The sequence below is a fragment of the Ixodes scapularis genome, unplaced genomic scaffold (genome assembly GCF_016920785.2).
Source record: "Ixodes scapularis isolate PalLabHiFi unplaced genomic scaffold, ASM1692078v2 PGA_scaffold8__174_contigs__length_109621045, whole genome shotgun sequence".
NCBI classification, from domain to species: Eukaryota; Metazoa; Arthropoda; class Arachnida; order Ixodida; family Ixodidae; genus Ixodes; species Ixodes scapularis.
Genome location: NW_024609883.1, coordinates 93,450,533 through 93,707,823, shown reverse-complemented (window position 1 = coordinate 93,707,823; position 257,291 = coordinate 93,450,533). Strand labels below are relative to the sequence as shown.

The following is a 257,291-nucleotide window of genomic DNA, read 5'->3' as shown; positions in this document are numbered from 1 at the left end:
AAGCTATACCGGCGCGAGCGCATAGACCCACCCGGTGCACCACCTCACGCGCTCACGTGCAAGCGTGATTATGTATAGTGGTTCAAGTACTGAACCTCTTTGTCCGTCAACGCCAAGGATGGTGCGGAGACGCATTTTTCTCCATTGGCTTGTATGGTCTGTGCTTCATAGATTTCCCTGTTCCTCTTTTCTTTAAAACGTCCGATCACTTTTGTGTTTGAAAAGCGAGGCATAGTGTCTAATTGCTTAAGCATGGCGCTAAACAAGTCCTGTGAGCACAGAGCAAAATCAAGCTTCGAATTACAAGTGACTCGTTTGAAAGCTTCGGGGTACCCCTTTCCGGTACTAACTGACATCGCTGAGAAGTTATTGACAACGAACAAAAGAAGAGAAAAAATAAAAGAGAAGAGACGCCGTCCGGCTGTGGTGCCTTACATCCACAAGATTTCGCACAACATGAAGAAGATAGCCTCCACGTTTGAAGTCCAAGTGGTCCTATCGGCACCGGATAAATTAAAACGAATGTGCCCAAAAATCAACAATGTCAAGCAACAACATCATGAATGCAACATAAACCACAAGCACCAGTATGTCGACTGCAACAGCGGAGTGGTGTATGAAATCCCTTTCACATGTGGGAAAGTGTATATAGGACAGACTGGACGTTGCATAAACACACGACTGAGAGAACATGCCCTGACCCTGCAGTCAACACCTTCTGGACATTTAGCCATGCATGTGCGAGATTGCTCCTGCACACCTTTGCTTTCAAACACAAAAGTGATCGGACGTTTTAAAGAAAAGAGGAACAGGGAAATCTATGAAGCACAGACCATACAAGCCAATGGAGAAAAATGCGTCTCCGCACCATCCTTGGCGTTGACGGACAAAGAGGTTCAGTACTTGAACCACTATACATAATCACGCTTGCACGTGAGCGCGTGAGGTGGTGCACCGGGTGGGTCTATGCGCTCGCGCCGGTATAGCTTTGGCTGTGGTGCCTGTTGGATGTAAAAAGGTAAATAAGCTGTACGAGGCACTGATCGGCGGCCTTTGGACGATCACCTTTTTTTCTATTAACTTTTTTTTTTTCTATTAATTTTTATCCAATATTTGTATTCTCAATTTGTCTCCCACGGTTTTTTCTTCTTTTTTTCAACACCAGACACTTCCTTCACCTTCTTCTTTAACGTTGTATATAAAACCGTCAGTTGTGAGTTAGCGCCTGTCCTGTCCACTTCTTCGTCTGTCCTCGTCCTAGCGCTATTTGTAATTTAATTATGTGTAACCAACTAGCCCGCCAGAATGTTTTAAAACAAAACTTACTTGGCCTCACATATCGAAATAGGCCTATACTCCCGCATAACAATTTTATGTTAATATATAATTCTCTGTTTTCCTCCGTACTTCAAATTACCCTCATAAGGTAATTGGGCTTTGACCGCACAAGAAAATCTGCAGAAAATTCATATCCTACAGAAAAAAAGTTTCCGAGAATGGTAGAAAATGTGCCATCTCATTATCACACGCAAACCTTATTTATTAGTAGTAAAGTGGTTAGTTGGGCGAGTTGGTAATGATTGAACATGGTTAGAATTGCGCACAAATAGAAAGGAACAGAGAAGAGGGAAGAGAGAAGAGACAAGCGCAATTTTAACCATGTTCAACTTATTTATTAGGTGCAACGTAAGGCCAATAAGAAAAAAAATTAAACGAAGACACTTAATACTGCATACGTGTAGGAGTGCGAAGGCATTCATACGCGCAGCGCATTCCTACAGGCAGCGCGCCACGTCTTCCTTTCTCACACGGCGCTCCGGTGGTGACGTCACGCTCGCCCTCTGCACACGTGCGCCACCTCCGCCGGCTCCACGGCTTCCGTGACGATGCATCTGCGTTGCTCTGCTTTTTCTTCTGTTTTATTTCGGAGGCGCGTCCGCTTTGACCTTGAGCGCCCCGCCGGCCTCCGTGACGATGCATCTACGCTTCTGTGCTTATGGCCAATGGGAATTTAGGTGGCGTTTTTTGCTCAGCCAATGCGAACTTTGGTGCCGTTTTTCGCTGCTACAGACGGAATTTAGGTGCCGTTTTTCGCTGCTACAGACAACGCCGGCTTCCCTCCATGGGACAGTTAATGCTTTCGAATTAATATTCTGCCAGAACATATTTCTTTTAAGGAACTACGTAGCTTTTTTCAGCATGCCTTGAACTATTAGCTTTGTATAAAAAAAAAAGATAACTTGTTTTCTGGAACCTCTATTAGTTTATTTTGCTACGTTTATCTTATTCTATGCGGATCAAAAATTTTCCATCGACATCATAGCTTCTTTAGTTTTATATGTTGTTTTATTGTGCGTGTGCATGGGCTATCATCTTCTTAGCCGTAATGTGCTTATTAGTATGCATTATTTTTTTATCAGTGCCGTGACTAACTTTGATTATTTAATTTATTATGTGTCATCCATGCTGTGAATCTGCCATGATGTACAGGGGGAACAGCGCACGCGCGAAACAGTCACACAAGTTAACGCACACACAAAAGAAGGAGACACTTGGGCAGCGCTGACTAACAACTCTGGTATATTTACGTTTTTTTCTCTTCTATTTGTATTATAGGCTAGGGCCAGGGAGAATAACTGGTCTTTTTTTTCTTTCAACATGAAGCTAAATTTAAAACTAACTAAAGTGAAATGAATGTAAGGTACCTAGCCTTACATTCATTTCACTTTAGTTAGTTTTAAATTTAGCTCCACGTTAAAAGAAAAGAAAAATGACCAGTTATTCTCCCTGTCCCTAGCGGACTAGCCTATAATACATATAGAAGAGAAAAAAGCGTAAATATACCAGAGTTGTTAGCGCTGCGTAAGTGTCTCCTTCTTTTGTGTGTGAGTAACCAATTAACTCGCCCGAACATCTGTGTTAACAAGTGAATCTGCCAGTGTGGTGGCCATCGGCTGTCAATGTGAGTTTTTTTGTTGTTTTTTTTTGCTTTTTCTGTGGGCTTCGTGCATTATGTACTTTTCTTATGCAAATAATTATTTTATATTATTAAACTCCCTAATATCTCCTCCCGGGTGTCGGCGATTTCGTGTAAACGGTGTCGTCGCTGCTCCTCGGTTTTACGGGTGTCGCGCACATTGGTGCCCCAGCCACGTTCGCTGGATCTCCTCCTCTCCCGCTCCCGCGGCGCGTTTTTGGAAGCGTGCTTAGAAGGCTCTTTTCCTCTTGTAAGAAGAAATATGGATGTAACGAGCAAACGAACAGATCGAAAGAGGACGGCGGAAACCGTGCATCGGCCTGGCGAAACCAGTCCAGTCCAAACCACGACCGTCCGAACGAAAGGCGGCTACATGCACTGCAAGGTAATAAGCGCTAACGCGCTCAAAAGATACGAGTGTAGAAAACTCCAACTCTTGGAAACGAGGCAGTTGAAAACGGAAACGGCTCTAATTCATTCACTCATTGTCGGCTTGTTCGCAACCTTACAATTTTTTTTTTCTTCATATATTTATAGTGCGCAAAATTTGACTTTCAACATCGAGGTTGGTGGCAAGCGGCTGTGCCATTGAACCAGAACGAAGCGAGCTGGCGTTCTGAAACGCAAGTGAAACAGCAGAGCTCATGCAAGATAGTCGTGGTGTTCGTAGCGGCATCGGTACCCAGCTTACCGACATATAACGTCATATTCAGACTTTTTTGTGTGTGACAAGCAAACAAAACAAGGCTTTGGAGACCTGCACGCTGGGTTGTCGGTTTGTAACCATGCACAGGGTCCTTCAGCACTAATGAATTCGCAACTTTCACGACGTAGAGGGGGCGCACTGGCGCCTATCAAAATGCTGTCAGCTGGATGGTTGTCGTAGAGTAGCAGCACGATACTGGGTCTGCGACGCGTAAGTAATTTTAGTTTTGCTATATGCGAGGAGTATTAGAGCCTCGCTTTATTTTTTTCACGTTAGGAAGGTGTAGGCAAGCACCCCTATTACGAAGCTAACCATCCAAGAGCTACGCGGACTCGGTTCTCACGCCGCGATGCCACCATCGGTAAAAGTTGCGAATACTGTTGTGTTAATTGCTCTGGAGTCTGAACATAATGTTAGGGCGCAAACGAGCTGGTGATAAGGGGTTATAGTTCATCATGTTTAATTGATCTTTCTTGAGTAAACCTATTGGACCTTCTTAATCGCACCGGTTCGTGCGTTCTCACTGGAACAGAAACATAACCTCAAGCTTGGATTTTCGTTTACAAAGGGAAGAGAAAACAAAGAAGGTCAATGCAAGTTGAGTGCCTCAATGCTGCTGCTTGTTGTTGCTGTCTCGAGGACAATAAGAATTACAATATTGCTGGGTAAAAGCAAGCATACAGACGCTTTAAATACGCACCAGATTGAGCAGCCATCGCCCACCTTCTCTTGTCTTACCAAGATACCGAGCCACTGAACCGGGCATTGACGAGGCTCCACAAAGGCCTAAAGGACGCAGTAGCACTTAAACTGGCAATAACCTGTCCTGTTGTGGCAGTGATGAAGTGAAGCGAACGGAATAAGTGGAAACAAAAACTGAAGGTTGGCTATGTCGGCGCCCAGCTGCCTGAAAATGTCTATAGCGAACGCCAAGATAAGGTCGCCGTTAGTGGCATCGAGTGAGGATGCGTGTGGTTGTTCGCCCCTTGGTCATCAGCACGAGCCGTGGGTGAAGTAGCTTATTGCTCGTCAAGAAAGACAGCTTGGATGATGCGAAATGAGAGCTACTTGCCTCCATGCACGTCTTTCGCCATGCCGATGGTTCCGCCAGAGTAGATCACCATCACCTTAGATTCTTGGTTTTTCAGAAAGCTGTCCCACGCCCTAATGATTTCGTTGGGAAGACTCTGCAACAACTTGGGGCAGAAAGACGGGTCCATGCATTCGACGGTAGGTGCTCGCGCGGCAGCTCCACCTGTCCGCTTGGCTTGCCGCTCGCTCGGGACCAAACGCTGGCCCAAGCTCGTAAGACTGGGCTCTTCCTTTTTGTTGGCCATGAAGAGAGGTTTTGAATGTCGCTATTCTTATATCTTGTTTTGGACCCAGTGTCGTCTCCGTCGTTACGTATACTGTCTTACCGAATAGATCGAAAATCCACACGGATGTCCATTTCAGCCGGATCGTGAGCCTGAGGAAACAATGAAATTTATGTCTGCCTTTGCCCGCGGATTGACTCGCTTCTTTATGTGCCCCGCAGTCGTTTGAATGGAAGTGTTCGGTGCTCTTGCCCATAAAGCATGCTGGCTGCAGTTGTCTTCGGGTCTTTTGTTTTGAGCCGCAGTGAGATTGCAGCTTTAGGCAGCACATCATACAAACGACAGTGTTCCGGTGTTCAATGCAAACCTAAAAACATAATTATCTAAGGGCATGCCTCAAGCATGTTTACCCCATACATGTCTATGCTCCGAACATGTTTGCAGACAGTTTTTGTATGATCAGTGGCGGCCGAAAGTTTCCGAAAACCACATAACTTTTGGTTAAGATAACGGCTAGTTGATAAACTTTGGCACCTGGTCCTTACCGCACCAGCACTACAATTGGCCGGAAACTAGGCGTTCAGCGATGCAAACCTTATTTTCGCAAAAAAAAAAAAAAAAAGACGTCGTATATGGGTACTTGCCTCCATCTTCGTCCCGTACCATGCCAATGGTTCCGCCGCTGTAGATCACCATGACCTTTGATTCGTTTTTCAAGTAGCTGGTGGATCTCTTCTCGACCCCGTCGCCGAGCTTACGCAACACTTTGGGAAGGTACGACGGATCCATTGTCTCCCCGGAATAGACCTAGATGATGCGTCGAGGCAACAGGGACTCGCAGCACGACGTTCAGACTTGTGGAGATGGAATTCCCAACGCTCCCACCAAAAGGGACCTGTGACGGTTAAGATACGTTCGACTCGTATCTGACCACGGAAGTCAGCGAATAGAAAACGGTCACGCGTTGACGCAGTGGTCAAGGGTGCTCGGGGCGGTTCGATGCGAAAACAGGCGCAGAAGAGGCTTTTGAACGTTGTGCTTCTTATCTTAGCGAACCTTTTACCCTGAGAACCTTCTGGTTGATAAATAAAACGTGCAAGCCGAACTGTGGAAAAGCTGCGTGTGCGGTTTCGCGCATGGGGTGTACACGAGTCGGTCTCGGACGAAACGACCCAAGACAAAATGTTACCTGTATAGAGGGACACTAAATAGGCTAGCTTTACCTTACATCGGAGGAAACTGCCTTCTGTCCTCCGAAATGCTGAAACAGTTCGCGACAGAGCAAAATGATATCACCTGAGCTTCCTGCACCGTCTCTAAACGGCTTATTCAGTGCTACGAAGTGCAAAACTGGAAAAAAAAAAAATTTTTATCAGGTTAATTTTTCGATCTTAACTCATTTAAATACTTCTCTGAATTGCTGCTCTGAACAAAGATATTAAATATTATCTTGTAGCTAAGAAGTATTACGGAGCAGGTGTTTCCGCATTGAGAACGATAGAGAACGATTACCTGCCAAAAAGTAAAACTGAGAAAAAATGTGGAGTTTCAACTTAAGGTTTCTTTATCTTCTATTGAGCTCAGGCACTCTCATTTCCCTGGCAATGGACCTCCAGCCAATCCCACATAGAAGACATGACCTGAAAATGACGCCATCTTTAGCGAATACCCGACCCGCCCCAAACACGAGAGTCGCCCAGCTGCAGACATGTGGTAGCGTTGCGCACGTTGTGAAACGCAGCAAGACGCGTTGGCGGCAATACTGACGCAAGGTACGCAGAGCTGTGTGGATCCACTAGAGATGACGTCTGGGGAGGAGGAGCAGGCCTCGACTTCTAGATGTGGTTTCAGCTCGTTTGTGGCTGAGCTATCTTTGGTGACAGGCATTTCGACAGATAAACTGCCAATCCAAACAGGCAGGCGAAACTGAATAAGGGCGTGAAAAATGGCAATGCAACCTGAAGTGGAAGACGCTGTTGAAAGCGAGCGGCGCAAGTGAACGCAATGTATGACGTCCATCGCTGGTTGGGACACGCGTTTCAAAAAATAATCTTATGCGAAAAAAAAAAAAAGAAGTTTTTAGAGCAATATTGACGGCGCGAGATACGATTTAGTCGGTAGTCACCTCCTCTCCACTAGTCTTTCCTCTCGCCATTTAGGCCACATGGAGGAGAGGCATATCGGCTTGGCCATCACGTTGAGGTGGAGAGAGTGCATGACCATTCCATGACGTCATAGACTTTGCGAGCAGAATTCAAAATAAATCTCGCGCCGTCACTGTTGCTCCAATTTTATTTTTCACGTATTCTTTTTTTTTTTTATGCGTGTTTCCCAACCAGACTGTTTACAAAAAGAAAAAAAAAAATCTTTTCTTTTCAGAGTCCCCTTAAGCCCTGTTTCGGTAGTATTGCAAGATTTTTTCTTTCTCCGACCACTAATAGCGAGGTTATATTACCCTAATCAACAAGATAGGAGTCATCGGGATCCTGAGGTTTCAACTTCCGATTCTGAGAAATCAGAAAAGGCTAAAATTATCTGAATGTGTGCGCTGAATCATCAAAAACCAAGACCAGGCGTCCCACGAAAGTAGGGGCCAGATAGCCCACCCCCGAAAAAACGAGGGCCAAAGGGAAACACAGTTTGCTTTTGGTACAAAAAAAAAAAATTGAACAAACAAACAGCAGGGCTGTTTCACGTTGCAAAGCAGCCAAATGTCCTAAAAATACACCACATATTTTCTAAAAAAAAAAAACAGCCTTTCCACTCCGGTGAAGAAGGAAGACCAGCGAAGCTGTACTATGGTGGGTCGACCTCAAGGACGACTTCCTTGAGGTCTAGGATGACCTCAAGGACGACCTCAAGAACGACCTCGAGGACAGCCTCTCAAACGACGTCTAGGACGACTTCTAGGATGATGCCTAGAGAAATTCATCTTTCCCACTCTTGTGAAAACCAAAGTGGCTGGAAAGGTTGCCGCCACCTATGAGTCGCTCATAGATGGCGGTAGCTGTCCAGTGTTTTGCGTCCACGTTTATTTGGTGACGTACACGAAACTGGGGAAACTAGCCTTTACACAGCTCCACTGTAAAAATACAAATTGGGGTGTGTGTGTTTATACAGCCCAGAACTTAGTCTGCCTCAATGGGCGACTTGTCTCCCAGCAGTAGGTAAGAGAATTAGCCAGTGCAGTACTACTCACGCAGTAGTGATACACGACCGCACACCGGTAAGATGCTCATCCAGACAGAAATGGGCGGGGCTGGGGGTTGAATCCAGGATCCCTAAGTTCTGCAGCGCGAGCTTTCGCTCCACGTGCTCCGAGTTGGCGTGCGCTAGTCCACTCGGCCACCGATCCCCCATCCCCGGTATTTTCTAGACAAGGAACCTTGTGCTTTTTGCAGGCTCACCGTTTTGCCATTTTTAGATTTTGATTGGCATATACGACTACCTTGGGCCTTCACCTGATGTTACAAGATTTAAAACACCACCACACCAACGTACTGGAGCAAGCACACCATCCTTGCCCTGTCGCACAATTTACTGGGCTCAACAGAAAAAAAAATATCTCCTCATACGGGCGGTATTTGCTTTCCTGTCTATTTTTGTAGCAGCATTATAAGAAAATACTTTAATTTTAAAGATATTGTCCGACATCTAGAAGCCAGAGCTCATAGCTGGGTGATTTCATCTCATGCCGGGCATTCTAAAAAAAGTGCCTAATTTTTTTGGCACTTTTAGCCTGCCATTTCGGTTGCCATTCCGATTGACCTACATGCCAGAGGGCTGATAAGCATATATTTAGACGAAGCAACGCTCAGTCCAAAAGAAAACAAAATAGTGCAAAATGCATGAACAGGTAATATGGGCAGAGCTCCCTTTTGAGCGGAAATGAATCGAAGATACAAAACTATTATTTATGGCGCAAGGCGCGCTCGAGGCATCGGAACGGGGGTTCGCAGCTGCGGGATGCTTGCGGGCCGCGTCGCAGAGAGTCGCGGGCCGGGTGTTTGAAACCCCTGGACTGGACAATTCGGGCGATTCTACTGCCAACAGAAGAAACAAAACAGTCTCACCCTCCACAAGAACCGGCAGGGGAAGCGAGGGTGTTTGAAAGGGTACACCCTCATTTTCTAACAAAGACAGACACTGACAAGGCAAGCAACAATAGCAGATCTTTATTCTCAAGATAACACAGCACTTTCCTCCCACCCTCCCCTCCTCAAATGTTCTTCGCTTGCTGGAGGGCTGGAACGGCCGCCGGCACAAGAAGCGCCGGGTTACGACAGCGTCCAGGAGCGTGGCGTAGCCAAGCCTTCATGGTCTCTTCCACCTCGAGGTTCGCGCCCAGGGAGTGGCACTTCTTCACCACATCTGGGCAAACCCAAAGTGTCCCCTCGAGTCGGAGTAAACGTGGCCAGTTGGGCCAGTTAGTACTGATTACCCCTTACACAGTTACCCCTTACATGCGGTAAAGTTAGGTGGGACAGACTGAACGGTGTGTCATTGACTGCCTCCAAGAACAATGCTATTCCCTACGTGCCACTATAGGAAGACATCTTCCACAGCACCATCAGACATGCTGGTGTACACCAACGTTGGAAGTTTGTACAAACAACAATTTCAGGAATATTTCCAGATCCAAGCACCAGGGAAATCCTGGAAGCGTACCATATGGAAAAATTAAGGGAGTGTTCTGTTAGCGAGCCATCAATAACGCTGTATGAGAAGGAAGTGCTCTTCCTAGGCAGTGCTTGTAACGACCAAGTCTTAGCTGAACCTGTCATCTGCCCTACACGTGTGCATTGATAGTTGTCTTTTAATTTTCTTGGTTTTTTTAATAATTCTGTAAATATTTATAGTATGAATGTATTGCGCTCCGTCCTTTTCTTTTCTCATTTATGTATGGACGCCATTTTCCTCTTCTTCTTATAGACCGACACACTGTTTACAAACAAGCCCACGTTGGCCCACACCAGGTGTGGGCACTGCGCGCGTGCAGAAACCAAAATTGGAAGGAGTGAAGCGTCCGCGCATGCGCAGTGCTGTCGACAGCGCCACCGCAGCTGCGTGACGTCAGCTCCGTGTGTTGGTCTATTATTATCAGTTGCGAGTCAGCGCTTGTGTGTTCTATGTGTTTTCTCCTGTTGTCCTGTCCTGTGTGCGCAGTTTTTTTTTTATTTTCTTATTATTATTATGTTGCCTTCTTAAGGAACACAGCAAAGAAAAAATATATCTTTTTAAAAAAATCATTAAAAGATGTATATAAAAAAAAATTGTACCACAAAAAAAAATGTTTTTAAGCAATATTTGCGCTGTTAGACGCAATTTAGATGCAAAATGTGGAGGTTGCGGCCCGCTGATCCCCGCCCCGTGCTTACATACCTCATTGGCTGGAGCGATGATTGACATGTGAAAGGTTGGCTGTAAATTTGTATCTCCGTGCCATAATTTTAACCGACAGGTTTCTTTTGTCCGAGAAGCAAATATTCAAGACAGAGTCATTATTGCTTTCAAATGTATTCCGAGATTGCTTCTCCCGCTTTCGTGTGAAACTTTAAAAAACATGGCTGCTGGAATCTGCGGAGTGCAGAACGAGCTTTTTTTTTCCGTTGAGATCGTCAGTTTTTATGAGTGCAAATGGTTTTGAGTTCACAGAGTTGTTTACAGGATAGATCTTCCAAACCGACGTAGTTTGCAAAAAAACTGCCGCAAATATGCACCTTCGGAAGCGCTGTGCGGATGCTTGTTCTTGTAGTGGGACTGACCTAAGCTTAGAGTCCCAGATCAACTATTTTGATTGATCTGGCTTGATTGCCTTCTTTGCGTTTGTTGATGCTGAATAAAGATGTTGGTTCCCACAAAAGCAGCCCTAATTCTCTTCTGAATTGTGCAACCGTCGTGATTGCGACCATGGTTTCGTTAACGGGAAGGTACCTACACAGGTAAAAATTAGCGAGCCATTTGGTTGGAGGCAATTAGGCGTTCGGCTTGCATCAAGTTTGTCTAAGTATGTTCCCGTCATTTCGCCTCGAAAGGCAAGTAGCTTTCAAATTTTGCAGTGCACCTGGCCTGCTAAAGCGAATATTTTTACGTTGCGTTTTAATTGTGCATCAAAATGCTCAACCACAGTGCTCGCAAATGGAACGTAAAAAAAAACACACAAAAAAAAACAAGAACAGTAACGCTGAGCGTTTTATTTCTGCGTTAAAACGCTCAACCACCGTGCTCGCAAATGCCATGTAAAAAAAAAACAAAAAAACTAATGCTGGAAGGACTACATATTTATTTCCATGATTTTTAGCGCTTCGGTCGCTCATTACCGCAAATCCGATAGATGCTGACATGTGCTTGTATTGAGCCATGGCTTGTGCATGATGGAACGCTAGAACGCCGCTTTCATGGTTGTGTCGTCCGAGCGTTGCAGACGTTTTTTAGACAGGGGCAAAATAGCAGATGGACGCCGACCTGCAGCTTTCGTGTCTGCGTCTCATGGGCATTGCACACGGTAGACGGCAGTGAAATAACAAACGATGCCAGAGGCTGCCACGCGTCTGCTCGCACGACTAGCAGGCGGTGTTAGACCCCCAGAACAAGATGCACCAGTTGTCGCAAAAGGGAGACTCTACACTTGTTAGCATGTTCGGTCGAGCAGCCAAGCCAGTTCAGTAGTTATGGGCGGGACCACTGATTTGTGGGGGGGGGGGGGGGGGGGGGGTTAGAGAGGGCCATGACCTCCGCCTAATTTGCGTCTAACAAAATTAATATAGTGCAAAAAAAAAATGTGAAAGAATTATTGTAAAAATATATGTCCCATTTATGCCTTTTAAAAAAGAAAACTTTTTTTCCTTGCAGTGTCTCTTTAAGTCGCAGTCCTTTCGCTCATATGTACTTATACACCCTACAAAAAACACGGTGTTCACTAAAGACATGATGACATAATTAGCTGCGGCCACAGCCCAAGAGTGTTCCATGTTTGCATCGTGAATTTGTGTGCTTCAAATATGTCTTTTGTATGATGTATTGGCAGCGGGACCGTGACTTTAGGCAAAAACCAATGAGCCAGACCCATATTTTGTACTTAAAAAAGGCACAGCACTGATCACACCGAGCCAGAGGGTGTACAATGCTCGACAATCAGTGTTTATGGTAATGTGAACCACACTGAGACTACAAAGGCAAGTTCCTTTCATTTTGAAATTGCTACAGCCGCCTTGAACACTCCTGCAGTTTTCAAGTCATGTGGAAATATAATAAACTAGTCCGCAGAAAATTAAAAAAAAACATGGAAGCGTAAATAAAGCATAAGTCAACATTAATAACATCGACGTAGGCCACCTGCAATGTACCAAATGTGTATAAATGTTTGATAAAAAATAGAAAGAAAGTGGGTGACTTCCCACTCTAAATAAATTAGCAAGAGCCGCACGACAAACGAAGTAAACGCCAAATCGGCAGCGTTTCGTGCTCTACCGTCTTTGAGGAACATACTTTTTAGTCATCCACCAATTTCTGCCACCACAGACCCGTTTCAAGACCCCATCAAGCAACAATGGCGGTCACCATTTCTTGGGTGCAAAGCCTGCGAATGGATTTGAGTCCTCGCCGAACGTCGACGGAGAGCTTGTTCTCTGTGCGAGCTCCGCCAAGTTTATGTCGAACGCTGACGCAACCCTTGGCACAGCAGCTACTAAAAGGAGCGTGCTTTGGAAAGGGTCTATCACGGAGAGGTGATTACGCGTTTATACAATCTAGAGAAAAACAGTTCAGTTTGAAAGCGAGTGAAACTCCACTCACGGACAATGGCACTGGCCATGTTGAGCTCGCAGAACTTGGCCTTGCCCTTGCGGCCGAGCCAGGAGAAGAGTGAGGCCACCTCGTCCGTCATTAGGTAAGCCATGATCTTGCGCGTCGTGGAGCCGACGTTGCTCCCTTGCAGGCTTTGCAACTCCTTGGCCTGATTGAGACGGGTTGGATCAAAACAAGCTTCGAGACTGGACCTCGTTCCCAAGAATCCAAAAATACCCTAATGAAGTGAGGAATCAAATTTGTTTACTTCTGCACTCGGTTGGCAAATGCTCGAGGTGCAAGCCGGTGACAAAGTTTGGAGAAAGTTATTTCTTCACGCACATTACAGGGACGAAACTATCATGGCAAACAATGAACCAGTGTCGAATCTCCCAAGGCCGACAGTGCACACTGCACGACGCAGACAGCGCAGATGCAACATCAATACTTTTCTTCTCTTTACCTATTCAGGTTGGCACTGAATATTGGCCTCAATATTCTGTGAATTTTGCAAAGTCTGGGTTTCGAGAATGTTTCGCAGACGCAAAACTTCACGATTTAGAGTGGTATGCTATGTATTTTGTACCACAAGGTTATATACAGGTGTCGTAAATTTTTTGCAATATTTTCCAAGCTGCAAAATTAGCAAAAACAAACCCAGTGACGGTATACAGAAAAGGACAAAGCGACTCACGAAGGCAGCTTTCCTGTCGCCAACGAGAGTGGTGTCGAAGGCACGCAGCTCCCCGCACGTCTTGAATGGGCCGGCAACCAGGGTGGAGGCCACCTCGGCTGGACTGCTGTTCATCACCGATCGAAGCATTTCCACGTTCCTCTGCTGCATCGCGTGAATCTCGCTCAGCAGGCTCAGCATCATGCGTTCAAACCCTGCGTGAGCCCGTTGGTCACTTAGTACTCAACCGTAGCAGGGACTTATCGATCCTGCGTATCGTGCAGCTGAATCCAAATTTCGAGACTGCGAAATCCCGATCCACAGCAGAGTTTGCCGAGTAGTTCCTTGGACATGAACTGCACTTTTCTGACTTCTGATTACGAGAGACTTCAAACTAAAATGTCTCACTATGGTTTCGGTACCACTAAAAAATCAGCAATGAATCAGTCAAACATTGTACGCAAAATGTATACAGAACAAAGCAATCATGACCACCCTATTTCAGCATCACTGATGCAAGAAAAATAATGCTTTGTTGCATTATTTAGAAAAACAAAAATTAGGTAGCTCTTAAGATACTGTTGAGGATTGGTGGATGTGAAAGAACATCCCAACAGAATAACATTGGAAAAACAACATTCCTGCTTACTTACAACACACAACACAATCTGCAAAATTATATCCCTAAAAGTCCAGGAGAAAAAAAAGAAACATTCCCAAATATGCCGTAAATTTTGGAGGCCTTTGTAGAATATCCGACAAAAACAGCTGCAGTCGATTTTGCAACTTTCAGTAGGCATGCCGGCTTGCTTGGCTTGCAGGAGCAGTTCTCCAGTGTGCATCGGTGGACAGTACAAAAACACTAGGAACGGAGCAGCCCATACATCCGCACGTGGTTGTTCAAACTAGATACCACCAGATGCATTAATGCAACCACTACACAAATTCCATAAATTATCTAAAATGCCACTGTTTACGGATGACATCTGGAAACCGTTACACACTGCAGAGAGAACACTTCGTAATTTCGCAATCTGCATAAGGTGAATGCAGCTGGTGTAGACGCTTTTCTGAGGGCCAGTGTTGCTCATCTGTGGGAAACAGAAAAGAAGAATCGTTAAAACAGTCTGTTTGCCATAAGAAGATTTTGTCTGACTAAGACTGTCTCGGTTATGGATACATTCCCCAGGAACTGAGCCGTCAGAGCTTGTGACTCTTCTGGCAGTGAAGACATCATCCAGCACATTTCATGCGTTGCTTGACAAAACACATGGAGCAACACATTCTGACTGGAAACCTGAACGCATAGTTAAGTATTTTCCAGAACGATTTCTTTTTGGATTCATTCATGTTTGTGGAGCACGCTCGTGAAATAAATGTATCGTTTCGGTTCAAAAATTTTGCAGCTTCAATGTTACATTCGTTCGTTTCAAGCATGTGCTCCAGCTACATTCCCGAGACTTTGTTTCACAATCCGCATTCGCTAGGATATCTAAGCAACGCACAAAATCATCAGAAACTGGTAGGAGGACTGCCCGGCACTGCGAGGTTTCTCATGGCCTGCGTAGTCTTCCAGCCTGGAATGGTAAAGAGGCATAAGACAAAACTTCAGCAATAACATCCCGTCCCTTAACTATCAAATAAAATATTGGGACGACCGTTCGCTTTCTCTGGTATGGTCGTGTGTCCCGTACGAGGTCTGAATTGTCTGTAAAATTTATTTCCGCCAGAGACATCAAAACGTCGGGACGGAAACACTAGCGGCATCCGCTCCGACCGACGAGTGACGAAACGGAAACACTTCATTTATCTCAAGCAGCAGCTAGCTGCAGAAAATTAGCACGGAAAATTATATCTTCTGCAGGCTAGCCTAGTCGCCACTCCGTGCTGTCGCGGTCAGCACTTAGCGCACTTACCTGAAGGCTTCTTCGCATTTCGAACTTGCCTCTCCCCGGCGGTTTGGAGCTCGGAAACTCCGACTGACCAGCGCGAGCGCTGTGTGTTCCGACGGTCGTACCGCAGTAAAAAGTCAAGCTCAGAGAAAAGCAGTCTCTGGGAGATGAAAGCATTGACTTGCAACGACAGCACGTCCGTGAGCTATGATAAGTTAGCAACGCGGGCACAAGCAGGAAATCGAAAAGAAGCGGAGGGACTAGAGAGTCGGGCGCCGCCATTGAAGATGTCGATAGCGATGCAGTCATCCGGTTGTTAGATGCTCGACCAGTGAAGACCTGAGTGTTCGGAAACTACAAATATATTATAAGCAGTGCGTATACTCAGGTCAATTAATAGTGCTCCGTTAAACAATATTACCTAACGAACCACACCGAAAGCTATCGCGAAAATCTCTAACAATACAGACTTAGGATGTCACTTTGAAGGTCAAACTTCGTCTGGGGGTGTAGCTCAGTGGTAGAGCGTTCGCTTCGCATGTGAAAGGCCCCGGGTTCGAACCCCGGCACCTCCATATGTTTTTTTTGTTGTGTGTGTGTTTTTATTTGGGCAACTTTTTTGGATAGCACAAGCATCGTAAATTACTTTCTGCACCCGAGAAACGTGTCAGAGTTTTGTTTGTAATGGTGATATTGATTGCCCCTCGCTTGTGTCAATCCCCCCTTTCCCTTTTTTAAGGTGATTTTGGCTAGTTTTGTTGTGTATGCTACTTTGCAGGACTGTAACAAATATTCTGACTGAGAATACCTAGTCCAAACCGGCTGAACGTCACAGAAAATTTAGGATATGGTGGTCTTAATGGATATGGTATTTTATTGCTATAATTATTTTTCTGTATCCTTCTGCCAGTGGACGGACCGTTCGAGCAAAACACGTTCGAGTGTTTTTCGTGAGGAGAAACTCAATATGTGTTATAAAGGAAGCGCGAATAATCCATCACCACTACCACGGTGTGCCCTACTAGAACCCATAACCACGCACATGAAAATAAAATAATAATGCACTCTAGCAGCCTGCCAGATGTAACTTGTAGAGTCAGCTGTTACATGTGGGGGTGTAGCTCAGTGGTAGAGCGTTCGCTTTGCATGTGAAAGGCCCCGGGTTCGATCCCCGGCACCTCCAGATTGTTTTGTTTTGCCCAAAAGAGGCTTTCAGCTTGGTACAAATCAAGTTTGTACAAATAGGGACAAATGAGAAGTGATGATCGTTCTATACTGGGATTTCCCTTTTTTCTTTTTTTCTTTTGCAGTTATGTAATTTTGCACATATCCATACACTTCATAATTTATTAGGCAGACACCTGTAAATCGCTGCACATTCTCAAAATTAAAGCAAAGTGCCCCTAAGCCCAAATCAAAGCAACATGCTGCAGGAATTAATGACACTACTGCTATCGTGATGCTATTTATTTTTTATTTGGCACTAAATTAGTTGGGGGAATGTTGCTAAGAAAGACTAAAAGAAACTAAAATTCTTCACCAATATCTCATAATATTTTGGCTGGCTTGACATTTCCAGACTTACTAGAGCGCCAGACAGTCAGTGATCTTTTTTAACTGCTGCCACCTGTCGACATAGCAGTTTGAGAGCATTTGGTCTTCTCTCTGCTTACCTCCTTTGTGCCAGTGAAGAAGGAGAACAAGGCTCCTTGGTTTGTACTTGGGAACTGAAGATAGTCCAAAATGGGCACAAAAACAATGAATGCTCAATACAGGTCACTGCCGCACAATGGAGTCAACGAGATCTAAACTTCGTTACACTTTGTCAGGGCGCAGCCGATGTTTTGGGTCAACAGGGCCAATCAAGCAGCATCAAAAGCGGACTGTCACATGGCGTTTGTTATCTCAGTGTTTGCGCAATCATGGAACAAACAAATCCGAGCGCAGTGAGTCTGCCCCGTAACCTTGCATTTTTCGTGTTTCTCCGTCTTTCACACCTTTGGCTGTGCCTCGCCTGACGGTGAAACAGAGTATACTGTGAAATACCGAATAGGCACCCATCCAAAATTGGGAGATCATCTTGAAAGACTGGTGGAAGGGCCAGGTCCAAGAACAAAAATGCTGAAGGGGCACCAAAAGAACGGGCTTCACCACGTTGCACCGGGGTGCTTGGGAGAAGTGGCTGATGAGGAGAAGCACCTTGGTTAGATAGGTGGGTTTAGAAGTATGCTGGGGCGAGCACTTGATACGTCTATTGTTATTCAAACATTTAGGAAGTAGCGGGTAGGCACTCATCGTGAACTGGGTGTATGCTCGTTATTTTATGGTAGCTGCGGTACCCAGGGTCCGTAAATGCATGTATTTTACCAGATATTTTTAATATTTTTGCTAGCAGACAATCATGCGTACAGGCCCATGTTTATCTGTCTAGCCTTGCGAGGCACCTAGAGTACCACTACTGTCGCTAATAAAAATTATTTTATTATACTTATTATCCAGAATTTTCAATCTGGGGGGAGGAGGAGTCATAACATATGTCTGGGAAACTGTATACTTGGTGTACTACTTTGAGTAAAAAATTCTCGCGGGGTGTTGGTTTTAGCCTGGGAATGCGTTGGGAGGGGGAGGGGGGGGGGTTATAAATTAAAGCTCTCGTATTTAAGATTTAAAAAAATGGCGGGTCTTCCAGATTTTTTCTTTACCCCTGCAACGAGGTGGTAAGTTGGGCTAGTTGAGAATCACTGAATCTTATGAAACACAGCGCTCAAAGGGTCAGGACAAAAAGAAGGAACACAGGATAAACCTGCGCTGACTCACAACAGCTAAACATTCCTCCACAGCGCCAATTAGTGGTTAGACCAACAACTAGCTGGCTTTCTCTCTACCACAGTGGCTTCACTAATGGTTCGAATGCAAATGCCGATCGCCGGCGTTCGGCATTAGAGCATTCAGCATTTGCATTCTAACAGTTTATGGGAAGACACAAGAAATCCAAGACGTGCCCACCATCACATAAAAAAGTAGAGAGGTCAGAATAAAATAACCTACCAAAGAAAAAAAAAACTGCAGCGTCCACCAGAAACTTTAAAGAATGCCGAAGGGTTTGGATTTGGGCTAGTTGGTTGAACATGTTTAGGGGTTAAAAGCGCTAAAAACGACGGACGAGTAGGAGAGACATACACCACAGAGCGCTGTGCTCTGTGGTGTGTGTCTCTCCTACTCGTCCGTCGTTTTTAGCGCTTTTATCCCCTAAATATCTTAATGAGTGCCACGGAAACAGATTCTGTGCACACCGACTACATCTATTAAAGATCAATATAAATCTAGCATTTTTCATAATGTTCGATCCCCACACAAGAAAGCACCATCTCCCCTGTTCACTTGAAAGGCGAGCCGCGCGTGTGGATGTGCATGTGCTTGGCCAGGTTCACTTCTCGCGTGAACGACGTGGGACAGAAGGCGCACTGGAACGTGGCCACGGGCGTGTGGGAGTGCAGGTGTAAAGCGAGGGCGCACTTGGAGTCCAGTGCCAGGCCGCACTCCCCGCACGGATAGCGGCCGGCCGCAACCGGCGACTGGGTGTGCTGGAACAGTTCAGCCTGGTGCCTGAAGGTGAGGGCGCATCGGGTGCACTGGAACGGTCGGCGCTCCTTGGCGTGGATGCGCAGGTGCTGCTTGAAGTTGCAGCGGTCGCTGAAGGACTTGGGGCAGTGCTCGCAACGGTAGGGGCGCTCTCCCGTGTGGATGCGCTTGTGCTTGGACAGGTTGGAGCCCTTGTTGGACGTGTAGCTGCAGTAGGTGCAGCTGTACGGACGCCGGGGCTGGGGCGGGACACCTGCGCGTGCGGGTCGGGCAGTGAGCGCGATGTGCCTTTGGAGTCGTAGCAACTTGCGGTGAAAGCGGTTTTGCATAAGTTGCTTTCAAAAAGTAATTAAATGCAGTTACTTTTTGATACAAGTAGCATAGTTACTATTACAGTTACAGCAATGGAAAAGGAATTTGTTACAGTTACTTTTAGAAGGGTGCTTTTTCATAAAACTACAAAAATAAAGTCGAAATCGCCCCCTCAGTTTGTTACAGAAAGTGGAAGTAAAAAGTAAATTTCATGCAAGTTGACACAAGACAAACATGACAGTCAAAATGTGGAAATACATCATTTGAAAAGCACGAGGAATGTCTAGATTGTACTCATTCAATGCTGAAAAAACTGTCAAAAGTAATGACAGAAGTAACGCCATTACTTCCGAAAAAGTATTACAACTACACATGTAATCTTGAAGTAAAACGCCTAAAGACAGAAAGAGAAGAAAATAGATGCTAACAGGATACAATGCTATGTCCTGTAAGCATCTCTTTTCCGTCCCTGCCTTTAGGTGTTTTACCTCAAGAATGTACAGCCAATTAGCCTTACTTGCTGTCTCAGTGCAGCTACAGGTAACACTTCGAAAAGGTAGCACGTCACAGTTCAAAGTTACCAAAAAAGGGAATGAAGTTTCAGTAATGCGTCACTGCCCAAGACTGGCTGGAAGTCGAAAACAGACCTCCTGGAAGCTTTGGAGGGGTAGCTAATGCTTCGCCGAGCCACATATACTCCGTTTCAGCTTACGACAAACAGCAGCGGGTACTACGAGCCATCCCAGCGCCGTGAACGTACAACTATGCACTTTGCGCATCGTTGCACCCCTCTCGAAGGTCATGTGACATTAGAATGGCTTCGATGGCTCGTAGAATTGCCCGCACCCCATCGTGAGGTGAAACAAAGAGTAGTGCCCCGAAAAAACAAATCCCCTCTTTGAAATACTGGCTGCAACCATACGCTATGAAGAAGGTATGTTTCACAGACCTCACTACTGGCGATTATAACTAACCACGCAGCACCGAGCAGTTGAGATACACAACTGCAGAAGTATGTAAAACCACATGTATTCGTGACAACAACACAGAGCTGGCAGTACCCAACAGAAACAAGATGCAGCAGCGGGTGCAAGTCATTCAAGTATGAACGCATGTCACTGTAATCGATGCTACTATTTCTGCTGAAACGAAAGTCTGTTTTTCAGGCTTTCGCTTATCCCCTCCCAGTGCTGATAGAAATCGCATATAAAAGCTACACTCCATGCGCATAACAGCAGGACAATCTAGAAGGTGCCCCCCCCCCCCCCACACCCCGCAAAATGTCCTTTGTCTCTCAGATAGGCAACTTAATGTCATTTCCATCAAACAACATTTGAGCGACCGGCCAAACGGCACGTGCCGCTCCTGGCACAGCACGTTCCGTGCATGACACTCTGGACTGCGAGACAATTCACAAATTACACAGACGTCACACGATGGAAATGACTAACATAAACCCTTAGTGAAAACAGCAACAACGGACGATTTATATATATATATATATATATATATATATATATATATATATATATATATGCAAAAAATCAGATGAGGGGCAACTTTATCAAGCTTTTTCTGCAGTCGTGGTGTTTGCCGCATCCACTGGCAAGTGTGCATGGCATATTCTACTTGGTCTTTGGATTTGCTGTTGTGACCCTAAGGTAGAAACGGAACATCAAGGATTAGACACACTTTACAAGAAGGCACTGAAACAATGAGAAAGTTTTACATTGAATCAATCTTTACAAAATTTAGGGCGTTGCAAAGACAACACGCTACCAAACTACGAAATAGGAGATTACAAAAATCGCACTGATCGAAAAATTGCAACGCACAGCATCCCCTCAAAATAAAGATACGGGGTATTCTCTTGCCGCAAAAATAAACTATGAATGTAGGGCTAATGGTCCAAAGCAGACGCCGAAGTTTCAGAACAAACCGTTATTTCATTTCAAAGTTATCAGTGACTTTCTGAAAATTTCAATGGGAAAATGTGGCCCGTTTTCGGTAACTTGCGTCATTCAGCTCGACGTACGCGGAGTGCAAGTTTGTCTTCTTTTTTTTTTTTGCAGGGGTTGTGGCGACGTCCGAACGCCGAGATTTGATTGGATCTGATTGAAGGATAGTGGGATGACCTCAAACCAAGCTGCCTGCAAAAAAAAGCAGACAGACCAACAGCAATATTCGAGGTTTTTACCGCCTCGGAATTTTGACCGTAAGATCAGTAGAAAGTCAGGCTGCTCTGAAATTCTACGGACTAAATACTCTATGGTTAGATGTTAGCAGCGGTTTTCGCAAGAGGCGACAAAAGACACCATTCGAAGACAGAGAGTCCGACTTCAAAACTGTCTCTTGTCTCGAAGGCAAATCATGTCATGCAGCGGTGTTGCACTCACGACCATTTTGCCAACTGCAGCCTGCAAGTTCATCGAGGATTTTGACGAGGTTGGACCCCGCGCTACAAACTGAATCAATTGCGACAGCTTTCGAGCATGTTTACAAGACATAAGCTACATTAGCAGATCCGAGCACCAGCATCAAATGTTTACAAACATTCGTGATTGCGATGACGGTGCGGCGGTCAGATGATGCGGAGGAAACCATCGTAACTTAATTTTTTCTTGTCTTTTTAGCTTACACTATTTAGATAATTTTTTGCTTTAAAATAAATGCCTGCCTAGAAAACAAAACGAAATAAAATTGCAAACAAGGGCTACAATGGATCACTTTCAGAAATCACCGGTTTATAAGGTTTCGGTTTGCAAACACGTGAGCGCGGGCGCGTACCACATTCCCTTCGAGAGTTGATTGCGTCGAGTTATTATAATAACTCTATGGTTGACTGCAGTGGTTTCAGATAAAAATAAATGCTCGTCCTCATCAAAAAAAATTTTTTTTTTTTTTTTTTTTTTTTTTTTTTTTGAAGGGGGACGGCGAGGGGTCCGAGGTGGCTGTGATATCCATGATCTGGCGTGCGGGGGTGGAGGGGGGAATGCATTTGTATAATTATGGAATCGGCTGCATTTCGGGAGGCGCTTCTCCCCTTAATTACGCCACTGGTTGATTGGGTTTATCTTTCTCTCCTACTAGCACTCATTGTTTCATTTAATACCCTAGGAATCCCCAAATTCCAAAATATGGCAGCAGTTATTTTAAAACTAGTAAAAATAGTGGGCTGGAAAATTGCCTGCAAAAAGTATTATTTAAAAAGACTCTGCGTCACTCTTGCTCCGACGTTCGATACAGCCAATAACGTTACTACAACTTCTCAAAATAATAAAAGAAAAATGCTGCATTTTTCTTTTTTGCATTGAATTTCAAAAGTTGTTTTTCAAGAACACCAGAGTGTTCTTGAATCTCTCTTCATTCTCTATTGTACCATAAGGTACCAGTGCTAGCTGGGTGTGAACCACCTATTTGCTGAGGCGTTTATTTTTGTAACTTCATTATGTATCACCCTCCACCCCTTCATGCTAAACCCCAAATGGAGTTTTTTTAAGAGTGCAATCAAATAATGAAAAATGTATATACTCACATAAAATGAAGTTCCAATGACATACATTAACTCCGCTTCCCGCACGGACAAACATTCCATATCTATCAGACCAACACAAAACAACACGCCAAAGTAGTGTTTGTAGTTTTATTGGAATGGAAGAAAAGCACTACAACAAGGCTGTGTTGCACCTTCAACACTGACACAAGGGACACATATAAAAACTTTATGTTACAGCTCCTGGAACATCAACTTTCGCAACACTCCGGTTACTCGTATTCACTTCGCATTTCTTAAATAACAGCACAAAAAACGACCGTAATCGAGAAACATATGGCAAGATGGTGCTAAAAAAATATGACAAAAGCATCTTCTGCGAGGAGGAATAGTGGAATGCACTTCTTTACAAGGTAGTATAGAACTATATAGCAAACTGCTCATAAATAGCGAGACTCTTCAATCGCTCCAGTGCAGCAAAACGCACAAGTTAAAGTACGGCAACAACCACGCTTGACTCGAACGCGAGCAAAAATATGACCGAAACGATTAGTGCAGCTCGTGCTGATCAAAGGCAACTGTGGCTTCGTAAACCGGATCATCTCCTAAAAAACTGTTGTCCCCAAAATTCTGGGAGAAAAGCTCCGCGCAACTCACGAAAATATAGACAACTTGTCGACTCTCCTCAAAGATAGAACTCTTGTCGAGAATAAAACTCTAAAAAAATATCCACCGTACGTAGCTGTCGGCGCTACAAATTTTTCGCACTCACTTTGCTCCACTTCGAAACACTGAATCTGTAAGCGTGCTCACAGTTTGAAAGCTTGCAGCGAGAGGCACCTCCGAGGTTAAATCATCATGTGCATCTGGAACGTCCCCAGAGGTACGCCGCAAGCTGGACACTGTTGAACAACGATGCCGACATCTTTGTACATAACTCTTCTCTTACCCCAGGGGGAACTAACTAGTAATGGTCCCACCGAAACCTCTTCCGAAGTATGGCCGGTCAACACACCCTAGAGTGGCACGGTCCATCCAAAGTAGCACTTGTGGCCAAACACAACGAGACTTGACTCGGCACAGCGAAGTGTATATGCTGCTCCGCTTAAAGCCGTGAACTCCTTTATATCGTTATAAAACAACAGTTTGTGGGAATGATGAAGGCGTAAGTGAGCTGGAAGCCTAGGTTAGCCGCGGCGTCGCGTCTAAACGCCGGTATTTTGAGTCCCTTGGATAGCCTGCAACTCTTGGCGAGAGCAGGAGCTGGTGCCGCAAAAAGGCCGATCTGCCTGTACGTAATCGGTAACTACAATCTAAGCAGCATCGTCGGTCGCATGCTCTTGAGGAAGCGCTGTTGAACAAGGCTGTGGGCAGATTTCTTGCTGAGTTTCACGAGCTCAAACTCCAGATGATCCTGCCAAGTCTCGACAGACTTGGATTTGGAAGACGTTGCGTCGCGACATCACAGGTGCCATTTGGCAAGGCACGCCGGTCCCTGCTGCTGCCATTCCCTCAGAGTGACGCACACGCCGTCGAACGCAGACGTCGATGCCATGGTGCTGGCACCCAGGAAAGCCATGTGTTCCCGGTATGGAGAGGCGTGAACCTGCACGCGCAAAGTTAGACTCGGAATTAATTATTATTTTGCGCGTAAAATGACAAAAGTTTGAGCAGCCACTTGGGGTACCAGTGTACCCCAAGTGGCTGCTCAGATGCATTGCTGAGCCATTTGACTCTAACATTGGAAATGCAAACCTCGTATTGGAATCTCGTACTGAGCAATTTGACCGCCTTACCGGGCAGTACGAGTCTCATATGTGGGAGCTCATTGGAATTCTATATTTAGCTGCTCAAGTTATAGATAATTGCACAACTGAGAAGAGTCGTGAACTCGCGGTAGAAATGTTGACTCGTTTCAGCATGGCCTATAGTAAGTAGTACAGGATGTAACTTTAATAGCCTGTAACAAAGCACAGCATGTATATCCATAGGCACAGGGAGGACCTAATGACACATTGGCCATTTGAAGAAACTGTATAAGTTGGTTTCTCACCCCATTGCAACGCAATTTACCAAAAATGCAATAAGATATATCTGTGTATCCTTTTTGTAAATATATAAAGGGATAGCTCACCCAAGTAAAATATGACAAAAGAAAAATGTTTTCGTAGGAACAAAACCTAATTTGCATGAAACTATCAAATGATGTAGTGGTGGGTCTGTGGCATTTATTTTCGCACAATTAAAAATATATAATGTACACCACTTTTATTTGATTATACTTCCTCTCACCTTTTCATCATATAAACACCGCACTGGCGCACATTACTATTTTAAAATTTTGCAAAAAAAAAAGGATTAGTTGTGTATTTATAAGAGAAATGTGTTTCCTTTTTAAATCAACTGAGGTGAGCTCATATTTCTATACTTTGAAATAATAAATGCATCTTGCACCTATGGGTACCTGTCACAAATTGTAGCATGATACGTTACAGAACAGGTTTATACCCCTCCTTCAATAAAACCAACCTGCCAATGAATTCACCCTCTAACATGAAAAAACTAAAATTTCACTCTACCGAAAATACTATATATTGGGCTATCATACTACCTTACTAGGCTACCGTTTTACACTACCGTTTAGGGGGTGCTGTCAACATACTGGACCTTGCTGATACCATGCTTTCCGCAACCATAATAGATTTTCTGCCGCCATAGGGAACTTTCTGCCACCATAGTCGACTTTCTGCCACCGTACTGGACTTTCTGCCACCGTACTGGACTTTCTGCCACCGTACTGGACTTTCTGCCACCATACTGGACTTTCTGCCACCGTACTGGACTTTCTGCCACCGTACTGGACTTTCTGCCACCGTACTGGACTTTCTGCCACCGTACTGGACTTTCTGCCACCGTACTGGACTTTCTGCCACCGTACTGGACTTTCTGCCACCGTACTGGACTTTCTGCCACCGTACTGGACTTTCTGCCACCGTACTGGACTTTCTGCCACCGTACTGGACTTTCTGCCACCGTACTGGACTTTCTGCCACCGTACTGGACTTTCTGCCACCGTACTGGACTTTCTGGAACCATATTGGACTTTCTGGAACCATATTGGGCTTTCTGACACCACAGTAAACTTTCTGCCACCATGCTAGACTTTCTGCCAGCATGCTAGACTTTCTGCCACAATGCTGGACTTTCTGCCACAATGCTGGACTTTCTGCCGCAATGCTGGACTTTCTGCCGCAATGCTGGACTTTCTTCCACAATACTGGACTTTCTGCCACCATAGTGGACTTTCTGCCACCATAGTGGACTTTCTGCCACCATAGTGGACTTTCTGCCACCATAGTGGACTTTCTGCCACCATAGTGGACTTTCTGCCACCATAGACTTTCTGCTTCCTCCCACCATAGTGGATTTTCTGCCACCAAAGTCAACTTTCTGCCCCTATACTGGACTTTCCACATCCCTACTGGGCTCCCCCTCCAATTGTTCCACACTGGATCTGGACACCCAGCCAGAGGGCCGCAGGCAGCGGAGCGCCCACCTTCGGTGTGACGGTGTCCGGGGTGAGGGTGTCGAGCTCGGCCTGGAGGCGCTCTGCGAAGCCCGGCAGCAGGGTGAGCCCCCCGCTGAGGTAGATGCTGCGCGCCATCTCCCGGCGTATGTCCATGCTGCACTCCTGCAGGGCCCTCTGCACCAGTTTGTGCACCCCTCCACTGTCCAAGCCCCACAGCTCGGGCTGGAAGAGCCCCTCAGGGGCCTGGAACCGCCCCACATCCACAGAGACGCTCCTGCGTGGGACAAAATGGCACTTAGATGGGGGTCAGCTTATGGGGGAATCTGGTCACTGTTGGGGGACGCAGGCAGGAGAAAAGACTACTGTACTTGTGGCCTGGCCCCAGTATGCGAATGGACACAACACTGCCTACTGGAAAATTAGAGCCAGCTTTCTGTAACTGGCACCATTCCGCTCCATGTACTCGAGCCTACCATCGGCTGCCCTTTTCACATTCAAAAACTCAAGAAATTGCCTATAACTCTCTAATACGACAATAGTTATTCTAAAAAAACGGCATCTGGTTTCGACGGCTAGCGTTACATTTGGGCGAAAGTTGAGCGTTCGGCAATGCATCATGTATTTTTGCTAAAAAAACAAACAAAAGAAAAAAAACTCCATTTCTTTTTTGTTACGGCACCCCGAGCACGGCGTGCCTCTAAAAGGTGCGAGCACAGGGTTGCTCACTCCGCAGGGCAGTCCTGCTGGAAGAACCTCCCGATGGGCACACTCTTCTCCACCGAGTCCGGATCAAAGTGGAACCTCCTCAGCTCCTGCGCGTAGTTGCCAGCCACGTAGCAGGCCTGCTGCTGAACATACCGCACCAGGTACAGGTCGACGTCGCTGAACAGGCTGCAAAGAAACGCTTATTTAGGAAACGACAGCTTGAAAGCCAACAAAAGGCTTGAGAGGCATCCAAATGAGCTGGGATCGCTGCTACAGGGAAACCTCAGTGCAACGAAGTCTGTTATTTCGGATGTAAATCTTTACTAAATTAGCATTTTTGCCACACGACAGTGCCCTAAATGCAAATGTAGGCAGTCCTGGCAATCCAAAGACTGGACAATCGGGTTCAATAAAAAAAGGTGTGAAATCTTTCAAAGCTCCAAAGAATTCCGCATCAGATGGCAATACCCGTCCAAGCAAACCACTATAGGGCCTAGACTTCAGTGTTGACAACTGCTCGATCAAGATAAGATGGTTAATGGACAGCGTTAGCAATACAAGCTGCAAGGTGTTTGTGAAAGCATCCCATTGTCTGCAAATGTTTCCAACTTTCCCTTAGCCTCTCCATCCGCCATCCTCCCCAACACACGACCCTGACTGCTTCGCAAATCAGGGCCAAGATACCTAGACTCTGGCCAAAAGAGGTCAAGTTAACTCTACCTCGGCTTCTTCATGCTTTCGAAGGTCCCAAATTCCCAGACAAAAACTAAATTTTGACACGAAAAACTGTGCCACCTGGGGAACCAGCTGTCCGCAAGCTTCGGACGCTATTTCCTCTGGGGCCCTGGGGATTCCGCGTTGCCGAGCAGGGTGGCTCCGGTATCGAGAGTGACGACAATCAAAAGGTGACTCACCTGACCCTCTTTTGCACCAATGCCTGGCGCAAGTGATGAGCCAGCTTGTGAGCGCCATAGGGTAGCCTAGTCACCCCGCCTTCCACGATGTACCCTGGGGATGGAGGTGAGAGAGACCCTTCAACACGCAATTGCTAGAGCTGCACGCTGTTCGGAGGCTGGAAATACAATCTAAATTGCATCAAAGAAGATGAATCGCATTTCAAAATCTGTCACTTATTGTACACCCAAGGCTCCCTCCCTCATTCGAGTGAGCCTCGGAGCATAGTTTATTCCCAAACTTTACTGTTAAACCCATCATGCAGCAATAAAAAAAATGGTTCTGTCCAGTGTGCCAAGAGTCAGTGACTACCGTCCATGAATGAAGACCATTGAATCACGATATGAACTCAGGACATCAAGTTTGACCCAAAACGCGAGATCTCTCCTCCGAAACCAGACATGCGGTACATCACCGTTTCGGCACAGATACCATTTCTTGATGGACACCTTCTGGATTTGGTCATTCACCGGGCTCCACCCATATTAAACCGCTGCAACTATAGTCTCAGATATTTTGTGCTACTTTGTCAAGGACAGAGCAGCGTTCACAGTGCTGTAGCTTCAAGCTGCTTCACCCTCTCACGTCTTGTTCGCATGCACCCTTGAGTGAAGGAAACGCCAAACGAAGCCACGTGTTGATGCAAGTATCTTTTACAGCGTTGGAGCACTGCGGAAGCCACGCAGTACTCCAATAGCCTTGACGACACAAAACAAAACAGTTGGCAGCGTGTAAGGAGTGCCCAAACATTCTTCTGCTTAGGGTGCGCAATGCCATCATTTGCAGTACCTGATGCAGACGGAATTTGCTTATAGGGAAAATACTAAGAAAGAGCTGAATAACAGCAAAATATAAAATGCCGCCACAGGGATCAACGTTGGGAGTTTGTGATGAGAGGCACTTTTTCAGGCACTCCAGATGGAAAAAGAAAAAAAAACGCCGCAATGCTAACTCCCTAAAGGCCTCTTCACATGCGCTTGTTTCCTTATACAACCGAGGTCTCGCAATCTCTTATCACGGGAGAACATACTGGCACCTTGGTGCCATGTATAAGGCGACTCTGAAACTGCATTTCACTAAAGTAAAGCTTTCGAAGTATTTGAGAGACCAAATGTACACGTCATCTACGAGAAATGGTGTTTATAACCGGGGATCCGTGTTTTCGATACACACCTGTTAACTATGAAATGGCCAGAAATAAAATTCCGCCAGAACACAGTCAGCATTAAAAGTCCATGCTGGTGCAGGGGGACACTCTTTCTTGCCCCCCGGGGCAAAAGAAAAAAAACAAAAAACATTGCAACGCAAAATGGTCCAATGTCACCACTCCAAGACAAGACAGGCTTTCGGCACACCACGAGATAAATCAAACTCTCGAACACTTTCTAAAGGGGCGGTCTCGGCTGGACCGAGCGAACGTAGACCGACGCCGACCCCGAAAGACGCGTCCAAGTGGAGGACCGCGTGAGTGCAACCGACCGTCGGTGATGGGCACGATGTCCAGCCGGTCCCCCAGGTCTACCACGATCCCAGAGGTGGTGTTGTAGGCGTAGAGGGCGCAGATGGCCTGGTGAGTCACGCTCAGGCCGCCCACCCCCAGACCCTCCAGCAGGGCCCTCGCCAGCGCCACCTGGGTCTGCAGGCTGAAGCTCCGAGGCACACACACCTGCACCTGCGGGGGAAGAGGGGCACGCCGGGGAGGGGCGTCGATCAACACCAGAGCAAAATGCGGCCGGTGACTTCGCGGTCCTTAGACTACCCGGTCTGGGAATCTTTTCCTCACGCAACAAGAAAGTTTTTCACTGATGCAAGTTGAAGCGGGTGCGCCGCCGACGTTAGCGGTCAACCAATACAGTCGCTCGGAGAACTCGCGACGGAAGGACGTGGATTCTGAGAAGCCACCGAAGAGGAAGTAGCTAAATGCGTACGCTCTTCCATAACCCCGCGGACCCGTCGAAAAGATGGGTATTTGAAAATGCCGTCCGTACTTATAATATACGGGTCACATTCTTTTTGTATAATCGAAACGTCACGTGAAGCTCGTTACGTCCGCTTTAAAAAAAATTCAAGATTTATTTTCTATTTTATTATCTTCTAACTTTTTACATTTTTGTTTACTAATACTTGGGTCAGTACCGAATGTGGTGACAAAATGTACCAGGGAAGAAACCGCCGAAGTTTCCAGACCAGTAAGCATTTTACCTAATGACCATGGCGACATGTGCGACCGAAAGCCTTGCATTGGTCGAACTTCCAGGATCGGTCAAGAGCCCTGGCTACGGCTTCTTTATATTTTGCAAATGTGTGCCCGGGGGGGGGGGGGGAGAGGTAAAGACCTTACTTTGTACTGCGAGGGGTTGGTGATGCCGAGGTCACGGAATATCTTCCTCATCAGGCCTGGCAGCGCTTCGACGTCCATGGTGAACTGGAACGACAGAATCAATGTCCAGTATTTCACACTGGCTCATCGTTGTTGCCACCTGCCTACTCTGTTACATGTTGAGAGACTGAGTAGGCAGAACAGCTTAGTGGAGAACAGGAAGAAACACAGGTTCAAAGGCTAAACTGTCCCATTTATGCGTGTAACAACAGACATACAATAAAATACCCTGGACCTTATGCAGTGGAACCCCGTATACGAGGAGCTCCGTCGGTTGAGCATTTTAGTTTCACATATCAGTGTTTAGAAAATCCTAAATTTCTGGATTGATGTCAAAATAAGCCACCAAAATATAGCAATAAAATGCAGTCATGTTTCATTAATATGGATACCTTGCTACATGGAGACCATTTTTAGGGACAAACTGGGAAAATACATGCATTTTTGTCTCACTATTGTCAACTCATAGTATGGATGATTTTTGGAGGGAACGTAGGCGTCCATATTAACGAGACATCGCTGTAAATATAGCGGATACAACTACCTTAACCAAGCTGCAAAGGAAGTATTTTTTATAAAAAAAAATAAAATCACTAAAGACTACAGAATTATAGGGAATCGAAGTAAATTGACTTCCGTAAACTACCGGGTGACCGATTCTGGTAACCTGAGAATAATCCAAATAACGCGGACATCCACATGTTACAATGCATGCAAACATGTTTAATTCTGAAAACAGCATGCTTAGAAATGGTAGCTTGGAGAATAAGTGAGCAGAAACAGCGATCCACCTTGGAGATTTTGGCGGAAGGTACCAGTGGGAATGTGAGATGGGATGTCTTGCGGACTTCGGGGGTCAGGGCTTCAATCCCGAAAGTCTGCTGGCCCCTGGAGACAAAAAAGAAAAAAAACGGGCAATGTGCCTCGTAAATCACTAGTGTGACTGATCACCATATCTTTACGACGCAAAACTCGCCTTAAAATTTCGAAGTGCCTTGGTAGGACACACTTGTTGCAAAACAAACTGCAGCGGACTTATTAATTCAAACTCGAGGAAGTCGCACATTTCTTTCGAATTGTCGGAATTTTGAATTATCACTAGAAGATACTCATCTAAATATGATGCAAGATAAAATTATGACTTGCTATATGAATGACTAGGCATATACAAAGCAGATATTTGACGGTTCCTCTACATAGAACTACTAATTATAAATAAGCAGGTATGCCACACATGAAACATTGGTGAAATGAATGACACAAGTTTATTCATCCTCCAAAAATGTTGTTTACCTCAAAAACAAAATTAAGTTTGTTTATCCAGCAAAAAAGTTGTCTATTGTTGACTACTAAGCAGCGAACACATCAGCGACGAAAGCGGGCGCTGCGCGGCAGTTTGCATAGCAACTTGAGCAGATGCTACGATGTGGACCTATGCTGCGCCGCCACATCTTAGCGTCCAGGCACGATGCTATGGAAACTGCCGCGGGGCGCCCGTTTTCATCGCTCGTGTCCCGTTTTAGCTCCTTTGAGTGCGCTTCTCACCGAGCATTGGTGCACTGCGGAGAAGCAACACCCGCAGAAGCGAGCTCCGCAGGTATTGCTTCTCCGCGGTGTACCGGTGCTCGGAAAGAAGCGCGATGCACCGGGCCACAAGAACAAGAAGTATGAATTACACAAAAACGCCGTTCGATATAAGCAGCTCGTAAATACATTGAAAAACCCAAATTTTTAAATTTATTGATTTAACCAGAAATATGAAAAAAAACAAAAAACATGGGTCACAATTTCTCAAATGAATCCTCGCAAAATACATATTGCACAGAAAAAAACAAATTTGAGAAAAGTTGTCATCTTTTCCGATTGAGGCACTGACGGGGCCACAAGAACAAGAAGTATGAATTACACAAAAACGCCGTTCGATATAAGCAGCTCGTAAATACATTGAAAAACCCAAATTTTTAAATTTATTGAATTAACCAGAAATATGAAAAAAAACAAAAAACATGGGTCACAATTTCTCAAATGAATCCTCGCAAAATACATATTGCACAGAAAAAAACAAATTTGAGAAAAGTTGTCATCTTTTCCGATTGAGGCACTGACGGGGCCACAAGAACAAGAAGTATGAATTACACAAAAACGCCGTTCGATATAAGCAGCTCGTAAATACATTGAAAAACCCAAATTTTTAAATTTATTGAATTAACCAGAAATATGAAAAAAAACAAAAAACATGGGTCACAATTTCTCAAATGAATCCTCGCAAAATACATATTGCACAGAAAAAAACAAATTTGAGAAAAGTTGTCATCTTTTCCGATTGAGGCACTGACGGGGCCACAAGAACAAGAAGTATGAATTACACAAAAACGCCGTTCGATATAAGCAGCTCGTAAATACATTGAAAAACCCAAATTTTTTAATTTATTGAATTAACCAGAAATATGAAAAAAAACAAAAAACATGGGTCACAATTTCTCAAATGAATCCTCGCAAAATACATATTGCACAGAAAAAAACAAATTTGAGAAAAGTTTATTTTGTGACAAAAGTGTCGTGATGAGCATATTAAAAAAACTTTTTTTTTTTTTAGTTTGGTCTCCCTTTAACTTTTGGGACCCTTTAAAAACCTTAAAAGTGCACATTCAGTCACTTTTCGGAAAAAGGGGTCCGCCGAATCAAGCAGCCCAATCGTTGCTTTGCTATGTGAAAGTATAATTTCAGCAGCAAGGGCCTATCAACCTCTCTAACTTTCCTGCGATGACACCTATCTTTTGAGAATGAAAAAAGTCTCAGCAGTTTTAGCTTCGGTTGTGGTGGGCGCATTATTTTAATTAAGAGACAACAACTTAGAAATGTCCTACTCACGTGTTTTTGTCGGTGCTGCACACCGACGGGAAATAAACCGTCGGCATTGTAGCTGCAAGGAAGGAGGAAAGGCCTAAAGTAAAACAAACCGTGCCAGACCAACGTTCCGAAAACCTCCTACTTCTGCGTTTCACAGCAGAGGGTGGTAGCTGCTGTTAACTCATCGAAAGCTCATTATTCAGTGAACAAACAGGGTTGCGTACAAAACACGGACGCATTTCAGCAAAAAATAGGAGAAGACGCTTCGGGTGCTTTCTGTCGCCACCACAAACTCGGAAAGGTTTCAGCGCAGACTTACGTTGATCCATCAGAATCCCAGCTCGAATGGAACAGCCGCCCATGTCCACAACAATGACTCGCTGCACCCAGAGAAGAGAAATGAGCACACACAATCAGTACCTCAATCGGAAAAGATGACATCAGCTTATATTACCTCATGATCTAATAATCAATCTAATCATTGATAAAGGATAAATGCATAAACAGTCTTTTGTGACCTTATCATTTGTAGTCATTTATTGCAATTATTTTCACTGCATAAGGCTGTAAACTAACTATATACTAACTAGAGTGCAATCCACTTATAACGATGTGTTGCTTATAACAATTATTTTCTAGAGTTTCTAGACTAGATAGAAATGCTCAGCGACTAGTCCCGATACAACGATAATCAGTTATAACGATTGCATTTTCGGGTTTTCTCATTATTGTTTTAAGTGGACTGCAATGTATCTGCATCAGACGTAATTCAAACTTTTTTTGAAAAAATTGCAACTCAGTTCTGAAATTACTTTAAAATAAGTTAGTGCAGCTCAGAGGTAAACTACTCCAAAAGCAATTTAGCAGGGGCACAGACCCAGTCAAGTTGCACTTTTAATGGCTCTGTCCACGCTTTCAATGTCAAATAAAAATTGGTAGGATTACATTCCTGCACACTTTAGTGATCCAGCGACCATTTTCATTCAATTTTAACTTTACTCGAGAGCTCGGGAGCTGAACTTAACCCAGATATTATTGGCCTCTTTGATTGCTGTTTGATCGTCATTTGCCTGTAGTTCATTTGATTTCTGCGAGACTTTTTGTTTGTTGTTTCTCAGATGTGTGTTTGTCGCCCATCTGTCGTTTGCTTTCGATTACGTGCTTTCCTTTTCTCGCCGTGCGACTGTCGTCTTGTCCTTTATTTGATGTTTCTTTCCTTTGTTTCCCATTCTTGTATGTATGGTTTTTGTTATTTCTTCTATTTCTCTGTAACACATTGCAGCTTGAAGCACAGGTGTGGGATGAAAGCTTGAGGCTATAGTCCTAATTAGGGTGCCTACATGTTTCCGCTCCGCTTTAGGGTGGCGCCAACTTCTTGTTACCCTTTCCCAGATCCTTTCCCACCGCCATTTTTACCCACTTCTTATTTGGCTAAACGTACACAACGTTGAGTTTTCGTAGTTTCGACACACCGGCAACACTGTGAGGCCACTTCCGTTTCCGTTCATAAGAGGAGTCGGACGAGTCGGAGGCTCAGCGGGATGGCGGTCGTCGTGGCTGTCGCTCTCCTTATTCGGGTGTTTCCTACCTTGAAGTTGCGAGCAGGAAGTATGCGTTACGTTCATCGAAACGCGAGTCCCCTCGACAAAATGGAACGCAACAGACCGGCATCGCACGCCGAAACCTCGCCGTCGGAACGAGAGCGGTTGGCGCTCCCTAGCACTAACGAGGATTAGCGGAGTAGCGCGAGCGCACGACTGGCGAGTGTGACAAAATGGTCGACGAAACAGCGGAGGCTGCCATGGTAACGAGGTAGGCAACACTGGTTTGTCGGCAACAGGTATCACAAACGTTGTCGCCACCCTAAACAGCGGAGCGGCGGAAACATGTAGGCACCCTAGTCCTAATCTTTCCAGTTGGAGTCTGCAAGAGCTCAAGAAACGCAAGACGTAGCATACTGCGTCCACGCTTCTTGCTTCGCGATTCGTTCTTCGTATCACCGAATTCCGCAATGCAATAACAAGACGATTTGGACTCGCCGTGCCCTGTGTTCCTTAAGGTGTGACTACGCTCGCTATGGATTCCAGTCACCTTGTGGCTGGCAAGCGGCCTCAGAACCGGCTGGACAAAGCTCTTGGCGAAGTTGTCCTGGCACTGGGAGTGGAGGGCGTCCAGCCAGGCCTCTGCGTCCCGCTCGCTGCTGCACTTGACCGCAATGTAGTGCCCCTTCTGCGAGGATCATTCGCGGGTCAGCAAGCTCAACTGGCGGTCACATGTCTGCGATGGCAAGCTAGTCAAAAACAGCAACTGTAGTAAAAAAAAACTTTTTACGCAATCATACGACAAAATATGCAGTTGAATAGGAAGACACTGAACAGAAATCCAGGACTTGTCACCAATTACTGCTTTAGACGACTCGGATCTGCATTTTCCCCCGAATTCTGAATTTCCACTGTATTCAGTTAATTAGGACCGACATTGAATAGTAAGATGCCTAGCATTTGCTGCAAATTTAAAAACTTTCTATGAAAACGTTTGTTGAGTTTACTAATGAAAAACAAAATGTGGTAAAACTTTTTTGTAAGGTAGTAAAAAAAAAAAAGCAGAGAACAGCATTGACAGCATTCTTTGGTTGTCTTTTTTTACAAAGAATCATAACCATTCCTGAAAAATGCAATCTAACGTCGAAATCAGAGGTAAGCAAAAACGACAAGTGTCATGTACCTCTCAATTACCCGTTCATTTTGTTTGCTAAATATGCCACAGCTGGAAGTCAGCACTTTGTGCATCCTAGCCGTTTTTAGGGTTTCATACTTTACGCATCGTTGATTAAAGAACAAAGCTTTACCGACCGTCGCTTTTGCAAGATGTCCTGGCAGGAAGACAGCTAAAGAGAAGTAAAAACATCTAGGGCACCTTTGGGTGTCACAAAGCTTGCAAGTAAGGAATTAAAAGAAAGCACCTCTAAATTGGACAGATATCTTACCCTGTCATCGATGCCAATCATGTTGTTCTCTAGGGTGTCAATGTTGCCTCCCATCAGCTGCGCTTTTACAAATGGCCTCTGCGAGTTCTCACTCTGCAAAGAGATTTTATATCATGTCCAGTTAGCATGCATGTCAACAGAAAAAACCACGCACCTCCAAAAACATTTTTTTTTTCTTTTTTTTTATTCACAAAGATACATTAAGCATCGTAGAATGATCAGTCGCCACCAAAAGTAGCGCTAGCAGTCCAGACCGCATGCCAAAGTTTCAGAGCTTGCCGTTATCCAATTAAAAATTTAAAAGCGATTTCTTAAAGTCTCTATTAAAAGAATGTATGCCGACGAAGCCCACAAACACATAGTGATGAACGGTAAATTGAAAATTAAAATTTGGGGGGGGGGGGGGGGGGGGGGGGGGGCTTTATGTGCCAAGTCAACGAAGGACACCTTGCCCCTCCCACCATCGGAGGACTGAGGATTTATTTCGACCACACGGGGATCTTGGACGTGCAACCAAAAGCCGAGTTACACGCCATCTTCTTCGCAATCGGCCTTCGTGTAATTAATGGCGTTGGCAACTAAGCAAAGGACATTCATTCACTGCGACCAGCGTGTGGCTGGTCCCCGTACCTCGAAGCAGGAGAGGTTGCCGTCGCAGAGTCTGAAGTATCTCCGCTTCCAGGGATTCCAGTAGGTGGCCTTCTTGCGGTTCGAGGGCATCATGTCTAGGTAGCCCTCCTTGTTCACATACTCCACGCCGCCCAGGTCTCGGCCGTGCTGACAGAAGCGACGGCAGCAGGAAAGTAGGTGAGCAAAAGAAAGAAATGGCCACAAGCAAGCTAGATAGAGGAATCCACAGGTTGTGTAGGATCACCACGCGCGTAACAACCATCTTGTGAAGCGGTAATCCGTCCATGCTTTTTTTTTTCCATGCAATTTCTGAATATTTAGTTTAAGTGTAAACGAATTTGTTGATGTGGCATTTTTTCAGTGTTGGGTAAAGTATATCTAAAAAGTACTTTAAGTAAAGTACAAAGTAAGTGTAAGGTTATGTATTTCAACTAAAGTAGCGAGTACACTAGGCCCAATGTACTTTAAGTACTATAAATACAATGTACTTTCAAAGGAAAGTAAAAGTACCTTTAGAGGGTAACTGCAAAGAAAAAAAGTTTTTTTTTGAACAGCCTAATTGGGACAAGCATGTTACAAAACAAATCTTCTGCGAAAAAAACAAATTTTTTTAGCAATATTTACACCACAGGACGTAGTTTAGTCGGAGTCACAACCTCCCCACATTTGAAACTCCCGTTCTTTCGACGCGCGGAGTAACTGTTACATGTCACCTTGTGACGTATAGCAGCCACTCCGTGACGTATAATACCAACTTTGTGGAGCGCGATTTAAAACGGACAAAATAGCCACAAACTAAAATCAGCCCCGCGCAATAAATATTGCTGTAAAAATTTTTGTTTTTGTTGGAAAAATTGTTTTGTGACATGCTTGTCCCAATTAGGCTGTTTAAGAACACACTTTTTTTTTTTGCAGTTACCCTTTAATGCATTAGCATTAGAACGCTCATTTTGACGAAAACCTGGAAGTTTTTCGTTTGTCAGTGTTGGGGAGAGAGGGAGGGGAAGGGGAAGAGGATGACTCATGCGACACTCCCACTGGTCAAAGCGCTGACATCAGAACGCGACTCTCCCTTTCTCCCCGGCGCTGATAAACTGACAGACGCCGCTGGGTTCACAACACTGTGTTTTTATGACCAGGCCATGTCTTTACATTGCTTTTCACTGCGTCTTTAATCCTTTAATAAGAAGAAGCTTAATTGTGACATATTAAAACAAATGCAATTTATTTAGTAGGACAATTAAAGCTGGCTGTCAAGCACGATTGTTTTCAAAAAGTTAGTTCAGTATCAGCAAAAATTGAAAGAACTGCACAAGATGTGCGGTCATGTGACGACAGGAATAACAAATAAAAAGAAAGAATTGTCTAAATTGCTCACCAACTGAGGAGGCTCAACACTGTACAACTCCTTGAGAAGCTCCGTCTGAAAAAAAAAACCGAGGCAGAAAGTCGCGTCGTGAGCATTCGGCGGGTGAAACGAAAAGAGTTGACCTGAATGAAAGCAGTGGTAAGGATAACACCTATTACCTTAACAGTAACAAATGCTCAAGGGTCATCGGACAAGGCAGCCTATCGTCGTAGGCACCATTCAAAATTTTCCCAACAACTGCAAATTTCCTTCATTAACGAAGACTTATGCACCCCGACATACAATATGATAATCTCTTTAATGTAAGGAGGGACATGAAAAGACGTGGATATAAAGTAGCATTGAGGTGCACTTTCAGTACTGCTATAAGCACTTTAGGTAGTATACATAAACTTTTTCCTGAAAAACAAATCCTTGGTATGAAGAGGCTCTTCCGTGGTACTATAAACAGCAGCCATCACTAGCATCACTTGTAGCTACACAATCGAAACAAATTAAATTAACCTGCCTCAATCACCGCGACACTACGGCCAAGGCTGCGCTGCCACTCAACCAATGCGCCGTCATTCCGCAACCGCCCAATCCCACACAACGCACCAAACACGCCGAGCAACTCACAGGGTCCCAGAAGAGTGTGGAGCTCCGTGGCATCCGCTCCTCCTCGACCGCCTCCGCAGAGCAGAGGGCATCCCTGCCGGCGAGCACCACGTTGGAACCGCCGTTCGACACCCCGTTTACGTCGGGCACACTGTTCGTCTTCGGGGTCACCAAGTTCGTACCCGCGTCGTTCGTCGCAAAGCTCACTCTCGTCACAGATGTCGTCGCACCCGTCACAAACGTCACTGGCAGGCTCGTGCTCAACATGGTTGCGTTGGTACGTTGCAGCGGAACGTTCACGGGCAGAGTCACGTTCCTCGAAGAAGCAACACCACCGCCGCTCGGAGGTGACGAGGTCGTTCGTATGGTCGTAGCCTTGGGGAGGGAAGAAAGGGGGGAGAGCGAAGGGGTGATGCGGCTCTGCTTGGGGGAGGTGGGCCGACCGTTTTCGGTGGGGGTGGGATCGAAATTCCGAGGGCTGGCGTTGTACCTCCGTCGGACGGGGACCTCGGGAGCCACGGAGACGCTCTCGAAGCTCTGGATCAGGTGCGCTAGCTTGGAGCTCGAGGTTTTGGCCGGGGGTGGGTTGACCCTGCGCTCTTCGGGCAGGCTCATTGAGCTCTGGGCTTGAAGAACCTGGTGGGATGGAATATAGAGAAATTATAAATTCTGTTATTCAACTGAATGAGCTTCGATGAACTGAAGTCCCGTCTACAAAACGAAATCGATTAAATCACTCAATTATTCAAAGATTTTAAATTTCACGCTATGTTACGCTGGTGCCGAGGCCGATTTGGTAGATTTTTGCATGAGGGCTCGCTTAGAGCGTTGAACGTCTTTTCCTATGCTTATTGCTTCCTTCTACACAACTTTCAGTTATCACTAAAAATGTAGGTACAGCGCACAATAAAGACAACATGTAAGGAAGTTTTGTCTTCCGTATTTTCTTTTGTGTGCACTTGACTCACCCTTCTAGACAGGGATGGGCAGTATTTCAAATACAAGTATTTGAAATACGTATTTCAAATACTTTGTGTATATTGAATTTGTATTTAATTACAAATTGGGTAATGTATTTTACGTGTGTATTTAAATACTAAAACGTGGGTATTTCAAATACAATTGTAATTAAATACAATTTTGTGGGCGAAAATACATCCCTAAAATTTATTGTCACTGTCCAGAGCAGGAAGAAAACTACGTTCTGCACCGAATGCAGTGTCTTTCTATCAAGCACACGCGTTTAGTGACTGATTACTGTGCTAGTCCAGGGCAAGACTAGTGACAAAATCGACGTTCACCGGCAGACTGGCTAAATAAGTGCCTGTGACAACTTGTGATGCTTTCCAGTCCGATTTCCTCCACATTTTTGCCTGGAACATTTTAAATGCGCGGGTCGTCCAGATTTCTGTAACTGGTGCGAGTTGCAACAATAAAAAAATCTCTAGCTAGTGCTGCGCGTCTTGGTCGTCTCAGTTCTTTGTTGGTCCATACCAAAATGTAATCGACAAAAAAAGCTGCCTGAAGCTCTGTACTTTTATCACCTAATACGTCCAAGCTGATTACATTTTTTGTGATTATATTTCTATTACGTTGCTAGAGCCTTGCACACTAACTCCCGAGTGTGCGATGCAAAATTAAAATGAGATACACAGAAACCCGTTGCAGGTGCCCTGAAGTCGCTCACGCAAATTTTGAGGAATGTATTTGGAAAAGTATTTGGAGGGAGACCAAATACATTTGGTTGTATTTGTATCTTGTATTTAAATACGTTTTTGGAAATGTAATTAGATTTGTAATTAAATACATTTTTGACAAAGTATTTTGTATTTGTATTTCGATACATATTTGCATGTATTTTGCCCATCCCTGCTTCTAGACATGATCAATTGAGATGCCAAAGTTTCAGTCTTTAGAAGTTTATTTAACAAAACTTTCTCAGTTCTGCTTTTCCCCATTCAAATAAATTTTACTATTTTTATCTTTATTTCTGTTTCAACACAAGACCCAGGATGAGCCTTTGGGATTAACACGCTGTGACAATGGGAAGCCTCCTTAGCTTTCCCTTCCCTTGCCTCTCCGTGTCTTGCCAAGAGGATGGGTAGCCTTTCTTCCTTTCCCTTGCCTTAACTCTCCACGTGCACCTCGATAAAGGAATGTCGTGTCACTAGGCAGACTTCGCAGAAAAGATGTAGGATTGTGCGAATGCTTGAATTTTCGAATATTAGTTTAGAATAATACGCTATTTACTTGGAGGTCAACTGCGATATTCTTACTTTTCGACATATTGATTGCGGCGGAATAGCCCCGTTGAGCGCGCTTCTTACCAAGCACCGGCGCACTGCAGAGAAGCAACACCCGCGAAAGCGAGCTCTGTGGGCATTGCTCCTCAGCAGTGCACCGGTGCTCGCAAAGAAGCACGCTCAAAGGGGCAAACCTACCGCGAGCAGTCGCGTACTTTGGAGAAAAGCACATTTTCAAAGCGGTATGCTGCACGCGTGTGCCTTGTGTACTTAGGAAGAAATGGAAACCTTGTTAGTGTTGATATATAGATCGTAGTAATATTTTCATAAGTGAACTACTACAGCATGTTAGGCAGAGATGTCTTAACAACCTGCATTCATAATTCGTGATTATCTTTTTCTTCTCAAATTCGAGATTGAAGAAAGGGTTTTCGCATATAGCAACATTTATAAATCCCCTCGTTTAGGTATAGCAGGGCATCTATATAGGTCTAATTTTTTGTCGTAATTGTTGCTTAGTCTTCAATCTTTCTGAGATCTCAGTTCATAACTACAGTTCGATTAAAAGTAATTTTGGACAACTAAATGCTTGAGAACGAACTTCACGAGTTCAGCTGCCTTTTCATTTGGGCATGAGGCAACAGTAGTGCAATCTTGAAAAAACTATTCAATATTCGATTAAAAAATCAGCCAAAACCACAATTAGCTTCCCATTTGCATCGAACTCAAAATTCACACTGGTGTCAGAACAGGAAGGGCAGGGGTGTGTGTGCTGCAGGCAAGTATTAAGAACATTCACATGACACCCACAAACCGGTAGTGCACCAAAGCTTACAACTTTCATCACACCCCTTCTTTTTTTCCATTTGTTTAATTTCTTCTGGTAAAACATTTTCTTACTCACTCCACGCACTCAACAACAAACAAGTTTAACAAAATGGCAGACTGACGTCCTGCGAGACACCGAAATCCCACCTTCTGCAGGGAGTCCGGCCCGTTGCACTGCACAGACACGCTGGACCGCGACGTCGGCGTCGCGTCCTTCTCTTCCGGCCGCGCTAAGGTCGAGGCCGGGCAGGGCGCTTCGTCCTGCTGGGGCTCCTCAGCGAGCGGCACGCAGTCGAGCGCACTGGGGGAGTCCGAGCTCTCAAGCAGGAGGGAACCCTGGGCGCTGTCTGCGTCCTCCGAGCTCCCGGGGGCCTTGGGGTGCGACCGGGAGGAGCCGAGGCCATAGGGGTCGTCCCCTACCCCCTCCTCCTCTCCGCAGCTGCTCCGCTGGTCGTCGGTCACCCCAGAGTCGCACTCGTTGGTGACTGCGAGCTTGGACCGGTCGTGGCTGTACGGCGGATCTGAAACAACAACAAAGCACGTGCTTTGGGTTAGTTAATACTGCTAAAACTCGGTGTTCTCTGGTTCAGGAGAGACGAGGCAAAAAAAATCTGAAAATCAGCATTTTGACGAGGCCCTGTTTCTTTATGGCAGAAAGCGGCAGAAAAACTAAATAATGAAAAGCTCAAATTCGATACCAATTACTACTAGATTTAACATTTTAAAAGCTGAATTGAGGCAATATCTAAAAAATCACGTTACCAAACAAAACACTAAAAGTCACGTAGCACGCGCACACACTTCTATTCCCTAGTAATATCTATATTTCTACTTTCGAGCAGTGATGGCAATGTGTATTGGCACGGCATACTTCTACATAGTCGGCAAAAGGTTTAAAGGTAATGCATTTTCTTTCTCTTGTCCGCACCATTGTTTTCTTTGGATCAAAAATCTTTTGACCTTGTTATAAACTACCATTTCTCATAGACAGTATGCATAATCTAATCCTGCAAATACCGCAAAACCTTTGCTCTAGTGATATACAATTCCAGGGTTACCTCATAGATGGAGCCAGCATGCAATGTATGCTCCCGTAACAAGAGGTCGCAAGAGTTGGTCGTAAGCAAAAGCGAGTGTTTGAACGGGCCTTTCCTAAGAGTGCCAGATCTGTAAAGCCCTCCACTCTTTCCAGTTCAGGAGACCAAATGCCAGAGAGGAGGCGAGGAGGGACTTGCCTCCTCTCCAGCTTGCATTAATTTTAAGTCGTATTAAAATATGCCTTCCTAAGAAAAAAAAAAGGACCAGATGAGTTTGTTAGCATTATTGCAAAGATTCCATGTATTCATGCACTGCTTAAAGCTCATTTAGTAATTTTAAGCTTTAACTGTGCATTCAAACTAAAGGAGAAATATATGTAGAAAGTTAAACCTACAAGTCAACCGACTACATGCAATCGGGGTTATTTGAATGTCTTGCTACACAAAAATATTGTTCTTAAAATATTGAATTAAAACAAAATCGGGAGGAATGATGCAGGCAACTTGTCCATGTATCCCAGTCAGTAATATATACAAGCATCAACTGAATGATGAAAATTTTAACACAAGGCAGAATTATCGCATTAGCGAGTTCTTTTCCTCTTCTTTTTTTTGTTTCAATACCCAACCGGAGCGTAACTTCGCTTTGAACGAGTCTTGTTCCTTGCAGCAAGCGGCTGCACTGCGGCGAAGCGAAATACGCAGGATCGCGATGTCCGCACCGCGGGTGCCACTTTGCCGCAATGCACCGGTGCGATAGGAGAAGCGCACTCAACAGAGCTCATTTTCCTCGCAGGAATGAATCGCGAACGAGAAATATTAGGGAGTTTTCGTAGACCGCGTTTCCCCCTCCGCTAAGCCCTCCGCAACGAAACAGCCGCTACTGCGCCGGCGCGCCGACGGCCTTCACTGCAGAGTTCCGGCTAGCGCAGCTGGTTGCGGAGAGCGTTGCGGAACAGCGGAAACGATCTACGAAAACTCCCTATTGTGGAAGTTTGCAGGTGCCGTCAGCGTTCGATACGAAAATTAAACAAGACAATAACATTATTCGAAGCAATAAACGGAAGTTTTGAACATACACACAAGTTTAACCGTGGGAATCCTACAGTGCAGCAGGCGCGAGAATTGAAATAAAGTTGCGCAAATGAGGGTGAACTTTTGTCGCAATGTTGGCGCCAATTCCTATCACCTTGATACGATGTGGCAGGGTAAACAGTGTGGCGCAAATGGCGTAGCAGGCAGATCACTAAGAGCATGGTTAAGTAAAGATATAAATTCGTGCGCAAATGCTCGTCCATGTAAAAAAAAAAAGTTTGTGAGAAGTATTATACGCTCTCCGGAGAACTGTGACCATCGGTGTCCTGGCTGGTAAACACACGCCTCACATAATGCCCCGGAGTTTGTGTTGGACGAGGTAAGAGCGCTAAAGTGCTGCTCTTTATAGCCATTTGTGTCCAGAAGAAAAAAGGGGGGATAATTCAGTTAATTAATTTTGTTATTTCAACTCCTGGTATCATTCAGTTACACAAGAGAGCTTGACAGGAAGTTGTCAACAAGCGTTAAAAACCGCGATATCGAATTGAGAAACATGGGGACAATATGCGCACACTCATGCATACGCAAAATCGCATATGTGCACAGAGAAAAATAAAAGCCTACGCGCTGCAAACGCGCCATCTGTCTCCATCCTCCGCACAGCAGCTCCTTATAACAAAGCAGTAGTGATTGAATCCCGGACAAAAGCTCACCAGGAGAAAATTTCGTGTCGGTCTAAAAACGAGCGCGGACAACTTAGGCGCATGCGTGCGACACTACAATACAACGATAACTTAAGCCTAACTAACAGGCACATGCTTTGTTGACTGGAGCGGGAACAAGTTCATTTACCGGTTGGTTTGAAGCGATTGCAGTCCCCTACTGTCTCCAGCAGTCCTGGTAGATTTCGGTGTATCTGGAGCCCCTCGCGAGTATTTTTCAGACATATCCGGGATACCTGGAGTCAACTAAGCTTGATCTAATCAGCTCCACTCAGTTTCGGTGACACGCGTAAAGTTTTGGCATGTTGCACGTAAATGGAGCAATGTCCATCGCGTCCGCACTTCAGCATAGCCCGTGTTTCGCCCGGGTTAGCAGAAAAAAAAAAAAAGAAAGGTGGGCTTTTGTCAAAGTCCGTGAAAGAACGGGTGAGCTTTTGTCCGGTTACTGTAGTGATGAACTCCAAAGAAGGCCTGAGCAGGGCACAGATTAGTCACAAGTACAGAGTGAGCGTTGGGCTGGGACTGGTTTCATCACTCGTTAAACACGACTCCCGGTCGAACACCCACGTAACTTCCAAAGCATTCATTTTGACACCATGAAACTGTTCGTAATCAGTTATGAACAGAGTCTGTGGTTCAAAAAGGGAACCCCTGACGTAACCTTTTCATTGTTGCCAACATAAAAACTTATACTTTAAAAAAAAATTCTTTCTTCCTTGGCTCAAAAAACGTTAGGCAATTTTATAAATGACAATTTCTAATAGATAGCACGCCCATTTAAACACGCAAATACCACAAAACCTTCGCTTTAGTGAAATGCAGTTCCAGGGCCACCTCGTGGATGACACCAGCGTGCCATTGTGTTCTTTCGTCGCAACAGCTCAAGACCCCGACGCAATCGAAAACGTGTGAGCCAGCCAGACTACGAGGACAAGCGCTACAAAGCGTATAAACAGCTCAAAATCAGCCTTTCCTACCTGGTCCGCCGACGAGAAAAGAACGGGAAGAGACGCTCTCACGCTGCTTTAGATTCGCCGGCGGCACGTGGGCGGTGTTCGTGGCCGCGAAGCGAAACGGCACGCGACGCCCGCGCGTTGAGCGGAAAGACCGCGAATTCCAGAGCGACAGAGCTCGTCAGCGCGCCACACGGCACGCATCCTATCGGAAACTCGAGAAGCGACGAAGTTTTGCATTTTTGAGCTAACCCACTTTCGCGACCGTGGCTCGGTTTGTAACCGACGATGCAGACGACACGGACGCACCTGGTATATGCCTACTTCAGTTACGCATACACGGGGTAATGCGTCCAGTGATTGCGTTATGATACCTGAGCTTCTGAACGGCAGATACAGTTACGAACTTGTTTTTGAGTGGGAGGGGGGGGGGGGCCGCAAACCAGGCCCTCCCCCCCTCTCCCCCAGGGACGGGGGCGGTGCCCTTGGTAGTGTTTGCCCTGCCCAGTGGCGGCTGTATCGGGGGGGAGGGGGCAAGACACATGCCTTGCCCCCCCACCACCACCCTCTGAGGACTAAGGGAAGGGGGGGGGGGGCAAGCGCCTCCCTTGCCAGCCCGGCTGGTACGCCCATGGTTACCAAGGGTAACCATATGTTCATATCCTTATGTCCATATCCATATCCTCCATATCCTATGTCCATATCCTATGTCCATATCCTTATGTTTATGCCCACATTTGAATTTTCGGTAACGCTACAACAAAGGTAGGTAGCTGGTCGCGGTATAGGCCCACGTCGGCGAAAAGAAGACAGAAACCAGAAATTATGTGAATTTCCTAGAAGACTTCGTGGACGTCGACAAAAAGTACTCCTAGAATTTCCGCAGCAATTCTAAAGCAGTCTAATCAAGAAACCGCCTGCGCAGTACACACCGGTGCAAAATGCTCTCGCATTTCCACGACAACCTCCGCAACGATTTCGGCAGTAATTGTTTTCTTTTCTTCTTTGTTTTCCCCTTTGAATTAGCCTCCTAATGCTGAGCCCTCCATCGTAGCAAGTAATGTGAAAAAGGAGCCATTTTCGAATCGAAGCGAGTCCGCACCACGACCTGCCCGAGATCCACGGGTAGATTTTGAACACCTACCACCCCGACTGCTCGCTTTTAATGGCGTTAATGATAACCTTCGCTCGCGGCCGAATTCCCGATAAATGCGGGATACGCTGCGCGGGGGAAAGCAGCCATCGCAGCCACGGCTATACAGCCGTGGCGGCGAAAGCGTTGCGTCGCTGCCGCACGAACGCGGGTGCAATGGGAAGTACGTGACCAAAGGCGGCAGATATTCAGATGGCAATCGAGTTTTTCTTTCCTTTTTGGAGGAGAGAAAAACATTAAAGTAATCATAGCGTAATGCGTATACCCCTGCCGCATGAGAATTTCCAAGGCCTTTCGATAGAGGGCAGTCGAAGAATCGGCAACCCAACACACGCCAAGCAGAACGGGCAAGAGTCGAAATGGAGACCTCAGTCTCTCCCCTCCCGACTCCCATTTAGTTGGATCGACGCCAGTTGAACCTTTTCGGAAGCTACACATCGGCTTTTGAGCTACACAAACTAACTATAGTTTCGGAATCACAGAACCTTTATCCTTTCCGGTATGCTACTTTGTATGGCGAAATTCAGAATAGTTATTGTGAAATAAATCGGCAAGTGCAAATGATGCCAAAACCAACATTCAAATATACCCGCGCTTTCAGTGCCGTGCCGTGACGTCAGCGGGCAATCTAAAAAGTGGACTATGCCGAGCATTTGTTTCGTACTGCTGCGGGGGTGCTGGAGCTATTTTCTAAAGCATTAATTGGACACCATAAAACTGCTTGTAATCAGTAGGGAACAAAGTATGCAGTTCCCTTCCTTCCCCTGGTGTCACTGTTTCATTGTTGCCAGTAGATACTTTCACATTGAAAAACACGGTGAGGACCAAAATTGATAATTTAATGCCTCCGCGAAAAAAAAAAAATATTTTGGCTCAATATAACGGGGACTATTTCAGCGATGTTGGTGTGTTTAGCAAATTTTCAGGCAAATCGGGAACTGTGAAGAAAACGCTTGCTTACAATCGAGTTCTTGTCATCTTTTAGGACGAGAGAACTTATTTAATCAGTTGCGCAGCCAGGATTTTATTTCGGGGCGGGGAGGATTATGGCATTAATTCTGTCAAATGCCACAGGGAAGACCGCAACATTTCAAGATGCTCAGGATTTTGTTTTTAAGAATCCTCCAGGAAACCGCTTTCTGTTAACGTGTGAACCCTATTGAAGAGACAATGTATCTCTGGAGAAATTAGGCATTAAACCTAAAGGTGAGTTAGAGTGGGCATTCTGGGTGCCTGGTGGGGAGTTCATAAGAAAACATTTGGAGGCAACAGCTGGAATTAACGAGTTCATGAAGTGGACGACAAAATACTTCACTCTTACATCAGACGCACTCAACGAAGTACTAATGCCTCGAGAAAGCGAATGCAAAGCCCCGTGCCGTGATCTTACACTAGGATTTTGCCGAAAAGTGGAGTGTTGTTATCCAATGTGCCGTGCAAGGTTACCTCTGGAAGAACAAGATGGTGACGAACGATCTTCACTTCCGTAGCCGCGACCACAAAGGGAACGCTAAGCTTTGCAGTGGTGAGTGATGACATTTGTCACGACTCTGCACACTCGCTCTTTGTACTCGCATTGATCGAAGAATGACTTGAGGAGCTGCCCCCCGTCTTTTCTGATGTAATTTATGTTTCTGACGAGACTCCGAGCCACTTCAAGCATCGTTTCCAGTTATGGTCGCAAATACACGAACGAATGACCGACCAAACGGGGGTCTCAAGACAAGCCGTCACAGACCACATAGATCTCTCTCTCCCTGACCATGCGGAAAAGGCGCACCGTCACCCAATCAGCCCTCGCAAATGAGGGCCGTAAACCAGAGCGAAACCGCGGCCGGCAGACAATGGAGGGGACACCGTCCTCCGCGGGAACAACAATGGGGCCCTAAACAAAAAGCTCACCCGCGAGGTCCCCGAGGAGAGGCCGCTTCGCCGTTGGGCCGCCCGGCTAAATCCGTCGCCCAGTCTCCGCCGTCGCCCTTCTGCTCCACGGCCGACTCAAACGGACGACTGACCAGAGCGGCACGCCACACTTTAGCGGGCCCGCTCATTCTAGGCGGCGAGGCGGCCACCACGTGACCCGGTTCTTCGAGGGACCCCGCGCTTTGCCGCGTCAACGTGTGGACGCGGACAAAGGGACAGAATTGAGCTGTGCCCGCCACCGCCAACTTTCTCACGCGCGCTTTCGTGGTGCCAAGATGACGATATATACTCAGCTTCACTTTAAGTACGGCCGCAGTTCACGTTACCCTCCGACGGAGACAACCAAGCAGCATCAAAAATGCATCGTCACGGCGTTCACTTCCCTTGTGCGCTCGTTATCAGCGACTAAAACTGTCGCACTGCCGAACGCCTTTGAGAAGTCTATGGAGATCACAGTTTCCTTAGAGCTGTCTAGGGCGTTGCTCAGGCCGTGGTGCAAGAGAGGCGGCAGTCTCGCAACTCTGTCCCCTCATAAAGCCGTGTCAGGAGTTGCAGACAAGGTTGTTCACTTCATGGTGGTCTGAGATTTTACTATAAATTAGGGTTTCAGATATTTTGCAGAGAATGCAAGTGGGCTTATTGGTCGGGTAACTTTCCAGAAGGTTCAATTGTTTCCCTGACCCTTTGTAAACTGGGACCACATGGGCTAGCTTCCAAACATCTGGGATATCAGTGCCTTCGAAAAGGAGAAGTTGTACAGATCATCCAGAGGGGACGAAAGGGCAGAAACACAGGCTTTCAGCAAGGGGGGAATGCCATCTTTACCGGGGGAAACAAAACACTTCAGCTTGGAGATGGCAGCCACGACATCGTCGGTGCTAAAAGGAGAAGAGACGAATACAGGAAAGAACTCGGCGCAGTTTTGCTGGTGAGCAGTGGGGGCTTGTAACGTGGTGAGAGGGGCTGGAGATGTTAAAGGCAGGCACCACATCACTAAAGAGTTGGTCAAAGGAGTTTTCAAGGACCTGCGCATTGCCAGTGTATGCACCTCCTATTTGAAATTGGGTAACAACACTGTTCTTCCATAAGGATCCGCAGAACTGCCAGAATCGTCTGGGGCACGTTCCCATGGCTTGCCATGTTGTAGAGGTAATTCCGATAGGATACCCTTATCTCCTTTTTCAGCTGTCTAAGGAGATCCGTGTATGCAGCCCAGTGAGTTGCATCACGGTCTTTGAGGCACATTTTTAAGAATCACCCTGTCTTGCTCGATAGCTGCCGGATATGTCCAGTTATCCATGGTTTGCTCTTCTTGAGTCTGGAAGAGGTCATGGTGTGTGCAGTCTCTGCATGCGGCCAAGAAAATGTCGTAGAATAGGTCCAATGGATTGTTGTACGTCAGGAAGTCCATGCAGAGAAACCAAGGAGCCAGCGCAACTGAACGCTCAAATATCTCCCCGTCCATCTTTATTGAATAAGATGGCCTGCTTTGCGATTTCTTATTTTCTTGAGCAGCTGAAGGCCCGTTCACACTCTTGCGACCGAGTAAGACCGAGAGAGACCAGACCGGTTTTTAATCCTCTTGCAACGTCTTAGGCCCGGATGCGCTGCTGCGGAGCTGGTCCTAAAACGTCGTAAGAGGCTTAAAAACCGGTCTGGTCTCTCTCGGTCTTACTCGGTCGCAAGAGTGCGAACGGGCCTTGGAATTACAGGATCTGGAGATCCCAATGTGGTCAAAATTTGATAGCGGGGGCGAGTCTGATACGGGTAACATTTCGGCTGGATTCCGGCAGAGAACGAGGTCAAGGGTCAAGGGACCCAGAACATTACCAGCGATATCTGTAGGAAAACGGACGACCTGCGTGAGGTTCGCGTACTGCATCCAGTCAAGACACTTGGCCTCCGTCTCGTTTGTCGGCACCGGGTCAGCAGAATTCCAATTGATGTGGAGGTTGAAGTCTCTAGTAAATAGAATGTTCGTGTAACGGTCTCCGTGGGAGCTGAACCGGTCGAAGACTGCACTCAGCTCGGAGAAGACACCGTGCCCTCTATTGGGAGCCGTACATACAGAGCGAACGGAGTAACAGCTAGCTTTCCACATGGACAGTTGAGTTCAGCCCAAATTAGCTCCGAGTTGGGAGCCTCTAATTCCACATAGCGCACAGGGGGGAATTTGCGATTGGCGGCGACCAGGACGCCGCCTCCGCTTCAATCTTTTCTGAACACTGCCAACTCGGGACCAAATATTTCATGGTCCAGAACGGAGACGCCGAGCCACGTTTCGCAGAAGCACAGAGCGTCAGGTGGATTACAGGCCAGGCCGGATTTAAGGTCGGGTACCTCGTTTAGGAGACTTCTAGCATCGTACACGGAATGGCCCAGGGTTGCAGAGGACATCACCAGAACAGGCCCAGCATCGGAACTTTCACGGCACTAAACGAGTAGGTTGTAAGCCTAGTGGGTCGAGGTATAGCGGGTCTTTGCCGTTATCGTCCCGGACGGTTGATCCGGGCAAACCTCAAAGTTTCGCCATAATCACCTCCAATACACTCATCCTCTGGCTGTGCCAGAGGAGAACGAAAGGCGCACCATAACCAAAATGGTAGGGCACCAGCGCAGCTGGCTATAGGTGACGAAAAGGCAAACAGCGCGCAGAAAACGGGGACTAGAGGAAGTGCAGACAGGACAAGCGCTGGCTATAGGTCCACGTCGATCCGCAGCCATGTCCAAACGACTTCACCTTGGTCGTTGGAGTATATAGTAGAGAGCCTGTATTAGAGTTTTCAACTGCTCGAACACGGTAACGTAATTTAGAGCCGCGTTTGCGATACGAGCTGCGAGGAGGTAACGACGAACGCATTGCTCGTCTGCGAACGCCTCCGCATTTCCGCCTGCCTTCCTCCGTGCACGCCACGCGACAACGCAGCGCATGCGCACTTGCGATCAATCTCCGCAGGAACTTTACATTGCAAACGTTCCCACGCGGTTTGACTTGGACCTCCTCTACAATCTAGGCTCTCTCTAGAGTATACAGCTGGAGTGCAGTTGGTGGCGGTGCCGTAAACTCCGCGATCGTGGCACGCGCAGCTCGCGCACCGGTGCCCCCTCCCCTCGTTTCTACGGCGTCCTTGGCCACCCCCGCATGGGACAAAAGATCGCCGTGTTTACACGAGACAAGAGCCGAGTCACGCGAGCGGCGTGGGCTGGAAGAACGCGACCAATTACGCGTAATACGCCGTCGTCGTCGTCGTTCGAGACCCGACCGCGTTGCGACGCAGCGCTCCAGCCTTGGAACGCGGAATGGGACGACGCCATCATATACAGAGGGCATTCTGCAGACGCTGTCGGAGGCCTTCCTCGTATGACGCTCACCTTGCCCATGCGAGAACTGTCTACAGAAGCATGTACGAAGCCTTCCAACGTGCTTGAGCAGCACGTTGGAAGGCTTCGTGTCTTTTGTATTATATATTATGAACAGTGTGGCAGCGACGGCTTTCCGGTATACCCGTCTTCCGGAGTTCGATATTTTCAAAGCTGAACATGAAATAGCGCCTGTAACGAAGCCATTTGTGCAATCTAGGTGCAGTAAATATCACGTAGGTTCCTCCCCCCCCCCCCCCCCCCAAAAAAAAAAAACAAAAAAAAAAAAAAAGCGTGTAGTGGTTATAGCATTTGCGAAATTTCGCGCTTTTTCAGATGATCTTTTTTTTTTTTTTCGCTCAGTGCTTAAGCTTTGGAAAAGAGGGAGTCAAAACAACAATAACATCCCGTCCCACAATGGCTATAGGTGTGAACACGTGCCCGGAGATGAAGTTCAAAAACATCCAGGCGGTATATATCTTATCATCCGAGGAAGTCCGGACGCGAGAAAGAGCAACGGCTATCTCTCTTGTTTCGTATCTCTTCTCCGATACAAAGCCCGGAAAAGGCGACGGGGGGGGGCGTGGCATGACTTGCCCACAAAGCCCGAGATTCGACCGCTGAACGCGTGAAACACTCTAGAAACTAATGAACGTGCGCGTAATTACTGTTCGTGACGTCACGCGCACATGGCAGAGAAAAGTTTCCGAAATGAAGCAATGGGCGCCATGTCATAATTAGAATGTTGCCTCCCCCCTATTTTTCAATGTAATTACTGTAACGGATAATTAAATGAATGTACAAATGAAGAAACAATTTAAATGAAAAGAGAAGAAGAAAAATTGCGAGGTCGTATCTTCACTTGAAAAGCAGCCCAGAAATTTCTTTTTTTTAAAACATTATAGAACACGCGTTTGCTTGTTTTACCCAGCAAATATGTGAAGCTATGGATATCGTTGGCATAATTGAATGGCGTTGTGAGAAACTGAAGTCCCGCCAGCTACTCAGCGACGACATCCTTTGCACTCATTATGTCTACAAACCTTTTGGATAACGCTTCAGGCGCTCCGACCAGCTGCTAGCCGCGAAGCATATACATTTTATTATATCCAAGTTTTATTTATGATGCTTTTCTCTTGCTGTATCTTGGGGGAATGTTTTCACCCTTTTTCCCCCATTGTCCCCCCAACATTTGTATTGTTTTGTTGGAAAATAAAGGACAGATTATTATTATTATTATTATTATTATTACCACCAAAGCGCGTATTGCGGCTATTGTAATGCCTAACCTATATCCTGCCCGTTTCAATCTGGATGAGCATCGTACCGGCGTGCGGACATGTCTCACAACTGTGCGATGCACGCTAAAGACCCCAGGCTAGCAACTGAGCTGCACTGGCCAAATCTCTCATCTACAGCGCCAACCAGTGTCGCCTCAACTCAAAGGCAGATCGACCTTACCCTGTATAAACACGAACGACAATTTCGGTTTCGTTTCGTTATTGCTTAACCTACCAAAGAGAAAGTTACACACTGCAGAATACTGCCAGTCTTTTCGGACCCCTATACCGCCAGTCGACAAGACGGGCATCGATCGCGCTCACTCACCACCTGAGAGTCGCCGAGTGTCCGGTCAACGGTCACTTGTCCTTCGCTGTGTCGACGAAACCATCTATCGACGAAACGGTCGCCGCACGACGCATCCGCCACGAGCGCGGGACCCAAACTGCGTGCGGACCGAAAACAATTGGGCGTCGGCGTAGAAGAGCGACGGCGGACCAAGCAACAGCCTGGGCGACGACGCCTACCACACCCTCCGTTCATTATAACGACCGAAGAATCCTCGCCGGAGTCGTCTACGCTCCGTTCATGAAATGTGATGCTACGCTCTCGCCTGAGCAATCAGCCGCGTAGGCATGGGCCGGAGAGTGATCACGTGACGAGAGACGGGCACATGACTGGCGCACCGTGAGCTTAGGGGTCCCTCAACGAGAGGGGCATCAAGGACGACGGTCTCTGCCGAACACGACCGCGCCCCCCGGCACGACGGAAGGAAGCCAGGTGCAAGCAAATCAGACCGGAAAGTTTGAGACCGCCGCCAATTTCAGTCGACGGCTTCTTTGAAAACCGTCGGACATCGGTCGAAATAAGTGTAGGTCGTTCAGGAAGCATAGAACAGGCATCCGACACTAAAGCGGTTTTCGAGCGTCCACAAAACCCAAAATTACAACCGTGCCTTTATGGGCCCCTATTAAAAAAAAAAATGAATTAAACATAGCTTTTGCATCTCTGCCGAGTTATATCTCAGAAAATTTGTTTCCGCGGCGCACAACATACGGACTGCGGCTTCCACTTGGCGCGAAGAGCCAGTAGCTCCCAGCGTTCGCAAACTTGGGTGTGCACTATGTCCCAGTGCAAGACCGCTCACGACCTTCGAAGGTCCAACTTTGGAGGAAACTGCACGCGCGAAGAGCAGGAAGCAGTCCGAAGGAAGAACACACTGACCCCAAAAGACGAACGGCGACTGTCCTCCTTGGTCGATGAGATCCGATCGGCCGATTCCAACTAAAGCTCCGCCGTGTCTTCTTCGCTCGAGGTATTGGAACTTCAAACGAACTGATGCATTATCCCAGCGGTTACTCCGAACTCGAACCCTGCCTTAATAGCGTTACCACCCCTGTGTATATGTGCCCTAGTAGCACCATATGTTGCCATAACGTGACTGGAATGTCACAAATGTAATGTAACGTTGGGACACATTTGGGTATGTTATAGCAATGTTTGAAAACTAACGTAACAGAAACGTTCTCCTGTAACATTGTTTGACTGTCACTGAACGTCATGTAATGTTACATCACATAGGCAAACGTTCCAGGAATGTTAGAGAAGCAACATTGGAGCAACGTTTAGAAATAACCTCTTGGTAACATTTCCATCCTGACATACGGGCAATGTTATGCAGCGATGTTGGCCTAATGTGACGAAATGTGACGCATCACCACATCACACAGAAGCTGGTCAAGGATACACGAAGATACCAAACTTATAATAGTTCAATGTTGATTCTCTTGTTCAAACATTTTTATTTTTTTACAAACAGAAAGACCGCTCCAATGCTTGCGACGGGCGTGTTTGAAACAAATGTTCAAAATGTACCCTGGAAAGATTGCAGAAAATTAAAAAAATATCTGTCCAAAAGGTTTATGATAAAATTGAATTCATTTGTGTGTATGGCATTTCCTTGCTTCCTTCCTGCCCCTTAACGGGTTGGCGAGTCTGCTCAATATTCACGAGCTAGCATGCACCCTCATCATAGCTTTTAGGTTAAGGTCATTCGAATGTCCAGCTTTTGGAATGCATGCTAAAGATAACAAGAGGGTGAAGTCATGGGGTGTTATTGTGTTATCAAAGGTGGAAAACTCACGCTGGTGACACGACGACCCAAAGACCTCCCGAACATGTATAGGATGGCATGAGAGTCGTAGCCTGTAAATTAATTTGGAACACGTAGCTAGCTAAAATTATCACCAAAAGTGTATTTTAGTTGTGTGCTCTATTGCGTTATTTTCGAAGCGTAGCTCCGTTTCTGTGAAAAATACGAACATGATTACCCTACGGCCAGGTCGCAGAGAGCTCTTGGGGTCGACCGACTGCTCTATCCGACCCGAGCTTGCTGCAAAATGATTTCTACTATTTCAAATAGAAGCGAGGACTAATTTCACGACGGTCTCAGGTCAAATCGAGCGACTGGGTGGTTCTTACCCTCGCCCTGTCTCGGTTGTCTGCGCCAGTGCTTGCCATTAGAGAAATCTTGGAGCGTGCAGTATAAGATACACCCTGGTTGAAAATTTGAAATAGTTACATGCAGAAGCTCATATTTCAGTCTAATTTACAGCTCAGCACTCTATTCGGAAAACTCAAAAAGTGGCGGCTCATTGCAGCACACTGCAAGTGAGACGACTGGCAGTAGCCATTGTCTCATAGACAGAGGAGGGGAAAAGGGAGACGGTTGAGGGGGAAGGTGAGCGATGAGATGGGAAGGAGAATAGAGGCAGGAAGAAAGAGGTCAAGTATGAAGGTCGAAGGCCAAAAACACACGCTCACACAAGGAAGAGAGGAGACAAAAGGAAAAGGGGAATGAGGATGAGAGGCTGAGGGAGCATGAAGAGAAAGATGAAGAGAAGTGGGGCAGGGAGGAGCAAGATCAAACGGATGAGAGAGGAAAGAGGGGAGGAAGAGCACACAGAGGGAATATGAGACCAATGGGGGAGAAGGAGTGGAGGGGAATGAGGAGATGGGACGGGGTGGGGCCAGGTAAGACGTAAAACATCGCAGGTCATAGGCCTCGGTTGCATGGACACAAGATCACACCTCCCCGACCACTCAAAATGAAGAGCCATATGCAGCTGCCACCAAAAAGAAAAGGTCAAAGGCCATGAACATAGAATCACTCAAATGAGACAGAAGGGGGAAGAGGGGAGGAAAGATGAGTAGGAAGGGTAGCGGGAAGAGGAAGGCGGACAAGAGAGTAGAGGAAGAGGGGAGGGAGGAATAAGGAGACCGAGGAGATAGAAGGGGAGATGGCGAGGAGGAGCAGTCAAGGGTCCGAAGTCGAGATCAAAGGTCAAAGGCAAGGAACATATAATCCTATGAAGGTGGGGGAAGGGGGGGGGGGGGCACAAACATTAAATCATGCGAGGAAATGAGGAGTGAAAGGTTAGAAAAGGCAACATAGGAGAGATGCGACGGGAATGGGGTGAGATTAAAGAAAAGTGAGTGAGAGGGGGGGGGGGGGGGGGGGGGGAGGGGCAGGTAGGAAGGAGATCTAGCATCAAGGGCCACGGATACAAGGACGCACTCCGCCGACCACTCAAAATGAAGGGCCCCAAGGGGGGAGGCACTCACTTTATCGAGTGACGTGTTAGCGAATGTCCACGTTTCACCGAATGACACTTTAGCGAAAATTCGGACGCTGCGAAGCGGCGTTTTCGGGTGGGCCAAGTGGGTTCACATTTTTGTAATGAGCCGCCGCAGACTCGCCGCGCGGCTGATGGGTTAACGCGCGCCCCCGTTATTCGCTAAAACGTCGATTCGCTCAAATGCCGCTGTTTGCTAAAACGTCATTCGCTCATCTAATATGGACCCTAATTATAATGAAACGAGTATAATCGCACGCACATTGTTAGCCCCCGTTCACTTCTCGCCAAAGAGCCGTCGACACGAGAACATATTTGAGCTTGAGGCTTCGAAGCTCGCTCTGCGTGGACCACTCTTTGCCTACATTTGTTATCTGGACACATCACAATGGCACAGCACAGTCGCATAGCTACGGTACTACCGTTTCGATGTTAACAGTTCACTATCGTTACCGATATTACGGTCGAGGTCATCCACTGATCACTGCAAGACGTTGCAAGATCGCCATCATCCGCCATGATTGCACACTAGTACGGCATTACGGTTATGGCTGTACGGCTTATACCAATTTCCAATTTCTCCAATCGATGTAATGTTTTATAACTCTTAAAAAAACTTATTTTAGTACTGTCATATAAATTTCCACAGTTTATTCCTACTTGAAACTTCATGTTTAGTCGTTTACTCGTTTACGCACACTGTTGACAAGCCAAGACGCCAAGAGTGCAAGTAGCTCAAGCCAAGCAAGGTCGAAGCCAGGTTGACCACGTGACCACGTGACCGTATGTCAACGGACCGTCAAGGCCTGTTTCATCGGTTTCATCGGACCGCTCTGCCGATCTCTCGGCGTGGAGGAAACGTAAAGAAAGGTATGTTTCATTTTCGTTGTTGTTACTACTTGTGCTGAACAATGGAGCGGGCGAAGCGTTCGCTATCAGAGCTATCCGATCGCCAAAAAAGACGTAGAGTAGCCGAAAGTGTTCGCAAGGAACTTGAAAGTTGCGGTACGAGCAGTGAGGAGTCGGTGGACACTAAGGAAGCATACCCTCTTTCACCTGGACAACAGGCCGTGGCAGCACATGCAAGTTTTTCCGGAGAGTTTGAATACCAACGAGCTTCCGAGTGTGAATCTGAGTCGAGCAATACGAGTGGTGCACGAAATAACCTAATCTCGGAACACCTGTGTCAAAATCCCCGCTGCGAATTCCCCGCGTTACCTCCCCCTCTTCAAAATCCCCGGCCTTCAAAACCCCCTTTCCTTTATCCCCTTATCAGTTCCCCCGGGCCAGTGGTCCTTAGAAACCATTTGGAAAAGCACTTTTATGGATACTTCATAAAGCTGAGCTGTGTTATGACCATCCTAGCCAGCCCCAAATTTTCTTTGACACTCCGTGGCTGTGCTAAATAACATTGCCCGAAACTTTGTTAGTCTTTGATTTCTTGAGCAACATAAAGACCGATTTCAATAAATTGTTTTAAATTGTGAGTGGTGTTCACTTATGAGGTGTTTAGTAGCAGTTCGTACCACATCTCCAAACTTTTGTAATGGACAGGGAATTTAAAACCTGGAAAAGCTGGGGAACTTAAAAGGAGGAATTTGCTAGACACCCTGGCTGATTTCATAGTTACCGATGTCTGCCAAGTTATGCTGAAGTAGGGCATGAAATTGTCGATATTTCACTGTGGTAGCTGACGTTGTGTTGTAATTATATACTTTTGAAACAGGAGCTGTGCGCACCTGCTTTAAACAGAAGGCAGAAAACAATGAGCCAGCCATCATCGTGCAGGAAGCCGACGCCAAATGGGCTGCTGCTGAATCGGTCAGGCATGCACCAGCTAGGACCAAGAAAATGGTAATATGATATTTCTAATTTTGCTTAAACTCCCGAAAAATACTTTTGCATCCTAAAACAAGCCCAGATTTCAAACAAAGGCATTAGTCTACTTTACATAAAGACATTTTTAAGTATTAAGAAATTTATTTAGCCAATGAAAGAACACCATGTTATGACATTGTCTGCAATGAGCTTGACATTGTAGAAAATATGAGGCTCATTGACATTGCCCCTGGGTCCGGACAGTTCATCAAACGCTGTTTCATTGAACATTGTTTCATCGAAGCTGTTTCATTGAACGCAGTTTTATCGATTGCTGTTTCATTGAACGCCATTTCATCGAAGTTGTTTCATTGAACGTAGCCTATTTGAGCAGTAGAAATATTTTTCTTTTTAGTGCCGGGAGGATAGCAGTGTTTTAATATTCATTGTAACTTATAAACTTATATATATATAAAAGGAAGGAACCTTTTTTTGTCACCTTCTATTCGTTTTTTTTAGTAAATGATGACTTCTGTTAATGAGGCCAATAAGACACGGTAACACTAACGACACTTTTAAAAGCTGTGATCATCAGGTGCAGTGATGAATGCACGTCCATTCAAAAGCGTATATATATCTTCGTCCTTGAAGAGACCTATTCTGCTTCAAGACGAAGCCGTCCTTGAGGCAGTGATCTGTCTCCGTGGCCCATGATACAGGGAAAAGAAAAGACGTGTCTCCTCTCTTTGTTAATATATTATAACCGACAGAACCGTGGACCTGCCGGATATTCGACATACAGTAATATACTGCATGTCAAAGATCCGACAGGTCCACGGTTCTGTCGGTTACAAAAAATTGACGAAGAGGGCAGGCACGTCTTTTTTAGGAACATCTATGTTCTTAAAAAGAAAGCTATTCTCTTAGGATAAAATGAAAACGAAGTTAAATCTACAAATACAAAATGAAAAAGGCGCTGCGGAAAATAGCTGTTTCCCTCTTAAGAAAGTGCCTTTCACGCATGAATAAATAGAAGGTTGAAGTGGGAAAAAGTGAGTGGCCGAGAACAGTCGCCTACCTTGCCAGAAAAGAATAAGTCGCGTATCCACTGTCTTCTGTGGGTAGGTCACACTTTGCGGTAAAAGTCTAAACTGGATGAAAAGAATGGCTTGTGCATGCGAAGAAACTGTGGTGAAACTGCTAGGACAGATGTAGGCATTTCTTTTTCTATCTTGATGACACTCTCTGCCCTGAAATAGGCACCCATTTTCTGAATGCAACCAACTTTTTTGTGTTATTTTTTTGCAGGAGCAGTGTGCCTCTTCTCAGGAGTGGCTGAGGGGCTGCCACGAGGGGAGAAGGCAAGCATGTTTCTGATTACAAGGATGGACAGTTGGGCTGGGCTAGTTGGTAAGAGTTCATGTTGAAAAACTGTGCGAAAACCAGACAAAGGAAAAAGAACACACAGTGCCTTGTCCTGTGTGTTTTCTTATCCATGCATTTTGCGCTGTTTTTCAGCATGTTTCTGCCTTGATTTTTCTGTTAGTTTTAAATGTTAGTAGTTGGTTACTTTGATCCCAGTTGGAAGCATGGAATTGGTTAACCGTGCTAAATGCATAGAATTGAAAAAAAAAAAAAATCATGCTACCTAAATTATTTAAAATGCTTTTTTTTCTAATGATTTCTTTCTCTTTTTTTTACAGCCATCCCATGAGTAGAGTCCCTGTTGTTTGAACTTTTTATGTCAATTTGTAATATGCATGTTACCTTTAATTTCTATTCATGCATACATTTTAGCCCCAGCTAGTGGTTTGTTTTATTTAATTTATGTACACATTAGTGTGGTATTTTTAGAAGATTTAAAATTTATGTTCTTTTTCTAGTCATTTTTGGTTTATTGCCTCCGTTATTTATTTATATGTCCTAGCCCAAGATCGGGTGTAATTTGAGATATATTTAGAATTTCATTTTAGGCTACTTGCTTTATGTTGCTGGGAGTTTTAATATTTTACATTTTTATTTTTATGCAGATGAGCCTTGTAATTTAGTGTGTTCTTTACAATTTTGTAGATCTAATAGCTTGTAAGAAACAGAAGAATTCTCTGGTATTTGTAATGTTGGTTTCGTTTTTGAAATAAATTTATTCCAATAACTTCTTGTTTTCTTCCCGAGTCCTGCTTCTAGGATTTCAAAATGCTGATTCATTAATGGCCTGTAATGCACATCCATTTACTCATATCAGGCACCAGCTCAAAAATGACTTCATGACAACCATAAATGCAGTTTCCTGGCAGCGCTTGTCAATGTGTTTTCGGATAACATTGTTCAGTAATGTCCAAGTAACACATGCAGTAATATCTGGCCAGTGCCAGCATATTGTAAAAATGTTTACTGAAAGTTAACAGAATAAAAGTACTGAGGAAAAACAGATGACCGCTCTTTCATTTAGTTACGACGCTCGTTTTTTGGAAGCAAAGACTCGCGCACAGGTCAAGATTAACAGCAAAAGGAAGGCTTGATCAAAGGAACTTTAGGGAGATAAGGGATGAGTCAGTAACACTCCACCTTCGGTATCTAGTTGATCTCAACCTGTATGCGACTCTTTGCTCCTCAAAAAATAAACGTTGTTGCGAAATGAAAGAGTGGTCGTTTGTGTATGTTCTTCACATTTTTATTCCTTCACTTTTAAGTAAGCCGTAATGTCAGTGCAACATTTTGGTGTAACATTACTGGATGGTAGAATTCGTGGCCATTAACAACAATTAGCAACGTTAGCGACGACGTCCGAGTAACATCACTGATCTAGCATCCAGGTAACATAGAGAGCTATGTTACTGCAACATTTTGATGTGACGTTACTGGAAGGTAGAACTGGTGGCCATTAGCAACGTTTGGCAACGTTATCTAACAACGTTCCAGTAACATTATTTGGGTAATGTCCAGGTAACGTATGCAGTTACGTTACTGTAACATTGTGGTGTAACGTTACTGGAGTGTAGAATCCGCGGTCGTTAGCCGCGTTCGGCAACGTTACCTGACAACATTCCAGTAACGTTGTAGCCACATTTTGTGCTACTTGGGTGTATATATATAAATTATATATCGTAAGAGGTGCAGGGGCTGGCTGCCGAGAGTTTGTACGGAATAAAGAGCCACCTCACAAACTTAACTCCTTTACTTGGACGTTTCGACCCGAGACGGGTCTTCATCAGTATGACAGCAATTCAGGATGGCAGTCTGGTACTTCACAAACTTAACTGCTTTACGTAGACGTTTCGACCCAAAACGGGTCGTCATCAGTATCACAGGGATTCAGGAAGGCAGTCTGGTTACCAGACTGCCATCCTGAATTGCTTTCATACTGATGAAGACCCGTCTCGGGTCGAAACGTCCAAGTAAAGGAGTTAGGTTTGTGAACTGGCTCTTTATTCCATATATATCAAAACACCGAAAAAACATTAAGAACTTACAAGATCATATAAGAACTTATATATAAACACTGTAGTTCTTCGTTTTATTTTATGTTTTCTTTTTATGCCAACGTCATGTCTCCCGGCTAATACAATTATGAACCGAATTCCATTTGCGAAGTTTCTTTAATTATACAATAGCTTCCGCCCCTGCAACATCTTCCGAGCAAATGTCTATGTCTAGACAGCAGACTTAAGCCTGGTTCAGACAGTTGCGTTTGACTGCGTTGCGGCAGCGAGAAACCAGGACATCCCTGCCACTTATATCGCGTGCTAAGATGATTTCTTGAATTGGATTCCACGCTTCATACGAAGAACAGATGTGCCGGTGACTCGCTTTCGGTTCTCGACGCAAAACAGTCAAACGCACTCAAACGCAAGAGTCTGAACCGGCCTTAAGTCTGCCTCAAGGGGCGCCTTATATTTTCGCTGTAGATGGGAAAGTTGGTGAAAGCTGTTTCTAGGCACGGATAGAGCACTATCACGGAAGTGACCGCGGTTGAATAAAAGCGACAACATTGCACGGAAACCGCGGTGCAACCGGACCTTTTCTGCCCATACCGCTGCAGCGCCACGTTGTATGCGTGCGTGCGTTTCGAAACAAAGATTATTTTCAGAGCGGATAAAAAAAAAATATGCCTTTGATCCGATGAAGCTAGAAATGGTAGGAAGCTCATCCCCGGCATCTGGCGCGACAGACAGTATACGACACAAGAATTAGGTTAGGATCCTGAACGAAAATCCCATAAACTCGCGCTGGAGAACCAAAACACCAGTCACAGCGTCTACAATTCGCTTTCAGAACTGGACCTCGAAGGTTTGTAAACTCCTCGGCACCGTCTAAAAAAACAAGTCATCCTCAAGTTTTTAATTTTTTTTTTTTACCCTCTCTTTTAGTCCCGAAGGAGTTATGATCGAGACTTAGTAGTAAAGTGCGAAAAAGCTCCGAAGTCGTGTTAACGCTAACAGCGTCGCGTAGTGTACGCATTTTTTCCCCTTCCTATCTGTCCGCAATAACATAATAAAGAAAAAAAAAATCACCTGATTCCTTCTCAGAAGAAACAACAATCTCCGTCGTCGGTTGCGCAGACATCGCCGTCCAGCAGTTCTTTCTATTTCCCTCGCAGTCCAAAAGACGCACCCCACGCTCGCACTCTTCAAGAACCAGCACGTGACACCGCGGCACAACGACACCGTCGCAACGAGAACAGTCCGTCCGAGAAGCACGTCAAAACCATCGTCGTCCGCGGTCCACCCGCCACAAGTATATTCCGAGTCACGGGCGATCAAAACCACATTGGCGGCAGCAGACAAGGCCTCCAGCGACGACGACGACGAAATAAAACAGGCACCACCACACGACCCCGACAAACCGATCACACACACACACAGGACGAAAACCGCACCACCACAAAAACCGGCAGGGCGACCGACCGCACAGCAGATAGATAGAGACAGGCGGGCGCAGAAGAGGCGACTCGGATTTTTCCTCACGACGTGGCCACGATACACGACACACGCCAAACACACGCAGCGCCGCCCGCCGTAGATGAGGGAATCCCGGGAAAATAAACAACGTAATAAACGTAACCTAAAAGAAAAAGAAAGAACAAAGATACGCGGCGGCCGCAAGGCACCTCGTCGAACGAAACACAGCTGCTCGTGCCAGTGTGCTCGCTGCCTTCACAAGTGCAATCGCGGCGGAGACGACGACCACGCAGCATACACAGTGGAGAGGAGGTGCAGTAGAGAGGGGGAGAGGGCGGCTTTAAAGGGGGAGAGTGTGCCCGCAATATATAGGCTATCGGTGTTCAGATAACGGGACTCGTGGCCGATTGACACGATCCAGACGCCCGCAGGCACAAGATGTCTTCTGTGGTGCTGACAGAAACGTATATCCTTTTTGCGCGTACGCCGCCGTGGGTCCTGCGATGTATCCGTTTGCGTGGAGGCCGGATGTCTCTCCACGCATTCGTCAGTGTCCCTTCGCGTACTGTCGGATAATGTATACACTATATACGGTGGAATGGAAACTACGCAGGCCAGATAGAAGTTGCGATATTAAACGGTGATAATAAGAGATGCAAAGGGAAAGAGCGTACGGAACAAGAGACGAGATATGGAAGTAAACTTTTCCGATAACTTTATTACGTTGGCGAGTATTCAAAAATATGTTTAAGCTATATCACATGCATGTAACAGCAACAAGCTTGTATGTAACACCACATATTCTTTATGTAGTTTCTCTTTGTTCTATCTTGCATCCATGGTTCTTATTCCTTTAATGTTTGTATTTTTGTAACATTTTTTTTTTTTTACATATTTTCTATTTCTTTCGTGCGAACTGGGTAGGAGTCTACGAAGCAGTCAAGGATTTTCCGAACGCTTTCTTTTTTTATCGCTCTCCGCTCTTACTTGAGGAAAAGAAAACGAAAAGAGCGTCACTGTTATTAGCGCAAGACCAGTCAATTACGATAGATAAAAACGGGGCTCCGGATAGAAAGGCTGCAATCAAGACACTATAAAAAGTAGGCTAAAAAAAAGAAGCAGTGCGGTCTGTTGCGGCAAAACCCCCGGCAAAATGATCCCGTTCGACCTTCCCAGTCTTCCGAGTGTCCAAGCATAATAATTACGAGCACGCGTACACAGACAAGCGTCCGTAGACACGCTAATCGAAAAGCCGCGGTGCAGAACTTAAAACACGATCGACACACTGCTGGAACACAACGGACGCCGTGAGTTAAAACGAAACGCGATTGGTTCAACGTCACTAAGCCGGTTGCAAGTATACACACGGTGTTTGTTTGTACGTCAGGCATACCGATTAAAAAAAGAAGCCGTTAAAGCTACACAGACGCGGTCTGTACAGGCGAATTAAACGGGCAGGGGGACATATTATTGCGTCCTAATGTCACGATAGGTCGGTCAATTAACTCAAATGGGATAATTAAGTCTTTCTTCTAATTAGCGAAGATAAATACAAGCTTGCTGAGCGTCATCAAAAACTACTAAACCAGTCGGAGCGCATGTAAATTATCACTTGCGCAACAGGCGCAAGGCTGTGGGTGCGAAAACTGCACAAGCGGTAACTTTAGCGCACTTACCAATTTCGTGAGTATTTTTTTATAAATGACGTTTTTAGGTTGTATTGGTTCCGGCCCGTTGAAAATAAAAACGGAAACAGAATTCGTATTACGTCGCATCTGGTACCAAACCGTGTCGAAAATATTACGCTACATATATCTGACTCTGACAAATGAACGAAGCGGTCGGCTCCTTCCCTGCTTCCGGTTTTACGCAGTACACTAGTTTACTTTATTACCTAATTCTTCGTTTGCTTGTTATTTGTTTGGTTTCAGGAAATAAAACCAGCTACGTAGTGGCAATAATAAAAAAAATAAAAAAAGGTAAACCGGTTGTTCGCGTGGGGGAAGGAAGGAATGCAATTCTTTAAAAACCGGTCACAATCACGCCGGCAGTTTGAGCTCGATCCACTCAATTTCTGACGAAATTCTACCCGCGCGCGAGTTCGCGCGCTCACCTTGTTTTCGTCGCTGTTCGTTCGTTGCCGCGGCGGCCTTCGCGGTCATCCATTTTAATCGAGTTAGAGTGCCCAGATTACAGAGTGTTTCCAACTGCTCGATCGGTGCATCGACCGCGTTTTGCAATACGACCCGCCAGGAGGAGTCAGATGCGTTCATCGTTCTGAAAGCGTCTACGCCCGCCTTTCTCCTAGTCACGAGACGACGCATGCGCACTCAATTGCGACCCATCTGCGCAGAGGCCTCCGCCATTAAATTGCAAACGCTCTCCATGGTGCGAGTTGCTCCCTCTCTCAAATCTAAGCTCTCTTCTTTTTTAGTTCATTTTTTTTATCCTTATTTAGGTTGCTGCGGCGCGGCAACCTCAATAAAGTCTCGAAATAAACCCGCTACTACACTGCGGCGTCGACGACGCTACACGCAACTTCGTGACGCAACTTCCCAAGGCTCTATCCGTGCATTCGATCTGTACGACGAGACTTCGCCGGAATTGCAATAAGGCTTCCTATGCGCTCAGGAATGCGCCGCCGTGTCTGGTGGACGTGAAAAATAAAAACACAACCTCGTGTTAAAGAAAACACAATACACGAGAGAATTAAAAAAGAAAAGGAAAAACACACCCTGGCCACGCCTTTACAACAAAAATCCGGGTCGATTACGAAGCTCTTGTTTGTATTATTAATTACTACTAGATCACTATTAACATTTCATTATTATTTATTATGAATAATTTTAATATTATTATTATTATTGAGGTTTCAAACACATGTGATTGGGTTTTTTTTTTAACTTTTAAATAGCATTTGATACATCGAAACTGCATACGAAAATCACAGTAAGAATGAAATGGGTTCGTACCTCATTCCCTTCCTCGCGAAAAAAAAACAAAGAAATACGCCTAAATTGCGATATGAAATTCTACCGTGCACTTGAAGAATTCCGTTATGAACGTCGCCCGACACTCGAACAGTAAAACTGCCCTCGATGCCAGCACCAATGTTGTCAACGGCAATGACTGATACTCGTCTGCATCCTCTTATCCCCCGCCCCCCCCCCCCCCCCTTTTTTTTTTCTCCTTTTTTTTTTTTTTTAAGGAAGGGGGCGGGGGGCACTTCGCACACAGTTATGCACCTTAACCTATCCACCCAAATTAAAACACACTTCATGTTCCACACGCACATGGGCCTGCATACCAACTGGCCCCGAGTATAGTATTCAGGATTGCGGGTCGCCAGGAAGGAGAAGAAAAAAAAGACGTCTTCTTGGCGCCCACAGAAGCGAGCCGTCCTGAAACCGAAAACCTGTTATCTGCGGAGCAATCGACCGATAATACGCGGATATCCGGTATACTACACCGCGCGGCTTCTCACGGCACGAAAGCGACGGCTGCAGGTTACCGACTCAAGCCTCACATACGACGATAGACCGAGGCGAAGCAGACAGGTGCCTGATCAACATTACGACACGAAATAGCAACAAAGACAAATTCCCCATCGGAGACAAACTCAAAGATAAAAGGAGTTGACTAGGTGCGTGCGGGTGACGTCGGATCGCAACCAGAGTGCCAGCAGCACTCTGGTTCATGTTGGTCGGACGTCCGGGTCACCAATTTGTCGGCGGTGTTCTATAAACGCCGGAGAAAAAATGCAGGCGTCCGAACCAGAGCTTTGGCTAGAGTCAACTTCTTTCTCTTTATTTTCCTGGCTGCCACACGAGTGCTGGCAGAGGCTGGCGCTCGTGAGAACCAGCATTGCGAGCCTAGCGCATCTGTCTGTCACTATACTCTCATAGGAAGAATTAGTGTGTATGACGCAAAGGCTGTAGCTGCCTGTCGCCCAATCCCGCTCGGGCGCCAGGCCGCTTGCTCGGGAAGCAGACGGCGCTCTTGTTCGACCTGATTGGGGGAGACTATGGGTAGAAACAAAGGCAGCTCGCCTTTGCCCCCGCCCATTAGTCCTTGGAATAAACACTCGGCGTTCTGGCGTCCCCACACGATCCCGCCTCGTCTTCCCCTGCAGTTGCTCTCCGTATAGTCACTTCATCGGAAGGACCGCGGCCAGCCGCGCGTTGGTGTTTGGAGATCGCTAATCTAGATGATCGCAATCTTTAATCTGTGTCGCCTCTGACGCGCCAAACAAGAAAAGGGGACCTGTCTGGCAGCACTGCTCTGGGACAGTCCCACAAACCTTCGACGGAAGTTGGACTCTTCGAAACATGCATCGGATGTCTCTTGACAATGTCCCAAATTGGAGCCAGGCTCATAGACATCGGGAAGAAGGAACGAGAATCCGTTAACTCTTCACTGCACATCGTGCGTGCTTCGGGGGCAAGAAGTTTCACGGAGGCCCGGCGAGCATGGCCGGGTTACACCGTTGCCGGGTCCCGAGTTACTCTTTAAACAAAAAAGTTAGTATTTACTAGGTAAAAGTTAGTAACTGCTTGTCAGATATGTTACTAGGTACGTAGTAACCATAGGTAGTAACTGCTACTAGGTCAAAAAGCTAGTAACTGTTAGTAGCCTCAAAGGAGACCCCGTGCATTTCACTATACTCCGTTTCACCTTCAGTCCGAGCGCAGCGGGCACTAGGAGCCATCCCAGCCAATCCAGCGTGGAGAGAGTGTCATTTGACCTCGAGCTCCCTGTGTCGCTCCGCCCAACCGGCAGGCCACGTGATTTTCTCCCGGTGCTGGATCGGCTGGGATACCTCGTGGCGTCCAATGCGCTCGGACTGAAGGTGGAACGGAGTATAGCTCTAACCAGAGACGTATATTGGGAGAGTCTGGCCAGTGGGTGTGGCGACGAAGACACCGGAGAGGAGAAAAGTGAAGGTAAGGGAGGAGAGTGCCGAAAGAGCGAGAGAGAAAGAAGGGAGCAGAGAAGAGACGACCGCCATTCTTTCGCAACGCTGACGGCGTCGAAGCACTATTATGCTACGCGTCGTCTGCTACGGGCTTATTTCTTTTTCGCCTGAATCAAAGTTTGCGTTCAAACGTGGACAAACTTCATTCGTTAGCATTTTAAGCCACCGAAGAATAACACTATATCATTTTCTTGCCAGAGCCTGCCACATAAAAAAAGAACCGAAATTCGGATGCCGATCCCATGCATTCTGCTATGATTTCTATGAATTCCGCCGGGCGAAGGAATAAAAATGGCGGCCCTCTCCGCTCAGCTGGGACCATTGTTACTGGAACCACTCAGTTGGGAAACTGCCATAGAGACTGCTCTGAAAAAGTGGCATCGATCCGTACCGAGCTAATGTAAAGTCCCTCGATGTGTTTGCGCTCGTCTTGCAAGTAGCGTCAAATGCGCGAGTGCACGAGGCCCATGTCTCGAGCGGCCCTTGGAAGCAAATGGCGGCTCAGCACTGAAATGAGCGGGCCTTGGAAGCGAATGGCGGCGGAGCACCCGCTCATGGCACGTGTCTCGAGCGCTTCCACAACAATGGTTCGCGGTACTTGTAAAAAACGCTTTTATCAAAGGGCTTTAAGCTAATGTAGAGTGCCTTCATACACACGCGCTTTTGCTTGAGTGGTGACATCTCAGCCATTTTTCCGCTCAATTGTTTTTCATGCCTTTTGAAGTGCGCGCAATCCGGTGTCACTCAGCTCGAGCGCGTAGCTTTGGCTAATGCATAGACGCCATTTTACCGCCCAAGTCATGCACCGAGTGCGCGAGAGCGTCACGCGCTGGCACATTCAGTGCAACAATGGATGTCTTCACCCTGACACAGACAGACATGCAGGCACCCTAAGCTAATGGCGATCGCAACGCCGCCATTTCTCCCGCAGCGGCCACTCGAGGAACTGCACGTGACTTCTATTTTGGCTTTAATCGGCCATTTTGGCGCCGAAACAGATATGGTGATATGGTTTCCCGTGAATGTCGAGCAGAAACGCTTGAATGGCCCCCATGCACTTACCAGCACCATTTCTCACAGTGAAAGATAACACAAAAAGGGTACGCGGCGTGCATAAGAAAAATTAAGTAGAAACTCAAGAGGGGCCAGAAAACGTTGAATGCAAAACCGCAAAAACATGGGTAGAGAATCGAGCTGAGCGGGTTTTCACAGCCCAAGAGCGCGGCAGAAAATTTCTAGCTGATAGAGGGCGCGCGATTCGCACCAGCAGCATCTGCATCAGCAACATGGCGTCGGCCCAGGAGCGTTTTTTTTTTTTGGAAAGGTGTATACTTCCAAGTTCAAGTTTCATTATTCCTTTTCAAACAAGAAGAGAGGGAGGAGGGGAAAAAAAGCAGTACAAAACTGCTTGACAGAGCCCTCTCCTCCCCCAACAGCAGAAGAGGCACTCAAAACAAAACCGCTCTCAAGAGTACACAATGAGATTCCTCACGAAACTAGTAAAGATAGTATACGTTTGTTGAAACAGCTTTCAATTGTAATATTCCGCGATAAAAAATTTGTTTAACATTTTGGGTAGCATGGTATCTCACCATCTGATTTCCGTGGTTTGTTCTCGAGCGCGGGACCACCCAGGCGTCGGCATGGCGGGCTTGCATACGAGGTGTTTTGTGAGTGAAGGGAAGAAAGAGAAAGAAGACCATTTCCCGGGTGGTTTATCGGTGCTTTACATCTAGGGCAAGTTTAAACTCATAATAGTTCGTGATTAGAACAATTCCTAATTTATTGAATAACGGTAACGTGTGGCTGCCATGTGCGCTTCATTACACAAAATACGAATTATTTTTTTCTAGGGTATATGAATGCGATGAATATTTGCAGAAGTATTTCCTCATACCAGAAAACAGTAATTAAAACGAGAGTAGAATAAAGAGCTATAAAGAAGTCGTAGTACAGACTGGGGTAAGGTTTTTCTATGCTTATAAATTATTTACCTACCACCTTCCATTTTTTTTATCGCTATCATGTGAACTGTTTCATCCCATAGCATGTATTCATTAAACATAACACCAAGAACTTTGACATTCTGCACAATTTCTATTCCACGTGAGTCTAAGGAGAGAAGCTGATTTCCGCTCATATTTACCCCCTTTGACCTGAAAACAACAGCTTTTGTTTTATAACTGTTTATCACTAAAGAGTTCTGCACTGCCCATGTATAAAGCTTCTTTAGAAATGTATTACCTGTCCTCATAATGTCCGAAATATCGGACCTTGCAAAAAATATACTAGCATCTTCTGCATAAATTATAATGTTTGCTTCATCGTCAATGTTAGCTATGTCGTGAATATATCCAAAATATCCATGCACCGACCACTGACGAAGTAGAATCATATGAAACCTGACTTAAAAAGGTATAATCTTACGTTTGTTTTCCAGGCGAAGGTTATAGTAGATCTGCTGGGCTCAAAGTCACAAGCTAATCGCGCATGGTCGCAACAGCCACTTTGCACTGGGTGCACCACTTTCATATTCCATAGAGCATATGCCGGTCAGACAATCAGGCCGTCCGTCACACTCGGTGCAATAATGCTGTTTCAGGAGCCATTTTGACGACGCTCGCATAAGAATCGCCCCCCATTCTATTCCGGACAAAGGACATCTCTGCTGCAATTCAATTCCCATCCCATTCGCAGTGTTGCCTTGGCTGGACATAGCCATACATCCATCCGACACAAAGCATTTTTACTCTGATTGCAGTACGGAGGTAAGGCACTCCTTCAAAGTTTACCCTCTAAAGACGACATAGATGACGTCATTCTTGACAGCCAATAGACATTTGTCCGGAAGTGCTCTTTTTAGCCTCGACCGCAAGGAGCAAAAGCGAACAATAATCTCGAACCCAGACGCTCACGGGGAGGGGGGGCTGCGTCGGCCTCCGCCGCCGGTTCACGTTGAGGGCTTCTTCGCTGGTGTGCCGACAGCCGTTTCGCCGGCATCGGTCCTGTTTACCGCGGTATGTGAGTATAGTGCCCGTAATGTGAGAGCCGTGTGTCCATACGCCACTTTGCCGCTGTTGGTTTTCATCTAGCCGAGCCAGAAAACATCTCGCGACGAGTTGACCGCGCCACGAGTGACGAAGAAGAAGCAAACATGGCGACGGTTTGTGCGATTGCTTTGGTGGCTCCGGTGTTGAGTGTCTTCAACGTCCTCGTGAGAAGGTTCCCCTGCCCTTCGAAGTTATTGCAAGCACCACGAAAGATGTGGAATCATCGTCTCAACTACAAATAAGCAGGCCTTCACGAGCAACAACGGTGCCGTGCAGGCGCTCGGCACAGTTGTGTCAGGCTCACGCAGCCAGCGGTACAGTTGTGTTGGTTGTGTCGTCAGATGTTCAACAACGCCGAGGTATTTTCATTTATCATTTGGAATGGCTTCAAGAGTGGGAAATTAATCTATTTCGCGGATTGTTAACGCCGAGGCGAGTGCCCTCCGTTGCAGTGCCGTCGTCGCGCAAAGTGCAGAGAAAACCGGGTGGCGATGGCGGCGGTGCTCTTTGATCTTGCACCGTCGGGTTCATGAAGTCCGGAGTAAACGTACGTACAGAGCGCGACACTGTTAGCGCGAACAAGCGGTCGCCGGTTTTTCCAATTTTTCTTTTTGAAACCAAGGGATGCCATCCAAGCTATTATTGCTACGGAAAGAGCTCATTTAGTTCTATAATGTAAGCGATAAAATTTCGTACTTGCTACTACTATTTAGAAGTAAAATGCGAAAATCCGCCGATGTCGTGTTCGCGCTAACAGTGTCGCGATGTGTACGTGCGTCCGCTGGATCGGTGTTTTGAACTTCCTCAAAACTCTTTCTCACGCGCATTTTCCTTGTGAAGCTTAGTAGCTCATTACACCTCATCGTCGACTGCGCTCATTTGACTGCGACGGACGAGCCTGCGTGATGTGAATTTCACTGCCTAAGATCCTTGGTGTGCTGTAACGAGGGCTAATAAAATATCACCGCGAACTTCTGAACAAACGAGTCGAAGTTTCGTCTGCTATCATAACTGATCGCCTGTCACAATATTAATCAGTAGCGTTCCTAGACTCCGCCCCCACAGGCACCGTGCTTCGTTGCCCGATAGTAAGTGTCTCCTGGTACCTCGTAGAATTCCAGCTCCCACTTCAAGTAAGTACCATCCTTTAAAACTGGCAATTAATAGTTTCGAACCCAGACGCTCGCAGTGTGTGTTTGTGTGTGTGTGTGTGTGTGGGGGGGGGGGGGGGGGGGGGGGGACGCGTGCTAACATACTCGGAGCCCTCGTTTACGCCGCTTCGCAGCGGCAGACAAGGCGCCACATTACAAAAGAAAGCTAATCCGAGCTGTCTATGTAACTAGACCCATTCGCTAGTCATTCGATGAAACGTCGTCGTCTCGTTTTCATTCGCTAAAACGGCGTTCGATCAAGTGAACGCCTCCCACTTATTTCGGCTCGGCAGACCCGCGCTGCCGCAGAAAGGCAAGCAGATCGCGAAAATCGGTCTCAAACGTGCCACGAATGTAATGTCGTATACAAGAAGCCAACAATCAAGCATTTGAAAGCTACAAGAAAGCGGTAGCGAAATATTTACTACGCAATGAACCCGGACTGAAACGCGGATGTCAAGGGTCAGCAGACACCGAGAACATCTAAGGCAAGAAAGGTTTTCCCTTATTTTCCTTGATCAAGATGGGTTCTCGAATGTTCACGACATCTTGCCTGTTGAAGAACGGGCCGCAGAGGCTTCTGGTGAAGACATCTTTCACGATGTGTCGGTGCATTCGGACAGCCTGCCGCATCCAGCTACCCAAAGCAACGCCGCCAACGCAGCCCCCCCTCCCTGCCTGCCAGTTCTTTCCGCGTGGTGGCGCGAGCGTAGATAAACATGGCGGCGCCCTGGAATTGGCGCGGACACTGGTCTATAGGAGGCTCCGACGTTCCTCCAGATCGCTCTTCTCTAAACGGGCTTCGCGCACCGACGTCACTTCCGATCAGTGACGTCACGCTTCGTCGCCGTCTCGACAGCTGACGGCCACTCCAGTTTGACGAGGCGTGTCCCAAAGGAGCCGCCAACAGGTGGGCGTGGCCCCGGAAACCCGACACTTCCGCCCCGGCGGCAGACGAGATCACGCGAGACCACGTCACGCGTGACGGACGTCGGCGAGACTGCCGCGCGTGCAGTTTCACGGTCCGGCAACGTGGAGACTCGCCAGACGCACCGGCTGATCGGACGGACAAGAAAGAGCCTGCTGCCAGAGACCGGAAGTGCGCCTAGCGGTAACGCTACATGAGCGTACTTCCGGTAACACTGGACCGTGCGCACCAGGGGGGTAAAGGTGGGTGAGGAGGAGTGGCAAATCCCGCGCGCCGACATCCTGGGTCCCGAGTGAAAGATCGCGAAAGAGAGCGACAGAACACGAGAGAAAGTAACCAATGTTGCCAGCTGAAGGACGGCAGTCGCAATGGTAATCGCGAAGACTGAAAACTCTCAGCAATATAGACAGTGATAATTTAACGTTGCAAACTAAATTCTGAGCTATTCTAAGGTTTATAAAAAGCAGCATACTCATTACGCTGCATTAACTTCCCTTCTGTCGAAATCTCAAAAATCTGGTAGTTGCGCGGTTCCGTATTTCCGGGCGCGGCTACTCGCGCCCGGAAATACGAAACTAAACCAGATACTCCGGAGCCGGTTATCTGGTTTAGTTTAGTGTTGACGGGAGGCCGTACATCTGCGTGCTATGCAAAAAGAAAGCATCGAAAGGAACGCGAATGTCTTTCCACCGTTAAGTTCGTGGATTGTTGAAGTTCATGAAACTGCTCTGATGATATATTTGTTAAATGGAAGGCAGTTGGTAACCATGTGGGACCCCGGGGGTCTGCCTGCATACTCCGCCGCTTGCGACAGCCAGAATGCATGGGAAAATGGCGGACCTTTTCCTCTAGAGTTAGTATGTATGATCTCTATGGTGCGCACATGCTATCCCCTGCGCACACACAGACAAACAAAATGGGTTTCCCGAGCATGTGCACTGCCCGCAACAGCTCTGGTCAGTGTGGTACAGGTAGTTTCAATACCTCCGATAACGATACGCGATAAGGATACGGATTAGTTGAGAAACATGCGCAAAGCCATACCGAAGTCACGGGTCCCCTCCGCTAAGCTTTCCGCAACGAAGAAGTTGCTACTGCGCCTGCGCGCCGATAGCCTTGACTGTGGAGTTCCCGCTATCGTAGCGGGTTGGGAGGGCCTTGCGGGACGGCGAAAACGATCTACGAAAACTCCCTACTGTCACATCATAGCGCACGAAAAAATCGAGAGGGATTCATGCGGCCCACATTCTACGATGTTTGCTTGGGTCGTGTCGGTGGCTCCATCTCGCGTCGCGAAACGACAACGAGCTCCGCAGGAAACCCTACCGGCACGACCTGGCGAGCGAGGCTTCGCTCCGACGGAGCGCGGAGAACGCTACGAGTCATCCCAGCCAATGCAGTGACACGAACGTGTCACGTGACTGAATACCCCACGCGTTCGCGGCGCCCCTCCCGAAGATCGCGTCATTCTCGCAGCATCGCGTTGGCGGCTCGGAGCATCATCCGCGGTCCATCACAAGGTGAACAGAGTAAAGATCAGTTTTGTACACGTTACTCAAAGAGAGTAATCGATTACAATTACTCTTCGTTACGAGGGCTTAATTAATTACTCGATTACTACAGAAGAAATTGTACACTTGTTTTTGTACCCCAACTCGCCGTTTTGTCGTCTGAACAGGCTTATCAACGGGTCTCGTCTGAGTCGGTCCTAGTCTGTCGCCAGTGTCTGAAAGGGCCTTCAGAATCACCGAACTATAAACTACTTATAAACCATCCTCGTGCCGGAGACTTTCCGAAAATACTAATTCAGTTACTTCCAAAGCTAATCAGATTACTCTCGCGGTTATTTCCTAATAAATGCATCCAAATTATTACCAAAAAAAAAATACGCATAAAAGTAATCGAGTACGAGTCATTTGGCTATACTTGTAATAGTAAAGATACGTAACTAGGCCGCCGTTCTAGATGTTCGACGTCATAGACCGGAGGCCAGAGCGGGGCACTCAATGGGCACTAGCGGTGCGGCGAATGTGTGCGCACCGCGCTGGTCTCCGATAGGTGACGCAACAAATACAGCCCTACGCGGCCTTGTTCTCTACGAGGTGTTCATTCACTACCGCCTATTTCAGCACGTTTCCGCACATCCACTAACGATGACGTCATGAGTAGGCCTTATCTCGTATGTGGTGTTGGTTGTGCTCGCTCAATATTAAACGCAACGAACCTATTGGCAAGGCCACAGCGAGCCGAGCGCACGAACGATGAATGCATTATTTACCAAAGCAATTCGACACGGCTTCATTAAAAACACACACATAAACACACAATAGAAATCTTTCTTTTTTTCTTGCTGAACGAAGAGTTTGTAGGTCAGTCTAATAAGGAACTACGACAACAAAGTGCCCGTTAAGAAATAAACACGGCTCCAACAGAAAACAGGTCCCGACTTGTACACCTAGCCGCGAAGCCCGGCGCACGCTTTGTGCAGGAAAAGCCCAAATATGCACTCCGGCTGTTGTTACGAAGCACGTAATCGCTAGCACGCCCTAACAAAAGGAGGGCCCAGGCTGTTTGCGTATATTTATTTTTGTTGTCTATTAGTGTTTTTACGGTGCCTGAAATAAGAGCCGCTACGTTTGCTGCATGGGTGGGCGTTTTGCGTTTTCTTTTTTTCTTTTCTTTGAAAGCAACGATTTTACACTTTGCAATGATAACTCGTCTTTGCAGAAGCGTTTCTTCTTTAACTTCTAAGAGTACAACTTGACGTGCTGAAGCGACTGTAAACTGTTCTCTCTCTTTCGCTATTTTATCTGTACTAACTAGCTCAACAAGATACTTAAAAAGAAACCCTTTCCTTAAAACGGATTTTAGTAATAAAAAGGGTATAAAACACAATGCATTCTCCATTTGAGCCAAAGTGCTTCTTCGCCGGTTGTTCTAACTTGCTGGGAAAAATAAGCACGTTTCTCCAGCAAGTTCGACTAACCGAGGAAAAAAACCCATCTCGGACAGTACTGTGGACAAGAATCCACCTTCCTGCAAGGCATGGAGAGAACAATACTACTCCAAACTTACACACAAAAAAAGATTTATAAAAAACTGTTTGTCTTTTAGGTATATCATAAAGGCGCTCTAAATGGATATCATTTACACGTTCTGGTCACGTCACGTGGCATCACGCGCACGTGACCCTGAAACGTCACACGACATCATGACGTCACAAGACACACTGACCTCATCAGCGTGACGTCACCACTGAGGCCACATCTTACGCTCGGACACGAACTTAGCACAAAGAGCCGGCCCTATAAATGCTGGGCGTTTAACGATAATTATTCTATTACCTAGTTCATTCGCAGTACAGAATGTAGGGCCCCACAAAGCCTGCTTATTAAGCCTTGTGTATTTGTGGAAAGAAACGCTTGGACTGCGCAACCAGAAAACCCGCAAGTCCCAAAAAGAAAGAAAGAAAAAAAAAAAAAAACGCAAGAAGAAACTTTTAGTTAGTTCCGGATCCTGTCTAAAAAAAAAAAAGTTAAAAATACCGCTTCCTCCTAAACGGCCTCCGTGGGACCCGGCAAGCATTTAACCAGGCGCGTTGCGGTCGTGAACTTTTTACGGTCACTTTTCTTACGGCGAAGTAAGCGGCCTTGGTTCGCGTACGACGCATGCGCAGAGGCGACCTGGCTTCGACGCGTGGAAACAGCGACTCGTCTCGGACGGCCCGGCTCCAAGAATTGTTTCCCTCTACGGTGGTCAAAACGCCGCGACCACACCGTTATAATAAGTCGCCGACGGTTTTGACGACAAAGACGAAGCGGTGTGCCGTCACTGCGCCGCCGTTAGCCAATAGTGTCGAGACCGGTTATTACGAAGTCGTTTATAACGAAATAGCGGATATAGCGAAGCGATTTCCGATTCTCGTTGGTCTCAACAGAACCACCAGAAGACAAGTCGTGTACATGACCTCATCGTTCGCGGGCCGGATATAATTAATAATAATAAAGCTGTATGGAGGAAATGAGGGGAAAAAGATGCATAAACAGCTTGAAGGAGCCTCATGCTTCTTCGCAGTCTCATACAGAAATCGAAACAAAGCAACAGCGTCAAGGAAAATAGCGAGAAAACCAACGTAGCAAAATTAAATCCGAAATCAAACGGGTCTCATAAATTGATTTGTTCGTTTTCGTCCCAATTTAGTCCGTAAGTGCTGCAATGTAATAGGAATAATATCGATGTCGTGTTTTTCTTTTTTTTTTTGTTTTCTTTTAAGGCACTGAATTCAGTGGGTAGTGTGAATTTGAGTGAATGTATACTACAAATGTTTTCAATAAAAACTATTATTATTTTTACTATTTTTGTAACCTCGGCAGTTTCGCGACATCCCTAGATACAAGCTACATTTTTTTTAAGGCCAATGTTTTAAGAGTTTTGGGAGCCAAGGTTTTAAAGGGCGCGCATGTACAAAATTGGAATTACTATCCCCATTGTGTTAGAAGAGGCAGTACTGAAAGTACATAATGGGGACTGGAAATCGTGCCTCGTATACTATTGTCTACGAGGCCTGAAAACAAAACAATACAAACCACATGGAAAGAAAACAAAAGAAGGCTAAGGAAAGATGCAGCCATTTTTAGGCCGACGTTGTCCGCGGTCGAAATAGCCGCGCGTAGTGACCAACACTATATAGGCGCAGGTGATGAGTTGTTTTAGATCAGCGTAATTTATAACGCAAAGTTGTTAAAACTGCAGGGACACTCAGCTGCAATGATATATGACCACTTCGAGTCGCTGGAAATTAGCGTTTACAATAAAAAAAAACAAAAAAAACACGCATTTTTTTTTTTTTTTTTTAGCAAATAATGTGTATAGATTTGTGCAACGAGAAAAATGAACCTCAATTTATCGAAACTAGCGCTCCAACGAAATCTTCCCACATCCCATTTTACTTACATCGAAGACCACGTACACATGAACACTGCATCGAAAAATACTGAAGGTTTGGAGGCCCTATAGCGAACATAAGGTTAGCATAACAAGACTCCTCTCGGAAAACTGACAACCGATTTACAGACTACTTTATATACTATTTTACAGTCTACTTTATATTGACAAATATCCACGAGTCACGGGAGAGTCGACGCACACCTTAAAGCCGCAGGCTAACACAAGAGACAGTCTGGAAACACCGTCTGAGGCCCCGCCTTTCTGCCCGGTCCCGACTCACCGGTCATACAAACGCACTGTCTGCAGAGCACAGACGTGCATGAAGAAAACATGCTTAGAACATGCATCTGGATTGTCGTGTCTCACGAACACCGCGTGTATTGTATATATGACATCTGCGCAGTGTTCCTGCAACTTCAAGATCGACATTTTTTTTTTTTTTTTCTCCGGTTTGTTTTCCGCACAGGTAGACTGTAGAGTTGGCTAACAGAGTCTTCGTGACAAACGTGGACGAGTTATCTACAGTCGTAGCTGACGACGACACGCCTGGCGAAGCGTACATACACGAAGTGCTCCTTTCCCACACAGCGAGGACACTCGAAGGTCGAGTCCGATTACGGGAAGTCATGCTCCGCATTCATTGTTCCGAGGCACGACATCTCTCTCTCTCTCTCTCTCTGCTGCGACGTGGAGGGGCAGGGCACGACTTGTGCGCGCGGACGACACAACCCCGTTCTCCCGTGTGTGTCTTTGAACCCGACAGCTGCCGCGACAACGAGGGGAAAGTCCCAAGGAGTCAGTAAAGACCGGCTTGTTCGCAGTGCGAACAATGACGGGAGTTTCTGCGGACCGGAGTCATGCGGTTTAGAGAAGCTCGTTTTAGCGAACGCCGTTTTACTGACCCCAGTTTATCGAATTCCTTTATAGAGAAACCCAGTTTAGAGAAAATGGCGATGAGCCTCCTTTTAGCGAATTCGGCCGCCGCGAAGCGGCGCGTGTGGCTAAGTCAGGTGAGTTAAAATTTTTGTAATGAGCCGCCGCAGACTGCCATCGCGAAGCGGCGAGAGTCTGCGGACAGGCCTCATCGCGCATGTTCGAACGTGTGAACATGCATGTTCACACGCGTCAAACAGTGCCTTTACAGGCTATCCCTCTTGTATATGACGTGTTAAAAGTGCGATCGTGGTTTCGAGAGATGACTCCGTTTACAGCAGGCAGAGTATAACTTGCCACATCGACGTCCAGTAATATGAATAGTTATATTTGAAAAAGATACGAGCGAAAGCTCTAACCATCCTCGGAGGTACTCCCTCAAGCGGGGTTCGAAGGCCGAGACGGGACTACGACGTTATAGTCAACGGAGAGGGGCGACTCGAGTGGTCGGACCGCAACAGGGTTGTGTCGAGTGGCGAGGCAGATAAGAGCATTGCGGGAGACTCGCGGCACGTCCCGTAAATTACAGGAAAGCCATTACCCAAAGGAGGTGAAAGTCCGAGCCGCTCCTTGACAGGAAGCGGAGCTTCTACTGCCTTATCTTTACCTCTAAGACGCGTTTGAGGCGCACGGTGCTTGCATGCGCCGTCCCTATTCATATCTGCAATAAACGACCTCCGGCAATCGCCATCCTCAGTGTATGCGTTAGTGACGCGCACGCCGGTTGACTCGCACAACGACCAACTTCGCGCGTGCTGGGCTGTTGAGATTGCATGCATATACCCTGGATTGTAGAATGGTAAACGTTGGGAACCGTCTTACGAATTTCCCCAAACGCAGCGAACGTAGCGGAATGTTTCATCGGCTTTCCCGGAAAAATCTTAAGTCAATTTTTGTTCGAAGGAAGTTCTGAGGACGAGACAGAAATGTTCGAGAGTATATAATTGCACGGGAGAGCCAAAACGATGGTGGATATAGCACCGGCGAATTTGAAGATAATTCGAGAGTAGAAAGCGCGTATTAGAACAGAGAAATTACTCGCCCGAAACAAATTTAAAAAAAAAAAAAAGATCACTCCGCATGTACCAGCAAATTTAATTTTACCAGACAGTATCCTGTATGTTCCCTTTTTCTATTATCGTTTCGTTTCTTTTTATGATCCAATATTTGTATGCAAGAAAGAAAAAAAAAACTAACTTCACGAGAAGCTAAATTGAAAAGTTAACCATCTCATTAACACATTTGCGAAGGTTCTCTATTGCTGTATTTTTTCTCGTTACCTGACATTGGGATTCCGTGTTTCCACAAACACTAGTACTTTGAGGTTTAGGGCAGCTGCGGCAAGGCGTGTCGCCGTATGACGTGTTCACGAAACGGGAAACGTTGGTTGCGCTTCTCGGTGTATACATCGGGCAACTCGAGCGACCGTCCGGTAATGGGGGCCAAGACGATATCAAAACAAAAACTTCCAGTCAAAAAAAAAAAAGAACACTAAGAATCAACGTGTAAGCTTCCAGCGGATGTTTATACACGAAATTCCATACGTTGGATGTCGTATTCACGTTCTCCAATAACCTTCTAGGTTTTATCGCCGTGCGCTTTCGCCAGGTGTGTGCATGACTCTTCGAGTGTGCAATCACGAGGAATATGAATTACGCTGCCCCGTTCACAGAGACCCCTATGGATTCGAACCCATGGTACCTGGCGCGTTGCAGACCGAAGCCCGTTCCTTCCACGACTCGGAGCGCAAGGTGCGGACGGAAGTTCGATGTGACGAGCTCGAACTCCGTACCTTGAACGGTAACAGCGTATAGCGACAGGACGTGCGCGAACTGATTTGAGAAAGACGCGCAACAAAAACACAACAAGAACAAGAATATAAAAGTCGTAATCCTTTCTGGGACACTGAGTTAGGCCGAAAGGCCGAAGTGCTTAAATTAAAAACGTCACAAAAGTATTCTCGACGCAGAAGCGCGACGACTTTGACAGGATAGGGCACAACGCTGCTGGACCGAGAGGCGAAATCCACTTGCCAGCTGGCCAACTCTGCGGCAGCTTTCGAAACGCTTCACGGGCTGTGAATTTTCGAACGCTTTTTTTTGACGCGGAAGGTTAAAGCATAACCTCCTCTATACTCACAAAGCATGGCAGTTCGACGACGGACCCACAGAGTGCTCGGTCGCAGATTTGGAGCGGGAAGATCTGGTAGCACAGAGCATCGAAGAACCATTTCTCGGGGAACCTGGACGTCAGCGCACAGTTTTTGCAGCGGCGAGGACCCGAAACACACTTGTTCGCTCGGGAGAAAGTGTGTTTCGGCGTCTCGCCGCAGCGGGGCGCCAGTCACGTGGCTCTCCTCTCATCCGTTGTCGGTTGCCCTAACTTTTCCATTTCAGCGGCCGCTTCTCGTGGCGATCTGCCAGGCTTTGTCAGTATATAGGAGGCTATAATTAAAACCACCACGCAATTAAAAAAAAAAAGTTCATGCTTTAAAAGGCGAGCAGCGTAAAGATGCGGTCTCACTGCAAATACATCATACAAAAGGCTGACACAGACTCGTCTTTGTTCCCTTATGCCGGTCCTGCAACATGGATCATACAACAACTGTCTGTAGAAATGTTCGAAGCACACAAATGCGTAAAGCGAACACATTGTCTTTCGCACGATATACCATCCAGTCAATGGCCAGCTAAAACGCAAAGCTCGCGATTTTATAAACTTCTTTCACCTTTACACTGAGACTATGGAAGCTCCGCCTTCAGCGCGAGCTCGCCGGCATCTGAGATGGTTTGGTTGCGCGTGCCTTCACACTCGTGTTAACGAAGGCAGAAAAAGCTCGCGCTGAAGGCGGAGGTTGGGTGCCCGAAACCGCTTGGGGCGTCCCAGTGCGCTTGCGCAGAACTTCTCCACCTGGGCACTGGGACGCCCTAGTGCCACTAAATAAGCTACGCTTCAGAGTAACGACACTTGGCCATATTGTGGCTTAAAATCATGGTTGTCAGTTATCTGAAGCTTTATCTGAAATCACAGGAAATGCTTTTCCGCCCTCCACAAATGTTTAAACCGTTTGCGACAGAGCAAAGCAGTATTACATTACCTTCCTAACACCGAATTTAATGCTGAGGAAGTCGCACTTTTGAATCATGACGATCGGCCGTTGCGTCTGTTCTGCATACGAGCCAAAATGGCGGCGCCCACAGCAATGTCGGGGAACGGAGTGCCGATACTCTAAGCGCAGCTTATTTAGTGGCTCTAGGAAGCCCCAAGCTGTTTGGGGCACCCAAAGCTCTGGGGCCCCCTATTCTAAAACTCGCTATTAACGGCTAGCTGTACCCTTTATAGCTGGCGGTATAGCTCGCAAGATCTAGCCTAAGAACTTAATGTGAAAAAAAAAAAATGATAGATGATAAACGCACGTTTGTAGTTTAGGTTCGAATGTCTACATTATGCGTATGTCTGTGTTTCAGGACGTCCACGCCGTATATAGACCTTTGGAAAAATCGGCTTCTGCGCGATGCCATCTTTGTTTGCTGGGCTGTGGAACGCCTTCTGAGCATGCGCTGTTGATCTGCTGTGCGGTACATCGAACGCAGCGCATGCGCCCACAGCTCAGTGACTCGGCATTTTTCGCCCTGGTGATAAGCGATGGAAGGGTCTATAGCCATCGACGAACTCCCTTCCCTTTGTTCTCCGTTAATAAAGGTGTCTCAGTACTACTCGATGATAAACCTTGACCGGTGTCGTGGCGGCCGGGAAACCGCATCGTGGCGTTAATGCACGGGGCGGCGTAGAGGCCACTTCCTTCACGGAGTCCGTGCAGAAAGCATGCGGCGGAAATTAGGGGCCCAATTTTCGGCTCCTTCTAGTGGGCCGGTCCCGGCACGAAACACATCAGCCCTCCTGGTGCCTTTCGCCCGCCGCAATCTGCAGCCGGCCGGCAATGTGCAGACCTCCCGCAGAAGTGGGTCGTCATCCGAGGACCCGCTCCTGCGTGATCGGCCTCGGGGCAGCAACAGAACGGGGAACCTGGATAAGCTGGGGATATGCGAAGCATTGCTGGCCAATATTTGCTTACATTTCTAGAGTTACTCTTCGGTTTCTGTCTGTCGTATACCCACAGCGGTGGTGGTGCACGTGGAGGCACGTATAATAGCGAGTTTTAGTAGACCGTGTTTCCCGCTCCGCTAAGCCCCTCCGCTACCCGGAACTTTACAGCCAAGGCCATCGGCGCGCAGGCGCAGTGGCGGTTTCTTCGTAGCGGAGGGCTAGCGGAGGGAGAAATACGGTCTACTAAAACTCCCTATTGTAATTATAATAAGAGGATCGGCGGCCCAGTGGATTAAAGCACAGCACAAATGCTAGGAGCACGTGGAGCGAAAGCTCGCGCTGCATACAGAAGCCGGGGATCGTGGGCTGGATTCCCCGACCCGCTTGCCCGTTTCGATTTGGATGAGCGCCGTATATACCGGCGTGTAATCCTTACTGCGTGGTAGACCTTGCAGGCGGTGGTCTGCACTAGATATATTTTTCAGTGGGGACACCAGACACCCTTAGGAGCTGACTAACCTCCCCGTTGTCTAAACGTATACACACGACACGATTAATTCACACACTTATTAACTGTACTTACGAACGAGGCGACGAGCACGAATTGTGCGAGTGGCCACCGTCGGCCAGACATGTTGATCCTGTGGCATACATGTAAACATGCCTCCCAATGATCTTCGCGTTGCGAGCGAATAAAGAGCTATGGGTAATGGAAACTCGCACTCTCATTTCGAAGCGTGGCTTCGAGCGCGCGTCCCGAGGGGTATAATAGGGGTTGAAAACGATTTGGTCAGACTCCCAACGTTTCCCGTCCGATAGAACTCGTACAAGATGACGAGGACACTTTCTGTCGAGTTCACCAGAGATAAAAGAAGAAAGATATCCCAGTCACTGATAGAATCAGAACGCCAAGGCCGCGGTTTCAGAGTGCTAAATTAAAAACCAACCCATTGGAGGTAGAAATTACGTACCGTTTAGATATCAAAGTAAACCTCGCAGTAACGAACAGTCAAAAGCTACCGGACAGTTGAGGAAAACAAAGAACACTTGCGAAGGACCTTAGATGTTCGTCAAAGACCATTCTTATTACCCTTCTCCCTCCCCTATCAGCTCAGGCGAAACATGTTTTTGGGTCGGGGTTGGGAGAGGCACATCTGTCGTTCTCCGACCTGACAGGTGACAACGAGCCGTCAAGGCAGTGCCATGAAAGTTGGCACGGCGCAGCCTAAGCTCCGGCAGTGCGATAGACGGTATACTGGTATGGCTCGAGGCGCCGCAGAACAAGGGCAGTGCCATTCTTCTTATCACCGACGACGGCACAACGGCGACAGCCTTTCACTCGTCTCGCATCCACAATGAACTACAGCTGCCTTCCGCAGGGCTCTCGACTGCACGCGCACTCGATGCCCGCTCAACGCCGGAACATCGCCTGGGTGAAGGTAGACAACCACACACGTTTCTCTGCTGGGCTGTGAGACGCCTTCAGAGCATGCGCTGTTGCTCTGTTGTGCGGTGTATGCACAGCTCAGTGACTCGGCATTTTTCGCCAGGGTGATAAAAGTATCGTCGTGGCGCTCGTTGTCTTTCTGTGCATACCATCACCGGCTTAAACCAAAGCGGAAAAAAAGTATTAAAAAAAGAAAGAATAGTTTAGTCTAAATCAGATTGATTTGATTTAAATCAGATTAATCTAATTTAGATCATTGCAGTTAAAGAAAAATAGTGATTATCACTATATTGGGGGGGGGGGGGGGGGGTATTTTTAGGGATTGATCGACCAATCAGTTTGATCGCTGAAAACAATACGGAAGAAAGGGTTACTGCGCATTTTAACTTTTAAGTAGAGATTTTATAAACGCTTTATTGCTGCAGGCTTTTTTTTAATTATTTATTGAGAAATTTGGATTTGATTTTCCTTTTACGCCGTAATTTGTTTGCGATAGCAACTTTTCTTGTTTTGGTTTCTTTATTTCCCTTTTATTTCCTTGCAGTAGACCTTACGTGGCTGACAAACAAAGCGGAACGCAGAAAAAAAAAAAAAAAAAAAAGCCAGACGTGTTGATTTTGTTTAGAAGAGTTGTTCGTGTTCAACCCGGTTTAAATCGTTTTTGCTCGACGATTCTTCGATATAAATACGAAACAGGTGCAAATAGAGAGCATCGAGACTAAGAGCAAATAAAAAAGTATTTCAGGAATTATTTATGCGGGAAAGGTTCGCTTTAAATCGTGACTTAAATCATCTCGTCTCTTGTTCTCCATCCAGGGCTAAATCAATACTGCATACCAAATGCGCCGTGATCCTGCTACTTTTTATGACCGAGGTGAGTTTAGTCGCGGCAAACGCGCAAATGCAACGAGCGCCGTGACAATACACTTTTGGTGCTTAGAAACTAAAAACAACCAAAGGTGTGATTCCTCCCTTCGCCTTCCTAAGCCCATTTGCTTCCCCCTCTGCCCAGGGTCATTGTTGCCAGTTATCGTAAAAGTTATCTGAAGTCGCTGGAGACGGTTATACGCGTCCCCCAGAAATGTCAAGAGAGAATTCCGGCAGAGACAGAGCGAAGACTCTATATATCACCCGAACTTTCTCCCAGCACATATGTGCAAAAAAATCTCGGAAAGTCGCATTTTCAAAGTGTGGCTTTCGTCAATTTGCTCCAGCTCATGCACTAAAGGCACCAAAAATGGCGGAGCCCACGAGAAAATCAGGGAATATAGTGGAAGCACCGTGATACCTTTATTGCTAAAGCGACTTCAAAGGCTGCCTCGGCCCATATGCGACTGCGTTGACAGATCGTTTTGTATGTGTGTGTGTGTGATTTTGTCGGAATTTGGACGATAGTAGAGTGCCTGCACATGCAAGCAGAGTCTACACAGTTACTCTAGACGAGAGATCACATTGGTGCCCCCTATTGTGTAGCCGTGGAACCCTTGCCATTTTCATATATTCCCTTAAATATTTATTTTTCTCGCGCATAATTTTTTTGTTTGTTTGGCTCTAAAAGCTTTCGACAATTCTATAAGCGACCAGTTTTATAGACAGTATGACGTACATTTGACCTCGCAAATACCTCAAAACCTCCCCTCTAGTGAAATGCAATTCCAGGGTCAGCTCATAGATGGCGCGAGCGTGCCAGTGTGTTCTCTCGTCCTAAGAGGTCGCGAGAACTCGGTCGTAAGCAAACGCGAGTGTGCGCCTCGAGTGTCGGCCGCGAACACTGACCGTCGCGCGCGCTGCGGCGAACGACGGAAGCACACAGACACACCTCGCGTTACAAACCACACTCCCATCCTCCACGCCGACGATCCTCCACGAGACAAATCTGACCAGAGTGTCCGGCACGAGATCCTACAAGAGGCACGGTGTGTTCTCCACAGACACGATGAAAAAAATTACCTCCGGAAACGCCTCACGCACCTTTGCTTTATACATTTGTGCGATTCCAACGCGTGTGTGAGAGTTTTTTGTACGACTCATGTGACCCTCAACAGCAGCATGCATCAGACTGTCTGCAAAGTGTCCCTTGTATTAGAGGTGTGACGTGGGGTCTTGGCATGAGAAGGTACTACCGAACCGATCTCGAGTGGCAGCTATGGTGCTGCGAAGGTGGTCGTCAAAGCTAAAGTGCTCGAGAGCGTTCTTGGAGTCGAGGTCCAATCACTCAAAAGCAACGAGTTCACGCGTACAACCTTCGCAGCAGTCTAAAGACTGCGTAGACTCTTCGTAAACCGTCCGAAATGTCACACACACACAACTTAACTCCGCTTCCAATAAAAAAAAATTAAATGACGCATTTTTTGAAAATTATTGGTCGCACAACAGTGTTCAAATACAGCCTGAGGAAAGGATAACAGTACTCGCTACCACCTGTTAGACATTTCGAGCTAGTGACCACACCTTATTCTGCGTTCCGATGAGAGTTCATTCTCTTTTTTTCTTTTGGTCATGAGTGAATTGATGGATTAAAGAAACATCACTAAGTTTAAAGAATAGAAAAAGAAAGAAAACAGAAGATAGTATTCTAGATTGGTATTCCGCAATATAACACGTGCGTTCGAGGCAACGCTGCTCGTCGATGCCGTCGATAAAGTGTAGAACTCTCACGTACTACCCCGTTGTTGACAACGCTGTTTTTAATCTTTAAATCACAGGCGGGAAGGGGGAGGGGGGGTTAGGGCATTTAAAAGATATCTTTCCATCAGCCACTTTTTTTTTTTTTCATTGCTTCTTTTATGTAAGAAAGTTCTTGATCGGAAATTCCACTCTGAGTATAATGTATGCGGACACGGAAGATAATAAAATTAAATAAATTCCAGAAATCAACGTAATACGATCAAGCGAATTCCATCGGATAGGAAATGTACAAAAAAAAAAGGGAAAATCAGGCAATCCAGAAATCAGACGACATCTGCGTTAATCCCTTACCATACCGTAAAAAACAACTTCAATACACAAAGACAAAAGTAAAAAAACAAAACAAAAAAACTACCATGTGCAAAATTGAACCACGCCCCAAAACAGAAAAACAAAACAAGAACAAACAAAAGAAGGCTCACCGCGTTTGGGAAAGAAACGCTGAACCCAGACAAACGCCTCCTCTTCGACCACCGCCAACGTAGCCACCAACGTCGAATCCATGCCTCGGCCGTTATACACCTCCCCGAAATATATGCCGGGCAGACCACGAGCACTCACTCAAAAAAAACAAAAGCAAAACACAAAACACACGCACGCCGCCGTAGCACCGCACAACAATACACTCGACGATGGTCCGGGTCACGAAGATGTATCCCTGGGTCAACCGCACGACTCGTACCACGAACGCACAACTGCTGGTTATACAAATATAGTACTTCGCCCGCAGTCTCTATAACCTAATTAAACGGTACGGTAGCGGCGCTGGAGGTCAAGTGGGGTACACTTGAGCCGTGCTTCAGCCACTCCTAGCGGTGCCCCGCCGAGCAGACGACGCTTCAAACGGTTCCATTCTTCAGTGTAGCAGACGCCGACTGCGCTGTTGCACGGGCGCGCAAATTAAAAAGGGGAGCGAGCGTGCTTGGGGTTCCCGGATGTGATCCACCTGTTGCGCGCGGCGCGTCGTCTGCTACGGAACGCCGCCGCCGCCGCCGCCGACGGCGACGATGATGATGATGAGCGTCGTTTGAGGAGAGTGCGGAGGGTGGCGCCAGCTAACGGCGGTCCGACGAACTAGGAAGAGGGGGGGCTCGTCTAACAGGCAGGGTGTATTTCTTACGTCGACCCCAAAAAGTTGCCACGAGGGAAAATGGGTAAAAAATAATGCTTCGTGAGAAAATCAAACGAAGAAATAGACGGTTTATTGGCGTAGACTGCGCAGCATCCAGTGCAAATCAAGGGGGGAAGAACAGTCATATAAAAGCAGCAAATAAGGTTTCTTTTCGACTTTTTTAGTTTCCCATTTTTTAAACTTCTACGATTCTCGGACGTCCATAAAGAATGCTAAAAAAACACAAGTGGCGCAGCACGTTTTTTTATTCTTCGTACGATCGGAAAAGCCAGAATAATCGAACGCTCCAAATTAGCGCAATGACCCATTTATCGACTGGGAAGTGCCCCATCTAAATATTAAAGATCGGATCAAACGGGGAAGCCATTCGAACGTCGGCATCCAAACATCTCCGAGCTTAATTTAGGGGGACAAAATTAACTCCCAGGAGCAGTCGCAACGCGACACACGCTCCGACACTGGCGCTAATCTCCCGTTCACCTTAAAGCCGACACTACCGTGGAAGCTACATGCCCGTCGAACCAATCGTACGCACGTCTATCTCCACGTGATCACGCTCCCTGCCATAGCCACGCGCCAGACAGACCTGTACGGTACTGATGAAGTTTCTCGCCACACTAAGTTTATATTTCGGCGATTCTAATCCAACAATGAGCACTACAAAAGACCCGTTTTCAAAACGGCAGAAAAATTTGTCGTCTCGGAAATATTAGTAACCGCAAAAGTAACGGCTATCGTTTCAAGTAACGGCCTATTGTTTCGAGTAACTCTTTCTTATCGAGTTATCTATTTACCCAAAAGTTATTGTCATTGTAATAGTTTCTTTCTTTCGAGTTAGGCTGTACGAGACTGCACCGCGCAGAGAACGGGGTCACGTGACGGAGGGGAAGCTGCTGATTGGTTCGGCGAGTGCGTAGCTCCCACCGAGCTGTCAGTTGAGGGGCGAACGGAGCACGGCGGGCCGTTAGAAAATGCACACCAGTGACAGGCGAAGAAATGCGCGTAATTAAAGGGGGCCGAGAGAGTATGGAGGAGGAGGAACTCCCCCAGCCTGCAGCGTCAGAATTGGGTCAAAAAGAGACCCGCGCAAACTTAATCTCTCCGAGAGGGCGAACAACCGTGAAGCGGCCTTATCACCATCTGCTTTTCTAAACCGCATTCCTAAACACGCCAGCGCAAAACGCCAACCTCGACACGTAAAAACGGGACGCGCGTAGGACACTCTTTTTTTTTCGTAGACGCGTGTTTATAATCTGCGCCCTACTCCAAGTTCTGACCGCAACGCGCCTAGTCATTCTGCATTTTTTTTTTTTTCAATATTGGTGATTGGCCTCACAAAGACAATGAGCGCCGCAACAAAGCATTTTTTGCGCTCCATACCTTTCATTAAAACTTGGGTTTGGACAAGTTGGTCCATAGCAATAAAAAAGTTCAAAACCTTTTTAAACGTTTTTTAATTTTTCATGGCGTAACTTAAATTGCCTCTTCTGTTGTCTTCGTTTCTCCCGTGTAATCGTTCTGCTCGTAAGTCTCCATACCCAGCGGGTAACGAAGTTCGGTTTGACAAGCGGCGCCATCTTATGGGGAGTTTCCGCAACTCTGAGACGGCCCGCGACCGCGACCATTGGACCCGATCTCGAATCTCCGAGCGCCGTTCCGACCCGTGACGCAGCAGCGCTCGTGCCCAATCGCTCGGCGACATTGCCCTCCCAAAGTTGCCCTTTTTGGCCACCAGCCGACCGAGGCGTCTCCGTCGGCTGGTAGGAGCACTGATCTCTACTGTAGTAGACTGGATCGCGGATCGTCTTGCTGGGGTCGAGCGGTCCCACCAGCAGCCATCGCTTGACACCATGCAGCTAATGCATGGGACTCCATGGGAGAAACGGGAAACACTGTAATTTCTTACCTTAGCAGGTTGTTCTCGACGATGAAACCTTTAGCGTGTTTTCTGGGAATGACAGCTAACATTCTGGGCGCAAACATCAAAAGCGTTAGAATGCTAATTTTTTTTTTTTTTTTAAATAAATGTTTGGTGGTTGAGGATCCAGGGTTGCGACCTTCTTCGGCGTAAACTGTGATGCGTTCGTGATCTCGAAGTCATCGGAGCTTAGCAGACGCACGTTAGAAGACATATTCGCATCGTTTCAAGCGCAGAATGCTTCTGGTGCAAGCTTTTGCTTTCGGAACTGCAGTGAGGGCTTCTGAGACGAACTAACACTCGGAGCGTGTCGTTCATCGGTTGCACGTGTCATTTATTTAGTGATTGAATCACGCGATGCCGACACAGTCAATAGTGCTCCGGTACATTTGATTTTTTTTTTTAAGTCGGCATTCGAGCACAAATACCGATTCGATCTCTAAACGCCCAATGTCATGATCACAGCCACATTAAAAAATACTCGCCTTCGAGCACCGCATAGAAGCCTCAATATTCCTACTTTTGTGTGTTTCTCCCATTTATTCCATAGTTCGTCTGCTTCTTTTCAAGGGGTTGTGGTGACGTCAGAACGAACAGCTCTGATTGGTTCTAAATGAAAGATAGTGGGTAGACCTCGAGGCAGCTTCTTTTGAGCTCCTCCCACTATCCTTCAATCAGAGCCAATCAGAGCTCAGTGTCGTTCTGACGTCACCGGAACTCCTGCGCAGAAAGCAGACGACTTGCTCTTCGCATTGTCTGGTGTCAAGCAATGGCCGCCGGTGGTGCCAACGACGGGCTCCCGATCCGCGATCCAGCCTACTACAATAGATAGAGAGAAAAAATTAGCATTTATTGAAAGGAAGACAGCGAGGTCAGCCAGCGCTTTGTGCCGGCTTGCTACGCTGTGAAAGAAGATGAAATTAAAAAAAAAGGAAATAAAAAGAAATAGTATAGACAGAGATAGCAAAGATACGAAGAAAGAAGATAAAAAGATGAAAAGAAAAAAAAATGCGCACGCACACAATACGCACACACATACAAACTCACAAAACTGTTACGTTGGCAAGTGTTGGCTCACTTTGCAGCACACTGGACTGCAGTTCCTTAAAGTGTTTGTTGAAGATGTGTCTTCTTAATGAAATGTAAAAGAGCTTCAGTGGCCTTGTAACTGTCTGTAGTGGAAGGCCAGGGTCCAAACAGAAGCTTCAAGTCCAACTGGTCCTCTTCCTTTAATTTCAGGCGAGTCTTCAGTGCGGTTCTTTCAATACTGTAATCCCCGCAGGCACACAGGACGTGTTCGATGTTATGAATTGTTTTACACGATGAACAATCGGAAGATTCAGCTTTGCCAATTTTATGAAGATAGTATTTGGTATATGCAACATTGAGCCGCAAACGATGTAACACCGTCTCAAGTTTCCTTGGTAGTCCTCGTGGTATCCGGAATTCGAGTTTAGGATCAATACGGTGAAGGCTGTAATAGTGATATTGCGGATTTTCCCATAAAGATAGTGAGATTTCATTTCCGATAGATTTGATTAAATGATTGGCATCAGATCTTGAAAACGGAATAGATACAGAAATTGTGCTCTCGTGGGCGTCTTTAGCGGCTCTATCGGCGCACACGTTTCCAATTATCCCGGAGTGGCCGGGATCCACTGGAAGATGAAGTGATGTCCTTGATTCGATGCATACTGAATAGCCTGTAAAATATCATGGACTAGTTGCGAGTTAATGTTGTTTTTTCTTATCGAAGATAGAGCGTACAACGCAGACCTGGAGTCGACAAGTATTGCCCAACATCGTGGGCTTTCAGTGCCCGCGTGTACAACAGCTGCACGAATAGCTGCTAGTTCTGTCGCTGTTGATGAGGTGGCGTGGCTTAGTTTAGCCTTTATGTATGTGGCTGTGGATGGAATGTATACCGCCAGGGCTGAAGATGTGGGAATTGTAGAACCATCGGTGTAGATATGAGTAAATGACTCGTAAGTTCTTTGAATATATTCGAGAGATATTTGTGTAATTACCAGGGAAGGAGCTGAATTTTTTTTAGTGATTCCTGGTATGCTTGTTCTTATTTCCAAGTGAGGGTACTTCCAAGGTGGATATTGTGGAATCGCAGCTGCCTCAATTGAACTTGGCATATAGTCTTCTAGTACCATAATGACTTGCGCAAAGCCAGATGATGGTCTATATTTGACAATGTCTACCAGGTGGTGTTTATACACTCTGGTTTTGTGTCGTAGATGAGCTCGCAGTGTTTCTTGCGTCCTTAATATTGCGGGAGATTTCGCACGAGATTCCGCCAGAGTTCCAGAGGTGGAGGTACATTTTGGCAATCCAAAGCAGGCACGAAGTGCTTGAGCTTGCGCGCGTTCAAGTTCTTTAAAACAAGACCGCGAGACACGTTGCATGACTGGCAAACTGTATCGCATAAGACCGACAAATAAAGCGTTATACAGAGCCATCAGCGCCGATACAGAGCATCCCCATCTGGTTCCACTGATCATCTTGATTATATGTGTAAACGAGGTGAGCTTTTTCTTTAACCGTTTAATATGGGGTCCCCACGTCATTTGCCTATCGAGAGTCACGCCCAAAAATGCATGTTCGGAGACATATGGGATTGGGGTACCTTCTAAGTTAATGGGGTATCTGTATGTTTGTTTCATTGTAAACGCCAACGCCGCAGACTTCTCTGGTGATATGTACAAGCCTCGGCTGCTAAGGTACCGTGCGGCAATGTTGAGGGCTTTTTGTAGCCTGGCTCTGTTTATATATAAAGACTTGCTCGATGACCAGAAACATATATCGTCAGCGTATAAAGATACATGCACAGAATCAGGGAGTACCTTCAGAAGGCCTATAAGGCATATGCTGAACAGCATTGGACTGAGTACCCCACCTTGGGGAACCCCCTGTTTGACCTCATGGAAGTCAGTGTTGCCATCTTGTGTTGATATATAGACTTTTCGTTCTTTAAGGTAGCTGGAAATCCATGTAAATAAGCGCCCTCCGAAACCAATCGCCTTCATGTCGGAAAGTATGGCCTCGTGTTCTACCGAATCGAAGGCTGCTTTTATGTCAACGAATACTGCGGTGGTGACCTGCTTGACTGATTTCATTTGCTCTATGCTAGACACTAGATCTATAACGTTGTCAATACTGCATCTGCCACGTCGGAAACCACTCATGGATGAAGGATAAATGCATCTATTTTCAAGATCCCACTCCATGCGTGCAAGCAGCATGCGTTCCATTATTTTGCTTATGCAGCTAGTTAATGCGATCGGGCGATATGAATTGATATTGAGCAGTGGTTTCCCTGGTTTGAGAATTGGTATTACGCGAGCGATTTTCCAATCTTGGGGTATAATGCCAGTCTCCCATGAGGTATTGAATAAAGTGAGTAGGGCCATTCTAGCAGTTTCCCCCAAGTGACGTAAGGCTGAGTAGCGTATGCCATCTGGACCTGGACAGGACTTAGTGTTGGATGTAGCAAGTGCTATGTCTAGTTCCTTTAAGTTGAAAGGGTCGTCCATAGAATTACATGCACTTACAGGGACGTGACCATCTGGGGCACCCTTGCTGTGATTGTTACCGGAGGGGCAGCTTGTAATCTTTATGCAGAACTCTTCTGCCACGACTGTTTCGGGTATTTGCCGTCTCAAAGAAATGGCTCTGAAGGGGTGAATTTGCTTTGGCCTTACGCTGAGGCTTCGCGTGATGTGCCATATTCGGGTAGTTGGCTTCCTGTGATCAAGGCCGGAACTCAGTGACCTCCAGCGTCTTCTTGAAAGTTTATCTAAGTGCCGCTGTACACGTTTCTGTGCTCGTCTGGAAGCCTGAATATCTTCAACGTCTTGTGTTTTTCTTGCTTTTCGTTCAGCCCTTCGACGGATGGCACGAAGACGCTCATATTCTCCATCAACCGTTGTCTGCGGGTTTGTCACGTTGAAATATTTTGTTGCTTCTGAAGTGGAAGATGTTATGGCATTCACAAAGGATTCTGTTCCAGTGAGCATAAAACTGACAGCTTCCATTTTTCTTGAAATATTTTCCAGTCGGTAGAAGGTACCGAGAAGCGTTGTTTGGAACAACGCAGACCTCTCACTGTGGTGTATGTCGGTGCATGGTCACTTCCGTGAGTTTCAATGTCAGCGAACCATGTAGTTTCTTCAGCAAGACCTGAAGATGCAAACGAAATATCTAAAGGGCTGTTCACTGATGCACCTTTAAAGAATGTAGGACTTCCATCATTTAGTATTACGAGATCATGGTTTAGCGTAATTCCAAGTAATGCCCTTCCTCGAGCATTATTCTTCGCACTTCCCCACAGTGTGTGGTGAGCATTAAAATCTCCTGTCAGAAGACGTGGTGGCGGGGTTTGTTGGAGAATAGCTTCAAGTCTCTTAGTGTCAAATTCTGCTCGAGGAGGTATATAACCAGTTATAACACTGAAGGAGATATCGCCTTTTTTTATAGTCACAGCAATATATTCATTTGTCCTATGGGACGAAATATTGTGCTCAATAAATGTGAGACTTTTCGAATGCCGAGTAATACTCTGCTAAGACCGGTTTCTCTGTGGGAGTGAAGAAGCTCATAACCAGATAATCTGATGTTAGGTCCTACTCTTGATTCCGAAATTGCTACTACAGGAAATTTGTGTTTGAAGAGGAATTGCCGAAAATTTGACAGCCTATTTCGAAAACCTCTTGCGTTCCATTGAAAGACAGTGGCCTCACTTCGTAATTTATCTAGTGACACCAGAGCATCACGAATGGAAGGACAGCATCAATCAACGTAATAAGCGCTTTGGCTATAGGCGAATCCCAAGAGCAAAGAAGATTGCGGATGACATTGACAACTGTCTGAATCTTGGCCTCAGACATTGGTGGTTGCTGTCGTGTAGACTTCTTTTCGGGTCGTTTGGTTTCTCCTTCTGATTTATCAGTGGATTTTGAAACTTGTGTGGGAAGAGCTGGAAATTCATCTTCACTGTTCCACTTGATTGGGGGATTACTCGTGTTTTTCTTCGCGTATTTCTGCAGGTGTCTCAGGTTGGACTGCTTGGATGATGAGGAGTCTTCGCTCGTTGGGAGCTCTTGAGCTGCAGTTGGTTTGTTTTCCTTTGACGCAGCCGTTTTAGGGGTCTCTTCTGCCAGTTGTTCTTTCGATGCGAGCAGCGCCGCTTTCGCGGACGCATAGCCAACTTTAGCTTGGCTCTTGTACTTGTATATCTTTTGTTCTCTTTGGTATGCCGGACAAAGATGAGATGTCGAGTCATGAGCTTTGCCGCAGTTCGTGCAGAGGGGGTTGTCTGCATTGCAGCCGGTGCGTTCATGTGGTCCTCCACAGCGTGTGCAACGTGACTCTTTCGTGCACGCGGTTCGAATGTGTCCAAACCCATTGCATTTCGAGCATTGGCGAGGTTTCTCTACAAAAGGTTCCATCCTGTATCTTGTATATCCAATCGTGATGTATTCCGGCAAAATGTCTGTGTTGAGGACAACCTTTACAACTTGGGACGTGCCTAGCCGACGAACGGAGATAACAGGCGCCGTAGCTCGTATAGCCACCTGAAGTTCCGTGTCGTTTATGTCTGACGGTACTCCGTATACTACTCCGATGGCCGATTCACGGGGAAAAGGCTCGTAGGCCTGGACAGGGATGCCTCCGATGGTGGTCAGTGCAAGCAAAGCTTTTGTCGCATCTCTGTTTCTCGTGTCTATAGCAAGTAGATTCAGCCTTCGGTTTGGCCTGACAAGGATGATTCCATCTGGGGCAGTCATCTCTAGCTTCTCGGTGATTTTCAGCGGATTGATTGTGGCGATTATTTTGGATGGATCTTTTGGCTTCAGTACCACTACAAGGTGGGGATGTTCTTGTTTCGTGTTTTTGACGGTCTTATTACTTGTCTCGGAGCTGCTGGAAGCTTTGCGTTTTTTGCGACTCTGGACCAGGTTATATGGGTCGGAATCGTCACCGGGATCGTCAGAGATGCTCTCGTAGTAGGAGATTGTGCTCGAAGCACTTGACGTACCCAAAGGCAGATCTTCCATTTCGACTGAAGGTATGTCCTGGCCGGAGGAAGGGCCGGCCTCGGCCATGGCAGATGAGCGATCGACTCAATTCGAAGAAACTGTTACGTTTGGCTGGCCAGGGAGGTGAGAACTTTGATTAAAAAGGAAAAATATAGAGACGAGCTCAGGATCAGCAACGATAAGTTCGACTTCTACAATAGATAGATATCAGTGGCCAGAAGGAACATTTCGTCCATCTTTTAAAATCATTGTTGCCAGGTATCGCAACAGCTCTATGTGAAATCACAAGGAGCGAGGCGATATCGCCCAAGTTTACCATGGCGGCGCATCTAAACTTCAGAAAAGTCGCGTTCTCAGATCGTAACGGTGGCCCAATGGCGCCCGCTCGGCATTAAGCCCCAAAATGGCGGCGCCCACAAGATACTCGAGGAAAAAAAGTGCCGGTACTCTCCAGCGTACGTTATTTAGTGTCCCAAGGTCGGAAGAAAGATCGTACGAAGGAAGGGTGAGTATTCCGAATATGGCGCTTCTGTCCTGCCTTCGCGACGTTTCTGGGCGAATATGCAAACATGCGAAAACGTCGCAGCATGCAAACAGCGATGTTTCTTTGGGTATGCCGTCAAGAACATGGAAGCAAAGACGAAACTGGAGAGCAGCAACTCTCGAGCGTTGGCGTCAATGCTATCACAAAAAAAAAAAAAAAAAAAAAAAAAAAAAACGCGAAAGAGTAGGAAAGACGGGGAAAAGAGAGCAGGCGCTAAGTTCGTTTTGCCAGTGTTTGTTGGTTGTTTTATTCTTCTAACAAAAACAAACAAACAAAAAAAAGTAGGAGACCCTAGATGTAAGCAATAACAGGCAATAACCTTGCAAGTGATAGTGATAGGCAACTACGAGTCCCTAGATGCAGGCAATAGCCTTGCAAGTGACACTTGGCCAGTTCCCAGTTCTTAGAATTCATTAAAGTTTTGGCAACAATATCGGCCCAGCGAGAACACCGATGGACGCCGTTCCGAGATGGCCGAGGAAATACATCAAAATGATCTCAGAGCAACTCTTTTTTACACAACGTCTCACCCGACTGCAACTTCGCGGATAGACCTTGAAGAAAAATATCAAACTTCGGTCGAATGGACCCAGGTCACCCCTTCATTAAATAAAAGTCGCCCTCCGTGCTTTTTTGGACGGATACCGAGGCTCTTTTGCGGCTCTATTGGCGACGTGCGCGATCGAAAGCGTCGCGGTGGTCGGCCTTCCACGATTGGCCGAATGCTCACTATGACGTCAGCAAAGGAGTTCTCATAGACGGAAATAAGGAGGACGTGAGAACTTCAATTATGACGGTGTTGACAGCGTTGGTTCAAGAGCGCTATGATTTCAAGCTTCCGCCATGCTCCTTGCAAACACCATCAAACTCGCTGTTCGCAAGGTAATGACGTCACGAAAGGTAACCATACGAGGGCGCCACCAAAATATCTCGCAGCTAATAACATCGGAATTTAAACGAAAGACTCGCGCGCCTTTATTCGTCGAGTTTTCAAGACGCTAATGACAAGTTCCTTCCACGAAATGTATCGTCACATCGGGCACGTCGAAATACCGAGGTCGGCATTCGCCGATGCAGTTTATCCGGCGGTGCTAACTACACTTTAACCCGAGGCACTTCCAGCCTAGAAAAAAAAAATATATTCCCTCATTATAGAGTTTGAAGAGACCGTGTCCGCTAAAGCTTCGCGTTGCCATGGGAGCTCGTGCCGTCAATTCAAAGCGTGGGTTGAGCATGCGCCCGCTAGGCCATACTAAAACTCTCTTATTTCTCACCCTACGTGATATTGGCATATGAACACAGTGAATTCGGCACAGCGGCTCAAAATTGCCGTGTTTTTTTTTTTTTTTTTTTTTTTTTTTTTTTTTTTTTTAATGGGTTTTAAATTTTGATTCAACGTTTATTCGATGGAGCGAAGAATTTGCGCCCATCATTCGGAGAACCGGCTACTTCGAACTCAAGAAAAATGGATAAGATGTTTCATGTATGAGCAACAATTATAAAATATGTACCCGATTATTAAATCGGCGAACTACTCACCCACGAATCGTCGGAATTAACAAATTTAAAGATCACGCGATAAAGGTATAAGTTACAGCGATATAAGTGATGCAACCAAATGTTTCGGACCTTGGCTCGACTTACAAAAACAGAAGCGTGCATCAACCTCACTAATTGAATTTTTTTTCAATGAAACTATAATAGTGATGAAATAATGTAGCATGAAAACGAAGATCTCGCTTCATTTTTAAATTGGTTTTTGATATCGCCGGAGACCGAACTTGAGAGCCAGGGTAACGATCACGAGCACGAGTGGTTCCGCCTCGCTCGATTCCCGACACTAAAATGATGCCTCTATGATGAGACGCAGGGACGTCCTTCCTGCACGAGATGGCGCTGTCCTCTGTGCACCAAACGTAAAGCAGAAGACGAGCAACACGCGGCGAAGCAGGCGCGCTGCAGAGCCAAGTCTCCGGTCAACCGAAACGGGTTTCCCGGGGCATGTCTTGTACAACTCGCGGCTGCTGCCCTTTGGTGACCCTCTTTTTTTTTTTTTTCACGTGCCGCTCGTGCGCTCCGGAGAGCGTGGGAACCAAAACACGACGACGCCGCTGTACTTGGAGGCTGGAGCGTGGTCGGGGGCGAAACCGGGGTAACACCCCCGAATATGTTTTCGTTAACCGCTGATACGTCGCCGTCTGAGGCTTCTTTTTGTATGACAGTTGTCATGTTGGTCGTACAAAACACTGTCTTCGGACATGTTCGAGCATATACATGAAGCAAATGGTGTCACGAGACCTATACTATATACAGATACAGGGTGTTTTGTTTCTTTAAGCTTTACAGATTTGTTTAAAAAAAGCCGTGAAAGCTTCCCTTATGCGGCTTGTGCAGGTGAGTTATACGGCCAGTGGGACATTATGTGAGTGGCTAATCTTTGTGATAAGTCGAGTAATTCATTAAAATTCGTTAACTTTTTTTAATTAGTGAAAATAAACTTATGGTTCCGATTAAAAAACTTACTGAGCGTCATCGAAAACCACTGAATCAACTCTTTTTAGAACGACTTGAAGCTCATGGGAAACTCGGGGACGTGCCAAAGTTACCACTGGTGAAGCAGGCGCAAAGCTAGCAGTGGCGGAACGCGATCATGATCTAATCAGCGGCTGCGATATGGCGCCCGTGCTATTTTTCCGTCTCTTATGAGAGCCTCAGCCTTGTACGTGCTCCACGAGTGGTAACTTTAGGGCACTACTGCGCTTCTCACGCGCTCAAAGTCTTTCTAAAAATGACTGACTTAGGGGTCTTGGACGACGCTCAGCGTGTTTCTAATTGGAACCATATGACTATTTTCACAAATTCAAAAGTTAATTAACAAATTTTACTTAATTATCCGACTGATCGTTACGATTAGCCCCCTATTCTATGTCCCCCTGGCCGTATAACTCACCTCCACAAACCGCATAAGTGAAGTTTTATCACTTTTTTTTCGAACAAATTTTAATTCGACCAGATTTATTATAAAAAAAAATCCATTAAAAGATGTACTAACACAGCTTGGGCAGGTGAGTTATACGGCCAGAAGAACATCATATAGGCGGCTAATCTTTGCGATAAGTCGGATAATTACCTGAACTTGCTTAATTAACTTTTTATTGGTAAAAATAATCATATGGTTTCAATTTGGAACATGCTGATCATAATCGAAAACCACTATATCAGTTAATTTTAGAACGACTTGAAGCTCATGGGGAAACTCGGGGGTGCACCAAAGTTACCACTCGCGAAGGACAAGGCGCTGCCTCCAGGGGCCCTAAACTCGTGAAGCACAAAGTTTGAGCCGAAAGTTCGCGGAGCGCGCCGATTGGACGACGGCGAAAAAAGCGCCAAGTCATCATCGTGATAAGCCAATCGGTGCGCTCCGTCAACTTCGGCCCCAGCTTTGCGCTTGACGAGTTTAGCGACCCAGTAGATCCTTCGTACTTCGCTTTGTGTGATGTCCTTCGGGGCTGCGACGAGGCGGGGCCTGATGGGTGGTGGCTAAAATGGACACCCACAAACTTTGGAATGTCAGATAACGGCAAGCTTTAAAACTTTGGTCTCTGGTCCGTACCGCGCTAGCGCTACATCTGGGCGGAAATTGAGCGTTCGACAATGCAACGTTACTGAGCGCTTGGCAATGCTATACAACCGGTTATTTCGTGCTCTGCTACAGCAAGAAGCCGTAATACCGACGTCCAAAAGCGAGCGTAGAGTGCAGCTGCTGAATAGGACCATAAATCGAGGCACGGTGCACTTCCACTCCGGTTCCAACAGCTCCTGCGCGCATGTTACCAGCAGTGCGCTCAAAGACAGGCCGACGACCGACGGGGTACTCCCCGAAGAAGGCGCGGCCGCTTCTATAAAAACAAAAATACACTGCAGGGTCGAAAGGAATAATGACGGGTTCCAAACTCGACCCAGATACCCGATGGAGCGGCGGTCGCAGTGTCGTTTAGCTCTTTCTCCTCAAAGTCAAAAGGGAATAAAATAAAGAAAAAGAGCAAACGATAACGGTCGGGAACTGTTTGTACAAACTACTCAACGAATAAAAGTGTAGTAAAAACAAAAAAAAAGCACGAAAAGGAACAAAACGGCCGAGCAAACAAGGTGCCGCCGACGGTAGTGGGTAAACCGAATAAACGCTCCCTCTGGCGTAGACACTGCCACCTACATCCAGCCTCCCGTCAACGGGCGTACGCACTACATGTGGTCGGAGTGCTGTTCGGTTCGATCCGATCCGTCTGGCTCCCGGAGAGTGTGCCGTCAACAGAACCAGGACATGTTACCGAGAAAGAAAAAAGTATTGACAAAAATATAATCTCGTACAGACCCTTTGCACGCGCGCCAGATAACAGCCGACATTGCTGAGCTTCTCTGGTCTTACTGAGATACTGAGTTACTGGAACGGGTGTTGACTCAGCAGCTCCTAGATGAGAAAGTCTAAGTGCTGAATCTTCCCGCGTCCCTAGAGGGGGCCACCGTAGGCCAGAGATTGGACACGACTACGACGTCAGCGTTCGGCTAGGAGTCGCGTCCAATCAGCGAGAACAGGAGTCCTAGTCGAGCGCCGACGCAATAGCCGTGTCCAATCCGTGGCCTACGGTGGCCTCTTTTAGTGACGCGGGAAGATTCAGCACTTGGGCTTTCTTACCTAGGAGGTGTTGGTTGATGAGCCTCCATAAAGGCCAATGCTGTGAAGGAGGACACGATTGACTCTAAGGTGGCTAGAACCTGGCCTGCTACGTAATAATGAAGGGAAGTAGACGGAATGAGAGGAAACACAAACTGAATGTCAGTTATGGCGGCACCCATGCACAGCTGCTGCAATGCGTTTAGAGAGTTAGGGATTGATAGCCTAGTTCGTCCACAAGCCCGACAAACACGTGACCAGATTAACCTTCCGCAATACCGCCTTCTCGAATAAGAACACAACAAAACAGGAGATGTTATGTTGCGGTTTGTTGGCGCGGCGCGCAATCCAAGCTTGAAACCAAAAGGTGTACATCAAGTCAGAGGCGTACAAGCAGTGCTCACGGCACTGACGCCTTCTTCCCCCGTTCTCTCTACTTTCCAAGTCATGGACATCTCAGCCGACCCAGCCCTCCCTGCCTGCACCCCTACCCTACACCTCGACGTAACCGCTGGTTGTAACACACTGTACAATGATGACTGCACGGCGTTCATTTGAAACCCATGGCACCGTCGCGTTCTCGAGCGTGCGCAGACATTTGCCCAATTTTCGCCGAACTTTCCTTCAAAAGTTCGGCATGCGCCAACCTCTGCCGAATCTGGAGTTCGGCAGATTCGATGCATCACTAGTTTCTTATGCTTCTTTTCTTTATACAATGCTTTATAATGTGTAAACTATGACGGAGGCTTACTCCCCAAAGTGCGCCCATCCGCCTGTGTCTGCATATCCCGTGGCAGGGAATGTTAGCACGACCGGCTTCGTTGTCGTTGGACGTCGAGTCGTCTAGTCACGTGACGTGAAGTCAGGTGACCACGTCGCGTGACGTCACATCACGTGACTTGACGCCGTGAGTCACGTGACTACGTCCCGTGTCGTTTCATGCCTTCCAAAATTATTGAAGCGATCGCTCCTTAAAGTGACACATATAGGGTATTTATGCTCGCCAAGGTTTTTATCTGTGCATGACACATGAGAGTCCAACTACCCAGAACACACTTTGCGGCTCGAAACTCGTTTTCTTTCCGCCCGAAAACCGCCGATCGAGAACTGGCCGCTTGGAGTCGCGCTCACTCTCTTTTCCATGGTCACGTGCCGTTTTCTATGGGTTAGACACAACCACCAAATATAATCAAAGACGCGAGTCCTCGAAGGCACACACTCAATATTAAAAATAGAAAATAAATATGATACCCATTTTTTTAAGGCTTCTAAAATTGATTGGAAAACAAAAAGTTGCACAACTACGTGACTTCCGCGGACTCTCTCCTCCTCTATATTTCTTCTTCCTCTCCAGTTCAGTTTCAACTTCGGTTTCGAGCAGCTCAGAATTTTTTTAACTTTATTAAAAACTTTGTCTAACTATTTAACTTTGTCTCCCCTTTATTTTGGTCTCTAATCGCCTAACAAAAAAAAAAAAAATATATATATATATATATATATATATATATATAATTTTTTTTTTTTTTTTGGGGGGGGGGGTGTCAGTGTTTCCTTAAATATTGCATAGAAATTCAAATACTATGAAAATTTAAAAACAAAATATCGCTGCCAACTTTTTTTTTTTTTTTTTTCTTAGTAAAACGTTTTGTTAGCTCGCCTCTCCGCCAACTTTTCTTTCCGGCCAGAACGCTCGGGCAAGCAAAAGTCGCGGAAGTAATTATAATGAGCCTCCAAAAAAAACGACGCGCCATTAGGATATTTATCGAATGTACCCCCCGTAGCGTCTCACCAGCGGGAGATTAACGGATCCGCGAAAGAAGAAAGGGGAAGAGAGCGGGGGTCTCCGACCGGTATTGCCGATCAGTTCCGGGCACGGGCCGACGCAGAAACGAGGCCAATCACGACGAGCAGCGAGCGGTTCCCGAATACACAGCATTCGCTTTTGCGCACGAAACCGGGAGACTCGCGCGAGCTTTTCACTGGAACCGCTACGGCTGTCGGAGAGAGAGAGAAGGAAAGGGTTGGCGGGGGTCAGGCCAAGACCCCGCGCACACTTGGCGAGTAGCGTTCGTCCCGTTTGGCCGATCGGCACGTGTCGTTTGCATACCGGTCCGCCCACATTGCGGACGCCTGGGCGAGCCTTGAGAATGCGTCCAAAGGGAGAGGCGGATTTAAGGAGGGAGCGGAGAGGAAACGTGGAGGGGGGGAGCAACTCTCCACCCCCCCCCCCTTTCCCCCCACAAGCTACTAAGGGCGACCATTTTATATGACGAAAAGACACGGATTGGTGGTTTTGTTTTCTTTTTTTCTCAATTTTGTTTGTGAAATCCGTTTAGCAACGTGGCCTCCACAATGGCCGACGCTCGTGTGGCGTCAGGTCCCCGCTAAATTTATCGGGGACCTAAATAAGTTCAATTGAGAAAGGATTGGCGCGAAAAGGGTGCCGCGGTGAGACAAACTCAGAGCGACGAGCTCAACGGACGCCTGAAGGAGTGCTCTCCTTTGCCAGCAGACAAAAAAAGTGTATTATTATTATTATTATTATTATTATTATTATTATTATTATTTATATTGGTAGTAGTAGTAGTCTCTGTAGTTGTCGTTGTTTTTGAGGGATGCTGTGTGATGCAGAATCGCGATGCGTATTTCGCGGCTGTGGCTTCCCTGCAGGGGACCATGTGTGGGGGGAAGCGCACTCAACGGAGCTAACGCACCCGCCCGAAAAGAGCCCGAACAACGAGAAATAGCGCCGAGCTTCCGAGTGGTGTGTCGTGTTGGATGCAAAGATCGATTGAAATGATGCCTTAGTCAAAAGGATAATCGGAAGTTTTCAAAATATGCCCGAATGAACTTTTGGTGCGAGGTGGGTTTTCGCTGGTGTGGTTGGTCCGAGTCACTTCGAAACACCTTTCGGACCAGCCAAAGGTCCTCTACGGGGAGCCGAAAAAAAAAAACAAAAAAAAAAAAAACAAAAAAAAAACATTCCGAGTTAAAAAAAAAAAAAAAAGAAACATGCTACACTTTTAGTTATTCTGCTGCGAATAATCTGCTAATATCATGCACTGACTAAAAAGGCAATGTCTCCCTTTGCCTTCGTCCTCCTAAACAACTCATTTTCATTAATAGCCCACCTAGTTTGATTTTTCTCAAACAGAATATTCAGTTCTGCAGATTTCAACCGATTAAAAAAAAATTAATTACGGCACAATTTAAAAAAAATGTTTCTTTATGAGCTCACTGATCATGGAAGCTAACCTGTCGTAGTGTCCGCGGACCGCGATTCACATACAACGAGAAAGGTAGTAATGTACCAAACGCCTCCTTAAAAAAAAGAAATGAGACGTTTACAAATTCCTGTAATGCGAAACTAGAGCGCAGCTGTTGAGGAGGAGGAGGATGAGGGGAGGGTACGGAGGGGATTTTATGCCCCTACCCTCCTCCTCCTTTCCTCCTCTCCTCTTGACGCTGAATTTGTTCATGGGTAACGTGACACGAGGTCCTGACGTCATTTTCCCCACTAAATTTAGTGGGCAAACTGAGTTGGTGTTGAGGTCACGTGAAGTCGATTTCCCCGCTAAATGTAGCGGAGAAATGTTTCTGCTAAATTTAGCGGAAAAATTTCTCCGCTATATTTAGCGGGAAATTATTTCCGCTAAATAGAGCGGGGAAATTTTCCCATTAACGTTAGCGGGAAAATTTCCCCGCTATCTTTAGCGGAGAAACATCCCATTATGCAACGCGCGCGGTTACGCCGACGCCACTCAAAATGGAAACGATCGCCTAAGAGCTGCGCTCTAAAAAATCTGTTCGAAGACCTATTTCACAAGGGCGCCGCCACCTTGAAACATTGTCACTTCCAGTATGGGCGAAAACGTTGCTTTTGCCGTCGCCACACGAATAGACTACATTTAAGATAACCTAAGCGTGAGGCCGTCACCCCTTCTCGTTTTGTCTCCCCTTTATTTCTTTACTATTTGCAGGTTAAACTGTTTTATTATTATATTTTTCGTCGCCCACACCGGATATGCCTACCAGGTGGCTGGGGATGAGAGGAAGCGAAAGAGGTCGATAGAACGTGTGACGGCTGCGCTATATCCTTAATATATTCTATTGGCGTGGCGACGTCAAAACAATGTTTTCACCCATACGGGAAGTGACGATATTGCAAGATGGTGGCGTCCTTGTGAAATAAATCTATAGAAGGGAGATTTGAGAAGGGGGAGGAGGTAAAAAGAGGTATCAAGTAAAATAATAAACTTAGTGACACAGTTACCCCCAATCAAGTCTCGAATTTTGAAACCAAAATGTGGTTGTTGAAGCCGAGATACGAGAGATCGCGGCGCCAACTCCGCGGGGTGCTGCTTTTCCGCAGTGCACCAGTGCGCGAAGAGAAGCGCACTCAACGGAGCTAGTTGGCCCGCCCAAAAAGACAGCGGACAATGAAAAATATCGCAGTACTTAGAAATTGTGTCAGTGACCGATACGAAAATCAGATACCGTAGCGCGTTATTCGAAGCAATTGTCGAAAGTTCTGAAAGTACGCACAAGTCTACCGTAGCGACCTGGCAGTGTAGCGGTGAGTCGCCGACTCACACCGCTACACTGGTGAGTCGGCGACGCAAATTCCTCACGTTCGGATCGATCGTAGCAAGATACGACGGGGTAAACAATTTGGCACGGCTTGACGCAGCTGCCGGAGCAACCGCATCACAGTATTTTGGTCTAATGTGCCAGGGCAGCAGGGTAAGCACTTTGGCACAGTAATCGCATCTCTGCAATTGGGGAAGGACTTGTAAAGCTGCATGGCATGGATGTTCAATATTGTGGTCTCCTTTAATCAATATGATAGAAAATACGCCTTGTTATTGTAATCCGCACACCGTAGTCACATCCTGCAGGAGGTTGAACACAAAATGGGGTGGAGCAAGACAGGAAAAAAGAAAAGTTACAGCCAATGGCCGCCCCAAGACCTTGAAACGGCAGCGAGGGACGCCCGGTGCCGTTTTGATGGAACGCGAGAGAGCAGTCATCTTGTTTCATGGACCCTGAACCCACGAAATCATTTTTTACCTGGCAGAAATCTTTTTATTTTCCCCCTAACCTTCCTACTCACTCACTGCTTCACTTTCAATGGTAGACGAAGTTGTAGAAGAAGAAAAAAACTGAAAACCAACAACAAAATTAAACAATAAAGGTTAACATACTAATGCGAAAAGAAAACATCAATGCGCTCTTGAAATGTACCCTCCTTGCAGAAGTGCTAACCCTAAACTGAACTAATCCTTTATAATCCCTGGAAGTTCTACAACAGACACAAAGCCTCAGGGATCAGGCAGTCAGGCAGGAAATGGGGTTGGAAACTGGTTCATTTACTACATCCAGACCAGTCTTGAGAAAAATACCACTCTAGAAACTAGAAAAAAAAGTCACTTTTCAATACTAACTGCATGGTGCATCAGAACCTGGGGTTGCCGAACAACGGTTCTGCCAGTGTTTGCGCCCAGTATGACCCGATAACAATACGAGGATAAAAGATACCCATGATGGAAGAACTAAGCGGAGATTGATTTGGGTATTGTCCATGAACTCGAAATTTTCAATAAGATGATACAACTTTACACAGTTTTTATCATCATTTGATGCACTGATCAGCTAAAGCATTTTTAAGTGTCAACATTTGCAACCGCAGTACTATGCTATTTCTTTGGGCTTCGAGCCAGCCATTTCCAGTAGTCAACATGAATGTGTAGATCAAATTCTCACCCTGTCAGTGGCTCCAGTACTCAAGCCAAATTGAGTTCAATGCTCGAAGAGCTTTTTCGATATTTTATGTCCGAGCACTCCCAACTTCTACCCCCCCCCACCTCAGTCTCTCGTTAGTGAATCAGTGCATCGGGAATAGAGCAGAAGACCGAATATACACTGCATAGATGTTCTTTACCCCTATTTTACGATTCCAAATGGTGCCGCACAGTTTTAGCATGCGAGAGTGGAGCTCACTAGGTCAACGCCACTGGTTCACACAAAGTGAAACGGTGATGTGGCTAGTGTAGTCTGACTGCCGGTGTAGGGGCCTTGGTTAGCATTGTGTTGTCTCTACATAGGAGGGTCACCGGCACGGCAGACATTCGTATCCAAAACTGGCAAGGGAGAGAATCCATCGACGTCTTGTTCATTACGAATTTTGAACGTTACTGCATTTGGTCATTCAAGGTGCAATTCGGGCGTCGTCGATGGTTCCTTTCTATTACCGCAGGGTCATTCTCCGACGAGAGAATGGTGCCTTTGACGCTTTCTCGACTTCAAAAATAGTCTTGCAAACCGCAGCCAAAGACGGCAATCGAGGAGGAGCTCGCTCGGAAATGCAAGCGCCACACCACAGAAAGAGTCTGCACACTCGTTTCCGGCGCTCCTCAAGCTCCAAGAGTCACGAATCGAGGTCAAAGGTACAACATATTCAGAAAGGTGGCACAAAAGACCTTCATTCGAGCCCCACGGGAATGTTAAAAGGAAAAGCTCCGCTTCAATCTTGGTTGTTAGCAAATAATGCAACTCTCTTCCATATCATCTAGAGAGACCGAAGGTCAAATATTAGAACGTGATACCTCCTAAACGATCATTAAACCGCCCGACAAAGACTAAGAGGCACGAAGTCACCAAAATCCGCTAATTCAGCGGGCGACGTGTGGCACAGCCAATGCTGTATTTTCATTGTGGCTGACATCTGTATCACACGCAGCTTTTTTTCTTGGTATTTCCTTTTCCAGGGAGAGCTTACCAACCAGGCAGCGCTACAGGTGCGCTCCACGTCTGAGCAAGCAAAGAGGCGAGACAGACGAAAAAGAACGAACGAGAGCAAGAGAAAAAAGAAGGGGGAAAAGGTTGTACGGGATGAGTTTCAGCGACATACGTGCCAACCGGTGCCAACAGACTACCTGCCTGGGTTGCCGCCTACATAGCCTGCTTCATCACCGCTTGCGTTGCCTGTTCGCCGCCGCCGCTTCGCCCGTCCTCCCTCCTTGCTCCTCGCCCTTCCCCGCGCATCCGCATCTTTTCTGGGTTACCGCACGTACATCACGTGGCCCCTTGTATCCCACATGGGTATGTATGCAAGTGACATCGAGGGTGCAATGTCGCCCTGCTGAGCCGAAGTTTCAGTTTCGGTTTGGAATTATGGTAAACAACAAGATTGCACGAAAAATATTTTGGCTTCCATGAGACAAACGGTCTAAAGTTGTCTTGGACTACTTTTCATGTTTATATCCCCCACTATCTCAAACTTTCCGAAATCGAGCGGAGTTGCCCTTTAATTGACAATTCACCAAACGAGTGTGTGTGATGCAGGCTGCTCAAATGCAGTTCAACTAAACGTTATTTGAAGTGTCGTCCAGCAGTAGCGTCAGAGTGGCAAGTCGTTAAAATGTCGAAAAAGAATGAGCGGCAAGAAGTAATGAAGATGAGGTTTCGCCCTTTCTTGTTGCACGAGGAACGACAGTGGGAAAAGTGGCAATGGACTACGTCGCTGGCTCCTAGCAGTCTTTGGTAACACATACGGCCTCTTAACGGAGGAACGTCACACGAATGCCATGTCACAGGGTTTGGTTGGAACTCCTGTCCTCCCCGATCAAACACGAATCCCGACCGAAAGCCGATAACACAGCAGTCAAGTCAAATCTGTTTCCTGCGCTGGCCTCCACGGGGTCACGTCCAAAATCGCACTACGGGCTTGTCGTCTAGGCGGCACTGAGCGAGCGCACTTGCACACGTGGTGGAAGAGTGCAGGAGGCGAGGGGAAAGGGGACAAACGTGGGCTTCGGAGGGGACGGGGAGACACGAGGGGTGGGATCAAAGCTGGGGTGTGTGACCACCAGACGTGAACTTTGGGTTTCACTCCAGCTGCAGCGCTAGCTTTTCTGGGGCTTTCTTTCAGAGGTACTAAGCGCAACAACATTCACGCCGTAGAGTCACGAAGTGCGTACCCAGATTTTCCGCGCAACGTCACCACAAAGAACACACGACGCATTCTGCGTCACCGCCGCCTTCGCCGCGGTATGGCAAAAAAAGAGAAGGTTTCTACTTGCAGGCCGACTCTTCGGGGGAAAGTGCCGGCCAAGTCTGCAAAAACGGTCCTTGACGAATCCGGCGCAGATAAGTCGAGCAGACGAACGAGGGAGGTTGACGAACTATGTAGGCAAAAAGTCGTTCAACGAGAGACAGACGGCGTGTTTTGCATTACGACGCTAGATTCACTGACAGAATGATAACGGCAGGGCTTGTCTTTCGAACGCACCGCCTCCGGCACGCACTTTGTGCCTTCCGCTGCACTTTGGCAGCACGCACACCTGCTCGAGATGCACGAGGCACCTAAGCGTCGCCGAAGGTAAGAAGTTTGCAATGGAGCTTGTGGTCGAAGGTAGGAAATCTTTCCCTCCCTTCGGTGAAAAGTGTAAGCGTCCACGAGCACTCACCTCCGTAGGAGCAGTCCGACGCAGCGTCCTCCCGGCTGCCCGCCTGCTCCCGGAGCTCCTCCTCGTCCTCCTCCGGAATCACCTCCAGCTCCTTCTCCTCCGGGTAGTAGACGTAGCGACGGGGGTCCGTCGCGTACGCGTCGCTGTTGTCCACGAAGTCCGGCGAGTCCTCGCCCTCGTAGGCGTAGTCCACGTGGTAGTCCGCCTCGTCCTCCGAACTGGCGTAGTCCGGGGAGCGTCGGTCGTCGTCGTGGCGGTCGTTCGGGTCGTGGTGCGGGTGGCGGCGCTCCGGCGGCCGCCAGCGCAGCGAGTCCGACTGCGGACTGCCGTGCGTCGTGGAGTCCTCCGAGTTGTAGTCGTCCACCGAGTTGAATGTGTTCCTGCGACGGAAGAGGGACGCACCGCTTGTGAATCGAGCAGGTTGAAAGCGTTCTGGCAGCGCGTGTCGATTCTTGCGTGATGCACCTAAATTCCCTTTTATTGTATAGCCTGTTTTCGCTGACGTAATATTGTCCTCCATTTTGTTGTCATGAGCTGTCTGGCACATGCTAAAAATGAGTATTCCGAATATTCACTCGACACCCTCAGATCGGTAGTGCACAAAAGCTTATAAACCTCATCACAGATCTTTTTTTTTTTTTTTTTTTTTTTTTTTTTTTATGGATAATACATTTTTTCACTCACTCATTCTAACAACAAAATGGTGGATTGAGGTAATTTCAAAAATTCCCTTACAGCATCGGCCAAATTTACCAGTTTCATTAGCAATTGGATTTCTCGATAGAATTTCAAGATTGAAGGAAATAAAAATAAAAAAAGAAATGGATATTATGTCACAAAAAAGTAAAAGGAACAGCCAGCACAAAACTGGAACAGTTCTCATCTTGATATGTTTAAGAGAGAGAGAGAGAAATTTTATTTACAATGACGCTTATGCTCAAGGGAGATGGTGCCACCTATGAGAAGCAGTGTCCACTAGTCGGCGAAATGTGCTAGCTCTCCGCCTCCCTTTAAGAAAGCAAACACTTTGAGCTTGCGTGCTAATCTCAACAAAAAAACTGGTTGAAAACACAGATATTTCCTTACCTAAATGCAAAAACATTCATATTGAAAATCTTTACATCTGTACATGCCTAATCTCTTAGTCACCTTTAGTTAGTAGGGCCCATCTAAGCCCATCTCCTACGTTTAAAACATTTCAAATATAAATGAAGAACACATCGAGCGCTCAACCCAACAAACTTCCGAGCCCACCGAGCTCGGAAGTTCCTCCGTATCAGCTGCTTCGCCCAGCACGCTGGTGTAAAGCAGTGAAGTCTTATGTCTGTGTGTGTGTGTGAGCGCCAAATGGTGAAGCTTCGCTGCTTCATCAGAGCCATATTCTATTGCTATATCATTCCATCAGACCAAACAGAGGCCAAACAGGGTCCTACCCTACAATGTGCCCCCCTTCTGCTTCTCTGCAGTTGAGCTTAACAAGTGCCCATCCCATTTTTTAGTGATAACCTGCAACTTTTAGGTAGGTGCTTGCTCGGTATTTTATAATATGCTCACAAATTTACCAGACTTTGGTTACGTTTTGGCCAAGCTCCCTCAGAATTCCCCCAAATACCTCTAGAGAACTGTCAGAGACCCAGCTAAAAATCCCCACCAATTCCCCAATAGTTGTAGGGATTGTCAAGGATCTTATTAAAATTCCCCAACAGTTCCCCGATATACTTGTAGGACACTGTCAGCGAGCATGGGCGTTGCAAAGCGATCGACTAAGACTGCTTAACAGTTCCAGATTCCATAGGACCTCCCCGATGGTAGGCACCCCGAAATTACGGTACCTCCAATGCGCCTTTGAGTGCTGTGTTCTCGCGTCTCCGACTTTCGTTGCCTCGACTTTTGGCTGGTAATCTCACAACTCGTTTATGCGGCTGTCTACGGCGATACTGAAAGTGCCACAACAGCAGAGGTGAACGCGACAGAAGCCTGTTCTGCGGTAGATTATTCTGCAGTCGGCTGATCACCAGACACCTCAGCAGCCATACACTGGGACGCCACAGCGACACTCACACCTGCTCGGCTTTGTCGCCAGCGTTTCAACAACCAACCTCCAGGATTGCGACAACCGGCAGCACGCCACACCTACTCCCACGACATGTTCTGGTGCAAGTTCGGGGATGCTCCAGCACACGAAGAGTAAGGACACTAAACGTCCCCAGTTTGGGGCGTGTTCAAGCACGGCATCGAAACCGCTCACTCACCGATGGACGACAAAATCCCTCGAGTCGTAGTCGCCGTCCATGACGTCGTCTTCGTCGTGGAAGCGGCCATCGTAGGGCGCCACCGCCGGAAGTTCGTCTCCGGCGCCGTCTTCCATCATGGACGAGAAGGCCGCCTCGACCTAGAGTGGAACGGCAATTGCAGAATACGGTTATGATCGATGCCCTTTGCGCCGTAGAAATATTATCTCTATTTCTAAAACTCGAAACAGAACCGTGGTAATTTAGTTGGCATTGACTCGAGGCTGCTTCATACACTTGCGACTGCTCATGACCATGTGCCTTAAAACCGCTTAAAATCTCTTAAGATTATTAAAACAAACTGTCGCCATCTATCGGCAAGCCGTAGAACACCTGCAGTTCCTATATTTTTCCTACAATGTTTTGTGCATGATTGTTTTTTTCTTGGGAAAAGCTTTTGACAATGCTATAAACGACTATTTCTGATAGACAATAGTACATTTAACCTTGCAAATACTCAATACCTTTGCCCCAGTAAAATGCAATACCAGGGACATCTCATAGATGGCACCAGCGTGCCAATGTTTCCTCTCGTTGTAAGAGATCGCAAGAACTCAGTCCAAGTAAACGCAAGGGTGTGAATGGGACTTTAGATGTCTACACCTACCTTAGGGAGATCAGCTGAGCATGTTTCCTAAGATTTACTGATCCCAGAGCTCTTGTAAGAGCCAACCGATTCTTTCCGCGCTTGTTCCATATAGATGAGCATAAGAAAAACAAAATTTACAGTTCTTAGTTTTGAGTGAGCAGTCAGCATATACTTTTTTAAAAAGCTTTTGTAAATTCCATAATTTTTCTCACAGCAACCTTAGCAGTGAAAGAGAGTTAAAGAAAAGTGTGTTAACTGCGTGAAAGTCACATAACTTGTAAATTTCAGAGAACGCACTGGAAGCTGGGAGGCGCCGTTACCCTCCTAGACTGATCCACAATTAACTTCTCTGCGTGGCAGTCTTATAAGCAATGAATCAAATGTGGACAATTAGCTGTCCCTCTCCACATGGTACTTGGGACTGAGCACAGTAGGCCAAGCAGGCAGAAGACACAAATAAGCAAAAGGTTGCGCACCACGTCCGAGCGCGGCCAACGCCATATTGCGATGGAACCAATCAAGCAGCTTCAAAAGTGCATCGTGACGGCACTCTACGTCTTGCGCACTTGCTTTACCATCGGCTTAACCAATCACAAACGGAAAAGGTGCAGGATCTCAGCATACTTTTAGCGCCGCTCGGTGGTTCCATCAGATGGCAGTGTTGGCTGCTCTCAAACTTACAGTGGAATGGAGTATGCGAAGCACAAGTTCGTCTGCATTTTCTGCGGGGGTTGTGGTGACATTAGAACACCAAGCTCCGATCCGCTCTGATTGAAGTATAGTGGGTAGCCCTGAAAGCAAGCTACCTTGACGTCTACCCACTATCTTTCAATTAGAGCCAATCAGAGCTCGGCATTCTGACGTCATCACAGCCCCTGCAAAGGAAGCAGACGAACATGTGCTCAGCATAGCATTGGGACTAACTGCATTGCGATGCCAACTGGTTCTGTACTTAGCCACGAAACATTTCCCGAAAAAACATTACGCTCAGAAAGATCGTCGTATGGAAGGTTAAAACCACCATCCATCAACACGGCTGCAAGCAACCCCGCTTCACGCCGTTGCCACAGTCTTTCGCAACGAGCGAGCTAAAAGCACTATCTGGAAGACAGAGAGGCCCTTTTCACCCGGCGACAATGCAAACCTGCCACGAAAAGCAATGATGCAAGGGGCTCCCCGACAGAACACACAAGTACTCCATTCACCCAAGAACGACGCGCGAGGCCTCGCAAAATCATTACGAGCGAAGCACCCAAGGCAAGGTTGCGAAAGGCCAGTGCGAGAAGCGGGCCGGCGTTTCTAAACAATGGCACGGAGAAGCTCTCCTTGTAAACAATGCCGTGAACATCCGAGAAGCAATCACGCTGGAGGAGTAAGTGGATCCCATCCTTGCATTAATGCGAGCGTGTACTACAATGCAGTCTACAATCAACTTTTCATAAAATGTGCCGCAGCTATAGGTTTAGGAGGTAGCTGCGGAGCTACACATATTTATAAGTAGGAATTTTATGCGGCGTGAACTATTTACAAGCGTAATATTTAAAATTTTTTTTATGAGATGTTAGGTATTTATGTTTTAGTGACCAAGTAAGTTAATGCTTTCCTTGTAAACAATGCCAATGTGAACCTGCCATGAAAAGCAATGATGCAAGGGTTTTCTGACGAAACGCACAAGTACTTCATTCCCATCGGAACAGTGCACCGGGTGTGAATTATCCACTAGGTCTGGACAATCTAAAGAAAAACTTATTTTATACCAAAGTTTGCTCTGGTGGGCTATAGATTGGGTGCAAAGTGTGGTCCGGTAGATACGGTCATATGATTCGGTTTCCACGTCAACTTAGAAGTGCACTTGGGCTACGGGTTCAGTAACCCTCAGGCTAGAAAGGCGACTATAGGTTCCTCAGAGGCAAGTTTAAACTGTTATTGAGTGGAACCAGTAATTTAATAGAATTAGACAACACAATCTCAACGTTTAATAAACGGTAGAGGTTATTGTAAAAAAGCCTCGTTTAAATCGCAAGTGACACCAGTTTAACAATGCATAACCCTTGATGATACCTAAGATCCTAGGATCCATGAGTTCATGAGAGAACAACTTGAGCCAGAAACAGTGTTGGTCAAAAACTACATTATCTTATGTTTTATCCAGTCTTCCAATCTACTGCTATGCTCCCAACAAAGAGTCTAATAAAACTAAGACAGTGACTTGCATTCTTCTAATGCCATAGTTACTTGAAAGCAACAGGAGTGCATCAGGCTGGAACGACCAAAAACGACGAACCAAACGAGATGGACTGGGCGGATATGGGAGGTCCGGACCAAAACGCTGCCACACTCACTTAAACGCAGTTAGTGACCTTTTATTCTTTGTTCACTCGGCTTCTGCAGTGCCTATATGGCATTACTGTAAAGGGCAAACAACAAAAGAATTTGTCAAAAAAGAAAAAAAATTTGCGAAGCTTTGTTTTGGTTTTGTATTCACGGGTTTTGTGCATATGATCTTTGCGATGAGAAAAATAATTTGGTGTTAAAAGATTAGCTGTTAATGCCAGTGGCGTTATGATAAATACTATATAAAAACTCTAGTCATGAGTAAATAGGGGATTTGAGATTGAAGAAAATTTGAAGCGAATAGTGGTTTTAGCCAAATATTTTTTTAATTGAATATTGAATAGTTTTTCCAAGCCTTTCACTATTGTTGCACCATGCTTAAATGAAAACCAAGCTAAAGTTGCGAAGGTTGTTCTCAAGCTTCTGCTTGTCCATTGATAAACTTACTTTAATCTAACTATATTTATCCACTGTGACCTCAGAATGCCTTGAGGTGGCAGGTAAATGGCGGATTTGACATAAAATTAAGCCGATAGAAATGCACGGCTATAGCTTACCGAGCGGATATACAAACCTTGCTATATGCAAATATTCTTTCTTCAATCCCAAATTTAAAAAGAAAAGGATCACGCATGATGAAAATGGGTTTATCAGGGCAGCTTTGACTAACAGCCACAGTCTAATTCTAAAAATTTTACTTCAATGTGGATATTAACATTAACAAAGTGTCCGCTTCTTTTGAAATACACCAGGCGCACGCACGCATCACCCCGCTTCGAGATTGCGCTTTTCTACCAACCACGGAATTTGCAATATTCAAACTTTGTGCAAGTGTTGATCGCGGCGGATTATCCCGTTGAGTGCGCTTCTTGCCGAGCATCGGTGCACTGCGGAGAAGCAACACACGCGAAGCTCGCTTCCGCGGGTGTTGCTTCTCCGCAGTGCACCGGTGCTCAGAAAGAAGCCTGCTCAACGGGGCTAACCCGCAACGCTCAACACTTCGAAATGTATGAGTATTGCAGTTTGTCTCGAAGCAAATATTGAAGAGTGTATTATTCGAAACTACTATTCGAAATTTCGAATATTCGCACAACACTAAAAGTTTGAAACTTAAGTTCTTGCGCCAAAACTCCAATGAAAACCAACCTAGTAATTTATTCATATATAGTGACGCTTGAAAATCAGTCCTACTGACTTGCCCAAGGGAAAGCAAGCGGAAGGATTGTGTACTTTTTCTAGTCAACGTGTGCATGTCAAGTGCCGTCAGAAGATGAAATATTACGACTACATTTTATTGAATCCTCGTTTGATACTATCTTATTGTTCAAATAACACCGAGTCTGACGTTTCTTTTTAGCAAGGCCCTCACCTCATCGAAATCGGAGATGTCCAGCAGGTTCTGTCGGATGAGCCTCGAGTTCTTGAGCTCCTCGTCGGTGCTGCAAAACTCCTCGTCCGCAAAGTCATGGTCGACCACTTGGCACATGGAGGAATTCTTCAGGGGGGATGGCGCCAGCGGCTTGGCTCGGCTACTGCCCGACTTGGGCTCCGGTGCCTGGTCCTCCTTGGCTCGGATCGCTTGCTGCGAGGAAGAGAAGACTTTGAGAACGTCTGCCAACACCCCACATTTCTTACCTGGGAAAAAATATGCATAATGTCGTCAGAGCTGCACCGGAGTTATGGAGAGGCTAAATCTCTTAGCGAAATGTTGATGGCATGCTGTGGCTTCCCGGAAGGTTTATTATTATTTATTTTAATCACGTAATGAAGATTATGTTTGCACCCCAGTATTCCTTTCGCAGGAAGTCAGGAATGGTGGCTTCACTGTGCCTTCAGCACACGACCAATGGTGTAAATTATTTCTGTATGCATTACACGTGAAAAAGCAAGCAAGCCCCCCCCCCCCCCCCCCCCTTTTCCCGTAATCTGACTAGCACATGTAGTAACGGTAACACGTAAAACTTTAACTTACCAAATTTCCTTAATAAAAAAAAAAGTTTTTCTTTTTTTTTTTTAATTGCAGCACTAGTCAATCTCCTGTCCCTCGTATCAACTTGGATTCCTACGTTTCGAAACCAACAAGGATGACGTACTATGCATTTTATCCTGCTTTTCTCTGAAGTATTAACTCGGTAACATAGACGCAAACAAGATCGCCTGTTTTGCGTTTATACCTCGTTCAGCACACAGTCTCGTTCCGAAAAACGTCACGCCAATACCGGTTCGCCCGCGGTTACTCACCATTACGTCCGCTCAGTTTGCTCTATTTTCTGCTCAACCTTCTAAAGATCTCTCCGCACCACATGACCCGTCCACAACCGCCATACACAATACCTTCCCCCCATCCCTCCCCCTCATCCCCGGACTTTACAGGACCCAAAAGCAAAAATCCAAACGAGTTCGTTCCACTGTCAACGCACTTGACCTCCGCAGAAAAAAAAAAAAAAAATAAAGGAACTAATAAAATCGCCGCAGCGGCGGCGAAATCTGCATTCAAATGGCGACACTTTTCCGAGTGCCGGCAGGAATTCGACAGTCGACCGCGCAATCCCTGGCTCTCGGCCTCGAGCCAGTATGGCCATCGAGCGAGTCAAACCGGCTGACCATCGCCGGTCTGCCCTCCCGTGCCGTTACCTTGATCCTTCCGACACCGACCGCGAAGAGATAGCCGCTCGCTGCGAGCGCCGCTGCCGACGCCAGGGACGAGACGAGCACGTCCGGGTCGGCCATCGATGCACTCGTCGGCGCAGGCGGACCAGCGCGACGCACAGTTCCGGTTTCGGTTCACGGGCCCAGGGTTGTCGCCACGCCTCGCTTATCTCGCTAAGCACGGTGATCCCAGTTTCTTCCCGAAGCACAGGTAACGCGGGTCTTTACACACCAGGCACATCTGGGAGATTGGTTGATCCCAAGTTTAAAATGAGAACTACAAATTCTTACTACTTTGAAACACAGTGGTAGATAGTTTTGACGCAGAGAAGGCAGTACCGGACGGCTACAGCTGATGACCGTAAAAAACAATGCCAACAGATGAGTGTTCAAAAATCACCACAACAAGTCGCACAAAGTAGACCACGAGAAAAAAACAATCGTTGCAGGTTTCTCTAGCTGAGGAAGTTAGTTGACCACTGTAGTTGCAAGCCGCAAAAGACGACCATAGAAGACTGCAGCGAACAGCAACAACAGTTCACCCCAACAGAAGACAGTAACGGGCAGCACTAGCGGACGGTAGCAGACGACAGTTGCAGACGACGACGGTAGCAGAGGACGGTAGCAGACGACGGTTGCAGACGACGGTATACCAGACGACGGTCGACGGTAGTAGTTGAACAGTACAAGAAAGTAGCTTCATGTAAACACGGTAAGAACACTGCTTCTAGGGGATCGACCGAACGAGCCAGGCTGTTAAACGGGGTCCAGGGTATGCTTCAAATCGTCTTCAGCGCCGAGTAAAACCCGCGATCACGGTCCGGGCGGTCGTAGAGGAGCGGACACCGGCGTCTCGAAGACCGGACACCCACAAACACGAAGGCACCCTCCACCCAAGTCGGCACAGTCCCCGTTCCGGCGGTGTCGTCCATCGGCGGGCGTGCATCTAGTCCAACCGAACACGGAACCGTCCACCACAGTCAAGTCGAGTCGCGTACACCGGAGCCGTTGTGCGACCGACGCGAGCTGGCTAACGAGGAAAGGCAAGGCGCCGATACTTCCTCCTTCGGAAAGAGAAACACAAGCCGCCGGGAACCGAAACAAGTCCCCCCAGGTAGGAGAGGCCCCCGTACACCTTAGGGGCGAGGGGAGAGCAGCGGAGAAGGAGGGATGCCTCGACCCGTTCAGCAGCAACCGTACGGGCCATTTGCGCGCTCCGACCGGCATTTTTTTGTTGGCTCCGTATTTATAGACGAACTGTTTATCTCGGCCGTTTCTTTTCGCCGCCTCCGGTACGCGTTTGTGCGTCCAATTGTCCGTGCGGCCTAAGACAAGGGCTTCCGCTCCATACCACCTAGAGGGCAAGGCCTACGGATGACGTCTTCGTTCGTGGCTCTCCGACAGACGCTGAAACCGTAGGCGGTGCTCTAAAAATCCCCTAAAAATGACTTTTTATTTTTATTTTTTTTTTTGGGGGGGGAGGGGGGGGGGCGCAGGCCTTGACTCTTAGGTTGTATTGCTCCGCTGCCTCTGTCCCCAATGACGAAAAGAAGGGTGGAAACGAAACTAGCGTGGCAGCGATTAGGGGGGCAAGGATGCGCGTCGACATCGACATCGGTCCCCTCTTTTTTTCCGTCTTTCCCGCCCAAAATGAAGCACCTAAAAGGAAACAGGCGTGGCGGCTAAGCCAACATCACCCGAAGGTCTCTGCCGGCCTCCTCCCTTTAACGTCATCATTAGATAAATGGATAGATAGATGAATGGGGCTGCAGCAATTCCCTTTGGAATAGAAAGAGAGGAAACTTGCGCCACCCGAATGGAGCGGAGATTCTGGCTGTAGGTGCAAAGCGGCTCCAGGAAATCAGGGGAAAAAAAAGAGACGTTTAAACGACGTATAAACACACACACACACACACAAAAGGAAGACACTGGAACACCTTGAGACTTGGCTTCGCGTGCCAACCAGTCGCGAATACCTATAGTGGTGATCCCACAGCTTTCAAAGAAAAGCAGAGATCCCGCCAACGACTAAACGGCCCCTGATACAGACCATCGCAGGCAGTGAAGGATAGGATTATGGAACGACATCATCGCTGGCTAGACTCCATCGCTCATTCATCTTCCTTTGCCTCGCCGTACAGTACTCCGCTCAGCTTTGCTCCAAACTCGAGAGAAAGCTGTGTACGTAAGTAGATGCTGGCCGTACCCGCCATCTGACTGTGAGCTGGGTAACAACAAGAGGATACTTCAGGAAAGCAGGAGCCTGTGTATGTATGCAGCGAAGCCCACGCGACGAGGGAGTTCAACCGGCAACTTAGGCTCGAGTTTGTCACACTGGCGCGCCACTGATAGATGCAAAGCTCGCTAAAGACAGCGCGCGTGGCATCTTCTGTGGGAACTGGCGTCCATAAGCAACCAAAGCATCGCAACGACGGCCTGTTCGGGTGCGAGAGGCTGAAGGAACCCAAAAGCCTCTTTGTTGAGGCCGTGTGGTTGCAGAGCTTTGTTGATTCTCGAGGGTGTCCTCCTCCTCTTGAGAGACTGATGAACGATGAAGGGATGCCGCGTGTTGTCAGGCGACTCAAGCAAATAACAATGTGTCCACAGAAAAAAAAAAAAAAAAAAAAGAAAAAAAAAATTAACAGCCTATATGCATCGAGAGCTCCTCAACTCGGACCCAGGAAGGTGTCAGAGTTAGAGCTGTCAATTAAACGGAGTTTGTCCGAGATAGAGACGAGTCCGCTTTGAACTCTTATCGAGCAGTCAAACGTTGAGTATTGTCGTAATATGTGGTGAGGAGCCCACTTGACCACATTGCACGTTTTCGTTTCCTGATGACAAGCCATCCGTGGATGCGACGAAAAGAATAAAGCAGACTCGAAATAACTACTGAGGGCCTTAATAAGTTGCAGGCTTCCGTACCCGACAACAACAACAAAAAAAGCAGAGAAGTGTGCTGCATGCACCGAGGTCCCTCCACCGGACTCGAAGACGACAGGCGCGAAGACGACAGGCGAAAGAAGTCTTCAGGCCAGGTCCGTAGAGCAGATGACCAACGCGACTGTAGCCGACTGTATTTGTTCTTGTTTACTTGACGCTCCTTCAAACAACTTCCGTCCTTCTCCGTCTGTTTTCCGACTCGCCCGGCTAAGCCCGCCAAAAGCTCCGCCCCCGCCCACTCCCAAGGCACACACACACAGCGCGGGACGCGGCTTCGGTACGGTAGCTCCAGCGAGCCGCATCGCGACGAGGAATTGCCGGCAACGCTTACCGAACACTCGCCCAGGAATTGCCGCCGAACAATAAAAATAAAAGCGCCAAAAAAAGAGGAATGAAAAATGGCGCGTACCTGGAGAAAAAGGGAGCCGCCGAAAGAAACACAAGGGGAGGGGGGACGGACACGCCCAGAAAACGGCACGCGGGTAGAGAGCCTAGATTTAAGAGAGGGAACAACTAAACCCCCCTGCACCAATCGGTCGCAAGTGCGCACGCGCTACGTTGTCGGACGGCGAGAACAAAAGCGGACGGGAAGGCGCAGACGCTTGCAAACGATCAACGACGCTTTCGTCACTTCCCCGCAGCTCGTATTGCAGAAAACGTGGCCCACAAACCACGTGACCCCGAGCCGAGCAGTTTGTCCTGTACCCTCTATCATACGGGCTCTCTGCACGCCGGTGGTTCCGGAATGCCGCTGAACCACTGCTGCTTCGGCGGCTGGGTGGGGGGAGGCCGCCAGAAGGGCCCCACGCGCCAGACGAGCCGCCACGCCGGTCATCCGGGACTGCGTGACGTCGGACGGACTGGCCACGCCCACACGCTCGTTCGGCCTTATACGGGACGCAACGGGGTGCCCTCGTGCACTTCGGCGGGTAGGAGGGCGGTTCCGAACGAGACGCGGAGATCGCTGCAATACACACTATAAGGAATTTTACACCCTGTCACTGTTCATGCGTCTTACAAAAGACACGGCGTTGCGCAGGAAGAAAGAGTTACCTGCACAGCAGGCAAAGTTCGGAGCACGTTTGCATAATGCATATGTATGGATCGAACATCTCTAAAGACAGTTCTTGTATGGCCAATGTGACAGGGCCATCAAACAAGGAAGAACTCCAACGGAGACTGCAGACTGTCCCTCGCATTATGCATCAACAGCGTGACCGTAGCTTGAGGGTGTAAAAACACCATACCATGGATTTGCACCCATGACTGCAACCAATCAGCACTTTTTTTTTTCTTTTTTTTTTGAGGGGGGGGGGGGATTTAGTACACCAGTTTCAGTCGTAAGATATATGGGTGCCGTTGCATATAACACCCTTCATTTCTTGAGGCTGAGAAAAGGGTGTGAAAAAAGTAAGCTGAGGGGGGCGAACACCCTTTTTGAAGGGCGGAAACAGAGCAATCTGACAAGGGACAAGAAGCGCACGGACACAGTGCTCCGTCTGTGCACGTCTTGTTTCTTGGCCCGTCAAATTGCGCTGTTCACACCCTGTAAGACATGACCAACCGATTCGCCCAACTTTCTGCCTTTTTGAGGATAATCAACCAACTCGCAGCGACAGCCGCTTTAGCCGAGGTTGTTTTAGCGACGGTCTCGAATAACTCTTGCTTTTACCAGAAATGCTTCTGACTCGGTGATACATGCCTTGAAATCACATATATTACGGACTACACGAAATACTGACGAGCACGAAGCAACATACCTGTAATCTTCGCGCTTGCGGAGGCGGTGCTTTGCGATTCAGTATATATCCAATTGCCGAGTATATATATTATATATCACCTTCTAGAGCAGTCACCGGGGTCATGACTCCTCTTTCGAGCGAGATCAATTACGTCTATATATGCTGTCTTTCTGTATGACAGAACTGCATGTAGTGCTTGTTTTGAGACTTGCTGCTCGTCAAACATATCCCATGGATCACTAAGAATCACAGCATCCTTTTTTTTAATTTTTTTTCGGGCGTTCACTAGCATTTGGAAGGTGTTGGTGTAACACCCCGACACTCTAAAATAAAAGGGTGTCACCTTACACCCTTTTGTCCCATATAATGCGACCCAAAGCTTCAGTTCGACGTACAGCGAACTATAGTCAAACAGACGGCCCCAAACTTTACGAGGGGCTTGATAGCCGTGTGGTTCAACTTATTAAAATAGCTAAGGTACATATCAAAGATCACAGAAAGAGAACACTGATGTTTTGCAGTAGGGCCAAGAAAACCCCGATTATTATTATTTTTTTTTTGTAGTCAGTAACACGTACATTAACTATTTTAATCAGTTGTACCACACGGCTATCAAGCATGTCGTGAAAGTTAGTATAACGTCAGATGGACGTCAGTGCGTTGTCCGTCGAACTGAAATTGAAGTTTTGGGGTGTATTATATGGGGCAAAGGGTGTAAAAATACACCTTGTTTTTTTAGTGTAGAGCATTGGCCTTGGGGACAACCTAAAAGGGCTAATCAGTTTTCCACCCATTAAGATGGAGGGTGTAAAGCATTTTAGAGAGTAGCCGGGCTTCGCTGCCGATCTCAAAGACCCACTTCGGCTCTGCCCCGTTAGTGGAGCGGCTCCGAACACAGGCATATATATATATGCTACGGTCGCCCCTCCCCCCCCCCCCTCCCCCGCTTCCCCCCCCGCCCCCCCCCCCCCCCTTTTTTTTATTATTGCTATTGCCACGCGCGATCGAGGGGGATGGTCTCGTAGTCACTTCTCGACTTCGTTAGGGGGCAGGCAACCTTCAAGGTGTCATAGAACCTACCTACATCCCATCAGGATGACGTCATGTTTTGGATCGCAAACCCCTCCGCGGGTGCGCACGGGTTTCTATGTAACTACCGCTGCAGTGTTTGGAGCACGCGTGAAAACTCAAAGCCCACGTGATTGCCAAAACACAATCGAAGCTCTAAAGCTCGCGATGAGGCGACCTATGGGCATATTTAAGCGCGATTCACGCATTTCGTATTTTTTGTATAGATATATGACGATCGTACGACGAATTTATGTATACGATGTGAGTAAATCAACGCGTAGCCTACGTACAACCCAAATAATTACTTTCAATTTTTTTCCGTTTTTTCAAGTATCGTCATAATAATTACCAACACTATTGATATATGCATACCGTATTTTCCGGACTATTGTCCGCACGCCGTGCATATATTCCGCACCTGGTGCTTAGTCGACACCAAAATCTCCTCATGAGTGGCACACCTTGACAAATGTCGGCTTTCTTAGCTCCCAAACAAGCCTATAATATACATAAATCATCATTAACATGCTCTTTTATTCACAAAATCCGTCTCGTCTCGTCGTTATCTATCAACGACATTGATAAACAACATTCCTGTATAAATCCGCACGCGTAGATAATCCGTACAGCCTAAAATTTAAACTTTCAACATGTATTAGTCCGCGGCCTATACTTCGGAAAATACGGTATACCCCCGTGTCTGAAAGCGAGCGTCGTGTCACACAACTAGCCTGCCCACTGGTTTCCACCGCACAGGTCCCACGACTGGCGTGGCCGCACTCGCTCGTACACCAGCCTTTCCGGAAGCCTAGTGTGTCACTGTTTCTCTCCTTCAACCTCGTTATCCGCAGGGGTCAGGCAGCCTCACTCGAGCTGTTTCCCGAGAGGAAACGGAGCAATGTTTTTTTCCCAGCTTCGACAAGCCCCGAGCGAATACGGCACCTGTTCTCCCCTGACGAAGAATTCCCACGACTCGAGTTCATTTCGTTAGTGACGTCATCAAAAAATAACTAAATGCAACAGCCTTTTTCTTTTTTTTTTCTTTTTTTTGACGCAGTATTGTTCGGACAGGTACCCCTAGTTGACAGAATCGAAGCGATACGTTCGCCGAATAATAATAATAATCTGCACTGCGACCCAGGAGGGTCGACGTGTATAATATATATGCTACAAAGGTCGGAGGCCCGTATCAGTTGGATCGTACACCGAAACAGAGCTAGGAATCAATCAATCAATCAATAAGGCCATTTACAAGCTTGCTGTAATTCTTGGTGACTATGAGCGAAGATGCAGCGCGGTACGGTGACTATTGGCGACGTGCGCGACCGAAAGCGTCGCTGTGGTCGGCCTTCCACGATTGGCCCAAAAGCTGACTATGACGTCCGAAAGGGTAAACCATCGATGGAAATAAGAGGAATGAAAGAACTTTAATTTCGACGGTGTTGGCAGTGTTGCTTTGAGAGCGCAATGATTTCAGGCTTCCACCATGCTATTTACAAACACCATCGAACTAGTTGTTTGCAAGGTAATGACGTCACAAGGGGGAACCATAGGAGGGCGCCACCAATACATCTTACCGCTAATATAGAAAAATGATGTGCGGCTTAGCGACCATGTCGGCTTAGCGACCTTGGGCTGAGCAGCTTGGCGACAGATCGACAGAGTGAAATCAATCACACTGCCTACCTCGTCCAACGTGCCCATCTACTTCGAACCATGGCACGGAAGCCACGGACTGGTTCAGACATTTGAACTTGACGGTTGGGCCCATTTACGACGAGAGTGCCGCCATCTACCGGGTAGCTCTGGCCCACTTTGCTGTTATTCCCTTAAATATACTGAAGGTTTTGCACTCTTTGCGAGATCACATCTGAGCACCACCTATGTTAAACGGTCTCTTATAAGACTGTCAAAATTATTTCACAATAAAAGAATGCATGGTACGTCAAAAATTAGAAACAATACGCAGCGCAAAGTGTTCGAGGGTCTCCCGATAGATGGCGCCACTCTGTCCTCTAGTAGTAAGCACTCGCAAGCGGTTGGAAGGCAGTCGCAAGCACTCAAACGCAAAGAAGTTTGTAAACGTGCACGCAGGCAGGCAAAGGGTTATTGTGTGTGTGCCCAAAGGGGGAGGGGGGGGGGGGGGGGGGCACTGCGCAACTGACAGTTCTGATGCACATTGAAAATCAGGCGGCGTAAACTAATCTCCAGCGGAATGCTCTATTAGTTCGGAACGTATAAGCCTCACATTTTTCGTTTCTGTGTACATGGCGTTCGGGCCACTTCTGGTCGCCATGACAGGGAGCCGAGAAGACTTCCGGTTGGCGTTTTGTTTTTATCGTTTTAAAGGGCAACATCACCGTTATGTTTCGGGTGTTCCGCAATTAAATCGGTGTTTCGTTATATTTGCCACTTCCACTGGCTTAATGAAGTGTTTTAATGCTTTGCAATTGACTGGGCAACTTTGCTGTGGCAGATTTTCGAGAAATAAAAGATGCAGCGAATGGCGACCGTCGAGTGCGAACAGTATCTGTCGCGCGAGCGTCGATTTTACGCTCTCAACACTACAATCGCTGAATTTTGATATCAAAGATGCACACATCCGACTCGTCCGGACAGCGAAGACACTTGATCGAAAGAATCACCACTTGACTTCTTATGTAAATAAAGATTGACTGAAATATTAATTAAAGTTCGCCCAAATATAAATTATTTTTATTTTAGGCTGAACGCAGGTTTTTATAACGCAGACAAACTTGGTACTGCATAAGAAATTTCATACACAAAAAAAGAATAGATTTTTTTTTTTTTTTAAATTTTAGAGCAGGATTTTGTACGAGACTGTCAGATCGAAACTGGAATGGATAATGCGAGATCCGATGCGGATCTCGCTTTCATTCCTGGCTGGCCTGCTTCCAGGCATCCGGGTCGAATCCAGCACTTGACTCCGCTGATGGATTAGAGCTACGGTCTACCGACCGTGGTCCACCCGCTAGCAGCAGTATTGCCGCACGCCACCGGCTCCCACTCGAGATCCCGGGATGCAGCCGGTGTCGTTCGGCGGACGGCGCCGTTCGACAGCGAACGATCGGAACCGGGGGGAACTGATGTCGCTAGAGCATCTAAGCGGACACCCGCCGTCAATAGGGAGTTTTCGTAGATCGTTTTCGCCGTCCCGCAACGCCCTCCGCAACCCGCTACGATATTGGAACTCCACAGTCAAGGCTATCGGCGCGCAGGCGCAGTAGCAACTTTTTCGTTGCGGAACGCCTAGCGGAGGGGGCAGCGCGGTCTACGAAAACTCCCTAATAGAGAGTTTTAGTAGATCGTTCCGATACCTCCGATAGCCCCGCTAACGATACTATGCATGCTCAAGAGAGGCGGTGGCGGAGTATCGGGTATCGTTATCGGAGTCATGGGAACGATCTACTAAAACTCTCTAATTACCAACGAAGTTAGGACGCTCCCAGATCGGGACGTGCTACCTGAAATCACAGGTGAGACATGGTCGTATAAAAACAATATTAATTGTGCCGCTAAACCTTGTAAACTAAAAGTTTTATAAAATCGACACGTTCCTGTCCTTCTGTACTAGTCTCTAGTAAAAGTGCATAAAAAAAAAAAGCTTTTTTCCGTTAGCTTTTACGCAAGAAGCATGTTTTCTAAGCGCTGAAAATTGACGAGTCGTACTGGAATTACCGGAGTGAACATTGATAATGCCGGAATACCTAGATTGAGTCTGGACTGAATCCAGTTCTTGACCGGGTCTGAACTGGATCCAGGAAGCCATGGATGGAGCAGGGATTCAAGTGGGACACCACCTGATATAGGCCGATTCACGCGGAATCTGACATTTTCGTACGAGATTAATTTGCCGACGTCGATTTTCGTGTGCATGCGAGCTTGTGGACAGACGGTTTGTGTAAGAGTCCTGAACAAACTAAAAAAAAATAAACACAAACAAACTGAGAAAAAAAAAAAAAAAATCCCGTACATTTTGAGAGTTTGTGTCAGCGGAGGACTTCAGAATGGGAGATCTTTTCGCATGGAACCGAACCTAGGGTTCGGTTCCACGTTAATTACAGGGCACGTCACTTTCAAACTTCGGGAACCCGATTTTTTTCCACCTTTTTCGGCATGTAGTTAACCTAAAGTTAAGTTTAACTGCACGCCGAAAAGCATGCAGCACACTATCCGTGATACTTCTTCGTCTGGTCCTTCGTCTTTTGCATTGTTTTTTAATCCCGAATGCAGTTAAGCGTCTGTTCGTGGCACGAGCGAAGCAAGACGAGAAGCAGAAACCACTGATACCAACCTTCCTTTCGATTTTATTACTCGCGCACGAAACGCAGCAGCGCCTCTGTGTCTGCCCAAACAGAGCAGTTCGAACAAATGCGATATATATCTCCGGGAGCGTCGCGTGATCGCGACAAGTCCGGACGCGAAACTAGTTTTCTTACCTTATCGCCTTGGTTCTCTATAGCATCTAAAAGAGCCTTTTGATGTCCGCGTTTTCACTTGTATCCACGTGAATATCATTCACGGGATTACCGCGTTAGGTCGACGTTGTCTCAACAATCACGATATCTCGTCGAAAACACGCCGCTTGATTTCTTCGGGGAAAGGGGCGGCGCAATCACACACCGCGACGGCTTTGTCCCAATCACGACATCTCTATTCGTCGCCGAAAACGATCCGCTCCCTTTTTCTCGGGCACGATCGAGCACGAGTGGCACATAAATCCTTCAAACACGTCCGACAGGCGTAGCGTCGCTTTGGCCAGCTCGAACACTCGCGCCGCGCAGTTAATGAAGCGATGCTTTTGTCACGCAACCTCTCCCGTGCACAAAAAAACAAAAACAAAAAAACTACGAGACAATTAGATGCCTCTGCATGCCTCGGTTGATTCGTGGGCGTCTAACTTCGTTGAATGTCTCACGTGTACACAAGTTTTCACTGGGCCGTGAAGTGGTCGCCACGGAGGCCAAATAAACCGAGGTGCGATGCTTTTTCTCGGCGCCGTATATGGTTCAGAAACACACACCGATCTATCTTACCTCCGGTTTCCGAAATATGTTCCGATTGACCAGAAGCTGGTCAATCGGAAGCATTCTAAGCGACAAGAAGTTCCGCTATTGCTCGTTTGTGTTTACCTTGGAATACCATGCATAGATGTACGGATTGGCACTGCATGGAAAGGATAATAACCCGTAGAAACAACAGGCGAGCAGAAGCAACTAGAGCCACCAAACAAGCCGTGGAATAGCGACACCGCAGCCGCCTTGGAGCTTAGAACCATGGTTGCCAGTTATCGGGAAGTTTATCAGGAATGGCGGGAAACGCTAAAACTCCGCGACAGACCGACGCAACATCGCAAGCTTCCTGACACCTCTCAAGCTGAGAGTCGCATTTCCGAATTGTAACTGTTGCCCTTTGCGCCCGTTCTGCAAGCGCAAATGCCTTTAATTTTTTTTCTTTTTTTTTATTTGCATTGAATTTGAGCGCGCTGAACGTACCAACTTCGAGAACATTTTCCTTTTCTCGAAATTCGCTTTATTGTAAGTTATAGGCATATTAAAATTACGAACACCAGCAAAAAAATAATCTCCTTTATGACGTTCTTGGTCCTCTTTCCCCCCTTTTCCCGCGCCGGAGGATTCCCCTTGCCCCAGTGACTGAGAAATGCGGGCAGGGAGGGGAAGATGGGAAAAGTAGGTGAGGCCGAGGAGCGAGAGCTTCCTGGGAACGGGGCAGTTCTCTCTCGTCAGCTGACCAGGACCAAAAACGTCACGATTTCGTCACACGCCGCGCGCGTTCGACACCACGGGGCGCTCCCCGTAGGAGGACGTTTCCGCGTCCTCCAGTTAAAATATGACGTATTGGTATTTACTTAGTTACTCTCTCCGTGCCCGCTGGGCTGCCCGAACCACAAGAGACGTAGGAACCGCAGAAAAGGTAGACGCTTAAATAGAATTGCAGGCCCCCCTTTAAGCGCCGTTCACACACCTGCAATCGAGTAGGACCGAGAGAGACAAGACCGGCATTAAGCCTCTTGCGACGACGTAGGACCGGATGCGCTGCTGCTGAGTGGGCCCTACGCCGTCGCAAGAGACTCAAAAGACGGTCTTGTCTCTCTTGGTCCTACTCGGTTGCAAGTGTGCGAACGGCGCTCTGTTCAGCGGCACCAGAAGCAAGGAAGGAAACCGAGACTTGTCTACCCCTTTACTTGTTTGTCCTCCCTCGGCGTTGTTATCCTTTCCAGTTACGACATCCTCAAGGTGTCTCCCTGCCTTTACCCGACGGTGGCAATAACCGAGCGGCTTTGAGCGAACCTTCCTCGCTGCCTACGACGGGGGTTGCGAAAGCCCGCGTCGATTTCGGGGAGCGGCACCGGCGCACCTCGGCGGAAGGCTGAGAAACAAAACGCCGATGGGGCCGATAACGGCGGCCCATTGTTTCCCGCTGCCCGGTCTCCTGGCTCGTTCCGCCGCGTGGGATCAATGCGCCTCGCTGCCGCGAACCTTTTGTCTAACTTGGGGTTCGAAGGTTCGACTGATGCGGCGAACCTCCGAATTTTTTGGCGAAATGCGAAGAAGGTCGACATCTTCAATGGTGTTGCCTAACTTGTCTCTTTTTCTTTCCTTCTTCTTCTTGTTCTAACAATTCATATAAAGAAATCCCCCCCCCCCCCCCCCTTTTTTTTCCACGCCAAAGTTGCTTACGACAGTGTAACACTAAAACCTCCTAGAATATCTTATTGTTTTTTTTTTATTTATTGACTCGAAAAACGATTGAAAATGTTATAAACGACAATTTCTCATAAATAGTACGTGCATTTCATCCCGAAAATACAGCAAACCATTCACTCTGGTAAAATGCAGTTCAAGGGTGCTCACTCGTCGTAAGAGGTGACAAGAACTCTGTAGACTAAGCAAACGCAAGTGTGTCAACGAGCCTTTTATCTCTTTCAAAAGTTACCGAGTGATTTTCGCAAATGTTCAAAGGTAAAATGTTGGCCGACAAAGCCCACCAACACAAGGGGGCTGAGTGGCGCATCGAGAACGGGCACCATTTTCCCCTTGAACGGTTTCGAAGATCGCCTATAACTTTCGAATGGGATAACGGTTCGTTCCGAAACTTTGGCAGCTGGCTCGAAACGCTAAGGCAACATATTGGGCGGAGACTGAGCGCGTGGCGTTGCGTATATACTTTATTTTTGCGGTGACACGTTGAAATAGTTTGCTTCGCCATTATTTTTTTCTTTAAGTGCAAATTTATATTTTTATTGATGTAGTCATTCGTTTAATACACTAGTAAGCTCGATAAATATGGCACTTCCTCCTCCACCACCACGGGGCGTCAGCTCGTTTTCAATTTCCACGCATCCGCAAGATACGTTGTCGAACTTCAGTCGAACTTTTTGCCGAACTTGGCGGTAAAAGTTACAAAAAGTCGAACTCGAATTTCGGCGGGTTCGCGACATCCTTAGGCGCAGCGGATCGAGCGAATTCTGCGCCGCAGAGAGTCGAGACATGGGTCCTCGCTTCATCTATCATCCGCCTAAGGTTAAGTGGTCTCTGTGCCCACTTTGTGGTCACTGGTCACGAGCGCACAGCGATGACCCCTCGCCATGGCTTCGCCGAATCCTCGAGTTCGTGAGAGGGCCAGCGTTGTATGGGGGTCAGACTCGATTGGCCCAACCATTACCGCGGACAAGGTGGAGACTCCAGCAGGCAGCGGCGGTACACGATAGAGTAACCTCAACGTTTCATTTGCGAGAGCAGGGTAGCACAATAGGGAGTTTTCGTAGGGGGTTTTCACCGTCCCGCAACGCTCTTTGCAACCCACTGCGATAGCCGGAACTCTACCGTCAAGGCCATCGGCGCGCAGGCGCAGTAGCGGCTTCCTCGTTGCCGAGGGAACAGCGGAGGTGGAAACGCGGTCTACGAAAACTCCCTATTCCAAGTATATAGCGGGAAGCGATCGTCCCTCTCGCGGGAGACGCGGCGGCGTGTGGCGGTGAACATCATGGTTTCTACAAATGTATAATTCATTAAAATTGATCGATTATTGCGTGGGCAATTTAGATCCAGTTGCAAACGCGAAATCAGAACCTGTCGCGCGCTTCGCGTCTGAAACTAACTTTTACGCTTGCAGGCACCAGACGACCCGACACACTGGCGCCATCTCTCGGTAGTCCCAGAAACACCTCCGACCCGCGTATCTATTTTTGTAACGTTTTACGCATGATTCTCTCACCGTGGGCTTCAAATAATTCTGCCAATGTTACAAGTGGTTACCGTTCGATAGAAGTCACGTGGTTTGTCGGCAGCGTTTGCATAATGCGAGCTGCGAGGAGATGGTGAAAGCGTTCACCGTCTGCAAGTGTATCTGCTTTTCCGCCCGGTTCGCTCCTCGCCACAGCGCAGCGCGTGCGCACTTGGGATAAATCTCCGCGGAAGACGACCGCCATTAAATTACAAACGGCACCCATGGTTTGAGATAGATCACCTCTTCCATCTCAATGTCACATTAAAAAGAAAAAAAAAAGTTTTGCGCATTGTTTATACGTCGCGCGAAGTATAGTTCAGATCTGGTTGTCGGAGAGAGAACCCATGCTTTTAGCGCTTGAAACGTACTACGTCTTGATAAGATAGCATATATCTAATCTAAAATGTACGTACATTCTCCGCATAATGGAGAGGACCCGCGAGGAGCTGGACCTTTTTTTAAGATAGTTTTTGAGGTGACAAGGAGTATACGAGCAGTGTTGAGCGGTTAAAAAGATACGGAACGCACTCGATCACAGTCAAACGGAAATGTATGTTTGTAAGTTCCCCTATAAGGCTAGTGCACACACTTGCTTGCGAGTAAAGGGATGTAGCGAAGTTACGTCGAACTCGAGGCTCGACATCGAACCTCGAGTTCGACTAATTCGAGCAAGTTCGAACTTATGGACAGTGTTGTGGGAGTTCTTTCCGAAAATTTCAAATTTTGGAAAACAAATCATTTATATTAATATTTATTTTGTAGTTCATAAAATGAATACCACCATTTACACACTGTAAAAGCAAACATATCGGTTTTTAATGATTGAGCAAGTTTAATAATGTGAAACAAAGTACCCAATAAAATATTGCTTTTTTCCCCCCGCGGGTGGCGTCAACTTTTTGTTTTTCGCGCACGCGAAAAAAAAAAAGTGTTTTTTTAAATCCAATTTTACGTTTCAAGCTCGCAAGAGTCGAACCTTGTCGAAACCTCGGCAGTATCGCGACACTTGCCACCGCTTACGACCGACTGCATTAAAACCTCTCGTGATCTACGACGTGAGAGCACACTGGCACCATGTGTCGGGTAGCCCTGGAGCACTTGTGCTTCGCGTACATTTCCTACATTTTTTTCGCGCATCATTCTTTCTTTATTGGCTCGAAAACCCTTCGGCAATCTTATAAACGACCGGCTCTGATAGAGAAATATTTGATCTCGCGAATACCGCAAACCCTTCGCTCTAGTGGAAATTCAGTTCCACGGTCGCCTCATAGATGGCGCCAGCGTGCCAGTGTGCCTCATCCTCGTAAGAGATCGCTAGAGCTCGATCCTAAGCAAAGGCAAGTGTGAGAACGGGCCGCGTGCTCCTCCCACCAAAGCCCTCCACTCTCTCCACTTTAACAGAGAAAAAGGTGGAGAGGAGGCGAGGGGTGACTCCAGCAGAGTGGAAGGCTTTGTGGGAGGAGCCTTGTCACCGGCTACAGGCGGTGTTCACTGACGGCCATGCTGAGCTCGCTGCTGCTGAACACGGGCTGACGGCAAGCTTCCGCAGCGCTTCCAACACGAACATTGAGCACCATTAAGATTGTATCCTGGGGGAAACCGTAAATAAGAACTCCCCCCGAGCATGCGCTGCGAGCAGTCACATGGAGTCCAGTGAATACCATGTATAGGAAGTATTCACTGGCGGCCATAGCTGTGTGCGCGACTGCTGAGCGCGTGCTGATGGCTAGCTTCCAGGGTTCTTTTGCAACGTGCATTCCACACCGTAAAAATGGCAGGTTTTAGCAGTTTATTAATGGGGGCTCGTTCTGAGCATGCGCTCTAGACAGCAACCACAAATATGGCGCCCAGTGAATATTCCTTATAGTAAAGTATGTGGCGACAGCACGACGTGACGTCAGCAAAATGCGTTGACTCACGGACGTCCGGAACAATGTGACCATATAGATGCGGATGTCCGGGGAACTTGGAGACAGACCCGTGTGTTCCGTGCGACGGGTGCGGGCGGTCAGCGGTGCGCGTCGGCACAGTTACGTCTTGTTGTTCGGCGCGTGCCAGAACGCGAGGGGGGGAGGAGGGGGCATGGGCCAAGCGGGCGGTCGACTGGAACGAGCGCCGAGTAAATGGGTCATCTGCCGCTGCCCTGGCCACATGCGGCTATGCATCCCTCCGCGCGGAATCGCAATGCTCGCCCGGCCCTTTCATGGATGCGATTCGCTTTGTTCGCCGATGTGTAGCGCGTTGGGCCCGATAACTTCCCACCGACATCCTCCCCCTCCCAAAGGCACGTCGTCGGGCGCCGCTGAATTTCGTTGTATAATCTGGCGGAACCATTCGGCCGCTACTCTCCGCGTCGGACAATGCACGTGTCCGAAGGATCGAAAATTGCCGTTAAAAGCAAATAGAACGCGGAATACGACCTTGAAAATACCTACCCTCTGAATGCTCGCATCCTACTTATAAGTTACCAAGAAAAAGTATGCTATGTTGCCGCGCGCGCAGCTGGCTAAGTAGGCAACGTGTCCGTGGCCTTAGAGTTATCGTGCTTGCCTCCCACGCGAAAAGCCGAGGTTCGATGCCTGGCCGCCGATACACCTTTTTCTTGTTTCTGTAATGTCGTCCTCTGGTAGATTCGACAACTCGAGGTTAGAATGTTCTACGCGCCGAACTTTCAACGCCGATTGTTCCTGGAGCCCACGCGTCTACACATAGCCTCCTCTATACTCCCAAAGCCTGGCGCTTCGACGACAGAGCCATAGAGTGCCCGGTGGCAGATTTGGAGCGCGAGGGTCTGGTAGCACAGAGCATCAAAGAGCCATTCCTCGGGGAACCTGGACGTCAGCGCACAGATTTTGCAGCGGCGAGGACCCGAAACACCTTTGTTCGCCCGGGAGAAGTGTGTTCCGGCGTCTCGCCGCAGCGGGGCGCCAGTCACGTGGCTCTCCTCTCATCCGTTCTCTGCCGCTCCACCTTCATTATTTCGGCGGCCGCTTCTCGTGGCGATCTGCCAGGTTTTGTCAGTGTATAGGAGGCTATGGTCTACATAAGGGACTCCGCGTGGCGAGCCGCAGTCAGTATTGCCCCAGCGCTAGATCCCGCTGTTTCGCCGACATCGACGCCTGCGACGCTAACCTTCTATTTTGTTTTGGGCACAAGTTCGCCCCATTAAAACATTTAGTTTCCCCAATTATTCGCCGCCTCATCCATTGTCATTCGTGACAATATTAACTGACAGCTTAAACTGCCTGCTGAGTCTCGAGCATCCCATTATCACTCGGCAGCCAATCCGATGGCAGCATTTGCCGATAAGAATGAAGAAGAATCAATTACGAAGCACGTAGATAATAGATCCCGCCCATATACCCACGCGCAGAGAGCGGGATCGGGTAATCAGGGAGGCGGTTCGTTGGTCCGGGGAGCGCATACACTCTCACAAAACAGTGAGTGCAGTACTTACACCCCTTGTTCCGAGACCCCCAAACCCCAAAACTACATTTCGACGTTCAGTCCACTGACGTCGCACTGGCGGTATTATCTTTGACGAGCGGCTTGGCAGCCGCGTGATATGACTTCTATGACTTACGTATCAAAGACTACCAAAAAGAAAAACACTGAGGTTTTGGAGCAGGGTCAACAAAACCTACAATGTTTTCCTGTAGTTTTTAATTCGTGCATTAGCTATCTCAATGAGCTGTATCACTCGACTATCAAACCGCGCGGGACAGTTGATACTGTCGGTTCGACGGCAGTGGACTGAACGTCGTATATAGTTTTTGGGGTGTTATCTATAAGACAAGGGGTGTAAATAGTGCACCCCCTATTTCTGCGAGTGTAGCTCCCACCGCACTCTCAACTTAGAAAGGGGGGGAGACGGATCATGAATACTAACCAGGCTTACTTACCCTCCCCCCTGACGTCACAATGAGTTTCCGACAAGGGACGACGCTTCTATTGATTTCCCCCGTCTCACACTTGTTATGCTCTTCGCGTAACCTCCTTAGCGGGGTGTATTTATGTAAGTATGACCTTTCCGCTTCTGTATTTTGCTCTAGTTCTTTGTTTTGTATGAATCCTGTTTGGGCACCAAAATGAAGACCTGCTGCTTGTTTTGGGGAACAGAAAAATAAACATTATTATTATTATTATTATTATTATTATTATTAAACTGTAATAACGTGATCACTAACAACATTAATAATATTATTATTACCGATGGTTACTCTTTCGCAGATGTGGGTATTGATACAATTACGGTAATTTAACTATTTTTCTGAGTAATTTGTAATTGTAATGAGTTTCTCCTGTCCTAGTAATTGTAATTGTAATAAACTACTTATGGAGCAAAGTAGTTGTAATTATATTTAAATTACACTTCTGGAGTAATTTACCGAAGTGTGCTTTTTATTCATATTTATCTGTCACCTTGCGTACGTGCACCCCTTCTAAATAAAGCCAGGTGATTGGGGCACAGGAAAACATAGATTGATAGAATGAATGAAAGTATTTCATTAATTCGAAAATATTGAAATCATACGAAAATATTGCGTACGGAGTGCGCAGCGCCGGATTCTAAGGAATGCTACGTCCTAGAAAAAAAAATAAAAAATACGGGCAGCAGATGCTTCAGTGCACGTCACCCGCACTATAGAACTTTTTAGACGAGCAAGGCGCTCTCGTTGAGCTTAGAAACAAAAAATACTTTCAGCCAATTCGTTTTCTTTTTCTTTCTATTATTTCTTTGTATACTATATAACTTGGCAGTTGCTGCTGAAATATTTTGTCATTTTTTCTGCCCGTTCTGCCCGTCGAACTCATTAAACTAAGGGTGAGGGGCGCTGACAAGCTGCATTATTGCAGCCTTTTACCCTTGCCCTCTTAGCAACCATTTTGTACTCTAAGTATTAAAAAAATTTTTAATTGCATTGAATTCTGGTATGGGTATGGGTAGAGGGGGCATGATTCCTACCTGGGTGAAGCATCGCATGTTGCGGGCGCACAGCCTGGCCAGCTTGAGCTGCGAGGCGCACAGGGCGGCCGACAGCGCCCTCTGCTCGTCGGAATCCGCCTGGGAGAGGGGCCAGCGCTGCAGCTGCAGGCCCAGGGCGTCGAAGCGACGCTGCTCCTCGGCCATGGCGGACTGCAGGCCGGACACCAGGTCCAGGAGCTCCTGCAAGTAGCCAACGGGCGGGGGTCAACCAACATCCTGTACCTGACGTCACGCCCCGGATGGACGAATGGATGCGTACATAGTACCGAACCTACTCAATAGGGCGGTGGCTTGCGCCACCTAGCCAGTAGTTACAGCAACAATAGTTGACAGGTAAGCCCGGGAGGTGGCGCTGGATGGCGTCGAATTCCGGATTTCGGCTAGGTGGCGTAAGCTACCGCCCGATCCAAAGGGCTCAGCCGTATTCATCCATCCATCCATCCGGATTTGTAAATACATTGTTAAAAAAAACTTAACCGTACTGTTTTTTTTTTTTTTTTTAGAATATATAATTGTTGAAATTGAAAGATTTAGCTAGGTGGTGCAAGTATCGGCCCGATTAGAAGGGTTCGACCGTATGAGAGGGTGCAATTCGCACATTTGCGTCGAAATATGGTGCTCGTGTCCACACCCTCGCGCCCAGATGTCGCCTTCACGCTAACTGCTACGCAGTGTACAATATCCCGAATCAATTTCGATGTAGAAACAAAACACGAACTGCCTTCCTAAGAACGCTTTTGCACGTGTAGTAAGTATCCTGTAAAAGTGAGGGGGAAAAAAGAGGGAGAGTTAGGGTGAAAAAGGTGCGCGCAAATGTATCCAATAAACATATATCAGAACACACAAAATCGTTTAGCGAGTTATATGCGTCTTATATAATTTATATCAAACAAACCATATATGAATTGCAAAAATCGAAAGTATGCCGTTTTTATTTCCAGTACTATTGCGGCTTTTGCGATATTTCGTTCGTTTTATATAATTTTTTTTTATTTACTTGCCCCAACTTATTTCTTTTCGACAGACCTCGGTGGTGTACAAGAAAGTCAAGGTGTTACACGTAAATTCTTCAGTGTGTTTCGGAGGAAATAACCGCTTCAAAGGCCCAGTTTGCTGCTTCCTTTTTTTCTATTCCACTTGTTCTTTCCTATCTTCGAAAAATCTATTGTACGTCCTCCTACGTAAAGTGTTACGATCAAGGCCAACTATACAAAAAGCACCAAAAAAGAAGGAAAAGTAAAAATAAATAAAACGCGAAGATCTAACGGCGCTATTGCGTCGGCCGCATGGTCAACCGATGGCTGCGGTCCACGGAGCACGGACTTGCACGAGCGAGTAATTTCTGGGTGATGGATGAGCGAACCGCCTGACCTTTTGTCTCTCAGTGGCGGCCGCAAAATTGGCCGAGCAGAAAAAAACAAAAGAAAAAGAAAGAAAGCAGCGTGGCTCGAATACACGGCCTCAAACAGCACGATGCCGCCGTTCTACTGCCGCTGCTAGTGATGATGATGATGATGCCGTTATACTTCGTTTCGCTCCAAATCCAAGGGTAGCCGCGGCGCTAGGAACGAACCGATGGAGAGCCGATCAAGCGCGGCGCCGAAAGTGCTTCGTCATGGCGCTTTCCCTGACAGCGTTTCGAAAACTCGAGACGTCACACTTTCAGATGGTATAAGTATCGCCAATATGTATATTCGGAGCGTAAGTTCGTCTGCTTCTTGCACAGGGGTGGCAATCATATCAGAACACCGAGCTCTTATTGGCTAATTGAAAAACAAAATAGTGCACTCTCAGAAAAACAGGGTGTATTATTACACCCTTTGTCCCATTTAATACACCCCAAAACTTCAATTCGACATACAGCGCCCTATAATCTAACAGGCGGCCCCAAACTTTACGAGGGGCTTGATAGCCGCGTGGTACAACTTATTAAGATAGCTAGTGTACGTTATGTTGGCTACAAAAAAAGATTATCGGAGGTTTCTTAGCCCTACTGCAAAAACTCCGTGTTTTCTTTCTTTGGTCTTTGATAAATACTTTAGCAATTTAATAGGTTATATCCCACCGTTATCAAGACCCTCGTAAAATTTGAGGCCATATGTTGGACTATATGGCGCTGTACGTCGAAATGAAGTTTTGGGGTGTAATATATGGGACAAAAGGGTGTAAGGTGATACCCTTTTTTTTTTTTTTTTAGAGTGTGGGTAGACCTCGAGGCATCTAGCATTGAGGTCTACCCACTATCCTTCCAATCGGAGCCAACCAGAGCTCGAAGTTCTTCCGTGACCGAAACCCCGCGCAAGAAGCGGATGGACTTGCGCTCCGCGTAGCGAAGATTCCGACTCTCTAATATCGTTCCCTTTCGAGGAATGGCTGAGCACACATTTGCACGATACACAACGCAACTAATGAAATTCCTCGCATTGGATTAGTTTTTGAACTTTTCCTGTAATCACCAGATGTTTATTAGAAAGTAATCCGAAGAGTAATCAGGTTAATTTAGGAAGTACTCAAATTACTCGTTACCTCTTTCTATAACTGCGCCCTTCGTACAAGTCTCCTAGAAATCCTCGAAATACTTGAGTCAGCGACAGCAGGACGGTTTGCCAGAATTAATGGATTAACAAGAAGATTAGCTTATAATTCGGTGATTAGATCGAATCCAATCAAAGGGCCGTTTTCAAACCGGCACAAAAAAATCTGTCGTTACGGAAAATCCGAACTACTCGGAAAAGGAATGGTTCCAAATAAGGCTCGATTACTTTTCCATCTCGAGCAATACCGAGTAATCTAACTTAGTAATCGATTTCCTCTTTCAAATAACGCGTACGAGACTGCCTGAGCGTAATCGCAGCGAGGACTCCGCGGCGCGTTACCCCACCACTTACCCCAAACTGGAACACGAAAGTGGGATGTTACAAATAATAATAATAACCATAATTCCTTCCCGAGGAAAGCCCGTTGAAAGGCAAAGCCACCCAACACTGTCGCTGGCAGCGGGCACGCCGCCACGTTTCCACAAAGGGCGGCGATCTAGAACTCACGCAAAATATTTTTTTTTTTTTTTATATATGTAAAGAGAGAAAAAAAAAAAAAAAAGCGGAACAAAGTGGGGCTATCTAACAAACCGGCCATTGTTGCCTCGGTTGCGCACCAGGGGGGCGAAAGAGTTCTAAGCGGGGAGAGAAAATAGAAAGAAGGCGTGACAAACAATAAATGGACTTTCTCCGCGGTCGTTGGCGCACCGCTCCACTTGAAGCCAGAAACCGAGCGCGTTCGGCTCCAAAAAGACTGACCCAGAAAACGACGCGACAAAAGCGTTTCTCCGCCAGGGCCGCGAATAAACGATTAAAGAACAAATTAAGCGCACGTAAGAGGTTGAATAAGGCACATTCTGCAGCAACGATGATGTCGACGGCTGGCTCACCTCGAAGGTTACGCCGTATTATGCGATAGAGGCCCTAGATATAGGCGACGCTTAAAGTCACAGTATAACCCAGCTTATACATCCTACAGAAGACACGTTGTCGGCTGCGGACACGGACACATCCTTCGGGCCTATCTTAGAAGCATTTTAGAAACAGTCTGCAGACTGTTTTTGTATGCCCCGTGTGGCAGGACAGTCGTACAAGGAACGCCTCCCACAGTGTCTGCACTGTCCTTCGTGTGATGTGTTAGTGGTGCGATGCGGCTTAAAACAAAACGCCAAAGTTGTTTTGTGTGTACTTTTATACGGACTAGAACTTGCTTTGCCTGAACGGGCGACAAGTCTCCCAGCTGTAGTCTGTAGATGAGCAATTTAGCCAGTGCCGTACAACCGCTAGCCTGGGGTCTTTAACGTGCACCACGCAGTAGTGATATACGGGAACACACGCCGGTACGATGCTCATCCAGATCGAAACGGGCAGGGGTGGGGATGGAACCCAGGATCCCTTGGATCTGCAGCGCGAGCTTTCGCTCCAAGGTGCTCCGCCGAGCAGGGTGTGCTATGCGCCGAGAGCCACTATCTGAGCGTCGCCTGCTCCTTTGTAACGTCGTCTGCTATTCAACAGCTGTCTTACCTTCACGAACGAGCCCGATCGACTTCGCCTTTCAGAGAGGACAGACGAAATAACTCGAGCGGTACGATGTGTTTTTGTCTAACTAGCAGACGCGCATCAAGGTGCGAAGCCAAAGGACCCACGGGCGAGGTGGCCGACGCGCCGAGGTTTCTTTGCTAACAACCGAGAACGAGGGTGGTTAGCATCCGCAAGTTCCCTCCTTTCGTGTGTGGCGTCGAGCGTATCGCGGAAGTTGTGTCGTATAGACTGGTTAACACCAAGAAGTAATTATTGTTTTTATTTTTGGCGAAATTTTATGGAAACTTATTTTACTATGCCCTGTTATTTAAACAGACGAACACTTGCTCGGGGGTAATCGGATGGAATTCAATTCGGCCTCTGTATTTGCTCAAGCCACTTTTTTCTAAGCTTACTGTCTTAACAGACAGGGATAAAAACACGCTGCTTCCTTCAGTGTAGCGCGCGTGCGGCCCCGGACATCAAAGGGCATCACAGACCTGTTATTGCTCTGTTTCGTGCGGCTAGGAGCCACTTGTGCCTCTAGGAAGGGTGCAAGGTACAGAGAACCACGCGCCTATTTAATGGACTAGAGTCTCGTTCGTTATCGGAATTAACCAGACAAATTACTCCACCAACTAAGAACGAACGTGCACCACCATCCACAGAATCAAGAAAGAGCTCTGAATTCGTCAATCCTCCCAGAAATTTAAAATGCGACACACCGTCATGAATGCGCCCACCACATCCGAAGACGCAGCACGTTTTCATTATTTCCCGGTAACACTGCCCCTTGGACAGCGTCTGATCGGAGCCGACTTCTAAATCACACAGGACAGCAGCGGAGCGTTCCTTTTCTCTTTTTTTTTACCAGCAACCACGCGAAGGATTCACGACTACAGCCACAGCTCCTGCAGCATGTCCGCCATCGCCAACCCCGAGCTATTTACATCCGCCCCCCCCCCCCCCCCCCCGCGAGGAGGCGAGCTTAGCATAACCTCCTCTCCCACCTTCACACATCCTTTCCCATGCGCAGAAGACCGAAATGATTGGCAAGGCTCACTCGGCCCGTCGGAACAGCGATGCAACGATGTTTGTACTTTCAATAAATACCTTTTAGAATGACTCCCTGACATTCAAACCATATAAAACATACGTTAATGTTATTGTTGTTGTTTTTGCGCGCAATGGCAGTATGCCATTGCGCAGAAATTGCGCGAAAAAAAAAAAAAAAACACAATGGCACAAGCCTCTACCAGAATGCACGCCGGGGTATCGGTGCACCACCCCAAATGGATTGCAGTATAGGGTGAAGGCTCGGGCGAGTTGTCCTCCTCTTGTCCTTCGTCTCGTTCGCGCTGTTTTTGATCAGCAATACCCAAATGGAGGTCGCATTTCAATATAGACACCGCGGGGGTCGCGATGCTCGATGACGAAATCCTGGGAATCGCATATCGAATAGGTGTCGTCAACGATGCGATCCTCAACACTTCCTTCATCAAGTTTTGCGCAGGAGAGACGAAGTCAAAACCGTTCGCGTTAGTCCTCGAAATTACGCGTCGAGCTCAGCCGCGTCGCGTTATTCCCACTATAGTGCCAGTAAGCCCGTGTAATGTACGAAACATTCCTAGCCGATGATCGTTGCACGGCCCCTTTAACCAACGGTCCGTTCGTTACCCAAGAGGCGGCATTTGGGAAAGACGAGCGCCCGCGTAACAACACGCTTCCGCGCTCCGGAGAGCGTGCGTGCGAAACAGATACACTTCCGGCCACGAGAAAACACGCTCATTAAAAATTAAAAAAAAAAATAAAGAAAAAAACATATGAAAATCGGAACGGACCCAGTTTTGTTCCACCGCTCCGAGTTCGTGCCGGAATATATACCTGTTGCGCAAAACTCGGAGCCAATAAAATTAATCGCTCGCGCTCGTGTTGTTAAAGCTTGCTCACGAAGCGTACCAGTTCTCACTAACTAAAGTGCCCGTGTGCAAAAACAAAACAAAAAACAAAAAGCGAAAAAGGCAAAAGTAAGGAGGCAAACATTCCATCTTGGGTGTATATTTTAAAGCGTCTGTGCACAAACTGGGAGGGGAACCACGTATAGCACGCGGCTTCCGTCAACAGCGGCCTGAAGGCCCCCCCTCCCCTCCCTCATACGTCACCAGTAGTGAATCCAAGCAGCGCAATACTAGTTTGCGCCAACATTGCCGTCAGAGCGTCTTGGTGCGGCACACAACGAGCGTGACGCAAGCAGGCGGCGACGCCGCATGGGGCGGAGAGCCACCAAAGGTGACGTCACGCGCAGGCCTTGAGTCAAAGGGATTGTCGGCCATTTTAAGGGACCACATAAATCGAGTTCTTAACGTATACGAAGCTAAAATGTCATAGGTGGCCGAAGACGGTGCATCTCGTGTATCGTGTTTGCAAAAGGCTTACGTGGGTAAACAGTTAGATTCGCTAGCTACGGCGGTCGCGTCTGCTAATAAGAAGTTATCCGACTGGCGCATATTCGACAGCGCAGACAAAATGTCCACGTCGTCTGCTTTCAAAGAGTTCTTCTTCAACATTTCACGCGTTATGCGAAATCCCGCTTTGGCAGTATCCAGTCGCTACGCGTAATGTTGGATGCTTTTTAAAGACTTCCACCGCGCATGCCGACTGATCACTTGTGGCAGTCGTCAGTGGCTGGCACGACGCCAATCACGACGAGTACGAGAATGAACCACGTCGCACCTCCACCTAGCAGGTACACCCGCCGGCAATATGAAGGTGAACATCTTACCTGTCTTCTTGCCTATTTTACGGCTCTCTAAAGCTATATTAAATCTCAACGTCTCAAATGTATACGTGGCTTGGGGGTCTAAACTTTGCGTTCTAGCCCTCTCCTGGAACCAGAGCTTGTTCCAAAACTTGCAGGAGCGTCAAAAACAAGAAGAGGGCTGTTCACCTTCATATCGCTCACGGGTGTACGTGAAGGCACCATTCCACCCGCATTGCGCGACCGTGCTACTACTATCGGTTTCGTTTCTTCCCACATTGGGGGCGAAATATACGACTTCTTTTTCCGGTTAGTGTTCAGTATTCAGACTCGCGTGCACTAAAGGTGTTCCGAAACTAAACCCAGCTTCTTGTTGTTGTTGTTGTTTTTGTAGATGAGGGTGATTAAAAATTACCCGCACTCTGGCCGTAGGCGTTATTTTAATCAAAACCCTTACAAACCCAAGCGTGACATGGATGATTGCATAGGCAAAGCCTGATTTTCCGACGATTCGTCAAATCGTTTGTTGTCACTCGTCTATTTGACAGTTCGCGTGAACGCTCATCGGTCGTAGTAGGCCTGACACTTGCGCCTCCTTCCTTGAACTTCTGCATCCGTTCAAACGCACAACTTTGAGACAAACCACTTCCTTCATACCGCGCACCAAATCTTCGACAGATATCGGCACCGTACACACCCTCAGACAAGAGACACAACGACTTGCCCCCCCACCCACACACACACACACACACACACTTGTGCAAGTTACACGCGGGGAAGCCATCGTTTTTTACCCCTTAGTCCCCAACTGAGCTAACTTTAACACGTTGAAACCTACACATCGCTGACTGCAGTAAAAACCTCTTACAAAAAAAAAAAAAAAAGATCGCTGATAAGATTGTACGGCTAACACAAGTTTGAAGATAACCGGAGTGTGTATCATTTTCTTTTAATCACCCTCGTATATGCGTTTCTAAATACAGACAATGTTCTACGTTTTAGATAGCGCAAAGCGCACGAAAGAGCTCAATTAGTCGCTCGCGTTTTGAAGCGCGCAGTTTGCTCGCGAACGTAAACACCAGCTGCGCCGCCTCTTCGCCCATCGCACCTTGTCTGTTTCCTTTCACATTGTCGTTGTTGGTGTTGTTTTCCTTCAAACGTTGCTGCCTGAAATGGCTTCGCAACGGCAGATCACCTGCCAGCTGTTGTGGCAAGCTTTCTGAGCTGTCGCGCCAGGCGGGCATAACCTCAGAGCGCGAAGAATCCATTTTCTTAGCGAAACTGACAGCGCCATCGCAACAATAATGTAGGGTGGCTATACAGCAGATCTTACGCTGCAAAACGCGCCGGTAAAGTCGACACTTTCAGCGAATAAAGGTGGTGTATTTTAGCTGACGGAAATTGAAGGCATCGCTCTTTTTCTGCGCAGAATGAAACCTATAGGGAGTATCCACTGGACGTCATATTTGTGGGTGCTGTTTAGAGCGCATGCTCAGAACGAGTCCACATTAATAGGCTGCTAAAACCGGCACTTTTGATGGTGCGGAATGCGCGTTGCAAAAGATCTGTGGAAGCTGTTGTTGTTCTTGAAGACGTTTATTGATAGGTGAAAATTTCACCAGTCAATTTGTTGGAGCAAGTTTAAAAATGGATGGATAGGCAGGACATTGGCAATTTACAAGTAATAGTATAGCTGTGGTCCCGCCACTTGGAGTATAGACCCCCTAGATATGAATGTCCAAGCCGGTCTCACTCAGAAATCCGAGCAGACTGGACAGGACCGCGACACGCATGTCTTTTTCTCCCACTGGTTTACACCAGGCTTCGAAGCACGTAGGGCGGTGTTGTTGTTCTAGCGTGTTCAGGGCTTTCGTCCTTTCTTCATTAAAAATCGGACAGTGCCAGATCAGATGACATTCGTCACACTTGACGTCTCGATTTCTGCAGTAGATGCAGCCTTCGGAGCAGGCTTCTTCTTCTTTCCTTTGCTTCTTTGACAATATCTGTGGAAGCTCGCCATCAGCACGCGCTCAGCATTCGCGCACACAGCTATGGCCGCCAGTGAATACACCCTATACAAGCTTGCCAGGGTCAACGGCGGGAGGGTTCGCAGGCGACCGAATTAGCGAAGCTGTAGAGAGCCTCGATTGTGGAGAGGGTTCATCTCTAAACACGGTGTGCGTTTGCATTTTAATGGAGCATCCCTCCCAGACTTATACGTAACTTAAATACTCTACTCAAGTTACTGTATCTTAAATGCTTTTGTGAGTAACTTCGTATCTTGCAAATACTTTCGAACTTCAGTATTTAGTACTTAAATATTTTTTTCTAGTAACTTGTGCTCATTTTAAAGTTACTTTTAAGTTACTTTCTATTTTTTTTTTTGTTGTTTTCTTTAGAGGCGGGAAGCTTGGAAAATACTGAACTCCAGTTATTTCGGCTAGGCGCCCTGCCATTGCAGATACATTTCGTGCCAGGTAATACAGTGCACTTCCGTGCTTCCGCTGAAAGAGGTGACACGGAGAAGCAGGTGTCGCAGCCTCAAGCCGTGCGGACGTGTGTCGTTGTCTTCTAACTGGGCAAAACGTCAGAGCACATTTTCTTACAATTTGTTTGTGGCCAAGCCCAAGAGCAACAGAGATTCCAAAACAGAAAAAAATGCGGGAGAAAGCATAAAGGCCCGTTCACACTCTTGCGACTGCTTGCGACCTCTTAAACCTGGGTTCCTTAAAACTTCTTAAACCAGAGAACACACTGGCGCCATCTATTGGGAAGCAGTGTAAACTCGGCGGTCCGGCATATTTTTTTTTATTTCTCGTGCAATATCCTTTTTTTTTTTTTTTTTTTTTGGCTCGAAAAACTGTTTTCAATGTTATAAACGAGCCTTTCTATGGGTATTACGCCCATTTGACCTCGGAAATCCCGCAAAACCTTCGCTTTTGTGAAATGCAGTTCTAGGGTCACCGCATAGATGGCGCCACAATGTCAGTGTGTTCCCTCATTCTAGAAACATTTAAGAAGTTGTAAGAGATCTCGTCTCTGTCAGTCGTACTCGGTCGCAAGAGTGTGAACGGGCCTTAAGATGTGTACAAGGCTACAAGTCAGAGGGAGGGCACTTGTGTCGGAGATTCTACAAGTTTCTCGTAAGAGTCGACAGTAAACCGGAGTTTTTTTTTTTTTTATGTTATGGAGTGAAAGTATATAAAAGAAAGCCTTCCAGCTTCAGAAATGCCTTTGCATCCACATGCAGTCGCACATACCGCTCGTTCGTTTCACTAGACTCTCATCGCACACAAGACTCTTAAGACGCAACTACACGGCTCCAATCTGGCGGCTCATTGCTCGCGGCGTACGCAGCATTAGCGAGTTTTAGTAGACCGTGTTTCCCGCTCCGCTAACCCTCCGCTACGTAGAAACCGCCACTGCGCCTGCGTGCCGATGGCCTTGGCTGTAGAGTTCCGGGTAGCCGAGGGGCTTAGCAGAGGGGGAAACACGGTCTACCAAAACTCCCTAATGGAGAAAATCAGGTGACCTGACCTAATCACGATGGCCTTGGCTGTAGAGTTCCGTGTAGCGGAGGGGCTTAGCGGAGGGGGAAACGCAGTCTACTAAAACTCGCTATTGTCTTCGGTAGCACGAATGACCGCCGGCGCCCACCACGATGGCGCCCTCTCTCCCCTGGCCTGGACTCCCCGACTGCACGGCACCGCCAGTGCACTGACGGGGGAAGCGGAAATGAACATCGGACACAAGGGAAGCGTCGGAGGCGAGCCTCTGTGTAGAAACTCCCTCCGCAGGCGAACGGGCCCCGCGCTGCCCTCGCCTATGTCCTCGCCATAGCGGGGGTATAAAAGAAAAGCTTTTTTTTTTGTTTTCTTGTTTCATTTGTAGTTATTTGGGACCTCCTAGAAGCGTCAGTGGCAGCCAAAGTCTCGCTAAGAGATTTCCAGGAGATTCCATGGTAGCTGGGAGGAAGAATTTTTTCTGACTTCGGTTGTGCTTGACAATGAATTGCAGAGAAAATTGTAACTTCAAAGTATCTTTAAAGTAATTAGTTACTTTTTTAAGTATTTTGTACTTTACTCAATTACTTTACAAATTTGAGTATTTAGTACTCTACTCAGTTACTATTTTTCGCGGTACTCAGTAACTTAGCTTAAATACTTTTAGTGAGTATCTTGTGCAAGCCTCTTCCCGCGGAGATTGGTCGCAAGTGCGCATGCGCTGCTGCGTCTTCGCGTGGCAAGGAGGATTGCAGGCGGAAAGGCAGACACGTTTGCAGACGAACAACGCTTTCGGCACTTCCTCGCGGGCCCCACTGCAAACGCGGCCCATAACTCACGTGACCCGATCGAGAGGTTGGAAACTCTCCGTAATACGAGCTCTCTAAGCGATGCATGCAACGTGTGGCGCCATCTCCCGTTAGACGCAGCGAGCAGACAACAGGAAGCCTCATCTGCTTCTTTTTTTTAATTATTCTTATTTAAACCGGAGACGAAATAAAGACAAGGAGGCAAACGCTGGCGTCTGAATCGTCTCAACGAACCCACATTATGAGACGTGTGTGGTCGTCCCTTTCTCATCGTTCGCTCGTATCCGGTTTAAATTAGGTGTAACCTTAATCAGCTCGTCCGTTTATTAACTTTGTCTTCAATCATCATTCCCGACGAAGGCCTCAAATCCGCCCTTGTCAGTATTTATTCTGCCTCGCGACACGTGTTTTTGTCTCTTACTTGTCGTCCCTTCATCTCCCGTTTAAATTACGCGCATCTTTAACCGGCTATCCTGTTTGTTAGCTTTGTTTTTAATCACCCTTTGTATCGTGTTGTCACTGGGACGTGTCCGAATCAGGCAAGTGTCCGGGTTACAGAAGTGTCTCGTCGGTTTCAAACGTGAGCGAGTTCCGAATGTCCCCTCCGTTGCAGAAGTGTCCGAGTTAAGCAAGTGTCCGAGCATCCTGGAACGCTCGCTATATATTTCAGCTTTCAGCGGATCTGTCCGACATCAGGTGTCCCAGTTTCAGAGGTGTCCGAGTTAATATGTTTTATTTCATTTTATTTAATTATATATTTGCTCCACAGAACAATTGTGTGTGTATGTGTGTGTGCGTGTCTGTGTATGTGTGTGTGCGTGCGTGCGTGCGTGTGTATGTGTGCGTGCGTGTGCGTGTGTATGTGTGCGTCCGTGCGTGCGTGTGCGTGCATGCGTGTGAATGTGTGCGTGTGTGTGTGTGCGCGCGTGTGCGTGTGCGTGTGCGTGTGTGTACTACTTGCGTTCCAAAAAAAAGCTGGTATGAAACCCACCCTCTGCAAAAAATGCCGCACGGCGATGCTGGTTTATTTTTTTTTTCTGTAAATAAAAAAAAAAACAAAAAAAAAACATTTGCGACCGCTTACGACCGCGCGCCTCAAAACATCTTGTGATCCCTTACGATGAAAGAACGCACTGGCGCCATCTATCGAATAGCCGTGGAACACTTGGCATTTCCGCATACGTATTCTTTGTAGAGCGCAGCTCTTAGGCGCCCGTTTCCGGGTTTCTCGGCGTCGGCGTAACCGTGCTAAATTTAGCGGGAAAATTTACGTCACGTAACCTCAACACCAATTCAATTCCCCGCTATTTTTTTAGCGGGGAACTGAAATGGTTTTGAGGTTACGTGACATGAATTTTCCCGCTAAATCTAGCGGAGAAACTGAATTTGTTCACAGGTGACATGACAGCAAGCCATGTGACGTCATTTCGCCCGTTAAATATAGCGGGGAAACTGAACTGGTGTGGAGGTCACGTGGCGTCAATTTTTCAGCCATATTTAGCGGGGAAACCGTGGGAGGAGGGAAGGGTACGGAGGAGGGGGAGGGCGAAAGGAGGAGGATATGAGGGAGATGAAAGAAAGAGGGAGAGGAGGAGAGGATATACGGAGGAGGAGGAGGGGCATACCGTCCCCTCCGTACCCTTCCCTCATTCTCAAGAACTGCGCTCTAATTTCGCATTACAGGGATTTGTAAACGTCTTTCTTTTTTCTTTCCAGCCATCATTTTTTTTGGTTGGCTCCAAAAGCTTTTGACAATGTTATAAACGACCAGTTCTCATATACAGTAAGTACATTTGATCTCGCGCATGCCGCAAACCCTTGTGAAATGCAGTTGCAGGGTCACCTCATAGATGGCGCCAGCGTGCCAGTGTATGTTATCTCGTCGTAAGAGATCACAAGGTCGTCAGCAAACGCAAGCGTGTGAAAGGGCCTTGAGGAGTCCCAATGTCGGAGGCGTCCGAATTCCGGAAGGGCCCGAGTTCCATCTAGAGCGAGTGGCAAGACTGTCCGAGCCCCCACATGGAGCGGGACCCACGAGCTCACCCTGACGCCCATGGAGCTGACGGCCTCCTCGAAGCGGTCTTCGTCCGCGTGCATCAGCTTCTCCACGGCCGACCACTCCAGGCCCGGACCGGACATCTGCGACGAACAAGAGACACGCTATGGTACAGGCCCGACGTATACAGTGTTGTCTCGCTCACACGGACCGCTATATAGACGCTTTACACACGCGCCAAATTACAGCCGTCATTGCTGACGTTCTCTTGTCTTACCGAGATGCCGACCAAGTGAAACGGTAGTTGACGATCCTCTACAAAGGCGGATGCTTTAGAAAAGGACACAGTCGAATCTAACATGGCAATAACCTGGCCTGCTATGGTAATGATGAGGTGAAATAAACGGAATAAGAGGAGACAAAAACTGAAGGTCAGTTATGGCGGCGTCCATGCACAGCTGCTGCAAAGCGTCTATATAGGCAACATTTTCGGGGGTCGAACTGCGTAAAAACACGCCTTTTGGTCTCGCTGTTATAGACAACTCACGTTAGGAACGACATTTCGGGGACGGAGGTGCTCATATTAACGGGACCTCCCCGTATGCCCTTCCAGCAAACATACAAGTACACACACCTTACAACAAGAAACGGGGCACAGCAAAGCCTGTCAACACCCTTTATGGGCTAGCTCGCCTATACATGCACGCAGACAAACCTCACAGCAAAGGGCAGAGCACACGTTACAGACTCGTCCATTGACAGACGACACAAGCGCACACTTACTCACAGACAGACACAAACACTAAGAAACACACAAACACCTCACCTGTCATAACAAAAAATGGGGGGAGGAAAGGGCAGGTAGAAAGCTCCTGCTCTACACTCATTCAACCACTCCCACTCGCTCATTCTATCACTGTCTTCACTTCATTTATTGTGACTCACACATCTTAACACAACAAAAGGGGGGAGGGGGGGGGGGCACGCTATAGGGAGTATTCAGTGGTTGACATAGCTGTGTTGGCTGTGTACGCGACTGTTGAGTGCGTTCTGACGACGAGCTTGCACAGTTAGTTTGCGATGGGAATTCTGCACCATCAAGATTACCGTTCTTAGCAGCCTAAAGGGCGATTCACACACTTCCGCGAGCTCGACCGACTGCGACTGCTCAGTGCGGCGGTAATCTTTTCACGGGTTGCTATGGCAACGGGGTTTTAAGCCGCTTACAACCGCCCCGTTGCCATATCAACCCGCAAAATGGTTAACGTCGCAAGCCGTTGCAATCGCACTCGAAAGGAATCATGCAAGTATATGAGCCAGACATACTATTGTCAGCTCGTTTTAAACATGCGCTCTAAACTGTGCACTCAAATATGGCGTTCAGTGAATACCCCCTACACAACGCGTACAGAGGCAATGTTGTACAGAAGGGCGACGCAGTTCAATCTCTCATTAAAACTACTGTCGAGACCGGTTATAAGGAAATCAACGGGAATCGGAAATCACTTCGCTATAACCGCCATTTCGTTATAACTGATTTCGGTTATAACGAAGCGCAAAAGGGAATGGAAAATCGCGATCGCTTCGCTATATCCGCTATTTCGTTATAACCGACTTCGGTTATAGCGAAGTGCAAAAGGGAATGGGTAATCGCGATTGCTTCGCTATATCCGCTATTTCATTATAACCGACTTCGGTTATAGCGGAGTGCAAAAGGGAATGGCTAATCGCGATCGCTTCGCTATATCCGCTATTTCGTTATAACCGACTTCGGTTATTGCGAAGTGCAAAAGGGATGGGTAATCGTGATCGCTTCGCAATATCCGCTATTTCGTTATAACCGACTTCGTTATAACCGGTCTCGACTATAGTTTGTGACAGGTTCCAGTAGATGCTTCACCGCGCTCTGGTTGCGCGTGCGACAAAATGTTCTCAAAGGCAGGAAGTTCGCGCTCGAGGCGGAGCATCTACTTGGTTCTTAACCTGCCATTAACTATAGTTGAACCTCGGATTCAGTGCATCAACATAAGCGGTAAACGTTTAGATTTTTCTCTCACTTCCTCGCGCGACTAAAATGCAAAACAAAAACCGCAAAACCGCCAATGTCGTCCTTTTTTTTTTTTTGCTGAATGTGACGCGCAGTGCTCATATCCTCTCTACGCGCGCAGATTACAAAACACACGCACACCTCGCGGAAAAAAAACGAACAGACATAGGATGGATAATTATACGATGATTTGCGATCAAACGTCTGCTCCACAAGAAAACCAACGCAACTGCGAGAGCAGACCGTTATGCTCCCTGTGCATATACGCCGCGTTAGATGATGCAGGATTTCCGCGGGAAGTTACGCAAACTCGCACACTGTGGGTACAAGTTTTTCCAGCCATTAGCGCAGACTCCTACCTCGGGGCCAGTATGGGGCGCGTGAAAATAAATAAACATAGTGGCAGGACATAGTGGTAGGAACCGTTAACTCCTTTGTTCGTTTATTTTTTTTTTTTTTTTTGACGGTACACCTCGCTCGTTGTCCCTTCATATAGTATACTCGAGCAAAATTTCCATCGTACACAAAGTGACACTGATCGCGCGAACAAAACATCGTGACGTCATGATCTAACGTGATGGATCTCCGTGACGGTTCTTCACGCCGGTTCCTCGTGGCGGTTCTTCGTGAAACTTTTCTGAAATGATTCGGCCGATAAAAGCACGGTCTGTGTTAAAATTTAGCCGAACTCGTTGGGGTTATACTCAAGCTTCTTTTTGTACGCTGCGCATTTAATTTTTGTTTAATCTTCATTGGCAGTACCCCCGAACAGTCTGAAGCCCGTGCAAATGCAGATCGAGAGATTTGACATAATCATTAAACCTACAGCACAGCCCGGCTCCGTCCAATCGAGATGTTTTTTCAGAAATATCCCCCTTTACCGTAGAGTACGTGTGTCTGTGTGTGTGTGCGTGTGTATGTGCGCGTGCGAGCGTGTGCATGCGTGCGTGCGTGCGTGTGCGTGTGTGTTTTCGTACGTTTCTCAAGCTCGCGGCTGCGCTGCGGCAAAGCGAGACACACAGGGTCGCAATGTCTGTACTCCGCGGGTGTCGCTTCTCCTCTGCACACGGGTGCGCAGTGAAAAGCGCACTCAACGGAGCCATCTAAACCGCCTCAACTAACAATACGAACTATTGTGAAATTTCCCAGCGTCGTCAACACTGGATACGAAGATCAAATAGTGTGTAATTCGAAGTGACAGTCGAAATTTTAGAAAATTTGCGCGAGTCAACCCTATGGTTAATCGTGAAACTTTGGGTATGCGGGAAAACATCATTTTGCTCTCTGCCCAGCATTGGGAGACGCTCACGCTTTGATCACGACTGTCTATAGTTCTTGTCCCCCCTTTTCTATATTATTTTACTCGTTCCAAACAGTCTTGTGTAAGTCACTTTCAAAAAGCAACTCGTTACATGTTACAGCTGATTTCAGAAAAAAAAGTAGCGAAGTTACCGTCACAGTTACTGCAAGGAAAGGGTAACTCGTTAATTACAGTTACCTTTAAGAAGTAACCGCGCTACATTTCAGTTATTTATCCATAACAAAATAAAAATTAAAGAAAAGCATTTTAAAAAAACCGCTCGCTGACGGTTGCGTTGGGTACATAGAGCCCCTGGACATATTTCACATCGTCCCCGGCAAACCAGGAACAAACGTTGCGAAAATAGCACAAAGTTTTGCTTCGACTGTTGACACCAAGCCGGGGTTGTGGCGCTAATCAAAATACGAAACATGCCCAGTGCCCTCCGCATTTCACGGTTGATTCACGCAACAAAAAAAATAAGAGCGGAAAAAAAAAAAAAGAAAAAGAAGGCAACATCATAGTGTGTTTAGATAGGTGTTGAGTCACAAAGTACAAGCGCGTGCCTAAAGATAACTACATCCTCTTTTTCATCAAATCTACACGCGGCTACATTCGGGTCGTGACTCGCGAGAAAAAAACGTATTCACAAATTTGTGCAAGGCCAACTCGACACTCGAAATGTCGGAACACATAATTTGGAAAGGGAAAGGAATAGCTAGACTGCACTCGTTCAACGATAATTTTTTTATCGAGAAACTGAAAAGTAACGACCGAAGTAACGTCGTTACTTTAAGAAAATGTAATATAACTACAGTCACGAGCTACCTGATTTTTTTTTTTTTTTTTAAAGTAGCTAAGTTACATTAACTCATTACTATACCCATGACTGGTTCCAAGTTTTAATGCGTTCCTGTTGTTCTTTTCCATCCCGCATACCAGGTTTGCTAACTACGTGGCCGTGGACGAAGGTAAGCCAATCACGTCTCTAAGGCGGTATTGGTCAACTTCACTACACGGCGGGCCCCTTATCGCAATCTCCCGAATTCCGACGAGGCAAAAAGTTGTGGCAACCCGCGCAGCCAATCAGCGTCGCGATGTTGGCGGTGTCGAGGTCAACAGACACGCGGCGAACGGCGGCGCAAGGGCCCATAACGAACGCGCGCCGTCCACTCAGCCGGACCTCGGCAAACTACGAGCGGAGTGCCTAGAGAGTGCAGAGTGGTCCCAACTGCTCCATCGAGGTCACGTGGTTTAAGCCGCAGTCAACCTGCTCACACACATCCTTGATACGACGTATTCGCAGTGTGACTTTATGGGTCGCGTTAAAAGTACGAGCTGCGAGATGGGGACGAAGGCGTTGATCGTCCGCAAGCGTCTCTGCCCGCTCTTCTCATCGCGAATACTCCACGCATGCGCACTCGCGATCAACTTGCGCGGGAGGCGTCCTCCGACAATTCACAAGGGGCAAACGCTCTCCGTGGTTTCAGTCGCTCCCTCTCTTACATCTAGGCTCCCTGCGGAGGAACGGTGGCAAGCGGCAGCAAGCAAGCGACCCGGTTGTTATTGCGCGAGCGCCGGCTGCCATACCTCGGAGGCCGAATAAACGGGGGCCCGGCACCGACGGTGACTTATTGGGTCAGCGTATTTCGCGCGCGAATAACCCTCCTTCGCGCAAGCCCTGTCAATCGATCAAGCCGGTCGTTTACGGAGACGGAACACGATCGTACGCCAACAAAAACAAGGATTAACCAGTAAGATTGTATTCGGTCCGAGTAATTAGAAAGAGAGGGGCGATACCGACGATTGCAAGGCGGGCGACTGGCCGCCGCCAACTCTCTGCTCGCGAGGACACTGCCCGTGCAAATGCAAGCTTGCTAAAGTTACGCTCACGCGGACGCTGCACGTGCTCGCACACTTGGGGCACGCGTTTGCAAGCATGGCGTCGAGACTGGTGCCCCAAGCGTGCAAGCGCGTGCAGCACGCGCGTGAAGATAGCTTCGGCGTGCCTGCAATTTCGCGTGCTTACTCGCACGAGGAACGTGGCGGCCGTCAGAGCCGCCCTGTTGGCAATCGTCTATAACCAACGTTACTTTTTCTATCACTTATAATTTGTCTCGTACTTGGTCATGGCCTCCTATATACTGACAAAGCCTGGCAGATCGCCATGAGAAGCGGCCGCCAAAATGAAAAAGGTAGAACGGCAGACAACGGATGAGAGGAGAGCCACGTGACTGGCGCCCCGCTGCGGCGAGACGCCGAAACACACTTCTCCCGAGCGAACAAGTGTGTTTCGGGTTCCTCGCCGCAGCAAGAGCTGTGCGCTGACGTCCAGGTTCCCCGAGAAATGGCTCTTTGATGCTCTGTGATACCAGATCCTCGCGCTCCAAATCTGCGACCGCGGGCACTCTATGGCTGTGTTCCAAATGTTACCCAAATGGATACGAGTTACTCCGGCGGCCGTGTCACGTGGTAACACAGATCCAACTTTAAGCGCTGAACGCGGGTAGGTTTTGGAACGTCAAGTTGCCAAACCCTTACGCTGGACTAAGATCGAGTAATCTTGGAACACGGCCTATGGCTCCGTCGCGTCGAACTTGCAGGCTGATGACATCCTGTACGACGCCGACAACGCTGCCGGTACGCGACTGTGGATTCACATCGCAGCTCATTTGCGAGTGATCTCGCGAGACGCATAATGAATCCACGCGCTGTTACCAGTAAAGCCCCGTTCACACTCTTGCGACCGAGTAAGACCGAGAGAGACGAGACCGGTTTTCAAGCCCTATGCGACTTCTTCGGACCGGATGCGATGCAGCACAACTGGTCCTATAGAGATCGCAAGAGGCTTAAAAACCGGTTTGGTCTCTCTCGGTCTTACTCGGTCGCAAGAGTGTGAACGGGCATTAACTTTGACAGCTATGTTCTCCACTGGGAGTGGGAGCGCGTGGACGAGAAGGCAGCGGGCGGGGGGCGCTGAGGGCGTTCCGGACGATTCCATTCTGCCTTGAGGGGATGACAGCCCAGAATTGGGAAGTAATCCGTTACAAGTAACGGAGTAGTTGAAATCAGTTACTTTTTTTAGTAATTTTATAACTGCCACGTTACTTTTTTTTACGGCAGTAATTTGTAACGTAATTTCGTTAGACATAATGGTAACGGATCACTTAAATCACTCGTTATCTTTTTTTATTATTATTATTACAAATAGGATCATAGTACAGCAACTAGAGCAATATGAACGGGCAAATCAGCAACATAAAGATAGCGAGTCAACAAAATAGAAAACACGGTGAAGAGGAGAAGAACTGAAAAGAAAACGCCACTTTTTGTGTGACCGGTCACTAGAACCACCAGAAAAAACGGGCAAAATTTGCATCTACAAATAGACCAAAAAAACAAAGACCAACAAGACACAAGGCCGAGTTGGTGTTGTCCTTCTGATCCCGTAGCGGAGGCAGACGCTGCTTCTGAGCATGCGCACCGCTAGCTATGTCTCCAGAATTCCGAAGATCATTTCCGGTTGCCGTAAGCAAGCGGGATGGTGGGTGGGGTTGCAGCTTTCGCTTCCTCGTCAGCTTACATGGGAGCGGAGTGCACCTACATTCTTTTTCTTACATAAAAATATTTTATTTTTACGAGGACTACCATAGTGCGAGCGTATGAGAAATGCAAAGTAGTGTGTTGGCTGAATATTTTTTGAAAAACATTAAAACTGTTTTTATTGCTTTCTCGAGAAGTGTGCGGGAAAAGTGACGTGAAAGTAATGCTAACGTAAGGACGTAAAGCAATCCGTTACTTTTCAGCGACAGTAATTTGTAACGATAACCAGCGACATTTGAGGCTCGGTAATTTGTAATAGTGATCCGTTACATTTTCCAAGTAAAACGGGCAGAAATCTAAAGGACACCCACTCGGGTTTCAAGTTCCAACAGAACATGAACGCGTTTGGCTTCGGTTTGATGAGCGCGCTTCATCGACATCCGGCCAAGGGATGGTCACGAAGGCTGGAAATAAGCATATATCATTGCCGTAAAACGTCAGAACAGGCGCTGCTAAGTAAACAAATATTACAGTTACCATACCTCAGGCCTACATTTAAAAGATAAAATGCGCCGAAGACCGCACTCGTTTGTGAGAAGGATGGCAGGAATCTCGCGCTTTGATCAGCGACAGAATAATCGACAGTCCGGTCTCTCTCAGGCAGACTTGCACGGTTACTCATTACAAGTAATCGAATCACTCGAAATCGATTACTTTTTGGAGTAATTTTGTAATCGTTCGAACGCATTGATTAGGAAGTAATCGTAAGAGTAATCTGAATATTTTTGAAAGTACTAAAAAAACTGGTAACAGTTACTATTTTCCCCTCCGCCCTTTTTTTTCACAGCGCCCAGTGTTTCTACAAGTTCCCTACCGAGGAATCTTCGAACCAAGCCACCGAGGGAGAGTAGTTTATTAATATCGGTGGCTTAAGAAGTAGTTTGTACTTCGGTGATCCTAATTGAATCACGAACAATACGAAACACCCTGTCTTCAAACCGGCAGAAAAATATGTCGTTTTGAAAATCTGAAGTAATCGTGAAAAGTATCGGTAACTTCTTCAAGTAGGTGCCAATTACTTTTCTTTACACGAAATTGCGGGTAATCTTAATAAATATTTTTAAGCGAGAGTAATTGTAACTGTAATCAATGTTGTTGCTTTTTTTAAAGGAACGTGTTTTAGACCGCCTTTAGGCAGCAATTGGGGCGTCAGTAGGACATAACCGTGCATGACGCTGATGAACCGCTCTTCGATGCGAAACCAAAACAGGAAACGGATACGCGTGTCAGTGGTACACCGCCCCTGAAGTGTTCCTTCATTCCCTTTTCCCCGCGATGCTTTCCAAAGGTCAATCGCAGCGATCTGCGGAGGGAGGGGGGTGAGCGAATTGCGTGACCGAGATTAAAACGTCGCGACCTTACACCGTACATGCACAAAAAGGTATATGGAACGTCTCTACTTTCCCACAAAGCTCCCGGGAAAGCCAGTGGCTGCCATCTAGGGAACTGACTCGGCCGAACACACGTTTCGACTGCGGTGTCCGACTCGCGGCTCACACTGGAGTGCTTAGCGCTATTCTATTCCGACCCCGCATCAAAAATAATCCCAAAAGAGAAAAAAAAAAAAAAAAACAACGTTGCAAAAGCCGGAGTGTTATATGCAACCGGATGTCGCGATCCTATAGTGGTTGGTCGTATATACAAGTTGCGGCAAAAAAGAACGAGCAAACGCGAGTGTCTATGTCTATGTCTCATATGTATGTCTCTGTGCGTCTATGCCTATATATGTCTAAGTATTAATATCTATGTATATATATATTTAACTTCGTAATTCGCCGAGTTTCCTCCGTAGACCGCAGCCATTGGTCCTCCCAATTGCTTTGCGCGAAAGGGAAGACGCTCCCTATCTCTTAAGCCGCGCTACACTGCCTGTAATGATATAGACTGCCGACATTTTGTCTCGGGCCTGCTTCTTCCTTGTTTGACGGCCCTGTCCCACTAGACGTACGAACACTGTCTGCAGACACTATGCACGAACTGTTTCTAAGATGCCCGAGGCGCATCTGCAGACAGCAATTCCATGTCTGCGGGGAACACGCGTGTCTTTGGTAGGATGTACGAGACGGTTCGACTACGGCGGCTCGAAGAACTGTTTCAGCTCATATTGTCCAAGGTAGTGCCTCACTTTCACCGCGACCCGCGCATGCACGCGATAAGGAAAAGAGAACAGCAGCACGCCCAGAGGACGACGCGTACTCTCTCCGTGCAATAATCTTGTTCGAAGAAACAGCACGAGGTCAAAATTGTTGCCAAAGTAAGGGGGCATTCTGCCAACTTTGGCGGAATACTCAAGCAGACTGGCGACACTACCCCTCCCCCCCACCCTCGGGCCTTCCTTTTCTATTTCGGAACGAACGCCGTAATCTTTCAATTAAAAAACCTGGCTCTAAGCACAGCATGAAGTCTATAAATGTCAACTTCAACCAAGAAGGTTCAATCGTTGTTCTCGATTTTGTCTAAATCCAATCATTCTTGAATTATTGTCAGACTAAAAGAGCATTACACCAAGTTTGGCGGAATCCTCCAACAGTCTGACAACAATTACCCCCTCCCCCTTTCTTTTAAGAAGGGACTTAACTCTCCCGCATAATGAACGATGTTTTCCCCTTCCTTCAAAGGCCACCTCTCTCCCTCTCTCTCTCAACAGGAATTGATAAGAGGAGGAGGAGGAGCGGAAGGAGGAGGAGGAGGAATTATTTAAAGAAATGCAAAAATGCTACCACGTGTAACAAAAGCAAGCAAACCGGGACGCCCGCGACGGCCTTCTTTGGCACCGCTGCGGCACCAGGTCGGGCGACATATTCCACGGGGCCGCTTGTCCCGCTTCCGGGGTCGCCGCCAGGTCACGGGCACGCGGTCTGGCCACCCTCTCCCACCCTCGCCCGACTTGGCTTCGATCCTGCGCACCCCCGTCGCCCGTTTGCCTGCACGATCCCGCCTCGTTCAACTGTATACCAGTGGCCTAGTTAAACTACGTGCCTTTACGCGCAAAGTACGAATGCCGCGTTCCTGGTTACGTTATGCTGTCATAGGTGTAACAGCGTCAATAACTCGCTTTAAACTTAGGTTTTTTTTTTTTTTTTTTTTTTTTTGTTTAATACTTACAGAACGCGCTCTCCAGAAAGAAAATAGCCTAGAACAAAATGCCGTCGTAGCACTTCAAATGCCACAAGCTAGTGCCGAAAAAACGCTTTCATGCCCTCCCGAAAAAGAAAAAAAAAAGCGTTTGGAACAAGAGGAAACAAAGAAAAAAAGCGTTCGGAACAAAACAGATGTCTATTTTGTTTCGAACGCTTTTGTTCACTCACCCCACTGCCCCACGGCGCGTGCACGCAACATCGATGCCCAACGAATTCGCCGTGAGGTGTCGCAGCTGTTCCTGCGACTGTGGATTAACACAGGGCTACTCAATTTCTTACTTTTTTTTTTTTTTCATCAAGCACACGAAAGAGTGGATTGTTGCAAGACCACAGCCCTACGACCCAGTGGGGGTCATGGAGACATGCAGGCAAGGAGGCGGCTAAGAAGGCCGCGAGACGCTAACTAGACGAGGCCCGCGAACCACTCGAATGGCGCGTTCACACTGGAAGCGGATCCGAAACCGCGAAGCGGATCCGAAACCGCGAAGCGGACCCGAAACCGCGAGGCGGATCCGCTCGTTCTTAACCGCGAAGCGGCTGAGATCGAGCGGTTGGGGCGCGTTTTCGCCAACCGCTTCGGGACCGATTTCTCCCAACCGCTGTACGCGAACCGCGGAGTAGCAACCAATCGCGAAGCGACGCTGACGTGAAGTCGGTGGCTTTCGACACAAGATGGCATCTGTCGCTGGTGGGGCGTTCAAGGCGCTGTAGTGACTTTAGTCCTATAGCGTTGCAGCGGACAAATCAGCGAAGAAACGTAATGTTCACGTCCGTCACTCGAATCTGCCGTGAATATAATTGAGTGATAATCGTAACGGGCTTCGCTCTCCGGTGGTTTGGTTCCGGTAATCTAGTTCGATTATTATTCAGGATGCCAAAAAAGCTTGTCGCTGCGCTGTCTCGTTCGTCTGCCCGTAGGGCATTGGAAATCACGACCGATCGACCGAAATGACAGCTTTTGTACCCAAATGAGGCAGCCGCGAGAACTACCGAAAGCTTTCGACACCGCGCATGAACACTAGGAAAGCTGATAGAGATGTCGTGACTCGTGAATCTAACTGCGTAGCCAACACACTACCGCAGGGCTGGCAGGGTACAATGCGCAGGCTCGAACTGTAACGTTTCTACTACCAAAAGGAATAAAGGGAACCTATTCGAGAAATAAAATATGCGTACCGGACGATTCGCAGGTAATCCAAACGGCGTTTATTTGAGCCCAATGTCATACAAACAGTAGACTCGATCGACGTGCGAGTGTCGAGAGGAGAGTCCGCCACCGACGAAGCTACGACCAGTTATAGCACCGAACACATTTCCCCGCACCCCAGCCCACCAGTGCCACTCAGTCACTATACACCAACTCATCTCTGTGACGTCACGGCGCGGTGGTGGCGCGTCCGTCGCACTTCCGGTCTGGGGCTGTGGGCAGAAGTCCCCATGGCAGACGTGTATTCCTGCGTTGTTTTGAAAGGAACCAGACAAAAACCTGCCTTCTCGTCAAAACGCCGCGACTGGGGCCGTACCAAAAGTGTCGAGAAAGGTTTGAAAGTCAGTTTTCGCGTGCTCGGTTCGTCCGAGAATCTGGATATGTGCCGTGAAAAGGGAAAAGCAGACGCCGTCGGACAACGATTGCTTGGGCGGGAAGCACTTTGGGTTGAATTCACGGACACTTGTGGTCGTCAGATTTTTTTGTTTTGTTCCAACATGAACGCCAGAAAACTGTCAAGTTGTGCGGACAACCTGTGGACTACGTTCAGTGCGTCTTCAAGCTCAAACGGCCGCCTGATCGTTCGAACTGTCGTCTGCTCTTTCAAACGTTTCTGCTTGTCGTCTGCTCTCTTAGGCGACGCCGGCCGTAGATTAAATGTTGGCCCGGTACTTGCTATACGAAGTAAGTGCAGGCCTCAAAAGACTTAAGTTTGAAGGTTGGTCAGTAGGCTCGATGTAAACAGTAAATACAAGGAGATGATCATTGTAACGAGTGACCATCACTGACTTGCTATGCCTAATTGACTTAGTCCGATTCTACTTGCAATTTTCAGTATCGACGTCGACTATCTCGGCTACGGTACAAGCTTTTGCAGTCCGAGCGGCGTCGCGACTGAAAATTGTGAGCGAAATCTCATCATGCGAATCAGGTTTTATCGTACATACTGCGGCGTCCACGCGGAATGAATCGCCACATGTCACATTATTCACGCGAAGTTTCGCGGTGTAACGAGCCTCGGTAATTTCGCTAACACCGCTCAAGTAGTCAGAGATCGCCAGGAAGACGTAGAATCAACAATTCGAACGCGAAAAAGGGCAGGGGGACTCACACCGACGCCGACAAAATCGCATTTCAATGGTTTGTTTACGGGCGACGGCGAGCTTTTTGCCCACACCCCCATCGCGCATGCGCGGCGCCGGTGGCGTCCGCTAGGGGCGCTCCGGTTTGTTTGTAAACATGAGTTGGTGTATACTCCGAAAATGATAAGAGCGAACAACAAGGGGAGAAAGCTGACCCTTTGTCCCAAAAACAATGTCAGCTATTCATGTGGAAAGGGTACACAAGTTCGCACCTTAGTCCATGCTAAGGCGAGACGAAAGGCGTTCCGGTTTGTTTATAAAAATGAATGGTGTTAGCCGGTTGCTTCGATTTGCGTGTCTATTAGTTCTATCTTGTTCTATCAGCCAATGCTAAAAGTCTTAATAAAGCCTTACTACTACTATTAATGTTACCATTATTCTAACTCGCCACCTACGGGGAGGCTGAAAAAGAAAGCAAAACCTATATTCAGAGGTGGTGACTTGACTGTTTTGATTTCGGCGCCGCTAAAGAGTTTGTCTTTCTGCGGCTTCGTAACATGCCTATTCCTTCCGATCAGTCTACGGTTCATTCACCAGCATATTGTGACAGAAGAAAACTGAAGCACACCTAGCTACAGCGAAGCAAATGGGGGACAAAGACGAGGAGAAAGAGGACGAACTGTGATTAAGGACAATGATGTACTGAGGAACGAAAATTGACCTGTGGCAATATTTTGACTATTTCCTCTTAAGTGACCATGTAGGATGCTGGAAATGACCCAGTGACTCGTACACGTGTAAACTCATCGACAGAATGACCTAGAGCACGAGATCGCATGTCTTCACTCACAGTTACGTAGTACAAAACGGGTCGAGGTTACATAAACTCCGTATGACTGACAGTCGAGGAAGCCAATACGAGTTTCGTCTGACAGGCAAAGACTCCTCTCTCATTGCCGCCGTGCGATATCCAGCAAAGCGGATGGATCGGAGCGTTCTCGTTTTTTCTGTCCTTGACTGTATAAGTCAGTCGAACCGAGAGCGGTTGTTTGTCCTAAGATGGCGAACGCTCTTCGTCCGACCGAAATATTTTTGCACCACATAAAGCAACGTCGCGGCAGTACGAAACAGGCGAAAGGCAAAACACAAGAGGACAGAAACAAACACGCAAAAAGCGTCGAAAACGACGTAACTGCAAAACTGCAGGAACGTAGGTGGAATGAGCGAAGTATACGTTTTGTACGTCCCGGTACGTGTATCGCAAAGTGAAGCGAGCGGTACGTACAACAAACGGAAAGAAAAGAAAAAAAATAATTAAGCAGATGCGATTTACACACAGAGGCAAACTGTACAGCGACGAACAATCAGCCACACGACACCAACAGCGAAATAGAGACCAGGAAGTCGGGGCGATAGCGAGCTGGTGGATATTGCTAGACAGCACGACACCGAGACTGCACGAAGCTAAATACGACACACATCTATCTCTTTTTGAGTGTGTGTGGATCGTATTTTGCTTTCTGCGGTCTCGGGGTCGTGTTATGTCTTCAAAAACCAAATAAGAGAAAAGAAAAACGAAGGCAGTGGCGCAACACCTCCAAGAGGAGAAGGCCGTAGCGTTCCGAGTGGTTACGTCACAATGTCGGAGAAGGAAAGCCATAGCGCAACTACGTGAAAACATTTTCTGGCATCGACGTGAAAAAAAACGTTTCTTGCAGAGTGGCGCGGGGTGTTCGTGAGTGTTTATCCGACATTAATACATGTTTTCAAAGCGCAGTATTGTACAATTTATTATATATATATATAAACATATTATACAACGCGCTACCAAGGATGAAAGTACCAATTTTATATTCGTGATTATCCCCGTAACCGCAGGACTACGTGCAATCCCGTAGGTCCCCATACTTTTCGAATGAACCAGTCCGCTGCGACGTTTTCTTCCCTCGCACGGGCTCCGATTCTGGTAAATTTACGTTGTGTTTGAGCAGCTGACTGTCTAAAAAAGAACGCTGAGACTTTCAGAAGGAAAGGGAACTGAAAAAAAAAATCCAGTCATCGCCGCAGGAAGCGCACGCGAAAAAAAGATGGGTCGACGACGTTAAGCCTCCCACACTGCTGCCCGCTCTCGTGTGTACATGTGTGTGTGGTTCTTTTGATCCTTCCCGTCGTTTCGTGGTCGTCACCGCAGTCTCGGGTAGTTCTTTTGTGTTCGCTTGATACTACGGCATTTACGTGAATTCGCGGAACAAGCCCTGCTACGGTTTGAGTGACATGTGTGGCAACTAGCCATCGATGACACTGGTCGATTATCGATAGACCTCTCTTTCGACAGAGAGAGACTTAATTAAAGTTCGTGTTGAAAGGTTTTCGTCACGGATATTGTGGGACGTATGGATACGATCGACAGGTGAGAAACAACTTATTTACGGGCTTTCTTGGTCATGTGGGACGCAAATAAAATGCTGCAATCGTTTTTTTTTTTTTTTTTCTGATAGAACGGCATTTTGTTTGTTGTTATCCGTGTGCAGTTGCGTTGACATTTGTAATATGCGTGGTAATATTCCAGTTTTCACTGGAAGGTAAATAACAAGTTTGTGTGATTATACAAAGTGCGTTGTTTGTGCCTATGTGTTTATTTATACTAATGTTATTTTATTGCCTTTACCGCTTTTAAGCGGTGACTGTGTTAAGGTAATAGTATGATTGTACACAAAATAAGATATTTTGTTCTAAGGCAGCTCGAGCCCATAGGGAGAAGTAAATTAGTTGACAGTAAATAGTAAGTTTAGTAGTACCCCTGCCACACGGAAAAGTAAATATATTTTCATTAAACGACGTGGGACTTCATCAGCTCGCGGTCTTGAGTGATTATACGAGCGTCGCAAGCTGATTTGTCTTCCCCATAATGCCATTCGATCGAAATTACATCACTCTTGCCATGTGGCCGGGGTATGATGCAAGAATTCAGTGACTGCACGCGATAACATCGCTTACATGATCGTAGGAGACGCTTATCTAGCCGTGTCCGCGTTGGGCTGATTTTTACCTGTGACCTGTTTTGCTGTGTCCAATCACCGCGTGTCTCGCCATTTTGTCGAAGCATTTCTGTGTAAAATATGCATTCCTACAACAATAATTGCGTGACTCAATGTTTTCTCTTATACGCCTACCTCGTACCATTTCATACCGATTATTTAGCGGCGTAATATTTTGCCCGTGTAATAAAGTGTTTCTTAGACCCGTTGCTATATGCAGCTTTCATTTTAGCTAATAAGAGGCGCGTATGAGACTAAAAAAGCGTTACGACGGTCGATCCACGCGCGTTGCCTTCGCTTCGACGCGCGCCCCCGATGGCCTTCCTTCGCGACGTCACGAGAAGAGCGCTACGGCCTTGAGTGGCGTCGGGTTAGAGGGGCAGGAGAGGGGAGGGGAGGGGACGGGGGGGGGGGGGGGGGGATTAATCTCTCCCTTTTTCCTTTCCCGGGTATTTTAAAGAAAAAGTAAACAATACTGAGGAGGAACCATAACTCCCGAATAATTCCGACCAGCCACGAACGAACGGCCAGACAAACAACGCCAGTAGAGGAACAGTAAGCAGACGACCGACAACCAATTCGAGGAAACGCAGCGTGGACCAACACAAACAGCCAAAAACAAAACAAGTCAGTGAGTGTGCAGTGTGCTAGTGATATTGAAATCATAATGTAACGTCTAAGACTGCGGTGAGGACACAACCGCACAGATATATTATAGTGAAGCAGAAAAGAACAAAACGAGGAATGTGCAGAGAGGCAACCCAATTCCAACGACAAACGGAACCAGACAAACAACGCCAGAGGCACAACATCAGCCGAACGAGAGGCGAACAGCAGCGACGAAACATACGGCAGAGTCAACCCGGTCTGCACGAATGCATGCGGCAGAGTCAACCCGGTCTGCACGAAGGCACGACACCGTCACCCACACAAGGCCAACGCGGGTCACGGACCCGAACACTGCGTCACAGTTCGGCTGGGACCAGAGGTAATTGTGTCGCGTATTTGTTTGGATAGCGGAGACGTTGTCAGCCTCAATGGCCGTCCACTGTCGCCGCTGTAGATGGGAAGCTTTGCGAGAGCAGTTAATTCAAACCGTTTTCAAACCCGTTTTCAAACCCGTTTTCAAAACCGTTTTCAAAACCGTTTTCAAACCCGTCTTCAAACCCGTTTTCAAACCAGTCTTCAAACCCATTTTCAAACCCATTTTCAAACCGGCGTTTCGACTATCTCAAGTGGTCGGAAAAGTAACGGTAACCTTTTCAAGTAAAGGCCAATTACTTTTCTGCTCCACCTAATCAGGCATTCTCATTGAGTACTATTTTACAGAGAGTAATTGTAATTGTAGTCCGTTACATTTCTTCGAGTGACGATCGATCACCACCGATGCCACGGTTGGTGATCGACTACTTCCATAAATCACGTCACAGCGCGCGTTGCATTCTGGGAACCTGCATGCCAGGAGCGGAGCCCGTATGTCAGGATTTTGCTTCTCGCCGATTCCCACAATGCATAACGTGGCATTACACCGCGATGAGGCGCTTAGAGTTTCGAAATAAGTCTATCGCGGCCTCGCTGCTTGAGTATAGCAGTCCCAGCCGAAAGCTGGTGCTGCATTCGTGTCCACTTTTCGACCCGCGTTGGCCTCCAAATGACGTATACAAAATGCAGTATCACGGCCTTGCTGTCCGGTAGGTGTTGGACGAGCGGAGAAAAGGAGAGGAAACAAAAAAGAGTGCTAGAACGAAAGGAAGAAAGAAGGAAAGGATTGGGCCGAAGAGCGGCGGTCCGTTTCTGGGCAAGCGGCAATTAGTGCCCGAGGTAGCTGGGGGCCGCTAGCGGTCCCGATTGTACACGTCTGGCCGAGGGCGCTTAAGACAAAACGGCCGGCCATCTAACCGGCTGGGCCCAACCTCGACTGGGCTCGCCGCCGGGGCCTTTCTCTTCTTCGCCGCCCTTTCCCCGCGGCCTCTTCTCCGGTCGTCGCCCGCCGTCACGGAAAGAAGAGCACCGCTCCAAAGGCCGCTGCGACCGACGCAGTGTCGGGAAACAAGCCCGAGGGTTGCGGGAAAGCTTTGCCTCAATATTTAGACACTTTTCCAAATTAAGTCTGGCAACTTCGATCATTATCATCCTCCTGATGTATGGGAAATATATATATATATATTTGTGCGTGTGCTAGTCTAGTTTTTTTATACAGCAAGAGTTCAGTCTGCAGAGTACGACGACATTGTTACCCCTGCACAATATATACCGGAGCATAGCCTCCATAGGCTATGGCGGGAGAGGGAACGAACTCTTCTGCGGGCATAGAAATCGGGTTTCGTTTTCTTGAGAAGACCCGACCTTCACCTGTAAGCGAGCCGGAAACATCGGCGCCTATGCATAGAAAGCTCGAACATAGAGCGAATGAGCACTGAGCAGGTCAAAGATCAGAGCAAAAAAACTCGTGGCGCCGCGAGCAGATGGCGCACACCGCTCGCTGCACTTATCGGGAGATGGCGCCACAAGTTAATGGCGTCGGTAACTCGGTCGTCTGCGAATGCGAGGACCCTGGCAAGTTTTTTGCTCTCATTTTTTTTTTCCGCAAGAAAAGAATTGTGTTTTGAAATTTCACAAGGTAAGAGTGACCTGCTCAATACATATTCGGTGAAAGTTTGAGCTTCCTAGAAGCAGGCGCCGATCTTACCGGCTCGTTTTACAGCGAAAGGTACGACTATACGATCGAGAAAATGAAATCCGGCTTTTCGGACCGAATAAATAATCTACACATCGCAGAAAGCTTGAACTCCGTGACAATATGGCGCTGGCGGTGGTGACAGAAGGCGAAAGTTCGAGAAAATGACGTTACCTAAATCAAAATGTAAAAAAAAAAAAAAAAAAAAAATTATGATCCGACGTTTACTATAAACTAAATTGTTAACGCTTAGCAGTAATTTCTTCAAAGAAGACAAAAAAAAAAAAAAAAAAAAAAAAAGCTTGTCAGCAAAGACGACGTTGTTTCCTTTCTCGCTGACATGATCGTTTTCCACTGGAATTAATAGGGAGCTTTAGTAGACCGTGTTTCCCCCTCCGTTAGCCTTCCGATACGAAGAAACCACCACTGCGCCTGCGCGCCGATGGCCTTGGCTGTAGAGTTCCGGGTAGCGGAGGGGCTTACGGGAAACACGGTCTACTAAAACTCGCTAATATAAACGCCCACGGTGTCTTTATTATTATTGTTATTACGTTTTATGAATATTAGGTTTTGGTGGACGTCGGCTCAGAAAAGATTTTCGCTTTCTCATTTAAATTTTTATATCTAGGTAACGTATGATCTCCAACTTTCGCATTCTATCAGCACCAATAGCGTCGAATCCTCGCGGAGTTTCAGCTCTTCTCCGTTGGTACATGAACATGTACCGCGAAAGAGTTTCAAACGAGAACCATGTGTCATATATTCGTGGTCACTGCGAATATTTGCACGGGATATTTTCGTCCTACACCTACCATGCAAAGTGTACACAGAGAACCAACTCGAGGCGGCAAAAATAAGCGAAACAGGGAAACGGACTGCGAGGAAGATATGGCACGTCGAAAAAATGACGTCGCGCCATTGAAAACAAAGAAAACCAAACAACAAACCCAGAGTTTTCACTTTTTTTCCTCCTATATATGTTGTCTCCAGAGACGTATTCCGTAATGGCCCTCTCACGAAGAGGGAGACCCGATTTGTTTGTTTGTACGTTTCTTATTCTCTCGGCTCACTCCCTTGGTCGGTTCCCCCCACCGGGAGAAGAAAAACAAGATGGCGCTTCCGCCACGATTCCGGGTTCCTTTTGTCCGAACTGCTGGGACACAAAGGCGGCAGAGAGAGAGAGAGCCCCGCCGAATTTCCGGCTCGGCTGAAAAAGTGAGCGAAGCGAAAAAGCCGACACGGTGCAAGCCCATTCGTCGCAGGGATGAAACCCACCCGTTATGGACGCTATACGGCGAGTTCAGGTTCCAAGCTCGGTGTTGGCCAAACTTTCCAATGCGAGGAGATTAAAAATATTAATCGTCATCAAGAGAGATCAGTCTTGCATATGATAACGCGGTGTTTACAAACAAGCTCGCGACTGCCCGCAGCAGGTGTATGGGGGGACAGCGCGCGCGGGTTCGCATGAGGTGTGCTGTCTGCGCATGCGCAACGCCGACAGCAGCGCCACCGCAATGGCGTGACGTCGTTGAGATGGGGCGGCGCATATACGAGTATATGGGTGACGTCATGAGCCTTGATGATCGTTCGGAAAATTCAGATAAGCAGATATGTGAAGGAAACTTTGAATTATGAAAAGGATGGAGGGAGCGTGCCTAAGGTTTTAATCCTGAAATGCTTAAAGAAAAGGTAAGAGCAGGCTTGTATGGTACTCAATACAATAAATCAAAGTACTTGTACTTGATTACTTTTTTGCGGTAATTTAGTAACTATTTGGTAGTAATTACAATAGAAATCGTATTACTTTAAAGTAATAAAACTATACTTGTAACCGTTACCCTATCCCCCCCTCCCTTTCCTAACGGCTGCCTTTGTTTCCAGCCTTTCTGCCAAGGAATCCTTAAAACAAGTCTCCGACAGAGAGAGGGTTTATCAAAGGTGGTGGATTGAGATGAGCCATTCGTAATCCGGCGACTTTTATTCAATAACAGACGTAATAAAGGACCGTTTTCAAAAGGGCAGAAGGGGCTTCGCAAATCCGAAGTAATCAGCAAAGTAGGGTAAGTTAGTTTGTAAAGAAACGGCCCATTACTTTTACCACTCAAGTAACCGAATAATCTAACCAAAAACCTTTAAAGCGAGAGTAACGGTAATTGTAATCAATTAGTTTTCTTTATCGATGCATAAGGGTCAGCGTTTTATACCTTGGGACTTTTGCTAGTACCTTCGATTCCCTCCTTCGATCCGGGAGATCGGCATTCCTGAAATCCCACACACTGCAGCCTTGTCAATAGATATGTCCTAACCTCGGTATAAAGTCGTAAAACGTCTCCGCGTTGCGAGTGGTGGTGGTATCGTCTAATCCCCCACGCGATGTTTGGGTTTAGCGAGCCTCCAAGGCCGCGGCACTGAAAACAACACCTCACTGCTTCTCTTCAATACAATACAAAACAGAACAAACAAACAAAAAAACGCGAGTGTGACAGGCTGTTTTAAGCTGGCGGATGCGTCTCATCAGCTGCTCGCGGCGGATGCAACGTTTTCTCGCAAATTGCGCTTATACTTTTTTTTTTTTTCTTTTTCCCCACTCTTTTCCGCTTTCAGTTTTGTTCGTTCTAACTGCGTCGTGTGTAAGCTTCAACGAGGTAGACAGGGCCTTAGAGCGATAAACTGGCAGCTGAAAGTGACCTCCAATTGGCCGCCGCCATGTTGCACACTTTTGACCACTATAGACACGTGACCTTAAAGTTTTACGTCTAGATTTTAATGAAGTGTTCATTTTAAGTCCAAAATGGGCTTTTACGACAAAATCTCGGGCAGCTTCGCAATGCCTCCGCTAGATGCCACCAACTGGAATGCTGTATTTTTTTTTTTTTTTCATCGGAGTTAGACACTGATCTTTGGGGCTAACAGTATCAAAAAAAAAAAATAGTTAATCATGTTTTCTTTTTTTACAGCGATTGAAATACAAATCTCTGCTCACTTTTGCGTAAAAGTCTCAGGATTTGGTACGGTCACGTGTCCAGTGGTCAAAATTGCACAACAAGGCGGCAGCCAAGTGGGGGTCCCTTTTGCCCGGTGAACGGGATACCGGCTTATCGCTCTAAGCCCCTCTATTTCGTTGGTAAGTGTAGGGAGCAGGAAGTTATAAGCCGCGGTTACTCTGATCGAGTCAGACAGAAGACCGACACAGTTTGAGGCCTTCCCTTTATGACCAGTCACAATGCTCATACAAGACTGTCTGCAAACATGCTTGAGGCACAGAGGATTCTGTCTTGTGGGTGCAGACAGTGGCTTTTTTACGATGTGTATACGAGCAGTGTTGACTGCGCTCTAACAGTGAGTTCCAGTGGACGCTTGGTGTCTCGACCGTCGATTGAAAAAATGTATACCCAGTGGCCAGTGCAGTATACGACCGCCAGCCTGGGAGTCTTTAACGTGCATCACGCAGTAGTAGTGATACACTACCGCAGGCCGGTACGATATGCTCAGCCAGGTCGAAATGGGCAGGGGAGAGTTTCGAACACAAGGATCCCAGGGCTCGGCAGCAACGCGGGCTTTTGCTCCACGTGCTCCTACATGCGGTACGCACACTCAATACAGAAAACCCTAAGAGTTTTCTGTAGACTTCATCTGCAAGTCAACCCCCTTTCCCTCCCCCCCCCCCCCCCCCCCCCCAACAACAACAAGAACAAAAAAACTACATGTGGCAACAGAGGTTTAGACAACTGTTATCGTTTCTTCAATGTTCCTAACTAAGAAAAAGAAACTTTAATAGAGAAAATATTTAAATAGATTTAGCCCTTACTAACATCGTATTTAAGGGCTCACATCCTACAAAAAGTTTGGATAAAAGGGTCAAAACCAAATACAGTTTAGTGCTTGTTTTATTATATTTTTATCCAAACATTTAAGGTATCAGCTGGAAAATACCCTAAAGTAGTAAAGCGATCTGATCAACATCTGTAGTTGCTGCACTCACCACATATAGTTGTCACGGGAACAGAATTCATAAATAGAGACACAGTAACCACGAATAGAGAGGGACCCTGCTGACTGACCCACCACCTAGTATGCTCAACCACGTAAAGATATCTCAAGTGACAGCTTCCACAATTAAAAAGCGCACAAGTACACTGCTTCGTTCTCGTCAGTAGTTCACATAAAGCATACTACCTCGAATGGAAGTACGAAAGTAATCCCTAGAGAAGGGCAACAAGAGGGGCAAAGGACAAAAAGAAATCACCTTTGTCCCTCTTGTTCCCTTTCTCCAGAGATCATTTTCGTCATTCTTGTCTAGTTCGCTTGCACCTTTGCATTTAATTGCGTTTAAATACGAGGAATGCATCTCCATTCTCGAAGTAAAAAGCGTCGGCACAGGCAACAATGATATGATACAGTCGCTGACACAACGTTGGTAAAGTAGTTCGAGGCCGGTACGTTGTCGCTCGTTTCTACTCCCATTGTACACCCCTTAAAAATGAAATTTGTCCCATGCAACAGCACCCTTTTCTGCGATTACCGAGGGTGTATTACTCGAAATAAGGATACTAAAGGGGTGTAATATATGACGCCTTTTTGACTCCTTTAAGAGTGTAAAGTTTTTTTTCTTCTTTTGTTTAGACATGAAGGTATTTCATTTAGGTGCACTTACGCGATACAACATGGCCTCCAAGCAGTGGTGTACCAACTTGTTTTTGATTTGGGGGGAGGGGGGGGGGGGGGCAAACCAGACACCCCCCCTCTTCGGTTGGGTCGTCTCCGGTTCGAACCAAGGGAAACTATGGTAGAAATGCCCCCACGATTTCGGTCAAGGGGACACGGAGATTACGAGGCAGAGGAACGACGAGCAGTCAGAGAACTGTCAAGATGATTGACAAACTATCCGTGCAGCTGACACAGCATGCTTGGAATTAGAAGATATTCGCTTATACTTCTTAATGTTGCTTATCTCCCTTTTTATCCGCTTCTTTGGTGACAAATATATATATATATATTTTTTTTTGTATAGTGTAATTTATACGCCACGTTTTGCTCCGCAATGAGAAATGCATTTTTTTTATATCTGCTTCACTAGTCGCAACTTGTTTTAATGTTTACAGTACGTATACGCGATTCGTTGCTTTCTAACGCTGCATGCATTTTGTACGTCATTCATTGTGTGTTTCGTTTTGCTATCGTACTTCCAACTGTGACAATTTACAGTTTTTTTTGTTTGTTTTTTTTTTCTTTTTCGTGACGGTCCCGTGTTAATTTTTGACGTAGCTGAGATGGGAAAGAAAAAATAGCAAATCACTTTATTTGCCGATTAGCAGGCGCTAGAATACAATGTGTTCGTGCCAATACTTCTACGTTTTTATTGGCGATACTCATTTTATCGTAGTTAGGCATAAACTATTTACTTTTTTTTTTTTGACGGCTACGGCATATTTCAAGATAGTAAGCGTAACACGAAAACGGTCTATATTGTCACTTCATTTTTAATTATTATGTTTTGCAACTTTATGCGGAATAATTATGTATTTATTATTTCGAACTTCGCCTGTTGCTCGCTGTAAACAAAGAGGGGCCAAAGAACTTGCCAGGCACTACGCCTTTTATCTTAGCTCCCCTCTACAGTAAAGCGCCGCAGACACAAAAACAATCAGGGGCTTGAAAGGCAACCGACTTTACAATCTTCGTGTGTGTAACCGTAGAAGGCCGCAAAAATGTCCATATCGCAAAGAAGAGATCTGCTCAGTAACGATCACTGATCCCTAAAATAAATTTACAAAGCACGAACACAAAGCTACTTCAGAAAATGTGCATACCTACTGTCCATCTGGCTTTTTTTTTTTTTCACATTTGTTTAATAAACAGTTGCCAGTAAAACCATTCGCGATTGCAGTGTACGTCTCACCTAAAACAGCCCCGGGCAATTGAGTACTTACAGAAAGAGGCATGTCAGGAAACGTTCCCAAGAATACTTCGACGCATCAAAAGATTCAGTTGGCGAACGCACGTGGCCTGAGGCTGACTATCAGATTTATGACCCCGCTGAACGCAAGTGTACGGGTCTCGTTTCTCGATCAAAACACCGACACAGACACACCTCGCACTGCGACGATTAGAACCGCACGTTTTCAGAATCACACGCCACGTCAAAGAGAGACATAACGTGGTCACGACGGTAGCAGACGATCGGGTCGTCTTTTGTTCCTGGTTTCAGGCTACACGGTCGTCCCAAACTCGATCGTAAGAAGACGCGAGGTATCACGAGACTCACCATGGTGGCGTATCCGTGCCTGGAGTTACTCCTTCGAAAGGCGAGCACGGTAGACATCCGAAACGGGCGACCAGGCACAATACGAGGAACCGTTCGAGGCAGGCGGCCACATTCCGCGGCGTTTCCCCCGTCGCTCCGCGAGCACGCACCAAATCACCGGGAAGCACGCAGGGCCGTCATTCGACACCGAAGATCCACGAGGAGGGCAGAACCGGAGCCGAAACGTCGTCTCCTCCAACAGCACCGAAAAGAAAGCAACGAATAAAAAAAAGAAAAAAAAACACGAAGCTCCCTTTGCTCTCACGCACTCAGAAAACCGCCGCCGCCATGACAGCCGCGCGTCACAAGCAAAAACAAGCAGACGACACACGGCCGCTTCCGGTTCGGCTTCGGCTTCGGCCTTGCGACCTTCCTTTCGGCCGCTCGCAGCAGACGACACAAACGCAACCGCACGTAGCAAACAAAAACGGTGGTCAGTCGGCTCTTGTTAAAGTCCTTTGTTGGCGTCTCGCTGGTCGCATACCGTGGTATCCGAAGAAAGAAGCACCGTTAAGTCACCTTCTCCGTTGTCGCCTCCGGCGATCGTTGGCAGACGACGAGGTTGGAACGAGCGGACACCGTCGACGTAATAATTCGATTCGACGCACCACCTGCGTAAGGTTTAGCAGGCGTTCTTTCGTCGTAGCGCACGTGAACAGGCCTGGTTGATTCGCTCCATCGCCGAGCCACCGCCGAGCGCACGCTGTCGTCGTGGCAGAGACACGGCGCGTTAACGAAGCAGGCAACGAGGACGCAGCACTTTGTCGTCCATCGGCTTGGCGGGTATACGCCGCAGCACACGCAACACGGAGTCGACGAAGCCCAACAACGGATCTCGCTTTTCAAAAGCACGCATGCACACGGCGGCCGTGCAACGACCCGCTCGCACCTGGCCCCGAGCGCGCAGCGGCGGCCAGCAGGCCAGCAGACGCTCTCCAGCACCTGAGAGGAGGTCGCGGGCGAGGGAGCGCCCTCCAATCGGCATGCGCTCCAGCCGCTCGTAATCGTGACGTAATGTTCGGGTTTTTTGAGCGAGGAGCTTCATTGGTTCACGAGCTACCGAACACACGGCGGCCGCGCGCCGGTCTGGGCCGAACTGGAATGGACGGCGGACAACTGTCAAAGCAGACGCGCCGCCGCTCTGAGGTTGCGTTGACTCCGAAGCAGGGGCTGAATATTAAAAGCGTTGGTCGGTCGACGCAGGAAACGTGTTCCTCTTTATATTCGTTCTTTTTTTCCTCTTTCCGCGATTACGGTCGCCGACGCGGACCGTGCGCATCGTAGGAGGCTGACGTCTCTTTTTTTCGAGCACGGCAGGCAGCGTACGACGGGTCTGTTGTCGCCGAGAGCAGTGTCCAACAACGACACGGAAATGCCGCGTCGCCAGGTGGCCCGCAATTTAAACAACCACGCAAAAGAAAAAAAAAAAAAAAAGTGTTCGACGCACTGTGGGCGATGTCAAATAACGCACCCAAAATAAGCGAGAGGGAGGCCGCCGACAGCTGGCAGATACGTAGGCCCTCCGTACCTCCGGTCTGGGAGGGTGCGGCCCACGGGGCGGACAGCGTCCGTGAGCAACCGATGGTCACACCGGTGTAGGCGAGAGTAGGGAGCCACAAATGGCGCGCCGCCATTAACCCGCTTTCTAGCGGAGGCGTACCTGTGGCGGCGCCAGCTCCTTGGGCGACACACCGGTCGGAGCGCCTCGACAAAGAGAAGGGTCGTGGCGCATTGTACCTCGCCAGGGACCATTGTCACGAGCCGATTTTTCGGGAGGGGGGTTCAGACCGACCTAGATTCCTTCCACCTTTTAATGTTACCTTTCCTTTTTCTTTCTTTTCTTTTCATTTCATCCACCTGCGTTTTCGCCGAGGACGCAGTCTGAGAAGCCGTACATGTTGCCAGCCGCACGAGGGGTCCCCGTAAGGTCCCGCTGACGTCTGCAAAATGGCTTCACCGCGGTCAGGACTTCTTCTTTTTCTTAGTTGCATGAGCTTTATTTTTCCTCCTAAAGACAAACGGTCACAGTACGACAAAGAAAGACGGACAAGCCACCGCCTGCATTGTTTACTTCCTCGAGAAGGGCGAGGACGACTAGTGACCACTCCATCGGTCATGTCTTTTTTCCCCTTTTAGAGACGCTTCATGAGAAGGCTGGTCACGTATACGGCGCCTGGCGTGAGCAGCTTGTTTTAGCCGAGGAATCGCTTCGTACTTCCTGAAGAAGAGAACTCCAGCGCGCCATCAGCGTCCTCCCTCCTTCGATGACAGACCCGTTTCCTCCGCACAAGGACCGCGACAGTGACCATACTGTGACAATGAACCGCACTGTCATAGCACGGCCATATATCCAACGTAGGAGCACCACGGCGATCGTCCCCATGACGCTCCTAATTCTCTTCAAATTTTAATAGAGCAACATTGGCGGGCGCCATTTCTTGGGCACGAGACTTTTGACAGGAGCCGAGTTCACGCCGAACCTTGACGCAGCCGTCGTGCCCAATACATGCGCGGTCCGGAGGACGTTCCCAAACAACGGCGCACTCCGACATTTGGCGGAGTCCGCCATAAAAGTACACCTCTTAAATTTAATCTTCTGAACGAAGTTAAACTGAAGTACGTGCTTGCGTCGTACGCGTTGTTGTACACGCGTTTCTTCTTTCCTTTTACCTAACTTCCACAGACACAGGGGGTGTTGTTTTCAGCCTGCAACTGGATGGTTACTTTGGCATAACTTCAGCGCGTAGCTCTGGAAAACGAGAGGCTAACAATGGAGATAAGATAGAGTTGGTAAACTATACACACAAAATTCGTGACCCCGTCGTGTTCTTTCGTTTTCTTTCTTTCCTCTCTTTCTTTCATTCTTTCTTTCATATTTCTTAGTGCACGTTGCGAGAGAATACTAGTTTCACTCCCAGCCTCCTGACGCTACCTCACCTCCACGAGTTCTGCGCCTGGGGGGTGGATGTCTTTGTCACATATCCGACTTCGATTAGGATCCACCCATGACGTCCAACCAGTCAGTCAAGTGACCTCATTTCTACGTCGAGCCGAAGCCACAAGATAGGGATTTTCCGAACGAGAACATATCAATTCGTTGTCGAGGAGGAACAGACACACCATCCTCATCAAAGACAAAGTGTTGTTGTCGTTGTTGTTGTTTTTTCTGTCGTAATGTTGGGAACCAATCACCGGCGTTTCCGGTGGTGGCGCTTGTTGCGCCGACCAATGAGAGAGCGTCTCCTACGTCGTGCCAATTTCCTCTTCGACGTATTCCTCTTCCCGCTGGGGGGTCCAACCGGGGAGTTCCCGAACGTTTCTCCGGTCGGAATGTCGCAAAGACGAGTAGACAAAACATACAAACAAAAACGTTACCGATCGCTTTCTCAGACTGCCAACGACCCTGCGACCTTCTAAAAAGAAAGCGAAAAAAATGCGACAGCGCGCAGCGAAGCGCGACGTTTTTGTCGCTGCGGACCGCAGCGCCACCACGCATCTCAGCGGGCGTCTTCGTAAGTAGAGCTGTGTGGAACTGGAGTCCCAAGACGGTGATACAATATAAAAGGCAAGGCCTGCACATGACGTCATTCTTAGTAAACGCCTCACCCGTCCCCAAGCGGTAAACACGCTGAAGCTCTAAGAGACACGACGCAAAGCGGTAGACGCGTCCGCCTTGACGTCGCCGCGGTCTAGCGTCGCGTTCGTTGTGAGACGCGGCAAGACGCGCTGGCGGCAACGCGCGGCGGCGGCAACGCGCGTCGGCCGCGCCGCCGCTTCGTTAGCGAAGAGGCGTCAACCGCGAAATGATGCATCGAGTCAATCGGCCCCACCGACGACCGGACGGACGACGGCACAGGAGCACGGTCGACGACCGACGCCCGCTCGACTGCTCTCCGATCGAGTCACCGCGGCTAACGGGGGAGCGCGCTTTCAGGCCGCTCCGCTTGCGCTGCTACATCATGTTTCTTTCGTGTTTTTGTTTTGCTTTATGATGCAAGCTTCCGTGCTCCGTAAAAAAGCTCTACGGTTTGTGTGGAGACTTTTGCATCGCTTATCACCTGTGGGGAAAATGCTGAGTCACTGAGCTCTGGACGCATGCGCAGCGTCTGATATATACCGCGCAGCAGAGCTACGGTACATGCTCAGAAGGCGTTCCGCATCCCAGCAGTCAAAGATGGCAGCGCGCAGAAGGCTATTTTTTGCGCGTACCGCTTTCTCGATAACAAGGCCGCTGTGCGGGATTTGTGACGTCACCTACCGAAGGTCAGCACGGGGTGCAGATTACGAGCACGAGTGCAGCGGCAGCGTACGGGCTGGGACGCGGGTTCGATCAGTGAGTACGCGAACTCCCAGCCGAATGCTGACTCATTCGTCGTGCGCGGGGAAATGATCGTCACGTGACGTCTTTTCCCGCTAAATTAATCGTAGGCTTAAGGTCCACATTCTTCACACCTCTTAAAGTCACACCTCTTAAAGAATAGCACCCCTAAACCCGGACGATGCTTTGAGCCGCGACTTGTGTTCAAAGAGGCTTCGGAACGTCTACTTGAAGCATCGTCCGGGTTATGCCTTCGCGGCTTTATTGTTTTAGTTTTACTTTGTTTTGGGGCCCCTCCGCAGATATCCCAGTGTAGTCGGCGGCCGGTAGCCACCGCGAGACGGATGAAGTCTCTGATTATAATGCAATTAAATGCAAAGGTGCAAGCGAGCTGGACAAGAATTACGAAAATAATCCCTGGAGAAAGGGAACAAGGGGGACAAAGGACAAACACAAAACTCCAAACACAGCTAGGTGCCTCGAAGTGGTTCACGAAGACCTCCGCTTGGGGTGTCAAGAGACACGGTCCGTGTCTCTCTTTTGACATGTTTACGGCCCCCTGGTCCACGGATCGTTCTTCTTCAAGCTCTGGTCGTTGGCAGCGGTTAAGCGAAAGGAGGCAGGTTCAGGGAATTTCGGAATGGTTTCCAAGTGTTGTGTGGGGTTTGCTTTTGGTGCCGTATAGACTCGTTTTGTCGCTTATGTACTTGCGTACTTCCTTTTGGTTACTGACTTTTCGTGTACGTGCCATGGTCCTGCGATTGTGCCTTCGCACGTGCTTTGTCTTGCTTTAACTGACCTTGTGAACTTCGTTCGAAATGTGTTCTGTCTTGTGTATGCGCTTGTTTTTGTCATGCTCATGTTTGCTTTAAGCTGCAAGCCTTTGATTGGTGCCAAAAAAAATTCTGTGATTGGTTGCCTGGATGGCTCCAGAATGCTGCTGAACCCAATATAAGCAGCCCCAAAGGCCCGCAGAGGTCGACATATAATAACACTGGCCCCGCAACACTTCCTTTGTTTTCCTTACTGCAATGCTCTTACCGACTGGTTGCAGAGGCCTTGTCTCCTGGATACCAAGCCCTGAACATCACCCTACCTCTGGAGCCCAACCTGCACGTCCGATCTCCTTCGGCTGTGGGGTCTTCTGCCCGCTAACTCGCGAACTTGGGACCCCTTACGAACGTGGAGGAGCTCGGCTCGCCCACCCTTGTATGGATCCTTGTTTGCCGAGTTTGGCTGTGGTCGGGGCACCCGCTGTAGGTATGATCGACGAGGACGAGAGGAAAAGTTTCCTGAGGTTACAAGGATACCCATCAAAGTGCAATTTCTTTAGTGTGTATTCTAAGACTTCACTTTATGTCATTTGTTTACTAACCCTTTATTTGGCCTAATCGAACGAAGCGTAAAGGCCCCCATTTTTACGCGACAATACATTACTCGCCAGTCTCGTTTCTTTAAGACTCGGGCGCACTGCCAGTGCATCTTACAAACGGTGGTCTGTAGAGACTGTCCGAGGCCTGTTTCTTTCTTCTATGATGGTGACGATGGTCATACAAAAATCTTTCTGCCGGCTTGTTCGAAGCACGTGTGAAGCAATCGTGTTTCGCGCATGCTCGAGGCCTTTCCGCAGACACTTCTGTCCATGTTGAATTAACCTGAGACTGGGGTAAAGAAGAAACATCAAAACGTAGAAGGGAAAGAAAATAGATAGGACCACGTCTCTGTCATCATGTCTGCGGGGAGCACCTTGTCTCTTGTACAGTGCATGTGTGACTAGATACAAAGAGGGAAACGATCCTCCGGGGGTTCGTCGCCTCGCAGCGGAGCGGAAAAGCGAAGCGGTCGTCGGAAGACGCCCGCGACACGGAAGGAAGCCTTCCTCGTTGTTCGTGACAATGAAGCGTGTAATGATGACGGCCATTAATGCCTTCCCGGTTAGCGCAGCAGGATTTGCATCGAGCCTCCCTCCGCTTCACACCGCCAAGACAGGTCTCCGGGTGGTTCCGTGGGCCGTAATACCGTACAAGTACCATATAGAGAATACAAGGCCCGCGTATGGCGTCATCGTTAGGGGACTCCCGACCCGCCCCCAAGCGGCAAACCGCTCGACGAGAGACGGCGCAAAGCGCCAGACGCTTCCGTCTTGGCGTCGCCTTGCGGTAGCGTCCCGCTTGTTGTGAGACGCTTCAAGACGCGCAGGCGGCCATGCTGCCGCAAGCTGGGCGGCACAGCGTAGAGCCGCTATAGGGAAGACATTTGGGAGGGAAACGGGGGCAGAGGCCTTGTCTTTTATAGACGTTTGCAAGTGTGGCCTCTGGGCGCCGCCACCTTGCTGATGGTGTGGGTAGGTCGGCTGGTAGTCAAGCATTGCTGAGGCCGTTGGTACGCTTGAGCAATGCATGACTATCAGACGATCTGCCCACACCAGCGACAAGATGGCGGTGCCCAGAGGCCGTACTTGCAAACGTGTTTACTTGGTGACAGGTTAATACCCGTGCCACACGGGCAACTCGAATGCCATTTACAACGAATGACATTTGCCCCAAATGTCATTCGACTGGTGCTACACGGCCTGCACGAATGGCATTCGCTGCAAATGTCATTGGCCACCAAAGGGGTTCGGCGGAACTCATTCGCATTCGGTCACGGGCCAAATGTGTAGCCTCTAACCCAGGCCCCAAGTAAAGAAACACCAATGTGGTTACGTTAATCAAAGTACACCCGAACTAAAAGTTATTTATCTGTGTTTGTTTCTATGTATGCATTCCTTTATACTATAGATTTGAAGCGCGGCTTGTCACATAATTGCAAGCGGCTACTCTTTAGCCCAGTAGACACAGCCATTTCGCCTGCGTCGCCATCTTTTTCGCGTTTTTTTCTCGGTTTTGTTACGTTTTGTTCGAACTTCGAAGTTTCTTCCGATGTAGCCGCAAGCGCCGCAAGCTCCGCAAGAAACCACCTCTAGTTTCTTGGGTACCGCCAACGTGATCGGTGCACTGGGCGGTGCGCAGAGAAAGCATCAACCAGAGCCACGGAGTTCAAGAGCAGCTGCTCTTCGATTTCACGAACGCCATAGTGAGCGTCCTCAGCTTCGGCTTCGAGCCTTTGCTGCTCGGCACGGTGCTTGGCGCGTGAATAAATGAGGGCGCTCATTAACCGTCGCACCCGTTTACCGTCCTCCGGTGCAAGGACCGACACTAGCGACTGTACAGGCGCCATTTTCTTTCGCTTTGGTCAGCTTCTGTCTTTGGCTTTGGCTTATTGCGGCTAGAGCAACTAGAGCGTCACCAACAAATGAATTACAGCGGAAACGCAAAAAAACAACAAAAAAACATAAAGTAATTGAATGCAAAATTTGTTTAAAACTACCAATAGACACTTTTTTTTAGAGATCATAACCTTGAACAAACGTATTTATCTTACAAGAGACTTTACAATTAGCTTTCTTCAGAGCTTTCATCATGGCGCAAAATGACATTCGAAATGTACGTGTAGCATGGGCTTGAAATGTAATGTCATTCGGCGCCCGAATGAGATTCGCCCTGAATGGCATTCGCCATGTCCGTGTGACACGGGTATAAGAGTCCCCCAGGGAAAGCTTCTCCCAACTCCTTCCACTTTAACGGAGCGAACACGGGAGACGAGGTTGCCGCGTCTCCAGCGTTCGCTCTGCTAAAGTGGTAAGAGGTGGGAGGAGCTTCCCCTGGACTCTTAACCTGTCACCAACTATACGTGGTATTGACCGTACCGTTGCAACCTTGCAATAGCTGAGGCGTCACAGAAGTAGCAGAGACGAAGGCCCTTGACGCTAGGCGTTCGGAAACTCGAGAGCTCTATCTTCCAACCCCATTTGCACCGACCCTGTTACCTGCTTTGTTGCGGTCATTGTATACACCTTTGCAAGTGGGATCCCGACTTAACCTCCACCCGCGCGCAGAGGTGAACGGACTTACCCTCCATAGAGTTATTATAATGTACGCTAGAGGTTCAACTGGCGCTAGTGTCTATGCGACTTCCGTGACGCAAATTGAAGCAGACAGATCTACTTTTGCGGTGCTCCTGTGTATTCCTATGGGAAAGCGCGCGTGCATTTTGTCTCTTCGTCGGAAAATAACACGGAACACTTTGGTTATTTGGGTCGTACCGAATAGTATGTAACTTGATTTACACTGTAAAAGTGTAATTGCTTTAGTTAGCGCATATTTCTTCATCAGTGACCGATGTTTAACTTCGCTACATTTCAGTCCCAAACGGGTGTTCCGCAGCAGGTGTGTAAAAACAAGCGACGATTCGAAGCAAAATTACAATAGAAAGGAATGTAGAGTGTGTTCAAGGCTCGCCAGCAATCCGGTGACGCTTATATATTGATAATATGCCAGTCCTGTCACTATATAAAAATGACCCCGTCGTGCATGAGCGGATAAAAACATTCAGAACGTAGAGAATAAAGTCCGTGGGCTCTAAAAGTTGTCTCTTCGTATTGTTTTCACTGCCGGGCAGCTTTTATCGGGCACTTGTTCTCAAAGATTTCGAGCGTGCGAGTGATATTTTGAACGTAGAACAAGCAGCTCCGCTCAGAGCAGAAATAATAAAACGGTACTTATTTAAAATAGGAATAGATTACGTGGCCTTCGATTAATTTTGATCGTATACGCACGTGTAGTTACTGATCCGGTGTTACTGCGTAGTTCTTGCCGTCTTTCTTAATTTCCAGATGTTCTTCGTTCGTTTGGCACGTATATCCCCCACGCTGAAAAGCGCCGACGTCGTGTTCGCGCTAACAGTGTCCGACAGTGCACATAAATACACGCACGAAGCTGTTTTAGCACCGTTTTTAATGCGATGAATTTGAAAGAAAAACACCGTAACTGACCAATTATTTCGTCGGCCTGACTGAGAAATGTTCCAAGCTACCTAGTACGTACGAATTATTCGGGATATTTGCTCTTATGATCGAGCGCAGAGAGAAAATGCACTCACTTTTTCCCATAGAAATGCATTACCGGAAGTCAATTTCCGACTGGTTGCTGTCTGCTTCAATTTGCGTCAGCACACTAGCGCCACTTGAACCCCTAGCGTACATTATAATAACTCTATGTTACCCTCCAGCCAGGACGTTTGCTGCTTGTCGTACAATGTTGGCAAGCGTCTCTTGCTGATCCATACACCACTGAGCGCAGAAAGAGACTAGAAATGCCTGGCTCATGCTAGAGCCACTAAATGAGCTGCGCTTAGAGTATCGGCAGTCTGTTCCCGATATTGTTGAGGGCGCCGTAATTTTGGTTCCTATGCAGAGCAGACGAGACTGCCGATCGCCATGATTCAAAAGTGCGACTTCCTCGCCTTTAGATTCAGTGTTAGGAAGCTCATGTAATATTGCTTTGCTCTGTCGCGAACTGTTTAAACATTTGTGGAGGGCGGAAAAGCGTTTCCTGTGGTTTCAGATAAAGCTTCAAATAACTGGCAACCATGATTTTTAGCCACAACATGGGCAAATGTCGTTACTCTGGAGCCTATCTTATTTAGTGGCACTAGCTCATGCTATACACCTTTTCCATAAGGGCGCAGCCATCTTGAATGTCGTCACTTCTGGTATACGGTGAAACATCGTTTTGATCTCTCCACACCGCTGGAAGGTGCTCACGAAAAATGCGTGGTTCTCGCACATTCTTGTTCTGCCTCCCCTATATTTCCTCGCATATTCCAGGTTGAAATGTTTTATTATTTTTTCGTCCAGCATACCATACACGGAACCCACGTGAATGAGAGCAGCAGCACACAGAAAACTTCCATAGCGGAGCAGAAGTGCTCCAGGGCTCGGCCAGTAAAGCCGGTGCTCTTTATCACTCTACTTCGTCTTTCTTACACATATATCCCTCCCGTTGAGGAAGATGAATGCCTCCTGGCCGTCGTTCATGGTGGTGACGGAGTTGCGCCATGCTCGGAGCGCTGGACGAAGGGTTTCATGCGGCATACATGAACGTTTTGTAGCGCCCGGCAGCGCCGATCGGTTGACGGCTTTAGTGGGGTCACGGAATAATTGATTTGGAATGTTTGGTAAAGTGCAGTGTATGGTTCAAGATACTTGTGGAGGAATTTCTCGGGGAGTCCTGGCGTACGCACGGGCGCCCAAGCCAAGACGAGGTCGCCTGGATGATATTCGCGACTCCAGCAAAACGGACGCCACCAAGCGGGAAAACCGGTAACCAGCCGGTCCAGGTCGCTCCGCGCCCCTCCGTGCGTCTCCGGTGGCTTTCGCGGACACGTGTTGTCGGCGCCATGGCGAACAATGTAATTTCACGAAGGTCCGAAAATTTCTTAAGTTTGCCTGAGTGTTCATTAGTGCGGTGAAGCGTCAGTAGATTGTTTCCTTCCACCACGTGTTTTCGATTTCTTGGATGAAGAGGAATCGCGGAAAAACGTTTTGATTTCTTGTCTGTCTCGAATCACATTCAAAGTGACGACTGCTTGGTAACTGATAAGGGGTTTCGTTATAAGGATGTAGAACAGTGGGAGGACGACAGACGAGGCATTTCACTGGAGGGAACACCAATGCCACCTCCTTCAAGTGAATGGGAAGGTTCGATAGCTGCTTTTCTTGAGTTTGGTTGTGTTCGATTAGCTGCAAGTTTGAGCCACCGACGCCGGTCGGTGCGTTGGCTAGTCATCTTGGCTGCTTTTCGCCGAAAAATCCGCTGGACCACACTGAAGGAGTTGGGCTGATTTCGCAATTATTTGATTCAGGAAAACCTGCTCGCTGCAAATGATGAATGAGGGAAATTATCTTTTTTTTTCAAAAGGTGGGGGACGCGTCTCGCAACGTTAGAAGCTGTCACGGCATTATGATCTATCGCGCCTCCAATATTTATATTATACCCCCGTCGAATTAAGCCAGCAGCAATATACGTCTACATTGCTCAGGTTGACTGGCCACAAAAATACTCATTTGTTCCGTTCAGGATTCGAAGTCAAGTTCAATGCAGAAAGGTTCTGCGTGAATCTCTAATGAAGACTCTCTTCAGTTCGTCCGCATTCGTCTCCGTGCTACTGGCTAGAACCATTTGGCTGAGTTTAAGTAGTATCTCTCTGTCTGTCAAATATTATTCAGCAGTTCATCTAACAGCTAGTCAACTAAGCTCATATTTCAACCCGAAGAATATACTAATATCGCTTTAGTGGGACATAGTAATATAATGCATAACCCGCTCATCAAAATGACTTTTCGATTGCTACTAAAACCTGATTTGAAATACGAGTATCAGCTGCTTAGTGGGGCGCCGGCGGGTTAACATGCTCCTTGGCTCAAGAAGCGCTTGCTTAATTTTCGTAATTTTCCTGCAGCCTGTGTTGTTGACCGAGCACACGACGGAAGCTGTTTCTTAAACGCAAATACGCACAAAAGCCCGATTTCGCGGACAGATAAGTCGCATGGTCGAGGCATGCGAGTTGGCTGAAAATTACTGTTGGTGGGAGAATTCTGCAGTCATTGCCGTTTTCCTTAGATGATCAAAACTGATTAGTATATTACCATCTCTCCAGAGCCCATAGTTTCGGTTTCGAACGAAATCTCCTGAACGAAAGTTTGACATGAAAAGAACAAAAAACACAGTTGGAAAACAAAACTATGCTCTGCAAGTTTATGTGCACCGGCTACACTTAACCGTCTCAGTTCAAATACCTATAAAATTGGGCATTAAACAAAAAAAAATCTGTTAAATTGAACGCGCCACCTGTTCAGGTGGCCCGGCCGAGCCGACGCGACCTGGACTCAGCCGCCATGTTTGTTTGGTGGTGGCGCCCCCTATAGGTCGCTGGAGTCGCGAATATATGACGGAAGGGCGATCTTCGTCGTAACGCGCGTTCGTTCTTGTCGGTTGTCATTGGTGCAAAGGCGAGCAAGTTGACGGCATTCTTCGGCTCGGCAAACTGTTTGTGCTACGAAGGAGTTTTGAAAGTTGCTGTTCGGGAGCCTTCATGTGCGCTTTGCTAGGGTGATGCCACCCTTTGTAATACCACTCGCCGACAATCCAGCAGCCGTTTTGTTCCTCGGCGATAATCCGTGGGGCTTATAACCCTCCCGGAAACAAGCACCTTATCTCAGAAGTTCGGAGCAGCGTTGTGAAACCCACGGAGCGAGGATTAGCCTTTTCCCCCTCGGATGGGATTACCGATGGACACAAAGGCCACTTTCCGGCGCACGGGGAAACAATGAGAGAAACAAAATGGCGGTGGAAGAGGGTGTGGGAAAGGGAAACAGGCAGTTGGCATCACTCTATGCGAAGCGCACATGAAGGCACTCTAGTTGTTGTTAGTCTACGGAAAAAGGCTGTCTATAGTGCAGGACATTTCCCGACCGTAAACGAGAAACAACGGAGAAAATCCCGTGGTCCATTGGATGGAAGTGTTGTAGGGAAAGCTGAGGAAGGGAAGAATGGAGTGCCAATTCATAGGTACAAAACTTGAAAGTATAAAACAGCGAGGACGAGGACGGGAACAGGACATCTTTCAACCGGGTTGAAGACCGAAAAAACGCCGTTGGGGTTTGGACGAAACATGGCTCGAAACACTTTGGCAGTTACTATTGAAATTGTAACGCCGTTGGGGTTTGGACGAAACATGGCTCGAAACACTTTGGCAGTTACAATTGAAATTGTAATTTCAATTGTTACTGCCAACGTTTTTCGAGCCATGTTTCGTCCAAACCCCAACGGCGTTTTTTCGGTCTTCAACCCGGTTGAAAGATGTCCTGTTCCCGTCCTCGTCCTCGCTGTTTTGTAGTTTCAAGTTTTGTATTTATTAACCAACACGCTCGGTTTTCAATTGCAATTCATACGGTCGTTGGTGATACACATTGTCGGGCGTTCTTGGACACCGGCAGGGCGAAAGTTCAAACGGACCGTCTCGCGACGCCGCCGTGGGGTGGGGAAGGCGATTGTTCTCCCCATGGCCTGGGTACCCCCGAACACTCTGCCGGGGAGGACCCCGCGGAACGTGATTTGTGGCTTTTTCAAGTGCCGTGCCTGTCATCGGCAAAGAAAACAGACGCGGCCGTGTCCTCTCCAGGCAGGACACCAGGGACCGGAAGGCGTGGGCAATTACACCGAAGCGAGAACCCTCCTTTTGCCGATGTGGGTTTGTGTTCTGTGTGCGTGTTTGACTCCGGCAAGCCGAGTGTTCGAGAACGAGGAATGCGACCTCTGCGGCAACATGACGCCTGGGGATGCTGCGGCACCTCGGGGCTGGTGCGCCCTCGGTGCTGTATGCAACGTGCAGCTGCGAACGGGACGACCAGGGGAGAGTGTGGTGGTTGGACCTGCAGCGCGAGGGACGAATGGGAAGGCGACAGCACCGAGGGAAAGGAGGACAGCGAGAATTCCCGAGGGGTTGTTTTTGGAACCGGGGGAGACGAGGACGGACGGACTGGAGAACCGGACTCGTTTTTGCACCGATGTTACCCAAGACTTCTGATTAAATCAACCCACTATACAACTCGTCGTCATGTCGCTAACAGAGATTAAGGTCGGGTGCTACCATCAGGCCATCTGTGATCGGAGCACCCGGCAGGAGGAACCTATCTGGCGCAGTCGACAGCAATCTACTGTTGGGCGCTGAGGACGTGGCCAACCTGGTGGAAGGGTGGACAAGGACCTGGAACTGTGAAGTTTCAAGCAACAGGACCAAGCGGAACCACAACTCCAAGCTGTGAGCACAAGGACGTGCAGGTTGGTGTCTCTTGATTGCGGACTCGCGGCGCACCATGACGGAACGGTATGAGTTGCGTAGCGGCGGGGGCAGTCGGGGAGAACCAACTGACAACACAGTGGAAGTGGGCTTGGTTGCGGTCAATGAGACGAGCGACAGTAGGAGGTCATCAATGTCGGGTCCTGACCAGTTGGCAATGTTGCAGACGCAACTAAAAATAGCAGAAGTCGAATTGGAAAGAGAGAGATTGAGAAGTCAAAGTGGTGCGAGATCTACCATGCGGGTCGACGGTGATCTGGCAGGCGGGGACGAGGATCGGAGGCTAAGATACACCGCCATGTTGAAAGGCGTGTTAATTCCTATGCCGTCTCAGGAGCCGCTTGTGCCTGGGTGGTTTGAAGATGTGGAGGCCACTCTGGATTCGTATGAAGTTCCCCATGAGTGGAGGGCGGGGCTGGTTTTACCAAGCTTGAGTGAAAAGGCACGGGGTCTGCTAACTCGGCTATCTGCAGAACAACGTAAGAGCTATGGGGAACTAAAGGGTGCCGTCCTGAAAGGGCTTAGACTCTCGGCGGCAGAGTACCGCCGTCTCTTCGCACAATCAAAAAGAAGGAGCGATGAGACATGGGCGCAATTTACCACGCGATTGGAAAACTACCTGATTTATTACATGCAAAGTTGTAAAGTAACAACAATCGAAAGGTTCAGAGAATTGGTGGTCGCGGACAGACTACGGGAAAGCTTGGGTCACGACGCCCGTACGTTTATCATCCAGAACGAAAAGGCTGGGGAGGCGCTAACCCCTCATGAGATGGCGGATCTCGCAGAGAGTTTTGAGGAGAGCATTCGAGAAAAATCAAGTAGAGGGACAGGAACACCAGCAAGGGCGTACGGAAGTTCAGGGGAGACACTGAGACAGCGGGGTGCAGAGGCAAATCAAAGGGTTCCTGATAGCGTAAAAAGGTGCTTTCTCTGTCGGTCTCCGGCCCACATGGCTCGAAACTGTCCCGAGTGCGGGTGCTGGGCAGGCAAATCAAGTGCAGGTGGAAGGGGTAGACGATATCCTGGTTGCTCGCGTTGAAGGCGCGGGACTGGATATTGAAAGCTCCATGCGGCCGGCCATCGCGATTAAGACACACGAGCTTCAGAAACCACAGATCGTGGGCCTGGCGAGTGGCCACCGAATGTTTACAGGGAACGTTGATTCAGGAGCGGAAATCAGTGTAGTCAGAAGATCTCTCTTGCCCGATTACCAGCCGTCAGGCTCTAGGATCAGGATGACAGGCGCCTTTGGACAACAGGTCACTGCTGACCTGGCCTATGTACCACTGAGACTGCGAGATGAGCCGCCCTACACACTAAACATTATAACACCCATAATCGTGTAAAAAGGGTGTAAGTTAGGAAAAACACCCTTCTTACACTTCATTTACACGATATTTGAATATCGGTGGGTGTAAAAAGGGTGTGCTGATGTTTTCCATCCCTTCCACACCCTTTTTACGACCTCGCTTATTGCGATGGCGTCTGAAATCGTGTAAAAAGGGTGTATGGGCGAATTATACGCCCTGTATTAACACGGTGTGAAAGGGGCGTTATGGTGATGCCAGTCTAATACACCCATGATTTCATATCCGTTAATGCTTATTGCTTTGCTGAAACTGTTGCTGATGTACGGCGGTATAAACATCCAGTATAATTAATCGCTACACGAAGTCGCGTATGGTTAGGAAGTGATAGAGTATAGTTTTTGCAACTCCGATCGAACTCTTCGTCCGAGAGGAGCCGAAAATTACGTGTCGCGTGTGCGTCAGTTTCATCAGTTCAACTTCGACTTAAAAACAAAACATCTCCACTCGCAAAAGATGAACGAAGACGTGTCAATATACAACCCAAACAGCACACAGCATTGCGCCGCTAAGGATCAAATATGAAAAATTGCGCCGTTACCATTTTGGTCCAGCCAATATCTGTGAAAAAAAGGATGGGTCGCGGCGACGCCATCCTGACATACCGTAGGCGATGCCGTTTTTGGTTGAGCGTCAAGATTCCCGCATGAATGGCCTTTGCCGGCGAGGTATGTCTATTTCTTAACCGCCTAAAATCCGACGTTAGAAAAGAAAAGAAAAACAAGATGAAGCAAAACGGAATCTGCTTACTTTTAACCAGAGAAAGACCTCCTGCGCTGAACCACTGAACAAACTATGGGCCGTGGCGCCCTCATTTCGTGTATTACAAACTCACCTGACTGGCCCTCGCACTACTTATCGCACCTTCACTGAGATTTTATTTTTGTGTGTAGTTCTAACGAAACAATTCCGCAAGACAATCGAAAGTGCCGAATTTATGACACCCCGGCTATAGTACGCGATCCTTAGTTGACACCAAAATATCTAGCCTCCCGACGCTTTTTTTTCCTTTTTTTTTTCTTTTTTCGTACGGATGAAATTGCATCTCTTCTTTCATGCGTTCGAATTTGTTTTGTGTTATTTATTTCGTGATTTCGCGGTCGGCATCAGAGCACGCACGCCACTGCGTGAAGCAAGTCCTGACGTGTCCCATTTTGCGACCCTCCTTGGGCAGCCCAGGTGGCTTAAGGCGCGTTCACACTCTTGCAACCGAGTACGACCGAGAAAGACTTCTTGGGACCGGATGCACTGAGCGGAGCTGGTCCTAAGAGATCGCAAGAGGCTTAAAAACCGGTTTGGTCTCTCTCGGTCGTACTCGGTCGCAAGAGTGTGAACGGGCCTTTATACAAAGCCGCAGAGGGAGATTAGCTGCTTTGTCCACCCCTCTTTGACCTCGTCTTCTGATAAGCCTCCACACCTTCTTTTGTGTCTTCGTGTGGCTGTGAGCGAGTGCGAAGGCCGCTTCTAGCAAATCAGAGGGGTGGTGTGTAACACGTGACCGTTCTCCGTGGGACAGGGACGCTTGGACTATAATATGTCACGTGACTCGCTCCGACGCGCTGATGGGCTCACTGGGGCCGAAGTCTTTGCCGTATTCCAAATTACGGTGAGTGTAGGGGCCACGTAGGTCCGGTTTCTAAAAAGCTTCCGTCAGGCGTCAGTGTTCTTCTGTTTTTCGTGCGTTGCAGTCGCAGCCGTGGTTTTTCGTCTTGAACGGCCGGAATACGTTCAAACTAATTTTTTGGTAATATTTGTGAATTTCGTCGGAGTCCATGGAATTATTGTGCTGTGTTTGTTGGACGCGTTTCGACAAAGAACTAACTGCTCGTCGGCGCTCGTGAGACTTCCGCTGATTGTGATCGACCGCCTTCATCCTCGACATTGTGTTTGCGTAGTTTTGTGCTGCCCTAGTCGGATTGTGCATCTATCACGACAGAGAGCTGCTCATCGGCGACGGCGAGAGTTCCGTTGAATGTCAGCAACCGCCTTCATCCTGGACGTTGTGTTTGCGAATTTTTCTGTGGTGCCCGAACCGGATTATGCAACTATCACGAATTACATGAGATCGGTGTTTTATTTGTAAGTACTCTGCAAGCATGCTTCTGGTAGTAGTCCTGCTTCCGTCTCAATAGACCATTTTACTGTTTACAAACATGAACTGCTGCTTACGCCTCAATCAACTCCCGGTCGTTCCGTCTCTGCCAGCCTGTCGAGTTTTGCCTACGTCAGCAGAGCTAGAAAGCTTTAAAGTAGGTTTAGGCGAAGGAAAGCGTTATTTAAAGTTTGAGTGCATTTATTTTAAGCCTCTAAGAATTTTGTAGCTTTGTCACAAAAACTTGACACTAGGTCACAAATGCCAGCATTTGAGGTTTGACATGGGTTTCTCGCGAATTCGCGAAAGAAGAAGATGAGGTCCATGCACGTTTTTTCTGGATTCAAAAAATAAAGTGTTCCACATGTTTCAATTTGTTAGCAATCATTTCTCCGTAAATACTTTTTGATGAAGTGCTGTGTTACACATTTAGTATAACTTCTTTTACCTGAATGAAGTGAGAGTTACTGCGCAGGCGAGCTGGTGAAGGATCATGGTGAAAAAAACCCAAGACTAGGACAAAAAATCGGGACAACACAACACGTCTCAAGACATTTTGAGGCAGTATTGTGTTTTCCCAATTTTTTTGTCACTAGTCTCGGGGTTTACCCACCATGCTCTTCTAGCTGCAGTACACGGTTTTGGTAGGGTGTACTGCTGCCATCACACCCTAATAAATAGGTGTAGAGCAGAATCACTCCTTTCTGTGTAGGGTGTAAGGGATTACACCGGTTTTTGAGGGTGTGAGATATAACACCATTTTTCTAGGGCGTTTTTGTACACCAATAAGGGGGTGAGTTGTGACCCATGCCATTTACACCAATAAGGGCGTGAAAATGTTTAGTGTGTACGTTACGTATGGTCCAGACGAGGTTGGAATCCTTTGCGCAGTAACAGATAAGCTGGCTAGTGGGATTGACGTTCTGCTGACACCTGACGCGTATGAGCAGTTATTGGAGCGGACTGCCCAGGTGCCTGAACTTGATACCAGTGTAGAAGTGCTTAAACCTCAGGAAGGCGAGGATGGGCAAGCTCGTTTTAAGATGGATGAGGTGATAGCAGAGGCGACTGCAAGCGCAGTACAGTGTGAGTGGACGGGAGATGCTCCTGATGTTGGCGAACGTGCGCGCTTCCGAGACAGCCAGGTGAAGGACCCAACATTGAAGGAAGGATGGGAACAGGCGCGGGCAAACACCCATGGAATGATTGTGGTGGATTGTCTCCTGTATCACCGAGAACCTGTTAGGGGAAGGTCCTGCACCCAACTTATGCTACCAGAATCACGTCGCGCCGACGTAATGCGCCTAGCACACGATGCGGCCTGGGCTGGGCACCTAGGCGAAAAAAAAACATTGCAGCGAATCAAGAGTGCATTCTTTTGGCCGGGGGTATCGGCTGAGGTGAAGCGGTACTGTCAGGGTTGTCATGGATGCCAAGTGAGGTCTCCAGCTAAGATGCTCGATCGAGTCCCAATCACCCCGATCACAAGGCCAAGGGTGCCGTTTCAGGTAGTGAACATGGACTGTATAGGTCCAATTGATCCCCCTTCAGCTAGAGGGCATCGATATGCCCTTTGTGTGGTCGATCTGTGCACGAGATGGCCGGAGGTTGTATGCCTACGGACACTAACCGCAAAGGCCGCTTGTGATGCCCTTTTGGAGATCTTTGCTCGGGTAGGGGTGCCCGAAATGATTTGTTCGGACAACGGGTCAAATTTCACAGCGCAGCTTACACAGGAGTTCCTGGCAAAAATGGGAGCCACCCCTCGATTTTCCACGCCGGATCATCCCCAAAGTAATGGTCTAGTGGAACGCTGGAACGGAACGTTCAAGAGTATGCTTTATCATGTCATACAAACAGAAGGACGAAACTGGGATCGGCATGTACCCTTCTTGCTCTGGGCATATCGAGAAGTTCCAAACGCGACCACAGGGGAGAGTCCCTTTGAGCTTATGTATGGAAGGGTGCCGATAGGCCCACTCAGTATTCTTCAGAAAACATGGTCAGGAGATTGGGCGGTGCCGGATGGACTGGCCACGTCTGCAGAGAAATACTTGCATGACTTGAGAGAGAAGCTGGCGGTAGCGAACCAGAGAGCAGAAAGGGCCGCCGACACCAACCAAGAGCAATATGCGAATCGTTATAACCTCAGGGCAAGGGAAAAGCAGTTCGATCAAGGTGAGAAGGTGCTCCTGCAGGAGCCCAGTGGGGTAGGAAAGTTGGCTCCGAAATGGACAGGTCCGGTAACGATAGTTAGACGTGAGCGTCCTTACAGCTACCTAGTGGAAACTAGCAACGGAGGCCAGCGGAGTGTGCATGCCGATAAGCTGCGACCATATCGCGTACAGGTGAATGCAGTCGGTGTGATCTTTGAACAGGATGAGGAGTTCGGGGATATTCAAACGATCCCCGTGTTGCGGCGGGAACACGAGAAGATGCCGGCAGTAAACCTGGATCACTTGACGCCCACTCAGAAACAGGAGATTTCGTCGCTACTAGATCAAAGACGCGAGGTGTTCTCGGACACACCGGGATTGTGCAATGTGGGCGCACACAAAATAAAGTTAAAGGAAGGGTGCGAGGTGAAGCGCACGTACGCTTATCGGATTCCGATAACGTTTCGTGCCGAGGTGGAACGGCAGGTTCTAGAGTTAGAACGCTGGGGCTTGATCTATCCCACAGAAAGTGAGCATGCGCACCCGGTTGTATGCGTGGCAAAAAAAGGATGGGGGGGATGCGTCTGTGTGTGGATTATCGGCGGTTGAACGCCATCACTGAGCCCGACGCCTTCCCGATGGGAAGGGCCAGCGAGTTACTTTATCAGGTAGCAGCCGCCAACTACATTACGGTGATCGACATGTTGCATGGATATTGGCAGATACCTCTTGACGAAGGAGCCCAGAACTGCACGGCCTTTGTCACACATCAGGGGCAGTATTCATGGAGGGTCATGCCGTATGGGCTTCGTAACTCGGCGGCGACGTTTCAGCGAGTCATGAATCAAATTCTCGCGCCGCATCAGGCGTACTCATGCGCATACATCGACGATGTGGCGGTGTTTTCCTGTAGTTGGGGGGAACACGTTGCTCACGTGGCGCAAGTTTTGCGGGCAATCGCGGAGGCAGGGTTGACCGTAAATGTGTCTAAATGCAAGTTCGCACAGCGGGAGGTCCACTATCTGGGACATGTTATTGGGTCCGGGAGGCACGCGCCGGACCCGGAGCGGGTCGCGGCACTGAGAGAGATTCCGAGACCGGAGGGCAAGAGGGATCTTCGTAGCTTTCTAGGCCTAGTTAACTATTACCGAGACTATGTCCCTGGGTACTCATCCGTGATCCTTCCGCTGACCGAGTTGACTAGCCGACGCACACCGCAACGGTTGCCTTGGAGTCAAGAGGCAGAGGACGCCTTTCGGGAAATCAAGCGGTGCCTATTGCAGGCACCCTCGCTGTACGCGCCGGACCCGAGTAGGGAGTACTTGCTTGCCACGGATGCGTCGGAGGTGGCGGTCGGAGCATGCCTCTCACAGTTGGGCGCGGATGGCCGAGAGCACCCGATCGCTTTCCTGAGCAAAAAGTTAAGCCCCGCGCAGACCCGATGGGCGACAATTGAGAGAGAGGCCTACGCGATCATTTGGGCACTGCAGCGCTTGGAGACGTGGTTGTTTGGGGCAGACATTAGGGTCGTGACTGATCATAACCCACTGAAATTCCTGACCTCGACCTCGCCACAGAGCGCCCGTCTGACTCGGTGGGCACTGGCGCTGCAGAAATTTAGTGTAACAGTGGTACACAGGAAAGGAAGTTTGCACTCTAACGCCGACGCGTTGTCTCGATTGGTTGCACCAACCTCCCCTTCGGTTAATGGGGAAGGGTAGCTTGTTGCCGGTTGAGGCATGGGTATACGTCATGGTGCGTCTGGGTTCGCGGTGGGATGACGCCGACTGCAGAGGTGCGGTGTGTGGTGCGCGAATACGTCGTTTGAACTGATATACTGTTATATGTGGTGCATCACGAAACGTATATGCAACACAGTGGGAATGGAGGTGTCGGGCGTTCTTGGACACCGGCAGGGCGAAAGTTCAAACGGACCGTCTCGCGACGCCGCCGTGGGGTGGGGAAGGCGATTGTTCTCCCCATGGCCTGGGTACCCCCGAACACTCTGCCGGGGAGGACCCCGCGGAACGTGATTTGTGGCTTTTTCAAGTGCCGTGCCTGTCATCGGCAAAGAAAACAGACGCGGCCGTGTCCTCTCCAGGCAGGACACCAGGGACCGGAAGGCGTGGGCAATTACACCGAAGCGAGAACCCTCCTTTTGCCGATGTGGGTTTGTGTTCTGTGTGCGTGTTTGACTCCGGCAAGCCGAGTGTTCGAGAACGAGGAATGCGACCTCTGCGGCAACATGACGCCTGGGGATGCTGCGGTGCCTCGGGGCTGGTGCGCCCTCGGTGCTGTATGCAACGTGCAGCTGCGAACGGGACGACCAGGGGAGAGTGTGGTGGTTGGACCTGCAGCGCGAGGGACGAATGGGAAGGCGACAGCACCGAGGGAAAGGAGGACAGCGAGAATTCCCGAGGGGTTGTTTTTGGAACCGGGGGAGACGAGGACGGACGGACTGGAGAACCGGACTCGTTTTTGCACCGATGTTACCCAAGACTTCTGATTAAATCAACCCACTATACAACTCGTCGTCATGTCGCTAACAGAGATTAAGGTCGGGTGCTACCATCAGGCCATCTGTGATCGGAGCACCCGGCAGGAGGAACCTATCTCACATGCTAAGCATTTGCGATAATGTTCGATTGAACCGTTCGGTAAGACCACTTGTTTGCGGGTGGCAAGTGAATGGGAGTTGGTGAATAACTCTATAGAAGCAGCAAGAGAGAGACAGTGAGGTGGCGTGAGAGAAGCAGGGGAAGCAAGAACTTCTTATACGAGTGCGGAAAGAAACGTGGTTCCACCGTCGCTGAGGAGAAACCTTGGTGCACCATGGCGTAAAACTATGCTGCATGCTAAGAAAAAACTGCTATTTGTTGTGCATTAGCTGAGACCCTTAATCGCGACATCCTTAATAAGATGGTCTATGGCTACCACGATCCACCGGTGGCCAGCCGAATTCTTGGGTAGAGGTCTGTAGAGGTCGATAACGCCGTGGTCCATTGGATGGAAGTCTCTTACCTTGTTCTGGGGTGCTGGTACTCGTCAAGCTGCAGACCTGCAGCTTTTCTCCCAGCGCCCCTGTCACAAATGTACCGTTTGTGGCAAAAATAAACGAATTTGAATTTGAATTTGAATTTGACTCAGTCGAAGGACCTCTCGGGACAAGGCAGGGGCATCAAGTGTCCGTCTGATGCGTGTAGCGAAGTTCTGCCGTGTTGGCAAGGAACGCACGATTGCACATACTCTATAGGTCGTCCGATACATGCGGGGCCAGAAGTAACAAGACCGGAGGCGAGCGTGTGTCTCGTAAGTGCCCAGGCGGTCCGCGATGGGATGGTCATGGAGAGTCGTGAGAACGGTACCCCGCAACTGTTTCGGGATTGCGAGCAGGTGTCGCGCGCCGTCAGGGAGGTAACTGCGTTTGTAAAGGAGACCACTGAGAATGACGGAGTTGCGAATTTTTCGGCAAAACTTGGTGTCATGAATTGAGCTAGTGAGGTTACAAATTATCTTAGCACGCCAAGGATTTTCTGTTTAGGCAGAGATGAGAGTCGTTCGGGTTAGGAAACTGACGCTAGGCAAATTGTCGTCGATGTCGTCGGTGCGGAAACTCGGTCGAAGAGGGTCTATGAAAATCGCGAACGAACGACTTTACAAATAAAGTCTGAACCGTCCGAGGGCACTACTGCCAAGCACTCTTGCTCGGTTACAGTGTTTTTTTTTTTTTGTTTTTTTTCAGGTCTGTTTAGGGTATGAATTGCGTAAGCGATGACGTGAGGGTCACGGCTGGAGGGATGATTTCGCAGGAGTACAACATTCAACCCGGTTCCACTGGCATCCGTGTGAAGTTCAGTTGCTCCGTTATCGTCGAAGTGTCTCAGTACACTTCGATGATAACACAATTTCAAGAGTCAACGCGTTTCGAAGGACGTTGAAGGACAATTTGCAAACGGTAGTCCATTTATAGGAGACATTGCTGGAGAGACGATGATGTAATGGAGAAGCAGTATGTGCAGAGCCACGGATAAGACGCCGGAAATAAGAACATAAATCCAAAGAGCTTTTAAACTGTACTCGAAGTTTGATTTAGGTCGCTGCAAAATTGAATTTATTTGCACTGATCGAGTTGTAAGTTCGCATTAGTGATATAAGATAAAACTTCTGACAACCGGACGAGGTGTTCTTCAAATTTGGACGAAAAAAGAGTAACATCATCTAGTTAACAAGGGCAAGCCCGTCATATGAAGCCACGGAGGATGGAGTCGATCGTCCTTTCAAAGGTCGCCGGCGCGTTACAGAGGCCAAAGGGCATGACGTTAAAATCAAATAGACCGTCAGGTGCCACGAAGACTGTTTTTGGTTTGTCTGATTTAGACATTGGGATCTGCCAGTATCCGGATCTTAGGTCCAACGAAGAATAATATTTTGCTATACCTGCAGAGTGTCTACACCCTGGTGTCATCAATACGGGGCATTGGATAGCTGTCCTTTCGAGAGACGTTGTTGAGTTTGCGGTAATCTACGCAGAAACGAATCGACTCATCTTCCTTTCTAACCAACACAACAGGGGAAGACCAGGAACTGTTCGAGGGTGGTATGACATTTCGTTTCAACATTTCTATTACCTCCGTGCCTATCTTGCGCCTTTCGACAGGAGCTATGCGGTAAGGTTGATGCCGTACAGGAAGAGCGTCGCCGGTATCTCTCGTGCGGTAAATAGAGCCCTACTAAGAACGTCCGTTTGCGAGACGAATGCGTGTCGGAATGACTCGGTAAGAGAAAGGACACGTGCTTTTTCATCGTCAGAAAGAGCAGGATTGATAGTAGAACCTATAATGCAGTAGTGCTGCTGCTCGCTCGCTGTTCAGCAGGATGGTCGAGGGCAGAGACATCTAATAGGCTGAACTCTGTCCAAGGAATGGACTGTGGAACTACGATGTCCTAATTTGCAACATACGATGTCCGAGTTTTTAACGATGACCGCTAACACATCAGTACAAAAATGGCCAAAACTTGCCATACAAGAAGGCACGACAATGCCCTTTCTTTAGATAATGTCAAGCGCAGATTCTGCGAGAGCATCTCAAGTGTAGGCGTATTCCGGTGTAATGGACATGATCACAGACATTCGTGCTGACACTAGGGTTGACTCTGGTTACAGTGCAACTTTGACTTGAGTGTGTGTTAGATGCTTCGACAAAACTCTCAGTTGCTACTTGGGTGTATAAAAACATTGCTTGCAACGAGAATATCCCACCCAATAATAATATCATGACTGCATGAATATATTATAATAAATTTAAGATGATGATACTTGCCCTAAATATTGATGCGAGCTGTGCACATTGCTGAAGGAGAAATTACCCGTCCCGATTCACTCCTTGAGTGCATGCCAGTATAGGGTGTGGACGCTCTTGATTTTGCAGAAAATATTTTGCCCCATGACTGAAACAGCGGCTCTCGTGTCAATTGACGTCCTTAGAGGAAGACCCTCTACTTAATTATCTATTATATTTTGCGACGGCGTAGGAGGATTTGAAACGATTGAAGCGGTCGTAGTTGTGCCTCCGGGAACTGCGCTTATCAGTTTCCCCCAGTGCGTCGGGGGTCTCCGGTATGAGCAGGAATCACAGAAGACAGATACCTCCCTCGGGGAGACGGTTATCTACGATTAGTAAATCGTGACGGGTTCGGCTGTGGACGTTCTTTCACTCCGCGGGGATGGTGAGCGGAGCTCTGGACGTGAATGAAAAGTGTGGCGAGGAGCCCATTGCGACGATGTGAAGTGATCGCTGGGTGCCTGCTCTTGGAGACGGCTGCGGCTGTTCCGCTGGACGTGCCCGGGGATGCCGCAGTAGTAGCAGACTGGACGGTTGTTGGCAAAAGCGGTCGGGCGATAATGGCCTCATTCAGGTACGAATTCAGGGGGGGCCGACTACCACCTCCTGCGCAAATTGGCTGCTGACGTGCATGCCAGCGTTGCCGAGTGGTGAGAAGGATAGAAGGCCTGGAAAGCGTCTACGACAAATGTGTTTACCGCATCCTAAAAAAAAAAAGAAAGCGGTCTTTCGGTTTTCGCTTTATGACGTCACAGATGTGTCACGCTGTCGCCAGCCATGATCCTGGCGGCGTCACAGCAGACGGTGGCAGGTGTGGCAGACGCCTGTTCTGCTGCAGGTCGCCCTTTAGCTTGACAGCGCGAGGAAACTTCGGCAGCCAGGAGTTGGGACGGCGCGACGACAGCGACACCCACGTTCGCTTGTACATTCTACGGGAACTTCTACGCCCAACCGCCAGGATCGCGACATCCAAACACGTGACACTTCGGCTTTTGTGACGTCATTTGTCGCCCCTTCCGGACCGCTTTCGATGTTTGGGCCGGATAGGAAGTACTCTAAACAGACCAGTGGAACACGCGCGTTCCAGGCGCCGAGTGTCCCCACAAAGCTTAGAGACGCTTGCAGGCGATCGACGCTTTTGGCTCCTCCTCGCAGCCATGGTATTAGAACGAGGCCCATGAACCACGTGACCTCGAACGAGCAGTTGGGTACACTCTCCTCCAAGCTGGGCACACTATCGAGTGGCAATGCCCCCAGCGCCATCTGCCGGCACGCGTATCCACGCACGTGAATACATATTCATCATATTCATCCGCGGCAGAGAGAGAGAGAGACTCCGTGGAGTTAACCGGGTCCGCAACTAGGTCACGTGTGCACTCTCCTCTCGATTAACGCTATATCTGATCGAATGAAACGGGTTCTCCTCCACGTCGTACGAAATTCCGTGCATTTCCATTTGGGGGCGTTTATATTTATTCCGCTCCTTCGCCTTTAATACCCGGCACCGTTCCTTCCTTCTCTTTTTTTTTTTTTTTTTTTTTGCTTGGTTTACGAGGTTAAAGGGGGAAATTTCGGTTTGTGTGTGCCACAACAGGAGTCGCTTCATCAAGGTGACCACCGCAACAAATGGCGTCGTCGATGAGGGATATGTCTCCCATTCATCTCGGTAACGAATACGACTGATATATGTACCACTCGACGTAAACCAGTGGCTAGTGATATGAGCTAGAATATGCGAGCGGCGACAAGGCAGGTATAAAAACCACTTTGTCAAACACCTACCGCGTGTGCGTCGGGGGTGGGGAGGTATCGCCGCGCGGCGGTTGAGTATATAAGAAACATTTATACACCTCCACTGCCGTTCTAACCCTCCACTCGCTGCCTGCTATAGACTGCGTGGTCTGTATACTGCCTGGTCGCCGCGCTTGCGCATACTAGCTCCGCTAGCCACTGTATTTGCTGCTTCTTGTGTGCGTGCGTGCGCGTGTGTTTGTTTGTATATATGTATATATGCGTGTGTGTTTGTATGTGTGCGCATGAGTGCGTGCGCGCCTGTGCGCGTATTTGTATATGTGTGCGTGTGTGTGTTGTCTGTGTGTGCGCGCGTGTGCGAAGTGTACCATCTATATGGAAAGTATGCGTGTCGGCATGATGTGAATAGCGTGCGCCGAGACTGAACGGGGATTCTCCGAACATATTCACCTCATTTCAATAGTTTTGTATATTCGCCTTGCATACGGCTGAACGCGGGTGTTCATCGGACGTCCTGTTTTCACTACTGCGCTACCTGTGCACTGCACCGGCCACATGTCTTCTCCACAGCGGAAACCTCGCGCACCCTCGTGCGTTTGTTTACCCTCAATTTCAGCCAATGGCGGCGCGCGCGTGGCTGCCTCGTCATCGAGCGTTCTCTATACGCCGCCCCTTTAATTGGCGTGCCCCTCTTGTCGTGCCGATGCGCCTAACAAACACGCTTTGTGGAACACTTGCTCGCCGCATAAACATCTACAACATCCCGTTTCCCTCCTCATCCTCAAATAAAGGCACTGATCGCTTCTGAACTCATTAGCTAATGGCGTCAACCTGCAAAAATTGTCAGCGGGCCATCGCGATTTTTTTTTCCTTTCTGCCCCTGGCTTGCTACGATAAAAGAGTTAACGACTCGAGCGCGAGTAAACGAGTATCGGTATTTATAGTTACCTTTCTACACGGTCACACATTGCTTCTTGCGAAGCAGCTGCAAATAAAAAACGGTTCTTCAAGGCTAGGAATCAGGCCACTGTCAGATTTCCTCCACACTGTATCAGATTAGAACGCCCCGAATTAAAGCGGCACGAAGGCGCTTCGTTTCGAGTGTCATCACCCCTTTAACTGTAGCGATATCTGATCCGCCGAGTTGCCGATGCATCTCCTTTTTCCACATACCCTTTTGACAAGAGAAACGGAGCCAGCAGCAATAAATTCGTGCAACAAACAGCGTCAGACTATACTGAGAGACTCGAGGGCCTCCCACAAAGATAACTCGGTCCGCGACGCCGCTTACGGCTAAGTTGACAGTGCGCTGAAAGCTACTCGCGCGCCGGACCAATGAACCGCCTTCCTTTCATCACTTGATTGACCCCGCTCTCTGTTCTCAAGTTTTGAAAAGCGCCCCAGGCAAGCTATATTGATTATTTTTAAGTCGCGTTTCCGTTGCGAGTTGCTTTGCGCCCTTTCAAACGATTTGTGGACAGACGCTGAGAGAGTTTTACGCCCGTGAATCGATCGTACATGATGGGACGCTAGGACACCGCTTTATGCAGCGTTAAAGGGGCACTGCGAGGGGAAAAAACATTTTTTTAAAGGACATAAATGGAACACGTATTTAAAAAAATAAAAGTTCAACAGAAAAAAAAAATTAGCGCAATTTTACTCCATTAGACGCAATTTAGGTGGAGGTCACAGCCCGCTCTAAAGCCGCCCACAAGTCTATGGCCCCGCCCATTACTACTGGATTGGCTTGGCTGCTCGACCGAACAGGCTAAAAAGCTCAGTGACTCCCTTTCGCGTCATCCGGTGTGTTTAGTCTGGAAGTCTAGCACTGCTTGTTAGTCGTGCGCAGAGTAACTGTATACAGCTACTCTATATAGCCGTGCGAGCAGAAGAGCGGCAGCCTCCAACATCATCTGCTATTTCACCGCCATCTATCGTCGTCTGCAATGCCGTAAGACGCGAACCCAAAAGCTGCGCGTCGGCGTCCGTTTTCGCCTCCGTCCGTCTGCTATCCATCCCCCGTCTAAACACTTCTGCAACGCTCAGAAGACGCGACCATGAAAGCGGCGTCTTAGCGTTTTATTGTGCACAAACCACAGTCCAATACAAGCGTCTGCCATCGTCCATTGATGTGCGTAATAAACGACCGAGAGAACTAAACAAAATTCAACAAAATTAATATGTAGTCTTCCTAGCTTTACTGTTGTTATTGTTATTTTTTTTTTTTTTTACACGGCATCCGCGAGCAATGTGAGTGAGCGTCATGACGCACAATCAAATCGCGACGCAAAAATATTCGCTTTGGTAGGCCCAGGTGCACTGCAAAACTTGAAAGCTTGACTTTCGATGCGCCATGACGGGAACATATTCAGACAAACTTGATGCTGGCCGAATGCCCGATTGCCTCCAACCAAATGGGTCGCAAATTCTCACCTGCGTAGGCATCTTCTCGGTATCGAAACCGTGGTCGCAATCCCGACGGTTGCACAATTCCCAGAGCAGCGGGGCCACTTTTACGGTAACCAACATCTTTATTCAGCATCAACACGCGCAAAAGAAAGAAATCAAGCCAGATCGATCCAAATAGTTGATCTGGGACGCTAGGCTCAGGGCACTCCGGCTACAAGAACAAGCACCCGCACAGCGGCTTCTAAAGGCGCCTACTTGCGACAGTTGTTTGCTGCAAACTACGTCGGTTCATGGGATGGGCGTCATATAAATGTCGTTGTTCCTTGAAAGACCTGTTGGTGGCTGTCCCTCGTCTATTTTCGGTGTTTTTATTCTTTCTGGGTGAACTGTAGTCTGGGCCCGCAAAGCCGGGGCGGGGCTTAGCCGGGCTGCGACACCCGTATTCTGCACCTAAATTGCGTCTAACGGCGTAAATATTGCGCGATTTCCTTTTTTTTCGTGGAAAGAATATTAAAAAAAAAAAAAATACCTGTCCCATTTTCGTTCTTAAAAACAAAAACAAAATATATTTTTTCCTTGCAGTGTTTTCTTAAGTCGTTTCACAGACGCTAGCGGAGGTGCCTCTTTCGTGTTGGCGCCTTGTAGACACTAAAGCACCCCTGGCCGAGAGAAACATAGACCATTGGGAAAGAGCGTGATCACGTGGCGATAGGTAGGCGTATGACTGGTCCCCCGAGCACGTAGCTTCCACCACACTACCAGCCTACAGGACTGAAGCTTGAGCATGCGGAGCGCCAGTTCGTTTGCTGCTTTTGCAGGGGGTTGTGGTTACGTCAGAGAGACGCAAAGCTCTGATTGGTTCTGATTGAAGGATACGGGGTAGACCTCTAAACAATCTGCCTTTGTCTCCATTTCACTCGTCGAACGCGTTAAAACTCGGAACGCCGGCGTTTGGCTTTCGCATTCGAACACTTTCGATAAGTGCAGTGCAGACAAAGGCAGCTAGCTTTGGATCTACCCACTAATCCCTCCAATCAGAGCTCAGCGTTCCGACGCCCCGCGCCCTCCCGTCTCCCCCTCTCCCCCGGTTTCTCGGCTCATAGGTTTTTGTCAAAGGTACATGAAATGAGTTTTTTCAACCTCTTCCTCCTTAGTTTTCCTCATCAACTCATAAAAAAGAGAAATCACGCCATTTCTGCCAAGGAGTTCGTGGTCAAGGAGTGCTGTGACGCCATAGTGCCGTCACAGCACTCCTTGACCACGAACGCGAATTCAAATATTCGTCGACGGATGGATTGTTGACGAGCGCAAACATTCGTGTGACGCAGTGCTCGTGTCCAACGCGGCTCCCTCGCTCGGCTGGGAGAATTTCGTTTCCGGCAAAAAGACATACTTTGCGTCACGGCCACGCGATTTACCATGTTGGTGGCCGAGTCCGGTTGAGTCGAGGAGGAAAGCAGACGCGGGTTTTCATCTTGTGCGTGCGCGCGTCTGTGTGTGTGTGCCTGTGTGTATGTGCGTGTGCAAGCAAGCAAGCAAGCAGACCTGGAAGCAATAAAGGGACAACGGATTTCTGCTCAGGGTTTAATGGACATCGAAGATGAGTCGTGTTCTTCATTTGGAAACAAGTTGAAAAATCCTTTCATTATACACGCCCGTCTATCTTGCATCACCTGACTCAGGGGCGGATTGGAGGGGGGGGGGGGGGGGGGGGGGGGGGTCTGTATTTTGTAGGGAGATTCTGCGTCACGGTCGGATGTGTCGTCACGGAATAAGCGCTTCCCAGATCTATATTGCTGGCTTAATATTGGACATTTCACCGAACACTAAACCTTTCCCCTAAAAAAGCTGGTGTACGCCGCTTCTTCCATAAAAAAAGAATTCCCCTTTCAAAAATTGTGGGGGAGGGAAGGTGGGGGGGGGGGGGGGGGGGGGCGGAGGGGGGGGGGCAGGCCCCCCTCGCCTCCCCCCCCCCCCCCCCCCCTTTATTGCATTCCTGGCGTGATCAAGCTGCTCTTGTTCTTTCGTTGTCGGTGGAAATTAGGAAAAGAGACAAGAATTGCGTGTACTCCATGGCGCCCGTGTCACTGTCTCCATGACGCACGCTCCCGCCCCTACCCACGCGCGGAGAGACCTGAGTCACGTGACGAACGTAAGGCTGTTGATTGGTCCGCGCGAGCGTGTGGCTTCCACTGCACTGTCAGCTTAGGGGTGAAAGGAGATACGGCAGTAACCACGCCCTTGAAGGAACGGCACTCTGCAATCTGGCGGCTTGCATATTCCTCTACTGCCGCCTGACTATGCATTCGCTTCCTTCTCGCGGTCTGCCCACAAACCTCATTACGCTCGCTCCTTCATGAAGGGCGCCCAAAACGTTTGATGTCCTCGGCCCACTCTCCTTTCTTTAATCTTGTTTCGGTCCGTTTTTTTTTTTTTAATGCGCTCTCCCGCCGAAATGGGAGTCTGTGCTCAAACGAGATAATAACGTTGATTAGATGACTGCAGGTGGGCGGTTATACGCGGGAGACGCCGTATACAGGACTGGAAGGCTAACTGACGCGCAGTTCAGACCGCAAGACAAAGGAAGAGATGGGGAAGGAATTGCACCTTCTTTGTTTCTAACTTCCAATCCTTCACTGCGCATGTTGCGCTCTTCACGTGTAAGGTAACTTTCGAGAGAAAACGGAATCACGCAGAGGTATATATATATATATATATATATATATATATATATATATATATATATATATATATATATATATATATATATATATATATATATATATATATATATATATATATTGTGAGGCAATGATGTGCAGGTTTAATCTGATGATCGGAGGATTGTAGATGACAGTCAGTGCCGCAGCGCAGCCAGGCGAAGTCAGTCTGAATCGAATCGCGCGGGCACTCTGCGGCCGACACTTGAGCGCGCCACTCGCGTCACATCGTCGTCTTTCCTAACAGTTACCCTCCCGGTGAGGAAAGTGCCGGACCGCCGGCACGTGTGTTTATGGTGCTTGGCGGTAGTAGGGCTTGATGCGTGCGACGTGCACTATGTCGGTTGATCTTGAACGCTGATCACGAGGGGCCGAAACTGGAGCAACTTCGTAGTTGGTGGACGAGAGGCGTCGTAAGATCCTGAAGGGGCCAGTGAAGCGTTTTTGAAGTTTCTCGCTCTTCCCATGAGATCGTAGAGGCGTCCAGAGAAGAACTTCGTCACCTACTTGGTACGCGACATCAGTGTGGGTTTCGGCATGACGAAGGGTTTGATGTTGCTGCGTCTGTAGTGTATGAATCCTGGACAGTTGTCTTGCTTCCTCTGCGCGGTAGAGAACTTCGTCGGTGTGTTCGTCATGTGCAGTGTCATCAACATAGGGTAAAACGGTATCCAAGGTTGAGAGTGGCTCTCTTGCGTATAAGAGGTAGAAAGGGGAGTATTCTGTGGTGGCTTGGCGGCTGGTGTTATAGGCGTACGTGACGTATGGAAGAATGACGTCCCAATTTTTGTGATCCTCTGCGACATACATAGAGATCATGTGAGCTAGAGTCTGATTGAAACGTTCGGTGAGGCCATTTGTTTGTGGATGATACGCACTCGTGATGTTGTGCACGGACTTAGTGAGACGGAGGAGTTCTTGAAGCAAGTGAGCTAAGAATGGAGTACCGCGGTCTGTGACTATGTACTGAGGGGCACCGTGACGAAGCACGATGGAGTGCAGAAAGAAGGTAGCTACTTCGCAGGCTGTGGCGGCTTGCACGGCTTTTGTTTCGGCATAGCGTGTGAAGTAGTCGACGACGACGATTACCCAACGGTTATTTGAGGTCGAGAGTGGAAATGGGCCAAGAAAGTCCATACCAATGCGTTCGAACGGGCGGTTAGGGGGAGGGATGGGCCGTAGTGCTCCTGCCGGTTTTGTTGTAGGCTTTTTCTTGGTCTGGCATAGGTGACACGCGCGAACATATCGCGTGATGGTGCGTTGCATTCCGTTCCAGAAGTATTTTCCCCGAATTTTGAAATATGTTTTGGAGAACCCGAGGTGTCCGGCTGTAGGGTCGTCGTGGTGGATTCGAATGAGTTCTTTTTGAAGATGACGTGGCACGACGAGCAGCCACGGTCGTCCTTGGGGATCATAGTTGCGTCTGTAAAGAACACCCTCACGAAGAGTGAATAGGCGGGCGCGGCGCTCTGTACGACGGGTTGGGAATCGCAGAGTGCCGTGGAGGGTGTCAATAATAGGTTTTACGTATTATAGTGCGGATGAGCGAAGCAAAGTTTGTGTCGGGAGTTGTTACCTGGGACACTTCAGGGAGTCGCTCGAATGGTTTTTTGGAGATCCGTGCGCTATCGAGCTCTTCGTACTGTCGGCATTCCGCTATCAAGCGCTCTGTTGTAGCAGGTGCTTTCGGAGCCACGACGGAGAAGAGCTCTTGCGAAATGCCCTTGAAGAGGTGGCGAATTTTCTCGTCTTCGGCCATTTCAGCATCAACTCGGCGGCACAAACGGAGGACGTCCTCAATGTACGCTGTTGATGTTTCTGTGGGTCTTTGATAGCGGCGCAATAGTTGGTCGCGCGCTTGCTGCTTCCGGTGCTGGGGTTTGCCAAACACATCGGCGAATGCTGTTTTGAAGCCTTCCCAGGAATTGATGGTTTCTTCGTGATTGTCGAACCAGCGAAGTGCCGTGTCTTTTAGAAAAAAAACAACATTCGCGAGCTTAAAGCTGTCGTCCCAGTGGTTGTAGTGGCTGACCCGTTCATAGTTCTTTAACCAATCGTCGACGTCGGCGTCCGGAGATCCGTCGAAGATCTGGGGGTCGCGCTGCCGATGTTTGACCACGGGCGCTGTAGTGTTCGTGGGACGGTTAGCGTTGCCCGCTTCTTCTGGCATATTGACTTGCGCAGGTCGTCTGCTGCGTAGCTCCAGAATTGATAATTAACGGTTAGACGAGAGGCGGAAGAACGATAGCACCTCCACCAACCTGTGAGGCAATGATGTGCAGGTTTAATCTGATGATCGGAGGATTGTAGATGACGGTCAGTGCCGCAGCGCAGCCAGGCGAAGTCAGTCTGAATCGAATCGCGCGGGCACTCTGCGGCCGACACTTGAGCGCGCCACTCGCGTCACATCGTCGTCTTTCCTAACAATATATATATATATATATATATATATATATATATATATATTCACACGGCGAGGCAGTGAGAGAGAGAGAGAAAGAGATGAAGGATGGGTAACCGCTGCGCAAGTTGTGCTCTTCACATGCAGTAACTCACAAGAGAAAAGAAAATCGTGCAAGAACCCAAACAAACGCGTGTCAATGAACAAAAACAAAATCAGAGAAAGAATAGAAAGTATTAAGAACACTGCCCTTCTTCGAACGACACAAAGAGCTGCACAAGAAAGCCATTGTCACTTTCGTTCGTGTTTTTTCTCTCGAAGATGAAATATTCTCATCAAAACTACGAAGAGTGTGCGTGTCTCTGTGCGTGTGGCGGGATTTGAATTGATTTGAAATCGTGTTTATTGGAACAACCGACTTCCGGTCCGAAGTTCTTGGGTGATGAACCCTACCAGGACATCCTACGAGCTTACGGTGTGCCGGAGTCTTCACCTAGTTTAGCACATCTGGGACAACCATTTAGGCGATGGGGATTGGGGCTTATCGCTTCGCGTGACTACAATGAAAAAAGAAAAGAAGGGAACGATGCATTTAGACTAACTGTGCCACGTAGTGAATACGCGTCCGTTGTCCTTGCTGGTACCTCGGCCAATCGTTGGATAAAATCGGTGCGACGTTTTGTTTTGCCCACCTTCGTAGCGAGGGCAACAAAACAACCCGACCTATACAAGATCTTTTCGCCGAAGAGCGACTTATTAAGGACCTTCTCTGCAATAAATGGCTGGCATCGATGTCTCATCAACGGTCATTTTGGTGGCCGGCTGTTGAGAGCGCACCTTGTGCAGAATACATTTTGCACTATCGTATTTGTTTTTCACGGCGAGAACAACTGCATGGCCATTAGCGTGGTACAGTGACGTCACGTGAGTATGCATAGACGAACCAATCAGCCACTGCATGATTGCCGATTCGCTGGGGAGCTGTAGAATCCGTAGCGTGCTCTGCAAGCATCCAGGCTTCAAAAGCTAGTCTGGCCACCGTGAGTATAAAATGCTTTCATTTGTCGCCAGTCGGCCAACCGTGGGCACGCCTTAGCGGGTCGCGTGCCCAAGGTGGGCCGACTGGCGTCCAAACACGCGAGTTTTTGAGACGTGCATATGCACGAGCGCAATGGCGATTTCAGCATGGACCGCAATCTAGAGCGAAGGCGAACATCAATTCTGCGTCGAACTCGACAAAATCTGGAACAGAGGCCTTTGAAATGATTCAGCAGGCCTATGGCTAAAAAGCGATGAGTTGCGCGAGGTTTTCTGAGTGGTACTTGTGCTTCAACAGTGGCAAAGCATCCTTGGAAGACGGAGAGAGGCCGGGGAAGGTCGTCCTATAAAGCGACCTTCCCCGACAGGCTCTTTCCTTACACAGTGATGTCCCACCATTCCAGAAGCGCAAGTGCCACTTAAAACACCTCGCACGACTCGCCGTTTTTTTTCGTCATAAGCCTGGTGAACCATTTCAAAGGCCTCTGTTCCAGATTTGCCGAATTCAACGCAGAATTGATGTTCGCCCTCTCTCTGGTTTGCGGCCCATGCTAAAATCGCCATTGCGACCGTGCAAGTGGTTACAAAAACGCGTGTAGCGCAGCTCCATGTGTTAACAGAACGACGTCCTTTCGCATACTGGCACACGAAGGTCCCTGCCTTCGATTGCTTCGCGCGCATCGCCGTGCTGCCTTTTAGTTTTACCATAGGGAGTATTCACTGGCGGCCATATCTGTGTGCGCGATTGCTGAGCGCGTGCTGACGGCGAGCTTCCACAGTTCTCTTGCAACGTGCATTCCACACCACCAAGATTGCCGGTCTTAGCAGGCTATTAATGTAAGCTCGTTCTGAGTATGCGCCCTAAACATCGCCCTCAAATATGGCGTCCAGTGAATGCCCCCTATACATAGTCAGTCTCGAGACTATTTGATCGCACCTCGTATATCCGCAAGTCGGATGGCAAAGAAAGTGAGCGTGCAGAGCCGCAATGCTGGGCCAAATGATAACCACCCTCGCGAGACAGCAGCACGTCTGAGGCTGACCAGCCCACGGAGCAGGACGAACCAGTGCAACTAGTTTAGCAACCCGCACGCGAGCCGCAACAGCGAAGCAGTGGCGAGATAAAACAAAGGGACCGAAACACGGCCAACGAGATTCAACGCACGGGAAGGCCGCCGTTGAGAGGAATCTTCTTGGCGTCGTGTGGCCAAGCCCTCCCTCCTTTCACGTACACAATATAACTTACGACTGCCCCGGGTTGCTCATGAGTAAGAGGGTGCTGTTTTTCGGCGATTATACGCTAACTCGTGTTTCTGACTGGATCCGGACATTTCACCGGACACCGTCAGATCGAACGCCGTTTCATAGAACGCAGTTTCATCGAACACAGTTTGTGTTGTCGGTATACCCATTCTTAAACTTTTACACATTAACCAACGTGCTCACCTCAGAAAGTATACAGCTTCATCGATCACCGTTTCATCGAATGTCATTTCATCGAACACCGTTTCATCGAACGCAGATTTATCGAGTAACAAACACTGATCGCGCAGTCACATGGGCCCAACGGTCTCTAATGTCACCTGTTTACGTCTTGCTTTTGTACCGGAATCGTGCTAGTTTTTGCAATAACCTACACAACCTTGTGTTTTGCTTTTGCCTAAAGGCCCGTTCACACTCTTGCGACCGAGTACGACTGAGAGAGACGAGATCTCTTACAACTTCTTAAATGTTTCTAGAATGAGGGAACACACTGACATTGTGGCGCCATCTATGCGGTGACCCTAGAACTGCATTTCACAAAAGCGAAGGTTTTGCGGGATTTCCGAGGTCAAATGTGCGTAATACCCATAGAAAGGCTCGTTTATAACATTGACAAAAGTTTTTCGAGCCAAAAAAGAAAGGATATTGCGCGAGAAATAAAACAAAAATATGCCGGACCGCCGAGTTTACACTGCTTCCCAATAGATGGCGCCAGTGTGTTCTCTGGTTTAAGAAGTTTTAAGGAACCCAGGTTTAAGAGGTCGCAAGCAATCGCAAGAGTGTGAACGGGCCTTAACCGGGGAAGTAGTGCTCGCGCTTGTTTTTACACATGTGCCTTGACGTCTAGGAAGATGAAGCAAAAAGGAATAACTCCCACTTATTGGATTAAACGGCGTTCGATAAAGTGCCCAGTACCCGTTTCTGACGTCACGCCAAGATGGCGGCACTGGCCGAGGAATAGACATCATATACATGCCCAGCTGAGATCGGGTTTCTGCGCATGTGCAGGCTCCTGCGGGCCAACCCGCTTGTTTGTAAGCAGTGGGTTGGCACATGTAGTCAACAACAAGACAAGAACACCCAGAATGAATCTTTAGCGGTAGTCCTGCATCTAGCACGAGTCGTTCTGAAGCTTTCAGTGGCCGATCGTTTGCTCCTAAGCTCTCTCTGTGGGCTGAGAAGTGATAACTATCCATCGATCAAGAGTATAGTATATGTCTATACCACGGTGTAAGATAATACTGTTCAGGTGAGGACAGCGCGCTCCTCGCGACGTGCCCGATAAAGTTCGCTCTTCAGCCGGCAGGTGACTCGTCGACCCGTGGGCACGTACAAGACGGCTCTTGCCGCCTCATCTACCACACGCGCAGAGCTCCAGCGAGGTTGTCGCACGTGCAGAAAGACTACAGTGTACCGGGGCGTCATGGCAACGAGATCATTTTTTTCGCTCTCATACAGTTTCGCCGTTTGGCCGCCGGCGACACTGTCAGCCGCGGGCACGGTGGCAGCGGAATGATGCAGCCTTTCGGATGCCCGTCGAACGAACACTATCTGATTCCTAGCACCGCGCGTTCAGCCCCGCCGTGTCCTCACCTAAACAGTTTATCTTACACCGTGGTCTATAGACGCTTTACACACGTGCCAAATTACAGCCGCCATTGCTGACCTTCTCTTGTCTTACTGAGATGCCGAGCAACTGAAACGGTAGTTGACGATTCTCTACAAAGGCCGATGCTTTAGAAAAGGACACGGTTGAATCTAATATGGCAAAAACCTGGCCTGCTATGGTAATGATGAAGTGAAATAGACGAAATATAGGAAACAAAAACTGGAAATCAGTTATGGCGGCGTCCATGCACAGCTGCTGCAAAGCGTCTATACATGCAAGCAACCGCACACTTTCAAAACTGGTGTGGACACCGGGCATGGCAATAACACGCTTCAGGGTCGTCGTGATCTTGGCAACCGTGAGAACTCCTTAGCACGACTTGTAGGTCGGGCGATGGACACGTGGACACGCGCGAAAAAAGCAAAATGGTGGCCGCCATAGATGCATGCGGCGGTGACGTCACGCCGCTGCTGTTGCGCTGTTGTTGGCACGGGACATGTGCAGACGCTTTAAGCGAATCTGGTTTTGGCGCACGCGCAGTGCCCACGCCTGGTTACTGGTGTGCTCAAATGCCAAGATGCATAGATTCTGCGCGGCCGCCATTAGTTGGTTATGAGCACGCACTAGACACGAGCGCTTCGTCAGCATTCGGAGTGCACATGGATCGAAACGCATTCCACACAAGTGCTGCGTGCATCAGTGCTCGGCGCGAACTCGGGGCCAATCACGGGCGTCACGTCGGAAGCGATGACCAACTAATGGAGGCCGCGCATAATCTATGCACCATTTCACAATTTCGGAAAGGGTCTAAGGTCGCCCTAAGCAGACGATGTTCCCTGTAATAGTGACACGAATGGCGATCTTTCATGCAATCGGAGTGGCTGCGCGATTCACTTGATGCCTTTCTTCCGAGTTGATAGACGATCGAGTTTGTTTTTGAGCGGCTTCCTCATATCTTTACGAAGTGTTTCGTTTTCGCAGTTTTCCACGCCATGCGGAGAGACGCGGTCATCCTGCACCGCGGGGAGTCGTGACTCGCGACTTCGCGTCGTCTTGGACGCGCGTCCTTGCCATCTGTCCTCTACTACGTTGCGACAGGCGAGCCACCTTCGCAACAAGCGGATATTACCGCGAAACGCCGTCATTCTTTACTCGAGGAGGCGAAGCGAGCGAGCGCTAGGATGTGCGTTCCTTTTACGGGAATTGCGAAATTCTGTGCACACTGGACGTCACGCGTGTACACGACATTTGTGACGACCGCGGTGCAGAGATGTACACATGTGCCCGTTTCGGCACGATGGCAAATTGCAAATTGCAAACTGCGAGATTAGCGATGCCCTATATTTGAGAACCGGCCACGTCAAGCTCTGACTAAAGAAGTTGTTTGAAGTTGTGAAAAACAGTCTATCTACGAATAACATGTGAAAACTCAAGCAAACTATTTTTCTTTCGCTCCTAAAGCGGGGAAACGAACTCAAAATCACAAAGACCGTACGCCTTGGAATTGTCAAAACACAGGGATAAAAAATAACTTTTTTGCGTGTTTCTGTCCATGGCGGAGAGGTTTTGCCAATCGTTTCTTCTTCTTTATAGAAGAACCCTCTTCCCATCCCATCCATCAAACTACAGGGTCAATCGTCGGGGGTTCTGATTTTCCGCATCAATAGAACGTATTCTTACTCACTCGAGGTTTTGCTAAAAGCCTAGTCCCTACCCAAATGTATTGAGAGCGGTTGAGGGTGTGAACTAGATTCCAGAGTTTCAAAGCTTGTCATGATCTGCATGCATCAAACATAATAGACCCCTCGCAGAAAATCCGGCAACCGTGTCTCTCGGCATGGTAACCATGGCAACCCCGAGGCGGTCGGTAGCATGCGTGCCATAGCGAAGGAAAGCAGGTCGCCATCTCGCTGTGCGTCAATCGAGCTTCGGAGCTTCATCTGTGACTTTAATGACAGTTTATGCGCTCTAGAGCATCAATGCAGATGCCAACACACTGCTGTGTCCCGGTCTGCACGCAGTATGGGTATACACTGACAAATCCGGACGGAAGCACGTGTAGATAAATATAGGACCGTCCGGCGCCGCGGCCGTTTGGCTAACCTCACGAATTTGCACGCATTCGCTTAATGAGGTTAGTATATTGGTTCTGCATTATACTGCTTGGCGTTTCCTTTACTATTGCTGTTAGAAAGATACGTTTGACGCGGATCAAAGAGCGTCGGTTTCACCCGGCGCATCCGTTGCCGTTCGGCCAGCCTCACGATAATGCATGCAGTTGCTACACTACATTGTTGTTTCATTGTACCCCTACTTTGTGTAAGTCGATAGACAGATACCGTGGGCGTGGCAAACCGAGCAGTCGAATTCGCGTATCAGCCCTGCGAACGTTTTCTGCTCTTACGCAAGCAAGCAAACACACACACACACACACACACACACACACACACACACACACACACAAAAAAAAAAAAAAAATCTTTGTTTTGCAGACGCGTTTTTCGAAAATCAGTTTATGTTACTGAAGCATCCCCTACACCATGTGACTTTTTTTTCTACCGTGTAGTATGGGGACAGCATCGCATTAAATTGCCATTGAGGACATTTTTGTTTTCGAGTTTAATGTGCTAGATGTTTTGTGAACTCCAAAAATGACTTGCAGACACATCATCATGAGAGAGCTCTTTGATTTCAGATTTCATACCTAGCAAGCTAGCTATAGCAGGGTTATTTTCCCAGCCGGCAATAGGAAAGGAGTCACGTAACTTGCATTCGCCATGCCGCTTTTTGACGCAGGGCCAACGGGCCGAAGAAAAAACATCCCTTCATCATGGAGAGCGTGCACACTGTTGCCAGGGGTGCACAAAGTTGTCACGTTAAAAAAGAAAAAAGTATATTTTAAGAAATTTAGAAAGTGGGATTTGTTCTCAATATGCGCTATTCGTTTCCATAAATTCGCCTGCTCCACTGGCCGCCGTTTTGAAATTGAATTTTTTTTTCGAAAATAGCAAATATCTTTTAAATTGAATAACAGTTTTAAAACTTTTGCAGCGGGTCCCAGTCTGTAGGTCTACATCTGGGCACGAACCCAGCGGTGCCTCGTGACTCCAACTGTGCACCTTAACGATGCAGTTCGACGCCGATACGGCATGATCAAGTTCAGGAAATGGCCCGTGCCAGACGATGTAGACGTACCACCGCCTTTTATATATTTTCTTTTTATTCTACTCCACGATGGGCGGAACTAGCCTAACATCATTGTATTGTGCATCGAGCCGAAATCCGAGACCGTGTTGTTTCGAGCAAGGCTCGTCTGAGCGCCGCCTCGCGGTAAACGTACAAGCCATCCTTTACACGAGTTACATGCCCCGGCCGCTTTGCACGATAAACTTTCCATTTGGGCTCTCGCTTGAGCGCAGACACGTGATTCCCGAAGCCGGAACGGTTCAAAGAAGGTCGAGTCATCTGAACGTCGTTAGCTGCTTTCTTCGTAAAATACGTGTATACGTACAGTTCTAGGGGAAATATCGTGCTCGGCTGTCCGCACTTTCCTCCTCGCCCCCAAATCTTTCCAAAAAAACCTCACAAAAAAAAAATAAAAAGCCTCTCTTTCTTTCTCTCTTTTTCTCGTTCAACGTCGACCGACGTAAAGGGAGGAAACACATTTGCCAGTGAGTGACCTTGGTAAAAGACAAAAATGTTCCTAGGTTCGAGTTCAACAAGGTTCGACATTTTCAAACTTCTAACTCAAAGTTCGACAAATGTTCGACAAAAGTTCGACAAATGTTCGGCAAATGTTCCACTGAAGTTTAGCTGAAGTTCGACTCTTGTGCGCTACAAAAATTTAAACCCAGCGGACGCCACCTGGTGGAAGGAAACTGCACTAGTTAGTGGGTATACTGTTTCATTGTTTCACAATATGAAACTAACTAAAGACATGCGTTTGCTTTTGTGTTGTGGAAACGGCGGTAATCATTTAACAAAATATATATAAAGTACTTTATATATTTTTCCTTCGAAGTAGAAGTTTTAGTGTAGAAGTCGGGCAACCCTGTTCCTAAGTCGAACATGAGTCGAACGTGTGTACATGTGGAACCCGACTCCTATCTAGACATGTACATATAACGCGACAATAGTAACGAGTCCGGCTGCTCACGTAACGTTACTAATTTTCCTTTTTTATGTAGAAAATTAAGGTATATGTAGGCGCATTTTAGATTAGATAAGTGTAATCTGATCAAGACGTACACGTTCCAAACGCAGAAAGTATCACATATTGATTCGAAAATCAAATCTTGTAAGAACTTGTAAGAATACGCAAAACGCGCTTTTTTTTCTTGAGGAGAAAACGAGTATAGTTACTCTTTACGGTAACGAGTAACGTATTTAATTACTTTTAAGGCCAAGTAACGATTAACCGCGTTTCGTTACCTCTGAGGAGTAACCTGCACAACACCGTTTAAACAGCCTCGTTTTGATTCTAACCTGAGTGTGCGTCTACTGCGACGCACATGGGTAACCACAAAAACAACTAAAGAGTTTGACAGCACAGCAACGTTTTTTCACGAAACACGTCAGTCGAACTCTACAGCTGGGAATGTCCTTCCCCAAGAGAACACAATAAGGTTCGCTGGTTGAAGCTTCTAGAATCGTGTACAGACCGAATGTAAACTCGGAGGGTGCCAACGTGGGAAGGCACAGAGTTCAATAGAGAGTTTTAGTAGATCGTTCCGATACCTCTGATAGTTCCGATAACGATACTATGCATGCGCAAGGGATGCGGTTGCGGAGTATCGGGTATCGTTATCGGAGTCATGGGAACGATCTACTAAAACTCTCTATTGTCAACTTGTGACTTTGGAAGCAGACAGAACAAAAGAGAGAGCGGGATCCCATATCCCCCATTCTCTTTCTGAAGCAGAACACTGCCGTTCCTTAGGACGCGTCAGGAACGACCCTTCAGCGTTGCCGGAGATGTATCCTCAAGAAAGCGGAGAAACATAACCGATGAAAACTTGGAGAGGCATGTAACGCTTAAACGCGACGACTATTGGAAAGTAAACAATCAGCCATGAAACTAAATCAGTCGTGTATTTGGTCGTCAAAGTAACGAGAAAGGTAACTCATTATATTTGAGGTAAAGCAACGCGTTCCTTTTGAAAATCGATAACGAGTAACGTACTTCATTACTTTTTGAGCGAGTAACCAGTACCGGTATTTAGTTACTTTTTGGGGGGTAACGTGCAGATGTCTGCTCCAGTCTCATACGGACGAGACAGCGGATGGAAGTGGCCGGGGAGCCAACTGGCTAGATCCAGAATCCAAAGTTCCGTGACCACCCGTTACAAAAGGGGAAGCCGAAGAAACCCGAATCCAATCTAGTCGCCAAAGTTTGCGAAAAGTTCGAAGCCTCGAGAACCGACCAAGTTCGACGTCAAACCTCCAGTTAAATCAAATGTTCGCAATACCCCCTTACCTCTTTGGTCTCTCTCTGAGGTTCACCTATACGCCACTAAAGCCGCGTGGTCACACAGCTCATACTCTACACCATACAAAGGACACGGAGTTTCTCCGCAGATAAATCTGCGGACATGCTCAACATACGTGCGCTTCGAACATATTCGCGGACTGTCTTTTGTATGAAGTATTATCAGCGAGACCGCGGTTTAAATCCCTATTCACATAATTAATTTTCTCGCAAAAAAAAAAAAAAAAAAACGGCCATAATTTGAGTTGCAAACATATTTATTTTGAAAGCAATCTTAGTTTTCATCCGGGTACCCTCTAGGGAGACCCGGAGGAATGCTCCTATAGGAAGACCCAAGAGGGACCGGGATCCACTTACGATGACGTCATGAGCAGGCCTCGTCTTACTAGGCGGTATTGACAGCTTCCATCTGCGAAGAAATGCACCCTGCAGCCGGCCGGGCAAAGGGTTCCTTCGTTCCTCCGAACTCCCGATGGTGGTCGAACCTGACCCGTCCTGGTTCACTGGCTTCTCGGCCGAACTCGTCCGAGCGTGCATTCCCCCACACTATCCGCGGAATTCGAGTACCTCTTTTTTTTTTTTCTTTTTTTAATATTGTTGGTTTTACGGATTTTATTTGAAAAGACTGGCGATCGACGCAGAAGCGGTGCAGCACACGTCCTATTGAGCTACTATCAACACTCCCATAGCCTCCTCTATACTTACAAATCCTGGCAGCTCGACGACGGAGCCATAGAGTGCCCGGTCGCAGATTCGGAGCGGGAGGATCTGGTAGCACAAAGCATCGAAGAGCCATTTCTCGGGGAACCTGGACGTCAGCGCACAGCTTTTGTAGCGGCGAGGGCCCAAACAACACCTGTTCGCTCGGGAGAAAGTGTGTTTCGGCGTCTCGCCGCAGCGGGGCGCTTATCACGGGGCTCTCGTCTCATCCATTGTCTGCCGCTGCCCCTTTTTCATTTTGGTGGCCGCTTCTCATGGCGATCTGCCAGGCTTTGACAGTATATATATATATATAAGAGGCTATGTTGCAGCATACATTCTAACCATTTATAAATGGTTCGGTGCCAGGTTAAAAGAGTTCGGGGGAAGCTCCACCCACCTCTTTTTACGTTAGCATAGCAGTCGCTGGATGGGAGGCGACCTCTTCTCCACCGTCCACTCTGCTGCAGTGAAAAGAGGTGGGAGAAGCTTGCCCTGAAGTCACAATTGAAATACTTCGCGAAAAGTCGGATTTTAGATGATTATAGTGAGATAGAGTATATTACTGTATACGCCAACACGCGACTATGACATCATACCGCTGCGGTGACGTTGCTGTCGGCACCGCGCATGCGCGGACGTTTCACCTTACGGGAATCTGGTTTCCGCGCACGCGCCCACACCCGGTAAACGCTAACTCGTGTGCATGTTTCTATAGTCACGTGTCTTTCTCCGACGCGCTGATTGGCCCAGTGAGACCGTAGGCTTCGTCGTTTACCAAGTTACAGTGAGACGTAGTATAACAGCAAAAACCCCATCCCATGACAAAAAAAAAAAAAAAAGTGCCTTTTAGCTCGTTGTCTTAACAATGGACGAACTACGCAAAAATGAGCATTTAACGGAGTATATTACTAATATGTGTCTTTATTCAGGTGCCGCGTGCTCGCGATGGCCGAGCGTCACTCACCGATGGCGGCGTGAAGTAGCTGTAGCCGGTGCCCGGCTCGCCCACCATGCTCTGGTAGACGCCGAAGAACTCGGTCGACATGGCCGGGGCAGAGGGACACGACGCCACCGCCGAGGAAGACATGGCTACCGACGCTCCTCCCGCGTCCTGGCTGCTTCGTCCACGAGTCCGTCGATCCGCCTGCGGCAAGTGGAGAGCGCCGAGTTGAGACACAGTCACGCTCCTCAGACGTCATACAAAAGACACTATGACAGATTAAGTATCTGCGCACATGTAAGCATGCTCCAAGCATGTTTTTTCCATCCATATGCATGATTAGAACATGTTTGCAGACAGTTTTTGTATGGCCAATGTTACAGCATCGAAGAGGGAACACTCTTCAGAGAGTGTAGCAGACTGTCTTCAGTATGATTGATAAGCACAGGAGAAATGCATAGAGGTCTATCCGTTTGCGCTGTGTACTTTAAGTAAAAACAGACTTGGGTGTTTTCCCCTCGCTCAACCCCCCCCCCCCCCCCCCCCCCCCACACACACACACACAACACACACATCCTCCCGCTCCCTGCCATCCCGTTCCATATATACCCTTCTCAACAAGGCCCGCATCCGGCTGATTCATGCCCCATATACTCTAATAAAGACGTTTCAAAGAACAGCAGAGCAACCACCGTCTTTAACCTGCACCAGCTCACTGCCACCCTTAAATGTTGTTGGATCAAATGTCTGCTTCTGTGCTCAAGTATACTGTCCCTTTGGCCGACGAGTGCAGACGCGCCCGACGCAGCGACACCTCCAGAATGGCGGCTGCCGAAAGCCCTCAGCGTTGTAGGATCTCTTCAGCGGCAGTCACAACTACGTCTGTTGCAGTCTAGCGCGTAATGGCACCGAGCTGGCAGATGGCGCGGCACGACGCGTTTTAGACCGCCATATTGGCTCGATAGTGGCGTCCTTATAGCTCGACGGAGCCTCGAATGCGGCGAACAAGTGCTTCAAAAGACGTCTTAGAACGCAAGGATCAGGGATGTCATGCTATGTCTGTTCCAGTCTATGCTGGTGCTGGGACTGAGCTGCAGCACATGGCACGGCACGACCCGTTTTAGACCGCCATATTGGCTCGATAGTGGCGTCCCCTATAGCTCGATGGAGCCGCGAATACGACGAACAAGTGCTTCAAAAGACGTCTTTGGCACACCGGAACGCAAGGATCAGGGATGTCATGGCCGTTCCCGGACACCAAGAAGAGGAAGGAAGACGGGAAAATAATGGCGCGAGAGAGATTCGGGTACGGACAGCCAGCAACCGACAGCCAGGCCAGGGCGCTCCGGTAAGCGGCCTGAACCAGGAGACGTATGTAGCGCTTTTTGGGCACGGCGACTATGGAGAAGGAAGTGACGTCAACAACGCAGCAAACGCAGATTGGATGTTCATTAGTGAGAGTCGCTGATGACGAATTTCCGCAGAAGAAACATCCAATCTGCGTTTTTTGCGTTGTTGACGTCCCTTCCTTCTCCGTCGCCGTGTGAGTCCAAAAAGCGCAACATAGGTCTCCAGAGTCGCTAGCAACCAGGAACCCACCGGGCAATGCCAAGTCTCCAAGGCAGCGAACCAGGGAGACCTTCGTTTAGGGAAAGCCCCGAGAGTCGCCGACACAACCGCCCGTCAATTCGAACTCTGTTTAGGACTAAAGTCGAACAAGAAACCCAGTACACGGGACGCTCCGCCGCGAGCCTCCAGCCATCGTTGTCTCTCCGGCACACAAGAAACCCGAACGCTGATGTGGAAGCAGCAACGCCTTCGCCGGAAGATACCGAACTGGACCTGCCGCTTCTGCCGTAAATATAAGTATTCACATAAAGAAAAGCTGACGGCGTCCGTCTGCGTACAAAACAGTGGAAAGGGAAGCGCGCCGCGTGGAGAGGAGGAGAGTAGGACAAAGGCGAGAGGGAGGTGACGTCACGGGGCGGAAGCCAATGAGCGCGCGGATGCAGGGGCGATTCTGAACTTTCAGGTGTGCGGAGCCCGTATGCCTTGGCTTGTGCTACAAAAGGGAGAAATGAACAAAGTACAAGCGCTAGTCCAAGTAGGCGGCAAAAAAAGACGGATTGTGAACGCGGAGGGGACTGGCTGCCGAATTCGGTTAACAACGAAGCGAAAGTAGCGTCAGGCAGCAAATGACGCTGCTAAGCGTGCAAGGCAGGCAAACAAGAACCCCTAAGGCCGGGAAGAAAAAAATATTAAGACGGGACGTGACGTGACGTCGATTTTAGTAGACAGCGTTTCCCCCTCCGCTAAGGTTGCGGAGGGCCGTTGCGGGACGGCGAAAACGACCTACGAACACTCCCTATTTTCTCGCCGAAGTCAGCGGAGAGACTGAATTGGTGCATAGGTCACGTGATATCAATTTTCCGCTAAATTTAGCGAAAAATTTTCCCGCAAAATTTAGCGGGAAATTATTCGACGCCAGATTCCAGATAGACACAAATCTGTGCTGATTACAGCTTAATAATGCTATCTCATTAAAAAGTATAGTCAAGAAAAGAGTAGAATGGCAAGATAACCCTTTCAATTCTAGTGCCTTCCAGTCGGAAAACAAAGTGATTTGCTATATTTTTCCCAACTCAGCTACGTAAAAATTTAACATTTGTTTATTTATTTACACGTACTGCTAACCTCCTTTTGGAGGTTGTGACAGAAGGAGTTAAAAAAGTTATTTCCGCAAAAAGTTATAAAAAAAACAACAGAAAGACGCAAAATTCTCATTAGAAATATACGCAAAAATGCAACAATAACAAAAATAAACGACCAAAAAACCTTTTCACAAACAATTTTTCAAAGTGTTGAGAAATAAATCAGCTGATGTCAAATTTTCACATGCTTCAGAAAGCCTATTCCATTCCTCGATTGTACGTGGGGAAAAAAAATTAAAAGACTTACTTCTACACAGAAAGGGAACAAGAAAGTTAAATACTTTGTAGTGTCTATGTTCAAGTCACCGTTTAACATACAGTATAGAAATTCTAGCCTCGTTCTACAACGCCTAGACGATAAAAAAATCATTTTGAGCGACTCCGTATAGAGAATCGCTCAAATTGATTTTGGCAACGGATTCGTTTCTTTGTATTGGTTGTACATGCAGCGCAGTGAAAACTTGCGCAACTTCTATAATTTCTTAATGTTAGTATAGTGACTATAGTCGGTTACAAGTCAAGAAGGTAAGAGAAGCTCCTCCCACAAGCGTGATGCGCCCGTTTCAAATCCCTCCGCAGTCGAAAGAAGAGTTCCCTAAAAGCGCCCTTTGATCCGCTTCAATGAATAGATAATGGCTACAGAGTGATACCAACTTGTCTCCGACCCCCCATTTTAAGAAAGCGACCTGCGCATCTATTGGAGGGCGAACCTAACCCCCCAAAGTCGTATTTGTTTCCATCGGAGGGGGAAAATTCTAGTCTCCCTGTCGTGGCTTCCACAACGCTAAGTCAAAGTCGAAAGATAAGGCAAATATGTACAGAAAGGCAAGACCCTCCTCTCGCGTTGGCCGCGACGTTACGGAAACGATGGGACGCTATTGGATGCGGAGGTGGCGGAGGGATATATGAATACCTATAAGGGGCATTTGCCGCTATACCTTCTTGACCTGTAACTTACTATAGCTGTGTGCGGATCCCAAACTTGGGAAGCACATTCTAGAACAGGTTTTACCAGACATTTATGAAGGGATCTTTATACCAGAAGAACAGTGCTTCATAGTACGCTTCAAGTACCAAAGTTTGCCGTGAGCTTTGCGAACAACATAGCCAACGTGTGCATTCCACTTTAAATTAGAAACAAAAAAAAATGCTCCCAGATATTTGAACGTGGCGATACTTTGCAGAGTGTTATAATTAACATGGTAAAAGAAACTAAGTGCCGAAACTTCACAAAAAAAGGTAATATTTACAGAGTTTGTAATATTGACTGCCAGGTCGAGCACACTCGGACAGCCGTCATAGAGAGCGGTTAACGGCTTGTTGATTTTTTGTTTCTCTGGGTAGGACCTGTTCTGGGCCGCGGCTGACGTTTAGTTGGAAGTCCCCCAGGGCTCTGTCTTGGGATAACTTTGATTTCTTATCTTTATTAACGACGTTGAAAGTTGTGTTGGTGTCGACATGAGATTTTATGCTGATGACTGTATTTTGTTTTAAGTAGGGAAACCCGTAAGCGATCAGAGCTTACTTCAAGCCAGGAAGTAGTCTTTGAATTATTTTAGGATCCGTACGAGGTTTAACGGTAGTTTAGGGTGAGAAACCCGGTCAAACGGTTTCGAGTAATCAATAAATATAATATCAACATGTCGTTGTCGGTCATGTGTCGTTCCAACCAGCCACGTAGCTGTGTATATATATACACTCTAAAAAAAAAAGGTGTCGATTTAACTCTTTTTGGAGTGTAACTGGCTTGTCACAGAATCCACTCTTTTAAAGAGTAACTATAACTCTTCGGAGGCAAGTGTATGTTTAACTCTTCCATACAAGTGTTCATTTAACTCTTCTATAGAGAGTCACGCCAATACCCTTGAGAGAGTCAGGGTTACTCTTTTGATGTGTAAGTGTAAGTGTTACCTTCACTCCTTTGTGTAGAGTAACTATAACTCCATGAGAAGTGTTGCCTAAATTCTTTGATGAGAGTAAATTTCACTTTTTTGTGTAGAGTGACTATAACTCTATCAGAAGTGTTGCTGAAACTCCTTGTTGACGAGTGAAGGATACTCTCCAGGAAGTGTTACCTTCATTACTTCGTGTAGGGTAACTACAACTCTATTACAATGTTGCCTGAACACTGTATTCAAGAGTTACGCGTACTCGCCAAGAAGAGTTACCCTCACTCCATCGTGTAGAGTAGCCGCAACTCTATTAGAAGTGTTGCCTAAACTCTGTATGCAAGAGTTAAACATGTTCTCCGGGGAGAGTTGAATCCACTCGTTTGTGGAGAGTAATGACAACTCCATTAGAAGTGTTGCCTGAACTCTATATTTAGAGTTAAGCACGCTCTCCAGGAAGAGTAGTTTTAACCTTATTGTATAGTAAATACAACTCCATTTGAATTGTACCTTGAGTCGGTATTAAAGAGTTAACTATGCTCTCTACCAAGAGTTAATGTCACATAGCAGCACACTTGAGCAGTTTGTATGACCCCTCCTTAGATAGTACTTAACTCTTTAATACAGAGTTTAGGGAACACTTGAATGGGACTGTAATTACTCTACAGAAATAATTGTGTACAGTAAGTACAGACCCATCTGATGTGTTGCCTAAACTCTGTATAAAAGAATGAGCACCCTCTTCAGGAAGCCCTAAAATCTAAAAGCAGCTATGTACAGTCGGGAGCAAAAGTTTGCGGGGCACGGGAGCGCGTGCCGAAATGCATCGCCGCGCCGTCCGACGGCGCGCCGCCGCATTAAGGAGACACGGTTTGCACAAGCACGCCCTTCGTGCTCGCAACCATGTCTCTTTCGCTCGTATCTTTTCGACGCGCTCCTGATAACAGGAGCCAGCGCCAGGGGCGTGAGTTAGCTCTTCGCTGGCTGTCTATTGCGCGTCTGCTTCAGCCACCTCAGTCACCGCGCTTTGTCACGGAGCTCGCGTGTGTGTGTGTGTGTTTGTGGGGGGGGGGGGGGGGGAAGGGGGGGGAGGGGGGGTAGCCAGGCGCCTCGTCACCCAGCGCGGCCGCCGAGGCAGCTGAAGAGGACGCGGGGCATGACAGCCAGCGAAACGGCAACTTGCGCCCCTGGCGCCGACTCCGGTTATCAGGAGTGAGTCGGACAGAAACGAGCGAAAGAGACATGACTGCCAGCACGAACGGCGCGCATGCGCAAAGCGCGGCTTTTTAATGCGGTGGTGCGCCGTTGCACGGCGCGGCGATGCATTTCGGCACGCGCTCCCGTGCCCCGCAAACTTTTGCTCCCGACTGTACATGTTCACAAGGAGATGGGTGCAAAGGAAATGTGGAACTGCAGCTGAAAAATGACAAAATATAAAGCATGAGCCTGCACAGAGGCTATAGGTTCTCATAAAAAGTCAGCACTGAAATAAAACAGTAGAATAGAGTTTAATAAACCAAAATTTTAATTTCAGCACATGGCAAAAAAATGCAAAACTGTCACACAAATTTCCTCTGGCTAACAAGTTTTTTTTTTCTTTTTAACTTCGTGATCAAGTCTAAAGCCAAGACGAACTTTATTTGTACTTCAAACTAATGAAGTGCCCAATCACTGCGAGTGACTGGCTTGCTTTTTGACGGTAAGAAATGTCGTCGACTCCGTGCGATGCAAGAACGAGCGCTGCACCAGCCCGTCACCTCAAACGAGTGGTCCTCCAACACCACAGTTATGGCACTTGAGTCCTCTTCGTCAATTCTCGTCACCGGATAGGTCGATCAGCCGTGTCCCTCCTCCTGTGAAGAATGAATGCTTAAATGCAGAGTCAGCAATATTAAAAGAGAGGAAACAGCTCGCGAAGTGCTTTTAGTTAATACCAGTGCACTCATTTGCGAGACAATAGACCATTTTCGAAAATCCCAGGAGCCATTCATAGGATGCTCTCCAATAATTGGCTGGGGCTCGCTTTCTTGCCGATTGAATAAGAGTCCCAACCGAACACTAAGGCAGCACTGATTGCTAGCTCGCTCAGCCGCAAAAATCCAAAACCGTTCGTATCCCCTGCTATGAACACCTAAGAGAAAGATAAACCACATCCCTCGCTCTCTCTCTATTTGTTTCCTTTGTATGCAATAGCAGCCATAAGCGGTTGCATTCATTTATGGCATCCTCAAGTTTGCACCCCATCAGAAAAAGGGGGCAAGGAGAGGGGGCAGTTCCCCTCCACCTTCTCCCTGACTTTTGGAACAATTATAGCAGGCAATATGGGAGAGGGGGACAGAGTTTAGCTTCCTTGCACATCACCCCTCCACCTTCCAAACAGTAGCAAATCAGCTGGCCTCTGCCCATAGCGGTGCAAGACATAGCTTTATTATATAGACACTAGACTGAGGGGTAGGACGAATGCAATTTCTTAACATCTGCATTTGTCCAAGTGGCATACAATATGTTAGGAACATTTTTATAGATAAATTAGTGTAAACAACGTATTGAGTTTCAGTGCTGGCTGCCATATATTATAGTTTATTTCACAACTTTAGAAAGGAAGCTAACGAATGCAAGTAACATCTAAGTTTGGGGAGACCAATAATTAAATATTGTAACTACAGCTCTACAAGGGGATAATTCGCCATAAAGTACCATTGAACCTTAATAAAAAAAAGTTGTACCTACTAAAATTCACGAAATCTAAACAAAACAAAACAAGAAGAAAAAGAAATTTAAAAGTAGGCCATACCAAGAACAAACAAATTAAGATTGGCGAGTATTAAAATAACTGATAAATATGCTACATGTCAAAACAGAACATGCATCGCGGCGAGCTTAAGTTCTGCCACAACCGACACTACTAGAAAGTCAGAGAGCTGCTCATCTGTGCCAATTCGTCGTGCTGCTGTGCAATAGATGCGGGCTCTATGTTTTTTATTGCATGCGGATGAACTGGTTGCACCACTCTGAATGCAGGGGCAGGCACATGCATTGAAAGGTCGAATTTAGAGCTCTTTTTTTTCTACATAGTAGAAAGGTTAATCTATAAATTGCTTAGCCCTACTCTGGCAGCATCACAGCGTCTCTCAATCGTTCATCTAAACTTAAAACATGTTTATTGCAATCTCGACATTTAGGTTCACACCTATATTTCTACGTTGATTTGAAAGAAAAAAAAGAAACAGTTTTAAGGAATTGCGGTGTTTGCGGCGCAGAAATATGTAGTTATAAATGTACGCATATTGGGGGAGAGAGGGGGGGGGGGGGGGGGGCTCTATATTATTTACAAGTTATAAATCAAATCGCTGGCCTCCCCTTCAGCTCATCAGTGTCAAATGTACTTTTAAATCATCAGTCCAATAAAAACCCTGTTATACAAACAAAATATGACAGTTCAACGGAACATGATGCTTAAATCAATAAATCACTCACGTTAAAAAAAAAGAAAAAAACTTGTCGAGTAAAGACGATTACTGGCAAATACGCTCGCATAGCGCAGTGACATAGCTGACACTCCACAACCACCCGACTAGCTGAATCTTGGCAAAGAAGGACTACTCAACGCCCCGTGCAATTCGGCTTTGGACATACTGGGAGGACTTTACTACAGCACACATCTACCTTCAGGAAGACAGCCGTATTTTAACAAAAAAAAATGAACTAAATGATTTCAAACACGAAAATACCCAATCAGAACGTCTCTCACAGGCTATTGGAATAAAAAGCATTTACAAATAACGCTGTACAGGACCTTTCAGGCCGATCGCTGTGGACTACACGCGGGACTCATCGGAGACTCCCGGCCCAGAGTTAGACACGGTTCAAACGGATCGGATCATGACAAAACGTACATTACGTAGCAAGAACACATGTCCCCGATGGTCAAGAAGAAGGAGAGGATCCTCTCATTGTCACTCACGTGCAAAAGAAAGTGGTCCGTCGTGTCTTCGGTCCGTCGAAGCTGGTGGTGACATGAATGGCCACAACAAAGGAAGATCACCGGTGTGTAGGCGCTGCCGAGAGAATATCCAAGGTCTTGACATTCCGCATGTTGAAGATCGCACTTGGCAATAAACCATCGTTCTTACCGGTTCCAGTTGGGGAAGCGTGGATAAAGGAGATGCCAAGCCGGTTCACCCGATAAAAAAAAAAAAATGTCCGCTAAGCAATCAAATGAACCTAAACAACTTAAGAAACTGACACCACGGTGTCCTGATATGAGCATGTTGATCTTGCCATTCTTGAAAAGAGCTATCTCTGCCGGGAAAAAAAACTCCATAAATTGCGAAGCGCCTCTGCCCCTTTCCAGTTCGCGGATGCGCGTGTTGGACATTGAGGGGACCGTCCCCACCGTCGTCCAGTCCCTACCTTATCGTTAGGCCTTGGTTCACGCGACTCCACTTTCTGTGAGTGTATGTGTGTGCGCGCGCTTCGCGGGCGGGACTCCGTCACTTCTAAGCTGAAAGTGAAGAGGAAGCTAAGGTGTTCGGCGAACCAATCGCACGTTTGGCTTTAATCACGTGATCACGCTCCCTCCCCTAACTACGCGCAGAGAGCGGAGCAGGCGATAACTGGTCTGGCGGGCGCGCAGCTGCTTCAACACTGTCGGCTTAGGAATGAAGGGATCCCTCCTCCTTCAAGGACGAGGACGCCGAGTCCCCTAATCTCAAAAGAGACTTGGAGAGATTAGTGACGGTGGGTGGGGAAAACGGGAGGGAGCTCATGCGCCAGGCCGAGTGACCTTCGTAATCAACCCGTTTCGAGGCCATCGGCGCGCCCCTCCATTGAGCTCTTCCCTCTCTCGAATTCTTCCGTTTGTCTCAGCTGGTATTTGCTATCCGGGTATTCAAAAACCAATATGGCAGAGATTGCTTAGGCATTATAACTCTAGAACGAGAGGACAAAAAGGGACTGACAGACACGAAAAACTAAATTCAGCTTGAAGCCTTATGTTAAAATTATAAAGATAATGATAAATCAAATGTCTCCCAACAAAAAGAAAAGGGGCGATATAAATTTCAAGAAGATTGTCGGCCACTTTGGCGTTCCCTCAGAGCACCAGTGAAGCTAACTAGCTTATGCCTCAAAATACATAAAACAGGAGAGCATGCGCACAAAGAGACATGCACATAAACATGTGGAATGCGCCACATCGGTAGTCTAAAATATCAACGACATGTGGGCGATCGTACGGGTGTAGCGTTATAGACCCAAGTGCAGAATCCGTGTGCACGCTTCAACCAGCATTGTTCCATGTTTTAACCTAATATCTTGAGGGTCTACAAATGACGGCATGATTACGTTGCACACGCTCGTCAGCACACTAACTGTCACTTAATTGAAAGCAGAATGCTCCGCCGTCATGGTGAGGACCAGGCCACATGATCTGAGAATTCGCGCTATGGGCTTTTGATAAAACTAGCCTTTTGAAGGCAGGGCAAAAGGGAAAAGGACGGGTGTCAGTCGTGGGGCATTTGACATCGGGTGCTTTCGTGCACCACCCGATCGTACATAGGGCATGAACTTTCTATAAAGCGGTCTCCTTTAGGGAACTTGGCAGTCCACTGTGATAAGTGTTCGTATGACCCTTTGCTGGATAAAACACAGATTCCGGGCAAGTAGGAACATAAAACAGAGGGGAACTTTGGAGGTTTTCAAATTTAGCGTAAAGAAAGATGATAGTTGCATCAGTGCGTCGTCACTCGTTTCATCAAATAAGAAATTTAGATTCATTTGGCTTGAGGTATAATAAAGTGTGTATCAGTGGCGTAGCCAGAAAATGTTTTCAGGGGGTGTTTTTTTTTTGTTTTTTTTGCTTAAGCTGTTTGAAAGACACACACACAAAAAAGAGAGGAAACGAAACTGCCCAAACCCAATATTGTTTACTGTTTTCCTGTTTCTTAGACGACAAAAGTCCAACATTCTTTTCCACATCTCGTTCGTCCAATATTTAAAACAGGGAAATTTAATGTTAAATGTCGAAAGAACGCAGTCATTAAATATTATAATTGACTTTGAGTAAAAAAAGTCCAGACAGGCTCACAAAAAAATTACGGTGCGTGCACTTCAATGCGGAACACTCGAGTATCCAATGACTGAAAACTGCGGAAAAGTGCCAGAGAATAGCGAAGTTTAGAATACGATTAAACACAAAAACTGCAATGCGCACTGGAGCAATGAGCTAGTGAATCGTCACGCTCATTGTTCCTGCGCGGATCACATATTTCACAAATTATCGTTTTATAGTCATGTTTTAAATTATTTCCGCTCTTCGTTGTCGTTTTACGAGAAAGTGGAAGAGAAAAATACCAGTTTCTATCATTGTGTGGGGTCTAAACATTTAGTGGAAGCCGCCGTCGGTCGATAGAAAGAAGCGAGAGTACCCTTTCGGTGCTGATTTGCATATTCCGGTGAATGTTCAAAAGCGCAGCCCCTATTAGCGGCGAGATGTTTTAGTGTCACCCTCGTATGGTTTCCTCTCGTGACGTCATTACCTTACGAACAACGAGTTCGACGGTGTTTAGAATTAGCTGGTGGAAGCTTGAGATCATTGCGCTCTGAAACCAACACTGCCAACCCCGTCAAAATTGAAGTTCTTACATTGCTCTTATTTCTTTCAATGAGAAAAGCTTTGCTGATGTCATAGTGACCATTCGGCCAATCGTGGAAGGCCGATCACAGTGACGCTTTTGATCGCGCACGTCGCCAATGCTGCGTTCACCATTAAGCTCAGACTGGAAGCTCCGCTTTAAGCGCGAGCTTTCTGCCCTTCCAAAAACAAGCGTGATCGTGCAGGCACGCTCAACCAATGCACTGCCGAAGCCAGCGAGCTCGCGTTGAAAGCGAAGCGTCTGGTCTCAGCTTAGAACGGAGTAGCAAGCGCCTCTGGGACGTTGAAGCCCTCAGGTGCTTCAACGTCCCAGTCTTCGGAGTCTCGAAAGCAAATGTTCCGCTTCAGCGCTGCTAACGAGCATGGTGGCCAGGATTTGTAGCAGGCGGGTTACATTAGGATACAAGGCCTCTGGGCAAATGCAAGTTGCCTGTACCGCTGAGACGCGCTAAGCGGTGCGGTCCCTCCACATCTGTGTCAAAACCAGTACTTCCCCAGGAAGTTCATCTAACAAAACGAATGCTCCGCACGGGCTGGAGATTGGCGACCGGCGTCGTTGGCCACAACATTGCTGTCGCCTATGGCGGACAATGCTGCCTGACGTGAATCTGCTGGTTCTGTTGGAGACGTTGATGACACGCTTGAAGTTGTAGGTCAATAATCATTCTTAAAAAAAAAGTCAAGAACTGCTTGGCTCTTGAACTCATTTTTGAAAGTCTATATACGTAGAGGAAGTTCCACGACTCACGTGCTGAACGCAAGCATGTAAACATTACCCACTTCAGCGATTAAAGAAGTCAACTAGGTACGCTTTGAAACCAAATGATGATGAGCATTCCAAAGTTGCTTCAACAGTGCATATGCTGTCGCTTTTCTCTCTTGATTCTTTTCTTCTTTTTTTTTTGAATGATTGGGATGTTTTGAGTGTGTTTTTTGCATTTTTGTTTGTGTATTATTGAAGCTAAATAAGTAGAGGCGAGTAAACCCTAAAAAAAAGACAAGAGAAAAAAAAAAGCGCTAAGCTGTTAGTTATTTTGTCGTCCGGTTTTCTCCTCATTGTAGGGTTCCTAAAGTCAGAGTATTGCTATTTTGGAGTTTTGTTGCGCTGCCCTGCTTGTTGCGCTGCTCGTCGAGTCCTCGACACTCAAAGGGTAGGGGAACTTTAGTTAAGCCGCCTGCATTCCCCGAGGCGAGGCCAGCGTCCTTCGAGGTCAGGATTTCGCGGCTTATGTGACGTCGGGAACAAAGCCATTCGCACCTGCGAGCCTGAAGAAAGGCTTTGGTTACTAACATGGCCAAGTTTGAGAGAGCTATTCGAAGAGCCGGAGCCGGAGATGTATTTTTCCCACAGTCCACGGACAGCGTCGTCTTCGTTTTGCTTCGGTATGTTGTGGACACAGCCCCTCGCCGTAGTGGATTGTCGAAACGAAACACACACAAAAAAATTATACTGACATTGGAAAGGGGGAAGGGGTAAAGAGGACAACCATGAAAATTCGTTAATGTTCCGACCCTTGAACCCCCCCCCCCTCCCCCCACACACACACACCCCGGTCCCCTGGCTACGCCACTGGTATGCAAATATGTTCGTGTTTTCCAAATAAAATTCAGTTGGCAGTAGCGCTTTTAGTTTGCACTACTACTTCTTTCAGCTCGGTTGTTTTTTTTTTTTTTTTTGCCCTTCTAAGTATAGGCTTGTTGCAGCTGACTTCACTTCCGGCTAAAGTGTAGGTCAAAACCAACACTGTCGTCTACTATCAGTGCCTTGGCGACATGTTGGAGGCAAAAAATGTTCTTCGCCTGACATGAAGTGCAGTCAATAAACCCGTAGTTAGTGTACCAAGCTTTTCTGTCAAGATCATCGAGTCAACTATAATAATCTAAAGCGAAAAGTCCCATGCGTTTGGCCGCGGCGGGAGGGCGATGCATAGAAGCGGACATCGGCGGCCCCATTTGGCGGTTCCTATGAGCTTATATCGCTGGCGACGTATATGCACCAAGGAGCAGCAAAAAATCACCTGTAAATTCTGCACCTTTTTTTTTTTTTTTTTGCAGAAAAACATTTGAATTGCGTGTTGACAAAATTAAATAAAGGTAGGCTGTACCAACTCACTTATTAAAACATCCCTGCTCATCTTCTCCCCCCCCCCCCCCCCCCCCCCGAAAAAAAAAAAGAAAAAAAAAAAGAAGCGGGTAGAAGAAAAAAAAATCCTTCCCCGGAAAAAGAAAAAACAAAAAAAGAAATCTGCGCCGAACAGCGTCGAACATGCGTCGACCCCATAGCGGCGCCATCTGTTGACAGCCCGTGATACCGCGAGGAGAAACTAACTCTCCGTACAGTTACTCTCGAGTTCGAGTGAGGGTTAAGGGAGTGTATCATCGAAAGAAGCGGTGGCGAAAGAGTAACTTTGAAGAAGAGAGAGTTAAAGTAGAGTAAGTTAGGGCACTTACTCTTCTTTGACACCTTTTTTTTTTAGAGTGATATATATAAGTTTGAACACGATATATTTGAGAGTTTTAGCGCATGACAATAGCAACGATATAGGCCTAGTTGTTCAATCATAACGCATTCCCCGATATGTAAACAGAGATGACCTTTGCAGCTTTTCCACTGACCGGGAACAGCTGCATCTGACAAGGATCGCGTGAATAAAACAAACCTTGCACGCCTTTCGGTATATCGCTTTAAAAATGCGTTAGGAATGTTATCAGCGCCCTGAGAGTTTTATTATTATTATTATCGAGGTTAAGCAAAAGATAAAATGCCTTCGTTGAATGCTTCAATGTCAGGAATGCAGTAATCAGTGAATAACGGACCGGCAAGACAAGCGCAACTATCTTCGGTGAAAACGGAGGCAAAACAGCGACCAAAAACACGATGCCATTTCGAGAGGATAGCAGATAATTCCGTCATCTATATAAAGGTTAGCAATATATGGGAACCTTTAGGTGACAAGTGTCTCCAAATTATCAACAAACCAAACTTTAATAATAAAAAAAAAAATGCCGAAGACACTTGAGATTGCTTACGTGTAAGAATACGAAAGCATTATAGTCTCGCGGGTGAAATGTTTTCGAGTAATGTTTCTACACGTATCGAAGTAGTTTCTGTCAGTATTGTGTTCGGTGTATCGCCGTAGATCTAGACGCTGTGCTGCCGATGTCGAGGTCGTAGATGTGCGCGGTCGCCTCACAGTCTATCGCACGAAGCATACAACGAGCACAGATGAAGTCAGTAGCGCAAATGACGCGCCGGAGGCAGCGCGTCAAGCGCGAAACACATGCGCTGTCAAAACTGTCCGATCCAACGTGCGAACTGTCGGAAAGATGGCTGCTCCGACTCGACAGTTCGAGACACATATATGCTTCCGACGCGTCGTGGCGTCGTTCCGTTCAGCCCCGCCCAGTTTCGGGTATCCCTCTACCGGATGGATGGATGCTAATGGCTCGATTTATAACGGGCGGTAGCTTGCGCCACCTAGCTCAGAAACCTGAAATACTCCTCTCGCACCTCGTGGTTTTCCTAACTTCAAAACAAACGCAATATTTTCATTCTATTAAAATGTGTGTGTCTAAACATTTTATATGAGGTTGCTTTTCTGCTCAACGCCACGTGATCACGATGGACCGCCCAGCGAAGCGAGCACTGCGAACAAATCACGTGACTGTACCGCCCGCATTGCTGCGTCTCTCCCGAAGTTCACGTGACACTCACACGACATTGGAACGGTTCGTAACGTCCGCTGCTGTTCACCGCATAAGGTGAAACGCAGTATGTGCGGGTTTCGAAGGTCCCGATCGGTCCCATAGAAGGCCGGCTCGCTATGGCGCACGAAATGAGCAGTTCGTTTTGTGCGCGCGGGAGTACTCGATGGCGTCCGTTCCCTTCGCAACGACGACCCGCCGCGCGGCGCACCGCGCACTGCCACACCGGCTTCCCCGGGCCACGTAGCACCTCCTCTGCCGATCGGTCCGAAAGTCACGTGATAACATGACGTTCGTGCCATCCATACTGCCATTGGCTGTGCGACTTTCCGAAAATTGGACAGCAGTGCGGCGAATATCTGTCAAGTTGGTCGCATGCCGGTGCCGGACGGAATCCGGCCAGTCCGATGCTCCGATGCGACGAAAACCCTCGCCTCCGAAAGTCGTTTCGACAGTTCGCACGTCGGATCGGACAGTTTTGACGCTCATGTGTCTCGCGCTTCACGTCTTCCTTTTGCACACGGCACTCCTGCGGTGACGTCACGCTCCCCCACTGCGCAGGCGCGGCGCCCCCGCCGGCTTCACGGCTTCCATGACGAAGTATATGCGTTGCTGTGCTTTCCTTTGTGTTTTATTTCTGAGGCGCGTCCGCTTTGACCTTCAGCGGCCCGTGCTTGTTGACGTATTTTTATGGCCATCTTTCGGGCACAACGCCGACGCCTTTTCCCGTAATGGTACATATAAGGCTTTCACCTTAAAAGTTGCGAAGGGTGAATTTGTACTAGACGAACTTAGCCTCGCGTATCTGAGCTTCTCCGAATGAGCGGAGTGTTTTTAGCGCTTGATTTCCGAGTTCGTGAAAGTTTCCTTTTAGATTAATAATATCGCGATCGATCCATGGATTATGCTTTCGAGAACACTTCTTTAGCATACAAAGGTACGAGGTCGTGTAAACATTCCTGTACTTTTACCTGAAACGTATTCCATAGCATATCAACGTCAGTGAAAGAAAGATAATTCATTTGTGTGAATTCATCTAACCGATTCCCTAGCAACTCTAGGACACAATCATCATACGCTGTCGGAGAACCGTGACACTACGTAGTACGACTTTCGTGTACAGTTAATGGGACAGTGCTTAAGCTGAGCAAGAATTACGTTGTGATCAGATATTCCTTCTTCAACCCTACAAAAATATTCATTATTTGCGAGACACTGAGAATTCTAGTCTATTTTAGGTAGTATATTGGATGCGAGTTGGGCTACTGACTGACTGCTGAAGACTGTGCTCAAAGGCGATTTGAACTAAGGATTCCGAGTGTTAACATTTGAAAGACAACGGGCTCATCTTGGCCAGTCGATGAGCGGAAGGTTAAAATCCTCAGTTAAAGTGACGGATGAACAAGGACCTCACTAACAAAATGGTCTATATATAGAGAGCTATTGGTGGACTGCCGCAGCCACTACGTCAGACTTGTACGGTAGTCATTACAAGCAATCAAATTACTTGTAATCGATTACTTTTGGGGCGATCTAGTAATCGTATGAATACATTATTAGGAAGTAATCGCAAGAGTAATCTGATCGCATATGTAGGAAATACTAAAATTATTGTAACCGCTACTATTCTTTCCCCTCCACTTTTTGATGGCGCCTTTTGTCTCTACAAGTTTCATGCCGAGGAATCATCGGACCAAGACTCTAACAGCAGGATGGTTTACCAAGAATTGGTGGATTAGCAATATGGCTTATAATTCGGTGATTTTAATCAAATAATGGACAGTGCGGAAGACGCGTTTTCAAAACGGCAGAAAAATCTGTCATTTTGAAAGTCCGAAGTAATCGGAAAAGTAACGGTTACTCCTTCAAATAACGGTCAATTGTACTTTTCTTTTCAAGAAATCTAATTCAAAACTTTTTAAGCGAGAGTAACTGGAATTGGAATTGATTACCCTTTTCAAGTAACGTGTATTACACTGCACTTCGGGTACTCCGTCTCTCCTCCGTCTCACCTTGCGAGGATTCACAGCGTACGGTACCCCGGCCAATGTAATGCGCTGCGAACGCATGCGACGCGCATGTAGCCCAGTCACGTGTCACGTTCACAGCGCTGGATTGGTTGGAATGGCTCGTAGCGTGCAGTGGGCGTTCTACTCGTAAGATGAAATGGAGCACAGCCTGGATTTCACTTCTCACTCGAGGCGCCTGCGCTCATTATCGCTCGCAGGTGAAGACGACCAGTTACGACCGGGGGGCGCCAAACCCATTTCTTCCTCGGGGAAGACGACAACGTTCGATCATAACCGCCCTCAAAGACAACGACGAAGGCGTCGACGCCTTGGGCAGCCGGCCTTCGGGCAATACCTCCTAGAAGTCAAGGCCCTCCCATGAGGTCATCGTTGGTGGACCATCCGAGCCGCCCCAAGCGGCAAACACGCTAAAGTTCAACGAGCGTCACCGCAAAGCGGTGGACGCGTCCGTCTTGGCGTCGCCCGGAGGGCAAGTCGTCTGCTTTCTGCGCAGGAGTTGCGGTGACGTCAGAACGACACTGAGCTCTGATTGACTTTGATTGAAAGGATAGTGGGTAGACCTCACTGCTAGATGCCTCGAGGTCTACCCACTATGTTTTCAATCAGCCAATCAGAGCTCGTCGTTCTGACGTCATTGAAACCCCAGTGCAAGAAGCAGACGAACTTGCGCTCCGCATAGCGTCGCGCTCGTTGTGAGACGCCGCAAGACGCGTTGGCGTCGACGCTGACGCGAACTAAGCGGCACTGCGTGGGTCTACTAGCGATGACGTTTAAGAAGCAGAAAAGAGCAGGCCTCGTCTTCCACGTGGTATATGTTGGCCTCGGGCGTTCACACGCGAGCGCCGGCGGTGGTCCCGAAGCGTCGACGGTCCATCGGATCGGCGTAACGGCCCCGCAGATTCGGCATTAGGGCGATCGGCGGCTGCCCGAAATAGGCCCGCGTAGCCCAGCCGGGACAAGCCGAGATCGATGAGGGCGTGGGAGAGGGAGAGGGCGTCGGTACCCGTAACCCCGTTTCGGGGACCGGCCGGGGGCAGCAGGGGGCCGCAGGGCGCCGTAGGCAAGAAGGACCTCCCCCATCCATGCATATCCTCCGCGATGCGTCTTCCAACTCGGCGAGGGTGGAATTATTATCTAGACGCAGCACTCCCACCGAGGCGCCGAGCGCTTTGGTGGGCAGCACAAAAACACGTCTCCAGGCTGTTTCATTATACCCACTAAAGCTGCGGACACGTTGTTAATACACCATGCAAAAGACAGCCAGGTTCCAAGCACACATACGTATGTCGGGCATGCTTGAGGCGTACCCGCAGACAATTCTGTCATGTCTCTAGCAAACACCGTGTTTCTTCTATGAAGAGCAGGTGTATATCGAATATGATATTAAACCCCGAAACGTGCTCTCTTACTGTTTTTACTCTTTTCCAACTCTCTTACTGTTTTTACTCTTTTCCAACTCTCTTACTGTTTTTACTCTTTTTTAACTCTCTTACTGATTTTACTCTTCTCCAGCTTTCCTACCGTTTTTACTCTTTTCCAACACTCTTTACCGAGTTTCCTCTTTCCCATCTCTCGTACCGTTCTAACTCGTTTCGAACAAAAGCCAAATATGGGGGTTTTACGTGCCAAACCAACGACGGGCATCTGGCACGCCCCAGCGGAAGACTGAGGGTTAATTTCGACCACCTGGGGATCTTTTGACGTGCAACCGAAATCTCGGTTACACGGCGCCTTCTCCGCAATAAGCCGCCGTCAGATTGCGGGCACCTCGGCCGGGATTCGAACCCGCCACATTGGGGATCCGTAGGCCGGCGCTCTCGCCTCGGAGCCAACTCGTTTCGAACTTTATTACGGGACTTACACTCTCTCAACTTGCGCACTATGTTTACTCCTTTACAACTCTCACTGTTTTCACATTTCCCCAACTCTCTTGCTATATTTACCCTTTTCCAACTTTTTTTACTCTTTTACAACTCTCTTAAGTTGTTTTACTCTTTTACAACTCCCTTACTGGTTTTACTCGTTTCCAGCTCTCCTACCGTTTTTACTCTTTTCCAACGCTTTACTCGTTTTCCTCTTTTCCAACTCTCTTGGTGGTCTTACTATTTTACAACTTTCTTACTGGACTTTCTCTTTACCAACTTGCTTACTATATTTACTCCTTTCCAACTATCTTACTGTTTGTACTCTTCCCCAACGCACTTTACTATTTCTACTCTTTTTCCAAGTCTCTTACTAGTTTTACTCTTTTACAACTCTCTTAAGCTGTTTTTACACTTTTAGAACTCTCTTACTATTTTTACTATTTTACAACTCTAATTGTTTTTACTTTTTCCTAACCTTTATACCGTTATTAGTACATGGTGATTCAAGGAGAGGCCAGGCTCTTTAAGTCGACCGTAAAATTCGGTTTCTTAACCTATCGCGCAACGACTTTGTGCAGCGTTGCCCACAAATGGTGTTTTTTTTTTTTTTGTAAATTTTGCAAAGAGCGAACTTACCTGAGGAAAGAGTAAAGAAAGAAAAAAGGCTTAGCTCCTATGGAAACGCAGCGACGCCACCGGTCTTCAAACAACACGGTGCCGTTTCGCACGGGAGACAAGAGATGGCGCAAGCCGTCGCGACGCCAACTACCGCCAACGAACGAGCAGACGACGCCGAGAGCCGGCGTCTTTAGCAGACAAGGAACTGCAGTTCCTTGTTGTTACCGCGCCTGTTTTTGTTTCTGCGACTGTCGCCGCCCGCGGAACGCGCGCGCCGCTTTTGAGTCGAAACGATCGTCTACTAAAGACGCCGGCTCTAGGCGCCGTATGCTCGTTCGTTGGCGGCAGTTGGCGTCGCGACGGCTTGCGCCATCTTTTGTCTCCCGTGCGAAACGGCGCCGTGTTGTTTGAAGACCGGCGGCGTCGCTGCGTTTCAATAGGAGCTAAGCCTTTTTTCTTTCTTTACTTTTTCCTCAGGTAAGTTCGCTCTTTGCAAATTTTACAAAAAAAAAAAAAAAAAAAAAAAAAAACACCATCTGTGGACAACGCTGCACAAAGTCGTAGCGCGATAGGTTAAGAAACTGAATTTTGCGGTCGATTTAAAGAGCCTGGCCTCTCCCTTGAATCACCCTGTATTTCCCATCCCCGACCTAAGCCTAACTCACATGGTGCGATTTTACTTGCGATTTAGAGGTTTCGACGTCGCTCGTGCGGCAAGAGAAGCCTGGAGGAAAGTGCGATGCCCGACGTCGCAGCTGCGAATTCGGAAGCACAAGCGCACCACGTGAATCGAGCTTCATGTTAAGTTTATAACGGAACCTCTCAGATATACCCATCCGCTGGTCCAGACACGCCAGCAACCGGTTCGGTCACCATGTCAATATAAGCAAACCGTTGTAAACACGCGCTTACTCAGAATTAAACCGATATAGTCTGCTCATTCCCCACCGGGAATCGAACCCAGAACTTCTCGGTTCGCAGCCCGATGCTCTGATTCTGCACCCGCTGCGCGACTTTCTAGCATTGGCTAAAGTACACTCTCAAGAAAAAAGGGTGTAAAAGGGTGTATCGTTACACCCTTTGTCCCATACAATACACCCCGAAACTTCAATTCGACGTACAGCGCACTACAGTCGAACAGACGGCCTCAAATTTTACGAGGGGCTTGATAGCCGTGTGGTACAACTTATTAAAATAGCTAATCTACGTTTTACTGACAACAAAAAAAAGATAATTGGGGTTTTCTTGGCCATACTGTAAAAACTCGGTGTTTTCTTTATGTAGTCTTTCATACGTACTTTAGCTACTTAATAAGTTATATCGCACCGTTAACAAGCCCCTCGTAAAATTTGGGGCCGTCTGTTCGATATATAGGGCTCAGAACTTCGAAATGAAGTTTTGGGGGTGTATTATATAAGACAAAGGGTGTAACGATAACCCTCTTGTTCCCTTTTTCCAGGGATTATTTTCATCTTTCTTGTCCAGCTCGCTTGCACCTTTGCATATAATTGCATTATAATTATAACCCTAAATTTGCAAGCTTCACCCTTGTTGGTGTTAGGCTGGTGGCGGTTGATAAAACCCGTTTGCTCTACTGACGTCTAACCCCTGGTTAGCACAGTTGGTAGAGCGCTCATCCTATAATGGAGAGGTCCCGGGTTCGATACCCGGACCAGGCGGATTTTTTCAGTCGCTCACCAGTCACCTAGCTGTGTTTGGAGATTCGTGTTTGTCCTTTGTCCCTCTTGTTCCCTTTCTCCAGGGATTATTTTCATCTTTCTTGTCCAGCTCGCTTGCACCTTTGCATTTAATTGCATTATAATTATAACCCTAAATTTGCAAGCTTCACCCTTGTTGGTGTTAGACTGGTGGCGGTTGATAAAACCCGTTTGCTCTACTGACGTCTAATCCTTTTACACCCTTTTTTTCTTGTCTCCTATAGTACATGTTACCACTTGCCAATGCTCTCCGTAGAGCGTGGTACTGTTGTAGAGGAGTGATATCTAGGCCCATGCATAGATGCGGCGAAACAGGGCGACCTAGCTGTCTGCAGTTTCTCTGTTTACTTCGGACGCGATTTGGCTGATTATGTCTACGTGGTTCGGCGTCTCTTTCCGCGTCGGCGGAGCACGTGCCCTCGGGCTTCGCCACGATCCTCTCGCTGGCTTGACCGCCGTCTCGTGACTGACGTGCACGCTTTTCCGTTTGGGGCGCCCGTCGCCACCTCCGAAAGCGTGAGCCTTTTGTTACGTGACAGCTGCCGCCGCTCTCAATACACTTCGCGCGCCTTAATCGCTGCGTGACAGGGCGTCACGTGATATTCCCCCTCCCCTTCTCTGTCTCTCTCTCTCTCTTCACCCCCCCCCCCCCCCCCCTATTCCGTTTTGGGGTGTTGCTGTCCAATGCGACGGAACTATTTGCGAAACATCAAATGGGCCGAAACTTTCGTCCGTTACCGGAAACGCATATTCATGCGGCTATTCAAAATGAGAGTTTAAAATGGCCAATCAAGAAAAGAAACAAACAAAAACTTAAGTATAAAAAGAGAGAAGGGAAAGCGAGTTATTGTTCGCCATGAATTGAACCTGCAGGTAAGAAGGAAATCGTGAAAACCGTAATATTGAAGCAACTTTTTAGGGCCCGGAAACGCGTCAGTTCTATGAATCGCGCGAGCAACTGTATACTTCCATTTTCGTGACTGATCCAGTTAGCGGGACAAGATATGAACTGCATGCTCGCGCTAATCTCTTTTTATGAGAACAGAGATGAAAGTTTCTTAATTATGGTGAGCGCTTTGGCTGTTACCTCCATTTCGCAGGCCTCGAATCCGAATTCAAAGGTGTTCTGTAACTTGCAGCCATTTTTCATGGTGCAGCGACAACGTGCAAACGTTTCCAGATGATTCGCTTTAGCGCCTCGTTATCGGAATTGTACCTGGGCTGTTTCTCATGCGAAATATTTTCTATAGATTGCTCCGCCGTCGTAAACCAGAAAAAAACTTTTGGCGCGGTTCTTGTATCTTGCTCTTACCTCACACCGTCGGGTTCTGGATACTGCCACACAAATTGAGTTCACACGTTGTGCAAAAAAGTTCTTACAATGCTCAGATGTAAAAAAAAAAAATGTTTTTCTTCGACGATGGGCGCGTTTTCATGACGAGACATCATCACGTCGTGTGACACTTTGACGTCACGTAACACCATGGCATCACGTGTCTCTCTGACGTCACATGACATAACGCCATTCAGTGATACTATAGCGTCCTGTACAACGACCTTATATGAAACAGAACCGGGTATAGGATTACATACCTCGCCGTAAAAAAAAAGTGGAGCTTTATCGTACCTATCGACCGTTCTTTCATGGCGGCCGCCATGTTGAATTTTGACGTATGCCTGAGTTGGGGTCAAAACAGCAAATTACTCTTTTAATGCGAAAGCATCAACTGTCCCATGAAGCGAGCCGACGTCATCAGCCGCGCAAAACGGCAGAAAAATTCCCGAAGCCGCGATCTGAGGCATCCCAGCTTTGAAACCACGCAGAAAGGCACGCAAAACGGCAGTGATACGAAGCCGCCGCGCGTCAGTTTGAATTAGCGCTTCCCCGTGGCGCTGCGTGACTGCGAGACAGCGGCTCCACCGCTCCGCGCCCAAGGTCAGCGTGGCGAGGAGAGCGCGCGCGCTCGACCGTCGACGCAAGTACGCCGCAGACGAAATAAGGGAGCGGAGGAACGGCATGCATGCTTTCGCATTTACAACTCATAAGAAGTGCCATAGCCTCCTGTATACTCACAAAGCCTGGCAGTTCGATGACGGAGCCATAAAGAGTGCCCGGTCGCAGATTTGGAGCGCGAGGATCTGGTATCACAGAGCATTTCTCGTGGAGCATGTAGTCAGCGCACAACTTTTGCGGCGGCGAGGACCCGAAACATGATTTTCGAACCCGACGAGAAAAAAAGCGGTAGCCCGAGGAACGCGACAAGCACGAGCGGACACTCCATCGCTTGGGACAAATGTGTTTCGGCGTCTCGACGCAGCGGGGCGCCCATTACATGTCTCTTGTCTGCCGCTCTACCCATTCACTTTCGACGGCCGCGTCTCGTAGCGATCTGCCAGGCTTGGTCAGTATAGAGGAGGCTATGGAAGTGCTTACGTGTACCTCGAGCCTTTTTGGCAAATTGAAAGCACTAGAAATTAAAGGGTTCGTGTTTTAGTTCTATTTCTGGCAGTTTGATACTTTAGACCCATTTTACGGATAAAAAAAAAACAGAAAGTGGGATGGCCAAAAAAACCATGCAAATTATGAGGCGCAGGAGAAATGCAGCCTTCTGCGTTGAGTCCTTATTTCGAACTCTTTTGGTTCGCCTTCCGCCCATTGAAAAGCATGCGGGAAGGGCCTTAGAACGCACCTGGTATCGCTGCGCCGCAGCGTTCTTCCGCAACATAAAGTTCGTCTGCTTTCCTCGCCGTCACCATGGCAACGAACGCCGAATGAATAGAACGTCAGCCGTTCGTAAAATGGCGTCAGCAGTTGCCGGCAGCCGTTCGTAAAGTGGCGTCAGCTGTTGCTGGCTTTACGCGGCGGTACCGTGCGTGCTTGTATTCATTCGGCGTTCGTTGCCATGGTGACGGCGAGGAAAGCAGACGAACTTTATGTTGCGGAAGAAGGCTGCGGCGCAGCGATATCAGGTGCGTTCGTAGGCCCTTCCCGCATGCTTTTCAATGGGCGGAAGGCGAACAAAAAAAGTGCGAAATAAGGATTTAACGCAGAAGGCTGCATTTCTCCAGCGCCTCATAATTTGACGAGCCTTAAAGGAAAAGCATGTTTTTCTGGCCATCCCGCCTCCTGTTTTTTTTTTATCCGTAACATGGGTCTAAAGTATCAAACGGCCCTATTTTTTAGAGCGCAACTCTTACACGCCCGTTTCCGGCTTGAGCGGCGACGCCGTCGCCGTAACCGCACGTTGCATTGTGGGACGTTTCCCATATTGACGTCACACGTGACGTCACGAGGGTTACTCTCGCGAGGGTTACGAGGGCTACTCTCACGGAGGTTACGAGGGTTACTCTCACGGGGGTTACGAGGGTCACCCTCACGAAGTGTACGAGGGTTACCCTCACGAGTGTCTCGAGGGTTACCCTCACGAGGGTCATGAGGGTTACCCTCACGAGGTTTCTGATGGTTACCCTCACGAGGGTTACCCTCGTGACGTTACGTGTGACGTCATTATAGGAAACACGTGACGTCACACGCATCTAACATTGCCAATATTGCCGCTAAATTTAGCGGGAAATTTTTCCGCTAAATTTGTCGGAAAAATATTCCCGCTCAATTTACCCTGGTGACGTCACGAGGACAAAATTTTCTCATTAAATTTAGCGGAAATTTTTCCCCGCTAAATTTAGTGAAGATGGAAGGGGGCATACCCTCCCCTCCGTACCATCAGCTCCTCCTCCTCAAGATTATAATGCAATTAAATGCAAAGGGGCAAGCGAGCTGGACAAGAATGACGAAAATAATCCCTGGAGAAGGGGAACAAGAAGGACAAAGGACAAACACAAATCTCCAAACACAGCTAGGTGACTGGTGCGCGACCGAAAAAATCCGCCTGGTCCGGGTATCGAATCCGGGACCTCTCCATTACAGGTGGAGCGCTCTACCAATTGAGCTAACCAGGGGTTAGACATCAGTAGAGCTTGGTAGAGAATTGGTAGAGCGCTCCACCTGAAATGGAGAGGTCCCGGGCTTAAATTGCAAGCTTCACCCTTGTTGGTGTTAGACTGGTGGCGGCTGATAAAACCCGTTTGCTCTACTGATGATTATAAAGCAATTAAATGCAAAGGTGCAAGCGAGCTGGACAGTAATGATGAAAATAATCCCTGGAAAAGGGGAACAAGAGGGACAAAGGACAAACACAAAACTCTGACGTCTAACCCCTGGTTAGCTCAGTTGGTAGAGCGCTCCACCTGTAATGGAGAGGTCCCGGGTTCGATACCCGGACCAGGCGGATTTTTTCGGTCGCGCACCAGTCACCCAGCTGTGTTTGGAGATTTGTGTTTGTCCTTTGTCCTTCTTGTTCCCCTTCTCCAGGGATTATTTTCGCCTCCTCAAGAGCTGCGCTCTAATTCGAGGTTACAGAAAATTGTAAACGTCTATTTTTTTTTTATTGCCATATAGTTATGCTTAAACTATTTACTTCATTTTTTGTCTCGCAACCCAACTATATACGTAAAATGTCCACATGGCAACCGTCACACGAAAACGGTCAATGGATAGATATTTCATATAACTTCCAGCTCTCTCTACGTGCAATCGCCGATTTCCCAGGCTCGTTCCGGATATGTGCTACGTTTAACGACTGTCTCAATCGCTTTCCTTCGGGAAAAGTAACAGCGCGCAGCGGCAGAGTATATATACGTGGCTTGCACGTGACATCATCCCAAGAGCGCTCTGATGACCACCCGAGAAGAGGGGAAAAAGGAGCTCCCCTCTTACGAGGAACCTCTTTTGCGCCTCCCGGATTGGCACAAACGTCGCTATTCTCCTCGTAGATGATTACAGAAGATTGACCCGTCACTCAAAATTCTTACAAAAGCAGCTCCCTCGCTTCCTCTTACATGGTGGTCAAAGGTATGCGGTGTGACGTTACATCGCATGCTTTTGACCACCATGTAAGAGGAGAGGAGGGAAGCTGCTTTTGTAAAAAGTTTGAGTGACGGGTCAATGTTCTATAATCTTATGGGAGGAGAATAGCGACGGTATGTGCAAATCAGGGAGGCGCAAAAGAGGAAGAGCTTCTTCCCCTCTTCTCTGGGGGTCATCGGAGCGCTTTTTGAATGATGTCACGTGCAAGCCACGTATACAGACTTGCTGTCGTCACGTTGAGCTCGTATTGAACACGTCGCCGAGGCCACTTTGTGGCGCTGACATGACGCGGCAGCTCAACGCCTAGAGGAGAGACAGCTCACGGCGGGCGTGTTTGTTTTCGATGGCGGCACCTCGTCAATTACTCGACGCGGCCCCATCCAACACGCGCGGCGAGACGACACGTCACGAGTGCCGCGGTGTTGCCAGAAGCGGGTCAGAGGACCGATGCGGTAGCCGCGGTCAAGGGACGAGGTGCGGTAGTACCACCGAGACAAGGCCACGTCTTTCACCCCCTCCCTGCGTCATCACTAGTGGTTCCACGCAGCGCCGCCTTGTACGCGTCAGCATCGTCGACAGCGCGTCTTGTAGCGTCTTACAACGAGCGCGACATCAGCACGCGGCGACGCCAAGACGGACGTGTCCGCCGTTTTGCGGCGTGTCTCGTCGACCTTCTTCAGCATGTTTGCCGCTTGGGGCGGATCGGGGAGCCACTCACGATGACGTATTGCTCTGGCCTTGTCTTTGAAGTGGCATTGGAGCTGGACGCTCTTCTATCGTACGGCGTTCATCGCGTAATTATACGGTAGCCGCGCGGCCCACTCTCGGCGCCAAAGTGTGGGGGACGTCGTGACGGCACGCAAGCAGGGGCCGGCCGCTTCGGGAACGACGGCTGTCGCGAGCGAGCACTTATATTTCCAATGGTCGCTCTGGGGCAACAGCCGTTTTCGCCTTCACACTCTGGTTATTCGCGAAGACCGCGTTTTGGAAAGAACCCAATCTCTCCAGTGTGGCGCGGCCGCGACGTTTCGCCGAGAGGTTCCCGGTCGGTGACCGCGGCTTCGAGACTCGCAGCGCGAGAACACCGCACTCGAGCGGCACCTCCTAGAAGAAAAAAGGCCCGAGCATGACGTCATCGTTGGTAGACCCCCGACCCGCCCCAAGCGCCAGACACCCCCGAAGCTCGATAAGGATCGCCGCAAGGCGGCACGAGCGTCCGTGTTGGCGTCGCCGCGTGCTGCAGCGTCACGCTCGCAGTTAGACGCTGCGAGACGCGCAGGCGGCGACGCTGAAGCAACCTGTGCAGAGGGGTGTAGCCCGAAACAACCCATTCCCGTTTGAACCCGTCCCGTTTTGACCCATTCCCGAAACGACCTTCCCGTTTGAACCCGTCCCGTTTCGACCCATTCCCGAAACAACCTTCCCGTTTGAACCTGTCCCGTTTCAACCCGTTCCCGAAACGCCCTTCATAACTGAACCCGCCGTAGCCAAGACATATTTTACGTTTGAATTCGTCCCGTTTGAACCCGTTAATTGGTATAAAACCCCGCGCATCTCAACCTCTTCGCGAAAAGTGTCCATCCTTCTAATCCTGGTTTGCGCAGTTTTTCTGCTTAAGAATATGTCCCGAAATCATGTTAATGCAATTAATACAAAGGTGCAGGCGAGCAATTCAGTTATGTTGAGAAATATGTTTGCTTGTAAACGTATTATTAAAATATGCAATACTTTTAGACAAGCTTCAAGGAAATATATTTCTACTTCAACCACTTAAAATATTTTTTCAAGATGGTCCCCAATAAGTGTAATTACGAAATTGACTATGTACACTGCGCGACGTTACCACGAACACGATCTTGGCGATTTTTCGAATTTTACTTCAAAATGCTATTAGAAGGTATCACATTTTACCACTTAGGTTAGTGGTCCAGATGAGCACTTTCAAACGCTAGTAATATTGATGGCAGTCTTCTGATTTTTTTTGTAGACAAACAGCTAAAACCAACAATCACTTGTTCGCGCTAACGGTTTCGCAAGGGAGCTTCCGCAGACCGTTTTCGAAGTCACGCGACGCTCCTTCGCAACCCGCTACGATACCCAGAACTTTACAGTCAAGGCCATCGGCGCGCAGGTGCAGTAGCGGCTTCTTCGTTGCGGAGGGCTTAGCGAAAGGAGAAACGCTGTCTACGAAAGCACCTAATGAAGTCTAAAGGCCCGTTCACACTCTTGCGACCGAGTTAGACCGAGAGAGACCAGACCGGTTTTTAAGCCTCTTGCGACTTCTTAGGACCAGCTCCGCTGCATCGCATCCGGTCCTAAGAAGTCGCATTAATAACCGGTCTGGTCTCTCTCGGTCAAAGTCGGTCGCAAGAGTGTGAACGGGCCTTTAGAGTAACGCAAGCAAGCACTCTGCGTAAGCAAAAATTAACGTTGCCTAAGGTTTTATATCGCGACGCTACTTTTAGGTTACCCAAAGCGCTTACGTACGTTTTTCTAAAACTTCCTTAAGGCCCGTTCACACTCTTGCGACCGAGTTGGACCGAGAGAGACCAGACCGGTTTTTAAGCCTCTTGCGATCTCTTAGGACCAGCTCCGCTGCATCGCATCCGGTCCTAAGAAATCGCAAAAGGCTTAAAAACCGGTCTGGTCTCTCTCGGTCGAAGTCGGTCGCAAGAGTGTGAACGGACCTTTATAGTGAAGGGGAAACTTTTTAAAAGTGATAAATCAGACAGGCTGACGGGCATATGATTGCGGCTTCATTTTTTTACAAGTTCAAACACAGAACCACGCGTACACAGCCAAAATTCATAAACAACAAAATGCAGTCGCCTTGGTTGAGGAAGTCGAGAAGCAAAATCGCGCCATCAGATAGGCGGCACTCCAATGTTGATAGTTCGCGGCGTTCACCTGGCCCGCACGGCACCACCATTTGCAAGCTGCTGCAGCAATATCCTTCTCAAGGATCATCCCGTTTGCAGGTCGATGAAGTTGTAAATGTTCGAGTGAGCCCTCCCTGACACAGCGTTTATCTTACGGTGCCATGTCTCCGAGGTTGTTTCGGGAAAGGGAGAAGTGATGTGGGAGCAAGGAGAACAGACACTGGACACTTGAACCTAATCAACTGTTAACGAACAACACAAACTAACCGAACGATGGCCGAAGCGGGAAGGTTGTTTCGGGAAAGGGCGAAATGTGAAAGGATGAAACGGGAAGGTCGTTTTGAGACGGGTCGAAACGGGAAAGGATGAAACGGGAAGGTCATTTTGAGACGGGTCGAAACGGGAAGGTACAAACGGGAAGGTTGTTTTGGGAATGGGTCGAAACGGGAACCACCCGTGCGGAGCGCAGGTTCGTCTGCTTCTTTTGCAGGGGTTGTGGTGACGTCAGAAAATCAACCCTTCTGACGTCACCACTCTTGGCTCTGATTGAAGGATAGTGGGTAGACCTCAAGGCAGCTTGCCTTGAGGGTCTACCCACTGTCCTTCAATCAGAGCCAATCAGAGCTCGGTTCTGACGTCACCACAACTCCTGCACTGTACCTGATTTCACCTCAAGAACCGCAGTAAAAGAAGTCCGGCTTTTCGCGGAGCAATACTAAGCTCCCCCTTTATATGCACAATTAAGGTATATACGGGCGATAAGATAACATAAGAATGTTATCTTATCAAAACGTAAACATTCCAAACGCCAAAAAACAGCGCTTTTTCCTTCCATGACCAAAAATTGTAAGAATTACTTCGCGGCGCGCATGAACAATGCGCAAAAAATGTTTTTTTCTTGAGGTGAAAACGGGTATAAAAGCAGACGACTTGCTCCGCATAGGCGGAGCGTTCTGGGCCTACTAGCGATAACGTGTGGGGATGGGAAAAGGCTCAGTCATTGTCTTCTAGGTGGTATTGGGTCGAGTCTAAGCGTTCATAAAACTGTTATTTATTTATTTATTTATTTACTTACTTACAATACGCCCTCGGGGCCGTGAGGCGTTAGAGAGGGGAGTGGGTAACATATTACAATATAGTCCAGTCATTCGCAAAATCTGGTGGGGTCCTCGATGGCTGTGATCTGATCGGGAAAGCCATTACAGCCCGAAATTGCGTCGGGGAGGGCAGACATGATAAGAACATTATTATCTACGGACAGGCCGGAAGCATGTTCGAAGAATGTTTGCATCGTACTTGTGCATGCTTCCAACGTTAAACCGCAGATACCTTTCGTGCAGGAGCCGATTACCTAACGACTATCACTCTCTGAACTGTAGGCTTTGTTCCCAACGGATTACAAGCAGCTGCGTATGGTGTCATATTAAATGCTTTGGAATTGCTTCCTCCCTCTAGCATCCGCGCAACAGATATATGAAGCAAATGTTCTGTACAGCCCATTATTATATCATTGTACCCGCTTAACCTTAAAAACCACTGAATAAAAAAGAAAAAAAAAAAAGAAAAACGCGGGTATATTTGAACTTTGGTTTTTGTATCGTTTCCACTCACCGATTTCACTATGAGAACTATTCAGCATTTCGCGGTACTAAATAGCGCACCGGAAAGGGTGCATAAAGGCCGCGGTGATTAAAATATAGTTAGTTGGGGTACAGCTAAAAATATCGCCGGAGAACTCCTTTAAGTCGATGGCACACTGCTAATACAGCATATAAACAGACAACCTGCACACAATGTCCGGGGAGTGTTTTTCGCCGTCACATTGATGGCACAAAAACTCTGCAGAGATGTTCAAAGCCCATACATATACGCTTGAAACGAACATGCTCCAAAGGTGCTTGAGGCGAATTAATTCTGTCCTCTCCGCAGCGAGCGTCTTCTCCATGACGCATGAGGCTATATGGGCAGTGCCACTTAAAGGTCATCCCAACAATGTGGTGTCCTCGGATCATCGACGCATGGTACTGCAGGGCGCGTATACTTTTGAAAAGAGCGACCATCCTCGCAGCCGCAGGAGTCCCATCTTTCCGTTTCCAGTCTCGGGGTATATAGGAACACTTCTCGATGACGCTTCGTTTTCCTCGACGACTCGCTCGCGAGACTTTCCTCTTCCGGAGTGGATCGGGTGAGCGGTACATCGAAGAGGACAATGGACGGAACGAAGCGCCAGGCCGGCAGAGCCGCGCTTCCTATAGCCTAAGGGGTCTATATAGACTTCTCGGGACGAAGTGTCCTCACTCGAAAGTCCGCTGTGCCGCACTGGGCGCCTTTTATGCCCCCCCCTGTCCCTCTTGTGAATTACTGGACGCCCACGGACCGTTATGTGGGGCCCTGCATGGGCCACTCAGAGCGCACTTACCACGCGGAATTCGGTTATTGCAATGCCATTATGCATGCGCGATCCGCGGGAATGGATGGTCGAGTGTAAATATAGGTGGGACTCTAAAAACAATCTTCGTTTAGAGTTAAAGGAAGACTGCCTTTCTTCCTTTTAGTACACCATGCTGCATCACGCTTCGAGCTGTCGCTGCCGAAACAAACCGTCTAGACTCAAACTACAAAAAAATAAATAAAAGAAGAATGGCACTGCTCTTTAACGCTTTGATTTATGCGTACTATAATATACAGAATCCCCCCCCCCCCCCCCACTCCCCCCCTCTCTCTCTCTAAAAAGAATGACAAGTTTTTTTTATTGCAAAATTAGTCTACGGATCGCATTATGCATGTGCCACCAAAAGATTGACTGCACCCGAGTTAGAGATGAACGCTTACGCAGCTCTTGTATTCAATCCCTGGGGCGCATCGTACTAACGTCTCGAATGTATTGGCCTCGGATCGTCCGCTTCCGAGCATCTTCAACTTCTCCCATCATCAGTAACCAGAAGACCGCCCATTAGCGACACACGCCATTCCTCGCTCAGGTGATGATAGGGATCAAAGTGGCCATATTACATTTCGGAAAGGGTCTGCTGTCTTTCGTAAAAGACCAATACTAGGGACTTTTAGCAAACCGTTTTCGTGTTCCGCGTATACCGCACTATACCGGAGCCTTTGAAGCATGCTTTCGAGCGCGAGCCCGTGTGATACCGTGACTGCAGGGCGTGCGCTTAAAAGCATGCTTCATAGGCTCCGGTAGCGCGGTAAACCCGGAACACGGTAACGGTTTGCTAAAAGTCCCTATTGTCTCACTTCTTCGTATTTTGCCCCGGTGAATAGGATGTAAACTTGTTTGATAGTGACGAATATTATTTTTGTTTCCCAATCAAAAGCTACGAAGTAAATGCCCAAATGAAACAACGGTGACGAGCATTCGTCTCAAACGTCATGTGGTTACGAACCACAACGAACTTTCCATGCCACCAATATTTGCTGAACGCAGGAAAGCGAAGCGACGTCATAACCGAATTGACTTTATCCGGCGTCACACTATACGCGGTGTCGTATATACACGTCTATAAGGTTAGTCGAATACTCTATTCCAGGCTATTACTGTGCCAATTTCCTCCCTCATGCCGTCACTTACGACTTGCCCGTTGTCTGTTTGAGACGAGAGACACCGCGGCGTGTTTGCTTATGGGCGGGCGGACGGCCGTTTTCCCGCCAGCCTCAACGGACGACGACTCGGAGAAAAAACGACACGGACTAAAGATAGTGTCGCCCGAATCGAAAGCCATTAAATAAAAGGAGGGCTCTGTAATGACGGCTTTTTCTGAGAGGGGAAATTTTCGCCGGGGTGTTCAGGAAGTGGTGCTTGTTTTGCTCGCGGCATTATTCGCTTTTGAACGGAGCTTGTGTTCGCTCGGTGCGACTGTATTTTTCAGGGCACAAGTGGTTTTCCGGGTTTGAATTTGGGTTCTTGGGGTTTTCGCATTTCTTTCATTCTTTTTTATTGGAAACCCTTCCTTGTAACTAAACAAAACAAAAAAAAAAGCAAACAAAAAACCCTTTTCGCGGCACTTTTTTTTTTTTTTCGGATTGCGAAAATACGTTGCGTGCATAGGCGTTGAGCATTTTGCTAGCCAACGTGACAGTGTCTCAAAATTAACAACAACCCCACAAAAAACACATTTAGTGCACTTCAACCGAGTGCACTTCAGGTCAGCGAATGTCACTTCGAGTGTTTCGGTGCCACACGGAAAAATGTTAGCGTCATTCCCAAATGATGACAATAACGATGGGTAAAGTACATTTAGACAAGTAAACTGTTATAGGCGTTGAGCATTTTGCTAGCGAACGGTGACAGTGTTTCAAAATTAACAACGACCCCACAAAAACACATTTAGTGCACTTCAACCGAGTGCGCTTCAGGTCAGCGAATATCACTTCGAGTATTTCGGTGCCACACGGAAAAATGTTAGCGTCATTCCCAAATGATGACAATAACGATAGGTAAAGCACAATTAGACAAGTGAACTGTTAAAGGCGTTGAGCATTTTGCTAGCGAACGGTGACAGTGTCTCAAAATTAACAGCAACAAAAACCTACAAAAACACATTTAGTGCACTTCAACCGAGTGCACTTCTGGTCAGCGAATGTCACTTCGAGTATTTCGGTGGCACACGGAAAAAAATATTAGTGTCATTCGCAAATGATGACAATAACGATGGGTAAAGTACTATTAGACGAGTAAACTGTTAAAGTAAAGATACAAATATTTCGGCAAGATTTTGTCTCTTTAAGAGAGACACGTTGCAAAACAACGTTACATCAATGAACGATCTTTACTCCAATAGACCGATTTCACCAGCCTGTTTGGTTACGTCGCCGCTGCCGGCATGGATCATGGGAACTATCACGATTATTGTTACCTTGTCGTCGTCTTGTATCGATTCACCGCGGCGCTAATCTTAGTACACATTCACCTAAACTGTGTTCAATCGCCACCTCTGCCCGTTTTGATTTGGATGAGCGTCGCACCGGCGTGCGGTCCTGTATCACCACTGCGTGATGCACGTTAAAGAAACCAGGCTAGCGGTTGTACTGCACTGGCTAAATTTCTTATCTACAGTAGGTAACCATAGAGATATTGTAATGTACGATAGAGGTTCCACTGGCGCTAATGTCTATGCGACTTTCGCAAGGCAAATTTAAGCAGACAGCAACCAGTCTACTTTTGTAGACTGGTTGCTGCTCCTGTGCATTTTGGGAAAACGCGCGTGCATTTTGTCTCTTCGACGGAAAATAACATAGATAACTTTGGTTATTTAGGTCGTACCGAATAGTATGTACCTTTATTAACATCGTAATGGTGTAATTGCTTTAGTTACAGCATTTTTATTTACCAATGAAAGATGGTAAGCTTCCCTATATCTCAGGCCTAAACCTCTGTTCCATAGAAGGCATGTAAAAACGAGTGACGATTCTAAGCAAAAATAACAATCGAAAGGAATGTAGACTGTGTTCAAGGTTCGCCAGCATTCCCGATGTGTTCATATATTGCTAACATTTCCGTCTTGTCAATATATGAAAATGATTCTGTTGTGCATCTTTACGAGAAATAAAAAATAATAATAATAAAACGCAAAAGAAGAGTAAGTTCGTGCGCTGAAAGGTGCGTCTTTTTATTATTTCCTATATTGGGCAGCTTTTATCGGGCACCTGTTCTCTGGCTTCTCCCTGTTTTAAAAGATTTCGAGCGTGTGTGTGATGATTTGAACCCAGAACAAGCCTCTTCGCACATATTCATGAGCAGAAAGAATAAAGCAGTGCTTATTTATTGAAAATCGGACTATATTACGTGGCTTTCAATTTATTTTGATCGTCTGCATGGGCAGGGAGTTAATGATGCAGTGTTACTGCGTAGTTCTTGCCGTCTCTTTTGGTTTTCCACATGTCCTTCGTTCGTTTGGCACGTGCATATCGCAGTGAGGCAGGATTATCAGGCTTTCTTTTAAATTTCCCGATTCCTTTCATTTCACAAAAAACATAATCATGTTTGCCCCTTGTCGCAGATAAGCCATAGTTCTGCAGTATGTCGTTGGTTTTCTTTTTGTATTTGTATAATGTTACCATTGAAGTGCACCAATTGAACTTTATGATTATATGTACTACTTTTTTGTGTGCCGCGCCTTTCTTTTATTTTCTTTTTTTTTTCCCCTGTTTTCTGTGTATCACTACTGTCAACGTCTTCTTTTTGTATGAATTCCCCCCTATGTAATGCCCGAAAGGGTCCCCGAGGGTAAATGAATAAATATTGCCCATGCTGGAAAGCGCCGATGCCGTGTTCGCGCTAACAGTGTCCGACAGTGCACATAAATACACGTACGAAGCGGTTTTAGCACCGTTTTTCATGCGAGTAATTTAATATAAAAACGTCGTAACTCCCCAATTATTTCGTCTGCGTGACTGAGAAATGTTCCAATCTACGTACGAATTAGTCGTGATATTTGCTCTTATATATAATCGAGCGCAGGGAGAAAATGTACTCGCTTTTTTTTTCCGTAGAAATGCATTACTGGAAGTCAACTTCTGACTGCTTGCTGTCTGCTTCAATTTGCCGCAGCACACTAGCGCCAGCTGAACCGGTTATCGTACATTATAATAACTCTATGTAGGCAACAATGGCCGTGTTCCGAAATTTACTCGATCCTACTCCAGGGTAAAGGTTTTCTACTTTGGCGTTCCAAAACCTACCCGCGTCCAGCACTTTTCAATCTGTGTTGTCACGTGACACGACCCGCCGGGGTAACTCGGATTCATTCGGGTAAGATTTGGAACACAGACAGACGCCATGTTCTGGCAGGTTAAATTCCTGATGTACAAACAACTAACAAAGCTTTTAGCTTACACTGTAAAGTCAGGCACGTCCAGCTCACTATTTTTTACCCCAGTGACTCTCCTCTTTTATCTCGCTTTCACAAATTTATCATTCTTTTTAGAATAAAATTTACGCCCCGTTTTTTTCTTTCTGTGTTGTTATGTTCTACTGGTGGAACACGTTTTTATCGATGCCACGCACTCAATCGAGTGAAGTGATGAATCAATGGTGGGGGTGCAGGCTAGCTGGTGTACATTGAGCATAGTTGTAAACCCGAGACTGGAGATACGGACAAGGGACAAACACAGAACGACACGGACGAAGTCTCGATGTTGTAAAGGGACAACACAGAACGAAACGGACTTCGTCCGTGTCGTTCCGTGTTTGTCCCTTGTCCGTATCCCCAATCTCGGGTTTACAACTATGCTCAGTGAAGCGAGTTCGTCAAGCACACTAGAAGCCAAGAGTCTTCCCCAGGAAAAAGCCGTCTGGCACACTACACAAATGACACTAAAGGCGACTAAATTAGCACGTCTGACAAAAGTATTTGGTCCCTTCCCCCCCCCCCCCCCGTCATCTTGCACTTCGACTGTATTAAGCTAAGGTCATTCATATAAGCATGAACACGTTTCCACCTATATTCTAGTCAGCTTGCCATACTGACCTTGTATTGGTTTGCGTATTCTTATAGTATATGTGCAATTCGTTCAATGCTCCCGAGCAAGATCAGGGGTATAAATGTATAAACAAACAAATAATATATAAATTAATAAATAAATAAGCTCGAGAAAAATACTTCCCGAAAGAAACATTTTATATACGGAATCAAAAAAGGAAAGTAGTTCAAGCGAAACCCGTCTGGACTCTATCCTGGTCCGATTACCTTCAAGGATTTGGTGACTTTGAATGCTGCAATAATGTACCAAAACACAAAATGAAATAGGCAATAAAAATAGTGCGTAAAGACTCGTTATGTGTTTTTTTTTTTTAATTATTATTATTAGTTTATCGGGCCTTACTTGCAACAGCAGCCCCAGTCACAGTCGCTCCGTTCGCACCAGTGCCACGCATAGAATGAATCTTCAAAACGCAAAATTAAATGGGCAATGCGATATAATATTCCAACATATTTTCGCACAGACCCTTTTATTTATTGATCGATTATTATTAT

General features: G+C 47.6%; 4 protein-coding genes and 2 non-coding genes across 6 annotated transcripts; 2 read left to right on the top strand and 4 right to left on the bottom strand.

The window, feature by feature from the left end:
• Positions 1–9,170: 9,170 nt before the first annotated feature.
• LOC8040873 lies at positions 9,171–16,728 on the bottom strand. The gene is made up of 6 exons (XM_042287064.1): positions 16,711–16,728; positions 15,374–15,554; positions 14,462–14,548; positions 13,479–13,672; positions 12,794–12,953; positions 9,171–9,370 (listed from the first exon to the last, which is right to left on the bottom strand). Exons 1-6 carry the CDS (start codon positions 16,726–16,728, stop codon positions 9,219–9,221), a joined length of 792 nt encoding a protein of 263 aa, XP_042142998.1. The 3' UTR covers positions 9,171–9,218.
• On the top strand, positions 15,853–15,924 carry Trnaa-cgc. The gene has a single exon. It is a non-coding gene; the product is annotated as a tRNA-Ala (tRNA).
• On the top strand, positions 16,461–16,532 carry Trnaa-ugc. Its single transcript has one exon. It is a non-coding gene; the product is annotated as a tRNA-Ala (tRNA).
• Positions 16,729–18,579: 1,851 nt separating the features above from the next.
• LOC115331357 (zinc finger protein 79-like) lies at positions 18,580–20,488 on the bottom strand. The gene has a single exon (XM_042286723.1). The coding sequence runs from the start codon at positions 19,258–19,260 to the stop codon at positions 18,727–18,729; it is 534 nt and encodes a 177-aa protein (XP_042142657.1). The 5' UTR covers positions 19,261–20,488; the 3' UTR covers positions 18,580–18,726.
• Positions 20,489–22,872: 2,384 nt separating this feature from the next.
• On the bottom strand, positions 22,873–42,527 carry LOC8040876. The gene is made up of 16 exons (XM_040206878.2): positions 42,506–42,527; positions 41,955–42,328; positions 38,758–39,372; positions 38,149–38,193; positions 36,771–36,917; positions 36,141–36,233; positions 35,246–35,383; positions 33,474–33,534; positions 33,176–33,227; positions 31,096–31,192; positions 30,266–30,349; positions 29,404–29,596; positions 27,885–27,978; positions 26,992–27,156; positions 26,293–26,539; positions 22,873–24,342 (listed from the first exon to the last, which is right to left on the bottom strand). The coding sequence occupies exons 1-16, from the start codon at positions 42,525–42,527 to the stop codon at positions 24,199–24,201; spliced, it is 2,571 nt and encodes an 856-aa protein (XP_040062812.2). The 3' UTR covers positions 22,873–24,198.
• A 55,400-nt stretch (positions 42,528–97,927) lies between these two features.
• Positions 97,928–220,506, bottom strand: LOC120836317. Its single transcript, XM_040215764.2, has 7 exons — positions 220,331–220,506; positions 150,615–150,710; positions 137,423–137,623; positions 117,153–117,365; positions 112,822–112,961; positions 110,570–110,949; positions 97,928–97,983 (listed from the first exon to the last, which is right to left on the bottom strand). Exons 1-7 carry the CDS (start codon positions 220,451–220,453, stop codon positions 97,928–97,930), a joined length of 1,209 nt encoding a protein of 402 aa, XP_040071698.2. The 5' UTR covers positions 220,454–220,506.
• Positions 220,507–257,291: the final 36,785 nt, after the last annotated feature.

What these genes read in the sequence shown, in the direction of transcription:
- LOC8040873 (XM_042287064.1), bottom strand. An exon ending in AAATGCGAAGAAGCCTTCAG is followed by an intron (nt 14,549 to 15,373) that starts GTAAGTGCGCTA and finishes TGTTTCCCACAG; the next exon opens with ATGAGCAACACTGGCCCTCA. An exon ending in CATGGCCAGTGCCATTGTCC is followed by an intron (nt 9,371 to 12,793) that starts GTGAGTGGAGTT and finishes GGGTTTGCCCAG; the next exon opens with ATGTGGTGAAGAAGTGCCAC.
- LOC115331357 (XM_042286723.1), bottom strand. Translation starts at nt 19,260, where the DNA reads ATGCAAAACCGCTTTCACCGCAAGTTGCTACGACTCCAAAGGCACATC.
- LOC120836317 (XM_040215764.2), bottom strand. Translation starts at nt 220,453, where the DNA reads ATGTCTTCCTCGGCGGTGGCGTCGTGTCCCTCTGCCCCGGCCATGTCG. An exon ending in GCTACTTCACGCCGCCATCG is followed by an intron (nt 150,711 to 220,330) that starts GTGAGTGACGCT and finishes TGTTCGTCGCAG; the next exon opens with ATGTCCGGTCCGGGCCTGGA. An exon ending in ACATGCGATGCTTCACCCAG is followed by an intron (nt 117,366 to 137,422) that starts GTAGGAATCATG and finishes TCTTCCTCGCAG; the next exon opens with CAAGCGATCCGAGCCAAGGA.
- LOC8040876 (XM_040206878.2), bottom strand. Translation starts at nt 42,527, where the DNA reads ATGTTAAATCTAGTAGTAATTG. An exon ending in CCACACTCTTCTGGGACCCT is followed by an intron (nt 38,194 to 38,757) that starts GTGAGTTGCTCG and finishes TTTTTTTTTCAG; the next exon opens with ACGGAGCTTCTCAAGGAGTT. An exon ending in CGGACACCGTCACACCGAAG is followed by an intron (nt 24,343 to 26,292) that starts GTGGGCGCTCCG and finishes TTGCGCGTGCAG; the next exon opens with GTTCACGCCTCTCCATACCG.